The sequence below is a fragment of the Diadema setosum genome, chromosome 16 (genome assembly GCF_964275005.1).
Source record: "Diadema setosum chromosome 16, eeDiaSeto1, whole genome shotgun sequence".
NCBI lineage: Eukaryota > Metazoa > Echinodermata > Echinoidea > Diadematoida > Diadematidae > Diadema > Diadema setosum.
In genome coordinates, this window is record NC_092700.1 from 25,795,937 (window position 1) to 26,084,294 (window position 288,358).

General features: G+C 37.6%; 6 protein-coding genes, 1 long non-coding RNA gene and 1 other non-coding gene across 8 annotated transcripts in view; 1 reads left to right on the top strand and 7 right to left on the bottom strand.

The window, feature by feature from the left end:
* Positions 1-2,034: 2,034 nt before the first annotated feature.
* Positions 2,035-35,196, bottom strand: LOC140239576 (uncharacterized). Its single transcript, XM_072319407.1, has 5 exons — positions 35,088-35,196; positions 16,028-16,151; positions 8,724-9,826; positions 7,888-8,107; positions 2,035-3,434 (listed from the first exon to the last, which is right to left on the bottom strand). The coding sequence occupies exons 1-5, from the start codon at positions 35,100-35,102 to the stop codon at positions 3,313-3,315; spliced, it is 1,584 nt and encodes a 527-aa protein (XP_072175508.1). The 5' UTR covers positions 35,103-35,196; the 3' UTR covers positions 2,035-3,312.
* On the bottom strand, positions 26,928-32,041 carry LOC140239983 (uncharacterized). Its single transcript, XR_011902009.1, has 3 exons — positions 31,912-32,041; positions 31,176-31,273; positions 26,928-29,606 (listed from the first exon to the last, which is right to left on the bottom strand). It is a non-coding gene; the product is annotated as an uncharacterized lncRNA (long non-coding RNA).
* Positions 28,025-28,097, bottom strand: Trnas-gga (transfer RNA serine (anticodon GGA)). Its single transcript has one exon. It is a non-coding gene; the product is annotated as a tRNA-Ser (tRNA).
* Positions 35,197-66,831: 31,635 nt separating the features above from the next.
* Positions 66,832-187,360, bottom strand: LOC140239433 (diacylglycerol kinase theta-like). Its single transcript, XM_072319272.1, has 25 exons — positions 187,183-187,360; positions 142,609-142,688; positions 123,386-123,488; positions 122,481-122,569; positions 120,944-121,075; positions 109,761-109,899; positions 99,204-100,472; positions 94,278-94,346; positions 93,286-93,386; positions 90,952-91,048; positions 89,407-89,507; positions 85,958-86,013; positions 85,293-85,383; positions 84,390-84,503; positions 83,080-83,233; positions 82,257-82,304; positions 81,619-81,734; positions 79,101-79,252; positions 75,481-75,629; positions 74,812-74,920; positions 73,349-73,561; positions 72,033-72,188; positions 71,426-71,594; positions 70,657-70,755; positions 66,832-69,416 (listed from the first exon to the last, which is right to left on the bottom strand). The coding sequence occupies exons 1-25, from the start codon at positions 187,358-187,360 to the stop codon at positions 69,270-69,272; spliced, it is 4,131 nt and encodes a 1,376-aa protein (XP_072175373.1). The 3' UTR covers positions 66,832-69,269.
* Positions 187,361-205,918: 18,558 nt separating this feature from the next.
* LOC140240269 (clathrin light chain A-like) lies at positions 205,919-219,395 on the bottom strand. Its single transcript, XM_072320053.1, has 5 exons — positions 219,199-219,395; positions 212,379-212,443; positions 211,573-211,705; positions 210,922-211,033; positions 205,919-209,833 (listed from the first exon to the last, which is right to left on the bottom strand). The coding sequence occupies exons 1-5, from the start codon at positions 219,365-219,367 to the stop codon at positions 209,650-209,652; spliced, it is 663 nt and encodes a 220-aa protein (XP_072176154.1). The 5' UTR covers positions 219,368-219,395; the 3' UTR covers positions 205,919-209,649.
* Positions 219,396-222,992: 3,597 nt separating this feature from the next.
* On the top strand, positions 222,993-240,158 carry LOC140239753 (uncharacterized). The gene is made up of 10 exons (XM_072319573.1): positions 222,993-223,160; positions 231,014-231,205; positions 231,514-231,652; positions 233,944-234,034; positions 234,566-234,680; positions 235,285-236,118; positions 237,397-237,455; positions 238,173-238,309; positions 238,908-239,076; positions 239,972-240,158. The coding sequence occupies exons 1-10, from the start codon at positions 223,008-223,010 to the stop codon at positions 240,156-240,158; spliced, it is 2,076 nt and encodes a 691-aa protein (XP_072175674.1). The 5' UTR covers positions 222,993-223,007.
* A 14,159-nt stretch (positions 240,159-254,317) lies between these two features.
* LOC140239930 (uncharacterized) overlaps positions 254,318-288,358 on the bottom strand; it is a 173,876-nt gene continuing 139,835 nt past the window's right edge. Inside the window, exons 29-39 of the mRNA XM_072319748.1 lie at positions 284,105-284,161; positions 280,829-281,065; positions 278,433-278,501; positions 275,200-275,337; positions 264,051-264,071; positions 261,265-261,370; positions 260,627-260,771; positions 260,039-260,152; positions 259,279-259,432; positions 256,711-256,768; positions 254,318-255,022 (exon numbers count right to left, since the gene is read on the bottom strand). Coding sequence (XP_072175849.1) covers positions 255,018-255,022; positions 256,711-256,768; positions 259,279-259,432; positions 260,039-260,152; positions 260,627-260,771; positions 261,265-261,370; positions 264,051-264,071; positions 275,200-275,337; positions 278,433-278,501; positions 280,829-281,065; positions 284,105-284,161 — 1,104 coding nt within the window. The 3' untranslated portion in view covers positions 254,318-255,017. The remainder of the gene's footprint in view (positions 255,023-256,710; positions 256,769-259,278; positions 259,433-260,038; positions 260,153-260,626; positions 260,772-261,264; positions 261,371-264,050; positions 264,072-275,199; positions 275,338-278,432; positions 278,502-280,828; positions 281,066-284,104; positions 284,162-288,358) is intronic.
* On the bottom strand, positions 266,496-270,982 carry LOC140240166 (uncharacterized). Its single transcript, XM_072319969.1, has 3 exons — positions 270,953-270,982; positions 268,690-269,868; positions 266,496-266,534 (listed from the first exon to the last, which is right to left on the bottom strand). The coding sequence occupies exons 1-3, from the start codon at positions 270,980-270,982 to the stop codon at positions 266,496-266,498; spliced, it is 1,248 nt and encodes a 415-aa protein (XP_072176070.1).

Below are 288,358 nucleotides of genomic sequence, written 5' to 3' on the forward strand. Positions count from 1 at the left end.
TGTCTACCTTTCCATTCCATCCAGGAAACAAGCATGATGTTTGATATGTATTGATAAAGTACTATTTCACTACAGCTTAGAAGCAAAGTGAATGTACAAGCAGTATACAAAGTGTACACATATACAGTGCACTCCCGTTACAACGAACACGGTTATAACGAAATTCCGGTTACAACGAAATAAAATTTAGAGCCGCAACATTATCAACTTTATGTATTTTTATTGTTTATTCATTCGGTTATAACGAAATTTCGTTATAACGAAAGAAAACTGCCGGTCCCAAGGACTTCGTTATAACGGGAGTCCACTGTAACACCAATTTTACTGCCCCATTCTCCATAGATTACGCTACTCTACAGTGTACCACAGAAGAAAAAAAAAATAGTCATGATTGGTACATTATGAAGTCCATCAAAAAATGGAATCAGGCCCTACATAATTGGACATCTTACTGTAACGTGAACAAAAGTGAAACGCTTAGCCTCATAAGGAATAAATACGCTGGGTGTTGTCTTGTGCTTGTTTCCTTTGAATCTTATAGGCAAAAGCTATCTCTGAAAAAGAAAAATGTGGACATAAATCAAAATGTAATGCGCAATAAACAGTTGTAATGTCGATATCACAACAGTTAGAGCAAGTGGACAATTTAACAGTCTATGGTTGGATACGGGTCTATGCTTCTCATGCCATCAATATACAACTGTATCTCCTATTTGAAGGGTTACAGCTCGTTATTCCGAAGGTTCGTTATTCCGAAGGCTCTTCAGTCCGAAGATTCGTTATTCCGAAGGTTCGTTTTTCTGAATTTCATTTTCGGATGAACAAATCTTCGGAATAACGAACCTTCGGAATAACGCCACAAATGTTCGGATTAACGAACCCTTTTTCATTTTCGGATTAACGAACCTCTGGGTATAGGGAATTTGTGTGTTTGGGATTAACGAACCTTCGGAATAGCGAACCTTCGGAATATCGAACCTTCGGAATAACGAACAGCACCCATTTGAAGAACATGTCCCTTCAAACTTTGATTTATAGCAGACCTTGACCTCTGGCTGAAAATTGAAATTTTAATTCCACAGAGGATACAGACGTATACTTGTGTACATACCAATATAGGATGTATTTCAATTCACTGCACCAAAATAAACATATATTGGACATAAACCTATGGGCATTTGAGGCCACAAGACATCATGAAATTATATAACTTACTCGGATAGTATCTGGCCTTAAATAATATTGTGTACCTTGGTATCGAAGAAAATCCATTGAACTATTTTCTTCTTTCTTTTCAAAAATATATGACAATAATGAGTTGAATGAGCAACAGGAAATCTAACACTCTTGCCTCTTCGAAGTACATGCATAAACAGTTCTGTGTAAGTTATCCAGAACACAATGCAGTATCTCAAAGAAATTACAATGTGCCACAGTGGAGACTTCAGCATAGGCATTGGGCCCTGGGCTTCATGGGTTCCAATATGGAACATCATGCAACATGTGAGTATGTTTGCATACCATAATCCGTCAGACTGTATACCGAGAATAAATTTAAGCATTGATCGAGCTGGTCATTCCTTTCAGATACTGATGATGGAATTCAAATGTATTCCCCAAGACTGTTATCCCCTTCCATAATTTAACAGGAATACAAGACCGCTACTGTTGAAAACTACATGTATATTGCTCATAAACTTGGCAAATGCGAAGTCGGTATGGGAAAAAATTAACGAGGTAGAATCATTGCATATACATATTGTACATTGTAGTATTTTCATAAATCCAGCTACCTCCTTCTCTTCTTTCTCCTTAACTGTGCATCTATCAAATGTATACTGTACCTGCTTTTCTATTCAATTAATATACAGGTAGCCTTACATCTTACTGTATAAGAGATAGGAAAGTTCATACTAAACGGCACTTGGAATAGCAGGAGAACAGAAAAAAAATATATATATATATACTATCAGAATCCTACAATAGTTCCCAACAGATCGACCCCCCCCCCCCCCAATTTTCTTTTCTTTCCTTTTATTTATTTATTTATTATTTTTTTTTTTTTGGATAAGTTGACTCTATGGAAGCACACACTGACCACTTCGGGCAGACGCTGCTACTGAGGGGCAGTAGTACAACAATACACCTTCAACATAATATCACAAGCAAATTGGAGAAGCAATGACGAATACAAATCTGACAATGTCAATGTAATATAAACATGCAGGTGTGCATGGTGAATGGCTGTATGGTTTTCACAGAACACAGTACAAATCTTTAAAAAAAATAAAAAATAAAAATAAAATACATGTGTCTAAAACAAAAAAATGCAGAAATATAGTCTCATTTTTGTGCTTCAATAATAAACATCTGCTCAAATTTAAAAAAAAAAGAATAAGTGACATGATGACTTGTATGTATATATATATAATTATACATACACATAGCGAAAGAAACCCTTTTCTTCACTGTACCCTTGTTTTGTCATTATACATGCAAGCATATTATCTACAGGGACAGGAAGATTTCCTACCATCTATCATAGTATGGGAGTTAAATTGCAATTCTTCAAACCTGAATAACTTTTTTTAGAACAACACAATTTATTAGCATAGACACATACCATTTATGGACAAAGCAGGCACAAAAATGCACCAATTCAATTGGTGAAGAAATACTTGTACATTGTACTTGCTTTGTTTTAAACTCTGCCCTCCAACCAAAGAAAAGTGACTCAAGCAAATGAACCTGCAGTTGTTTCAATTGCATATAAAGTTAAATCTGTCTACTCGCAGTAATCAAGCTATCAAGACGTTTAACCAAAGAAACTTCAAACATATTTCGGCAAGTTTTCATAAAAATCAATGCTGTAATAAATAGCACAGTTGTGGTAACATACAGTATTAGATAATAATCATACTAACATATATACAATAACATAAGTAAGACCAATTCTAAATGTCTACTTTCTTTTGCTACAGCATACAACTTGTTCTTGCAAATCAACATGGGCAATTACCAATTCTGCATGCACCTAATGCGTACAGTTACAAGTAGATGTCTTGCCAACTTTGTCCTTGATAAACACCTTGAGTGACAGTATGGACTTTATAACTTGTACCCTATTTTTTCCTTCTTCAGATGGCTGAAAGTAGCCATCTGCAAATCTTCCAATTTAACTGTTATTGGCATACTCCCTGATCAATTATTGTACAGACTAAGGATTGTGAATTTGCATATTGAATGTGATTTTGTCTTCTTCAAAACAGTGATAGAATGCAGTCACTGAATGACTAAGTGAAAGTCAAAGCTCTAATTAGCTGCAACTGGTTTGTACTTCTTCACATTGCTGGTGATGTAGCTTAGGGCCATTCGGAGCTTTTCTATGATGATCCAAGTGTTGAGTTTCAGGCCAAAGTTGGTCCGAATGGCATCTGAAACGGAAAAGATCCTGATCATATAATAAGCTGATGTGATATCACAGGAATTACGAAAAAACAATTCACACAGCAAGCATTTCCCACAAATGTAGAGTCCAGTATCAGTCAATATATATCCATATTTGTTAAATGTTTCTGGCTGAATGCCACCATCAAGTTACTCTTGGACATAATTATGCTACTGTACCACGCATCACAAAACAAACAAAATGGGTCTCATCAACAAACTCAAAGAGCATACTGTAAGCTCCAAAATGATGTTCAACACAATACAAATGGCCTCTTAAAGAACCTATCTAATGGGCTGTTTAAACTCTGTCCTCAGTTTCAAGTAATCAAAACTGAACTGGTTTCTTATTTTATTTCTCCACTCCACGTACCTCATAAAATACAGACCAAAAATTCACAAGGTAATAAGCACTTGCTCATTTAAAGGGACTGACAGTACCGGTTGAGGTTTGACTTGTAACGTTCTGCAAGATATTTAGAAACCACTCTGTGAACTAGATCACTCGCAATCGAGCACATGTATCCCTGAACCCGTCTCCCATACCCCATCTCGATTACTTTTCAGGCCAGGGCCCCGTCTTAAAGCCTTCAAATCAATCTCAAGTCCCCAAATCAATCGCAACTTGCTTTGCAGCTCACAAGACACTTGTGATTGATTTCTATCACAAGTCTTTATAAGACAGACCCCAGAATGTTGTATAATATGGCAACTGTCACAGGACACAATAAAATCTGACGAGAAATGAGGCTAGTATATATATACAAGGAATATGACATGTCATCCTATAAAGTTTGAACAAAAGTTTGAACAAAGAGCGCGCTGGGAATGGAAACTTTTGTTACATAGAATAACTCCCCATAAACCTCCATAGCAAGTTTGAATAAAATCCGACAAGAAATGTGGCTTATAGAGCATATTATACAAGAAATGTGACATGGCCTCCGAGTCGGAACACTGAGGGCGCCGTCACCACAAACTGTTGTGTTCCTTCATGCAGAATGACCACCCATATATTTCCTTATCAAGTCTGAATAAAATCCATGCAGTAACAATCAAGTTATTGCATAAATAAGCATTTCTGCAAATTTTGACATGATCAGGGTGACCTTTGACCCTGTAAAAGGTGGAACAGTGAGGGCAGCATTATCAATAGGTATAGGTGTATAGATTTGACTCTAGATGATACATTTACATACCACATTTGAAAAAAATTCGGTTGAGAAACAAGGCCAGCGTCGCACACACAAGCGCAGACCCTGTTAAATTCACCTTTTCACGTATGAAGACGCAACAAGCAAGGATGCCACCACCAAAAACAATAGCCTTTTTCGTCTACCATAATACACCTTCATGCCAAATTTGAAGATGATTGAAGAAGAACTGCAGCCAGTAGAGCGCTCAAAAGAAAATCTCGCGGCGGATGCGGTGCAACGAGGCCAAATCCATAGTATCCTCCAAACTCCGGGGGATACAAATATTAACAAGCATACAATTCTAAGGGGAATCAAAACTTTATTTGATGAAAACGGTTCTGGAAATGACTGAGATATCTGAAAACAAGGTTAAACAAAGAGACCCTAAAAAAATTGTGGTCCATCGATTTTTAATATTAGAATCATTTTTTTTTTTTATATCTCAGCCATTTCAAGTGAAATTTTTAGCAAATAAATGTAGAATCCTTCTTGAAATCGCATGCTCTTTCATATTTCCTCAGAGGTTTCTGGCACTTAAATCCTGTCATTTTGTCTGTTTATTTTTAAGTTTTTGCGATTATTTTCTGTTTGTCATTCAATTTGAGAAGCAGGTCATTTGAATTGGTGCGAAATAGACAGCGCCTTGAAGACAGTCCTTCAACTTTGCTTCTAATGATTCCAACTGGCACTTCGTCAGACTATTTAGCAATATACACCATTCAAATTAGAATGCCCATCAAGAGCATTCAAATTTGTGGAATGCGAGGGGAGCGTTTTCTGGAAAATTTAAATTTGAACATCAATGTTCAGTGTAAGTTCATTCAATTTAGCAACTGGTGTAAGGTTGGTAACTGACAACTGCACAACAAGCCTGCATGACAAAGACAGGATGACAAGCACATTTCTTGTGACAGGCCATAAAGCATACATGGATTCCATTACTCTGGAGAAAAAAATATACGTGTACTTCAGTGGTATAGACACACGCAGACCTACCCTCCCAAGAGGCCTTGACCTCCAGGAAATAGACACCTATACTCTACTGAGATGAACCCCTTTATGTCATGACTAGAAGTGAAATTAGAAATGGTGGAATATGATTTTATGAAGTTTATATCAATAAATGCATGACCCTTTGTCCAAAAAAAAATATGAAAACACAGACAGAAACTAGATATATCGCTTAATTTTATAAGTTTATGCATGGAGTAATTTTCCAGGTATTATGAACTAGATATATCGCTACGACGACTGATATGCCTCCGCCATAATGCATGGTTCTCCTAATAGGTATATAGTACAATGTCTTGAAAATGTGTGATGACAGTTTCACACAATTGGCAAAATATTAATATGACAGGTTTGCCACAAATGTGCTGAATGTTCACTTTCCTAGAACTAGGTTCAATTGGATGAATGATTAAAATGTCAGAGTGCAGGTATTTGGGGAACTGATGATTTTTACTTGACTTTTGACCCTTTTAAGTTTATGCATTGAGTAATTTTCAAGGTATTGAGAAAAAGTATAATTTCAGTATCAAATGGGAAAATAGCATTATCTAAACCTGGCCTTTGACCTTTGACCTCACAGTTTCAAAGAGAATCACTGTTAGGTTGAACATGTATAAATATGTAAGTTTCATGATGATACCTTGAGTTACTTTTGAGATATGGAGGAAAAAGTGCAATTCAGCACTTTCACTTGACCTTTGTCCTTTTGACCTTTGACCTTTTTGGCAAGAAACTTCCCACAGAATACATATAGGTTAATACATGCATACATCAAGTTAAAAAAAAAACCTTCAGGCATTGCATAAATATAAGGAAAGTAGTGATATTTTGAGGAGTTGACCTTGACCTTTGACCCCCTGACCTTTGAACCATGACCCCCCAACTTCCCTAGATAATCACTGCCCATTGGAACAAGCATATATACTAAGTTCCATGAAGATACCTTGAACCATTTGCGAGATATGGAGAAAAACATGAATTTTCAACCTTTTTTTTTCACAAAATAACCTCCTGTGACCTTTGACCTTTGACCCCGTAACCCTAAAATCCAAACAAAGTATCATCCCCCCAGGATATACCCTCATATCAAGTTTGATGTAAAACCACCACACAGTTCTTGAGATATCGACAAAAACAAAACGGGACGGACGGACGGACGGACGACCCGAAAACATAATGCCTCCGGCCACTTCGTTGGCGGAGGCATAAAAATATGGTCATGATGAGTTAATGAAATATAAACAATGGATGCAAACACATGATTACTATGAAGATTTTGAGTGCATGACCAGAATACTGTCATGCTGATGAAGATTATTATAAGTGGGGGCACTGTGGCAAGTGGGGGCGCTGTGGCATAGTGGATAAGACTTCCGACTCCCGAACGGAGGACCGTGAGTTCGAATCCCGCCCAGTGCTTACATCCTTGGACAAAATGTTTTTACTCACAATGTCCCTCTCGACCCAGGTGTATAAATGGGTACCTGGCGACGCTAGGGTAATAATAATAGCAGGGCCCTCTGGTAGAGCAGTGGCAACACTGAAGAGGCTACCCTGGGTAAATAAGACCTTATTATTATTATTATAAGATAAGAGCAGAATCATTGTCATCATTTTCAATTGGCCTATGACCCTGCAAAGCCAAACATTCCCTAAATATAGTCAATGTGTGGTAATACACATACAAAATTGAAATGTTTTCAAGTTCTACCAACTATGGTGAAAAGTGTAATTTCAGCATATAATAGTGTAATTTTAACGATTTATCCTGATCTTTAATACTTGACATTTGACCTAATGACCAAAAACTTGATCAAAGGGAATCAATGTCAGGTGATTCACGTATTGATGTGTGCTTCATGAAAATACACATTACAGAGACAAAGGAGAAATTAGTGAAATTTATTAATTGACTTTTGACTTTTCACCTTTGACCCTAAGCCAGTGAGCCCAACAGTTCATAAGCACAGCTTCGTCAATTCATACAGTATATCCATTTGGACACCTCTAACATTTCCTATTAAAGCAACATCATTCCTATCGTATGGACTATGGACGGACAGACGGACAACCTGAAAACATTCAACTCAACTTCCATTTAGGGCCAGAGGCATCAAAATATGAAGACAGTTAAAGATTGCAATAGCTGACAAGAGCCAGGCAGCTGAGGTGAGCAACAAACAAAACAAAAACAAAAACAAAGAATTGATGTTCCAATAGAAGTCATGCTTACCAATAATAGCTGCCATTTTGTGTAGATCAAGCCAAGGTTTTTTGTAACGCTGGACAGAACCCTTCCTCCCCTTGATGGAACCATTAAGGAGTTCCTCTATTGTGAACAGATGTAGCAGCAGGACTCTTGCCATGCCATAAATCGAAGACTGAGCCGTGGTGGACTGGAGAACACTCTTGGCAACCTCAACTCCAGTCCCGGGACTGATCTCTACCATGTCCTTCACAGTGGCACATTGAAGAACATAAGGAAATGTGGAACACATATTACAGACAAACAAAAACAAAACAATATGTCATCACCAAAGATTCTTAAAGCAAATTCATACTGTTCTGCGGGTCTAACCTCATCTACATATCACAAGTTCACCTTTGCTGTATTTCTCGCAGACTTTGGAAGACCTCCAGGGGGCGTGGTGTCCATTTCCATATTCAATCATACTGGCAATAAACTACTAACCAAGTTTGCAGATAAAGTTACAGCTTGTTTGAAAGAGAATTATCAAAATGTGAAAACTGGCCACAAACATGATCCTGGTCCAAACAAGGCCACCCCTGAGTCTGCCATTTTAAACAAATTTGAATGTATATTCCCCATTGAATTTTGTATTCACTTGGAGCATTTGTGGTTATATAGATTTTTTTTTTATTGGCTCAGTTGGGCTAAAAATTCAGCTTTAAACTTCATGAACAATATGCTTGCAATGGAATTGGTTTCTTAAGCATGCATTTCAGTTTTCTTTTTGCAAACATTCCTTTGGAAGTTAATGTCATTTTTTCACATCCAGACAGTAACAATGTGAAGCACATGAAAAAGACATCCATTAAAGGTCTCACCTCACTTTCTGAAGTAAAAATTTGATCCTGGAGAGAGCAGTGAAGCATATGAGGTTTGATACGAAATTCATACCAATGAAGTGCTTTCCTGGCTTTCTTCGGAGAAACTTTACGAAGGGCTTCTGTTGAGTAGGTCTCTTTTGAAAGAGATTTCATGGTAGTGGTAACACCTGTTGCCTTGTCATCCGAGTTTCCACTTTCTTTATGCGTATCAGCAGTCTGAGTAGCTTTTGCGGTCTCAGCAGTGGGGTAAAGCATGGTCGAACTGGAGGCACAGTCATCTGCAGCACATCCACTGTCAGTCTCCATACTAGTTGGACTGACGTCAGCCATGGGTTGTTGGAACAGCTCTGGTGGTTTTGAAATTTCCATCACAGTGGCATCTTCCTCTGCAGATACAGACACACTGGCTGGCTGGGACAGAGGCAGGACATCTGCTAGGGACTGCACTTTCACGATACACGGAGAGCTAGTTTGTCCCGGAATGGCTATGTCTTCAGGAGCATTTGGACTAGCAGCTGTCGATGTTACCTGGACAAGCGGACTCCTAGTAGAGCCAGCAAGCAGCTGTCCTTGCAGACTGGCTTGCATCGGCTTAGAGCCCATTACATTTGGTTTCAGCTGGACAGCTATGCCATGCAAAAGATGCTGACGGGGCAAAGTATTTTTTCTGGTCATATCTAGAAAGTCCTCAGAAAGTGGCTGGCTGGAGCAGTCCAAGGGTTCCATTACGGAAGAAGCAAACTTCTGACACCTGATCCCTGGTTGCCCTTCACTAGCCTGACTTGCACACAATGTGGGCATCTCCTGATTGATGGTGGAGAAGAGATTCCTAAACGAACGCTCCCTTGGTCCATCTGGCCCCTGAGGAAGCACCCCAACCTCTACCTCTGACCCTCCAGGTGCAATGGACGAAGTGACTCCAGTCAAGAGAGGTGGGTCATCAATTGAACCAGTGGCATCTGGTGATGTCTGCCTGTGCTGTAGTTGGTGTGCAAAGAGCCTTTGCTCACTGGAACTGCTTGAGGTGCCCTGATACAAGCCTTCAGAAACATAACTGATAGGGGCTGACTCTGCTCTTCTATCTCCCTGTGGTTGGGTCTCTACAAAGTGGTTGAACAAACACATAAATTTAAAATCAACACTGATCTAAAGCTAATCTGAATCCAGTATCTCAACAAAGTGGCAGAGATTTGGATTTTTTTGTTTGTTTATTTCACCAATATGCCCAGTATCATTACTAAGATGTTTGTCCTCAGTGCATTAAGTTTTTGAAATTCACATTAAAACTATAAAAAAAAAAACTTAAAAAAAGCCTGGACTGGTACAGTTCCTTGTTGATGTAACCCCCCCCCCCCCAAAAAAAAAAAAATAATATAATAATAATAATAATAATAAATAAATAAATAAATAAATAAATGAATAAATAAATAAATAATAATAATAATAATGATAAAATAATAATTTGAGAGAAGGTTGAAAATCAAATGTAAATATTTTTAACATTTTGGCAAAAAGTGCCAATTTGCTTCCTAAAAGTGTCATGCAGAGGAATGTTATAGTCATTTGAATGCAAGAAACTGCAGCACATGGTTTTCAAGTGCATTACAATTCTATAAAACTAGAAATGTCGCTATAGCGACTGATACGGAGTATGCCTCCGCCATAATGCATGATTCTCCTAAAAGGTCTAAAGTACATGTGAAAAAAAAAATGCTGAAAAAAATTGGTACGGGACCAACGATAGTCCTGGGTCGGAGAAAGTACGGGGTTAAGAAACACAAGTGCAAAAAGGGCTATAGGATACCTCAAAGGCTTTTTACGCTATCCACAAAATTCATTACGGACGAACAGAAGGATGGATTGACGGACGGACAACCCAAAAACATAATGCCTCCGGCACCACTTCGTGGCAGAGGCATAAATATAGGGGTTAAAGTCATTATGAAATAGGGATGATTGATATCATGAATTCAAGTTATGTTCATTGACTGTTGCTCTATTTAACATCTTTTCAATTTGTTCCTTTCATTCAAATTAAAAAACAAAAAAGTGACATTTAATCGTTTCTTTTCTCACAAAAACCCATCAGATTCAAACACAAGACACACAGATAAGAGTCAATTTACCAACTTGATTATGCACTGCATTCTTTAATGATTAGTGATTACTTCTTCATTTGTATAATTCACCAAAGCAGAACTTCTCTCACATTCACCTATTAAAAATTTAATGTAGAATTTACTGCATTTATTTACTTCTGGTTGGTAAACGTACAGTGTATGTGACAATTTAGCCTCAAAATTCCAGTGGATTGCTTTCCAAGTATGCAACCCTTTCCCTTCTACTCTAAATGGGCAATTCGGCAGTTAGGAGGACATGACAAAAATATCTATAAAAGAAATGTGCCTATAGATTTGTCTTAATCTTTACCTGAGGTATCAACTAATGCCATAGATGTTCAGAAATCATAAAGGTCTGTCAAATTCAGTAAATTTCATTTTCTCTTTTCATTAATTTCGTGAGATCTTAAAACCATCATTTTAAATGTACATGTGGGACTGATGGGGATGATTAAATTTAAGGTCTATATATGCAAATTACAGTCATTTTTTTTTTGTTATATTTTTTTCCTGCAAATTTTGCAAAAGGGAAAAAGATGAATACATTTAAATATTCCAGAGGTTACGGGTATGTGATAATTCATCAATTACAAATGGGAGAAATGACCTGCAGAATTACTCCGCACGAATGGAACGTTACTAACCGTAACATATATTACTAACCATGCTCTTAGGGGTTTAGGTACAGTTGTAAGAAATCATCAGCCAAAAGGCTAACAAGGAAAAGTAGAAATTACGCGGTGCGTAATATATGTCCCCGCCGGAAGTAGCATTCAGTAGCAAAATGTACAATATAGGTAAAAAGATGAAGATCAAAGGTCAAAGAGGTCAAAGGTCAAAATTCTATGTAGAAGTTTTGAAGCCCTCACCTAGTGCCATCACATAAAGCAAACGGAATCGAAATCGGGTTAGAAATGGCGAAGGAGTAGCATTTTGTAGCCAATGTACAATATAGGTAAAAAAATCAAGGTCAAAGGTCAAAGAAGTCAAAGGTCAAAATTCTGTGTAGAAGTTTTGAAGCCCTCACCTAGTGCCATCACATAAAGCAAACGGAATCGAAATCGGGTTAGAAATGGCGAGGGAGTAGCATTTGGTAGGAAAATGTACAATACAGGTCAAAAATCAAGGTCAAAGGTCAAAGAAGTCAAAGGTCAAAATTCTGTGTAGAAGTTTTGAAGCCCTCACCTAGTGCCATCACATAAAGCAAACGGAATCAAAATCGGGTTACAAATGGCGAAGGATCAAGTAGCATTTTGTAGGCAATGTACAATATAGGTCAAAAATCAAGGTCAAAGGTCAAAGAAGTCAAAGGTCAAAATTCTGTGTAGAAGTTTTGAAGCCCTCACCTAGTGCCATCATATAAGGCAAACGGAATCAAAATCGGGTTAGAAATGGCGAAGGAGTAGCATTTTGAAGCAAAATGTACAATATAGGTCAAAGGTCAAGGTCAAAGGTCACAACTGAAATTCTGTATAGAAGTTTCAAAGCTCCCATGTAGTGCTATCATATAAAGCAAACAGAATCAAAATCGGGTTAGAAATGGCGAAGGAGTAGCATTTTGAACATTTTGATCACACACGGACGCACACACGGACGGACACACGGACACACACACGTACGGAGCCCGTTTCATAGTCCCCTGCTCGAACTCGTTCGGCGGGGACAAAAATGTCTGCATTAACATTTGTCATGATCAATGCAAAAATTGAAATTAATGCAACACTTTGTAGTAACTTACAGTTTTGCACACTTTTTGTCACTAAGACACTGATTTTTTTCATATCCTTTTTTGCAACCCTTTAGTTGCCATGGCAACTGTAATATTTGTTGAATTTTATTCACTCTTTTCTATTTCATAAACCTAGGAAGGATTCGATTCAATTCGATTCAATCATTTATTGTTTGATTTAAAAAATACAGAAAATCTTCCTCCACTGGCAAGATAACAGAGCATAACACGACAAGAATAACAAACAGATCACATATAAAAAAAAAATGACTGATAATCAATTAATAATTCGATACATCATCAAACGATATATCATAACTAATCAAACTGAAATACTAATGAAATGAAGAGGTACAGCTTATGTTTGAGACTATAAAAATAGAACATTAAAATATACTATTGATGCATTGAATCTTTTCAACATGCTAACGTCTGACTATGACAAATATATATCACAAAAATATAAAGTCATAAATACAAAATTGCACAGGCCCTAAAAATATGTTGGGAGTGAAACATGTGTGATGTACATAATGTACATTATGAAGAACATACATGTTTAAATATTATTTGACTTGTAATTAATAAATGGTAATTTAGTACCTTAGTAAAAATAAAAGTGCAAATTTGCTTGAACATTACTAACCGCGGAATTGCCCTTGCCCTTATCCATTCCTACAGTTACATGTATGTGACGACTTTCTGAAATTTTAGAATCTCATCTTTTCATAGGGAAGAATTTAATTTTCAGTGGTGATCCAGTAAGCACATAACAGGCAACAGAACACACATTATACAAATGTGCATTGCATTCAGATTCTTTGCATTTTCCAAATGAGTCCCCTCACATCTACACATATAATCCTCACATAGTGTATGAAGACTGTCACCTACACTGTATCCTATACGTTTACCCTAACCAGGCCAGGCTTTTTTGGGTGTTCTGTGGCCAGGGGGTTCTGCAATCGCCACGAAAATTGGCACATGCATCAGGCCTACCTGTGGCGTAATCTACCAAACTATACAAAAAGAAATTGAAATATTCTTCATGATCAAAGACGCCCAGTCGTCTTGAGAAAAAGCTCGCAATGGTAATTCTGAATCGTGCGCACGCCGCGCATTCTGTGCAAAATTCCAATTCACCTGTTTTTTATTGAGAGATCGAGTATCACGTACGAACTAGACCGGTTACGAATACATGACAGCGGCCGAAGTTACTCTCTCCTAAGCCGAACGCACGTAATGATGCCATTCTCAATCGTTCGGCTTACAGTTTTGGAGCATTCGGGATCTTTCTCTTGCTCATTATCTCAGCGAACGAGTATGTGCAGGCCTATACAAAACATACGCTGGCCTGGTAACACTGATGGATTGCATGCCTAATGTTTATGCGAGAGTACGAGTAGCGAGCAATTACGTATGTTGACTACACTTCGTAACATCACAGTAATTCGCGATCGAAATATTCCAGGTCTAGTGACTGGTAAAACAATCATGAATCAATAAGTTTAGATCATAGCCTATACTACAGCCTAGCTCTACTTACTGAAGTTGACACAGCTGGTTGACCTATTGGTACAAGTTCGGCTACTCGCCGTTTATTAATTATTACCGCAGCTTGCAGCAAAGATCGTACACTCCATACGATCTTTGCTTGCAGTGCAGCACTGCTTCACTGTACAGCTCTGCCCCCGCTCTTGCAGGGACAGCAATTTCGCCCCGTCTTATACCAGCACGAACCAGAGCATTTGCAGCTTGTGGGATCTACCACTTCAGTGTCAGCAATAGACAAATCTGCGAATGATATGTCCTCTAGATCCATCTGAGGCCGTAGCAGTAGGCCCTTAGGCGTGATATTCTTCGTCGCAAAAAAAAAAAGAAAAACGTAACACAATTACAAATTGTCAAATTATTACGAGGATTGAGTCACTACGCAGACGGTTATTCGACTGTACATATCGGCCCTGATCTAGCGACTTACAGCACTACTAGCTCGCGAAATGTATACAAGTCAATAGGGAGCTTTAGATTTTAGACGCGCGGAAGTTCAAAGAGAAAAAAACACGATCTGAGCGTGCGCAGTACTGCGGATCAAGTTACTGCGCACACTCAGATCATGTTTTTTTCTCTTTGAACGTCCACGCGTTTAAAATCTAAAGCTCCCTAATGAGCAGCACACGCAAAACCAAACAATCATATCCGAGCTTGTGCCAAAGACTTGTCTCCTCGGCCTCTGTGAAGGAACATTTCGCCGATTCTCAAAATACTTTCGACAAGACATAGTTTCGTACTCGCGCGAACTATGTTGCAGCATCAGCAAACAGAAATTAATCCCCACTGAAATCGACGACCAAGCGTCTTTAATTATGGTAATATATGCATAGAATCACACACAATCACACATTTTGCTCTAAATCAGAAAGTAAAGCTCCTACAATCCTAATTTTTGGTGATAACATTCTTTGTAGCATTTCTAACAATGTACTTGAAAAAAATCTTTCATTAAAATCAATTTCTTATGTATTCTATTGTTCCATGAATTTGTTATGTACAGTATTTCTTTGTTTTTGGACCTTTTGTTTTATCATGTTTTTTGCAAAATTTATGACAGAACCTATTTCAAACTTAATTATGTTAAACTTAATTAGTTTCAGCCTATGAAAGTGAAAATAATATCTTTATGATTAAGAAGAGAAAACTCCATTTGCATAGACTTTATACACAAAATCACATTCTTGAGCCATTGTTAGTATGACAGGCATGTACATGTATAAAAGGTCGTGCAGCGTCGCAATGGTATGCGCGATTTTCACAAAAATGGTGTCAAAAGATGCGCAAGACTTCAAAGTAAAAAGTCAGCGAACGACGCGGTCAAAAAATTTCGTGCGGCGAAGTAATCACAAAAAATGTCGAGGGGGGTTGATTCAAGCCCCCCCCCCCCCCCCCCCCGGCCTTTTTAGGATTAAGAGCCGTCTTGTGTCACGTCTCTCTATAAAAACATAAACTGATCATTGCAAGGAATAACTACATGTACATTATATGCTAGATTTTTTGTTCAAACATACTTTTGACAAGGACATGTTTGTGTTGTTTCTTTTATTTCATTTCAGCAAAGATCCTGGATGAAGATTCTGATTTTAAATTCTCATTCAAATGCAGAAGTTTCCATAGGAATTCCATGACATTTCAACAACAGGTACTAATTAATCAGTTGAGGATGAGTCCTGAGAATAATCTGGCAAGTGTCTATGGGAAATGCATGTCGTAGCAAAATCAGCCCGTTCTCAATTAATCTAGTCTGGACTACCAACACCATAAAAGCAACATTTACATCTTGTCCTTGTCATTTTTACCTATTCATAAAATAAAATATGCCAAATTACACTCCCTATCTTTAAAAATCAATTCAGTATCTTTCTCTTTTATTAGAATAAAGAGATGAATGCAATTACCTAGTGCCCATTTGAGTCTCTTCTTCAAATCGGCCAAATCCCTCCTAAGTCGATAGTTTTCTTCAAGGAGTAGATAGATGTCTTCAGAGTTCCATTCCATTGCAGATAGTCCCGGGCTGGTATTCTGCATGCCAAGACAATCAAATGCCAATTCACAGCTGACCAGTTGACTAGTTTCATAATACACATTTATGGAAGTTTCTTCTGCCCTGTCATAGTAAATAGCCATTTGATTAACCTGTACTTAAAAAAAAATATTTAAAAAATATTAAAAAAAATAGAAAAAAAAAACTTTTCAATAAATGAATTCAACTTCAGAGAAGTCACTTATGGCAGCCATATTATACTGGGGGGCTTCCAAAGAAGAACAAAAGCACTTCAATGGGTTATGCAATGAGCCAGGTGTGTCAGCGCATGAATGATTTTTTTGTTTGAATTTATATGCATTTACATATACTTGAAGCCCCCAGCTACAAATTACCATTGAAAAAAAACAGTACCCAAACCAAATTGGTCTATACTTGACTAATGTTTAGTGGTGTTGATGAGCGTGTGTGTATAGTAGCGTGTTGGGCACTCTTGGAATGTGTTCAGTTTGGCCTCTTTGGTTGTGTACATTCCTGCAGACTGTCTTGTCTGATATGATGCAAATTCAACCATATAGTGTGTATAAGAATTTGGCATGCTCATTGTATAGGTGTTATGCCTGTGTACTGAAATGTTCAGTATTAAGCAAAGAGAAATTTTATTTCCTCAGTGAAAACTTATGGTAGGATATACAGTAACCGCTACTAGCATAGCTGTGCGCATACAATTGTGGTACCATAGTGTTAACAGTTTGTTGAAGCGAAGGGATATCTGGTTTTGATGTGAAATAAGTCTGCTTAGAACTAGAAGCTTCTTGGGAATGATAGAGGACATCAGGTAGCCAGTGAGAGAGGAGGCAGCTACAACAGTAGTGGGGAAGTGTAGAGATTTCTGGAGTTTGTTTCTGCTGCCACTCCACTTGATTGTTAGTTGGAAAAACAATGTCATGATTTCTGTCATCAAGTTTGGTTGTCCCCGCATTGCACCTTAAAAAAAGGAGAACAGAACCAATTGCTATAGAAAAAGAGTGTGCTACTATTGCTCCAATTCAATGGACCTGCTGCGTCTTGTCTACCGTATGCTGTTAATGTGATCCATGAAACTGTTCATATTATGTTCATCATAGCCATTTAGCAGTGAAAGCGGTGATTGTGTCTGCCGTCTGCAATAAAGGCCTTATACCTGCCTGGAATTGCTGCTTATGAAACTGTGTCCTCCTTCCGTGAACGACACTAAGCAAAAAAAGAAAGTAAACACTTTTTCAAGTTTATATTTTTCATAGAATATTTGGCTAAAAGTTAATGTATTACATACCATATAAAAGGTAATTTAATTGGCTATCAACCTGGTAGGGCAATAAAAAGGGAAACTTATGCATGAGTGAACACCTTCGTTTTTCTCTTCCAAGACACAAAAGTAAAAATTGCAAAAATGCATTTAAGTGCTCTTCCATATGATTTAATTGATATAATTCCATATGATATAATTTAATGCAATAACAAACATGAATTAAGTTGCAAAGATAAACCTATGATCTCTATAATATCTTTAAAGCCCAAAAGATCAATGAAGGTTAAAAATGGAGGAAAAACCTATGCTTCCATCAAATCCAAATTTAAATGAAATAAGGGAAGAAGCAATGTTAACAAAAATTGTAGAAATTTGAATTTTTTTGTAAATTAGAAAAATTGTAAATAATATCTAGCTCTTGAATTTGTCTCATGAATGTTTAAATCACTGAAATCACTGAATAAAAAGAATGAAATAAAGAAATTCTGTTTATTTACTCAGCTTTGTGCCATTACTTTGTATGTCATTTAAAGTTTTAAGTTGACAGAAAATTCCTACTTTCCCCTTTAATTCAACACTTTGTGTTAACACTTTGTTTGAGGTTATAAAGAGTTGAAGAGAACAAAAACTTATTTTTTATATTTCATATGATCTCTAACTGTGTTAAACTGTTCATTGTTGTCCTTGTTATCTTGAAGGCCATTTGCCAATGAAAGACAACCGGACAAATTTTGCAATTTTTACTTTTGTGCCTTGGAAGGCAAAAACAAATGTGTTCACTCATGCATGAAATTTCCTTTTTGAATTAAGCTACTTGCTCGATAGTCAATTAAATTACCTTTTATATAACATATAATACATTGATTTTCATCAAAATCTTATAGGAAAATATAAACTCAAAAAAGTGTTTACTTTCCTTTTTTGCTGAGTGTATTTCACTTGTAACTCAGTTTGCATATATGTGCATTAGTCGTTGCTACACTGTACGTTGTTCAAACTCAGAGATATATTTTCAGGTTGCCAAGGAGAGCCTTTGAACTTGAACTTGAACTTGCTCTTCATGGAACAATTCTGGCTAGAACAAGTGTATCATAGCCTCAAATGGAGGCTCTTCATGTAATGTCTTTGACAAAAAAAAAAGTGATTGCCAGGTTTAAGCTACGGTCACAAAGGTTCGTACGAACGATGCGTTCGTACGAATGTCACTGTTTGTACAAATTCTGGAGTTCGTACAGCCGCCTTACGAAGAAAGGGTTTCGTACAAAGTTAAAAAAAAATATATCACTTAAGGTGATTAATACCCGCGCCCCGTGACGACAGTCTTACCCAAGGAATGATCTTTCCTTGATCTTCTGCCATTTAAATGCCGTTACCATGGCAACGCAGCTTCCGACACGTCCGAAAAATATGTCTTGCACATCTTCCCACCAAGACTATTGTGTGTGCCACATTTCATAAGCTTTTGTCAAAAACTGAGGAAGTAGTTCAATCCACAAGATCTTTCCTTGATCTTCCGCCATTAATATGCCGTTACCATGGCAACGCAGCTTCCGACACGTCCAAAAAATATGTCTTGCACATCTTCCCACCAAGACCAATGTGTGTGCCACATTTCATGAGCTTCAGTCGAATACAGAGGAAGTAGTTCAATCCGCAAGATCTTTCCTTGATCTTCTGCCATTTATATGCCGTTACCATGGCAACGCAGCTTCCGACACGTCCGAAAAATATGTCTTCCACATCTTCCCACCAAGATCAAAGTGTGTGCCACATTTCATAAGCTTTGGTCAAAAAACTGAGGAAGTATAGTTAAATCCGCAAGATCTTTCCTTGATCTTCTGCCATTAATATGCCGTTACCATGGCAACGTACTTTCGGGTACTGTCAAAAAATGCGTCTTGCACATCTACAACCATAGGCACACATCTGTACCAAGTTTCATGGAAATTGGGCAAAAACTGAGGAAGTAGTTTGCAACACAAAATTTTCCATCATTTTGGCTCATAATATGTGAGCTTTTACCATGGCAACATACTTTTTGTCACTGTCAAGAAATGTGTCATGCTGACCTATATCCTTAGACAAACATTCAATATGAATTCCATGAGAATTGGAAGAACACTGATGAAGCAGTTATGCCATGAAGCATTTTGCCCTATATTTTACCAATAACATGCCGTTACCATGGCAACGCACTTTTTACCACTGCGGAAATATGTGTCTTGCACATTAACATATTCAGATGAACATCTGTACCTAATTTCATAAAAATTGATCAAAAACTGTGGGAGGAGTTCGCGACGCAAGATTTGTACCCATTTTTGCCCATAATATGCCGTTACCATGGCAACATACTTTTGGGTAATGTCAAAAAATACGTCTTGCACATCTACAACCCAAGGCACACATCTGTGCCAAGTTTTATGGGAATCGGTTGAAAACTGAGGAAGTAGTTCGCGACGCAAGATTTGCAACGGACCGACCGCCCCACCGACCGCCCGACCGACCGCCCGACCGACCGCCCGACCGCCGGACCGTCCACTGATTCCTATATACCCCCTTCAAACTTCGTTTGGCGGGGGTATAAAAAAAAATCTTAGACAAGACCATCGACCAGACTACGAACTTACGACCGGTTGGTTTCGTGCGGCCTTCTTAAGAAGATCTTACGAAATTGTCTAAAAATCGTTCGTACGGCGTTCGTAGCAGTTCTTAATGGTATTTGTGACCGAGCCATTATTATTTCCCTACCCCGACGTTAAAAACAAAATTGTCATAGAACAATCTAGCAGCAAAGTTTGAACACATGACCTAAAACAACCATTGAATTTTAACCAGAGACAGCACCATTGGATAAAATACTTTTAATATCCCAGGGCTCGACCTTAGCGGGAGCCCGGGGACCATTGGCTCCCCAGAATCGCTACGGGCTCCCTAGAAATGTATGAAAAAAGCCCGGCTGGCTCCTCAAGTTTTTTTGCCGTATAGCCTCACGTTTCAAGACAGAATTTAGTTTATGTACACATCACATTTTTGACGAGCGCGAGCGGCCCCGGCGCGCGCAGCGAGCCCTGACGCTCGAAGTTATTATCCCTGAAATTGCAATATAGACTACACACTGTACATGTTTCATTCTCCAGCCGGCCCGCGTTGCCCGCATGTGTGTGTGTGTGTGTGTGTGTGTGTGTGTACCCGACGTGTGTGTGTTCGTAATCTTCTATCATAGAATAGTGTGCGCGCATGCAATTCGCTGCTTGCGTACTGTGTACACCGAACGGAACTTCGCGCACCTGAATCTCTGTCGCCTACGGACCCTGGATGTTTAAACATCGATTGCCGTGGTATCCCCACGTGTGGCCGGCTGGGGAGCGTGAGTATAGTAGCTTAGCTACTCACTGTAGTCAGGTGCCACTACAAACAGTACCCTATTTCGTTTTGAGTCGGGGTAGAAGCGCTCCGTTGTGCAATGTCTGCTTTTTTTCTCTACTTCTTCCGCTTTTCCCTTGCCTCCCAAGTACGAAATGATTTTGAGAGTGTTGTGTGTGGTTTTTTGTAACGTTATTGCATCATTTTTCTGCAAGAGGTGAGTTTCTGTTCGTGTATTGATGTGCACTGCAGTATAATGCGCAGGTGAAAAGCGTTCGAATTTTCTTTCCCGAGTACTGTTTGATATCGTTGAAACTCGGTGTATTTCTAGGCCTATTATTAGGTGATCCGAGTATCCTCTCGGATCACCTTCTGTATCTGTACTGATTCTTTCTTCTTTGTTTCTTTATTTCTCCTCAAAAGTTGTGCAGAGGTTAGCTCAGAAAGTCCTCTGCCTATCAATTTCAAAATCATACCATGTATGTATCATGTCACAAAAATGACAGATCTAATGTATCATAGTGATCAGTCGACCGTGACGTCACGATGACGTCATTATATGAAAACACATTTTCATTCATATCTCATTAATGGAAAGGAAATTTTCAATGAAATTTACGTCACATATATTTCAAGTCAAGCGCATTCTACTCATATTATCAAAATTCATATTTATTATTTAAACGTGCGCGTACGCGCGCGTCGAAATATTTGTATAATCCAATCGAGCTCAAAATCATTTTGGACACGTTTCAGACCATTTGGAGCATTTTTTGAAAAATTGAAAAAATCGGACGGACGCGTACGCGCGCGCACATATACGCACGCACAGCTCATATGCAATAGAAATTTCCCGTTTTTTCACATTTATCAGATGCTTGAAATGTCAAGGAATATTTCTACCAAGTTTCAAATTAATCCGACTCAATATGACGTCATACGGGCCCTTCAAAGTTGAAATTCCGCGCGCGCGTCAATGGCGATATACGATGCAACTATGCCAAAAAACCGCCAATTTTAAATCCGATTTTACTCGTCAGGATGGACGGTGACCCCCCATTTTCTTTACATATTTTGAAAGCTGATGAGTTGTACATGTCATTTCATGGGGTGGCAATGCTGGCAAAATGATTAAAAGATATCAAATTTCTTAATAAAGTAAAAAAACTAAATTTTCAAAATGACGTCATCAAATTTCAAGTTTATTCGAGCATATCTCACTAATCCTCTGTCAATTTTCACCCAGATTTCAGTATGTTGTAGCTTATTAAATGCTCTTTCATTAATATTATAACAGTATTTTGATTAGATGACGGCATCACCTCGTAAAAATGGATTGAAAGTAATCTTGTCAAATTTGACCAGTTTACGTGTTATCTCTATGGGAGTGCAGTTTTTCTGGAAATGAAAATTGACATGACTATCTTTATCGAGCACTAGCTCACTCATGCTTCGGTGAATTTCTCCTAGATTTTGATATGTTGTAGCTGAGACTTTGTGCTATCGTGAATGTGCCCTTTGTTTTTTCATACGATGTCTGCATCACGTCAAAAAACTTGGTTGAATTTAGAGCTTATCTTCGATGTATTGAAATATTTCTTTCTTTCTGCAACTTTCTTTGCAATAACTCAAGAAAAGCATATCCTATCACCCCCATATTTTGCACATGTTTAGTTCATGTCACGTACATTATTTGATGAAATAACAACTACTTGATCAGACTCCATCTTGGGTATGTAAATTAGGGTCAAAGGTCATAAATGTTTTATTCTGTATCTTTGTGAATACATGTCCTATCTTTCCCATATTTTGCACACGCAAAGATCGTGTTACAAGAATCATTTCACAAAATAACCACTTCTTGCTCAGATGCCATCTAGGTTGTGCAAAGTGGGGTCAAAGGTCATATGTACTTGTTGCTGTATCTTCGTTATAGTGTATACAGATTTGGTACCAAAGATGGCAGATATGACTCCCTTTTCTAAATGAGAATCCAAACATCACACGGCCAATGTCTCTGAACACAGATGAAACCTGCATGGTCATGCCTATTGCGATCAGGACTTGAATCATTGATTAAAAAAAAAAAATCGGATCACCTTAATTTGTCAGTGATGACAAATTACAATCTCTAGTTAGGTGATCCGAGTATCCTCTCGGATCACCTTCTGTATCTGTACTGATTAGGTGATCCGAGTATCCTCTCGGATCACCTATTGTATCTGTACGGATTCTTTCTTCTTCTTCTTCTTTATTTCTTTCTCCTCAAATGTTGTGCAGAGGTTAACTCAAAAAGTCATTCACCTATCACTTCTAAACTGATGCCATATATGTATCACGTCATAAGGACGACAGATCTAATGTATCACTGTGATCAGTCAACCATGACGTCACTATGACGTCATTATCTGAAAACACGTTCACATTCGTATCTCATTAATGGAATGGATTTTCTCAATGAAATTTACATATCATATAGTTCAAGTCAAGCTCTATTGATATTTTTCATAAAATTTAGTCACGTTCATAGTAAACGAGCGCGTACGCGCGCGTTGAAATTTTAACATGCTCCAATCGAGCTCAAAATTGTTTTGCACACGTTTCAGGTCATTTGGAGTATTTCAGAAAAAATTGACGGACGCGTACGCGCGCGCGCATATACGCACGCACAGCTCATATGCAATGGAAATTTCCCGTTTTTTCACACGTATCGGATGTCTGAAATGTCAAAGAATGTTTCTACCAAGTTTCAAGTCGATCCGACTCAATATGACGTCATACGGGCCCGTCAAAGTTGAAATTCCGCGCGCGCGTCAATGGCGATATACAGTGCAACAATGCCAAAAAACCGCCAAATTTAAATCCGATTTTACTCGTCAGGATGGACGGTGACCCCCCATTTTCTTTACATATTTTGAAAGCTGATGAGTTGTACATATCATTTCATGGGTTGGCGATACTGAAAAAATGATTAAAAGATATCAAATTTCTTAAAAAAGTAAAAAAAGTAAATTTTCAAAATGACGTCATCAAAATTCAAGTTCACTCGAGCGTATCTCACTTATCCTTTGCCGATTTTCACCTAACTTTCAGTATGTTGTAACTTATTTAATGTTCTTTCATATTTATAATTACAAACTTTTGATTGGATGACGTCATCACCTCGTAAAAATGGATTGAAAATATCCTTGTAAAATTTGACCAGTTTACGTGTTATCTCTATGGGAGAGCAGTTTTTCTGGAAGTGAAAATTGACATGACTATCTTTTTCGAGCACTAGCTCACTTATGCTTCGGTGAATTTTTCCCAGATTTTAATATGTTGTAGCTGAGACTTTGGGCTATCGTGACTGTGCCCTTCGTTTTTTCATACGATGTCACGATCACGTCAAAAAACTTACTTGAAATTAAAGTTTATCTTCGATGTATTGAAATATTTCTTTCTTTTTGCAATGTTATGTGCAATAACTCAAGAAAAACATACCCTATCACCACCATATTTTGCACATATTTAGTTCATGTCACGAACATTATTTCATAAAATAACAACGACTTGATCAGACGCCATCTTGGGTATGTAAATTAGGGTCAAAGGTCATAGATGTTTCATCCTGTATCTTGGTGAATACATGTCCTATCTTTCCCATATTTTGCACACGTAAAGACCATGTTACAGGGATCATTTCATAAAATAACCACTTTTTGCTCAGATGCCATCTTGTCTGTGCAAAGTGGGGTCAAAGGTCATATGTACTTCTTTTTCTATTTTCGCTATGACGTGTTATCTCTATGGGAGTGAATTTTTTTAGATGTGAAAATTGACATGACTCTCTTTATCGAGCACTATCTTACTTATGCTTCGGTGAATTTCTCTCAGATTTTAGTATGTTGTAGCTGAGACTTTGCACTATCACGATTCGAATCATTGATTAAAAAAGAAATCGGATCACCTTAATTTGTCAGTGATGACAAATTACAATCTCTAGTTAAAGGAGATCTCATATAACAGAATACTTATAACAAACTATTTTCCGGTCAAAATGAATTAATTTCCTTTGTTTTGTATCGTTTATTGACGATCCCAAGGATCCATATCTCGTCGCAATACAGAGTTTCCAATGTGTATTAATTTTCGCATAGCTTTTGGTGCTGCAAACTTTTGCTAGGGCCTAATCCTACTACTAAAATTATCGTTCTATTTCTGTCGTTTCTCACACCTCGTTTGGTACGATTTCTTCCATTTTATATCACTTTATCCGTTCCCTTTTTACTTTGAAATGTTTAAACGTAATTCTTTCAAGTGTCTCGCACTGTTATTTTCGTAACGGCGATTTCTCCGCTTTGCTGCAATGCTTTTTCGAATCGAAGTGACGTGTGTTGTCTTTTCTAAATATTTGTGTTGTTGGGAGGTGTTGATACTTGTTATTTGTATTTGTTATTTATTTTCCTCGGTTTTTATCTCGAGGGACTGTACGTGTTTCTTAATGTTGATAGGAAAAGGCTAAAATGATCTGAGTGATGTCTGATGGTGATGATGAAAACTATGCTGGTACAATTGTATAAAAAGACGGCTTACTGTGAATGCTGTATGAGCGTACGTGCCGTTCGTTTTATTTCACTTTCCCTCTTTCTTCTTTCCCCCTTACTCTTCTTTCCCCTCCAAAGAATGATAAAAAAAAAACAAATTATATACACCTCACAACAAAAAGATCTACGATCTACCAACCCTCGTAAAGTTAAATCTAAATGTTCAATATCAGCAAAGAAAAAGGGGAAAGCATGAATTACAATAAATCAGAGCGAAGAGATTGTGAAATACTGAATACATGCGCGCAGTCTCTTCGGCTCGAAGAAACTTGACACCCACCCTTCTCCCCTTGTGGAAATTTCCACAAAAGCAGGTGCCACACCCAGGTGCGTGCCAGACGAAAGAATGCGCGCATTGGAATAAACAGCGTGTAAATATCCTGGAAATATCGATCGAAGAACCAGCTCATTAGTAAAATTAAAGGAATCATTGCAAAGATATCGTGATTCTATAGCCTTTCTTTTGGCGCATAGCAGGAAACATCAAACAGTCGAATATAGTGTACTTAATCGAATATCTTATGTTCCCTGAACAATAAAAAAGGATCGATTAATCAGTCAATTAAAAAGGCAATCACAGAAATACTTAAAAGGTCTCGTATGCCCAGACAAATTCACTACGAGTAGGTCCAATGAGATGCAGTCATCACCTGGTTAGACAGCAAAATTATGACGATTAATTTAAGTTCATGCTCATCATAACTGCATGCTTATTACTTTTCAAAGTTTTGGCTATCAACAATCGTTCGTAGGTGTTTTTTGTTTGTTGTGTATGTTTTTCCTCTTGAAAGACGTAATGACTTCTTCGTATCGAATGTAAACTACATGTTTACCGTAAACAAGCCATCAGCTCAGTTGTGGCGCATTCGATCCATCGAACTTGCAGTAATCTCTTAGGCAGGAGCACATGGCGCCAACCACGTGTTTGCACATTTGCGCAACCACACACAGCGCGGCATTTCGAGATCATCGTTATAGCAGACTTTCCGATTCCAGTCAGGGTAAAAGAAATTGGAATACCGGTACTTTCGGAAAATACTGATGTTTAAAATCCAGTAAAATTAAAAAGCCTGAAAACAACGCATGATTACGTTTTATAGTAAACAATAGTTCGAAACACCGAACAGAGTTTTGCATTCGCTCACACAGAAGCTTTCTTGAGAAGATGAAAACATTCCCCCACCCCTGCTAGATAGTGGAAGCTTCCATAACCAGCCCAGCAAGTTTCTGGAGGTACACAACATGCACTTGTAGTCTTGTACACATGGGCATTTCCACAGTAAATGGGTAGTTTTAGGTTGGAAAAACATGAAAAATTAAAATTGTCTTCAGAGTATCCATATTTCAGAGTTTGGTTGCCTAATACCTATATTAAATATTTTTAAGTAGGAAAAGATAACTTTGTATTCAAATAGAGCTTGAGTGGGTATGTAAGTAAGACATGTGTAATAGGTATGGGGCGAACGCGTGTAACACATAGAGTAGGACAGAAATATTGGAATGATGGATTCCTCACACAAAGAATACAAATATTGATTTGAAATCATCTGACACTATTTATTGTACTGATACATTATGATAAGAACAATTTAGGTTGTCCATATTTGTGAAAACATTCATTATTTGTGTCATTTTGAAGTGTGCATTCATGATTAATGCCAGAAAATTTGTGCATCATATCCGAAAGGCGAGATCGTGTTTGTACTAAGTTCCTCCATAATCGGGCGAACTGTTGTCATATTCATATCTGTGTGGGTGCATGTGTGTGTGAGGAAAAGCCAAAGCTTCATTGCAATAGAGTTTCTTGAAATTCCAAAGTACATGATATGACATGTATCACTGCATTAGTGGTGAACGCATGTAACACAAGAGTAGGACAGAAACTTGAACTTTACAGAGTTTTTTAATTTCCAAGGTTAACAATACACTCCCGTTCTCCAGTATATTGTGTAGTTCATTTTAAACCACAATGTGCAGTATATACAAAGGCTGAAATATCAAAATACTGTATGCAAAGGAGCATTTTGCTGTTGTCATTGGGTCAGCAATTATCATTTCGTGTCCATTACACCTTGATATTCCTACATACACGTATGTAAATCAAGTGGATTGTATTTGCCTGTCCAAATTTAAAACTTTTTTTTTTTTTACTGATACAAAAATACATGTGTATTGATACAGTTTATAGGGACTAAACTAGAATTTCAGTCATCACATCCCAAACTCAATCAACACACAGGCTCTGGAAACAAGAATTAAAACTTGCATTGTTCATTTTTCTATTGCATTTAATGTCCATCAGCCACAGTTAGAAACATAAAGCAGTTAATGTACCAGTAACTGATTTCAATGTGAAAAGAAACTGTTATTTGATAGTGCAACAGTTAAATCTGTTCATTTCAATTTACATTCATTCGAAAATGAATAGTTGTAACATTCATTAGGGAAATAATCCTTATAGGGAATCAATACACAAAGACTGACACTTTCAGAATTGTTCAGGTACTGTACAACAACTCTTAACTTTACAACCTATGAGTTGATTTGTAAATTAGAGAACAAAGCATCCTTTGCAACTGATTGACAATTTGCCCTACATCAACGTAAATAAGCACTGAATTGATCAGTGTTTCTATAGTAGCCATGATGTAAAAAATCATGGGCGTACATACTCGAGCAGGATTTGAACCTACGACCCCCTGATCTCCGGACAGGCGTCATCTCCACTAGACCATCGAGCTTCTGCCTGACAGCAGAAAAAAAAAAATGTTAATCAATCATGGACGTACATACTCGAGCAGGATTTGAACCTACGACCCCCTGATCTCCGGACAGGCGTCATCTCCACTAGACCACCGAGCTTCTGCCTGACAGCAGTGAAAACATCTTGACGGAAAAATGCCATGAATTTGAAAGCACCCTTTTCTTTGCCTGCCAATTCAATACAGTGTACATTTTTATATGGTGTATAGGGCCTAAACTTGAATTTCAGTTATCACATCTGAAACTACATCAACATACAGGCTCCATAAACAAGAATTAAAACTTGCATTGTTCACTCTTCTATCATCTTAATGTCCATCAGCCATAGTTAGAAACATATGGTTTATCAAGAATAATACTGATACATCTCCTTATACTTTCAGCTTTATTGCGAACATTTTAAACAGTAGGATATTGTGATACAACAGACTGACACATATGCATCGAATGTGATATCTTGAACATATTTTAAATCACTGCTCCCAAAGGTAAACTGGACCTTTAATGTAAATCAGCCACAGTAAGAAACATAAAGAATTTAATGTGCCATCAACTGTTTTCAAAGAATAACACTTTTCGAAATGTTCAGGTACTGTCAGAGAACTCTTAACTTTACAACCTATGAGTTGATTTGTAAATTAGACACAAAAAAAAAACAACAAAACCACACACACACACAAAAAAACACCCTTTTATGTGCCTGCCCATTCGATACATACATACAATGTATTCAAATGGTGTATAGGGTCCATTCTGGAATTTCAGTCATCATATTCCAAAACTCGATCAACATACAGGCTCTGAACACAATAAAAACTGACATTGTTCGTTCTTTTATCGCCTTAATGTTCATCAGCCACAGTAAGAAACAAAGCAGCTAATGTAACAACTTTTTTTATTCAGTTGTATCCCTGTTTATATCTTGCTTTAAAACAAAAGGGATGGTAAGTATTGGTTTAGGTGATGACTCAGCTTTTAACTTTTTGAAATAGTATACAGGTTCTCTTAAAGGCATTGAAAGTTTACTTAAGTGAAAATCGGTTTTGAAAAGGCTGAGATATCCAAAAAGAAAGTTAAACAAAGTGATCCTCATAAAAGTTGAAACCCAGATCTTCTATTTCAATAACATTGGTTTACTTTGTGGCTTCATACCTCAGCCATTTGAAGACCATGTTTCATAAGCTAAACTTTGAATTCCTTGTAGAATTGTATGCTCATAAAAATTTCATAAGTGGTTTCTTAGTACATTGTATCTTGCAAAAAGTTAAAAGCTAAAGTCATACCATCTGATATACTTTACAACTTGAAGGAAAAAAAAAACAACAACAACTGCTGTCTTGTGGTGCTTTGCTCCTCCAAGAGAATGGGATCAGGCATTCTGCACAGGATGTTGTTTGTAGATTCTCCGGAGATGTCGTCTTTGATCGACCACATGAAACTCCATGCCTCTTTTTTCCCCATAAGTCATCATCCAGGATGTCTTTTACCTGTCGAAAAAAAAAAAATTATACACATAATCAACAAATACATATATTGAGTTCATTTTATCAAAATTTTTGAAAGTTTGGAATATTCCTATATACTGAGTGCAGATAAAAGATTGTTCAAAAGGCATGTACATGTCACCTGCAATTGAAATATAGTTGAACATTTTGCTGCATAGATATTCCGTAAACCAAGCAATAAAATACACGAACTACAAATACAGTAGACTCTTTAAAAAAAATGGAATTTTAGGAAAAAAAAACTGTTACTGTAGACAACAAAAGTATGTGTAGCCATCCCATTTTTAAGAGCTGTGTTTTATCTTACAATCTTCATTCAAAGACATCTAATAATAAAATATTTCCAGTAAGTTTTGAATATAGGATTATAGAAATTTGGAGGAGGCTGCGGGTTAGCGCTATCTTCGAAAGGTAATGTGTAATATTTATTTTTTGCTGCAGACAGCAATTGAGCATCAACACCTCTGCACAATGTTTGCCCTCTTGAATTTCTTTTCTGTTTGATTATTTAGTCATGTATGCAATATTTATAGACTTTGGGAAATAAATACAGAATACTTCTGTATATATTAGCAATGTATGTTTGTCATAGAAAAAAAAAATTGACCTCCAATCTATCAACCCACCTAGCAACCTTTCCTGGCCAAAGTTTCAAAAAAAGGATAGGTGTAATTCTTGGTATCGCCAATACCTAGGTGCCGTGCGGAGAGCAGTGTTTTAGATGCATTATGAGATAGCTTACGGGACAAACTTGACCTGGTTTTGGCTGCACATGCACTCAGATCATGCTTTATCTTTATCCAGAGATATTTTTTGTTGAAAATTTCTTCGCTTTCCATCATGTGACCAGCACATTGAAGCCTTGCAGTAGTGAACCATGACTCTAGTGACCGCAAATCAGTAAAACTTAGAAACTTTCAACTCTTTTCAGCTGAATTTTAACCAAGAAAAAAAGGGATGGCAATGGAAAAGCAGACGATTAACTCCCTTGAATCATACGGGAACTGCGACCTCTACTTAGCGTGAGACAACCAGAAGTGAACAAGGGCACAAAAGAATCCCGCATTGTATCTGTGACAGAGCTCTTCAGCATGCACAGAAGTTTTTTTTTTTGCACACTGGCGATACAGAAAATTGATTGCAACATCATGAAAATATCAAAAAAATTCAAAAAGATATCTATGATAAAATCTTCATAATAAAAAAGTATATGCCATAGTGTAAAAAAAAAAAAAAAAAAAAATGGAGGCCATGGCTTCTATCTTTGAAGGGTAACAATTAATGTTTGTTTTACACTGTAGAAAGCAATTCAATATCTCTAACAAACATCCTACACAAATTGCTCTGCAATCATTTATTCATGTATGCACTATAAATTTATGTGCTTTAAAAATGAATAAGAAATAGTCCTGTAAATAAAAGGAACCTTTTTTTTTGTCATGGTCTGAAAAAAAAATGCAACCTTAACATATTTAAGAGTGCCAATGTAGCAGCCTTTTTGGCTAAAAGAAAAAAAAGATTACATAATAAAACGAAAATATGCATTCACACCATATCACTGCAAAGCAGACAGGCTAGGCATGATGAAGGGATGCTCTGGGCACTCAGAAAATCTCCACCACAAGCTGTAGAACAGGGCCATGCAGCTTCTATAAATAAAATGATAATCGTATCAGAAGAAAACCCCAAATAAGCACAGATGTGGCTACACGACAATGGACCAAAATATCATGGAAGACAACAAAATGAAAACTAGTTATGTACCAGTTCTATGACATCTACAAATAAAATATTTACAATACATAATAGCATGGCATTAAAAATATGGAGGCCATGGCTTCTTTGAAAGGTATTACTGTTACTTGTAATGTCTGTTTTCCACTGTAGAAAGAGATTTCATTTCTCCTACACAATTTGCTTATTGGTCATTAAATCATGTATGCAATACAAATTTACAATCTTCATTAAATAAATACAAAATAGCTCTGTACATAAACATAACATCGCAGAATTTCTGCAAAGTGAAGTTGCGGAACTTCGGTCATGTCATATATTTATTAGAGCAGAAAGATTTGGGGCTGATTTCATCACAGGGATCGTTTTTAGGACACAACACAGGCCAGCAAAGAGCAAACATGGTGGATGGTGCAACAGCTGGAATGAGGCTCTGCACAGACAACTGTCCAGGCCACACAAGACAGGGTGTTATGAACAGATTGTACATTGAGTCAGGGTCACTTAGCTCCAATGAGCCCTCCCGCAAAATCATAAAAATATGTATACACACCTCACCGTAACACTGGAAAGCAGACAGGCTGGGCACCGGCATGATGATCGAAGGGACGCTCTGGTCACTCACTATTGCACTAAAAGGTGCAGAACAGGCCAGCACAGCTTCTCACATAAGTTGCTAGTTGTCTAGTCTACATCAAAACATAGAAATAGAATCTAAATAAATAAATCACATCATGGAAATCATGAGAGAACTGCAATGAGTAGACTGAGCTCATGTGGCTGAAGTGAAGGACAACATCAACAACGTTGGAAGTCGAGTTTGCACTTTGATTGCTTAGGCAGAAATAAATCAAGTCAAATCCCGATGTAAACCTAGTAAATTTTCTTTTGTAACTTGTTTGATCATGGGTGTCTACATACACTAACGTTATCGTGTGGTTACACTTGGGACTCGTGTCACTAGCGTAGCGCTAGCCTGGCTTTCTAAATTCTATAATAATAAAAGTAAAACGTTACAGTACACTCGTACAGTGCGTCAGCTCACGATGGACAGTGGAGTTTAACTTGTATTCAGCCATCTAAAGTACCACTCTTGGCTTAGCTTTCGTTCATTGCTATTCTGTCACTGTCAGTTTGGTTTTATTTTGAGGAAAAAATATTACGAAAAGATGAAAAGAAAGATTATTTGAAGCTGGAAGCAACGAAGAATTTACTGACAAAAAATAACACATGTGGGACTAGGCTCAGTTATCGTCCGTGTAAACTCGAAAACGAGTAGTGAAAGCTAGCATACAGAAAATCTCAAAAGAATTTCTAATAATGCCAGCAGGGCCATTAACCCTAAAACTACGGAAGATTCTACTCTAGAATGCAAAATTTACCTTTTGTCAGCGAGAGTCGTAATCACCTGCGTCATATTCAGATCTGAGCAGTCGATGGGTTGCACATACGCAATGCAGACATAACACGGGAAATTTCATGCGAACGATACGCAACCTCGGACAGAACGGCGCGAAACAAGGAGGTAAACAAGACATGGGAACAATCTGTCTGAGTTACGCGCGTTCAGAACACACGTAACGAAGACCGATTGGCGATTCTGTCCACCGTTCGTGCGTCCCACCTAGCGGAGCGTACCTACTGAACGCACGTAACATACTGGACAGAATTAGAAAAGGAAGCTGAAGCTAGATAACTAAATGTTCTGAAAAGACAGCTATGCTTGTGGCGCGAAACCGAAGGCAGGTGTCTAACTTCAGGGTAGTGTCAGCGTTTCTGTGTTAAATCGAACGACACTGGAGTGTCTCAACTAGCAGTTACGTACGTTCGCGGCGTGGACAGAAAATTGAATTTGGTAACTTTGAAGACGGATATTAAATATTTGATTTAATTTTCTGTTGAATTAGTGAAACCTAACTTGAAACTGTCGTCAGCAAAGTGTATTTGACCCAAAATAACTGCACTCTGACGCCTGGAAACCAAACGAAATTGAGGCCGAACGTACGTAACTGAAGTAGGACAGAACGCCGACCTTTTCGGTCCAGCTTGCTTTCCACTCTCTCAAAACTCTTGTAATCGTTCAGGGCGAACAAGAAAATGATTTCTCGGTGCGTTGGTGATAAATTTTGAATTATAATCCACCCAGGATGCGTGTCTTCTAAGAAAATTTATTTTATACAAGTTGCAATTTATGTCAATTTTTATTTCAAATTTGCACATTATCAATAATATTAAATAAAAACAAACAAACCAGCACATCACAAAAAAATAACAACAGGACTCAACGAGGTTGAATATTTTATTTCACCTTACCACATTTATTCAAGAAATAAAGAAAAAAAGATGATTCAAACAAATATTTTCAAATGAAATTGCTCCATGTCTTGAGTGCATAAAACTACCCATTTACCGTGGAATTGCCCACATGCATTGCGAGAAAGCAATCAATCAACTCTGAACATTGCGTAGTTTGGATTCTTTATCGTGCTGGTGACCAGCTCGATACTTCGGCATGTGTCGTAATGTTTTGTTAAGAGCCTGTAGGCCTTACAAGTCGACGAGTTTAATTCAAAATGGCAAAAAGAGGGAGATGGAAAAAATACGGATTCTGGTGGAAAATACGGATTATGGAGCTGCTGAGTACGGATTTGTGCTTCCAAAGGTTGGCAGCTCTGCTGATCAATCAACATGTGGCGTTACATAATATTTCTAACCCACACCTTGCAGCTAAAAAAAGAAGAACCGAGAAAGAAAGACAATATGAACAGACCAGGGTAAGAAATTACACAAGGGAATGGGAGAGGGACCACACAAAACACCTACACACACACCACGCAGGTGCACGGCAGGCACAGGCGCACACACACACACGACACACGCACGCACGCACACACACACACACACACACACACACTGTGACTGTGCTAAAACCCGTTAGAGACTATCTCAGACTTGTGTCTGTGGAGAAATGCATGTTATATCGAAATGAAATCTTCTCCACCAGGTTAATACATGTAATAGACCTCTACTGCCGATTGTGACTGAGGGAAACGTGGCTCTCTAAAACTCAATTTGGCTCCCTAAAAAGGTCCCCGAGGAGCCCGGCTGGCTTCCTAGAAAAAAAGTTAAGGTCGAGCCCTGTATCCACAACAGGGTGACTGTTGGAAAAAAAATTCTTACAATGTACTCTTACAGACAGTATTCTTTAACACAGTTGCCCCAAACAAAGGATACATGTGTTAAATGAAGATTAATTTCTCCTACAGGACTTTTTTATAGGCATAATTTAGCATTTGCAGATGAAACAAACACCCAGCATTAGAGCTTTAAAATAGTTCTAAGAATGTGAATTAGGGATAGAAACAACTTGTAAAAAATTTGAACGCTTATAATTAATGTTTAAGTATTGTTAAACACACAAAATGTGAACAAATGTACCCAGACTAAACCGTCTGTACAGTTATGGTCTATTAAAAAAAAATGCTGATATCTCCTTATATTTGCAGGCTTTATTGTGAAAATGTTACATGGAAGAATGTTTTGTGATACAACTAACCTACACATATGTATTAAATGTGATATCTTTAACATTTTTGAAGTCACCACTCCCAACGGTAAACTGGACTTGTAAGATTTTCAAGGGCAGCAATGAACACTGGACAGAAGCCATTTGAGTCAGTAGTCCTACCTTTATGTTAGAGATTGAGAAAAGGAAAGAATGTTACTTACACCATAGGCACTCATACTGACTGGAATCAGATGATTGTATCTCTCTAAATGCAGTAGGTGAATATGGCAGAAACATGCATTGATGAAACCTTCCCTCACCAGTATTAAGGAGCTTTTAATCCTGTAAGATATGGAAATCAACAGTTGTACAAGTGTAGTAAATGCAAATGCATACATTGTAAAATCATAAACTGTACAATTCTCCACATTTTAATCGAGCTAAATAATTCTATAATATGCAACAAGATGAAACAAGATAAATTAATACAGCACATGTACAGTATTATATGCATTACTGCTTATTTGCTTATTTCTGACTGCAAATGAAGGTGCTTGACACAATTCAATTGTAAGCCAACTACATGAACACCGTATTGCTTTATAGCTTACCATACTCACATCCACTGTCCAAGTAATTTTAAGGAGAAAAAGGGTTCCTCAAAATGTTTTTAATAAATCTTTACATACACCAATTTAAATGGTTAAAACTTCAATATAAATTGCATATCATATTTTGCTTTTGCATGATATCCTTCAGGTGAACATGATAAAGAAAGTCCTTGTACAAATGTACTGTTATACTATAATCATGAGCATAATGTATCCTATTAAACATATGTGCAAACACTGCTGAAAGGACCCATGCAACCTTGTGAAAAAGTCAAATGCATTCAACCTTGAAAAAAAATTAAGCTTGTATGAAATTCATATAACCTGTCACTAAACTGAAATGTGTATGACCCCATTTACAGTGCGGGGCCGGGCTCGGCCGCGGCTCGGCCTCAATTGCGCGGCCGAGCCTCGCAATTTTGTCCGTTTACACTGCTGGGCTCGGCCGCGCTTTTGATTCAAACCTTTCAATATTTTGTCGTAGTGGCGCTCTGCTTGTAAACAAACGCAATTTGGTATTGTCTGGTTTTCAGACCCTTTGCCGAATGAATTCCGTGGCGACAAAGTCGCCGTTCGGGCAAAGGCCTTTGCCGAAGGAAAAAATCCTTTGCAGGACAAAACCACCTTAAACTATACTAGTTTTCGACGTTGAGGGGGTTAATATCCTGAATAGCGAAAGATACAGGCAGAGGGTTTGGAAGCCAGACTAAAATTGGCCGCGCAATTGGCCGCGCATTTGGCCCAGTTTGTGTTTACACCAAGAAGAGGCAGGGCTCGGCCGCGGCCGAGCCGCGGCCGAGACCACCTCCAGAGCGAGGCCAAATGCGAGGCCAATTTTGGCCTCGCATTTGGCCTTTTGCACTTTTACACTGAAGCGGGGCTGGGCTCGGCCGCGGCTCGGCCACGGCCGAGCCTCGCACTGTAAACGGGGTCTTTGGCTCTGGGTCAATGTAGGGAATTCAAAGAATGCAAAAAGGTTTCAAGTGAAAGGTGACAGAAATGTGTAAACCTTCTATGTAATCATAACTGTACCTGGATAAAATGTTCTAAAATTCAATTTATTCCTCAGTTGATACAATGGCATGATAAGAGCAGTTTAATCAAACCAATCTTACAGTACATAGTAGACACTGAGAATTATAGTGTTACCTGTTGTAAATAAAACAATTTTAATGTCTCTCCTTTGTTTCTGAACAAACACTCTTTTCTTCAATTGCAAAACACTACTTGAGATTATAGTCAAACATTGTACAAGTTGAAAGAAAGATATTATTCAGAGAGGTGAAGGTTCAGGTGCGAGTTTCTTCACTTTTGAGCCCTCTACAAATTAAATTTGTTAAGATCGCAACTGCTGATCTGTAAATTAACAAACATGTCGGGGAAAAAAGGGAACCAGTAGGAATCGAACCTGTCATCTACTGCTTTCCGGGCAGCGACACTACCACCAGGCTGTCCCTGGTTGCCGGCAGTGACACAAGCTCCGAATTGTACAAGTTGTATTTCCTCTAAAAGATAATACTTAATACCCAAATTGAAAGCACCTATCTTCAAATTCCACTTAAAGTTATTAGGATTTCAGATATTGGCTTCAACGGTAGTGATAAATATCTTTGCCTCCTATATTAATTTGACACCATTGCAATACCAGTCATCATTGTTGCAACATGACACATCTTGTTTACGAACAATCTACAAATTCTAAAGATCAAAATTGAACTCTGTCAAGCAACTAGCTGTCACTGTATCAAAGTTATCATTTAAGTAAAGAACTTGGTAGAAATTGGATGATACAGTGTTTTATCATACAAAGTATGGCATGTATCCCATTGAACGAAAATAGCTGTAGAGTATAAGGGCAATTCCATAAATTTGTCAACCAGAGGGTCAATTTTTCAAAATGAAATTATCAGCACAAATTATATATCATTTTGATGGGAATTGTTTAGACTGTTCAAAAATGTAAATTAGAAATGCACTTAACCAAGGTCAAGGTCACAGGAGTGATTTCAATGAAGCCATTTAACAACTGCTCTGGAACCACTTTTATAATCCACTATTTCATTTGATATTTTTTGTGACGGAAAAGAAAACTTTTCAACTCACTACATCATTAAATATGAAGGTAATGAATCACTTTTTCCATATCCATAGGGTAGAGAATGTGAAAATACCAATTTATGTTGTCTTCTTTACTCTTATTTTATGCATTATTTCAATGTACGTCCGAAACAAAAAAACACCTTTTTTTAATCTTACATAAAAACTTGAATGCTAGTAAACTACAAAATCTCAGTGCAAAGCAGGTTTTTGTTGCTTTTCAAATGTGTAACTTCAGAATTTTGTAATTATCTCTAATTAATGAAAAAATATGTGTTCGGACGTACACTTTTTTATGTACGTCCGAAACAACTTTTATGTACGTCCGAAACACTTTTCATGTTGACTTCTTACTGTGCTCTGGAACCCATTGAAAACAATCCTATTGAGCTTAAATGTTTAAGGAATTCATTTCTGTGTCTAATCCTCTTGTATAAGTAGGTTTATGATTAATATTCAATAAAATTTTAATTATTTATTAAATAAACAAATTCTGTCCATGTATATGTGCACACAAACAAGTTAGGCTGAACGGAAAGCGTGGTTTGAAGTTGATACTGTGGAATGTATGAAAACCACCAACAGTACGGAATGGTCATATATCAAAATTCTGAGAACATTGTTTAGGCAATGTGTCTTTACAAGGACAGATATTGATTACTTGCTTACTTGTGGGACATAGAGCAGAGAAGGTGGCTTGTTGTATGAAATACCCTCCTATTTTGGCCAAGACTGAGTATTTCAGCTTCTTATCACCTTGCGTTCACATTGCAATACTACAATGTAGTTTCCTACCATTTTTGTCAGCTGGTGTTTACAATCCTAATCTTGTAACTTAAAGTTATCATCTGCATCTTCATGCATTTTGATTACAGATTAATGGACACACAGCCTGCAATTTAGACAACAATATGATATACATCGTTACGACCTACAAATGTTTGTAAGACCTCATAGACATACAATGTTCAATTCACTTTGGTTAGTTCCTAAACCTTTTGTCAATTTTCTTGACAAAGCTATGATGTATATCCTGTCTTCTTTCAAAATCGGTTTCATGGTCTACTGTATCTATGTCATATCATATTTTTTTAATTTAATGATTTAATTCAATGCTGCACACTGGCACTGGTCCGATGGTCTCCAGGACAAGTAAAAATTACTGTCGGACCAGTAATTTTTTAAAGGAATGAACCAGTAAAAGATGGAAAAACTGGGTACCTACTGGTCTGACAGACCAGTCCAACCAGTAGAAAAAATGGGTTAGTGTGCAGCCCTGTCTAATTTGTGATTTACCTTCATGCGCTTTAATCATTCATTTGAAAATTACAGACAGATGTTGCTGCCGAAGGAGTACTGGAGCAGGTCATGCCATAAAAATGGTTATTATAGTGTTAGTGATTTATAATAATAAGTATTTCAGAGTGAATAAGATTTTTCCATGAAATAAATTATGCAACAAAAGTACACTGCATAGAGCCCATTGTTTAGCAGGTACTCAATAACATTTCACTCAATCTAATATTCTATATAAAAAAACAACATCAAAAGGCCTTTTGATTACCAGAATATTCCAAGCCTAATTAATGCAAAACTGTCCCATTATATGTTACTTTCTTCATACATTTTGTACATTACCATGCATGTTTCTGTGAGCTTGTCTCACAAAAAGGAACCCATAATGTTTAAATTACACTGAATGTTGTGTTTAATACATAAATCACTCATAAATTGAATGTGACCATGCAATTTTTGCTTTGCTCTTTTCATTGTAAGTTCAGAGAGTCTTGAGAACAGAGTAAAAAATCATGTATAATGTTCTGGTCCAATACATGTACTTACTGTTGAATCAACATAAAGTAATCAGCAAATGGTTTCTTTTGATTATTTTTTTTCCATATTTGTAAAGGTCGTTGTTTACTAACTGCAATATGCTTTAATATAGACTAGGGTTTAATTCTAATATTGGCAAAACAGGCCTATTTTTTACTCTTATTTCCCATTTAAGATGGCAAAATCAAATAGCTTTGACTTGCCCATGAACAATATCCATTGTGTTAGGATTACTCTACTGTTGTCTGTAAAAAATGTATTGTTTTGCCACCATGTAATACATAGTACATGTAACAGATATCTAGTCAGTATGTTACAAACAGTTATTGGCTACTTTATGTAAATCTTTTGATTTTCCACAAGTTTTATTTTTCTTTCTGTTTGTAAATAAATGCATCTGGTACAGTACTTCGTTGACCGTACATTATTTTGTACCTTTATCACATTGTGAAAAAAAAAATAAACAGAAATATAATGTGTCTATAGTTAATATAGTAATTGGTTACCTACAGATTGCAACACATGTGTTTCTGTTGTTCTGGCCAGTAAGTTTTTAGGCTGTATTTTGTGTTATAATCACAAAGTTTGATATTAGAATTCTGGTTCTGTAATACAAGTACATATATACATGATGTACTTATCATGCCTGAATATTGTTACATGTATTAAGGCAGCTGATAATGCACAGACCCTATGTATACAGTATTTTTCATGTTCTGAAGAGGTTTTATTCATTTACACTGGTAATGCTGACATGATAGACAAGTGATATCATCTGAGAAGGGCCTAGGATGAATAATAGTTATGTAACAAATTTCTTTTTGCATTTATTATAAGTGTTGTTGAGGGTGTACATAGTGTACGTCCGAAACGGCGGTCGTGTACGTCCGAAACTGTACGTCCGAAACAAAAAACAAACATAATAATTTCCATGTTAATTGTTTAAATTGCTAATTCTTTTTACATTTCTACATCATTTCACATCTACTTTAACTGATATAATGTGAATTTTTAGAAAAATAATGCATACTTCACAGAACTTTGTGACTGAACTTATGAAGTCAGAAAATTCACTTTTTCTGTGTACGTCCGAACACATGCTATTTTTTAATCATTCCAAGGTCACTGAGGTCTTGACATAATTTTTTCATAGTTAATTGTTTTCTACTAACCACTTGTCATATCATGGCCAGAAAAAAGTTTCATATTCTCAATCTTTGTATGTTTGGCAGCTTATTAATGTGTTCAAAATGTACGTCCGAATTTATGGAATTGCCCATAATGAAATTTGACCTTGGGTTAAACCTTTTATGAAAAAAAAATGAATTAATAATATGAACTTTCATACATACTTACACACACAAAAATAAAAATTCACACGAAAAAGAAAAATATGTACATTTGTAATGTCAAACTATTTCATTGGAAATGAGAAGAAATGTACAATTTACCAAACTGTCTTTCAGCAAAGTTTTGCTTTCAAAATAGTTTTAGGCACATTATTTTGTTGACTGTTAATCTATGAAGACTAGTACAAAAAGAAGATCTTTGGTCCATGGACAAACACCTTAGACTCTGTATCAATGGAATATTTGTTCCAAATGAACAGCCTGTGCATTAATAAAAGTTAATTCTGAATTTCTCCATGGTTCTTAAATCTATACTTACAAAAGAATGGATAGACTGACAACTCGAAAACACAAAAGACCCTATAGGCCCTAGATAAATTGTAACACTGTATCTCGTAATAAACCAACAAAAAGTCGCCAGACATGGATTCTCAGTGAAGGGCAGATTCTGAAAAAGCAGACTTTAAGCTTTAAAATGATGTATAACTCAATTCAATTGGACTTTCCTAACCTTTCTATATTGGAAAGAAAAGCACATAATCTGGAAAGGTGTGAACTGAGAAAAGAGGTTCCAAAGTATAGAGTCTACATGTAGGTGCTAAGCAGTGCTAGCTGGAATTACTAGTTGGAATTACTGAAACATCCAAAAACAAAGTAAAACAAAGCAATTATAATGAAGTGTGGGTCCCACACTTTATTAGAATCGCTCTTTTTTGGGGTATCTTAGCCATTTCACAACCAATTTTCATCAAATAAATGTTGAATTCCTCACAGAATTACATAACAATCTTTCATATTTCATAAGAGGTTTCTCATTATCTCACCAAAAAAAGTTAGAAACCTGAAATTAGGTCTCAACCAAAACTATACCTAAAGCATACTTTAACTATGTAATCTCAAGGTATTTGCATCGTTCTTTCAAAAGTTTACATTAGAGCTGAAGTGTAAAGTGTCGAGTGTGTATCAAAGGATCTTAGGAATGAAAAGGGGCCTAGAAGACTCATCAAATCACTACAACAATGTGTTCTAGAAATCCTGCTAAAATCACAATCAATCTCATTCGTTTATGATCCAAAACATTAGAATTTTAATGTGTCCAAGAAGAATTGCTCTTTTAAAAGAAAATATATGAAAAACTCAAGATTGACTAATTACTTTAACCTGGGTCACATATTTTTATATTTCGAGTCCTGACATACAACTCTAACATGAGCCTCTGCAACTTTTTGTTGGTTTTTTGATGCACGGTCACAATGGGCCTTAAAAAAATAAATAAATAAATAAATAAATAAATAAATTATTATAAATAAATAAAAAATGTGCAATCACCATGGACCTGGTGTCCACTGGAACTACATTGTAGATCCCTTTACTAGTAGTTTGATATCTCGAGTGACAAACCCCAAGTAATCTAGATCTAACACTGCCTTTACTGAATGTTAGTTACAAAATGTAAGCAGGATGTTTAGATTCAAATTAACCATATCCACCACAATCGAGACCCAGTCATAGATCTCTTTTGACGAATTACCACATGTACATTATGTAACATTAGGTATGAACTGGTGGTCTCATTGCAAAAGATTTGACATTTTAATTTGATTAAGGGTGACTGATATGGACTACTACAGATCGAGTTCTACAAAGGTCTAGTAACTCTAAATCAGGAAAATATGAGAAAGGAATTAACAGATAACACTATAACTCCTACTAGCAACAAAAACAGTTTTTAACAGTTAACTGAAAGCAACTCAGCCACTCTACATACACATCAACAAATATTATTATAAAAGGCTCTGGATATTAAATTCCTTTCATATTACAGGGAAAATTAAGTTGGGCCTAACGTTAGTTGACATGGGGATTCAGATTCTAAATGTAGAATTCTATGCAAGTTATTAAAGGGGCACTACACCAAGAACATTGAAAATGACAATCACAATTTTTGCATAAAATGAAGAATTTATCCAAACCCTATGTACATGTTGCTAGAGATGCCAGCAATACAACATTTGGTATGTACACATAATGCATATTTTGCATGGTTACCATGGTAACCAGATGCCTACATGTGATTGGTTACCACAAAAATGCCTACTACTTCTGTAAACTTTGGTATTTTTTCTTCATTTTTGGTACCGGTACATATAGATGCAACTCAAAAAACTGAATATTTGTTTTGTATTGATTATTTTTGAAATACTTGTATGTTTTTTTCTGTTGCCATGGGAACCAGTATTGATTCAGGATTTAGCTGTCAATTACATAAAAACTAAAGCCCATAATTTCAAAATGCTCAATGCTCAGAGTGATTCCTATATCCCCCCCCCCCCCCAAAAAAAAAAAAAAAACAATAACAACAACTATGTGTGGGTGGGGGTATAATTACACACAGCTCTACCAAAATTTGACCAGGCATTCTCAAGTAGAAGATAAGATGTACAATTAGGGCCAAATTTGGACCCCTCCCCCCACACATATCAATTTTAACTCTATCACTCCTGGTTCGAGAGAAGAAGATTTTTATTAAAGATTCCTTAAATGTGGGGGTTGAGGGCCCCACTGAGTGGGGCATGGTGCCCATTTTAAAAACTCAGATCCTAATCCACTAGGTCACGCCTGCCAAGTTTGGTGAAAATCAGTCATGGTGTTTTCAAGAAGATGATGAAAATGTACAATTTAGGCCCAAATTCACACCTCACCACCCCTCCCCCTGCCTCAAGGGGGCACCCCTGGATCTACTACATGAACAAACTTGAAACCTAGTCATTAATGTACTAAGTCATAGAATTTAGCTAGGGATCTATCACTTCTGATTCTGGAGAAAATTTTTAAAGATTCCTTAATTTTGGGAAGTTTGGGCCCCTAAGGGCCCTCCAGGTGCCCATTTGAACAAATTGAGATCCTATCCCCCTACTGCCCTAGGGTGCTACCTGCCAACCTGCCAAGTTTGGTGAAGATCGGTCCATGGGGTTCTCAAGAAGAAAATGAAAATGTACAATTTAGGCCCCATTAGGACCCCTCCCCATCCCCGTCCCCTCCCCTGTCCCAAAGAAGGCACCCCTGATTCCGCCATGAACAATATTAAACTTGTTTACAGTACCGTACTACCGGTACAGTCATTGATGTACCGGGTACTAACCCCTAGTATTAACTTAGCTTTATCACTTCTGGGCCCCGTTGCTAGAAACTTTGCGTTTAAACGCAACTTGCAACTGATTGTCACTGGCCAATCAAAATCATTGTTGCATGCATGTCTTCTTAATAGGGCAGACCCTGAGCCAATCAGAATGGTTGTTTCAAAATTAGCAATTATTTGCAATTGATTGCAACTTTCTTGCAACGGGGCCCTGGTTCTAGAGAAGACGACTTATAGATCTAGTTTTAAATACATGGTATTCCTTAATTGGAGGGGGTGGGCCCCCATGGGGCCCCCTGGGTGGGCATGGTGCCCATTTTAACAAATTGCAATCCTATCCCCCTAGGGATGCTACTTGCCAAGTTTGGTGAAAATCCATTACTCCAGGTTTTCAAGAAGATGAAAATGTACAATTTAGGCCCCCATTTGGACCCCCCCCCCCCCCCCCCCCCCGTAGTCCGTAGTCATGGTAGTCAAGCAACCCTTACACTTTACCTGTACACGGTAGTGTAGCTCGGGTTGAAGTAAATTTTAGTTTGTACTGGCATTAACGTGCTAGAGTGGGCCTACCATTCGGCCTGAATTCACTGCCAACATCTCCACTAAATGGCTAACTTAGACTGAGTTGTAAATAGCTAGACATAAATCAAACAAAAACGCAACAATTGTCACACCTCTTCTCCGACGTGGAGAGGCTCGATGCCTCACTAGATGTAGCATAATTATTATGCAAGACTTACCCGGCCAGAAAGATTTTGGTGATTACTGAGATTCCCTGTCTGGATGGCAACAGTGGATTTTGGAGATCTGGTTGGTAGATGTTGTGCCCCCACGTGGTTTTGTCGATGCATGCCAAGCTATACAGATGCACTCACGTATCACTCGATCGAACATTCAACAGGCGCCAGGCACATACATCAAACAACATCGTTCATGGGAGGTCAAGTTTGCGCAGGGGCGGGCGGCTTGGTGCATGCTCGCGCTTTCCTCCACCATGTGCACTGGCAATCAAGGGACGCGTAACGGATACGTAATGACCATCATGGATGTAGTGTTTCATCCTTCAGTATTCCAGACTTTGGACCGTCCGTCCTTCCTCCCGCTAGGGAGGTGGGATTCCCACCTCCCTGCTCCCACGCCTTCAACAGTGTTCAAGAGCGGAGACCTTTAAACTACGGCGCGAAATCGTAAAATTTTGCTGAGTTAAACAATACAGTTCAATTTATCGCAAATACTATTTCAGGTGGTCTCATATTGGCCTGATCATAGGCGCAGAACGCATTTTTGCCCCCCCCCCCAAAAAAAAAAAAAAATTAATTAATAAATAGATAAAAATGAATGAAATAAAGTAAATATAATAAAATACAAATAGGGAAATTTATTAGCTAAGACTACTAATTCTAACTCTCATAAGTCATAAATGTTTAGACATTCATTTTTTCGTTGGGAGTGAGCAGATAATCTCAACCGCATTCAACGGTAACCGTTGCAGTTATAGCGGCCTTTGGATATGGAAAATCGTGTAAATATCAACATGTTAGCTTTAAGCACTGGCGGATTTAGAGGCGGGCACAACTGGTCCATGACAACCCTCCTTTTGAAGCAACTTTTTAAAAATTCTTCTTTGTTTTGTCATTTTTTACGTGTGCCCCCCCCCCCCCCTTGAATAAAAAAAAAAAAAAAAAAAAAAAAAAAAAATCTTCCATACGTCCCGCTTCCACCGCTAGTTGTTACTAATGTGACACCTGACGTAGGTATAGCGCTCCCGGAAAATTATAGTTTTAACCCCCCATCCCCGCTCATCTGTTTTTTCGACGAGTTTCGACTTGGGGTAAATCCAGAGGCTGGGAAAGAACAAAAAATTGCGCCACCATCCCCCCCCCCCCCCCCCATCCCCTTCTGAAATCCATATCACTACACTCGTCAGTCGTCATTCTCCAGCTTATAAAACACAAAACAAATGGGGTGCCTCCTCCCTTTACGCAAAAGGTACGGTCAAAACGCAGCCCCCCCCCCCCCAAAAAAAAAAAAGAGAATGAGTGAATGAAAGCAAAAGAGAACGAAAAAAGAGAGAAAGAAAAGATAGAAAGAAAGAAAAAAAAGAATGAATGAATGAATGAATGAATTTCAATGAAAGAATGAAAGAAAAAATAATAAAGAACGAACATTATTAAGAAAGTTAGAAAGAAAGGAAGGAAGGATAATTGTACCTTAACCTATGTAACAGAAGCTACAAAATTAATATAAGTCAGACACTCATGATGAAACTATATAATAGTCTATTTGTCAGATGTTGCAGACAGGGATCCCGTGGGTGTCTACTGAATTCAATTGAATTTATTGTAATCAGGAAAAATCGACATGAACCTCGGCTACAAGTCATGTAGAGAATTATCAAGTTTTTGTCATGTTCAATGTTACTCGAACTTGCAAGAAAAAGCAGCAAGATTGGTGTGAGTTACACTACAGTAATACATTTGTTGTTAACATAATATTTAGTGTATTTGATAAAATTTAATGTTATAAACAAATATTTCACTGTATTTCTTTCGTAGGTAGTACACTTTATATTTATCTTTTAAACTCTTCATTTTGTTGACATATTTTGTCAAGACTTATTTCGTTGTTAAAACTTATCCTTCTTGTCAACATTTTTCTTCTCTATAAACAGCTTAAAACAGGAATATGTAATACACAACAAACATGTTATTTTGTTTTACTGGCAGGTGTCCGTCACAAAGACTGGTCGTCTTCATGTTTGGTTTCATCTTTGTTAATTGTTTCGCTGCGCTCGCACGCCAAGATTTATCACAAAAAAAAAGATAAGAACAAAACGTGATGATGACGCGGAAATGTACAAATTTCGGCTCATTCGCGCGTACTAATTTAGAGTATTCTTTCAAGTCCTCACACTTTGTTGGTGTAAATCGTTATCTATAAGGCCGTCACTATATCTTGATTAGAATTGTAAGATTTAATGAGATTTAATAATAACATTTATTACATTTAAATCACCCTCAAAAGACCCTTTTATGTGCTTGAAAAAAGCATATCATGTGGACTTTTTTAAAGTCCCTACCGTGATGGGGTTGGCGGGTTGAACAGTTTTTCAGAATTAGGGGCGCAATTTTCGCGCTTGCCCCGAGCGCCGTTTTCCCTAGATACGCCACTGACTATAAATTTAGAGTATTTTTAAGTCCTCAGTTTGTTTGTATAAATCGTTATCTATAAGGCCGTCACTATATCTTGATTAGAATTGTAAGATTTAATAAGCAAAAAAAATGACAAGAATTCCATGTTTTGTGAGCTGAAACACACACAAAAAAAATTCCGCTCGCTCGCTGCGCTCGCTCGCCAAAATTTATATATAAAAAAGAAAGATAAGAACAAAATGTAAGATGATGCGGACAAAATGATAATGTCTTTGTGTTCACGCATATCATTTTATATTTAGCAGGCAAAATGTAACACGGAGCAGCGGCTGCAATTTCTTTCGTTCTGAAGCGATCGCCGATTGGATCAAAAGAGGGTGCCAACGGTTTCTAACATACGGGGGCGCAAAGAAAAAAAAAATCAAACAAGATAAGAACAAAACCTAATGATGACGCGGAAATATACAAATTTTGGCTCACTCGCTCGTACTAATTTAGAGTATTTTTTCAAGTCCTCTGTTTGTTGGTATAAATCGTTATAGGGCTGTCACTATATCTTGATTAGAAATCTAAGATTTAATAAGCAAAAAAAAATAAATACAAGAATTCCATGTTCTGTAAGTTGAAATTCAAAATTTTCGGCTCGCTCGCTACGCTCGGGCGCCAAAATTTATCAAAATTAATTACATCCAAATTACCCTCAAAAGTGTTATTTCCTTCATTTGATATAAACAAACATAGTGTGTTTAATTTTAATGAATATATAGATATTATATACATGTGTATATTCATTTAGTGTGTGTATGTGTATATTGTGTAACAAATGTATGGTCTATCGTGAGCCCCCTCCAATATTTGCCCCCCCCCCCCCCCCCCAATCCAAAACTGCTTCCGGCGCGCCTGTTATGGGCCTGATGGCTGTCGTCGGGCTGTACTTTTACGGAGGGTATCGGTGCAGATGAGAATTGGGCTTTTTTAATTTTTTACGAGATACCAAGAAACCACTTATGACATAGGCCTACAGTAGTAGGGCCTACAGAGCATACCATTCTTTAGGAGGGATTCAAAATCAATTTGATGAAAATCGGTTTTGGAATGGCCGAGACATCCCAAAACAGAGTAAAACAGAGCAATCGTTAAAAGTGAGTCCCATATTTTTTTATTTTTTTTTTTGTGATCTCAGCCATTTCAAAACCAATTTTCATCAAATAAACGTTGAATTCGTTTCACATTTAATAACATTAGGTTTCTCATTATATCTCACCAAAAATGTTAGAAACCTGAAGTATACTATAGGTGTCAACCAAAAAAACGCGATCAATCTTAAAGCGCAAACTCGGCGGACTTGGCACTTCGGCTAGACAGAAAAATCCGTCTGTCCGGAGGAATCTTTTATCATAATTTTTGTTTTGTTTTGTTTGTTTTTGGTTGTTTGTTTTTTCTTTGTTTTTTGTTTTTGTTGTTTTTGTTTTTTACTTTTTGAGGGGATTCATATTGTTATTATGCAGTCACCGCGGAACATGTTATTATCCCCGCGACGTGATACGTATAGACCAATCTTTCGGCAGGCCTATGTAAACTCTTCGGAGAGGAAAGAAAAGAAAAAGTGACTCGGGCTAAACAACTTGAGAACGAGACCTTTTTGCCTGGAAACACTGTCTCCCATTTCACTTCATGAAAAAAAAAAAGGGAACTATACTCATCTTGGGCTGTGTCTGCATGTGTGTAGATCTGTGTCTGTCTGTGTGTTTGTGCGAGCGTGTAAATCTACAAAATGTTCTTCTGTTCTCAAGATGTAGGCCCTAAAAGTTAAAACTCAGGACACGGGGTAGCTGTCCTGTGAACTCCGGCACCAATGCCTATAAAGCAGGCCAGGTCTGTCTTGGGGAAGCCCTAACCTCGTCTGAGTCTCTGAGACAATTACAGAACAGTTCTATAACTCCCTCCCTCGGCCCATGCATTCGCTCCGACACAATCTTAAAGAGAAATTCAGATCCAGTTATAAGTTTAGTCTGCTACTTATAGGCCTATAAGAACGAGTATAACACATTCTTACGAGTACCAACCGTGAAAATTAATTTTGATCAAGTTCGATTGAGAATAAAGGAGGCTGGTTGAAATTGTGTGAATGCTTATCGTATTCATTTCTGTTTATATGTATTAAGTGTTATGCAGGCCTGTGTTATGAAAATCAATAAAGACAAAAATTTCGCCAAATTTCAGCAGAACAGTTACAGCTGATTATGCAAAATAAATGAGCTACAGATCTGATTCCATTTCCTCAAAAATTTCCATTGATCGTGTCCCTCCCAAACAAACAAAAAGACGAATTAAGTCAATTATTCTGATATCGCTATGAAATTGTAAACAGGAAGTTATTCTTGGTTGAATGACTTTATTATGAATACTGCACTGACCAATTTGTCACGCATGATTTGGGACTGGGACGTCTATGAATGCGCCTGCGTTAAAAACTGGAAATTTCATAACAAAATGCAGGCTTACAAACTATAAGCAAGGAAGTTATTTGAAATGAATTTCAGCAAACGAAAGCGATGCATTAAAGATAGAAAATTTTTGTTTTTTGTGATAGTGAAGGGACACCGAAACTTCATCAAAATCAAGATTTCTTCTGATTCGTCTTTTAGCTATACACATTCAGTTCAATAAAATATCCTGTCACACACACACACACAAAAAAAAAAATCATTTTTAGCACTATCTACAGAATATCTTAATCATAATATTCATAGTCGTTTCCACTATTCCCAAAGCACAATATTAGCAGCCAACGCTGTGACCTCGGCAAACATTGCCGATATCATGAAAGCATTCGATTGAAAAGCGTTCACTTCGATTTCCCTTTCATCTTTTGAACTCTCTAAATTCCGTAGATTGAAAGTCAATCTAATAGATTGTAGTCAGGGACCAATCCAAAATTGGATTGAAAGTTTCAGTCGAAAAAGACTGAATTCTAACTCTACTAGATTGAAAACTTCAATCCTACTTTTGGATTGGTCCTTGACTACACTCTTATTTCAATCTAAGGAATATGGAGTAAAATGAATCATTACGAATTCTCAAATAACATTTTGGTTTTGCTTTGTATTAACTGCCCTCTCCAGAAAGTTATATAGGAAAGACAAACAATCATATTCATTTTAAGACAGAGTTATGGGCCTATTATAGCCCCTTTATTATTTTGTTCAACAAATAAGGTTAATATCATTCTCTTTATGACTTTTTCTTGAAGACTCAAGAGCTCTATATTGATGTCCTGGAAAAACGAAACAAACATAAATCGTGAAACTTGCATTTTCTTCACATTGATGTACCTATACGAATTAATAAATATTATTATCGAGATTATGTCTATTATGGTGGCACTAACTATAATAACTACACTGAATGGTTTAAGCAATTCTTTTCTTCAAACTTCATTAAAGCGTTTTGGGTTGTTGTTTTTTTTTCTGTACTCACTGCATGAATTCACACAAACGCACATTAAATTCTAATTAAAAAACAAAAAACACTTTCTCAATACTGCTATTTTGACAATAACATGGAGAAGGAGCTCTATACTTGAATGAAGAAAAAAAATCCGAATAATTTCACGCGGCCATGGGCTCGGTTCAATGTCAATAACTGTATTGCACTAGCTTTAGGGCTCCTAATGATAAAAATGCAGAGAATCCCTTTGAAGATCTAACCGCGACTCTAATTGCAATGTCCGCAATACTAAATCAATACTGTATGCATCTTTAATATTACTTGAGCTATATGCAACAACTATAGGCTTCTTAATACACACCACTGAAACACTGAAACATACTAATATTATTACAAAAACAAAACAAAAATAATTTCAGTTCAACTGCAATCCTTCTTTGATGATTGTAGTGAGATGATAAAGTAAAGTCACATTAAGAGAATGCCAGACGTTTCATCTCATTCGGACTCCAGTATTTTAGAGTTTTACGTCAGATAGAGGGGAGTCCAGTCAAATAGTGAGGTCCATCGGACAAAATGAGAATACAAAGGTTAATTCTCCAGGCGGATACAACCAAGGAGGTTTGAGAAATGGAGTTCCAATTGGCTGTAAACATTCATACAGCCCTCAGTTTTCTTTTGACGTATAATTCCACAGGTGCACTTGTGACTTTGATGATCGGGGTTCGATGCCGCGGTCTTTCCGAGCAAGGAGATGATTCATTTGGAACGCTAACATAATGTCTGCTATATTTTGTTGTCCCCGCCGAACGAGTTCGAGCAGGGGACTATGAAACGGGCTCCGTACGTGTGTGTGTCCGTGTGTCCGTCCGTCCGTCCGTCCGTCCGTCCGTCCGTCCGTGTGTGATCAAAATCTTCAATTTGCTACTTCTCTGTCATTTATGAGCCAATTTTGATTCTGTTTGCTTTATATGATAGCACTACATGGGAGCTTTGAAACTTCTACACAGAATTTCAGTCGTGACCTTTGACCTTGACCTTTGACCTATATTGTACATTTTGCTACAAAATGCTACTCCTTCGCCATTTCTAACCCGATTTCGATTCCGTTTGCTTTATGTGATGGCACTAGGTGAGGGCTTCAAAACTTCTACACAGAATTTTGACCTTTGACTTCTTTGACCTTTGACCTTGATTTTTTGACCTATATTGTACATTTTGCTACAAAATGCTACTCCTTCGCCATTTCTAACCCGATTTCGATTCCATTTGCTTTATGTGATGGCACTAGGTGAGGGCTTCAAAACTTCTACACAGAATTTTGACCTTTGACTTCTTTGACCTTTGACCTTGATTTTTGACCTATATTGTACATTTTGCTACGAAATGCTACTCCTTCGCCATTTTTAACCCGATTTCAATTCCGTTTGCTTTATATGATGGCACTAGTTGAGGGCTTCAAAACTTCTACACAGAATTTTGACCTTTGACTTCTTTGACCTTTGACCTTGATTTTTGACCTATATTGTGCATTTTGCTACAAAATGCTACTCCTTCGCCATTTCTAACCCGATTTCGATTCCGTTTGCTTTATGTGATAGCACTAGGTGAGGGCTTCAAAACTTCTACACAGAATTTTGACCTTTGTCTTCTTTGACCTTTGACCTTGATTTTTGACCTATATTGTACATTGGCTACAAAATGCTACTCCTTCGCCATTTCTAACCCAATTTCGATTCCATTTGCTTTATGTGATGGCACTAGGTGAGGGCTTCAAAACTTCTACACAGAATTTTGACCTTTGACTTCTTTGACCTTTGACCTTGATTTTTTACCTATATTGCACATTTTGTTACAAAATGCTACTTCCGGCGGGGACATATGTTACGCACCGCGTAATTTCTACTTTTCCTTGTTTGTTTGTGTGTTTGTTTGTTTTGTTTTGTTTTTTTGTTTGTTTTTGTATTAAAGGAAATTAAATTTCAGCTAATGACAGAGCATATGAAAAAGAAAGTAACTCCTGTCCAGGATTATGTCAAAAAGTGTAAATCTGAGCAGTACGTTTTGAAAATATTTGAACTGCACCCTTACTGGAAAGTCGATTTTATCATCTTTCCGATCATTTTCGACAAATGAAACTGAAATGGTATAATCTTCAAGTGTAGTTCTTTATTCATTTATATGTTAGATTAGTGTAAAAACGTGTAAAGTCAGGTAATTTTAATTCTTGTTTCATCAATTTTGGTGGAATTTTTATTCGCACATCTCTGTGTCTGTACCTTTATGTACCGCTAGTGTTTCATTATAAGGGAGAGCAAAAAGTAATTACCATCATAGAGACGTATCTTCCATTGAGAGTGACGAGTCCATGATGCAATGCCGCATGAATCAATTATTGTCCTCCGATCTGCGAGGCAGCACCAGTTTAGCACATACATTGTACTACCAATATTTCTTAGTCGCGGCATCAAACATGGGATCACAGGGAATAACACTGTTGTTACTCCATCTCTTGAATCTCGTTGATACGAGGTAGATTAGCCTCCCGACGACCTCGTCAGAAAGAAGTTTCCCCTGACGTAGGCCTACTGACATCGGTCGCAACACATCACAAACATCAAAGTGCTGACAAGGTAATGACGTCAACTCCAAAATCTTCCATTCATTTGTCACAAAACTGTTACATGACACCGGGTTATTTTGTATGGTTTAGCAAATACATGTGAACAACTCTCCCCTCCTCCCCCTCACTGATATCAGATAATTAGATTGCACAAGAGAAAGCCTATGTAAAGGGCATGTATCGGCAGTAAAAGCATTTCTGTTTTTGCGATCTCAGGGAAATTCAGTAATTTCAAAATAAAAAGGAGGGGGAGAACATTTAAGTGTACAAGACAGTTGATGGCATCGCAGACTTTTGAATCCATGGGACCATTCTTACTAATTTGCATAATTATCATAACTAAAGTCACATCACTGCTCCGTGAAAACCCGCGAATAATCATGTAAATAAATATATAACATGTAACACATTTGCTTTGTTTTGTCGTCTTTTTTAATCGAGGCATTTGTCAAGATGTCCTCCTGATTTGACTGGTACAAAGTGTATATCTATTAACACCAAGGGATGGTATATACAGTATTGATTGAGATAAGGATTCAACTTTTTGCGAGATAACTTAAAAACAACTTCATAAAAAATTTTAATGAGCATACAAAATTTATTCTAAACAGAATTCACACTTTATTTGACGAAAAGTGGTTTTGAAATGGCTGAAATATCAAAAAACAAAGAAAAAACAAATCCATTTAAAATATTGTTCCCGCCTTTTAATAGGACAGCTTTGTTTGGCTATCTCAGCCATTGCAAAACCAATTTTCATCAAATAAACTTTGAATTCCTCTTAGAATTATACTCTTACGTATATGTCTGAAGTTTTTTATTAGTTAAAAAGAAAAAAAAAACTAGAGATTGTAATTTGTCATCACTGACAAATTAAGGTGATCCGATTTCTTTTTTAATCAATGATTCGAATCGTGATAGTGCAAAGTCTCAGCTACAACATACTAAAATCTGAGAGAAATTCACCGAAGCATAAGTAAGATAGTGCTCGATAAAGAGAGTCATGTCAATTTCACATCTAAAAAAATTCACTCCCATAGAGATAACACGTCATAGCGAAAATAGAAAAAGAAGTACATATGACCTTTGACCCCACTTTGCACAGACAAGATGGCATCTGAGCAAAAAGTGGTTATTTTATGAAATGATCCCTGTAACATGGTCTTTACGTGTGCAAAATATGGGAAAGATAGGACATGTATTCACCAAGATACAGGATGAAACATCTATGACCTTTGACCCTAATTTACATACCCAAGATGGCGTCTGATCAAGTCGTTATTTTATGAAATAATGTTCGTGACATGAACTAAATATGTGCAAAATATGGTGGTGATAGGGTATGTTTTTCTTGAGTTATTGCACATAACATTGCAAAAAGAAAGAAATATTTCAATACATCGAAGATAAACTTTAATTTCAAGTAAGTTTTTTGACGTGATCCCGACATCGTATGAAAAAACGAAGGGCACACTACCGATAGCCCAAAGTCTCAGCTACAGCATATTAAAATCTGGGAAAAATTCACTGAAGCATAAGTGAGCTAGTGCTCGAAAAAGATAGTAATGTCAATTTTCACTTCCAGAAAAACTGCTCTCCCATAGAGATAACACGTAAACTGGTCAAATTTTACAAGGATACTTTTAATCCATTTTTACGAGGTGATGACGTCATCCAATCAAAAGTTTGTAATAATAAATATGAAAGAACATTAAATAAGCTACAACATACTGAAAGTTAGGTGAAAATCGGCAAAGGATAAGTGAGATACGCTCGAGTGAACTTGAATTTTGATGACGTCATTTTGAAAATTTACTTTTTTTACTTTTTTAAGAAATTTGATATCTTTTAATCATTTTTCAGTATCGCCAACCCATGAAATGATATGTACAACTCATCAGCTTTCAAAATATGTAAAGAAAATGGGGGGTCACCGTCCATCCTGACGAGTAAAATCGGATTTAAATTTGGCGGTTTTTTGGCATTGTTGCACTGTATATCGCCATTGACGCGCGCGCGGAATTTCAACTTTGACGGGCCCGTATGACGTCATATTGAGTCGGATCGACTTGAAACTTGGTAGAAACATTCTTTGACATTTCAGACATCCGATACGTGTGAAAAAACGGGAAATTTCTATTGCATATGAGCTGTGCGTGCGTATATGCGCGCGCGCGTACGCGTCCGTCAATTTTTTCTGAAATACTCCAAATGACCTGAAACGTGTGCAAAACAATTTTGAGCTCGATTGGAGCATGTTAAAATTTGAACGCGCGCATACGCCCTCGTTTACTACGAACGTGACTAAATTTTATGAAATATATCAATAGAGCTTGACTTGAACTATATGATATGTAAATTTCATTGAGAAAATCCATTCCATTAATGAGATACGAATGTGAACGTGTTTTCAGATAATGACGTCATAGTGACGTCATGGTTGACTGATTACAGTGATACATTAGATCTGTCGTCCTTATGACGTGATACATATATGGTATCAGTTTAGAAGTGATAGGTGAATGACTTTTTGAGTTAACCTCTGCACAACATTTGAGGAGAAAGAAATAAAGAAGAAGAAGAAAGAATCCGTACAGATACAATAGGTGATCAGAGAGGATACTCGGATCACCTAATAAATAAAAGTTGAAATCCTGAAGCCCCATCTCAACCGAAACTATAATATAGTGCCTCTTTAAAGCATGGTGTGCAATATTGCACTTTACCAACTAGGCCAGTTTGTTTGGAATGTAATACTTCAACAAGATTGAATTGTGTATACTGTACTTAGTACATTACACAGAGCACATGAATCATTGTACTGTAAGCAAACACAGACACACTCAGAGGCAGGTATCTCAATGTTAGCAATCAGTTTTATTTCATATTTGAAAGTAACAGAAGAAGATACAGACAAACAAGAAATATTTTTTTTCTGTCTTTCACATATTTTTTTTTCTTAAATCTGTAATGTATTTGATAACATATTTCCTTGATGTTACTTTCAGCAGTGTTAATACAGGGCTGCCTGCCCTAACACACGTGTATAAACAGTGCTTCAATAGAGCAGACATGTGTCATATTGTCTCCCACTCTAGATAATAATTATGTACAGTATACATAGAGCAGATATATTCCCTAGAAGAGTTGAAGTCAACTTTCTCACTGTGCTTGTACTGAAATTAAACTAAACGATACAGCAATACAGATAGCAAAACAAACTGGATATGTAGAAAGTAAAGGGTGTTAACCTGCTTCTTTTTGGTGATTAAAAACAAACAAATCATTTTTAAAAAATCCACACACACAAAATTAATATGCCATATAAATAGGACACAAAAGAATATTGGGGATTTATATGGGAATGACACATAGGCCTATTACCTACTTTTTTACAACTCACTTTTCCATCAAATCTCTATTGCAATTTATACTTATATAAGAATAAAGAAATTAACAAATTAGTGATTTTCAGTTGAATTGGGTATATTGTATCTCTGAACAGTATGGGACCATTGAGCATCACTAATTATCGTTTTAAAAATTGACAAAAATGAATAAAACAGGAATTGGGGGAAAAAAAATCAACCGAGACTTTACAAAGGCGGTACCTATTCCCAATCATGGAGAGTAAGTGGAGAGTACTTCCCGTCATACCATGTCCTGCAATACCCTAAACATCCCCAATCCCCCACCCCATTTAAAAAAAAAAAAAAAAAAAAATCATATTAAAATTGCACTTACACAGACCAGTATCTGTGGCTGTATGTCAGATTAGACACAGTGCATACACTGTGTGTTGTGAGTTGTTATTCCACTTATCCAACAATAGGGAGCTTTAGATTTTAGTCGCGCGGACGTTCAAAGAGAAAAAAACACGATCTGAGCGTGCGCAGTAGCGCGGATCAAGTTACTGCGCACGCTCAGATCATGTTTTTTTCTCTTTGAACGTCCGCGCGACTAAAATCTAAAGCTCCCTAATAATTGTCTAGCACTTCTCCCCCCCCCCCATAGGCCTATCACCACATACACAATTTATTCCATGGATTATTTCTTTTTTACTGCTTTGAGCCAGACTGTTAACATTTACCATCTCTTCTACACATTTTTGATGCCGTGTCTTGGTAGAAGGTATAAAGAGATGATAAATGTGCGATTTAAGGATTTCTTGTTTTCCCAAATTGACCATACTCTGCAGGTACAGTACAAGAAATTTCCCTGAAGATTTCAACTTGGATTTTATTAACCTGCTCTGTACGGGAACCTGGTGGCCTGTGTATTAAGTCTATGGGGATTTCAGAATTCAGGATTGAACGTGTTAACAAAATAATGTCTGTAATCTCGTGGCCAAAGACCATACAAGTCCATTATCATTATTACTATTTTAATTTACGAAGAAGCCATGCTGTCCAAAGGCAGTCAATTAAGTTATAAATCTTATTTCACAACACATATCCTATCAAATCACTTTGCACTGAACAGTTTATGTAATTTCTTCACGTTACTTGGTCCAATGTCTTCACAATAAACTATAATAATTTCAAATTCCTAGTTTTAAAAAAAAAAAAATCATGGCTGACACATATTATACACACAGAATTACAAGAAATAATTAAAATATTTGAGAAACAATACAGGTTCAAATCATTAGTCCCTTAGGTTAACATCAACCTATCCTTTGAATTCTTTTTGAGTCCTTTGACTTTGAATTCTTCTTCTCTATATTCTGGTACTCTCTTTTTATTTTTGTAAAGTTTATAATATTTGCAAATTTGATGACTTTTCAAGCAATTGAAAAGCTTGTAAAAAACAACTTTTAACAGTCATTCTCTTTTGATAGAACAGAAAACTGCCAAACTTCGTGAAACTCATTTGCTTTAAAAAAAAAAATAAAAAAAGTCATATGAGGCAAGACATACTTATAGATATGTTTCATTTATAGCTAAACATTTCATGCCAACTTAATCTGCAATGGTGAAATTGTCTTTGAACTTGGTATAGCAAACATCTATTAGCTTCACACAAGTTTCCATGTGATGCATTCACATGTATACCTCTCAAATTGCCTCATCTAAAGCAGAAGCTTTTTTGGGGGGGGGGGGGGTCACTACTTGATAAAAGAACATATTTCACAAGTTTTAAATATCCCTTTTAGCTCAGAGTATATTTACTTGATGCAGATTGACTTACTTTTTCTCTCTTTTTTTTTCCTGGTTAAATGATTATGTCTTTGCTTGAGCAAAATAAATTTGCGTCTACTCTATAAAAGTTTAATCACACATCAGCATGATGGACATTTGTGAGGTACATAGTCTCATGGCCTGTATCAACATTCAGGTGTAAAACTAAATAATCTCCTTTCATGAAAAAAAAAACTTTATCTGTTTTTTGTACGTGAATTTAAACAGCTACGATCTTGGGAGACACTGTGAAATGCATATTCATTTCACTAACAAACACCACCATGTAAATCATCTTCAGAGTGGCTCTTTATTATTATGCACAGGTTTCTCTCTTGTTTGATTTGATTTTGTTTCTGGAATGCTTATGGACACGCAGTTGCAACAATAATTCAGGAAAACCTCTTGTTGATGGGGAGGGGACAACTTAAAACCATTTCACTGGACAAGCTCAACTCTGGATAATTCTAGCAGCAATACTGTATTTCTCCTGCTAATAAAAAGCAGTATCAACCTTTAAAAAAATGGGGACGCTTTTGAAGGAGGAAAAAAAAAGGCAGAACCTTTTGAAGAAGAAACAAATAAATAGTTGTTTTTCAAGTTGAAAAATTGTCCAATCACAGGCACAGAACTTCATGCTCTCTATATTATAATAATATCTGTTGTGAGGGTGAAGAAACTGTAGATAACAACAGGTCAACTGCTTCAAGCTGATAGATCCTAGTCTATGTGAATGCACAATGAATCCTACACGATAAACTCTCTTTGATCTAGATGTAATGATTCTACTCGCCAGATACTGGCAGTATACAGTTTAAAGCTAAAAGTCTCTATTTGACTTTTGACTGTGAAAGTGTTCCACAATAGTTAAGTAGTGTCGTGTGCATCCCATATGCATTTTAACCCTAATCAGGCTGGGGGGGGGGGGGGGGGCGGAATCCGCCCCCCCCCCTCGACGTTTCGCGCAATATCTTCCCAACGCGATAAGCTCCCGCCGCGATGTTTCATGACTTTTTTCTTTCAAGTATCGCGCAACTTTTGAGACCCAAATTGTTGCGCCCGCGCGTACCGTTTTGACGCGACGCCCGTTCGAAAAAATGTGTCAACCCCAAAATTGCTCCAAAACGTGATTTTGTGTACAAATCCAATGCAAATTGTGTTTTTTCAATTAATTCACATAAAAATTCATATCTTCACTTAGAATGGCCGAAATTAATTTATTTTAGCATAATAATGCTTCGAAAAATGTCTGTGACAAATTTTGGCCAAAAAACAAACAAAAACAAAAGGTCAAAAAACAAAGAAATACATAAGAAATTCAAAAAACAATAAAATACATAAGAAATTAATTTCGATACAGATTTTTTTTTATCCTATGTCTCAGAAGAATGATACAAGAAACATTTTTAAAAAGAAATTAGCTTAATTGGAGGATTAATAAGTGATTTAGAGCCCAAAACTGATTTTATGCATAAATTACAATAATTAATTAATATAAAATATACGAAAAATTTTTCGGAGAAAGCAACCATACATTTTGATAGAATACTTCGCGGGCGTCGCATGTGCCGATTTTCGGCGCAATCGCGCATTCCATAGGCGAGATCTGAAGGGGGGGCGGAATCCGCCCCCCCCCCCCCCCCCCAGATATAGCATAGCCAAAAAAGCCCAGCCTGATTAGGGTTAACCAGACCCCCCCCCCCCCCCCCCCAGCTAAATACTGGTTAGTGGTAAGATTAGGTTTAGGGTTGAGGTTTACAGTTAGGAGTTTGGGTTAGGGTTAGGATTAGGTTCAGGATTAGGATTAGGATTAGGGCCAGGGGAAGGGTCCGGGTAATTGCCCAGGAGATAAATGCCAAGGGGTAATTGCCCTAGACCCATTTTAATGAGCATTGCTTGACTTCAACTTTGACCATTATAGGGGAGAAGGAAAAGTTGTGATTGACTGTATTTTGTCTGCCATGTTTTTTCTGTCAGTTTCAGGCCTCATTTATTGCACATCTTCGAGATGAAAGTAAAGCTGATAAAAGGAAGCAAATAGGCAAGCAAAGAAATATTGCAATTTCCTCTTAATGACTGACACACAAGCAAACGGCATGTTGATGTGGAGCAGATCACTGCAGTCTGCCAAAGGTTAAAGGGGCATTCCAGACGATTTTCATAATTTCACATCATGTAGCACATAAATTGATAGCTCCATGTATAGATTCATGGAATTTATTGTGGTCCTTGAGCAGAGAAACCAATAAACTGAAAATCTTAAACAAATTACAATGAACAGTGTTGATGACATCAGAGCCTCACATATTTCAGAAATGGAGCAGTGTACTTCCATTACAATGCCGCTTGCTCAACAAGTTCACCTATGAAGAACCTATGCATGCCTTCTTCTTTTGTTCTGCTTCCTTGAGCCCCAACTCATGCATTCTTATGGTGAGGCTGCCATGTCATTATCCTTGTTCATTGCAATTTGTTATAAATTTTGAAAACATTCTAATTCCTCCTACCAATCACTATAAATTCTGAAACTCTGTACTCAGTTAAACTGATTTATAGTTGTTCAAATGTAAAAGTCTGAAAATCATCCTGAGGTTCCTTTTAAAGAAAAAACTAGAACAAAACCAACAACATGTTTAGGGAGGTATGGCTCAAACCTAAATGACATATGTTTCCTTATCTGCAATGTGGGTCTTTTTTTTTTTCTTCTACAGTACCCCTCACCAAAAGCCAAATTTACTTTATGAATGATGTCACACTTTCATATCTCTGCCATATTAGTGAATACTCCCAATATCTTGATACGGTCAACCTCGCCTAATTCGACCTCGCATAAATCTAAAAATTGCATTATAAGCCAAAGAAAATTACAACCCATGGCGACTAAAACCATGCATTAATTCTATTGTGTAAGTCAAAATTCACACAAGTGGAAGGACTTTCAGCAGTCCCTTTGGATTCGACTTAAGCAAGGTTGATTGTATTACTTACGCTGGGTCTCTACAGCCACTTTATGGCAGTTCTTAGCAAGTTGTTCATGGAGAACAAACTTCCCAATCAAGTTACTAGCACTTATCACCCCCACCCCCACCCCACCCCCATGTGGTCCACAGTAGACATCCCTTTCTTCTACGTGTGGTATCACAACATCATTTGCACATTGGTGAGCATTTCATTTCTTCAGTTTGCCAACAAAAGCAGAGTTCTCTGATTCTTTCTTTTCTCTCTGTAATGCATCATGTAGTCATCAATGTTAAATGCCCGTTATTTTGACAGTGGCTAAAACAGGCTGGTGTGTTTTCATACTGGCTTGAGTTTCATGTGTTAGACTAAATTTTACACCACACATTACATGATATGCAGGCAACTACATTTTAATTTCATTTTTGTCCAAATTTCAATTACAGGCAAATGATGCTGATGATCGTTATTTAAACAAATATTTCAGCTCGGACAACTTTTTCAAAGACTATTTATTTCAAGCAAGTTGGTTAGAAAGGATTAAAAAAAAAAAAAAATGATCTCCAATAATAAGACTGCATGCCACAGTATCTGGATTATGCAAAATTCAACCAAAATTTAGCCTGTATTGGACTTTGTCCTAAGTTGTCACACTATGGGCTGAGTTACACCATTAAAATGTTCTGGACATGAGCTGACCAAGGGGTTGGCAGTAATCAAAATATCTGAGTCATTCAAAGTCTTCTGGCCTTTTATCACATACTATGTTGGCAGTTTTGATGGCATCCATGTAGGAAAAAAAAATTAAGGTATAGAAAATCAAAATTATGTAAATTTACTCACCCAAGCAAATATCTGTAACAAATAATGTATGCAGCCATATAGACTGGAAAAGACATTACTAAAACCACTACGCATTACGTTTTCCTCACACGTGATGGTTACTGTATAAAACAAGGAATGGTCGCGTACATTTTTATTTCGTGAATTTCGCGAGCGGCAACATTCAAGATATTAAAATGCACGCAAAAGTTCTTGCCTACTCAATGTGCATTGGATGCCAGTGGCAAGTCGCAAAACTTTCATGCTGCGAGAAAGGCTGTCGGCTCCACTTCACAAAATTTTCATACCGCGAATATATCGTGTTTTACAGTTCCATACTGACATGACCAAAAGGGCCTTTAGTTTTGGGTCCTCTACAAGCAAGTAAGTTATAAGCAGGGGAGCATGATCTCCTTTGAACCATTCAGTGAGTGGTGGCAACTTCAACTTTGGAAATACGAGAAGGAAATAAAAGAAGTCAGTTTCCATTGCTACAGTCGATAGGGGAGAAAGATTCTGATCTGAGTAACGTTGACTTCTTGTAGGGAGCAAATGACTCTAGAACAGCGCCCTCCTTGTCAATAATACTGGTGATTTTGTGCTTCCTAACTGGAAAAAAAACAGCTTGCTAAATGCACCATTGGGTGTTCATTACAACTTCTGTTGTAGCTAAGTGGTCAAAGGTGATGAAATAAAAGTTGTTTTTTTTTGTACAAGAAATGAGTTTTCATGGGACCAGCCCTAAATAATCTATATAATATATAATATATATATATTTAATATATGTATATGAATATATTACGTGAAAGCGTACAGAATCTTGCATTTGCACTCCCTACCGGCAGATGTGGTCAATGCACTACACACTTGCAACACGCAATCTAAGGGTAGTGTGTATCAAGTTATCGCAAGGAATTAGAAGATGACGTCACCAAATATATACATATACGTTTGAAGATTTTAAGACGTGTGTTTGCTGTGTGTATTGGTCCAAACATAGAGAAGCCATGGAAAAAAAGAAACAATAATAAAGATTACGATGTTCTTTATACACCGTCGTGAAAATACGCAGCACATGCAAACATTTTGTCTCCTACTCTGCACTAAAAGGGTGATAAATGCTCATCAGTCATAAGCTCCTTTCAGCTCTTTACCATCCAGTGTCTCACGGTGCATGCAGAGTGGGGTGTCTAGAAAGCTTTATGTTGGCGCAGAATGACTGGCATCTCAACCAAAGCTCATTTCAAGAGAGGGTGCAAATGTGCAACTTTGTGTGGGTAGTAAACGGCAATGAAAGAATCGGGGAGGTAACAATCATCCCCAATAAAGGGTAGCGGCATGAAAATTGATATTTACTAGAGAGAGAATACAGATTAACAGCCAAATGAAACAATACACTAAAGTCAGAATTCTCCTCTTCTCAGTGATCATCATAAAATGTTGACCTCACAAGGTTAAAGAGAAGCTACTAGTATACCAGTGTAAGAGGAGCAATGTGAATGATGCAACACACAGATATCACCCAGAGAAGTCACCTGTAGAAAAGAAAGTATTTACACAAGTCCCAACCAGATGTCTAGGTCCAACATAAATTCACACCCAAAGGCAAAAGCAAAAGCAGTAATGATATGAGGAATTCGACAGAGAGAACGCAAAATGTTTGGTGCTTTTGAACTGAAAGATGAAAGTGTCATGACAGACACCTGTCGCCATCTCAGACCATGGCTCAAGTGTATCAGCCGGCACTGACATACGAATGTAGGTATTAAGCTTCAGGCTACAACAAATATTTGACCCTATGTATAAAGCCCTGTACAAGTTGCTCTCAAACTTCTCAGTACGTTGAAAGTGACCTCGGTCACACCCGTCATGGTTGACAGAAACAAGATTTCAGCTTTGCTATTTCCTACATCCTCCATTCAATACATCACATTAACACAGCATCAAGCTCCATACATTTTGTGCCAAGACAGGATGACCGAACAGAAATTTTGGCCATGGAGCCCGCTGTAATTCCCTCCTTCTTCTAGATAGTCTGGTAAACTATTCAACTCTTGTGAAATGGCTGCCAAAGGATGTTCCACAATCATGACACTAAAATCTCCAATCCACTTGTATCTTCACCCAAACGGCAGTCTGATGTTCAAACACATATGGTGCTATTTTAAACTAAGTAAGCGAAATGCTTGGCTAGCTTCCTTTCTCATTTGACAACTGCACTTACACTTCTAAAGAGAGAGGAAAAAAACATTTTGCTAGTTTCCAATATACAGATGTTTAAAATATGATCAACTACAGATAAACTGTATCTTACCCAATACCAAGTTAAACTTTCAATATACATATAATTTCTCTCTATACCTCTATGTCATAGTATTTGTCATGTGCAATTATGTTATCAATTCACAATTTAATTATAATCATATGGCAGTATATTGCTCTTAGTAGATATACAACCTCGTAAATCAGCAACTGCAACGGTCACTATGGTGATAGAGTGTACGTCCATGCGGTGATGGGATATCTGCTCCAACGCAGACAGTATGTTTTGAGTTTATAGCCGACAAGATTACAACATCGGAAACAAGAAATGGTGACTGAACAATAGTCATGTGTGATCAATCCCAAAATGAATATATGCACACACTGAAATTAGCATGGTAATGTGTTATAATCTACCATCCCTTCTGTCGCACACATTCCCAAACCTAATCAAATTATCAACAAAAACAAGAAAAAAAGAAACATTATGAACCTAATAACAAGTTTTACAACATCTCATTCAAAGGCAACTATAAAGTGCATTTCCAGATAATACAAAAGAACAAAATACGGGAAACACAGTAGTCAGGATTCCATACAATCAACGCTAGTAATGACAAATTCATTTCTTTCTACATCTTTCTGCTGAAATATGCCAGATATTTACAAGATAAACGAAATAAATGAACCTCCGATCAGCTCAACACTGATGTTACTGCCATACAAAAACTTTTTTTTTTTTTGAACTGTCTAATTCATTCACATAAATATCACTTGTGCTACCTACACATACACAACATTCTTGTGAAATTCTTTGATATTCTCTTTGTATATTTCTGTTTCCTCAATCTCATTCTATTTCTGCAAGTAACTTTGTTCTTTATATAAAACGAATTTGCTTTTCTACTACCTATCATCAGAAAGTGTTAACATTTACACATCTCCAGAGAAATCAGAGAAACACATTGTAGCTACGATCTCATCTACTTTGCATCACTCAACACATAGCAATTCATCGTTCACCTTGGCTGCTGCTTTGATAATAATGCCATGATAATGTCATCTCTCCTAAACTGGAACGCAGGGGTCACCAACAACCGACACCAATCCCTACATAGTGGGACTGGGCCCAGGAGGGGGGTGGTGGTGACACACACATTGAACACTATTTATGATAAGGCATAAAGATGGCAGTCAAATGTATGTCATTGACTAATTCAGATAGGAGGAACAAGAACATGTAGCTGATTTGTCATCAAGTGCAATATAGTCCCTTCACAGTATTATTTAATCCACTGATCACTTCATATTACATCAAGTCTGCATCTTTTAAATACACAAACTATCACTCTTTCATATATACTTTTTTGTTTTTTGTTTATTTTTTGCTTAATATAGAAGTAGACCCTGTTAATATGCCAGATGCATTCTTATGTACAGGTTGCAGCCATGCTGTGTTCACATATGATAGTAATCTTACAAAATAACTGAGACACACACACACAAAAAAAGAATTATTTTCAAGATTTAAATATCACTGACCAAAAATCAAAGATAAGAGAAGCTAAGAAATTCACAGAAATACATTTTCAGCTACATTTTTCACTCCAGTAGCAGTACAAACACTGTATTCTTATGATGTATATCAAGGTTATACAGTGATCATACCAGGAGAATGAAGCATTCCAGATTCTGTGAGGCTAAGGGCATATCAAATTAGAGATACTGGGAGTGAATGAATGGCGCTTTAATCACAAACTACGGTTGCCACTAAGATACACCTGAACACAGTAAAATCTTTTTCTTTCATTTAGTCACTTTGGCAAAGACAAACTCAGACTGACGGACTACGCGACTCTCGCTTGGTCCACAGGGGAACTGCCAAGAGCCGACATTGCATCGTAAGGTGTGAGATATCAAGGTAGCCACAGCAACAGCGAAATGTGTAAGACTACCTAAGACTTCATTAAGAGCTATTGCAGCGGAATCAAACGACTATAAATAATTGATCCTGCCTGCCTAACTGTTTGCGCAGTTGCATGTCTAAACATACATATAAATCCTACACATACATACATACATACATACATACATACATATAAATATATATATATATATATATGTATGTACACATATATATATATATGAACTATGAACACACACGTGTCAAGTTGATTCATTTGATTATCAATAATATCATGAATATTCAAATATTCAAATGACAGCCTCAGATTATGAAGATCAGTCCACACTTTCTTGATCGCTTGCATCAGGTGTGTGAGACTTGAATACATACAACTGTACGTACATACGAGACAACAGACGAGACGGTAATGTGCTTTTGAAAAAAAGCGGAGTTTCCCCCCAATTAACTCAAGAGACCATGAAAATCAATAACATCGCACAGTATTGACCCGGCTCCCAGTTCTGTATCTCACATTTCTCTTTCTCTCTCTCTCTCTTTCTCTCGTTCTCTCTCTCTCTTTTTCTATAGTATCATCCTCCGTTGACATCAACACACTAAACAAAGACTAGACAGAAGTCTATGCATGCTTAGAAGTGATAATTCTAGCCATCTAAAGTCATATAAAGATAATTTTTTTTGTTTTGTTTTTCCCCAGTATTGCACATCATTGTATTGATTCAAACACATTTTAGTTATGTGTAAGAGCAAAAAAATGACATATCACAATTTCTTACAGTACACGCTACAACTGTGCGTTCTCTGAATAGGAACTCGGCGAAACGCAGTAATCACAATCCCGATACAGGAACTACAGCAGTATACAACACAAGTTCTACATGTCAAGATACAAAGAAAGGAAATAAAAATGCAATCATTAAAGATAGATCTTTCATAATTCTCAAAAAGTTGAAATTCATCGATGCAGGATATAACACATTTTACTCCTTTGTCTGCTACCAATTCAGCACAATCAAAAGTTGCAGATAGTAATGTTTATATATAATGGTTGATCCAATCTGTACACTCCTAAAGCAGGCAATGCCACATATATATATAAATCCGTATCACACACAAACATACATGCACACACATCACCACCATCAGTCAAATCTATACGTATATGTGTGTATGCTCTTTTTGATACTTTGATCGTGTTCAAATAAAAATGTTAGCGATCGTCCAAATGCGATCTCATCATACGACTACAAGAGCTACATGAATTTGACCCTATCGTCTCAAATTGAATCCTACACACTGGCATCATAAATGTCATCAAAAAAGTGTACAATGCATGTAGATCAATCAAGCAATCTATTTCTTTCTTTGTTTCTTGGTGTGTTGGGGGCGTTTTGGGTTTGTTTCTTTCTACTCCACTGACAGTCTTCCCACATTAAAGATTTTGAATCAGGCTTCCACAGTCGGCTTCAAGCATCAGAATCAAGACTTCTCTCGCTGTCCCTCCCTTTTGTCGGAGTCTTTCACACAAATCTTCGGCAAAATTGGCGGCAAAGACGGAGCATCTCATCTCACCCCTCCTCCACTCTCTTCCAAGTCTCCTTTCTCCTTCCTGCATCGTCATAAATAATGCAATGCATCCCTGGGTTGACAATCACTTTTTTTTTATTACTAAACTGCCAGATAATCAGCAAAGTGATGTCCTGTCCAAATCCCAGCTCTCTTACCCCCAATACGGTGAAGAAACCACGGCATGTCACAGAAAAAGCGACCCAATTGTTACATGTTTTATGCTCTGGCTGTCATTTTCTTTTTCTTTACTTTCCTTCTTTTTTTTTCTCTCCTGAACATTTGACATTTTTTAGATACAAGGTTTTCTCGCCCAAATGGCTTGTAGCCTCCAATTAATCCTTGAAAATGACAATCATAGGACAAACTCAAAGTGCAGCTGATCAAGCAGCAATTCGAGACCAGCTCACAAACCTGGTTATTCAGACCAGCATTTTTGGTAAATGTTTCCATCATATCTTTCCTCCTATCTCTCTCTTCCTTTATATTTTCTACCCGTTTTTATTTCTCCACGAGTATCTATTCATGAGGGATACCAGGAAGATAGTGTTCAAATGATTGCTATCATTATCATTACCATTATTATCATCATTATTATCTGCAAAGCAGAAAAGAAGCAGAAAGAAATGTGGTGTTCTTGGTGGACTCATTGGTAATAAATGTTCGGTCTGTCCAGAGTTAGAACCCTTACGGCAACCCAACTGGAATGCGTTTCCAGTCCAGAGATTGCCAGGAACACTTCTACTATCGAGCTTGCCAAATGGGGGTACCGCTCTCCTGCAACACAGAGATTCAGATGCTCGTCTGCCGCATTCTCCGCAGAAAGATCTCGACCCAACCAAAGTCCCCCCAATTTTGCATGGACAGATAAGGGAGTGAAACGTCCACAGAGCACACTACAATTGATGCTACTCATCATCTCCTCTCCTCTCCGCATACGCATGTTGAGGGCGCTCATCACAGATGTCATCCCATCAATGTTCTGTCCGCTGCAAACTTTACCACGTCCCCTCTCTCCCTAGAGCATCTTCCTCACAGCCTAAAAGATAACATCAATTTGACTGAACGAGTATCTCTGCCGCCTGTACTATACCTCATCAACACGCAATGACTTGTCCATTAAGCATCTGGTGAATGGTTCATACCAGAATATGTTCCAGTTTGAAGTTAAATGCAAACAGTCGGTAAAACTAGTGCTGCAACACTACCTAATCAAAAAAATATTGTTCTTATATTGGTTCTTAATATGTCTAATCTGAAGGACAATCATGCATGGCGCAATCAAAATATCCCATGCGTGATTTGCCGATGACGTCCCACACCCTCACTCCTCAAGTAGATTCAACCATCATAAGCCTCGCCTGTAGAATGTAGGCGATTCCATTTCACCCCTAGGGGGAGGGAGGGATGGACTGGGAACCAGCCACCCCCTCGACGCTAGACCTGGTTCGTCTCGTCGCTCTTCGTGGAGACCAGCCGCCCCTGGGGGTCTCGCTTCTGGCTTCCGCCCTCTTGGTTGTTCGGGAGAGCAGGCTCCGTGTTCCTCCGCTTGATCTTTGACTTGGATTTCTTCAGCATGGTGGCCTGATGGAAGAAAAGAACACTCTTTAATTCATTAACCTTTCATTCATCCAAAAGAAGTGCTTCAAGAAGAATTGACTACACTTACAGCTACTGGGTACCATTATATAGATGATGACTGGTGGGGGAGGGAACATACCGAATATTCCACCCGAAGGGTTTGAAATGCTATTGAGGGACTTATAGCCTCCCAAAAGTCGAGGGACTTAGAGCCTCCCGAAATAGCATTTCAAACCCTTCGGGTGGAACGTTTGGTACATGTTCCCGACAACAAAAGTCATCATCTGTTATATCATATGGGTTAGTCAAATACGTCAACGTCAACCACCAGCACAAAGTACTCAGTACTTGATCGCTCGCGCGGAGCCAAATTCACTGTGCGCGCGGGTCTTTCTGTCATTTGTTACGTGAAAATGTTTTCCCATGGGAGGACATTACAAAAATGTTCTCCCATGGGCGAACATAACCAATGTTCCTCCATCACGTGACTGTGTTTAGCCAATCACTAACCGGTATTTGACTAACCCATTTAATATTGCACAATAGTTTTCTTGTGACCACATCATTTCACATACATATGAGTATACAATGTGGTAGTTTCACCGAACACTTGAAAGACTATATTTCCTTTCTTCACAGGATACTTTCCTCAATACAAGAAAGCAAAGACAAAAACAATATACATGTACATGTTGTTCAAACTTGCTATGTACATCACAAAATATTGTGTGCTTGTATGCAATACATTTGTTGTCACTGTCACAGCATGTCTTATATCCCCACAGGGAAGGCACTGCAATTGATGACACACACAGCATTTGTGCCACAGCCTAAATTTCTGTAAGCTCTTTGTTTTTTTACCAAATGACAGATGGATCCACACATATTGCACACTCTGAGTGTTTCACCTCTTATAAAAACAAACTCTTCAAGAAACTTTGTGGGCATAAGTTCAGCACCCTGTATTAGCTACTCATAAATCAGGCCAGACGACAGTCTTCCACTGAAAATTGACAGACGGGGGATATACATACTAAAAAACAGATAGACAGATAGACTAGCAGACTTACAAACATACACATATACATAAACATACATACTGAAAGACAAACCAGAAGGGCACACACAAAATAAAACAAAAAACATAAAAGACAGAAAAGAATCTCACTAATAAAACAAACATACATTGTACAGACATACATATAGACACACAGACAGACAGGAAGACAACCGCTTCACTCACCTGTAGCGCTGACCGGCAGACCACCACTTGACCAGCCAGCTGCATCCAGGGTTCTCCATCTACTTGCACAGGCATGTCTGTATTCATGGAAATCCGAACCTGACCACAAGAAGAGTACAGTGACAAATAGGTCCAAGGTCATTCCTTCATATTGTGAATCAATCTTCGTCTTTTTCATGTGGTATTTTGTAATCATTTCTTCTTATCTAACATTGTGCTTTATCCGGTTCATTACTAAAAGAGTTTTTTATCGATAATGTCTTTTTTTTTTTTTTAGTTTTTTTGCAAACCTGCAAGTCCTGAGATTAAAGTAAATAGGAATGAACGGGACACAATATTGTAAAAATTCAAATTTTCACCTATTTCCCATACTCCAGTATTACGTGTTCACAGAAACTGAAAAGCATGGTTAAACAAAGCTTTTTCATTCTTGAATGATTGAAAAAACAACAACAAAAACCAGGAGTATGCCTCAGCAGAAAAAGTTGGAACATACATATTTGCACACCAATTACACACGCAAAGCACACATATGCCATTTCGCAGATTCTACACAAAACACACTTCTGCTAATGAAACATGGTTTAAACCTTTGAATCCATATCTTCCAGAAAACAATATTTGTCCACCATTTGTTACTGAGCAAAGCAGGTACATTTCCCTCTCACACACACATTCCGAGGCATAAAGGCATTTGATTTCTGACAGCAAAAAAAAAAACTTCTGCCAGTGCAGCCAGGATAAATCCCTTTTGTCTCTGAATTCATACCTGCGCTCCTTGTGCCAGCCGCACCCCTGACCTGAGACCGCTCTGGATCTGCCCCAGGTGGACCACGCCCGTCAATCCCACCACCTCCAGCATCCCGTCGTCATGACGACACTTGGAAAAGGAGTTGTCCTGGCCATCCACGCCCCAGGCATCAGCCCCTGACCCCCAGCTAGGATGACATAACAGTGAGAGATAGAGACATTAAACACATAGATAAATAGATAGATGGATAGATAGATGGATGGATAGATAGATAGATAGATAGAGTGCCTCCAACAGAGAAAATGTATCACCTTGGAACAACAGACATAACATTATGAACACAAATGGTACTTATGCAGTGAAGATCATATGTCACTCTAAAATATAGAATGGTCAATTGTTCTATAACTCAAGCATGATATTCTACAGATGTATAATCTACAATACTGTTTGTTCTGAACTCACTTCTTAAAAGAACAAAATGATAATAAAAGCATTAGTAAATGTCATTCTAGGGTGCTGTTCAAGACTTCCTCATTTTTAAGAGTTCTTCCTCAATATCATGAGCTAATGGTTTCATAACACTTATTCTGCTTTGTGAACCTTCATCTGTGTCCCAACTGACCTTGAGATGTTGAGAACAAGCACGCCCTCAAGAGTTGGCAGTGGGACAGGTTTGCCGTCGACCTCGATCTTGATCTCCCGGTTGAGCTCCTTGCACGACGTCCGACGCCCGAGTTTCTGCATGCCCAGTCTGAAGTAGACACTCTTGTTGTGCAACCTGGGAAAGGTCGGATAAATCTTGTCATGAGCACACAAGAACTATAAGACAATGGACACACAAACACACAAACTAATGATGAAATGCCTTCCCACACAGGTAGTGACAAAGAGGAATCACTTTCCAAGCACACTTCAATTTAAAATGCGCTTTTCCACTTCATCCCACTGTCCATTACATAAGCCCAGATGTAGCGCCATTGATGACCGTTGTTCTCTTATAAAAAGAGTTACCATACTCATGTGACATAATGCCTCCCTACGATTATAGTGGCAAGGAATCTCACCTTCAAAGCACACTTTAATGTGAAATGTGCATTTCCACTTCATCCTACTGCCATTATGCTAGTCTATTGTCTGTAGCACCATTGATAATTTATATGGAGTACTTAACAATCCAGATATATGCTTCTCATCAGAGCATCGAAGTGCCTCTTCATGGCATCTGACATCATAACAATAAATAGGCTTCTCAGATATTTCTGGAATATGGATATTGAAGCTACTTGTCTCCATTTTACTAGGGTAGTATTGTGAATATCAGAAGAAATGATAGTAAATCTTCTATCATCAATGATCAAATTTCATCTCTACTGGGTACCCTGTGGGAATCACAGGAACACTCATGATGTAATCAAGGACCAACGAATTCACCTTGTAAGAAGCAGTTACTACTTTGCTATAAGTGAGTTCGTTATAACAAGATTTCCCTTGACACACCTACTTTAATTATGACAATAAAATTTCTGTTCAGTTTGATATACTTGCAAGCTCGTCATACAAAAGTTTTCTTTCTGTGCACATCACCTCCAGTCCTTGCAATATAAGTCCTACCTCCCTTTTCCTCCCCCTTCCTCCCCCCCCCCCCCCCCCACCACACCCCATGCCCCCTTTTCCCTGATCCATCGTCCTAATACTGTATACGCCATATAATTCGTAAGTCTGAATTTTCGCAAATCGGGAATTCCCGACGATTTCGCAAGTGGTTAAATTCGCGATCGCTGGAGTCCCGTACCGAATGGAGAAGTGTACACGCGTACGTCACATATAACATCGGGATCAGAGTCAATATTTTCGCGTGTCTTTTATTTCGTGAATAGCACCCGACTCGCGAAATTCGCGAAAATGGAAACCTCACGAAATATTCGGCGTATACAGTACCTGCTGTTGAACTTCTCCGGCTTCTCTTCCCGGGCGAGGTGAAAGCCCAGGCACAGGTCAGCATCGATGCCCACACTGAAGTAATTGTTCATGACAAACATGTTGGGCATCTCATCATTACTGGAGCTGCTGTTGGAGGAGTTGGACTTGTTGTCGGCGTCGATGAACTTGCCACCGGGACCCTGCTCGCTTGGCTCAAAGATTACTGTCCATCTGATTCAGAAACATTTTTTGAAAAGTTGTTTAATAAAAAGTTTTAAAGAAGAACAAAAGAACATTACATTGTACAATACGTGAATGACACTCTTGTAAGGAAAGCATATCAGCATACACACACAACATAAACTTGGGCCCTGCTGCATACATACTTTAATGCCATTGTTGCACAGCTGCAATTAGTGAAACTGCCATTGCAATGCAAGGGCAACAGCAACAATTAGAAAGAGATATATTCAGTTTCATGCTGCCTGAATCACATTCATGTTTGCAATGTTGTAATTCATGAGAAGTGAGTCCCAAGACTGAATATAGCAGAAGTTGATTTTTCCCCTATCCACCTCCCCACCCAAACCCCATTCCTCAGCCTCTAACAGGAAATGCTTCTGCATACTCCTTGCCAGGAGAGCCAACTGCTCAAACACACACACACACACACACACACAACAAAAACAAAAACAAAGAGTGCATTTTGGCAGTTCAGTGCAACAAAAATTCACACAGAAGTATGCTCAAAAAAATAAAATGTCAAAAGTAATAACCTCTAAAGAAAGGTCATCGCGTTCGTGACTTCTCTTGAAATGTCCTCAGTTTATAGCCCCACGGATAATAACTCTACAAATTTGATTTGATTTGATTTGATTTGATTTATTCACAAAATGCATATACATACATTATTCACAAATATGCACATAGTTTGTACATGAAACATATTACACATTTTGTCTGGATCGTCATAAGCTATGAAAAGCTTGACTGGGACGCCCAGTATGGATAACGTACACATATTATGTACATAAACATCATTAAAAAAAAATGTATTATGCGCGTTCAATTTGTTCATAGATAGGAAGATGAAAGAAAGAGAGAATAGGAAAGAAAAGTGAGAGGAAAAGATGAGGAGAGGGATACTCTACATCATGGTAGTTAAAAGTATACAAGATTGACAATTCTGGTAACAACTAACATAGAAAGACTCGCTGCTATTATGTACGTAGTGTACGTATGACAAAATAAACCTGTGAACCTGGGGTAAGACAGCAGGCAAGAACCATGCAGTTAGTATTGTTTAAACATATTTGCAAAGAAGGGTATTCTTTACTAGTCTTCTAAAAGTATGCTTTGATTCACAACTTCAGATCACAGTCTACAAGAGAAATCTGCAACCTCTATTTTAAGGGAATGGAGAAGAATTCAAATTCAAACCTCCGTTGAAAGGTGGCGGGGCACACCATCGCCCCTCTTACCTGTCCAGCTTGACCTCCTCAGCCTCAAGCACACTCTGGAGCATAGCAAAGAGATCCTCCCCCTGCTGATAGCCCCCGCCCCATTTCAGCACACGGGCCAGGTCGTTTCCTGCCGATAAAAGACAGGTGCATCAGGGACAACAGACAATGTTAGTCAAGGGAGAACGCAGTAAACTTCACAAAACTGGTGAAGGCAACACATTCAAATATCCAGTACCACACAGGTTTTGCTGATGAACGCAATATAATCTTCATATTAAATGATCTGCAGAAATGCTGGTGAGTGACTGATCATAATGCAATCATTTGACAACAGAGCAAGTATCAAAACTGCTATATTGTGATCAGTGACAACACATCAGGTATTACCCCGCTAATTCTCCAAGGACATGGGGTTAAATAGGGCTTGACTTTCATGGAACTGAAGATTCAAAATGGAACGTTATGTTTCCATTTAACTTGGGCCACCACACCTGTTTTTCAGGCCGCCAAAATTTCAGATTTAAAGATATTAGTGGCCCGAATGAGCTGTGGGTTAAGTCTATTTCTTTTGTGTTTTACAGTGTTCTAGAGACATGAACTATTAAACGAAGCAAACACACACACACACACACACACACACACATGCATACAGACACTTATGCCACAACAAACGCCTTTCCAACTCACCAGTGCCAAGAGGGAGTATTGCGATGGCCGGAGAGCTGCAGACGGACTCCTGGCCGATGTCGTCCAGACACTGGAGCACCCAGCCCACCGTGCCGTCACCGCCACAGATCAGGATCCGATATTCCTTCACCTGGCTGTACACGTGGAGCCTAGACAGAAGGAGAACGATACACAAGTCACAGATTTTGGATTAATTTTGTCTTGTAGTGAAATGAAAATTTTGGTGATAAACTACAAGTACTGTAAAAGTAGATATTTTCGCGTGACTAATTTTTCACGCTCACCCAGGTAAGAAGAGTTTCGTAAGTTTTTAATTCCGCACAATCAAGAAATCAACCTCTGGAACACGCGACAAGCAACGCGTGCTTTTATTTTCACGCTAGTTTCTGGTTGCGCGAAAAGCGTGAAAATTTCCTCAACGCAAAAAATTTCCACTTTTACAGTACTGTGGCTATGGGAAACAGCCATGACAAAAACCAAAAAAAAAGAAATATTAGGAATTATGAAAAAGAGATGTTTGATGCTCTACTATTGACCGATTCGGGTTCGTAGAGGTGTGCAGCAGACATTTTACGGCACAGGGCGCAGCCATAGTGGATGTATCAGCCGACCCCCCCTGCTCTCCCCCATCCCGGGCAACATGTTTATCACGCACTTGTAACAAAGTTTCGCGCACTAAGCTCAGTACTCAGTACTCAGTACGAGACGCCTATTGGCTAAAGCAGTTTTTCATTCTGCGCGCGTGCTAATGTAGGGAGAGGGGTGGGGGAGTGCGGAGGGGGGGTCGGCTGATACACCCACTATGGCTGCGCCCATGCCAAAAATACACATAGCGCGTCACAGAATCGGTCAATAACTGGCAAGTGTTAACAACAAAATCAATCCAAAAAATAAAGCTTCGTTTGTACAAATGAGAATCACTGGATCTAAGACCATGCAGCATTTACTTTTATTCATCTTATTAAAAACAAACAAAAAATCAGTTGAAAATCATCAATATGTTTGTCACAATGTTAGCCCTAGTGTCCTCCAGACTTAGTCCAAAATAACACAATGATCTAATACTGCCATTAAGTCATCATCTTTATTACCTCTCATCATTATCATTATCATCTGTATCACTCTTATCACATCAATTTTACCACAAAGTTTGATTTTGAAAGCCCACAACATCAAAATTAACATCAGGTACTTCATCACTATTATCACCACAGTCATCGTCATCATTGGGCCGAATGCATAAACGCTAGCAATTGCTTGTGCTAGCCTTTTACTCGAATCCGTATGCATAAAAACAAGCAATTGCTTGCGAGCAGAAGCTTTTGCTAGCAAGCACAAGCAATTGCTTGCTGCCCTCGAGCAATTGCTTAGAGACCAAGCATTTGCTTAAAAACATATGCATAAAACATACCTTTTGCTAGTTCTTGCTAGCAATTGCTTACGATTTTCCAAGCTCTGTAAAATGAGCTTGAGCTTTTGCTTAACCGGAACGTTCCCTTTTTTGATCATTTTCATATTCATGAAAGAAAGACCACACTTGTGAAGGAGTGGTATAAATCTACAAGAAACAAGGAAAAGTAGAAATTACGCGGTGCGTAATATATGTCCCCGCCGGAAGTAGCATTTAGTAGCAAAATGTACAATATAGGTAAAAAGATCAAGGTCAAAGGTCAAAGAAGTCAAAGGTCAAAATTCTATGTAGAAGTTTTGAAGCCCTCACCTAGTGCCATCACATAAAGCAAACGGAATCGAAATCGGGTTAGAAATGGCGAAGGAGTAGCATTTTGTAGCCAATGTACAATATAGGTAAAAAATCAAGGTCAAAGGTCAAAGAAGTCAAAGGACAAAATTCTGTGTAGAAGTTTTGAAGCCCTCACCTAGTGCCATCACATAAAGCAAACGGAATCGAAATCGGGTTAGAAATGGCGAAGGAGTAGCATTTAATAGCAAAATGTACAATACAGGTCAAAAATCAAGGTCAGAGGTCAAAGAAGTCAAAGGTCAAAATTCTGTGTAGAAGTTTTGAAGCCCTCACCAAGTGCCATCACTTAAAGCAAACGGAATTGAAATCGGGTTACAAATGGCGAAGGAGTAGCATTTTGTAGCAAAATGTACAATTTAGGTCAAAAATCAAGGTCAAAGGTCAAAGAAGTCAAAGGTCAAAATTCTGTGTAGAAGTTTTGAAGCCCTCACCTAGTGCCATCATATAAAGCAAACGGAATCGAAATCGGGTTAGAAATGGCGAAGGAGTAGCATTTTGTAGCCAATGTACAATATAGGCAAAAAATCAAGGTCAAAGGTCAAAGAAGTTCAAAGGTCAAAATTCTGTGTAGAAGTTTTGAAGCCCTCACCTAGTGCCATCATATAAAGCAAACGGAATCAAAATCGGGTTAGAAATGGCGAAGGAGTAGCATTTTGAAGCAAAATGTACAATATAGGTCAAAGGTCAAGGTCAAAGGTCACAACTGAAATTCTTTATAGAAGTTTCAAAGCTCCCATGTAGTGCTATCATATAAAGCAAACAGAATCAAAATCGGGTTAGAAATGGCGAAGGAGTAGCATTTTGAACATTTTGATCACACACGGACGCACGGACGGACGCACGGACGCACGGACAGACACACGGACGCACGGACGCACGGACGGACACACGGACACACGGACACACGGACACACACACGTACGGAGCCCGTTTCATAGTCCCCTGCTCGAACTCGTTCGGCGGGGACAATTACTCTTGAGTAGTGTAAAAAAAAATTTTATTTCAACACCGGGAATGTCCAGTGGTTAGCACGCAAAATGTGATGAAAATCAGGATGTCTCACTTCTGTGGAGAGCAAGGAGACCTCTCTCCGCGTGCGATCTGGCAGATCCGGGCTACTATAAGCCGCAGTGATGGGAATCAGCCAGTAATATGTGTGTGTATAGATGTGTGTGTATGTGTTTGTATGTGCATTTCATAGCTCTTCTGCTATGTCAGGAAATGTTGTCGCACGCACACGCCCTTTCAAATACATGCTGTCACACTCGCCTTTGTTCTTGTGTTCGCACAGGCGTGAAGTCCCTTTTGTTGAAAACGCAAGCAATTGCTTGTGCGGGACAAGCAAAAGGTAATAGCACAAGCAAAAGTTTATGCATATAGATTTAAGCAATTGCTTGAGCTAGACCTTTTGCTAGACGAGCTTGTGCTTTTGCTTGAAGCAATTGCTTACAAGCAATTGCTTGTTTTATGCATTCGGCCCATTATCATCATCATCAACTTCATCATCAAGTGCGACTTGACTGCCATTGTTAGTGTCATTATCATCATCATCAGTAGCAGCAGCAGCATCATAAACTCCTTCATCGCATGCGTTATTACTGCTGTTGCCACTGTCTGCATCATTACCATCATCTGCATCACCTTTGACATCATTCATACCTCCCAACCTTTCTGACTGAAAATAAAAGTAGGAAAGAAAGAGCAGCTCCCATCGGAGTGTGTCGTAAAACTATCCACAAAAAAAAAATAAAAATGGGAAACTCCTACTGCACCACCAAGATTTGGGAATGGTCAAAATTGAGATTCTTTCCTCCAAAGTCAGAATGGTTGGGAGGTCTGCATCACCTGTCCCACTTACCCCGGCAGCGGTCCTCCCTGGTCCAGATCGAAGACTTGGAGAGGGTTGAGCATCTTCTTGAAGCAGTCCAGGACCTCCACCCCCTGGCATCCTCCACTCTTCACGTTGACGAAGACGAGGAGGGGGATCGCATCCTCACACAGCGCCTCCGTCTGGTGCGGAGAAATTTACCAGGAAACAAACACATCATACAACAACCCATCACTAACAAGATGAAAGCATCTAAATTATGACATATCTCTCTTATTTCTTACTCCCCAATCCTTCTCATTTTTCAACTGTTACAATTTCCTCTCTCAAAGATGAACTTTGTGTCCCTCGCAAGATTTGCATACTTCCTTAAGTCTTTCTGTCCAGGGGACTTTGTATAGTGTATACAATGCTATGGAGCTTTCGATGTCAATTGGCAATTAAAGCATTCAAGGGGTTCACTCTCTCAGGGCCCTGTTTTATGAAGAGTTATCATTGATTATAAGTTGATTTGTATCATACAGTAAGACTATGGCAGCTTGTGTGGTAAGGAAATTTGTGATCGATTATACTTGTTTGATAAAACGGCCCTGGAAATCTTTAAAAAAACAAAAAACAAAAAACAAAACCAAAAACTGACATCTATATTGCATATAAAAGGTTGCTAATGGTACTCAAAGATTTATCTCACTCATATGTGCCAAGAACTCTCTAATAAGTACAGATGTTTTGCTGTAAAAATCCACACAGTTATAAAGTCCAGGTCAGACTCTACAGAGACCACCTGTTGCAGTCAGACCGCAGCGCGCGGAAAAGTGCTCTATTTTACAATCTTTTATGCATGAACGCAAGACGACTTGCATATAATGAGCTAAAACATGGCTCAAGGAAATCATAATAATTTATAATAATTTTTAAGTCAATCAGAAGTTTGCCTCTAGGATCTAGATAAAAGCTTTCAGACAAACGTCATACCAATTTTTCATTCCCTTGAAGTATATTTTCACTAAATCATACAACAGATTACAAGGTTAGCTCTTAAAAGGGTCAGGAGCCAGCAGAACTTAAAGGGAACGCAAACCAAAGAAATAACAATACAAACAACAACAATACAAAGAAAATATAAAGGAAATTCAACAAAAATTCACTTTTCTAGCATTATGAAAGAGCACTTGACTAACCGCTTTCAGAAAGCAGGGGGACTAATTGCTACCCTTAACATATGTCAGTATCAAGTTGATGGAATTTGTAATTTTCATGAAAAATGAATTTTTGTGGAATTTTCTTTATATTTTCATTATATTTTCATTATATTGTTGTCCACTCATATGTCATAACCTCTGGTAGTCTCCTCATCCAGTGGTTCCAACACCAAAACTTTAACAATTCATAACTTTTGCATCAATTGTCCGATTTTCTTCAAACTTTCACTGATGTGTTCTACTAATGTTGCTGCATTCATTCAATCCACATTGCTCTTTGGGTTTGCCTTCCCTTTAAGCTCATGTCACTCCAAAGACGTCGATTTCATCAGTTTCATGGCAACAGCGCCTGGGGGCGTGCTGTCATATACGCACCCGGTACCCATTTTGCATGAAAAGCCTTGTCAGAGGTACGCCATTTCCATACACGTTCACAGTGGCCTGTGCATATCACGCTCCCGCATAACATTTAGGATGGTTACCCCCGTTTGTCATGCTGGACTGGCCGCGCCAGTCATTGCCTGGGGCACCAAGCCATGCGCCAGTGGGCCAGGCACGGCATGAACTGCAGTAGTGGGTGGGTGGGCAGGCGGCAGGAAAATCATCGCAAGCGAGTCAAGTGATCAGGCAAGTGTCGCCAGGCATCTTCTTTTCCCTGCGCGCTTGTGCATGCGTTAAGCTCCACACGTTTCTATATGGAAGAGGAGTTCGTGCCTGCACCTCATATGTACACATGCTGTGTTGCTTTCTGGGAGTTCAAAAACGAAAATCTCGTGATTTCAACACTAAATATCATCGCATTACAACAAAACACATATCCTTCCAGATTAACAAGATCACATTTCCGTGATCCATAAACTTATCATCTGTCAAAAAATTCAATTTACACATATCCTTAGTTTTAAAAAGGGTCAGGAGCCAGCAACATGTGGCTATATGTCAAACGTCCTTCACTACAAAGTAAGTATTTTATGTCTACCTTCGATGAAATTTAGATTTACATAATGACATTCAAATTTGAAAAAGTTCAAAAGGAAATAAAGAGTGAAATCTCATGTAACTATTAATCCACAAACTAAAGTGACACTAAGTTTGTCACCTGATCAATTGCTCGCTTTTTTGTCGACTCTCCAGAAAATCTTGCCAAATCTCATGTTGCGCTTGCACACTCTGAACGCACGTTAGCTGAACGAGACTCATAAGTAAAATGTACGTGTATGCCTCATTAATTAGGGCGCTGCAGTCTGACTGGTTGTGGCAGAGTCAGCTTATCTCCAAAGGGTTAAAGATTCAGGACGGATGTCAGTCACCTCAAGTCCTAGCAGAGACAAATTAAAGCAACTCACATGCAGCTCTGGAATGAATAGGACTGTGAGGGGCCTGTCATCATAGGATTGATCCTTTAAGACGTAGTAGGCTTTGATCGCAACCTCAGGGTCTTTGAAGCAGACTATCGCCGCTCCTGAACACAAGGAAAGACAAGAAAGTTGTCAAACAACAGTGCAGCAGTGGCTATTCATCATGTTAAGTAAATATAAGAAATACTTTAAGAGTGGATAATTTTTGCGAGAGCAGTATTTTGCACTCAGCAGGGTATGATGAGTTTCGTGTGTTTTTAATTTCACAGAATCAAGGAATCAAATACTAAAATCATTATGTTACCTCAAATTCCTATTTGAAAGCAAGACCCGTGTATTTCATCGCGTATATCACAGAAATAGTCACCATATTGCTGGCATCAATCTACTGGCACATCTGCCTACAACATACTAAATATACTATCAAGACATACTCCTGATAGCTAGTGCGTTGAACAAAACAGTAATTCAGTTTCCTTTGCCTCTTTTGTAGCGAAAAGTGAAATGTGCAAAGTATGAGGTGGAGGTAATTATCTAGATTATAGAGAGAAGTCTAAAGTTAGCTTTCCCCTCTTCCTATCCATGAAATGTTATTCTAATACATTAAATAATAGGGTGCGGCTTACCATATTGCTCATAGACACTGTTCACTGCATTGAAGACCTTGCAATTGGCTGTGATGGAAAAAGGGAGGAAACAAAAATTTGCTGAAAAAGATGGTAAAACACTTCAGATTCCAGGGAATTTAAAGGATTTATCATCCTTTCTTTTGCTAGGCAGGTATGTATACTCATTTATTCATATGTATCTCTCTTTAATTCATTCATTTATTCATTTATTCATTCACTCCTTCACTTTTTTTTTCTGTACTCTTTACCCAGTAACGCTGGATCTTTATAGTAAATGGTTCATGTACACAACCAGATACAGACTATCAGTTAGATAACACACTACAGTAAAAGGTACCTTCACTCCGACAACATAGGGCTTCTTCTACCAAACAATGCACCTCACTATTAAACTTTCAACTGAGGTTTTGAATTCTCTTTCATTCCTCTTGATTTTGTTCTTTGCTGACCTTTCAGCTGAAGTTGTGTACTTTTCATAGAGTCCATTTCTTCTGGGATAACGAAACATTTCAACAGAGGTCACAACTTGGTGACCTTTCTTCAGGTTATGGATTTGCTCACCCATGTTTGTTTGTTTGTTTGTTTTTTCCTACTAAGTAAAATACATGTTGTATGTAGGGTCTGAAATAATTTTTCTCTATGACCAACTAGCTCTTAACTATGAAGTTTCAGATTTGTCAATACTGGTATACTACCATCTCTTATGACATTATGTCCCAAAAGTGAATCTTGGAATTAAGATGCAGTATATGCTTTAAAGATAAATCTTAATCTGTATTCGTACTAGGCTCAAGACTGGAAAAGGGGGCATTCAGCTCACCTTCTTCTAGCAGGTTTCGGATGATGTGGGCGTATTTGTGCTCAGAGAGGTTGATTGGGAGGTTGCCAACAAACATCTGGGCCCCCTGGTGGCAGGAGCACTTATCCTTCTTGTGGAGATAATAGCGCGTCTTCTGCATCCGCCTCAGGGAGCTCTGAAGGGGGAGGGAAGGGGTAGCTAGAATGTTGTTAACCCTTTCTATGCCAGGGACTTTGTACAGTGTGAATGATGATATGGAGTCCTCTGTGCCAATCGGCACTCAGAGCATTCAAAGGGTTAAAGTAAGTCTTCAGAAGCAAAACTTGCAGTGTATGATTATCAATCATCTGTGTATGATTATTCAATTTAAATATCTGCGAGTGCTTGCACACAACTGTGACTTGCAAAGATACTTTGTTGTCGTCGTTGTTAACCCTTTCTGTGCTAGGATCTTTGGCTGGTGTGTACAATGCCATGGAGTTTTTCTGTGCCAATCAGCACTCAAAGCACAAAAAGGGTTTAACAGCAAGTCTTCAAGTCGGAGCAAAACTGGCAGTGTATCATTATCACTCATCTGTGTATGATTATTCAATTATCTGTGAGTGCTTGCACACAATTATGACTTGCAAAGATACTACATTGTAAATTGTCAGCTAGTAAAGCCCCATTTCAGTTTGGTGACCTTGTGCATCAGAGAACTCCACACGGATGAACCATTGAGTCAGTCCCGGAAAGAGACCATTATGACGTGGTAGCAACTGGTAAGACCAGATCACTGATCCTCAGTATACTTTACTTTAAGAAAACAAAAAGTATTGGTAAATAGTGCCAGTGAATGTGCCATGAGGTAATCTAAGCACAGTATGGACTATGGAAGATTACTCTAACATTCTCCTGTCAAGTAAGAGGAGTATAGCTACACACCACATTTTCAAGTTACATGGGAAACATTTTTTTGTCATCTAGAAATCAAAGATTGATGCCTCCATTTCGGGGGGAAGGCATATGAATGCTTCTCCCAAAACCCAGAAGCGAACCAGAAATGACGGCTACCCAGGGGCGGATCCAGGAATTCCAGAAAGGGGGTGCAAAGTAAAGGGGTCTCAAACACTCCTTTTCATTTTTTTCTTCCTTTTTATTTCTTTTATTTTAACCCGCTGGGGACAAGTCCCAAGTATATTCTGGCAAGTGTCTATAGGAAATGCGTGTTGTAGCAAAATCAAACTGTCCTCAACGGGTTAACAAAAAATAAAGGGGGGCGCATGCACCTGGTGCACCCCCTCCTGGATCCGCCACTGCTACCATTATCTCAAACATGTACCAGTACAGACCTTCCTGGCTTTGAGCAGCTGGGTCCAGGGACACTCGTCCCTCTCCATCACCCTCTCCTGCAGCTCATGATCCATGATCATCTCTACCAGTGAGTACTGCTTCGGCTCCTCGTCCTGGGAGAATGCCATTCGGGATGATCCGAGGACAAGCCATCACAGATTGAAAGTTGAGTCAGTGCCAAGAGCGGGAAAATAATGGAGAAATTGCCCAATTATATGGTTTAGCAAGATGTGCCAGTTTCTTTCGTCAAATGGTTGTACTTGAGATTATGGTTTATGGATTGGTGAGACGACCCAACTTCTTTGGTAAAATAAGTGTGCTGTAATAGCAGAGTCACCTGAATATAATGGTTTTTAGCAAGATGAACAATTTCTTTGGTTGAATAGCTGTGCTTAGCAAAGTCACCTGATTATATCATTTTTAGCGAGATGACCAACTTTTTGGTCAAATAGTTATGCACTGGAAAATATATCAATTCATTGCCATTACCCAGGTATGCCAACTTTTTAAACAGTATTACAGTATTCGAGGGCGGAAGAAGGCATACTTTTGGTAGAAAAACAATAATTTGCCTTGCCTTTCACAGACATGCATAATAATACAATTTGGGGAAAACATTGTTTTCCATGACACCTGCAGTATTCTGTGGGGGGGGGGGGGGGGAACAGTATGAAATACTGCAAAAAAAGACACAGTTGGCACCTTCGTTGTAAGGAGCTAATATATTAACAGCTGCAAAGTGTTCTGGCATTAGTATTCAAAGTATTGCAGGATTCAGAGCGACAAGAGTGTGGCACCTGAGAAGTGGCATGAGTGAGCTTTAAATTTAAAAAAAAAAAAAAGAAAGGAGGAAGGTGGGTGTATATATGCCAGTTGGCTTGACTTTTCAGCCACGTCCTTACCTCAAGGCCAAATTTGTGCAAGGCCATGTCAATGATCTCCTCCACAGAGATGTAGCTTGTGATCGAAATTGAAGTGAACTCCACAGGCACTCTGGATGCAGAGAAGAAAAAAAAACACCAAAATATAGAAATATACTAGACACGGCAGACAGAGTCAACAAGCTTTCAAACGCTGACTCTTGTTAGGGGTCAGGCGAAGCTGATCTGAATTGGGCAGACACAGAAAGTTTGTGTATTATGTACACACTCCTCAAATTTACCAGGTGTATAGACGATTTGCACCTGCAAAGCATATCATCAGTCAAATTCTAGTGCCTACTAGGTGCATACATTAAAGTTGATGGTCAGAAATATAGTTGCTCTTGAATTGTTTGGCGGGAAATAACAAAAGGTAGTTTGAATTTAGTTTATGACTTACGTCAAATTTACTTTGACTGCCAAAATACACTTGACATACATGTATTGTGCACACCTACATGTACAGACATACAAACAAGTGATAACACACAAACGTGAAACTTATACCAATTTCACACTTGTGTTTAGTTTTGCTATATGTGGTTTTTGAATGTACTCCGGTGGGCAGCAACTGAAAATTGATTCAATCAAACCACCCATGTTTTCCCATGCTACCAGATCTTTTAACAAATTTATCAGGAACTTACGAAGCGTCTAGGTTTCCTGGATACACCTTGATTATTCCCTTCTTGGCATCTCCTCCCTTGATATAAAGAGAAAAAAGATATATGAATTATTCAATATTTCATTTCATTTTATTCGTTTCCTTTCCCACAGAAACATACAAATAGAAATATGAAATTCTGCAGAGAATATGTGCATACATGTATATTAAACATTAGAATGAACCATACACAAAATTCATAATGATGTAATTGATACGGCCAAAACATTTTGTATGTGAATATGCCAGATATGGGAAAAATGCAATTGAAGCCATACTTGTAGAATGTGTCCCTGTTAACCCTAAAGGGGCCGGGCTTTTTTGGCTATGCTCAGACCGGGGGGGGGGGGCGGATTCCGCCCCCCCCCCCCCCTGAGATCTCGGCCATCGGTGGTGCGATCGCGATGAAATTTTACATGCGTGAGACCCGCGTCATGATCTACAAGATTGTGTTATAAGATTTTTTGAAACAATCAATTTCTAATTTTAATTAATTAATTATGCAAATTAAGCTCAAGGTGATAATTCAGCTTAATTAAAAGCATTGAGAGTCTAATTTTTGATCTGTAAATCTGTTTTAGCATATTCAACAATTGTACATCACAAAAACTTCCAAAACTCATTTCAATTCTTATGTATTTTATTGTTTTCAGAATTTCTTATGTATTTCTTTGTTTTTCAACTTTTGTTTTTTCTTTGTTTTTTCATTGGAAATTGTCACTGACCACTTTTCTACCGTAATTAGCACAAAATTAATCAATGAAAGTGATTAATTGTAAAAATAATCAGGTTTTTATGCCTTTCATGACAGAGCACTGTTTTCCATAGGAAATGTACACAAAATCACAAAATTGTGCCCGTTTTGGAGCGACATTCCGTTACAAAAATGGGCGTGGCTTCGCAAAAGTATGCGCGGACGTTGCAAATTTGGTCTCAAAAGTTGCGCGAGACTTGAACGAAGAAAGTCAAGAAGCCTCGCGATGAGGCCTTCTCGCGTTACAGAATTATAGCGCGAAACGTCGAGGGGGGGCGGATTCCGCCCCCCCCCCCCCCCCCCCGGCCCTTTTAGGGTTAAACAAAATGATACATATTATGTACTAACTGCACATGGCATTGAATAGTGGCTTCCAATTCTGTAATAGGGATTCAAAGCAACACTGAAAAAAACATCTCTCAATCGATAAAAGCTTCCAACACATTTTGTTTGTTTTCTAATTATGAACAAATATCATACTAATTAAAATATAAAATAATAAATAATAAAAAATTTGAAAGAAATAATGATAAAAAAGAAGATTGTTCTTGCAAAAACACCAAAATATTTCCTTTCTGGTAAAATCGATACCAAGAGAGGAAATTTCAAGACAATATTGTCTTGAGTTTGAGTATGAAATTAAGTTAACCCAATCCTTGCTAGATGATGAAAGACTTTGACTTTGAACAGATCTCAACAGGTTTCAGCAGGTAATGGTTTTAATGAATATTCAAGCACTGGGAGTTGATGCAGTCAAAATGAATTTTGTTTTCTCCCATCATCTTTGTATCAATTGATATGAAAAATAACATCTAAACTGCCATCATATTATATACAATAGGAACTTCCATGCTCTTTAAAAAAGATATCAAATATATCTTACATTTGCAGCATCAAACTAAATTATGATGTAATCCTTACAAAGCAGCAGAAAAAAAAAAAAAACCTCCTGATTACAATTTGTATTTAGAATCGGACAAAATCATGCTGTTACTAATTTGAAGAAAAAGACAACCTCTGATGGCATACTCATTATAATCACCACTAACATCACCATCACACTCTTCATCACATCATATTTACATTACCAGCAACTACACTTGACTCTACCCTAGCACTTTTTAGTGCACACACATCCATGCATAAGTTGATCACAATTCTCTACAAAAGGAATAACCATTAGACCGAGGTGCAAAATTTAGAAATTTAGATGCAGATATTTGCAATGAAACAGACACCATCACATGACATTTGAATTGTTGAATATCCTTTACCTCTTCTCTATTCAAAATACAACATCCCCCACCCCCTTAATTTATCTTTTGAGGTTATGTCATCATAGTAAGGGGCATTTAACTACTGGGAAGGAATTTGCCGCATGACAGCCATATAAACGCTTCACTGAGCTTATATTCAGAGCTGTTGGAACGCTGGCTAGAAATATCACAACTGACCACAGAATTTAAATAGCCAATATGTACGGTTAGGTCATCTTGCCCCATTAGCATTTGAATGGACCCGTTGAGGCATGGTTTAAAGGGCCAATCACTCAATCAAATGCTCCAGGGGCTTGCCTGCACTTTCCGGCAGACACTGTCTAAAGATAGAGCTATCCCTCACAGCAAATATTTATTTTCTGGAAAAGGGTTATTTCCACTTTAACCACAGGACCACCACCCCCACCCCCACCACCATTTCTTCTTCCAAAGGAGAACAAGCATCAGTCTTCCTTATTTATTCTTCATTTCTATGATGTTTCATGTGTGTGTGGGCTTTTTTTTTTTTTTTTTCAACCGGCAACTTCTTTTTGCTTCAGATTCACCATCACCAGTCACGCTGCCACAAGCAGGGCATTTCACACACAATATGCCAGAATTTTCTCACACTGCGCTTGTTCAATCATGCATCCAAAGTCTTCACAACAGCAATAAAACAACACCTGGCCCATACTATTGCTTGAGAACAAGAAGGGCACATCTCCTCACACTTCATTCAACACTAATGCCCTATTACACTTCCAGGGGATGCAATTTGCTCTCACTCGGTGGTCCACAGTGTCAAAAGTATTCATTACAACAACAAAAAACACAAAGTGTGCTTCCAATGCTTCTTATGTGGTCTTCAAATTTATGCAATACAAAAGAAGAAAAAAAAAGAAACTAAAACATCCTCCCCAATGTACAGGCTATAGAGGGAAAATGATTACCCAAAGTGAATGATGTATCTGAGACAACTGCAGAGAGTCATGTACTGCCTCAGTTTGTTCCCCTTGTTAATTTATCCACAAAAAAAAAAAAAAAAAAAAAAAAAAAAAAAAATAAAAGTTTGGACAAGTTGAGATTTGATATTGCAGGGATTAAATACACCTCTGGCATTTGCTTTTCTTCTTCTTCTTCTTCTTCTTCTTCTTTTCTTCTTCCTATTCTTCTTCTTCTTGTTTTTTTTTTTCTTTTTCTTTTTCTTTTTTGCTCTTTTAATAGAGTAAGAAAAGTATCAAAATTGAAGCATTCTTACTGAATTTCATTAGAAAAAGAACAAAAACTTATCAAACGAACTAATAACTTTCTAATATTAAGGGTGCAGGACACATACGAGTATTTATTTCTCTCATTCACTTATAATCTTGCCTTAAAGTTTGAGACTGAAAGGTAACGACGATGAGCTTGCAAGGAATTTACCTGGTATTTGAGAATGAACGATGGAATTTTCGTCGGATGATGTTTGCACAGCTGATGTACCGTCTCATTGTCTTTGGGCCGTCTCTCCACCGTCTGCGAACCTGGAACACAAGGGGAAAGCAAGATTAGTTAGTTGCACAACACACTGCCAATGTCTGCGCTGGTTTGCAGTGGTGTCAGAAGGACAAACAGGCATTTCCCTTCCCTGTTTCATAAAACTTGTTATCAATAACAAGTTACAAAAGTTGTTATAAGCTACTGATATCATTGCATCTGCTTGGCTGAGAACAAATTTGTCATAGAAATGTAGCGGTTGTTACTGACAGCAAGTTTTATGAAATGGAACCCTGACTGGAATACTGCCCTCTAGAGTGGTCAGTTTCACAAAGTCCATATATTTTGGTTTGCAATGGTTAAGATCAATACACATGGACTAACTTTCATTTTCAATTGAGGAGTTTTGCTGTGTACACAAAACACACACTCTATTATTTGGGGGTTTTTTTACCAAACACGCCTATGAACATGTAGAATGGTTCCAATATGTACTTTTTGGTTTCTTTGTGTTTTTAAAACATTTTTTTTTCAAATTTGTGCATGTAAGTAACTGACTACAGCTGAAGGAAAGGTCAATGTCCTGCCTTGCAGTTATTATGATTGTTTGATTATCATGTTGACCACACCAGAGTCAAATTTTCACTGCCAGCAAAACAGACCTTTGTTTTGTCTACTGTCACACCTTGATTCCAGATATTTGATAGAGATCAGCAAAAGACACAACATCACTGGGAAGGGATAGAAGAATCACCACTTTCCTTTCATAGTGTGAAGAGATATAGCTCTTCACCCACAGCATATCAAAAAATAATGTGCCCTGTGTCACATCTACATATATATGGGCGTTATCATTGTATCAGCAAACAAAAGGGTTAACATGCAACAGCATTATGAAATGACTCTTTATGTTGTCCTACCAATGCCTAGCTTGGGGACCAACAACCATGAAAGCAGCATTGCAATATTTTGAGGGCTGAAAAGGCATATTTTTGGTGGAAGAACAGTATTTCTACCTGTCCTGTAGTAGACATGTGTAGTAGTACAATTTGAAAAAAAAAAACAATACATCATTTTACATGACACCTGCAGTATTTTGGGAGAGCAGTACAAAGTACTGCAAAAATAAAATGTAACTTGGTATCTCTGATGCCTATGGGCACTTTTTACATTTTAAAAGTTCGTGTTTTATCATGGAAATTTCCCACTAATAACTGATCACCATGTGATCTACCCAGTATCATGAACATCCTACAAGCTTGCATGAAACAGTTATTAAAGCAAGCCACATATTATTCAGTATGACCTCAAATGTAAAATGTATGAGGTATATAATTTGTATAACAATCATGTTCAATGTAGGCTGGTCCTGTATGCAACATTGTCTACTTTAATCTTCCTCAAAGCGAACAGCAAATCTTCGCTCTACTGATGCAATCTCGGAGAGGGCTACAGATATGGAGAGCCCTTGACCTTCGTGCTTTCTGACACCTACGTGCCGCAATCGTAGCTTACCCGATTCTGCTACTTCTGTGAGGTAGTATAGGGCAGCATTGTCTGCGATGTAGAACGACCGCATCGCCGTTTCCTGAAGGTCAAAGTGAATGAGACAAGAAGTAGAAGCAGTCATGTCAAAAATATTTCCCTAAGGTGCACAGTGCTTCGATATCCCCCTTTCATCACAACAAAAACAAAACACAAAAATAAAAATAAAATGTGTCAAAGAAATTTCCATTTTTTTTTTTCAATTCCAGTTTTTGTACATGTATACCTTAAAAAGTAATTTTATGGGCTTTGGCAAAATCAAAACCAAAAGTGGGTTGAATCCTACTCTAAACTTCTCTCTCTCTCCCTCCCTCTCTACATGATGACATGACAAGCAGATTAACATCCAATTTTTTGCAAGTTAAGATTAATGATGATATCCTTGGCTAATGTCATAAAACTTTGACAATTATACAACCAAGACACCTTTGGTACAATAGAGAATTAGCCTAGTCCCACAAACCTGCATCTGTGTATGTACACGTGTAGGTACCCTTGAGTGTCATTTCAGCAGCATGATTTTGGTTGCTTGGGGCCGGAGTGGGAGGGATTCTAACTTGCTTGTCAGTTGACACTAAAATATTCACTACACACAAGTTCTTGAAATGGAATTTTGTACCACAGACTCTTAAAAACACAATGTACTGTAACTTTATGTTCATATTTTCCATGCATCAAATGACATTCAGAAAGTTTATAACCTGCCAAAGTATTATCTCAATGCATAAATGAAATGTATCTTAACGTAAGCATTGCCCACCCCATGTAAAATTTAGCAGTGAGCAACACTTGAACATTTGGTCTATCACTGTTGTTCTCTTGTAAATTTGGTATACAACTATCATTTTTAGTGGCAAATGTAAATACTCAAAAAATCATCTCACAAGTCCTGATTTGCAAAAGTAATGTTCGGGAATAACACAGCATATACTTTAGTTTTGTGATGCAATGTGCCTCTCCATCAACTTGAACTGAAAAATGCCAAAATCTCGAGCGAGAAAATTCTTTTTAAGACTTCTGCATCCCCTGCATCAAGCAGTCGCACAATGCAATGGAAGTCGACACAGCGTCCATTAAAAATGTGGCTTTGAGAAGATGCTTTGAGAAAACAAGTATTCATTCCATTATGATGTATACATGTACATGGAACTTGACAGAAATTTGGAAGCATACATGTCCCATGTCACTGTGCAGAAATTTCACCCTCAGGTAGAAATCCTGAATAAAAGCTTATGTCGATGAATTCACCATACTCATGTTGACGTGCATAACTGCACAATGTTTCATATGTAAGTAAGACTGACAGGATATTGCGAAACTACACATTTGACTGTCAGAGTCTAAACTTGGTCCAGAAGAATGCTCTCGTGAGAGAGAGAGAGAAGTAAAAATCATGTCCTAGATTTTGGATGGAATATACAGTCATGTTGATTCAAAATTCTCCATCTTTCTGCATGACAATTCAATGTCATTTCTCCAAAACATGTCACTCTCTCTTCAGATGAGAATGAGTATGGTAAAACCAGACATTTTTGTGCGCATTGCAATTTAGCAAGTTTTGCAAGAGCCAAGATTTGCACAGTTAAAAAGCATGTGAAAGTTCCTGTCTACATTCTGCTATGTGCATTGAACGCCAGTGACAATTCACGAAAAATTTAATGCCGCGAGAGAGGCCGTAAGCCCCAAGTCGCAAAAAATTTAATGCCACGAAATCATCTTGCTCTACAGTATTCGTAATCCATGGGTGTTGCAGTCTTGTTTTAATGAACAGCAGACATTAAAGGGTCAGTCAACCCAAATAACCTGACTGCACAATGAAAATCATGATATTGACTGGCCTTTTATGTTCCCGAGAGATGCAGTATATAAAAATATTGCCCCTGAGAAGACTTTAATAGGATGGCAACTAGCCAAGCAATGCATTTTGACAACTTTGTATAGGTCTGTCAACAATGCAGTGAATGCACTTGAACATTTAATAGCGCATCATGACGTAAACTTTGTATAGGTCTGTCAACAATGCAGTGAATGCACTTGAACATTTAATAACGCATCATGACGTAAACTTGCGTTTTTCCTGGAAAAGCTACCAGCAACCCCAATACACGTAAGTGTAGATTAGCACATCATGACTAAACTTTGCGTTTTTCCTGGAAAAGCTACGAGCGACCTAATACACCTAAATGTAGATTAGCACATCATGACATACACTTGTGTTTTTCCTGGAAAAGCTAGGAGTGACCTTAAATACACCCAAGTGCGTGGCATCAGCCAACTTACTGTCAGCTGTTTCATGGTGGTGTCCTTGGCAACACAGATGAGGTGGTATGACCCTTTCTCCAAGGATGCGGGCCCGTCAAAGAGTCGTACTAAGTGACCATCTGCAGTGTGCGATGATAAATATTGTTGCCATTATAGACATTTGCAGGTACCGCCAAGTTCTGAACTAGGTTTACAGCTTTGTAGCACATGAATCGCGAAATTTGATGCTCCTTTGCCATTTTAGATACATGACAAAAAGAGTAATCTTTGGGAATCTTACTTTTCAGAAAAACAAAGGCTTGTAGTACCAGTGAAGGGTCTATTTGAAGAGTTTGTTCGCAAAAACCACTAAGTCCATATTAGCTAAATGGAGATATTTGCGATTAAAGGTCAAGAAAAATAAAGAGAATAATAAGAAAATTTTTGCTTCTTTTGACCATAACTTCAAAAATGTACCTTTATATGTAGTGACCAATATATCATTTAAAAGGCATTATTTTATACTTTATGGCAGAGACCGTGCTTCAAAGTCTTAAAAAATGGACTTATCGGTTTTTACGAACAAACTCTTCATTTCTTCCACACTAACTCACTTTTTAAACCCTTTTTGTGAGCTCTGGCTTTAAGCTTTAACTGGCTGTTTTTGTGTTTTTTTCATCAGTATTTAAATATCCATCCAAATTTGACCTCTTGTTAGAATCGCGCAAGTCAAATCGGGTGTAGCAATGCACCTCGGTCCAACAGCAGGACCATGGTGACACTAGAGGGATTGGGGGATTAGGTAATCTCTATTCATTGACAACAAGTTTTAAGATATCAGGTCAACAAGGCACAATTAGGGTTAACCATACATAGAACAATAATGGGCTTTGAAATAATTGTTGCACGATAACTGTAAACTCTCTTTAGTCATCATACTCCGACTCTGTTGGATGCGGTGTATCGATTATGTTTCAAGTCCTTCAGCTATAAAAGCACAATGGACACCCCTACAGATTTTTTGGACTCACCCTCTGACCCATATTCCTCCTTGAGTCTCAAGTCTGAGTTTCCATCCTGCGCTGAGGAGCCTATAAAGTCTGGTTAAAGGAAGAAGTCAACAAAAGCATACAAATGTTAAATTTCTCTCACAGTCGGGAATGAAACCTGCATCACTGCCCAATTTATTTGTCTAGTAGAATACATATTAATCCATTTTGACTAAAATTTTATTCTAATGGCTTGCAAACGTTTAAACTACAACCTGTAACTTCAGCAACAAAGCTTAAACTGGTTCTTCTTCAAGTAATTTTAGCATCCGCTGGACCAGTGACGTATCTGAAAACATTCTGCATGATGCAGTTCTGCTACAAGATGACTATTATTTTTCAAATCTATTTTTTTTTTAAATCTCAGTAATAAATTGAAGAAATCTGCTAGTACAGACAAGTTGTTATCCATACTGATTTTACTTCATTCAACAATGGTTCTTTCTAAACCTGATTAAAGAGAATGTCAACATGTGTCTACAGAAACACTACTCCCTGCATTAGATAGTTGTCAATGGTATTAATACAATGATTGTGATATATGCTGAAGACAAGTACAAGATATCAACTGTTTTCATACTTGTCTACTGGCCAACAAATGACAGAATTTCCATAGAACAGATTTACTCAAAAATGACCATGAAAACCTCATTTATTATCTTAACAAAAATATGAATTATGATTTTGATCACACGCATTTTTTGTCATGTTTTAGATATATTATGGGAAATAAGGAGACCAATACGCATATACAACATTCTTATCATTGAGATGGACTAGAATTTTTTTTTTTAAATGAATGCCAAATGACATTATGATATAAATGGATTGAAAAGATTTATATTCAAATGTGTGACAAGAGAAAACATAAACCATGCTTTGTAGTAAAAATAATAACAAAAGCAATCCCATATTTCACTCAACCTTTCAATAAAAACAAAACATAAAAAGGTGAGAATGATCGGTGTGAGTGGGGAAAAAAAGCAAGTTATTAGTATTAATGGAAGCATTGGATAATAAGCATGACAACTGATACGTATGATACGGGGGGAAATTAACCATATATGCACACAAAAAATATATCTATACATTTGAATATTCCAGATTTAATAAATGAAGGGATGGTGCCTAGGTCACTGCAAACAAGATCAGTGTGTCAAATTAGGATTATGGAAGTGAAAATGTGGCAGTCCATCACACCTAAACCTTATATAAACTGACATTTTTCTTTCTACTCTTGCTACATTGTATATTTTAGTTTTGTTTGTTGTTGGGGCTTTTTTGGTTGTTGTTGTCGTTCCTTTGGCATGGTGACTGGAGAGCAGGTCACTACTGTTACCTAATGATATACCAACAAGTCTATGCATGAAATGAACCATCCTGTGTCACCCTTACTTCCCCTACCAGTGAGTTCTCAAGTATTAGCGACGGCGGGGGCACCGATGCGTGACGAGCCCAAAATATGTGGTCCCTCGTAATGAATGCATCATGCACGGATGAAGGGAAACAATGCACGCATTTCACACATTATTAGTCAGAGTGTTTTTCAATTACTCCACAACAGCGGTTCGCTCCAAATGTCCTTCCAGTCATCGCTAATGGAGATATCTAATACGGCCATTGCCATGGCACGGAATTTATCCAATTACACGAGCAGCTGGTGGCATCATTAAATGTGCAGGCTGCAATTGTGGTTGCTATAAAAGGTTGAGTATGATACATGTGTGTTTCAATCACGTAAAACATCTTGCCACTGCGAGAATTAGCGAGGGTTCTTCACTCGAGGTGTCTTTCAATTGGCAAAATGGTTCCAAATGGTCTGGATGACATTATGCCATCACAGTTTTGACTACTCTTTTTGGAGTTCTGTTCCTACCAAAATCATGGGTACTCGTAGCCCAGCGCACCTCTTCCCAATTCCCCGACCCCATCCAAATTCCAAGCCAATGTAATTATACCAGGCCACCTCCCTGATTATACCCACACCCCAACTCTGACCACAACCTCATTCTAATCTATACCTTGTCCCAATCCTAATCTCACCCCAACCTCAGTTAAACCTTAACTCCATTCCAACTCCACCCCAACCACAACCACACCCAATCCCAACCTTACCCAGTCTCCCCCCCCCCCCCTAAGCACTAGGCCCTAGGAATGAACAATTATTCCAGATCATTACCCTCCAGGAAAAGTATCAAACTATCATCATCAGAGGAGATGAACCCCAGCAAATTATACCAAAAGATGATTACCAGTGGGTAATAACTTGGGGTGTTACTTATCCCTGGACAAATTCAAGAGGGAGTCTTTTTAAGGTGTCAGGCTTGGGGAGGTAATTGTCCAGATAGAGAAATGGAAATATAGCCTAAACTATTAGTTTTCACACAGAGATGCATCAATCTTGGAGCTGCGTGCAAAAATTAAAACTTTGGAGTTCTGAAGCTTTGCGTATTACTTTTCACATGAAAGTAAGCATAGGACCAGAAAAATCTGAAATTCAATCTCCACTTAAAAATAAAGAAAGAAATCATTTATTTTTTCATACCACCATTGACATCTTAAGGGTATTATTAGTAATTACTAAATATATGTATCATAAGTTTTATAATGGAGTTAAGTGGGGGTTTCATGGTAACTAAAAATGATGCATTATTAAGTGTGTATAGTGACCATGCCTCCTTTCAACTTTGCAAAAGACAAGACTTACATCCAAAGTTAATCTGATGGACGTGTCATTATCATCGACAACCAAAGATTTCAGAATCCAGTACAGGGAAACACACATTCCATTATGTAAACAGAGACATTTTATCATATCTGCAATCAGTCATTAACACCCAAGAATGTTTTATCATGACAAAGAAAAAGAGCTGGATAAAAATCAACAGGAACCTATCATGTTAGTGACACAATTTCAATGAGATTATGGATCAAAATACAACATAAACGGCACAAAATTGGGAAACAGAATGAAAACAAGTTCAGAAAATTAAAAAATGTTAGATGCCGTACAGATGATATGTATTAATGTGACAACGAAAGAAACTCAAACACAGCCGGTTATCTCAATGTGAAATGAATTCAAACAAATAAAAATGTATACTCGAGTTAAGCACATTGCGCACAGATCCAAAAGATGAAATCTGTATATTAGAATGATGTTACTGATGACAGACCAAATGCAGCAAATCATAAAGACAGTGACATGAGAAAATCAAACATTGAAAATAGACAGCATTCAGTAAAAGTTAATGCATATCTGGTGATCACATCAAACAAGTTGGGGTAACAAAACCAGGATGCCATTATGGGAAAATAATATGTGGTGAAATCCAAGCGAAACTGCAAAAGAATGTCATATTCTAGCATCTCCCAGGGAAAGAAAAACACAGTCATCCAGCACATAAAACATATGTATCTATTTACTTCTGCATGGGCAGTGTTTCTTTTCTTTGTCTCTTTTTTTATAAAGTTTTAATGCTGTCCCCCCTCTCATCCCCACTCCATCAAGTTATTACCCCTTTCATTCCATCCTTTCAGGAAACACGTGTAACATGGTTTAACACCTTAAAGAATGATCCAATCTTTGGGGCAGCTGATGAATTTTGCTTCTAAAATCATCCCAAAAGTAACTCAATGTTTACTATGTAATGTGATAAGAAATGAGTGATTTTGTAATTTTCTTCTGCATGTATTTTGAATATTTCCGCTGGAAATCTATGGGATCTTTAGGCAAAGGAAAAAAAATGGTACATATCACTGCAGACCTGAATGGTTCCCATGAAAGAAACATGGAGGGCATAAAAGGAGTTAACTAATGCCTTAACAAAGATTTGATGAGGATTATAAAACATACACATTACTGATGAGATGAAGCAAACCAGAGCATGCAAAAAGTCATGCTCTGAAAATAGAATCTTAAACAAATCTTAAACTTAAACAAGCAAATGAACTACAACAACAAAAGACTTTGAGCAATACAGTGACAAGATATCAAGCTGGGAATGGTATGAAAGAGACAAAGGTAGATAAACAGGATGAATAAAAATATATGTAGATGATGTACAGTAAAAAAAAAAAAAAAAAAAAAAAAAAAAAAAAGACAGAAATATGAAATGATCTCACACATGCTCACACATGCACACATGTGCATGCACAAACATACACATACACACATGCATATACCTATACATACATACACATAAACATACACTGTATATCGTCAGCCTCATGCCGAAAGGGCCTTAAAGAACTTCCCCTGTTATGCCCAAAGAGCAATAATAGTGTACAAAGTCTATAGCGTTAAGGGCCTTTTGGCATAACAGTGGAAGGGCTTTAAGGCCCTTTTGGCATAAGGCCCTTGACAGTGTACAAAGTCTATGGTGTTAAGGGCCTTTTGGCATAAGGCCCACGATATACATGTATGTACACACATACAACTACACACACATACATGCACACACACATGCACACATACATAAAGTACATGGAAAGACAGAGAGAATGGAAGAGGCTGGAAACAAAAAGGAGCAAATGTAAGGGGCACAGTGGTTGAAACAACTGTCCAGGGAAAGCAAATGAGAAACAGGTGCAGACAGAGGGTGGAGAGAGAGAGAGAGAGGCAGTTTGGCACTGTATGAAAGAAACCAGTGAAGAGAACATGGGATGGCAGATAGCTTCAACAAAACATGGGGAAGGATGTGCGGATGTGCAGATGTGCAGATGTCATCAATGATCGGTTGGCAGCTGGGGTATGACAAAATAAATGTGTAAAGTACATGTATGGCTTGATTGGTTGAGTGCTAGGCCATGCAGAAAGCCTTGAGTATACAATCATGATGCAATTCGAAATAAAAATGGATGCAGCACATGGAGAATCGAGCAGAAGGGAATTCAAATTGGCAAGACCTGAACAGATAATTTGAGTGGACAGCGGTCGGCCACGCACGGCTCCGTTCCGCTGCAGGAGGCATGCATCGTCATCCACGTCGGCGTCGTCTTCGTCCAGACCAGACTCGGACACCGAACGCGCCCCCCACGCGGGGGCATTGGGGTAGGCAGAGGCGCGGGTGAGCGGTGGGTGGGTGGGGATGGGCGCTATGGTTGGCGTCGGGGGCGGACTGGGGTTCGAGAAAGAGTGAGCAGGGATGACCATGATACCCGGGGAACTGGGAGGGGCCGGAACTCGCACCGAAAGAGGATCGTGGTCATCCTGAATTTGTAGGGCGGTGCCATTTTGAGAGGTCTGAGTGGAAGATGATGACGGTGCATCATCCGATAGTGGGGACAGGTTACCATGGAGACACAAGTTTGAGTGAGATGGTGATTCTGAGGACTGTACTGACTCTTTAGTGTCACCATTAGGAGCGGACACTGTGGTACCACCTTCCAAGTGATCAGAGCAAGGTGTGGCTGAAGAGTTGGTGTTTGGACATGAGGCTGCACCACCCTCGCCCATTACTGGGGGTGGCACGTCTCCTTTAGGACCAGACCCTGATGGCTGAGGGGTGGAACTTTGGTCTAAGGATGAGGAACTAGCTGAGAGGGAGGAGCTCTTGCTACCAGAAATGTGAGTACTATGACTATTAGAGGTGCCAGATGGAGGCATGGAACCATTGGTCTGTTCATTGAGCTGATTCATAAACGTCATGGCTTGCGAGAGGAGCGTGGGCTTAGAGTGTTCACAGTCTGACTCCTCGTCTTTCTTTGGTTCGGAGAGCTGGGGGTTGGAGCGGGAGGTAGGCTTGGACGGGGCGGGGCTTTCGAAGAACACGTCGGGGGAAAGTAGCCCGCCGTCGAAGGATTTGGAGCTGGACATCTTGGGGATCTGGCTCCTACTGGACAGCATCCCGGGGACGGCCGACTTTGGCCGGGCGTTCGCCGCGCTCTTGGAGGGGGACCCCGACTTGGGGATGTACATGCTTGGCGACGGGTTGCGGGGCGAGGTCGGGGAGGAACCCTGCGACTTGCTCACCGGGTTGAGCTGCGGGAGCGAGAGCTTGGACCGGTGGGTCGGGGAGGGGTTGAGGGAGCGTGACGCCTTCGACGGGGCAGGTGGGAGGAAGTCGTGCGAGACACTGGCGGGAGTGGTGGAAAATGACGTGAGAGAGTCTATGCTACGGCGAGCATGTTTGAGGTTCTGTTGACTTCTGCTTCTTGATGCAGAAGACAATAAATCTAAGATAAATAAGAGTGACACCAAGACAGAGAGAGAGAAAGAGAGTGTAAACACACAGAACAAACACAGAGAATGTGCTGAAAGTCACAAATAACAAACATAACATACAAGTTTGATGGGAATCATCTATAAAGCAACAACTATCAAACAAGTTACAAATACCAGGATGAGGTACAACTTTACAAATGACAGGATTCACACGGCTATCACTTGCACTGACGTACTGTAACAAAACACAAAAGAGACAGGCTCTTAACAATTCTACACAAAGCAGTGCAAACATTTTGCAAAAGAACATTCAATGAATGACATGAACACTTTCTCTCCCATTCATACATTTCATTTTGAAAGGTAGCTGACTATTTTGTTTGTTTTATCCATGCACTGCATCAAAGCATGGCAAAATGCATGGAATTACAAACAATTTCCTACACTTCAAACCACTTTTTTATTTACACAGTCTATGCATCAAAAATAAAGATGGTTCAAAGAAATGCAACATTGAATATATGGCAACATCAGACATCATTTTACATGGAAATGTGCTGTCTTCCCACCCTGCTAATGCATGCTTACAACATCATAACCATGGCAACATTAATTTTGCCAGCAACCAATATGACAGCATTTGCAGAATATGAACACTAGCGGCAAAAACCACCACATTATTTTGCAAGACCAAAATAGGATTTGTTTCTAGTCTACATGGAGCTGATGGCTATATTTCTTCTTCAGAAGGCTGACCATTTGAAAATAATTTCTGATAACAACAATTTCAACAAGAGAATTCAATGGTTATATGAATAAAACTTCCTCAAAGTACATCACAAGTGAAAGAAAAAAAATCATTATAATATATCTACAATTTGTCTGTCACAGTGCAGCAACATTAATTTCTACTGTTCAACTATTTGATAGAGAAATGTAGTCCAAGTGCAGAATTGGGTAAATGTTTGCAGAAAAGTTCCTATCTTATCAAAAAGGGAAGAAAAGAAAACAAATACAGGATAGACGATGTAATGATGCAACAAATAGCACTGTATGTGTTATTTAATCCTTTTAGAGGTTATTGGAAGCTGTATAGATCTGTCTTAACCACAACTCTTCTGATTGGCATTTCATGAAGTTTTCCCCATTGTTGCGGTAAGTGTGTCTTTCCACAAATTGGAAATCTATGTTTGATGTGGAAGTACTGCCAGCCTGCCACTGCATAGATGTCTTTTCAACTCTCAGGAAAAACTGAGCGTTTAAAAAGGGAAAGAAAAGAAAAAGTCCAATCACCTTATTTTTGAGCAATTTACAGCTAAAATGTACAACTTCTCTCTCCAATGAAGACAAAGAAGGAACTTTTCACTTCATACTGAACTCATATTTCCACTCACAAGTACTGCTACAATATTTCACTGTCGCAATTATTAAAAAAAAAAAAAACTAACAAACAGCCTCTAGTTATAAAGGGCTGAAATCCACAATCACCATTTGTACTTAACAAAAGAGTAATGTATGTTACATTAAAGCACCCTAACATTATTTGTCATCAAATGAAAGCCAAATTTTATATCAAACTCACATCGTTTTCTTCTCTTTTTTTTAGGATGCCCACAAATTCCTGTAGACATTTTTCTGCACTATTGTCAGTCAAGTGAATGTAAGCTGAAGAAGTTTTATTCAAAGAAACATTATGCTTCAAGGCTTTGTAGAAAATGTGATTTGAAAAAGATGTAGATTGTACAATATCAACATCATTTTTCAGTAATCTTTGCACTATCATTAATGATTGTTGACTGAAAATGTTGCACAATCATATCTTTACGTTGAGAGGATGTTGGGCTTATTGACTTCACACAAAATGCTGAACAATTTCATTTCACGGCATGATGATATAAGAGTAGTAAATGATGCGCAAGAATATACAAGCTGTAGAGTATTGATTGCACAATTTTTCTGCAATTAAACAGTGTATAAGCTCCAGTAAATATAAAGCACACACATTTCAAAGAGTGTTCACGCAAAGAATTTGCGAATTTATAAGTAATCGGCCAACCAACTGCAAAGGGAAAAACAAGTCGAAAGACAAAGTACACGTAGAGCAACATAAAAGTATTCAGGCATTATAATTCATATCCTATGAATATATAGAGCTCAACAGTGCTCAACATGAGCTCAACATGAATGGTAGCCAGGGGCCTGATGTACGGTCACCAAATGTCGATAAGAGCTATCTTGTGGTGGCCTGATTGGCCAACTAAGATTCAAAATGGATTATTTCGGGCCGGATTTCAGATTTAAAGATCTTAGTGACCCAAATGGGCCCCCAGAGAAAAAAAAAAAAAAAAAAAAGGTTAGTGTCCAGCCCTGTGTATATTGATATATATTGATATAGTATTGAAACAAGCACACAGTTTTCTCAACGTGTACTGCAGAAATTAGTCAGAGATATGTCCTTATCCTACAACAAATGTCATAGATACACCTGTCACACTGGGTACAGTTTTCAAAGAAGATAAGATATTTTGCTTCCTCAGATGAAATTGACTTGAATTGGTTCAGAATCTTCAATGTTATACCATGTCTTTGACCTTTTTTTTTCAGGAACATATGGATGAGTTAAAATCGAATTTTAAAAGTCAACTAGAAATGTCGCTTTGGCGACTGGTATGCCTCCGCCATAATGCATGATTTTCCCAAATAGGTCTAGATAGTACATGTGGACACTGTGTGATTTCATTTTCACAAAATTGGCAAAATATTGGAATGACAAGTTTGTCACAAATGTGTTGAATGTTCACCTTCCTTGACGTAGGTTTAATTGGATGAATAAGAGAGCATGTATCTAGGGATTTAAGGACTTTAACTTGACTTTGACCCATTCATACAATTAGGCATTGAGTAATTTTCAAGGTACAGGTGTGGAGAAAAAGTGCAATTTCTGAATTGAATAGTAAATTGTTACCATTTTCATATGGCCCTTGACCCTAAAATTCATATAGAGAATTACTTTCAGGTAGAACATGCATAATATGTACTAAGTTTCAAGGTAACTTGAGCCACTTCCGAGATATGGAGGAAAAAGTTAGTTCAGCACTTTCACTTGATCTTTGACCTTTTGACCTTTGAGGCGAAAAGAGAAAAAAAAAAACTTTCCAGAGAATTTCTAGTGATAGGTTACACACGCATACACCAAGTGTAAAAAAATAACCCTGCTGGCATTGCATAAATATGAGGGTAATAGTAAAATTTTGAAGTCTTGCACTTGACCTTTGACCCCTGACCTTTGACCCCATGAACCCTACATTCTCTAGATAATCACTTCCAGTCAGTACATGTATACTATGTTCCATGAAGATACCTTGAACAATTTTCCAAGGTACGGAGAAAAAAAAGAAGTTTTAATATTTTTACTTGACCTTTTGACCTTTGACCTTTGACCTCATGACCCAAACTTTCACCAGAGAATCTTAATTGGGTAATACATGTATACACTAAGTTTCAAGAAAATGTCTTCAGGCATTCAATAGATATGGTGGAAATAGTGAAATTTTATGTATTTGACCCTAACCTTTTGACCTTTGACCTCATGACCCAAACTTTCACCAGAGAATCTTAACTGGGTAATACATGTATACACTAAATTTCAAGAAAATATCTTCAGGCATTCAATAGATATGGTGGAAATAGTGAAATTTTATGTATTTGACCTTGACCTTTTGACCTTTGACCTTGAGCATGTGCACCCAAAAGTTGATAGGCATAACTTCACCCCCTAATACACATACATGCCAAGTTTCATTAGGATACCTCAACAGGTTTCGATAGTTACCTTGTCCACAAAATTCATTACGGACGGACGGAAGGACGGACGGACGGACGGACGGACGGACGGACGGACGGACGGAAGGACGGACGGACGGACGGACGGACGGACGGACGGACGGACAACCCGAAAACATAATGCCTCCGGCACCACTTCGTGGCGGAGGCATAAAAACTGATATGCATAATATCCCACTTATCAGAAACTGCTGACATGGATTAAAATTTGTGAATCCGGTTTAGGTGGTATACTACGGGACATTACATACATGCACAGTACATAAGAGATTTCCCATGAGAAATCACATCAAGTTCTCAACATTTCAGCTGTTCTTCTTCTAAATCTTCACTAAAATATTAGCATTAACTTTTTGTTGTAATATTACATTTTGTCTACCAGAATAGAGTTTTATCATAATAGTTCAATATTATCAGTTCCGGGCACACTTCCAAACCCATTGAGGACGAGTCCAGAGTATACTCCAGCAGGGGTCTATGAGAAATGCGCATTGTAGCAAAATCAGTCCGTCCTCAATGGGTTAAAAGCAGTGCTTTCTGAGAGACACAAACTCTAAATCTTTCCTTGGAAGGCAGACAAAATTCATGATAGAAAAAAAAATGTTTAAAAAAAAGCTGTCATACTATGGCTAAATCAATGGAGGAAACCAACATCAAGAGTGGCAACTGGAGCATTTTCAGTCAGATATATGGGAAATATGATACAGCAGAGTCTAAGTACACAAAATCACACACAAAAACAAACATAATAAGCATCACAGCTGCACAGGGATGCATGCACCAATATGTCAACAGTCACAGAAACATCAAGCACTGTGGAGAAATGAGGAGGGGTGGGTGATCAAGGTATGAATGAGTACCAAATTTCTGCTTCTAGAGCAGACTTTGCATGATGTAGATGATGAAGTTTCCCCTCTTTTAGATCCTACTGGAGAACAGAATTTGTTTCTTTCGTTTTTCTTTTTTTTTTAATGACTATATAACAAATCTCAAATGAAGTTATAGAAAGTGTTGTGATATCCTGAAACCTTACATTTTGATGGACAGAACATTTTTTTTTAATGAATAAATAAATAAATAAAATAGGGAAATGTCAAAGGGACTGAATCATGTCCATAAAACTGGAGAAAATATGTCACATCAAAGAGGACAAGCAGCATTGTAGTATATTTTTGCACGCACACACACTCATAAGTAATATATCTACATATTATGTGAGTAACAAATTTTCAAATTAAGCCAATCCACAGCAAATTAACGGCACAGCAAATTTTTTGTGTTAATAGCAGTTAGTGACTAGGGCATGAATTTGAAGGTGTGTGTGTGTGTGTTTATATCAAAATGTTCAAATGATCTTCAGTACCGTAACACTGAATTGATTGTCAGAGATAATTCTCGCTCAGTTTGTGATTGCACATTTTTATGCAACTGAAGCATCACTAACAATGTTCATGTTTGCAGGTATTTTGCAGGTATTTAAACTAGAGACCTGAAAACATCCCTCTCTTAAACCACGTTATGAGATATCAACATCATATGTGACCGTGCATCACAAAACGAACAAAAAGTCGCACCACTTGATTTCACGTGAGGACTCAAAAAAGGTGAAATGGGTCAACCGAGTCAATCTTGAGTTTTTCATAATTTCTGAAAGAGCTATCCTTCTTCTACATTAAAGGGATGGTACAGTATTGGTGGAGATGAGAATTGGGCTTTAAAGTTTTTGCGAGATACCAAGAAAACACTTATGATATAGTACAGAGCATACCATTTTAAGAGGAAATCAAAGTTTATTTGATGAAAATCAGGTTTGGGATGACTGAAACATCCAAAAACAAAGTATAAAAACAAAGCAATCATAATAAAGTGTGGGTCCCACACTTTATTAGAATCGCCCTTTTTTGGATAGCTCAGCCATTTCAAAACCAATTTTCATCAAATAAATGTTGAATTCCTCATAAAATTACTTGCTCTTTCATATTTCATAAGAGGTTTCTCATTATCTCACCAAAAATGTTAGAAACCTGAAATTAGGTCTCAACCAATACTATACAATCCCTTTATACTTAATTTTGGGATCATAACATGAATGGGAAAGTGTATTTTCAGCGGTATTTCTACAACCCGTTTTGAGGGGAGAATAGAATGATCAGGTATGTCTAAGCGTCCCCTTTTCATTTCTTGCAATCCTTTACACACTCTTCACTTTCAAGTCTAATAACTTTTGAAAGGATAATTCTACTGCTTTGAAAGTTAGAATTAGTCGTGGACAGAATGTGTTAATAGAACATGCTCAATTTCAGCTTAATCTGACAATCTCTTCATTGTTGTTGCTCTGGTGGTTTACATCCTGTTTTTTTTCCCTTTCATTGCACAGCTAGCACGGTTCGGTAAAGATTAAGCGCTTGAATAGACCATGTACTTCAGAGCCTTTTTTCTCAGTTTGCACTTTCCCAGAGTGTGCACATTCTTTCTTGTATTTGGATAGGTTAGCGGAGTCCATGTGATATGAGTTACACATTATTTTAAAGCTCAGAGTCTGCTCTTCAAGAATCTGTCCTCAACTAAAAATCCCTGTCTGGCGACTTTTTGTTTGTTTTGTGGTGCAGGGTCACATATATGTGTTGTTGTTGTTGTTTTTCAGTGTATTTAATGTATGCTAGAACGAAGGCACCTTGCACTGTTTCTGTATGACAAAGCACGTATTTCTGAAGGCAAAAACTGCAACCCTCTTAAAAAAAAAAAACGACTTTGTTGTCGAAATGGAACTGCAAGCTTGTGAAGGTGAGGGGGGAAAGTTTGGAGGAGAAAAGGATGGAGGGTGAGGGAGGGAGTGGCCATACTTGACAAGGAGTCACTCCGTCTAAGCTTGACTCGTAGGCGTGAGAGGACTGGAGAGGCGCTGCTGGACCGGCGGGACAGCTGCATCGCCCTCCTGGGCCTCGGGCTCTGGAGCTCCTCCTTTCCCTTCTCTCCCTCCTTTGTCTCCACGGCGACGTTGGGATGCGGCGAGGACTGGTCCGGGTGGTGGTGGTTTTGTTGTTGGTGGTGGTGGTGGTGGTTGTGGTTGTGATGGTGGCGGTGTTTGTTTTGCTGCAGCTTTAGGGCTAGTTTATTGGGTCATTCCGTGTCGGCGGTGTTGGTGTTGGTGGTGGTGGTTGTGGTGGTGGTGATGGTGGTGGTGATGATGGTTGTGATGGTGGTAGCGTAAAGGTTGTCAGGAAGGTGGCCATTTTTTGTTTTTTTATTGAGCAGGGGGAACATGAAAATTCATGAGAAGACAACAATATGTCATGCAACAAAGAAATGAAATGAATGTGGGTGGTGTCAATTGACAAAGGTATCGCTACCATCCAGTAAAGTTTGGTATTTTATTCTATTGTACAGGCATGCATTGTACAAGCAGGCTCAGCGGGAAGCTCTGGCAATTGTGTCCAATGACATCACTCATCCTTCAAATATCCCTAGCACTGGATCATCCTCTTCTGCATCACTTCTGCGGGGACACAAATACTTCACACCATACACGACAAAGGGCTTGCTTAACATTTTTCCATTTACCTCAGACAATTCAAATTTCAAAGTTGGTCAATAAAATGTGATATGTGCCGATAACAGGAACTGAATAGAGTGGCTACTCGTAGATCAACAAGGATGACAGCCTTTCAAAAATTCCAAAAGTTCAGACAGTAAGAATGAGTGCTCGAATGGTGATCCCATCTCTTAGTTTTTGTCTCACATTGCTAGAGCTTCCTGTATTGACAGTAATGGTCAGGGAGGGGAGAATAGTCTACAAAAGCACCACTACCAAAACTCAAACATTACTCACACAGATGTCATGCTGGCAAAAACGAGAAAAGATGTAGCAAAGCCATCTACTAAGGAGCAATAATATTACTGCAGTTCTTCTACAGGAAAGGGAAAAGGGTACCATTAGACGATCACATCATTTGTAGTTTCTTGCAGAAAAAAAAAAGTAATCATTTGTTGCCTAAATAGTTATCTATCTGTAGGTATAGTCTTCGCCCAAGACACAACAACTTGCCAGTCAGAAAAATACTTTGGATGAGGGCAAGGCTGATGATTTCAAATGCTCCTCTTTCAAATATAGATTCGATATGATCAAAACAATACACCAGAAGTCCTTGTAATCTTTTCTTGGCTTTAAGTGTTCATCACCAACAACAAGCCCTATTTCCCCATGTTCCAAGAACAGCTCACATTTGAGCGAAAGAAATGCTGCCATGGCAACAGGATGTAGTCACACAATGTTGCCATAGAGTCTCCCTATTAGTAGACCACACCTTCCCATAATCACTTTACTTCAGCCAGTCTTTGAACAAATTGGGTCCACAGATAGAAACATGCTGAAAACAGTAGGCATTGAATTTAGAGTCAAACTGTACATCTCTGACAAAATAATAAAGGGGAAATGTTATCAACAAGAGACAGACATATACGCACTAAAATAATGCAATCAGTAAAGCTTCCTTCATAATGTCGTCAATTTTTTATAAAGGATCAAGAATCATATTTTGTTTTTCATTGTTAAGAATTGTCATACTCATGCAGGTGGTAATTAGAGAGAAGCTAGGGAAAGCTTCTTCATTAACAGTAAAGCCATACTTTTTATATTTAACGAGGAGAGGGGAAAAGTCAAAACGATATCACGGGAGTGTGAGGGGAAGATCTGCTCAAAATTAACAGGTTCAGCAAATAAAACTGGTGATTATAAAAGCATTCATGGTCATGGTTATGACATACAATCTTATACATACACATGGAAAACTGTTGACTGGGTTTCGCAGTATGCTATATAACACAACTGCAAAATGTAGAGTCTACCAATAGGTAATAATGAATAATCCACACACACTGGTGGTACAATCATACAGACAGACAAAATAAAGTGGATTTCCTAGAAATGTTGCATTTTGAAACCACAGCCATTGTTCTAACTGAAGCATACCCATTTCGACAAGGACACATGAACTGCATCAATCAACGTAACACGAGGATGACATGACAAAAACACTCATTAATATCGATGAAGTACGATGCATCACAGTAGCAATGTCACACAACAACAAAACATGTTGACCCTCGCATCGAAACGGTACATTAACATCACCAACAGCACATTGAGCAAAGTACGACAGTATGACAATACACTTACCAAAATCTACTTGCTCTTTTCAAAACATTCCTCCGTAACGATTAGATTTTGTTCGAGCGGTCAAAAGACACACACTAGAAAACAGCAGAAAATTCACGCTGGGGTACAAGATATACTCCCTATAATCACACAGGAAGGGGGGAACAAGAATCAACATATATAAATCAAGGATTTGTCACATACGTAAACAACATTGTTAAGATGCATGATACCAAATGGCTGTGGGAAGAAAGTGAGAGAGGGGGGGGGGGCGGGATTTCCGAGATTAGGCCACGCCTACCTTGTATCCTGGAGACGATGTCCCCCTTGACCATGCTCATAGTGACCGGCATGGACACCGCCCAGGGGGGAATGATGAGCTCGCGGATCGGCCCCATGTCACACTCCTTCTGTAGAGACTTGTGGCAGCCTGAATGTGCCTGCAAGAGTCAGATGTCAAAAGGATGATAAAAATTCAAAATCAAAATTTCATACACTGTATATGTCATACATTTCGTGGGCATTTTTATTTTCACAAATTTTGCAAAGTCAGTTGCTATTCGTTAACTAAAAACATGTGAAGGTATCAACTCTTATCCCGACATGAATATGATGGATACACATATTTCATAATTATGCACTAGTGCGCAGCACACACTGCATGAACAAGATTCATGATACATCTTGATCACAAATTGAACCATCCCAAAATTGTTGGGATGTGCCTACTTGTTTTAAAAAAAAAAGAGACAAGATAGACTTGCTGAATTGTATGGTGTATAGAGTAACCAAAGTTCATGCAGATGTGCACATCTTGATAAATATTTCCTAAATTTTATAAACAACAAGGTGCTATCCTCACTGCTTTCAGAGGGCAACAAACTGAAGGGCAACTAAACTTTAAACTGCTGAGTGAGGAAACTGAGCTGGAACTTAAATTGCCTGTTCAAGTCATGGTGCCCTTGCCCAAGTGCCCCATTTAGGCAATGGGGGGAAACTTGTTTGTAATATTACCACTAACCCTTTCGGTGTCAGGATCTTGTGGTGAGTACAACATTATGAGTTGTTGGGGGGGGGGGTTTGTTGTTGTTTTTTTGTGCCAATCGGCACTCAAGGCACAAAAAGGATTCATAAGGTTTGGCAAATTTTCATTTGGCTTTGTTTTGCTTTGGGTATTTTTTTTTTTTTTTTTTGGTTGGGCTCTTTTCTTTTTTATTATTTGTTGCTTGGTTTTGTTTTTTGTTTTTTTTAATTGTTGGTTGGGTTTGTTTCTTTTTTATTATTTGTTCATAAGTTTGCTTTTTGACTTAGATACGTCAGTCAACTAATGATTCACTCGTTCATAAATAAGATCTGCTTATGAATTTAATAATTACTTCCTCACAGTTGAAATGAATGCAAAGAAAATATCTACTTCAGAGTGTACATTTCATCTGAGAATCATGTTACACATGACATGTGTGAGTAATTTCTTCCTATTGTAATCATCTTGTAAATGCTGATTCGGTGTTAGTACTTCCGCTCTTCTTCAGTACAGTATAAGAGAAGCAGGAGCCAGCGTAATGAGACATACATGTAGGTGTACTGGGTAAAACTTGAAATCTTATGCAAACTGCCTGGATGACAACATGGACTTACAACTTTAAGGGGCTGTACAGTTCTGGTTGAGGTGAGGATTTTAATAGCCTTTAACGTTTCGCGAGATATTCAGAAACCATTCTATGAGATGTCAAAGAGCATGCAATTCTAAGGGGTATCAAATGTTTATTTGACGAAAATCGGTTCTGAAATGGCTGAGATATCCAAAAACAAGGTGAAACAAAGAGAACCTAATAAAAGGCATGGCCTGTCGCCTTTTATTATTATCACTTTTTTTGATATCTCAGCCATTTGAAAACCGATTTTCATCAAAAAACGTTGAATTCTTCTTAAAATTACATGCTCTTTCATATTTCATAAGAGGTTTCTCATTATCTCAATTAGGAATGTGTATCCTTACCTCAACCAGTACTGTACAGTCCCTTTAAGTGTCGAGAAACAGACAGGGGGAAAAAAAAGTGGCTTAACAGAAATAGGTTCATCATGACATGCAGCGACCACTCTCTGACGCCAGATTATATTTGTACGATTAGCCACACTCTCAGACCACATCCTTGTCAATGCTGTCTGAAGGTAAAATAAGAGGATACCAATACCACAAGGAGGACTTCCTCCAAAGGTGTTAAAACCATTCTCCACAGAGCCCCATTGCCCCCCCCCCTCCCCCCACCCAACCAACCAACTCAGGATGCACAAGTAGTATTCAGTAAAATCACATCCAAAAGGCATACATAGAGCATAATACAAACCATATTCTTCCTCTATATAAACCCTGGAATACCTTGATGACACACACATCTAATAATCTCTTTAGAAGCAAGATCTAAATCTATCTACTCATTTACAGGTTCTCTTTCTCTCTCTCCTCTCTATCTCTATCTTTATCTCTCTTTACACACACATGCACATCATATATCACCTTCCCTAAACAATAAATAAATAAAAAAAAACCTAAAAGATACACAATGCACATGAGTTCTGTGCAAGAATGCATCATACCGATGTATGAATTAATGTTTCAAAAGTACATCTGATACAAAGACGTCCAAATATATAAAACATTATGGTAAAACACATACGTTGTGTATATTACATGCACATACATGTACACTATGAACACAAATTGCAAGTGTATCAAATTTATGTACTATAACTGAGCACACAAAAATACACACTATAGTAAGTGCATGATTCACACACAATACCCTTTCTAAATATATCTAACAATTGTTATTCTGATTCCTTTCTCTTTCTCGTATTTTCTCATCGCTATCCCCCCCCCCCCCATGATGCATCTATTCTGTAACCCTCTCCTTACGCCCAATAAGGAGCCACACACACCATCATGCCTGTCTCTGAGGCAATTTTCGGCAGCTGAAAATAGCTGCACGGAGGGATCATGAAGTGTGGCCTTGTGACAAAACACACACACACACACACACACACACACAGACACCACATGTACATGCACAATGGGGGGAAATGGAGCTTTGCAGATCCAGGGGAAGATTTCAATAAAGGCGGTGTGGGAAGTACAGGAGGGGAGTTGAAAAAAGCGTGAGGGACGGAAATAGAGGGGGAGTTGGAGCTTGACCGAATGTGAGAGGGAAGACGGACAAAGGAGGACGCGAGGGAGGGAATCTGCTTTCGATTTTACACGGACATCCACGCATTGTGGTGGCATGAAGAAGTTTCGCTCCATCGTCACGGGCAGGGCGGCTATGGTTTCTCTCTGCCGTTGCCACGGCAACCATAATGATGAAGCGATGTCTCCATTTATCTTCTTTTACGACTATTCACTCCCCCCCCCCCCCCTTTCACTTGGCTAACTGAATTTTTCATCTGGAAACTGGGTGCGATGGTATAACTTTTTACTTGAACAGCTCCTAATATACGAGTACAGCTATAGTTGATGCTTGCTGTTTCTGAGACATCACACACGCTTTGGCAAAGAGAATTCATTTGCTAATGAGAGTATTAAATATAAAAGTAGGATACAAGATAAGTTTAAATTTAACTGGTGTTCAATGCATATAATGTAGACAAGAACTTTCATGTGCATTTTGATTTCATGAATCTTGGCGCTCGCAAAATTCATGAAATTAAAATGCACGCAAACACTCCTCGTTTTACAGTAAGCAATGTCAGTGGTAGAGCATGCGCTTGAATGGAATACAGTTAAAAATGTTAAGGAGATCAAATTGTCTCCCTACAAAGGTCATGTGTCTCCTTAATAAAGTAATTAGAGCATTATACATATAATATCCCCCTAAAGCTGGATCCAGAAATATATGAACAATATCCATATTATCTTGTATTAGCAAAACTAATGTACAGTTATTATACATTAGTATGGTATCTTATCAATGTCATCCAGATTGTTACTGTTATACCATTCATCAACAATCTTCACTGCCATTGGGGAGATCATTGTCATTACCACCGTAACTGTACACGTAGATCATCATTTATCATTATGATTTCTTTACGTACCCTTCTTCTCAGCATTATCATCGGCATCATTATCTACACTGGGGAGTCTGGCACATGCTCCTTCATTTCCAAACAGTGAATACTGAGGGTACCAGTATCTCATTTGATTATCTGATGCTTTGTTTTTACACTGTCAACAGCTATCAAAGCGGTCCTCTTTTCACATGTTTCTGTGAATGGACTCACACAGCTAGTGTTTGTTTGTGTACGATTTGAAATATGTGGATTTGTAGGCATGTCTGCAAGAAGAAATCTCTGAAAACTTGAGGGGGGCAGTGAACAGGTTATAAAATTACTTTATGAAGTACGGCTTGATGAACTTCAAAGAAAAATCAACATTTGCAAGCATGCGAATGAAGAATACACACAGATTGAGAGACATGATTTCCTGGTATTGTGTCACACCTTCAATACTAATCACTAGTATCAGAAGGGAAATGTATTTTTTACTTCCTGCCTCGTGCTAGGTATCAAGAGTCATCATCGCATTCTCGAGTAAGAATATGCAATTCAACATTTTCTTTCAGCCGATGCATTGCCCATTGTTCCTGGACAATGTTTGCGATGATCTGATGGTAACACTAGATCGAAGTACTCTCTTTAGCACTTCAAACACGTTATTGGCTTCTTACATCCCGATTACATTCCACACAATGCACATTAGAGAGCACTCAAAACTGTTCTGATCTCCGCTCTCACAGTGATCACATAATTTCCTGTGAACATCAATGTATGCCTAATATCACACTAACCTTTGATAGCACACAGTGAGATCCAAAATGTAAAAATCCTACTCTTTTTCTGCTACATACTCACAGGTGCATAGGATCTGTTTCCTGTCACTAAAATAACTGCACAGTGACAACCCTTTCCATATTTCCAATACATTAACCTTTAGCAACTGAAGATTCTGTACATAATGGCCTATGGTTCCCTGGACGGTACAGCAATATTGCTCTCATTTCGACAACTTTCAAAACGATGGAAACTATTTCACTGCATGCTTATTTTTGTCTATTATAAGTTATGTTTATTAGAAAACCTACAAAGACTTTACCAAGAGAATGGTTTGTCACAGAAGTAATTCTGACGGGGGTACCTTTGTAGACCTTTGACCTCTTTAAAATAACATAATTATATTTTTTATATCATATGAAAACAAAAAATGGTACAGAAAGAAAATATTAAAATACAGACAAACAAACAAACAGACGGGTAGTTTGGGGCATTTTAGGGATCAACAAGACAGTCCATTTTGGGCATTTCGGTGACTAATTGATTAACCAAATGCAAGACCACGCAATAGGAATATTGGCATATAACGTCTCTCATGCTGTCATTTTAATACGTTGTAGCAAGTTTCCTGCTTAAAAGAACAGAACTTTGCAAAAGTAATAACATCAAGATATTTGAGGAGGTTTTAGATTTTCTTGCACAAACTACTCTGATTAGCAAAATCATAAACATGCAACTGGGCAAAATTTACACATTTACCATATCACAGTCCTTTCAATCTACCCATAATTGCTTTCAGTCACTCCACATCTGTTTTTGTTTCAAATCTTTTTTTATACTGTGGTGTTAGACCAGTTGTATGCGTGATTAAAATTAATATCTTCTTTCATTTTCATATCATTCATGTCTTTCTCGATTCTTCCATCCTTTCTCTATTATTCATCCAGATTGGATCATACCCCCTCACCTACCTACAGTACCCCCCCCCCAAACCTTTCGGTCAACCTCTCTCATCCAATCCAATCCGCCCCAAGATCCAAATGTCCCCACTCTGTCTTCACAGCCGACTTACACCCGTGAGTCGCATTGCCAATTTGAGCAGGGCTAAAAATAGCTCGGGCTGCCGATCAAGTGCAAATTGTGCATGGTGCATGCGCACCCCCACCCCCCCCCCCCCCCCCCCCCGACACACACAGGGTATCCGCTGCAACGGAGGCACACCAGCCGAAGAAACCAAGCACAGGAGATCATCAGCATCGTCGTGCCTTTTATATACTGCTGGGGGAAATGGTTTTTTGGGGTGCTTGCCAATGGTTTGTGTGGCAGAATTGTGTGCAGTGGGTTTTCAACAAGGCGCAGTATGTATGATAAAAACTCAAACTGAGAGAGATGGGGAGAAAGCAATGGAGAAGGGCTCATGAACACCTAATACACTACAAATACCACTTTTCACATCTGGGATTTAACATGCTGTCCTATGATCTGCTTTCATATGACTTGCCAACTTTTGTGGGGTTTTTTTTTGGCAAACCAAACAGTTCTTCTTCATTAAAGTTGCCTCCCATCCTTCCATTCTTCCACATCCCTTTTGTTCTTTCTTTCCTCACCTAAACCAATTTCAATCAACATCTCATACTTTCCTTCACTCTATCCTTCAATCCCGCCTTAATTCTTCTAGGGGTACATTTATCTAAAAGTATTCTGAGGCAGAATCATGATCCTAAACATGTTTGAGGCATTTTTGGGCGATAGATAAACGCAACCGTGTTTTCAAACACGTTTAGAAATGCCAATTTGAAACTCATTTACAATCACAATTGCCATTCTGCGAGTAGATTAATGCCATGCCGTTTTGAAACACGTTTATATCTCCAAGCTGCCAAAGTCACCTTCCAGCTGTTTCCGGTCGCGTAGAAAAGTGTGCGCCATTTGTGTTCTCTACCCATTATTTGAGAATGATGAAAGCATTTCTGATGGTACGCAGTTGACCTCGGTTTCTCGTGTTAAACGGCGCAAAGCAGCTGTACAGGGACAAATCTTAAATCGCGATGATGATGGCTAGATAAACGTGGCACCCCAAGAATCGCGTTTCAAACCACGTTCGCAAACACGCCATTCGAAATGCGTTCGGAAATATGATTCTCTCTCTCGAGTTAGATAAACGCAGCCTCAACTTTTTTGCTCTCTTCTTCTCTATCCTCTGCATTCTCCTCCAGTTTCATCATCATCTTCTCTCCCTCTTTCTCCACCTCTTCTACTCTCTCTCTTTCTCTTTTACCCTCTCTCCATGTCTCTCTCTCTCTCTCTCTTTACCTATCTATCTCTCCCTCTCTATTTATCTATCTCTCCCTCTGTTACCTTCTATTTCTCTTCCATCTCTACCCTCTCATGAGGTCAGCCAAACTATTTTAATGAATCTGCTAAGGTCACTCTGGCAGAGAGCAGGGATTACAGTGATATAGCTAAACGACATATTACGTCTGTAGGCTTTGGCCCTGTCTTGACCCACTCGGTAATCATCATGATGATAATATGTATTATTTAAAAAAACAAAAACAAACAGCGGGGCCTCCTTCATATGATCATATATGCCAGGGAAAAAATAAAATATAAGGAGGGCACAATTTCTAATGATCATACAAGCCAGGGAATTAGGTCATAAGTGTCAGAAGGCAGCCTGTCCAACAAGCTGGGAGAAAATGGAACATGTCTACACACTGGCGGTTAACCTGCATAATCCTATATCTGGCCATGCTCAGCATCTTCATGCAGGTTGAGAAATAGAAGTTGACTTTTTTATAAAATATGCATTTCAAAATTTGCAGGTATTTTCTCTTTCTATGAAATTCTGAAAAGACAAACATGAGTAATGAAATAGTGCAACATGAATGAATTGCTCTCTTGAGTTTCTTCCCTTTCCTCTTTGTTTTTCTTGATTGGTGGCCTTCGATTCGTCAATATCATATCACCTGCAAGAATCAAACAAGGAGACTTTTTTTTTAATTCATCAACATCTGGTATCTTCACCAGTCAGCCCAATTATCTCCACATTACAGGATTTTGATCTGTATAACATTACTGTATATGCCATACATATAGCAAGTCTAATGCAGCTGTCATTTGTATGACGCACCTCTTGACCCCCGGGAAAGGTGCGTCATGGTCGCGTCAAGTACCACCAATTTGATGACGCGTGGTACCGTCACGGGAGCAAAATGTCCGTCACAATACTGACCCATTATGGGCGTCATAGTCGGTCATTTAACCAGAGTGTGTCAAAAGGTTCGTTAATAGGACCGTCATGTAATTTTGCGAGGCTTCTTGCATGGTATCCCTCCGTAACAAAATAACACAAACTCGCGATCGCGAGCCGGCCGAATTCACCGGCTCGATCCTGAAAACGCGAAAATGACACAATTTTCATTCAGTTTTATTATAACATACTGATACTCACTTCATTCTCGTATGTCTTCTTTTTCTATCTGATGTCAAACTAAAGGTCTTTTCAGAAAGTTTGAGCACAAATTCGCTCCAAAACCACACTACAAAACACGATTTGTGATTAAAATCATCACATACAGCCCGCGGCATCGCGAAGCTCGCTATCCTTCAATCGCATTCACTGTAGTGTGCGTAGCATCGACCGTCGACCGTGGAATCTGCAGCAAAACCACGTGCGTGATGTGGACCATGTGGTACATGTATACAGTACAGGCGCAGGCGTACATACGTACGTATGTACAGAAGACGAGGCATGACAGAGGCCAGGCCGCAAAAACACATACAAACGATATTTATGGAACTACTGAGAGTCTATTAAAACCTATTAACTTAAAATAGTAAATTCTACTTAAACACTTAAACCATATAAACCATGTACCTAACTTGGGGTTTAATAAGGTTCGTGTTTAAATAGTCAGCTTTGGGCTTCAATCAGGGAGGTCACCTCCCTGCTTCAATCAAGCTGTTTTCGAATCGGGGAAGGGGAGGCGGCGGGAGGTTACGGAAAAAATACCGTGGCCAGGCCGTAGTTTCGCGAAACTAGATAGTTCGAGGACATGCCATAGCAACGTGCATATCAAAACACGCGTTTCTATGGGATGTCCATGAACTAGGGAACGGTTTTGAGAAATTCGAAGTCATTCGAAGTTGAAGTGGTTTTTTCCTACGCATTTTTGTTGTTGTTGTTGTTGTTCATATCTCAAAATTTCGATTTCTTAATTTTTTCAACTGGTATTTGGGAGTCTTGTAATATATTTAAAATGTTGATAGAAATTTCTGAATAATATATTCAGAAAGTACGCCTAGGCGCCTACTGTTTGGATAAACGGTAAACATGCAGTCTACGTTCCATACGAAGAAATCATTACGTCTTTCACGAGGAAAAACATACAAAACAAACAAAAAACACCTAAAAAGAATGTTGATAGCCAAAACTTTGATAAGTAATAAGCAGTTATGATGAGCGTGAACTGAAATTAATTGTCATGATTTTACTGTCTAACCAGGTGATGACTGCATCTCATTGAACCTACTCGTAGTGAATTTCTCTGGGCATACGAGGCCTTTTAAGTATTTCTGTGATTGCATTTTTAATTGACTGATTAATCGATTTTTTTTTTTTATTGTTCAGGGAACATGAGATATTCAATCACTAGTACACTATTCGACTGTTTGATGTTTCCTACTATGTCCCAAAAGAAAGGCTATAGAATCACGATATCTTTGCAATGATTCCTTTAATTCAACTAATGAGCTGGTTCTTCGATCGATATTTCCAGGATATTTACACGCTGTTTATTCAAGTGCGCGCATTCTTTCGTCTGGCACGCACCTGGGTGTGGCACCTGCTTTTGTGGAAATTTCCACAAAGGGAGAGGGGTGGGGTGTCAAGTTTCTTCGAGCCGAAGAGACTGCATGTAAAACAATCTCTTCGCTCTAATTTATTGTCATTCGTGCTTTCCCCTTTATTCTTTGCTGATATTGAACATTTAGATTTAACTTTATGAAGGTTGGTAGCACGTGGTTCTATTTTGTTGTGAGGTGTATGTAATTTCTTTTTTTTTTACCATTCTTGGGAAGGAAAAGAAGAGTAAGGGGGAAAGAAGAATAAGAGGGAAAGTGAAATGAAACGAACGGCACGTACGCTCAGCATTCACAGTAAGCCGTCTTTTTACACCAGCATAGTTATCATCATCACCATCAGACATCACTCAGACCATTTTAGCCTTTTCCTATCAACATTAAGAAACACGCATAGTCCCTCGAGATAAACACCTACGAAAATAAATAACAAATACAAAGTATCAACACCTCCCAACAACACAAATATTTAGAAAATACAACAACACACAGCACACTAAAGCGGCTGGTATCAAACTTCGTCGCTTCGATTCGAAAAAGTATTGCAGCAAAGCGGAGAAATCGCCGTTACGAAAATAGCAGTGCGAGACACTTGAAAGAATTACGTCAAATACTTCAAAGTATAAAGGGAACGGATAAAGTGATATAAAATGGAAGAAATCGTACCAAACGAGGTGTGAGAAACGGCAGTGGAGAACGGTAAGTTTTAGTAGTAGGCTTAGGCCCTAGCAAAAAGTTTACAGCACCGAAAGCTACGCGAAAATAAATACACATTGGAAACTCGGTATTGCGACGAGATCCTTAGGATCAAGTCAATAAACGATACAAAACAAAGGAAATCAATTCATTTTGACCGGAAAATAGTTTGTTATAAGTATTCTGTTATATGAGATCTCCTTTGATAGGCCTAAATACATCGAGTTTCCACGATACTCGGGAAAGAAAGTTCGAACGCTTTTCACCTGCACATACTGCAGTGCACATCAATACACGAACAGAAACTCACCTCTTCCTTGCAGAAAAATAATGCAATAACGTTACAAAAAAGCACACACAACACTCTAAAAATCATTTCGTACTTGGGAGGCAAGCAAGGGACAAGCGGATGAAGAAGAAGAGAAAAAGAAGCAGACATTGCACAACGGAACGCTTCTATGTATACCCCGACTCAAATCGAAACAGGGTATACTGAAGTGTAGTGGCAGCTGGCTACAGTGTGCAGCAGCAGCTAGCTAAGCTACACTCACGCTCCCCAGCCGCCCACACATGGGGATACAGTACCATGGCGATCGGTGTACACAGTTCGCAGGCAGCGAATTGCGTGAGCGCACACTTATCTATGATCATTCAGAGCTCTGCAGCATTCCAGTATGGTACGTACCGCGAATAACATGTGCGTCAAGGGTCAGTCATTTTCACGAAGAGGTGCGTCACCATTTTGACTGGTTAATGCGTCAATGTCTCATAGAGGTGTGTCACTTTTTGTGACGGAGGGTACGTCATGGTACCTAAAAGGTATGACGCACATTGGTACTTTGACGCACCTATCCCGGGGGTCAAGAGGTGCGTCATACAAATGACAGCTGCATAATATTTGTGTGTGTGAACAAATAGGGACTTCCAACAATTTTGTGAGTGGTTAAATTTTGGATTTCCTTGAGGAAAAGGCTTTGACGTTTTCGCATACAAGCCCAAATGATTAATCCAATCACGTGGGATGTTTTCGCCTAAACAAACAACATCATTAAGGATGATAAAGTGGACATGGGCATTAAAATCGAAAATGAAACTTACCGTTGCCCAGCACCATTCGCACTTCATACTGGCTAGACACTCATGGGTTGCACAAGACTTTTTGCATACAAGACATCGACTGTTGGTTGGTAGATTACCTTCCCTCCAATGGTGATGTACCATAATTTTATTCTGTGGAAGAAAAATATGAGACATCACTTCAGTTGATACTTCTTCTAATTCATAAATAAACTATTAAAAAACAAAATACATGTATATCTTGTTTGCCCTCTGCGATGGAAAAGAAAAAAAGTAGTTCTATGTCTTATAGGGAATAGACACATCAAGACAAAATTTTCATAGATTCTACTGTATTTTCTTAGGGAGAAATTCAGCCATGTGCGTATTCAGTGAATGCAGTATTATTAGAAGATAACATATATCACGAAAAAACTAAAAATCTGTGCAAAAGTTATGAATTCTAACACTTTTGTGAAATCAACGTGCTGCCATTGCAGAATAACACGACCATAACAATTTCTGATGTCAAAAGAAGTGAAAAAGTGTAACAGAAATGTGATGAAAATTTGCTATATTTTCATTATTTTAGCAAATTGAGAGAACAAATAATCTAACTTCTTCTAAAGGCAGGGGGAATGATATTATCTTAAACATACATCAGTAACAAGCCAGAGGAGGGTATAATTTCAAATTTCAAATTGAATTTTAGGATGATACTTCTCAAGTACATATTCATATACTCAATGTATATTTAATATATATTATGTATCTAGCCTTGTCCTCTTGTAATGAGATATTACAACTAATCTGGATTATAAATGCCTGCAGATGAAATTCCCCTTGAATAAAGCAGATCACAATAAATGCACCGTTCATCCAATACAGCGAACACATATCCTTGATACCATTCCATCAAATATCATTAACTTGGTCATTCTCATTGCCATCTGGTCTGTAGATGATGTACAATATGTAGGTAGCTAGCTCTATATAAGATGGATGTATTCACTGGGTTAACAGGGTGATATCATTTCAGATAGTTTAGATATTTATCAAGAAATAAACAGTCTGTGTGTTTGTATCTTATGCAGTGTTATCATGGCCAATAAAGTATAATGTAATATAACCATTTGCAAATGTAACAATATGTTCACACTTTACATTATATATTGTACATGTATGTGTATATGCAATACGTACATACAGATAGCAAAAGAGAGTGAGATAGAAGGTTCTCCTCCTCGAATGAACCTACATGTATGTGAAAGGAATAATTCAAGAGTAAGGGGAGAATACTAGAATATTCCATTCAATTGGAAAGTTGCTATCGATGAGCAATGAAGATATATTCCATTTTACCCAATATGTCTAAAGAAATACAATTTGGAGTATGTTGCCAACTATCAAAAAGGCATAAAGGTGAAGACAAAAAGATATGCTAGAAAAGCTCCTAAAGACATTGATTATACTTATCCAACTACAAGTATGCATACCAGAATGTCTGCACGTACTCAAGTATACAATGGTAGTTGTGGGAAAGCTTCATAGAAAATATACAAAATAAGCAGATACTTACTATATCTCTACTCTCGTCATAGTCCAAGAAGCGGATGCAGTTGCTAACAACAAAATCTAAACAGCCAAGATGTGTGTAGTATTCACAAGCTGAGAGAGGAATATACAACAACAAAAAAAAAGAAAGCATATTATGACATACTTGTTTGACTTAAAAAAAAAAATACATTGAAGATCATTAAAGCTTTGACTACCTTACGAGTTTACCAGGAGAGGTGCAAAATCACTGATAAGTCACTACTTTCTGTTATATATTACCAGTTGATTATGAGCAAAGTTTGCATTCCTGTGTTTATCTTGGGTCATTGCAACAAAACATTTTTAATAAAGGAAAAATAAAAAAAGGGAACTGGCCAAAGAGAAATACTTAAAACCTACAACCTTACTGAATGTACTTTTGTATGGCAAGTATATAATGAAGCTTTGCAAATAATTCTAGTAGGACCATCTCTAGGGTCATGTGTTTGGGAAAAGACAACCAAAAAAAAAAAAAATAGCAGTACATTTATATTTTGTCATCCCTCATTACTCCTGCACCAAACTGGAAATATGATGCAAGATAATCTTGTCAGATATCAAATCTATCACGCATATTGTTCCAATAATTGACTATTCTGTTCTTATTGTTTCTAGAATCATATCTTTCTTCATATGATTCTACATTGTCACTGCAACACTGCTTACAGACAATTAAATCCATTGCCCCTTTCACACCAAAATGATATCTCCTTCAATGGTCTCTGTGATCACAGATCTAGAATCACATCTTTCTTCATGTGATTCTTCATTGTCAGCACAACATTGCCTACACACAATTAAATCAAGTGCCCTTTCACACCCTAAACAATATCTCCTTCAATGGTCGCTGTGATTACATCCCCTGCTGTGGAAGCACGGTCATCTTACCTTCACAGTGCAATGACAAGGCATCATCAAGTCTCCTCCGACAAACGTTGCAAAATTTCTTCCTGAAGTGGCCGGGGTCTGACCAAGTGTGGGGAACAGGGTCCTGCAATGACGAGACGGAAAAAAAGTCAGGGAAAAAATGAAATTAGGAACAGAGACAAAATTCTAGATTGATAAACTAGATATTGCTGAAATTGCATACAAGGCATTTTTCCCGTATAATGTCATCTTATGATCAATACTCCTTCATTTAGTACAGAGCAGAGTAACAGACTCTGTAGTTTGAATTTTTTCTCATCACCTTGATATTTCAAACTGTTTTCTTTAAAATGACAGATTCATATAACATCCCCCACCCACATACTGACACAAACAAATGCACGCACACACACACACACACACACACACACACACAAAGGCACACATAGTCACAGTCTATAAAAAAAGACAGCTCTTGCTTCATCATAAAAACTGTACAGTTACGGAAAGAAATAATAGGCAATAACACATGTGGGTACGAAATGCTCCCCCTCCTCCTGTCAGACCATCACTCTGAGAAGATGGGGGAAGATGGAGGATACAAAAATAAGAATGAAGACATCAACATCAGTATACCACACCACTCATCCTTTCACCCCTTTCCCCTCTCTCATCCCCCGCCTTGCCCCATTCCTCTCCGTGAGCAACAACTATCAAACAAATCTTCTCGCAAATATTTTCTCAATGCCTGCCAATTCAATCACACTCAGGCCAAGGAAAATAATCCCTCCCCCTCAACAAATAGATTTCCCCCCTCGCTGGCAGCAACCTCCCAACTTCTTCCCGCATTCCTCGCGCCAACTCCCGACTCATAATACTAGGCCAAGACCTCCTTTTCTTTTCTCTTCTTCTTTTTCTTTTTTTTTTTCGTTTTTTTTTTTTTAGTTCCCACACCAGGTCAACTTCCCCTTCCTTCATCTTTCAATAGCATTTACAGTTCAGATTTCCCCAAATATGAGGTCTGTAAATGAAGGCAAATATTGATCACACTCCCTTAAAATATTTTGAAAATAACTTGAAAATGATGAATAGTTTGGGAGCCCTCTGAGAATGATTACATTTGACTATATCTCAAAAAAGACTTTCCAGATTAAAAAAAAAAGAAATATTTCCTCTTTGGAAGCAGTACAGAGGGAAAATGAAAGAGAATTACAAATGTATTCTCTTCTTACTCTCTTTTTTATCTCTGATAATTTCTAATGCGTTTTTTTTTTTTTTTTTTGGGGGGGGGGGGGTAATAGTGGCCTAGAAATATTATGTCAACATCAATATTTCCAATTTACTCTGTATTCTTTTTGATTATGAATGAATTATACCTGTACGTGATAGATGATACATATTAAAGTGTCATTCACCTTGGAACATGCTGAACTCCATATAGTGTTTCAACTCTAAACAAAAAAAAAATTGCATAATACAAAAAAAATAAACAAAAATAAAACACACACAGAAGCAGGGATAAAGCAAATTCTTATCTTATGTCACTGAACTGGGGCATTGTTTCAAACACTGGTACATCCATATTTCAATCATAACTTGTGATTTAAATTGTGTTTTCACTTGTGCTGTTGTTCTTTTTTTTTTGGGGGGGGGAGGAATTTCTTGGAAGGAAGTATTTCTTCCTCTGTTTCCAGAAAATACAGCAAATGTAATTCATACCATGTAGTTAGATTAAACTCTCTTTCCATTTCTCTGCCCGAAAAACTTGTTTGCCTTGAGCACAAAACTTGACAGGAAGCATTTCTCTGATTACTTACTGGGAAGAGATTAGGTTGTATGCATGAAGATGATACATGCTTAAGTCTCATTCACCTTGGAACATGCAAGCAAAGCTCTATCAAGGTCTTTATACAATGGCGTGAAAAATCTCAGATTGCATATTAAAAGCAAATATACACACACATACAATCATAATCCATAATCTCATCTTATTCACATTGATGCAATACATCTCACTGAACTAGACATTGTTTCAAATACTGGTACACTATCATTTCAATCATACCTTGCCATTTGCATTTGTTAACACTGCTTCTTCTTTTCTGTTTTGGGTTTGTTTGTTTTTTCCTCCGCTTCCGGGAAACACAGCGATAGTATTTAGTCAGCTTAAACTCTCTCTTCCGTTCTCAATAGTCTAAACATTTCTTCTGCTTTAAACACAAGATCTGACATGAACATTTCTCTAATTTCTTACTACGAAAAGTTTAAGCCTGTTTGCATAAGATGATACGTGTTTATTAAATCTTTGTTCACCTTGGAACATGTAAGCAGAACTCTACCTCAAGGTACTGCAGCAGCACATAATCTCTCAGTAGACTGCTTTTGAATTAAAAAAAAAATAATAATTTGCAAACAAACAAACAAGTCCTTAGCAATACCTCATATTAATCATTTTATTCCATAACATCATGAGCGCCGAGATAGTGATCACTACCCGATGCCCGTATTTTTTTCTTTCTTTCTTTCTTTGATTGTTAGTTTCTCTTTCATTCATTTGTTTCTTTTTTGTTTATTTTTGTTATTACGGGGGGGGGGGGGGGGAGGGGTGTTAGGGGATAATCAGTCGCTGCTAGGAAGTGTTATTTGATCCTTCCTGCACAATGCTCACCAAACAACAAATCCATCGGCATATTTTCCAAGATGAATGTCACTAATGTCCTTAAATCAAACATCAGTCAAATAGGATTACATGTTTCTCCTCCACCCTACTGTGACATAATTTATGAGAATGATGTCTGTGATTGACTATAGTAGTCAGCATCCAGGAAAATCCGAGTAAGTTTGTTGCATGAGTAACACGTAGCAATCTTTAGGGAGAACTAACTGATTCCTGATGAATACTGATAATACTGATTTTGAAGTTGGGAATTACTGGTACACTTTGTTCATTTGTTTTTGCTTGTGTGTCTGTTAGTTAGTATAGTTAGTTAGTTAGTTAGTTAGTTAGTTAGTTTGTTTGTTTGTTTGTTTGTTTATTTATTTGTTTCAGTTTCAATCCAAGAAGATGGCTGGATATCCCTCAGCAGCTGCACTAAAGCCATGGGATGTGAGGGCCACTTCATCAGGTTATGCAACATGCTCTTTGCAATGAATGAAGCAGGATCTTTTACATGAGGTGTGACTCTCTCACAAATGGTACCCCCATTTTAAGAGGGACACTCAAATGAGGTCACCTCCAAGTCCACCTGTCCAAGTGCACAATTTGTGTACCAAGGCCCTGTTGTATCATATGACACAATCCAACATTACCATTTAGGTAAGAAAATCAAATGTAGGTCACATATCAGCCAATCAGAATTGAGTATTCAGAGACCTAGTACAGTATCACTATGTATGAAACTCTGACTTATATTTCACCTCTACATTTAATATGCAACTGGCACTGTTGGCATGTGACACCCAACCACAAAAGGGCAAAGGTCAAGTAACAGGTGCAAAGGGACCACAGGTGTGGCAATGAATCAAGTCTGTGTTATTTCTGGCTACAGGCCAGATGGCTGTATCAACAGGTGAGCTATTGAAATCTGCATAAGATGTGAATAGACTGTACTGTGGTGCAGCTGGTAGTAATTATTGCACAAAAACAAGGCAAGGACTGAGACTGTACATTTCATTCTAGACAGTGTATTTCCACATACCTACTGACTGACAGGCTTTTAGCGCATAAAACACCTTGTTCATACTTTTGGTTAAACAATAACTATTCCTCTAGACGATTTTTCTTATGACATTTTACACATACTGAATATATAACATTTAATACATTAAATCAAGACACAACAATACACAATTTACTTTAAACTACATTTTTTTTTAAACTGAATAGACAGGGATGTCCCCACAAAAATCATGCCACGAAAACTCCTGTAACTGATCTTGTGTGCATACTTGGTGTTGAAACACTGGCTAACATAATACTGTATACACCATATATTTTGTGAGTCTAAATTTTCGCGAATAGGGAATTCCCAACGATTTCGCGAGTGGTTAAATTCGCGATCGTGGAGTCCTGTACTGAAGGGAGAAATGTACACGTGTACGTCACAATCACATCGGGATCAGAGTCAATATTTTCGCGTGTCTTTAATTTTGCGAATACCACCTGACTCGCGAAATTCGTGAAAATAAAAACCTCGCAAAATATTCGGCGTAAACAGTAATTGGTGATAGATATATGTAATATGCAGTGATGATATCCTGAGCTTGTTTAAAAGATTGTTCAAACAGTGTTTGTTTCTATGTTTTCAATTTGAGAGGTCTTCAATTCTTGGACAGGCCCCGAGCCATGAAAGAAGATATGCAATAAGTTCTGAAAATGATAACATGTGAATAATTACCATTTGAATATGTGCAACAGGTGGACAGGTCCTTGCCCAATCAATAGCAACTCTGGCCAGTGGTGTGCATTCATGATCAGCATATAATCAAAAGGGCAATGTTACACTATGAGGAGAGTGTATTTTTCTTTTAGGAATAATAGGAACTTTGCATACAAGTAGCAAATCTGGGAATAATTGGGGGAAATATTCCAAGCACAAGAGTGAGCAAATGACAACATCGGAGATCGTCCCAAGACAAACAGGCTGCTATTTGTGGCAATGACTATTACAATGTAGAAAAGACAATTAAAAAAAAAAAAATCAAAAATAAGCTCTAGGTAATTATCTGACTTGTTTGCTTGAGAGCACAGCTGGTGCTGAGACCACTCGATTAAGGTGAGCTCAAAATGGACAAGCACAAAAATAACCTCTCCCAATATCAAAGTCACAACGTGTGAGCTTAACTTACAATGTACACTTCTCAGGCAACATACACAGCCTGGTGTTCAAGTCTTCTATCGAGAGCAGCGGGGAAATGTTGTAAGCATTGGGTTCAACACAAGTTGGAAACTCTGTGATCTATGACAAGCGTTCAGCAAATCTCCATTTGTTATACACACACAAAATTTCACTACAATTTCCACTTTTCTAAAAAAAAACATTTGGGAATGGAGGGTTATTCAACACCTGGACCACAAAGAGTTGCCAAATTGTCTTGTATACTCTCTGACCTTTGACAGTTCGAACTATTTTTGCATACCATGTGTCTGATTTTTGTCTGGCACAGATATTTTCATTGATCTACTTAAACTCTGATATTCTTTCTCTTTTCATACCAAGCAAGGTGATATCATGGTAAAATTTCTCTTCAGTAACACCACTTGGGTTATTTATAGCATGGGTTCCTGCACTGCTAACCACTCCAACTCATCACCTACAGCTGTAGTTGGCATTCTTCGATCCATTGACAGCAATGTGGAATGATACAAGTGGTCATTATGTGATGATACACTCTCAGAATGGTAGTCTGTGTATGATGACAAATTCCTTCCTTTCTTTTCTCTCTCTTTCTCTTCCATCGCTTGACCGGATACCATTTGCAGAAATTGTTTGCAGAAACCGCCACTGAGCAATCAATTCCCATTGTGAATCACGCACTGTCAAAACACCCACCTTTTGTCTGGCAAACAATTATGTGCTATGTAATATGACAGGGACAATCAATTGACGTCATCTCCGGAGGGACCACACAAAAATCCATAGAGAATGGCCGTATGCATGAATGACAGGTTGAAATTGCTAACTTTTATCAGATACTATACAAAGCTACATGGATTTTACAACTGGAGCATAATTTTGTATCATTTCACTGGACATACAGTACGTTCTCTCTTCTTGTTTAGTGACTATACATACAACAATTTTCAGTTCAAATTTGTGAAGTTGTGAAGTTTTCCCATTCGTAAATTCTGATTTACAAAGAAAAATACCAACAGAAACAGATTATGATAGTTACAATATTAAAATGATAGTTTCATTATTAAAGGATAATTACAAAATCACGATTGTAATAATGATGCCTATTTCTAGACTGTGAACACACTACTAATCAATTTGAGGTACACTTATAAGACATGGAATTGACAGTTCTCAACGATTCCTCAGGAGTGATGATCACTATATCTACTACAAGGATTATGTGCATTGTCTGCTTGCAAGCATTGTTTTCTACCATGTAAGCATATTCCTCCAACACATATAGTATTGAATGGGACTGCATTCCCATAGATACACATTCAGAGTACTCCATTTTCTCATACATGTTCAACAATGACATCACTACTCTCCTATACATTCTAATGAGAGTATTACAAAACATTAAACCTTTTGATTTCAAAAAACATTATACACTCCAATCGGCACATAAAAGGTACAAATGACACAATATGATTAAAGGGACTGTACAGTAAAAGCTAAATCCTCACCTCAACCAGAACTGTACACACCCTTTAAATGGGTTCCTGCTCTCAAGTTTATTGTAAAACTTTGTATACAGGGGACATTCCAGACAATAAGATAATAAGTTTTTGTGAGTTCTTTTTTCAAGACCCAAGTGTCACAGCTTCTTGACGCCCAAAGGGTTAAAGCATGCCGCTTCTTACGAAACAGTAACAAAATGAAAAAGCTAGCTGGCAGCAGGGACTCGTGAAAACTACCAAATCTGAAATTCAGATTGGATGGTTGATTTGCCTCTTTCTTGCGGAGAACATATCAAGGATTTTAAGCTTTCAATATACCCCTTGTTTAAAACCAGAAAGTTATGACAGGACTTTATTTTGACTGAGTATTCCATTTATTCTCCATGTCACTTCATATTCTGCTGCTTCTAAGTTTCTCAACAGCAAAAGGTTTTACTTTGTTTTTGTGATTCTGCTGAGACATCCCCAGCAGAAAATGTCAACTTTTGCATTTTATAATAGATCCTGAAGGGTGTCACACTTTGGGAAATTCCAAGAAATGAAACAATTTTAGAATTAATGTGCAGAGGAAAGTGTTGCTACGGATACATAAACTGGAGTACACTAGATGCTTTTAAAATGCAGAATTGCAATGGATTTTACCTGCCATCATTACTCAACTATATCATTTACATCTCAAACACTTTATTCTAAAGCACTAATATTAACTCTGATCTAAGTTAGAAAAAAAATGCACTATTGTTCAAACATAAGTTGTTTGTTATCTGTTTGCTAGTTTGTTTGATTGTTTGATTGACTGATTTCATTTCTGCATTTTTTTAAACATACATATAGATATTCCACAAAGTCAATTAATAACAACAGCACTGACTAATATCAGTTGAATCTAACCGTACTTAGAAACACATCAATGATTTTTCATATTCATGAAATATTTGCATCCGGTTGTTTTTATCACATATGATTGACAAATTTCCCTACGTTGACATAAATAAGCACTGGTCGAATTAATCAGTGTTTAATTTGTATGCCCATGCATTTTACCTTGCTTACTACTATTACTGATTAATTTCTGTCAATGTCAATGGAAGGTAATTTGTCAATCAGTTGCATGTCAATGGTTGTTTCATTAGCACTGCATTTAAAGCACCAAATTTAATAAGCTCTGAAAGTTATCTTAAACTAAGTTCGGAAAAAATGCTCTTGAAAGTTGAAATTTGAGTTGTGTGTCTGTTTGTTTGTTTGTTTGTTCGTTTGTTTCATTGTTGGAATGATTTCATTTCTGCATTTTTATATATAAATGTAAAGCAAAATCAATTAAAAAAAAATTATTTAATAATAGTCTAATATAACAGTACTAGGAAATGGGTCAATGACTGATTTTAAAGGCACTGTTTACCAGTGATTTTAACAATGTTCATGTTATCACAGTTGAGGCTATATACAATTGTGTGTAGGTCAGTTGTATCACAAAACATCCTTGATATAAAATTTTTGCAATAAAACCTAAAATATATGGAGATATCACTATTTTTCTTATTAAACCATAACTGTGGAAGCTTTAGTCTAGAAACAATTTCATTATAACTATTGTTCACAGTGTGTATATTCAACAATAATTGATATTGATTATAATGATTACAATTTTTGCATTGATCGTTTCTATCCCTAACTCACACTTTAGAACTATTTTGAAGCATTAAAGCGGTGTTTTTGTTTCATCTGCAAATGCCTTTAATGTTGAACATTAATTCATGATAACACAAAATAACAGATGAACAGGTCTCATTTTTTTCACATTCAAACTTTAAAATTCCATGTACCCACACTACCCGCAAATTCATGAGACAACCTATGCAAATCTATTTATACATTAGAAATTCTGCATGCCATTATCATAAGAAACCCCTTGACGAGAAAAATGGTCTCAGAAATATACATTTCTGAAAGGACGATATGAGAATTTCTTTTAATTTGGTCAAGAAAGAAACTCAACTTAATTGAGCCACCATGTATAAGATAAAAGACAGTTCTAACCCGTGTTTCAAATTGTACGTATCTTGGGCCGCGTTCATGTGAATTTCGTAGCCAGAATCACAAACATGAATCATGATTCAAAACGCATTTCAAATCACGGTCTCAGCGGAAGAGCGTTCATGTGGGCTTTCGCAACGCTGATTCTGGCTCAGCTCATCCTTTGCCACTGCGCAGTTTGACCTTGTCTATGTCTCTGCAACTCGAGCCAGACCTCCTTATACCAACTGTACAGGCCTTTACGTTTTTATTTCGGTGAATACTTTCCGATAAGCTGTGGCATTCAGGCTCTGCCCACAGATCGAGGAACAGATCGAGGAATAATCCTAATTCCTCGTCTCTCCAATTGTTTCCCATAGTAGACACAGCGCTGCAGCCATTACTTTTATCAACTCAATCGGAGAGTGATTACATGTATTATTATATTAAACAATTAACGTTAGATACTAGCACAGAATCGGTGTATGGAGTTGATGTAAACAAACAAGTGTAAGTATGGTACCAAAACACACGATTCATAAGACGTACACAAGCGCGCGAACAGAACTAGAAGCTGTGGGATACCCCATGAGACACGCATGCGCACAGCGCACAATGACGTCATAGAATCATGATTGAAATCACGGTTGCGTTCATGCAGTTTCTGCGATCATGATTCTGGCGGAATCATGATTAAAAACGCCCTTTTTTCCGTGTTTCAGATCGGCGTTTTGAAACGCGTTTAAATGGAAAAATCACATGAACGCAACACAGCTAAACACGTTTAGTGACTAAATGTGTTTAGAAACGCAATTCTAGTTTCGCATGAACGCAGCCTAGGTGTGCAAAGTGATCAACATTTAGAGAGGTAAAACCAAATTAATTCATTGCACAGAAAATGCAAACTCTTTTAATTTTTGTTCAAAAGAATCCAACCATACATAACAGAGCAAATGGCATTGATTTCTTTTTTCATAAAACTATTATTTATAGTAGAATTGATTACTGTAGTATAATTTGGGGAAATGCAGGGAAAACATGTATTGATAAAATTCACAAATTACTTAATAGATCACTAAGAGTTGCTATGAATGTAAAGTGGAGATTTTCAAGTGAAGCATTATTTGATTTGATACAAACAAACTTAAAATTGAAGATAACACTTGTTGAAAGAAGTCATAAACACTATTGCATGTGATGTATAGAATTGTAATAGGACCATGCCACAAACTATTTTCATTCAAGTAGTCTGTTTACACACTGAGAAAAGGAATATTGAAATTAGATGTTCCTCACTTGAGAACTGATTTTAGAAAATGTAGTGTAACACATCGTGGTGCCAAACTATGGAATAATTTATCAGATGATGTAAAACAGTGTATCCCTCTTAAATTAAGAATGAGATAGATAAATTATACAGCAATTGTTTGCACTAAACTGTAACATTGTATGTCAATCATTTTGGGAGGTTTTCAGTATCTTGATTCCTGTTTTTTCTTTTTATAATAGGCATGATTTAATATATTTTTCTTTTGTGTGTGTGTGTTGTTTGTTTGTTTTTTTAATTTTCTTGTTTTCTATACTATGTATAAAATACACTTTGTACCTACACAGACTCACAGCAGAACAGCTATTGTCTGAAGTGAATCACCCGTGGTGAAATAAAATAATCTCAAACTCAAACTCAACTCAAACATTATGAAAGAGAATTGATATTTGTAAATTAAAAGCTTTTTACAGCAAATCACAGCAATACATGTATTTGAAATGCATATTTTCTACCATTGATAACCTTCAATTTAATGACTACCTCTGTCGACTCCCGTATCAAATTACTCAATTAACTATCCATATGTGTGGGGCTACACAGTAGTCTATCATGATCTAATATCAATACATGTATAAATCAATTTTTATATAAGCATAATCAATTCTGAAGATGATGACACTGGGCTTTCAATTTAAAAGATTATGACACTGATCAATTTCTCATGAAATTTTGAATTGTTTTTCTCTGAATTGGAAGACAATGTACATTATGCTCACTAATGATCGTATCTAAATTTGTAATAATACCCCAGCCAAAAAGATTACACAATTCTGCCTGACAGGTTGCAGAGCAATTTTGGAAAGAAATGTATCATTAATATTGAGACTAAAGATAATTAAATAGAACTTAAACAAATGAAAAGGTGTCGTCAAAAAAGCTATGCTATATTCTATGAGACTGTCATTCCTGCCCATATTCTTTGCATATTTCACTAAAGGTTCATCTCTTTTATTTCCAATTCTCATCATTTCTCTTGTCAATATCCATTCCAGGGACAGCATTATTATAATGAGGCATCCCAACCAATAAGCAGCAAAGGCGCTGCAACAATTGTGCCACGGAAACATTGCATTGCGCTGCATTCAGCGCCCGCCGTAATTCGGTACCCGCGCCTTTCCATAACGAGAGACAGAGTCTAGTTATTCAGATGAGCCCCGGCTGCTCTATTTATAGCACAAAAAAATCCAGCTCCTGCTCATACATTATTGCCTTGGCCTTAAAGGCGCAATGGCTGGGGAGGTTCTCTCCAGTGGCTCGATCCTCAATAGATTTCCATAACTTTGGGCAATCAAATTTGCCATAAACATGCACTTTTGCTGAAAAGGTCATTACCGCAATTCCTATAACGGGGAAATATCATATTGATCACACACGAGAATAACCAATATCGCCTGTCTTAAACAAAATTATGATCAGTGCCTCATACATATTTGTAAGTATAAGACCTAACAATATTTTTACTCAATACAAGATTATCATCAGATATAGCCCAGTGACTATATTATTTGACAACTCTTCATTCTCTTGTATGCTAAATATTCATACCTTTTACAAGGACTGTGTGGTCAGTGCAGTTTGTCTATTTTACTATCATGTGTATGTACACACACTTGTAAGGTAATACTTCAGAAGGGAAAGTAATATTTCCAGCCAAATAATTTGTAGCACTGTGTACCACATATGAAGAATGTGTAAAAGATGCAATGTGTTGACTTAGGTGTATAGAATGAAAACCACTTTTTTTTTTTTGATAGATGCTAAAAGAAGACCTTATCTTGCCACCTGTTGGAGAGCAAAAACTTGTACCAGCATTAAAAAAAAAATACACTTCCAGGTTAACACACACACACACACACACTATATACAATGTACAAAAAGGCACACACACAAAGGCAAAAGACACACACATGCACAGAAATAGTTGGGTTTTTTTTCAATGGTCTTTACGCATTATATACACTCTCACACAAACAAACACACACACACACACACACACAAAAACATACACAGACACACAGACCTATGGCGATGAGAGTGGCAAAATGATCTCTTGCCATAGGGAGGCAGGGTAATAAAAGCTGAAAATTGTTACAACAGACCTAGTAGCCTTTTTTTTCTCCCTAATCTATACTGAATAATTAACCTCAGTATTCCTATCTTTTTCTTGTCCTACTCACATTTCACTTTCTCACAACATTAAGTCTGCATATGCATTTGTACACAAGTTCTGTTGAGTATTTGACTCCGGGTAAATTTCCTGAGCATAACATCCAGTATAAAAATTGAAAACATCACAGCATCAGCAGGCAATGTTGATGTGGGGGCACAGTATATGGTGAAAATGGTTTTAAAAACAACGTTTCCTGTCAGTTTCAAATTGTATTATCTATTTTTAAAACAAATTGTAATATCTATTTTTAAAACGAATCAATGAATAAGTAAAATGAAAATGATATGCATTTGAATTGCTAAAATGTATTTCCCTGTGCACCAGGTGGTTTTAATTGGATGTTGTTGTGGGATCTATAGAGATATTCCAACTGTGGGTTACCATTTTAATGGCGCATGTTCCGATTGTGCTTTAACACTTTAATGATGCACACACAAGCAAACAGAAAACGTTCAAATACACTACATAAACAGAACCAACAAAACCACATTCTGTTTTGCTTTAACAGCACAGAAGGACTACACTTATCATTAATTATTCCATAATGCATAAAATTATAAATGCCAACATCTTTAATATCCTGGCCTGGTTTGTGACTTACTGTAAAACACAATATTTTCGCGACATGAAATTTTCGCGAGTTGCCTCAACATTTAATCCGTTTAGTGTAGACAAGAACTTTCACATGCATTTTAATTTCACAAATTTTGGCTCTCACAAAATTCTTGAAATTAAAATGCATGCGAACATTCCTTGTTTTACAATATGACTGTATGTCAAAAATGTTTAGTGTAGGAGTTTCTATCATGATGTTGTTAAAGTCAACTGATTTAGTCTCTAGAACAGAAATATTGTATATCATCCCCAAGGTGGAAAATTGGTGAATACAATTTTGTTTATAAATATATATCTCTTGCAATGGGGAAAGTACAAACACTCCTCATTTTGACACTGTAATTCTCGATTTCAAATCAACTACTTGCGAAATTGCCTTTTTTACAAGTCCAAATTCACACAATTTTGTTCTCATGAATCATATATAAATAATGTCATGTAACATCATTGTTAAAAGACGTGTATTTAAACGCATTTTCTCAGTATACACTACATTTCGTACACTATAATGCTAGCTGATCAGACTCTCTTTTATCACTGTACATACTTTTTGTAAGAATTAATTTATGAAACACACACACACACACACACACACATACACATACACACATATACACAGAAGTATTGTAAGAACAAATTCCTGCAAGTTTTGCAACACATTACAGTAAGAATTCTTCATGCAAGCATTTCCTCATTAACATTGTACTACAAGAATAGGCATGATACAAAACTGTTCCATGCAAATGACCCACGAATGTTTACTACAATGGGTACAATCAGAACTGATTAATATTTCCTGAATGCATGTTTTCCATGAAAACACATGCAAGACAACAATATTTTGAAAGTCAACTGTATTCTGAATGGAAACTAGCACTTCAGGGGGGAAAAACACAAACAATAGCTGAAGCCTACAATAACTTCTAATGCATGTTATTCAACCATGATACACATGGTATACAGTGTATACCACTACAATAGAAAAGCTTATACTGTAACAGCTGTTCATATACAGATATTTTTGCCAATGAGGAGGTCACACACATTTTTTGCAAAATGTTGTTTTAACAGTTTGCCATCGAGGCTATTATGAGTGCACTATTGCTTGTACATTTGTGATATTCTCACATGTTGTTAAATTCGCTGCTCACAGTGATTAACACAATTTGCAAGAATTAGACCCTTGTGAAAATAACAACTTTTTACAGTAATATATTGTAACATTAATCAGGTTCAAAGTAAAAACATCATTTGAGCAGATGGCTAATCAAAGTGGCATGGAAGAAAATTAACCACCACCTCAAACCTTTTGTACGCCCTTTAATAAAGGTTTTGAAGGTTCCTTGTGGTTGCAATTATTATTTTCAGTGCTGAAGCACCTTCAGTGCTTTTGGTCTAATGTAAATATTCATGAACTTCTGTCAACAGCTGTATGCAGTGTCCAGGATTTTCCTATGACCTATCAACTCACCCACAATACCATGTTGACAAATATTATCTATTATACAGATTAATAATACATATTTTTGTGTAATTAGCATGGAATCACAAAGCATTTACAGATCAAAATATACGTTACTATTATCTTGAACCTGTTACATGAAAAGCTTTTATCTAAATTTGGTAGAAATCATATCACTCGATATCCCGTCTTTAAATCAGATTAGATTTAAACCCTGACTGCATGACATATGACTTCTCATCTGTTTTCAACAAATATCATGAGTTTCCCTCTGCATGATTATCATCTACGCCAACCCAGTACTTCAAGCTGTTCTCAGGTTCTAAATAAAGCGCAGGCATAAATACAGGAGCTACCGTGTAGCATGCCTCATTTTTATAGAACCTTGGAGAACCTAAAATATAATGCCTCCCACACTACTACTACTATACAGTACAGGCTACAAACATGGAAAATAGAGCACCCTGATGAATGCCTTCTGCCAAACATTAGTAGCAAAGCTGATTTCAAACACACGATAGCAAACCAGGACACTCGTAAGGCTACCTTTCAAAATGGTCAGATTATAGCAATAATTTTCCGTCAGCATGTCTGTCGCCATTTTTTCACCACTTTACTCCTTTCCCCTGATTTTACAGAACACATTATGCTTCCATATGCAATGAAATATAGTTTTTACAAAAATGCAGCATAGCCAGTGATCTTTTCCTGCTGGTAAAAGGGACAGAACGTGTACTATTGGGATCTTCAGCCAAAAGACAAAAAACGAAATGTTAAAAAAAAAAAAACTTGTCCTTTTGTCATGCTAAAAATAATTCATTTGAAGTGATCTATAATGTTGCTCACTCTCGGATAACCTTTACCCAATTCTCCTGTATCTAGCCTGTAACATGCCACTCCATCTATTTGTACGCCACAGCTCCGGTGGAGCGCACAAAAGACGCCAAAATGTAGAGAAGACAGTGCAGTAGTGAGGGAAAAGGGGGGGGACTGTCCCATCGCGCTGTAGTGTCCTGAAGATGGGGGACACTATATTGTTAAGTTTTGGCTTTTCTGAGTGTGTGTGTGTGTGTGTGCTATGTGTGTGTGTGTGCTATGTGTGTGTATATGTGAGTTGTGTGTGTATTACTGCATATTGCAGTATTAAAGTCTGTATGTAAAAGAGAACTGGATTTCTGTGCTGCTGCTTCTGCGATGCTGCTGCTGCCGTCGAATTAGCTATGTGCCCATCTTTCTTCCAATAGCAAGGGCGTGATGAGACTCTCCATGTGAGAGTGTGTGTGTGTGTGTATGTGTGTATGCTTTTTTGGGGTGTATATTCCCAAACACAGGCAATGTGTGCATGTGTGTGTGTGTGTGTGTGTGTGTGTGTGTGTGTGTACATTAGATGTCTGCTTGCCTGCCTCGGAGAAAGGAAGGGACAGTATGTGTGTCTGTGTGAGGTTATATGTGTGTGTGTGTGCGTGTGTGTGAGAGAGAGAGAGAGAGAATGCCTATGTGCATGTGTGTGCCATACCCTACTCAAGACCCGAGTGACGATTCTTTGGGGTCGGTTATGCACTGCTCCCTAGCATTTGCTAAATAATGCAACCTTCCTTGTGTGACAAGGTATGGGCAGCTTTCTCCCATGCATGCATTTACATAAGGTGCAGTGAGCATTGATTTTTGTGTGGGTCGCCCAAGTCTTGTCGGGCAGGGGAAAAAGAAAGGCGAAGATCCCGGAGCGGCTGTATGAAAAGATGGCAACAGACGGGAAGGGGAGGGGGAGAGGGAGGGAGAGGGGAGGGGAGGGAGAGGGGAGGGGTGGGGGTTTAGGAGACAGATGAGGATTGAAAATGATATCTAGAGAGATAACTTGTGATGGGCATTTTGGGAGATGGTGCACAATGATTGAGAATGGATGCAAAGAGAATTTGCTCACAGACTATTAAGCTTAGATACAAAAATATTCATACAAACACTTTCACTTCACATGTTTTGAAGATTTTGAGATACATGTACTGGTGAATATACCATATTATTCTCTCTCTTTCTCTCTCTATCTCTCTCTTTGTATATGCACATGGATGTGTGTATATATACAACTGTATGTATATGTATATATATATATATATATATATATATATATATATATATATATATATAAGATAAGATAAGATAAAGTAAAGATAACCTTATGAATATATAACTATACATATATGTAAGATAAATATTATATAGATTTGGTGGCCCGAAAACTAATTTTTGGTGGCCCTGGGCCAACGGGCTATTGCGAATGTTGAGCACTGTAAATGTATCTCTTTCTTTTTATAGATGTTCACTTCTACCTCTCTATGTAAGTTTTATTCTTTTTATCTCTCTCAATCTGTTTCTCGCTCTTCAAAATAAACATATTGTCTACAGATAATGCAAAATGTATTCATTATGTGGATCAACAAACAATGAATCTTTCTTACAAAATATTTTGTGAAACTGGTACAATAGAACAAGAAAGGCTACAGACAGCACATATTTCTGACATTATCCGATAACCGACTGCAGTTGGGGGAGCCACACATCCTATCCAGATGTGAATTTATCATTAATTAAATGCTGTGGATGGCCATTACCATTCCACTTTTCTGGGGAAAAGCATTTCTTATCAATACCACATGGCTTACTAAATCTAACATTTCTACTTGTTCTAAACTAGTGCAGTAGACTAAACATCTTCAAAATCATTATCCCCCCCCCCAAAAAAAAAAAAAAGTCAAAGGTATTCAGTGCTTATAAACATGATTTGAATTAGTCATTAAGACTGATCCTGAAGACAGCTGAAGTGAATTTATAGCTTTACATGCTAAGAAGTTAGTTTGTTTTTTTTTTACTTCAGGAAAGGAAAAAAAAAAACATTTTACAGGGTACCCACCGAAGCTTTTTTTGTCAAGGATAAACAATGTGTGGGTGTGTGGATGTCAATCAAATATGAGCTTGTGTATTTTTCTGCAAAGATAAATATCTTTACTGCAGCCACCTTACAGAGTGTGTGAATGTGTGTGTGTGTTTGTGTGTGTGTTTGAATGTTCCTGAAATCCTGTGAGAGTGTGGCTAGGTGTGTGTGTGTGTGTGTGTATGTGTGTAAAGTATGCACACACCGCGCTGATAATTACACAACTCCCTGCAGTTCACAATCAAACACGAACGACGGCCATCGTTGGGGAGTCCTCCTCACAACGCCGCCGACAGTTACCGGTCGCCTAAAAATATCCCTTTCCATAAATATCGCTGGTCTATTTTTAGCGCGCCCAGGCCAGGGGGCTTTTTTTATAGCAGCCAGGCAACGATCGCTTCAGCGCTTGTGAAAGTAGACCAAACGTGGTTGCTATGGCTAGCATTGGCAATGGGGTGCGAAGGAAGAGAGGGAGGGGTAGGTGGCCAGGGATGCAAAGGGAGGAAGACACGAGGAAGTATTTTGCAATTCTGGCTGTAGCATGCCGGCGAGAGTCCACACTCTCTCTCCGGCCGACCACTTGTCTGGCATTTTTACGGGGGCTGGTGTCGGCGGACGTGCTCGCCTCTCGGTTTAATTGTCGGTGTTGGGTTTCACGTGTCCCCCGCATGTGTCTGTTCTGCGTGCAGGTCATCCCACGAAATGCACGACAGGCATCCAGCCCAGGTTGTGTGACAGTCACAGGTGTGTGTACATGGCTACTTGGCGTGTTTGTATGTCGGTGTCTGTGTGTGCACACTTATAGGCAATTGAAGGTTTGAACAGCATTGCAAGGGAGGAGACGATAATATAATAATTCCTGAGAGCATCTTGACCTTTGTAGCATTTTTACAAAGATCCTGGTGGTTGTGGTAACAGGTTGCACCTCACCAAAATAAAAATATACATGATGTAACAGTAGATGTAGGCCTACTTTCAGTTATCTTCAGGGAGGCCAGGGATACATTATTTGTGAGTGTATGTATCTGTCTGTCTGTCTGTCTATCTGTCTATGGGCAAAATAGGGTGTGTTTCCAATCTTCCATCAGCAATGTGACTATTATCCACATATTCCTTGGCCAGAACGCAATGTCAGTCACAGATGAATAAAAAATTTGTGCAAACAGGGTGTGCTTTGTATTCCCACATTTTTATTTTTTCATCAAACTCGGCACGCATTCACTCTCCACCTGTCTCTTCCACCCAGTAGGAAAAAAAAAAGGCTATCAAAATACAGTTTATTTTTTCTCTTGACATCCACACCCTTTTCAGCGAATATTTTGTTGCATCAATTTGTCACCCCAGAACCCTCTTTCTCTTTAACTTTTTTCTCTGTCTCCATCTCCTGCCCTATGGTATGTATTTCTCCCATACAAACATCCATAAATACAGACATAGACAAACATTTCAGTCACTTGGTCTCACACGTTTCTCCTATTCTCTTTATCTCCGTCTCTTCCAACTTGTGTTTCTTTTCTCTATTTTCTCACCCTCCCCTCTCTTTTATCATCTATCACCCCACTGTTTCCCAACCTACACTTCTTTCTCTCTCTCTCTTTCTACCCCTATGACGTGCATTTTAATCTATATATACCATATATTCAGTAAGTCCTTTTTTTTGTGAATAGGGACTTTCCAACAATTTTTTGAGATCGTGGAGTATACTAAAGAACAAATGTATGTATACACATCACATTATGTCAGAATCAGAGTGAATATTTTTGTGTGTAGTTAACTTTTACTGAAAATGAAAACCTCCCAGAATATCCAGTATGACGAATATAATATAACATTACACATGCACAAAAATAAACACTGATATTATTCTCTTGGATTCTAATCTTTCTCTCATTTTCTCTCAACTTGTCTTTTATTTGTTTTCTCTCCCTCCCATCCCTGTCATTATCTCTTGGCAACTCTCTTTCTCTCCTACCCTCTTTCTCTCTCCTTCTTTCTCTATATGTTTATATATATGCTATATATATATATATATATATATATATATATATATATATGTCTCTATCTTTCTCTATATAGATATCTATCTCTCTCCCTATCTCTCTCTCTCTCTCTACATATGTATATATATATATATATATATATATATATATATATATATATATATATATATATATTTCTCTCCTCTATATCTATCTATCTATCTATCTATCTTTCTATCTCTCTCTATGTATCAATCTCTTTTCTTCTTCTCTCTATTCCTCCCATGATCTCTTTGTCTGCTTTGCTCTCATTATATCTCTGTATATCAGATAAATGTCCCCCGGCGCTGACATTTTTACCAGAGGCTGCACGAATATTGTAACTGACCTTTATCCTGTCGGCTGCAATTGTAGCACACGGTGATATTCCTGCCTCGGTGCAGCGATCGTGACTTACAAAGTTGCAAACTGTAAAGAGGGGGGAAATGCATGAAAAGGCAGAGGAAGAAAACTGATTAGAAAAAGGATTTCGAATACATTTGAAGATTCCTTCAACAGCGGGTGACAGAGTCATAACCTACTTTCATCCACTTCGTTAGTGGAGCATTGAAGCTGTAATACAGTGTATGTGTATGGGGGAAAATGTGAAGAGGTATTCATGCAGAATTTACTTCAAAATGTCAAGAATAAAAAAAAGAAAAAAAAATATGCAGTGGACACATTATAAATTTGTCGATGACATTGAATGCAGTACTTATGATCCAAAGCCTCACATGAAACATGTTTTCAGGTGAAAGCCATTACCTCAAGATGTGAAAATGTTGGGTGCTACTGTTTTCACAGTCTTCATACAAGGAAAAAAAAAAAACAATGCCTATTTCTAGGATCAAGCATATGTGCTTTGCACAACTGAATCATTCATACCAATTACAATATTTCTTCCTACAAAGTCTTCACCGGCTTTGTAGGACCTTTCCTTCAACATCAACAAAAATAACAAATAAAATCAAGAAAATCACAAAAGTATAAACATTCAGGATACCAGGTGATCACAATCAAAACTTTATGATCAATCAAGCTTGTTTCTGAAATAATGATATACAAAACAGAGACAAAGTCCTATGAATAATGTGTTCCAATGTATTAACACTGGACACTGAGAAAGCAAAAACGAATATGACTAACTCCTAGAATTGTTCAAAGAGTATAGAAATGAGTCATCTAGCAATATCAACTACCTTCTAGCATCAAATTTGAGGTCAGAGAAAACAAGAAAAAATGACTTTCACTGAATAAAGTCCATGATCCACTTCTTAATGTTACAAGCCATCAGCACTGCATACCCAATCATATGCAGGTGGAATAAAAAACATTTAAGGATATACTAGCAAGATTTCATGCTGTTCTTCATCAGTAGATTGTTTTCCATTTTCATTACATTCACTTTCACATCTCGAAATATATTGACTTCCAATCACTGTTATATCATTTTTATTAATGAATGTCATGTTGTTTTCCATTGTCATTACATTCACTTTCACATCTCGAAATATATTGACTTCCGATCACTGTATTTATATCATTTTTATTAATGAATGTCATGTTGTTTGTATGAATTCTCTTTTTTTTCAGATTGTTTTCCATTTTCATTACATTCACTTTCACATCTCGAAATATATTGACTTGCAATCACTGTTATATCATTTTTATTAATGAATGTCATGTTGTTTTCCATTGTCATTACATTCACTTTCACATCTCGAAATATATTGACTTCCAATCACTGTATTTATATCATTTTTATTAATGAATGTCATGTTGTTTGTATGAATTCTCTTTTTTTTTCAAGTATGAACATGTACACTGACATACATGTGTTTTCACACACAGTGACTGCTAAAGTAAAAACCCACATCTCTTCATCTGAGCAGTAGTCAGAAATGAAGACAGAACATGATAAATACATAATGAATTTATTTACAGACCCTCCATCTATATATATTAGGCCACTAAGTGTGAAATACACATAATCAAAAACACACTTTGTTAATTTTCAATTGTCCCACAAACATTTATCATTCCTATCAATGTTAATTACTACGTTCACATCTGCACCTGATGAGACATCAGCAGCTGGTATTTCACAAACTATACACAGAGTATGTATTATATGTTCATGTTTGGGGGAATGAAATATTAAAATGCACTGTCACCCTGGGGCATAAACTCCACAACTGCTATCAACAATACAAATGCAGCATGTACATCCCACCATAAATTTATGTTAAATAACAAATTGACATGCAAAAGTTGCAGTGGTTTACAATTCAACACATCATACAATTTTAAGGAAATAAAAAAAGTATGACAAAAACAAGACAGTGCGACTTACGTACAAAGCATCTTGGGTAAAACTTAGAAGAAGAAAGGAAGAAGTTCATTAGGCTTGAAAAAATGTGATTCATCTATATTAAACCATATGGCTTTAAAATCTATTGTTATTTACAAGAAGAAGGCATTATCCCTCAATACAAGGTCAACAAAACTGATAAATATCGTCCTACTCCTAACTTTGTAACACCCATCTGACACAGCATTGCAGTTCGTGGAGGTAACCAGATGATAATGGTTTTGAAAGCATTAATTTCATCCAAATACTATACTGGATACTTCAATACTTCAACTGCTGCTACTCAGTATCTCAGGATACAGAAAGCTGGCATACACCATTGCATGATGTGTATACTACTGTATAAGCTGTTATTTTGGCATATAGATACATTAATGAATGAGGTCACAGACATTTTTGAGAGATGATATTTTCACAAATAGGCATCAAGCTAATCATGAGTGCACTACTGTCATAGGGCATGGCAACATTTTCATGTGTTGTAAAGTTCTCGGTCCAACAGTGATTCGCAAATTTCACAAAAATTAGTCCCTCACGAAAATAGTAGCTTATACAGTATTCAAATGGTATCTGTGATTACTCCTGTTTCACAGAATTCTGGAAGGAACTGTACAAGAATGCTTTCGCCTTTGGAGCCAACAGCCCTTACACAAACAAAAGTCCCGACAGTACATACAGAAAAATCTGTCATTCAGTAACAGCTGGTTGGTTGGTTTTTAATTATAGCAATCACTCCATAAAAATCTGTGATGTCCTTTTAGCATGTCATTAAAACTTTTAGACCCATCTTCCGAGACCAGTTCAGGAAGATCACTTCCTCGTGCTTGCTTAACAGCAAATTAACTGGAAACCACCCTGCAGAATAAAATGATGCATGAAAGCTAATCTATCACTTTATGGAATCCTTGTGAAAGCCTTCGGTGCAAACTCAGTTTAGTGCACACCAGCAACTCACAATTTATATGCATTTCAAAATGAAGACTATCTAATAGTCCTTGAGGTGCCAACACAACAGCTGGGGCAAATGGTCAATCTAAGATGAAAAAGGTGATATTTAATTCAAGACACTACCTGGTTTATAATACAATTTTCAGCATTTTTTTTCTCCCTCTCTCTGTCTTTTCTACAGCAGAAGTGTAATGGAAGAAAATACAACTGCCCTTTTCATGAATTTTTCTTGACCTAATTGCTACCTGAAGGATGACCAGGCATATATTTCTTTTTACTCAAAGCCCATCTTTATCAAGAAAATTAACGTGACCAGGTATACACAGACATCCTGGCTGAGATTTTTACAAAAGGAAATAAAATCACACAGCGCATACCTCTCATTTCAACTATGAATCAAGCCATACATCGAAAGATCGAGTTTAATTTCATGAAGTGCTCTTTCAGACAAGAGAAATTCCTCTCCACACTCATACAACATCTCATCCTCCTCCTATCCCCACCCCCCCCCCCACTTTACATTTTTCTCTTCTTCATTATCTTTTACCTTTTATTGGTGTGTCCATTCCTGCCATAAATTGCTCCAGCAGAAACCACGACACACCCCTGACATTGACTTTCCAATTATCGATATGCAGGAAGTCACATCTTCTTAGTCTGACCTTCCTCCATTTTGTCCTTCATCTTTTTTTTTCTCTCTCTCTATCTTTATCTATTTCTCTCCTATCTCTCTCTCCCCTTTCTCTCACTCTCTATCTTTTTTCCTTCTCTCTCTCTATCTCTCTCTCTTTCTACCAACTTTCTGTATCTCCTCCACTCTCTCTTCATCTCTTCCCATTCTTATCCTCCCCCCCCCCCCAATCTCTCCTGTCATGTATTCCAATTTCTTTGCCTTTTCAATTTGCTTCCTCGCCCACAAACCAATATCCTTGGGCTCCATGCGTATTTCTTCCACGGGAACAGAATTATGAAGTGGTTTCACACTTCCTTGCAGAGATTGATTCAGTACGATTACTGTCAAAAAGATTTGGGGGAGGGGAGCAACATGAAAAAAAAAAGGAAAAGTCCTCCTTCTAGCAGTGGGGGGCCCTCCTGTAAGAAGTATCAAGCAGTATCTGAATGAAACGGCATAAACACTTCATTAGGTGGACATGTCATGATGTACAAACTTTGTTTGCATTTGAATTGGAAATGAATAAATACCCGTTATCTATCAGTGGGTGTAGTTTACAAACACAGGCAAGGAACGTAACCATGTAATGTTGAAAAGTGATGGAATTTTTAACAGTCATGACATTCTTATACACAATATATTATTCTGCTGAAAATCCAGCAAGAATTATGACATCAAAAATCAAGACCACAAAAATAGCGATTCCATCATCATCACAGCATCAAATATTTTATCCATCTCGATAGAGATACATTTGATCTCAAATGATAAAATCCCACAAGGATCGAATACTCCAAAAGTCTTGATCATCACTATTTAATCATATTAAGCAGAGGAATGAAGATATTAGGTACATTGTATGAGTTTTCTTCAATTTTGTCTGCCCTGTATACAAATGAAATTTGGAAGATTGCAAACTGCTGATCTACATTTTGTAAATGTACACTAGTAGATGACAGCAAACAACAGATTTGAGTCCCGTGGTTTCTTTTTTCCGACATGTTTGTTGAAAATGTATACCAGCACTTGGGATCCTTTAAATTTCATTTGTTGCTGGATAATCATAATTCTTGCTGAATTTTCAACAAAATGATAAATCATCTTATTCATTTTTCATAAGACATAAACCAGAGCTTCAGGACACAAACTGTTTTTCAGATTATACATTAAAGTACATACACATGTTGACCGACAATCCAACTCTGTGATGGTATGTTTTCCCTCGTCTTACACGCTATATCTTTTCTTTTTGTCTCTCCCCCAGCCCATGCCCAACCTATATCACATATTGTTCTGCATTTCTCTGAGCACATACAGTACAGTTATATGAAATGCACCTGCATGTAATTCAGCGAGTCAATTCTTTGGCAAATCAAGACTTCCTCACAATTTAGTAAGTGGTTACATTTGTGAAGTACTGGTACAAGAAATCAGTATCAGTCACTCATTTTCAGGAAGCAATATTACATTTGTAGCGCAGCAATCAATTATGAAAATATGAATTCGAAAAATAAGAATGAATTCGTGCACCTAAAAAGAAGATGTACCCATAGGGAATTACATGCATCCATTCACATTGTAGTTGCGCCAAGACTTCGGCCTTTATTTAGTAAAATGTATTATCATGCACCTTCAACATATCAATTATCTACTACATTACAATACATATATGCAGCAGCATGCTCAGGAGTTGTCTTGTACTTTACAACAACCAATCCCTGTGACATCTATAACTTCTTCCTTCTGACAATGATTCAAAGGCAGTTAGCTTTGAGCAACATCTCAAAAATATTATGCAAAGGAGAAGCATCCATTATCTGGATATATGTATTTGAAAGGAAACATAATTTTAGTACACAAAAGGATATTTGTCACAAAAGATCAATTTGAACTTCCTCTGGCAAAACTCTAAAGTGTTTGTACATTGTATGTAGAAAAATGTCTTTTATATCTAGAACATCTACAATGACTTCTTAATAATGGAATGCATTGGAGCTATTGCGATGCTTTGTCAATGAAATGTGCTACGTGTACCTTTTGATAGTACACTCATCTTGAATAGTCTGAGATGAACACCAACATGTATAGTTATGTCCTGCAGTACATAGTAGTTTCATTTGGTTCGCAATCAATCATAGCAGCATTGCGCTATACATGACATCAGGACACATATTGTAATACATGTCATGCAGGTTCATGACTGTTCTTCAATTAGTGTCCCTATGCTACACTACATACAGCTAATGCACAGTACATGTACATGGTTGTACAAAGAGTATTCCACAACCCCTTGCCCAATGCCGAGTGATGGCTCAGGATTAAAGAAACAATAATAATCATAATAATGATAATAATAATAATAATAATAATAATAATAATAATAATAATAATAATAATAATAATAATAATAATAATAATAATAATAACAATAATAATAATAATGATAATAATAATAATAATTATAACAATAATAATAATAATAATAATAATATTCAATATCATCATCACCATAAATAAATGAAAATAGATGAATAAATAAAGAAATGAATGAAATAATAACAATCATTACAATTACAATGATAATAATGAAAATACTAACCAATATTTCTTAAATAGAATATAATTCCATTCAACTGTGTCCATACTGAAATCATGCTTTTGAAATGTGGAACTCCATGCATACTGTACAGGTTTACATGCAAAGCTGATGCAAACTATAACATACCAAAGCTCTTAAACTCCTACAACACATACAGTTGAACATTATAAACAAAATGTGCAAAACAGTTGAACATACTGTAATTTAGACAATCAGTCAAAGGCCTACATTTGTATTACCCGGTATTCATTATTTTGCTCTGTAGTGACTTCCTCAAACTCAACACTTCCAACAACTGATGGGAAATTTTAAATCCTATTGTTACAGAATATGCTTGAGACATCCTTCATAAATAAAGTGTACATAAAAAAAAAAAAGTTAAAACGCAACACCTAGCAACCTTGCGAAACTAGCAACATCACACACATTATGTTTCCACTTTAATGACGATCTGAAAATTTGCAATTCAAACTGAAATGCGAATGACTCAAAATCAAAATGACCACGTCAACTTTGCAGTCGGTCCTCGGCAAACCCTCGCAGTGGCGTCCTCTCTAATTTCACCGCTGACCTTTCAAAAGGCAATTTTCTACCAAGCAATATTTTCCCCTTGAATCAAAATAGAAACATTCCAATATAAATAATGCAGATGTCTGTGAAAGCAATTGTGTGCTTGCTATTAAAATCCCATGATGGTACCCAGCCATCACAGCCCAGTTTTTACCTCTTCTTTTTTTCTTTTTTTTTTCGTTTGGATCTTTTTTGGCTTTTTCGTTTGAGGCAGCTTATATACATGTATATGAGTTAAAGCCACGTATATTAAGCCCAAAAAAGTTGGTGTAAAAGTCAACTTCAAGAAAAAATGACAACATTTTAGTGTAATTACAGAAATTAAGACAAGCCACCTCTGCTGCAAACCATTTACAATATATTTTGTACATTTTTTTTTCTTTTTTTACATGGGTAGTTGTGGGACAGCCACAACTACTCTCTATATGTTATGTAGGCATACCTGTACGCATTTAAAAATCTGGTGTTCACAGAAGATATCCATTTATCTCACCCTCAATTTATAGCACAAAAGATGATGGCTCTTGGGCAATGATTATTATGGAGGCATTTTGGAAAACAAGCTTTCAGTGATATCTCACAGATAATAGTCACGTTCACACACCGTTTCTAAACTTTAAGTTAGGTCAAAACCTTAACTCGATGATAAGCTTGTAGTTTATAGCACCGGCTGGACACATTCAAAAGTTAGCAATCTTTAAGTTTAGTCGATGATTAGAACCACAAAACATGTGAAGGTTTACACTCTATCCACGAGCCACAGGGGGTCCCCACTCATAGTTTCACTTTGCGTAGACACAATAATCAACAAGCTTGTGAGTTAACGTGAACCTCACTTCTCATTCACTTCCGGGTCAACCTCAAGCCGCGCTTTTTTGTATGGGCATAAGGTCATAGCAAAGACTCTGCACTTCTAGCATAATCATCAAGTGGGTTTCACTCATAACTTGTATCTCATAACGTGTGAACCTGCGTCATGAACTTATGAGTGGAGCTAATCATCGACAGTTAAAGTTTTTGACCTAAACTTCAAGTTTGGCAACTGTGTATGAACATCATGTATTAAGACCTTGGTGACTTCTCACTGATCTGAACAGACAGGTCTGCAGTTCATGAAGGTCGTTCAAACCCTTTCACACAACTGCTGCAATCCAATTAATTTCACACTCCTATGGGAGAGATCATGAGACACAAAATAAAGGCAGTGATTTTGACTAATGGAAAAATGGTAAATGATGCCGCCCCCCCCCCCCCCAAAAAAAAATAGATAGATAGATAGATAGATAGATAGATAGATAGATAGATAGATAGATAGATCAAAACTCAATTTTTGGAGAAAAAAAAGAGAGAAAAACACAATGTTAAAACATGAAATTTAAATGCAGACAAATAGGTAGTCATGGTATTTTCGTCCATGTCCTTTGTGTAGTTTTCACTTGCATGTTATGATTTTGTCAGTATACCATTTTAATCAGCTTATTATTGCTTTTTCCAGCATCAATTGATACCATCACTAAACTTTTATTATCACTGAGGGTAGTACAAGCTGTATCAATACTGTAAATATCATTTCCATTATCATTATGAGAAGTAAATTTTTAGTTTAAGGAGTGATAAGACTAGTATACTTTGATGAGATGACAATATTTTGGTTGACCTTCAGTCACTCCAACTACCTGCATAAATTTTTTGACAACAGGAAAGAGAGTTGGTGCATATTATGGCGGAAATAGCGTGGACCTCTTCTGTAAACACCCACTCACTCTCAAATTGCACATCGTCCGTAACCAATAGCATATTGTGTGGTACTCGCTGTGCCCATTATTAATTGTGAGATTATCACGGCCAATTGGAAAACTTGTGCTCTTTGATAAATCTTGGATGTTTTACGTCCTGTCCAAGCTGTAAGAAGATTTAACTGGATCACATTCGGCCCATTTCTTTGTTGAGAGGAAAACACACAAATGGCACACATTTTTATTGTAAATTAAGCTCTCCTAAAAGCAGGAAGCCTGCTTCCACTGGTAGTATCCCTTGGATAAGAACTAAAGCCCCTTCCTGTAAGTGTAAGGATTTAAATGCCAGTCATCTCTCTACCTTTAAGACTACCGTCAGATATTTCTCCCTTCTTCATCTCTTCCTAAACCTTCTATTTGGCAAAAGCTCTCTGCAATATAAAAGTTCAGAGAAAATGACTCTTCATATCTGAGAGGCTAATGGAACTGCTGAACTCATTTTTTTATCTTCAGATCTTCGGTTTTTGACCCTTGGATGTTCGGAGCGATAACGTTTAAAGATTCTTGCCAGGCACTGACGTGAGATTGTACTGTGCGTAGCTCCTTTAAGATGGAGTGTTTGGAGTCTGCAGTCAAGGCCCTTGGGAGTACTCCAGGGGGAGAGGATGCCTGGTAACCGTGGCAATGGCCCAGGTTTCATCCCTGCACTCCACCCCCCTGAACCAGCCTCCTTCCATCCCGTCCTCATCATCATCACAAGCCCTTGTGCATCTGTCATCGGCCACTTTTTTTTTTCTCTCTCTCTCTCTCTCGCCAGGAGTAATCCCTGGGCAAAGTGCTATTGTCTGAATCCGTAGTTAGGATCACACGGGCACTCCTAATCTTAAAGTTGAGCTCAAAGTTTTAAACTTCTACGATTAGCTTGAATTTTAGTCCCATTCAGATGCACTTGAAAGTTAGCAATCTTAAAGTTTAGTTGATGATTAGAACCACAAAATTTCTTCAGATTTACACTCTATTCACACTGCATTGTCACACAGTATTGCACACTTAACGGGTTTATCACTAGCGCTGCAAGTATATTTCTTCCAGTCCTCTGATTAAACTACTGAGTCAAATTCTCACTCAAAAGTTTAGTCTTGAAGGTCAGGTGTCGTGTGGATGCACGGCAACAGGGCAAAACTAAAAGCTACTGTACGAGCTGAAATTTTCGCGGTGGTTTTATTTTCGCGAATGTCGCGAATCGCCTTTGAACCGCGAAAATAACAACACGCGAAAATAACAACGCGCAAATAGTTACGTTCAGTTAGACCGTTGCAACCGCGAAATTAACAACACGCGCAAATGTTCTCTAAGTAGCAATTCGCAAAAATATCTGTACGCGAAAATTTCAGCTCGTACAGTAATCACAAGTTTTTGAGTCAGTCTTAAATATTAGAAATGTTGAGTGAACCTAGCTACTGTCTGAATCAGTATTCACCTTCCACATCGCAGCCACCTGGGATGTGGGGGGATAGAGGAGGTAGGAAGTTATGGCCTCTGCTGCTCAAGCTCATAGGCTCAAGGTGCTGTTAAACCATACATGAGGCATGGCTGAACAGACCTCCTTTCTGGTTTTATGTAGACAATGTCGGCAGCCAAGTAAGCCAAATCAGAAATTAATGACATTCTTTTTTTTTTTTATTCTTTCCTTCTCTCTTTCTTTTATTTCAAAGAAAGAGAAAAATAATGATTAATTGTTTAAACCCAATGACAACACTGTTAATAATCATATCATAATTATCCTACATGTGTACGCTGTAGCATTTTATGCAGTATAGGGATATGTGTCATGAACTGCAAACAGAGCCCTTCCAACATCCACACATTGAAATCACAGAGAGCGTGAAAAGCTTTCAAGGCAATGTTTTCATCTTACAAGTATGCATCTCAACAGGGAAAACTAGTTCTCAGATCAGGGAGGCTTTGTTTTTCCTTTATCGTATTATGTGGAGAGATTTGTTCATTTTTCCAGGGGCCCCCTGCAAAATCAAGGAGACTCGGTGGCTCTGTAGACAACATAGAGCTCTCTTCAAAGGGGTAAGAGAAAAGGACAAAAGTCACATCACGTTTTCTCCAGTTCAGTCACGCTTTACTCCTCCAACTTAATCACCTTCTATGTTGAAAACAATTTTTACCACTTGCAGATGAAACAAAAACCCAGCTTTAATGCTTTACAATAGTTCTAAAAATGTAAGTTAGGGATAGAAACAACCTATGTAGAAATGTTAATCAGTATAATCAATGTTAAGTAAATTGTTATAAAAGATGTGAACAATACATGTAGTTAAAATAAAATTGTTTCTAGAATATTAATCGTCTATTCTATAGTAATGATTAATTGAGAAAAATAGTGATATCTCTTGATACATGTAATTTAGGATTCATTGCAAATTTTCCTATGATAGAATGTCTTGTGATACAACTGACCTACACTATGCATCAAATGTGATAACTCAAACATTTTTAAAATCTCTGCTCCCAATGGTAAACAGTACCTTTAACATTATGTAGTGATCTGGTACTGTTGTCTGTTGGCGGGGTTTTTTTTCAAGCAATTTATCTCTACTGGCACACTTAAGCCATTTTTACACTTGTGTTTCTTAACCCCGTACTTTCTCTGACCCAGGACTATCGTTAGTCCCGTACCAATTTTTTCAGCTTTTTACACTCGCCAATAAATCCCGTACTAAGCTCTTGTCCTGGGCTAAGAAGAAAACTGACCTTTTTACACTTGTATTTCTTAGTCCCATACTTTCCAAACCATATGAATATTCATGATTACGCTGTGCACTGTACAAGTGCACGCACGCACCGGCAGCATTTGATTACCTCGTTTCTGATTGGTCAGTGGGGGTCGGACTTCGTCCCTGTCGCTTAGCCCCGGATTATTTTTTCGTTCTGATTACACTTGCTTGCTTGGCACTGCAATTGCGGGGTTAGCATCGCAATTGCGGTGCTAACCCTGCTATTTTGCAGGGCCAGATAGTACGGGATTATCGGTGGGGCGAGCCCACTTTGGCAAAAACAAGTATAAACAGAAAGTGGGCTAAAGAAAGTCCGGTACCAACGGTGGGGCTAAGGCCCCCCCTTAGCCCCACCGTTGGTACGGGACTAAGCAAAAATTTGCGAGTGTAAAAAGCCCTCAACCCAGCACAATTCCGGACCATATATGAAACATACGCATGTAGAAGTCACCATGTACTGGAAGTGGCATAAAATGTGTGCTGTAGATTAAAGCCCTCATTGCCTAACCTTTACCCTTCCACAAGAATTACAATTATACAGGATTGCAAGTTATCCCGAAACACACTGTAGATGGTGCTGATTACTTTAATTCTATAGCAAAAGTATTGCTTGAATAGTTGATGTGTATCTTCCAGGCTTAACAGCACTCAGGACTGATTTTATTTTTTATTTTTTTGTGAAGAAAAAAAAAAAGACACAGTATCGATATCCGGTGTTCCAGGAGAAAATCATACTTCATCCTCTTTTTTCTTTTTTAAGGGCCTTTAAGCTCAGCTGTCAGATGCATTCACATAGCAGTGTTCAAACAAAGCTCATTTCTGCTTGGACGTTGTACAGTGATGCAAACACGCTTGTTTGCATGATTCCTGGAATTACCGCTAATCAGGCATTCTCTGTTCCCAGCGTTTGCTGAAGCCAGACATTCACATCTTTCTCCGAAAACACAAAATTTCCCCGAAGACATGCCAAGAGCAGCATTATTACGAGAAGTGAACTTTTCCTGGAAAAGCAGCTTGATCCATGCAAGATGTAATCAGCACACTTTTCTCAAAACCTTCCACATCACTGTGGCAATGTGGCACAACACACACGCACACACACAGTAAACAGATGAACTGTCTTCTGCCTTAATGCCTTCAACATGTTTGTGGATCATGCAAAAACATGTCATGACTTAAAGAAAATACCCTTGCCAGAGAAGATAAGATGGAAAAGTATTACCTCTATTGACAAGCAATACGGAAAGAGAAAAATTAATGACCAGGATCCCTTCCTTGCTGCATGAAAAACACCTCGTTAAGGCAATAAACATGTGATAATTTGCGGTCCATTAGCAGAACACTTGTGTAGCCCATACTTTATAAAGTGGGCTCCCTTGCCTAGAAGACATCATATCATAATGACAATGATGATGATAATGATAATGATGATGATGATTATAATGATAATGATAATGATAATGATAATGATAATGATAATGATAATGATGTTAACTGCAATGACAACAATGCATCACAAGAAATGATTAGCTGCAGTCTCATAAATAATGCATGAATGTTCGAAGAGAGCTTGGCTTGTAAACAGTGATAGTGTATATTGTAGTCTCAGTCTGTCTCAGGGCAAGTCCAAGATAATGTCCCCTCAGATGCTCAAAATTCATCTTGATTTAATCAAAAAGTTATTGATATCATCTTGTAGCCAAAGAGTTAGATTATATATTTCCAGCAAAGAAAATATTTAATTATGCAAATTTATGCAAGAAATATGGCCTTAATTTGCATAAATTAAAAACAAACCTTACGTATGGGACAAATTAAAAATATTTGTCTAAAATCAGTTGAATTTGTCCTTGACCTAGTTCCTTTATGGACATGACCCCTGTATGAGCTAGTATAATTTCCAATTGGTAAGACAAGGTCAGTACATTAATTATGCAAATTATGGTCTTTCCCAGAACGAAGTGTCCCATACGTAAGGATTTGAGTATGTTTTTTTAAGTTTTTTCTGAAGATTTCTAACATTGACCAATCATACTTTAGGAAGTTCTAATTTATTCATTTTAACTCCAGATTAGCAAAACTAAATGTGGAAATTCAATTAGTCCTTCATCTTATAACTAATTAAAGTTTGCTTACGTATGGGACAAATGCCTTACGTATGGGACATTACATGCAAAGTGAATGGGAAAACCGCCTTTTGACATGGATGCTACAATGTCCTTAGGACCTTACATTTGTTTGGTTAATGGTTATCTTTGCACCTTCTCTGATAGATATGTCTACCTCTCCTACTTAGTTGACCTCAGGGAGAGTGTAAGAACAGCATTATTGAGTCATTCCATGATTAAGAAAGGAAAATAAAGAATGTTCATTTCTTATTTTCATTACAGGCTGTGCAGCTGGTCTTCAATTAACATTCCTCCTTTTAACATTGTGATATTGGACATTTTCTTAATTCAGTTATCATTTTCAACTTTACCTCTCTACAAAATGACTTTGTCCTAGAGAATGGGATTCTTTGAGTGTCATTTTAGGTGCAGTACACTGTTCAGCATGTACTACAGGCTGTACAGCCAAAAAAGGGAAATCAAAACAATTGTGCTTGTGACACTCATCAATGACAACATTACAGGTCTTACTGAAAAGAAAAATCACTTGAGGTGCAGCAGGTAACTTTGTCATTACTTGAGATGATAGCAAAGGAAAAACCCTACGAGAATACTTTTGATTTTGATATGATGTTTAATATTTCAACTGCACACCCTCAGAATGTGTCATGACTTATCAAGGTCATGAACATGATTTCTGAAAATCCTGTAAAATGAAGACTTTAGTTCACATTTGCCAAGAACCACAATATCAATACTGGTTCTGTGGTTGGAGTGCTAATAACAAAAATTATACAAATAAATAGGGAATTCAATTTTCTTTTCTATATTGTGTTTGAAGAGACAGATGTGCTCTGAGACACCTTCATCAACTCATACTTACTTTGTACCCCACAGCTACACAATCATCAACAAGCATTGCAATCTGGTAGTGTATGATCAAATTAGGTTATTAGAATTTATCAAAATTGTAAGTTTCAGATCAGTGAGTTACTTAAGTGTTTCAAATCTAGAACTACATTTTCTCTTAAGATTTAAATGTACAAATGATAATCTTTCATGTAACATGTACAAAGTATAAACACAAATTTTGTCGTCTTTGGTTTCATAGACCTGAAGCCAAGCAATTTGAAAAAAAGAAGAAGCCAGCATTGGCACATACATTCTTCTATTTCTTTGTTCTACCTCGGCCTTTAAAATCTAAAAGTTTCATTAAAATTTGATTGATTTTGCAGAAGCTACAATTCACATGGCAAAACATGATGATTACAGAGCAAAATTAATTACTCTTGTTGTTGTGTTTTGTGCTGCATTTCAAACAATTACAAAGCTCTACAAAAACTTAGACAACTTGCAAGGTATAAAGCCTAGAACTACTGAAAGTACCCGCTTCAAACTGTACATGTACATGTATTTGCAAATTACATTGTACATGACATTTGATTTTACAGTTGAAATTATCAAGACTACAAATTAGTCATGGTACATGTGCATGTATGCTACATCAAGGTCGCAAGCTAGAATTCGCACATTTTTTTTTTTCATTTGATAAAAAATATTGACCAGAGTATTACAAATGGGCTAGAAATCGAGTGTCAGTATACTGTATCTGTATGTGTAGACTTCATGACGGAATCCAAACTAAGACATTTAACTGTAAATTGGTAATTACTTTTATTTGTCTTATATTAGCTTTTGTTAGGTATCTGAACCAGGAAAGTACCCACTTAGAAGTCTATTTCATTTGTTACAAGTTGTAATCTGATTTGTGGAACTGAATATGACACTATGGGGAAATTTAAAGTCATTCCCATGAATACACTTGTGCACTAAAGACAAATGTCCCATACGTAAGTTGAGCAATGTCCCATACGTAAGGTGTACTTTCGTTAATTAAACCAACTTCATGACAATATGCGCCATTCTTTTGCAGTGAAACTTTGCTGAAAGATACTTCAGTATTGTACCTTTCTTCACTTCTAAACAGAACTTGATCAGTAAGGTACTTTCAGAGAATTTTCAATTCAAACTTTATTTTGAAAAATCTAGTTTTTCTCTGGTCCCATACGTAAGTTGCCATATTTTTCTTAATAAAATAATTAACCCAAGGTCAAATGACATCAAACTTAAACACAATATTCTTCTCAGGGCTACCAGTCCTCCTGATGATAAACAGTAAAATCCAAGTGCTCCTTCATTACTTTTCAGAGGTTTGAAATCTCTGAATGTCCCATACGTAAGGTGCGCGATATCTTGGACTTGCCCCTAAGTGCAAGTACTAGTATTCTTCAAAGAATATAATTGAGAGTGAAATGGCTACCTGCATATTAAACCATGATCCACTACTCCAATACTCAGGCTTACATTGGACCATTTTGTCAATGTTATTATGGACAATCCATTTATTAAAAAATAATAATAATAATAATAATAATGATAATAATAAGATTAATATAAAAAAAAAAATCTCCCACACTGGCACTCAAGCTATAGCCCTATACTTTTCATTGACAAATGCCCATTCATTTTACTTGCTAAACAGTCAGTCTTACAAGTACTTGCCCTGGGCACATGGATTTTGATCATTATAGGGTGCATACTATATCCAATATGAAGTTCACAACCAAGCTTTCATTCGTGGTTAAAATGCTGATTTGAAATGCCAATAAAAGGGTGATTTGAAATGCATTAGAGCCAAAAATGCCTTTCTGTTAAGAAAATTTGGACACCAAGCCATGTTGAAGCATGTTTATATCCCACCCCCTTATAGTTGACGTCTATACTTCCTACGTGGAACGGCGCAAAACAGCTGCCCACCAACAACTCCCAGAATTATATGATTATATGATTTTTTGATAAACACGGCATCCTGAGAAACACATTCTAAACCATCTTCTTACGCATGTGGCTTTCAAAATATTGTTTTGAAACGTGGGTCTATCTTTCGAGTTCAATAAAAGTAGCCATAGATAAGATGCTAGCATCACCAAAGCATATTGTAACAACACCTAATTATATTTGATTCGGGGTGAAATAAATGAATTGCAAGCTGGTGTGTGCACATCAGCCTAGGCTACTAATTAGTACCGATTAGCATCAATATCACTCATAATGGACTATCAATGCACACTAAAATTTGGTACAAGTATTACCAACATAGCAGAGCTTCAGAATACACTGGATCAGCAAAGCATGTTCAAGGTTTTCAAGCAATCAGAAGCTTGCCTGATGTACATCTGCAAAAACTACGACTGAGCATATACATGTACCTGTACATTCTACATTCAGAAAAAAACATATTATGTCTACAAAGGGGTCTATTTCCCTAGACCAAGAAAACTAGTAGTCTTCATTTGTACATTAAAAACCAGCAAAAAGGCTGATAACTATAATTTTTTAACAGAAAAGACCTGCAAGTGAGTTTAAAATGAAGCTGACAATATTCAATACTGTCACAAATGTACACACAAGTAGTTATGTACATGTATCAAGGCTGTATGCATGGTTGTTTAATGTGTATGTACACAGGGTGACCAGATTAATGGAGAACATTCTATATGATATAGATATAGTACATACAGGCTGACCAGATCAGTGGAGAATTTTCTACATGGTATACAATGTAGCTACAGTACATGTATGCATGTGACAGGAAATACATTATAGCTCACTCAATCTAGAATGATTTAACCCATTCCAGAAAATTCTAGGAAGTGCTGGCTGAGTGAGGCACTGCCCTTGTAACCCAATGTGATTGGTAGTTAATTTTGGCAATGATGTTATGCACATATTAGGCAGTGAGTCATCCAGGATTCCTGGAATTTGGACTTGCTAGTATGTTCAGGTATGTGGCCCCAGGTTGGAGAAAATTACAGAATGTACTAGAAAGGGGTGAATGGATAGTATATAAGCAGGAGAAATTCTGAGGTAGGCAGAGTACCCAACACCTCTGCTCTGAGAGTTACGTCACTTCTGGCTCTGAAGCGACTTGTTATAGTCAGTCCTGTGTTACCTGCTGACCTGCTATACAAACTGTGTTTGTGGAGATAAGGCCTGGGAGACATTTTGCCTGCAGAGAATTAATTTGCCTACGTTGGAGATAGACTCCATATTTTAGTGTCAACAGACATTATTACGGCAAAGCTGTGACGGGCTGGATTCCTTGCTGGACATTATAAAGTGAATCATCATTCAACGCATCAACTGGACGTGGTCGTCATAACGTTTGGATTTTGCACGTTTCGCCGTGGACATACACCTTGTTTATCGTGGACTTTACCCCGGATTTATAAGGTGGATTATTGCAACCAGTGCCTTTGGAGTTTCGTCGGAGGAACCATTCATCGGTGCGTCAAGGATCATTCATCGGTGCATCGAACATCGTATCTGGACACTGTCAAAGGATTACTTGCTTTCAAATTTGGCTGTAAGTGATTTCACTACCGATTTATAATTGTTGTATTGATCATTATTGTACTGATCCCAATGTGAAAACCGATTACGAGTCTGTACCCACAATATTACTGTTAATAAACCGCCTGAACATTAGTTGATTGTTTCTTTTGTGCGATCATTCTCAGAGTGATTTTGGTCGTAACAAAATTGGGGGCTTGTCCGGGAAGTGAATTTAAAGCCAAAACGTAGAATTTGGAACGTTCCGGAATCTAGAATATTGGTACAGATATAATATCAGTTGAGTTGATTGTTCAATTGTACATTGTGTGTAATACATTGTGACAATGTCAATCAGTACAATGGATGTTCAGGCATTTGTTCAGAGGACAGATTTGTCCCTCAAAGATTTGCAAAGGTTACGCAAATGTGATTTGACCGCTATTGCACAGCATTTAAATGTTGATGTTCCACAAGGTGTAAGAAAGGCAGAAATTCTTGACTTAGTAGCTGGTCACATGGAGCTCAAAGAAGAAATTGACTCTCCAGATCAAGCTCAAATGTCTGATCAAACACGGCTTGAGCTTGCTAAAATGGAAATGGAAATGAAGAAAGAGAAGATGAGACTAGAAATGGAAAGGGAGAGGGAAAGAGAACAAAGAGAAATGGAAATGAAGGAAAGAATGGAAATGAAAAAACTTGAAGTGGAGCAACAATTGAAATTGCGTGAGATGGAATTGACTCATGCACAGACTGTTGGAAATCGTGAAAGGGCTCCCTCTGAATTTGATTTGGCCAAGAACATTCGATTGGTTCCAAAGTTTGAAGAAAATAGAGTTGATGCATATTTTGTGTCATTTGAGAAGGTGGCTGACAGTTTGAACTGGCCACAGGAATTTTGGCCCATGCTCCTTCAAAGTGTGTTTGTCGGCAAAGCAGCTGATGTGTACTCATCTCTCTCAAAAGAGCAATCACGTGACTATGCTACAGTCAAGAAGGCAGTGTTGAATGCTTATGAGTTGGTGCCAGAGGCGTACAGACATAAGTTCAGAAATTCGTACCGCAAACCAGGCCAGACACATGTTGAGTTTGCTCGTGAAAAAGAAATGATGTTCGATAGGTGGTACAGATCCCTGAAAGTGGATCAGGATTTTGATAACCTACGTGAGGTTGTTCTCTTGGAAGAATTCAAAAAGAGTGTTGCTTTCAGTGTAAGGTCGCATTTGGATGATCACAAAGTGACAAGTTTGCATAAAGCAGCCTTGATGGCTGATGAGTATGAGCTGACCCACAGAAATGACAACAGACCACCTTTCAGGAATTTCTCTGGAAACAAGAGAGACAAAAATCAGTCGAGCAATCCAAAGAATACTGGTCCTGAAAAAGGCACGAGTTCTGAAACTTCATCGGCACCAAAGTCTCAATCTGACAAAGGGTCCAGTACAAGTGCAAATGTCATCAAATGTTTTCACTGTAACAAGACAGGGCATGTGAAGTCACAGTGTTGGAAGTTGCAAAACAAAACAAAGAAGGACATGGGATTTGTCATGTCAAAAAGTGTCCTACCCGAAAATAGTGTCCCTTTCAGTGAAACACAGGCCATTGAAAGTCGATCTCCCAAATTCAAAGATAGGCTGAAGCAGGTGGATGAGAGCTATCGTAGCTTTTTGTTTGATGGTGAGGTGACCCCATGTACTTCTGGTGAGGCAGGTAAGCCAGTAGTTATCCTGCGGGATACGGGGGCCTCTCAGTCGTTGATGGTGGATGGTGGTATGACTTTTCCACCAGATAGTGCAGTGAATGCAAAAGTCTTGATTCAGACTGTTGATGGCAGTTATATGTCAGTACCACTGTATAGAGTGGATTTGAAGTGTGACCTAGTTTCTGGTCCTGTCACTGTTGGAGTTGTTCCTGAGTTGCCCATGGTAGGCATTGACTTCCTGTTGGGGAATGACTTGGCTGGGGACAAGGTGGTTGCGTCTCCAGTTGTTTCGGATAAACCAGTGGTGGTTGCTGAAACTGAGCAGTTGCAGGAGGAGTTTCCTGGGATTTTCCCAGATTGTGTCGTGACTAGGTCTCAGGCTTGTAGAGCTGTTCAAGATGATGCGGATTCTGTTGATGTGGAGGAGAATTCCGGTGTTTGGTTGGCAGAAACCTTTTTCAAGGATTTGAATGATGGGGTTGCTGTATTAGGCTCCGAGGCTAATAGTGATGGGCTGTTTAGCAAGTCTTCCTTGGTTGAAGCACAGCAGGCAGACTCTGAGTTGAAAGGCTTGTCTCAGACGGCGTGTTCTGAGGCTGAGGCTGAAAAGGTCCCTGAGTGCTATTATGTCAAAGATGGCATTTTGATGAGGAAGTGGAGACCTCCCCATAGGCCAGCTGATGAGGATTGGACGGTGGTCCGTCAAGTTGTTGTCCCTCCCTGTTACCGCGGTGAGATCTTGAGGATTGCTCACGAGTTACCAGTTGGCGGTCATTTAGGCGTCAGAAAGACAAAGGATCGGATCATGAGGCATTTCTATTGGCCAGGGTTGAATGTGGATGTGGCTGAGTTTTGCAAGACTTGTCACACATGTCAGGTGGCTGGTAAACCACAGCATTCAGTGAAGCCGGCGCCATTGATTCCGATACCTGCGTTTGAAGAACCATTCAGTCGGGTTCTAGTTGACTGTGTTGGACCTTTGCCTAGGACTAGGTCGGGTCATAAGTACCTCTTGACAATCATGGATATGTCTACACGGTTTCCAGAGGCTATCCCATTGCGAAATATCACTGCCAAGACTGTGGTAGATGCTCTAGTGCAGTTTTTCACTAGGTATGGGTTGCCCAAGGAAGTGCAGTCTGACCAAGGGTCAAATTTCATGTCAGGCATATTTCAAGAGGTGATGTATCGTTTGGGTGTGAAGCAGCTGAAGTCGTCAGCTTATCATCCCCAATCCCAAGGTGCGTTGGAGCGCTACCACCAGACCCTAAAGACAATGATTAGGGCATTTTGTGAGGAGTATCCGGAGGATTGGGATAAGGGCATCCCTTTCCTGCTGTTCGCAACGAGGGACTCCCCAAATGAGTCGACGGGTTTCAGCCCATTTGAGTTGGTGTACGGTCATGAAGTTAGGGGCCCACTGAAGCTCATCAAAGAGAAATTCATGACTGAGGATGATGAGGTCCACCTACTTGACTATGTGTCAAAGTTTCGTGAAAGGCTTTCAAAGGCTTGTGAGGTAGCTAGGGAACACTTGAAAGTGTCACAAGACTCAATGAAGAGAAAGGCAGACAAAAATGCCAAAGCCCGAACCTTCAAACCAGGTGACAAAGTTCTTGTACTGCTGCCCATACAAGGTGAACCACTGAAAGCCAAGTTCAGTGGCCCATACTGTGTCAAAAAGAAACTCAATGATGTGAACTATGTGCTCAGTACACCAGACAGGAGCACAGATCAGAGAATGTGTCATGTCAATATGTTGAAAGAGTGCTATGACCGAAAGTCAGTTGGTGTGACATAGATAGTGGATAGCACAGTAGAAGTTAAAGGTGAAAAGTTTTCACCGCATATCACTTACAGTGTACATTGTATGTGTTTAGCATATCCATTAATGTATGCAAAACAGTTTGACATGATTGTATAAGCTTCATGAATCCAAGCAATATCAATGTAAATGGTATCCATGAAAAGAGAACATGGAATTAATGCAGCTATTTAAAAGGCCAGTGATAGTATGTGATTATGGTTGTTTGAGTTGGATTTTACCTCACATTCGTTGTAAATAACAATGAGAAATTGTGAAGGTAAAAGAAACCCTTGCTACGGCAAGGCTTTCTTTTTCCCATGGGGGATGGTGTCACAAATGTACACACAAGTAGTTATGTACATGTATCAAGGCTGTATGCATGGTTGTTTAATGTGTATGTACACAGGGTGACCAGATTAATGGAGAACATTCTATATGATATAGATATAGTACATACAGGCTGACCAGATCAGTGGAGAATTTTCTACATGGTATACAATGTAGCTACAGTACATGTATGCATGTGACAGGAAATACATTATAGCTCACTCAATCTAGAATGATTTAACCCATTCCAGAAAATTCTAGGAAGTGCTGGCTGAGTGAGGCACTGCCCTTGTAACCCAATGTGATTGGTAGTTAATTTTGGCAATGATGTTATGCACATATTAGGCAGTGAGTCATCCAGGATTCCTGGAATTTGGACTTGCTAGTATGTTCAGGTATGTGGCCCCAGGTTGGAGAAAATTACAGAATGTACTAGAAAGGGGTGAATGGATAGTATATAAGCAGGAGAAATTCTGAGGTAGGCAGAGTACCCAACACCTCTGCTCTGAGAGTTACGTCACTTCTGGCTCTGAAGCGACTTGTTATAGTCAGTCCTGTGTTACCTGCTGACCTGCTATACAAACTGTGTTTGTGGAGATAAGGCCTGGGAGACATTTTGCCTGCAGAGAATTAATTTGCCTACGTTGGAGATAGACTCCATATTTTAGTGTCAACAGACATTATTACGGCAAAGCTGTGACGGGCTGGATTCCTTGCTGGACATTATAAAGTGAATCATCATTCAACGCATCAACTGGACGTGGTCGTCATAACGTTTGGATTTTGCACGTTTCGCCGTGGACATACACCTTGTTTATCGTGGACTTTACCCCGGATTTATAAGGTGGATTATTGCAACCAGTGCCTTTGGAGTTTCGTCGGAGGAACCATTCATCGGTGCGTCAAGGATCATTCATCGGTGCATCGAACATCGTATCTGGACACTGTCAAAGGATTACTTGCTTTCAAATTTGGCTGTAAGTGATTTCACTACCGATTTATAATTGTTGTATTGATCATTATTGTACTGATCCCAATGTGAAAACCGATTACGAGTCTGTACCCACAATATTACTGTTAATAAACCGCCTGAACATTAGTTGATTGTTTCTTTTGTGCGATCATTCTCAGAGTGATTTTGGTCGTAACAATACCTTCAACGTAATATTCAATACTTTTGATGTACTTTAAATTCAGGAATGCTCACATTGACACGTAAAAGGTTTAGTCAAAGATATGATTGCTGAATGTTTCATTTTAACTCTTTATGTGCCACGTTCGCACGTCCGTCTCAGTCGACGGCGTGCCAACTTCGCATATTCTGCTCAACAAACAAAGCCGCCAGAACCGATCGATAAATCTCTAATCCCGCGGTACAATCAAAGCGTTTCTCGCGCTTTTGTTCCTCTCACATACGGCTTGCATTCTATGTGGTGATTGACTATCAAGCGATGTTCCCAACTAGATTTGCTTGTACATTCTAAGTTTCAGTCACTATTTTATGTGCAAAAGTCATGCCTTTACAGTAATGCAGCAACTGGTAATTCAAAAGAAAAAACTGAAAATAGAATTGTCATACATTGTACATGAAAGCAAAGTTTGGCATTCCTCTTTAACTTTGCTCATATTATGTCCAGCTTAACAGAAATTTGTAGAAGTTATACAGATTGGAAAAACAGAATTCGTTCTCAAAGCATGACTACCTTCGTGTCTCAGAATAACGTGGCACACAGGGGGTTTTCACCATGGCACATAAAGAGTTAAAGAACAATATGTGTATTATAAGTGAAGAGACTTACAAGTACTCTATTTTTCCATGGACTGTAGCATCCAAATGAATGACTGAAATGGTTTAACACCAGTAATGATATCTGCTCAAATGTTTGTACATTTACAGCAAAATCTCAAAACTATTGTCATGCTTTGAATATGAGGCATTTTGTATTGATTAGAAAATCGTTATGCAGCTCACTTTAGAGCAATGTTTTAATCAGTTTGTTTGTTTTTAAATCTACAATGATGTTTAATGGCTTCTGTGCCAATGATTTAAATGTGCACAAATTTCACACACAAACCTATGAACAAGAAATTAATGTGGCACTTAAGGGGATTAAGGATACACCTTCCATAGAGCTTCATGACATCTCCCCCTGCTCCAATGTCTTCCACAGTACCTCCTTGTCTCAAGGAAAAACAATCATCTTGACTTGATGACTTCATCATCCACTGACCATCCGTGTCAGCCCTTCCTACCTCCCGCTTAAACGACCGCCATCGTCACTCCCTCACCCGAGTGATGATGTCGCCATGACAACACCCTTGGAGCATCCTCCCCTTCCTCAGCACACAAACATAGACACACACACACACACACATATACACACTCACACACACACACTCTGGGTATATAAACACATGACACATGACAATGTCCTAATCCTTCTGACATACCACGCTCGCCACTTATGTGATTACACATGACATGCCTGGCCACTTTTCCTTGAATTCCTAGTGGCTGCATTCACTCACCTCAGCCACAGAGTCAAGTGGGTGCGTTCACATCTTGAGCTGATTACCACATCTGGGCCGGTGGATATGAAAAAGACCATCTCGGTTACACACACATACCGCGCAGCCAAGCACAGCACACTGGGATGCGTATGGGCCTCGCCGGGTTCATTCACTGCATACCATCAAATCACTTCTGAATCAATGATATCTTCCCTGCTTAGTTGCTGAGTAGTGACAATTAGGTTGAGTATGTCTGTCATGCAGCAAGGACTTGTAGTGTAGCTTCTATCCAGACATTCACTCCAGTGATCATTTTCAACACACTGATAAGTATGTAATGGCTACCTGCATATGACTTCCTGTCGTGTTTTTTTCAATGTCTATCCCCACTTTCATAACTCCCCTTCTTTCAAGGTCCTACCCTTGCTATTCAAACATAATTTTCATTCCTCTTCTTTCCTCCATCAAGGTTCCACCCTCAGTCTTTCTTTTTTTCTCACTACTTTTAATAATACACCACACATACTCTGTACATTGTATACAAACAACATCTTAAGCCGTTGAGGACGGTTTGATTTTGCTACAACACGCCCATAGACAACTGCCCGAGTGAACTCGGGACTCATCCTCAACAGGTTAATAAAATACACCCACTAGTAATTCTCTCTCATGAAAACAAAACCCAAGTCAAGGGGGAAAAAAAAAATGTCCTTTAATGACGCAAAATATCTGATTCCTCGTTTGGTCCCGTCACTATTGTTTCATCTTGCAGCCTGTGTATTTCAGAAATCCACAGCTCTTTTTGCTTCACTCATTGAACACTGCACAAAACTTTGTGAACACCTGGCCGACATGATGCTTAAAGGAATGATACAGTTTTGGTTAAGATGGGGATTCAGGTTTCCAACTTTTTGTGAAATAATGAGAAACCTTTTATAGAATAGTAAAGAGCATACAATTTTAAGAGGAATTCAAAGTCAGTTTTGAAATGCCTGATATCCAAAAACAGGTCCTAATAAAAGGTGGGGTCCACCTTTTATTAGATGATCACTTTGTTTTGCTTTGTTTTGGGATAACTCAGACATATCAAGAACTGATTTTTATCAAATAAACTTTGAATTCCACTTCAAAATTGAAGGTGCTTTTAAAACAGTTCATATTGGTTTCTAATCATCACACACAAAGTTAAAACCTGAATCTTCATCTCAACCAAAACCATACAATCCCTTTAAGGGAACAAGTGCTCAACATCCACAGTGCACTGGCCAGACCAGAGTCAATGCCCAGCGATTCAAACAAGAGGTCTTCATGGCCCTACTTTCTTGACAGGAAGCCCACTTTTCGATTCGGGGGGGGGGGGGGGGGGGGAATATATCAACTTCGGCGGCAGTCACCCTCCCACACAAACACACTCGCACACAATCGTGTTTGCCAATTACGTTCGCTTCATCAAGAGCATCGCAGGTTTCTGTCGACAACATGCCCCAGTTACCTGGTGGGCACTATTTATTCTCTGGGCTTCGGCAAGTTGTGTCAAAGTCGAAACGAGAGAGAACAAGGCAATGAGGGGCAGCTACAGTTCAGCGATCCCAGGGTACCCGTTCTTTTTCTTGGAATTTGCACTTCTACATTCTCTCTCTCCCTCTCCCCCTCTTTCTCTCTCTCTCTTTCTCTCTCTTTCTTTCTTTATATATATTGATGATCCTGTTCATCATCTCTTCAAAGTGCTTTAGAGGCAGAGCTGTCAGTGTTTGGTAGAATGAGCCACTTTCAAATGTACAATACTCTCTTCAGTCACTTAATGATTCTAACATGCAGCACGTAACTGTATTAAATGGCTGATGTGTCACATTAAAGAACAACGGGGCTTGAACATTTTGTAGTACTTTAAACATGTATACGTACAAATTGAGGCAGTACATACAACATGTACACGATAGGATAGACCTTTGACTTCAAGAACTGAGGGAAAAAACAAAGCTGAAGCATTCATACTGTGGCACAAAATTCCATGCTTGAATTAATTTGGGAAAAGTCCTTGGGTTGCCTACAGTTGTACTCAAAGGAACTAGTTCCATATTTTTCTCTTTTTTTAGATTGACAAATTGCTCCATTTTGCACAAGTTGAACGGTTCACTTTCCAATGACCCATATATTTATGATCACAAAAACATGTGCACAAGCATAATCAATGCAGCATGCTGAAAGTCATGGACAATTAAAATTATGACACAGATGGTGCTGCAAAAGTAGTCTTGACTTTATATCGATTACAAATTACATCACTGAAGTGCAGTTTCACTCCATGGTCAATTTAGAAATAGTTTTAAATCATGGAACAAGCTTAAAACGACACATTTTGTACGCTCCATTGAATGTTGATTTACAATTTTATTTTTTTTTTTTAAGTTTCCAAACAGTACTGTTTACCATTGGGAGCAGTCATTCAAAAAAAAAAAAAAAAAAAAAAGATGATCAAGATATCACATTTGATGATGTGTCTACCGGTTAGTTGTATCACACAGCATCCTTCCATGTACAAATTTCGTAATAAAGCCTAAAATACTAGGAGATATATTTTTCTCACTTTAATACCCATAACTGTAGATGGTTTAGTCTAGACAAATTTTCATTATAACTACTGTTTACATTTTGTATATTTAACAATACTTAACATTAATTATACTGATTCATTTTTTTACATTCTATCCGTAACTCACATCATAGAACTATTCTGAAAATTTGGGGTTTTGTTTCATCTGCAAATGGTAAATAATGCCTTCAAAGTTTACAATGCATTAATAGAACAGTGATAACATTGCTACCAAATATGCTAAACAGATGAGGGGATGATCCACACTGTAGATTTCCCCATGAGTCTGCCGTGAATATGCACAAATATCTTCACTATTAAAAGTTAACCTGATCATCTAAAATTGGAATAAAAAAAGAGCACTTGTTTCTTTTTCATCAAATTACTATCACATTGTTGACACAAAGTAAAATGCAACTAGGGGAAGCCATTGTGAAAGTTATTATAGGTCACTGACTAAAACATGATTTCTATAAATTTTGTGTGCAAACCAAGGAAAAGCTTATTTGCAGTGATGACATCATTTTTCTCTCATTTTCATTTGGTTGAGATCAAAATCAATGTTCAGAATGCATATCAAAATTTGAAATTCTGTACATCTTTCCTATTCTATGATTTTAATGAAATCTTAAGTAATCATCACATTTGTTTGATTCCAATTCAATTTTCTTGGCTAATTTGAAAATTGGGTAGACCTGTACTTTACGAAATCATCACAATTACTAAAGTTTCATTTCATAAAAAAAAAAAAAAATCCCTTCCGTACATTACCTTTTGCTTGAACATATGTAAAGTAAATCTATGAGGGAATTTTAAGCAGAATTCACTTCATTTTTTTTTTTTTGGGGGGGGGGGGGAGGCATGGGGTGTTCCATACAAAATGGTATGTATTCAAACACATGACATCCAGCATACATAACACATACCAGTGTGACATGAATGACTTACACTGCTGTCCCAGGCAGCAACAATACAAGGTAGCACTGATGTATTTCTGTCAATATCATTACACATCTAACATGATAAAAAGTTTGAAAATTTTAATGTTCTAGTGGGTGTAAGTTTGATGTTTTGATTTTGTTGTCTTTGTTGGGGGGAAGGTTGTTCTTTGTATTTGCAAAGAATCTTCCCTTACTAACAACATAATGTTACTTCTTAAATATAATTTCTGAAACTGAATTCTATAAATTGTTATAAATGTCATTTTGTGTGAACATACGTTCTTCCATTTACGTCAGGCAATATCACGCATTATGCTGCTTTGAAAATTAGTGAAGAGTCCTCCATCTACAACTGTACCAATTGAGAAAAAAATATATATTTATTACAGTACCAATGTGCAAATGAGCTGTGAACTGGCTTACTTTAATAGCAAACTCTCTAAAGTGTCCAATTCAATGCACATTAACTTTCATATTATGTATCAAACTAATATCAACAAAGTGGTATGAAATGAATCATTGTTGAATATCCTTTTACTCAAATCCTATTAGACATCCCATTCTTCTGCGAAATATAACCCACATAACGCATACCTTCAGTTTCAGGTAAGCCTCACGGAGGCATGAAAAAGCAAATGCTGTGGTATGTCTGCTTAGTAGACATATCTTTGCATTTAGAATGGAATTGAGAAATAACCTGCATTTGGAATGCTATTGAGAAATGACACAACTACAGTATATGTATAAATCCTCTGCACACTGATATTGATTTGTCTGATGCAACTAATATTAAAAAACAGTGAGAAATGAATCATTACTGATTATCCTTTTATTCTTAATCCTTGGACGTATTCCATTCTTCTGCGAAATATAAGCCACATGTATGATGTATCTGATGCAACTACTATTAATATGACAGTAAGAAATGAATCATTACTGACTACACTTTTATTCTTAATCCTTGTGACATATCCCATTCTTCTGCGAAATATAACCCACATACCTTCAGTATCAGGTAAGCCTCACGTTATGTACAACAAATCAAATGTATGTTATGCATATCTGCATTTAGAAAGGCCTTGAGAAATAACACTGCATCCTCCGCAAACACACACACACACACACACACACACACACACACACACACACACAACAAGCACTTTCTAGTTTCATGTGACCACACTACAATTCATCAAAAACTTTGTGTAATACCACAACAAGGGCATCACAAACTTTTTTTTCCCAGTTAGCTTCCTGATCCTGTATACCACAAATATCACATCAGCTGAGGGATTTTCTATGCCCTGACCCATATTTCCTCTTTCGTTTTTCCTTTTTTTTTTCTTTTTTTTTTCTACCTCTCACACACGTACACTGTATCTCTTTCCCTTGTTTGCTTATTTCTATGCACTCACTTTCGGACCCAATTTATGTGGAAAATGCACACTGGAAAGGCTACAAAAATAATTCTTCACTGGCACAAAATACAAAAATCATAATTAACTTTGGGGGTTTTTTCTGGATACACCTTGCCAAAGGAACTGTGACTTAGAACTGCACTGACCAACCAAAAACATTAAAATAACAAAATCATGCAATCATTCCTATTGAGACTTGTATCAAAGGGATAGTACAGTATTGGTGAAGATGATAATTGGGATTTTAACTTTTTGCGAGATACCATTACCAAGTAAACACTTATGACATAGTACAGAGCATACCCTTTTAAGAGGAATTCAAGGTTTATTTGATGAAAATCGGGTTTGGTATGGCTGAAACATCCAAAAAACAAAGTAAAACAAAGCGATCGTAAAAAAGTGTGGGTCCCACACTTTATTAGAATCGCTCTGTTCTGGATATCTCAGCTATTTCAAAACCAATTTTCATCAAATAAACGTTGAATTCCTCATGGAATTACATGCTCTTTCATATTTCATATTAAGAGATTTCTCATTATCTCACCAAAAACTGTTAGAAACCTGAAATTAGGTCTCAACCAAAACTATATGATCCCTTTAAAGCAAAAGCACATTCCAGTAGAATCAGATGTGGATCAAGATTTGTGCTAAACTATTAAGGAGATCACGCAGCCTCTCTTGTTCTGGGTAGTGTAAACTGCAAAGTCACGTTTTACAAACAGTAGGACCAGAACTTCTTAAAGGTCCAGTTTACCTTTGGGAGCAGTGATTTCAAAAATTTTCAAGATATCACATTTGATTCATATGTGTAGGTCTGTTCTATCACAAAATATCCTACCATATAAAATTTTTGCAATAAAGCCTAAAATACAAGGAGGTATCAGCGTTTTTCTCAATAAACGGTAACTGTAGACGGTTTAATCTGGAAACATCTTTATTATAACTATTATTCACATTTTGTGTATTTAATAACACTTAACATAAAATTATACGGATTCAAATTTTACATTGGTTGTTTCGAACCCTAACTCACATTTTAGAACTATTTTGAAGCACTAATGCCGAGTTTTTGTTTCATCTGCAAATGGTAAATTATGCCTTTAAAGGAATATGCTACTCACCAAGACACAGGGGAAAAGCTTTTAGAACCCTTTTGTGTGTTATGAGCGCCAACTGGTACACATAAAACCCATACTGTTGTACACATTGTCCCTGGCACAGAAGGGGTTAAAGCTTGTAATGATCATCAAAGGACAAGTTCACCTTCATAAACATAAGGATTGAAAGAATGCAACAATATTAGAAGAACACATCAGTGAAAGTTTGAGAAAAATTGGACAATCGACGCAAAAGTTATGAATTTTTAAAATTTTTGTGTTGGAACCGCTGGATGAGGAGACTACTACAGCTTGTGAGTCATATGCGTACAACAGTATAAAGAAAATGTAAAGAAAATTCAACATATTATTTTCACTTTTTTTCGCATAATAAAAGAGCACTTGACCTGCCTCTTTCTAAAGGCAGGGGGAATAATATTACCCATAACATTAGTCGGTAACAAGTCAGGGGAATGTGTACTTTTTTCAAAAGATTACATTTTGTGAAATTCTCTTTATACATGTATTTTCCTTATATTGTTGTACGCATGTGACATCTAAGTTTGCACTAGTCTTCTCATCCAGCGGTTACGGCACAAAAACTTCAAAAATTCATAACTTTTGAACCGATTGTCCGATTTTCCTCAAACTTTCAATGATGTATTCTACTAATATTGCTACATTCTCTCAATCCTTATGTTTATGAAGGTGAACTTGTCCTTTAAATTGTATTCTGTACAGCACAAACTGTTTTTAGCCAACACCGTGATGCATCAAAACTTTCAAAACAAAACATAGAATTCCCTACTCTTACAGGCAAAGAGAGTTAAAACAGGGTAACCAACCGAGCGTAAGTGTGATTCCTTCTGAATAAAAGTACTTGGCAATAAAACTTTCTCTGTTACTACCACTAAAACATCATCAGGTGCGGTAATTCTTATGAGATGTCTACAAGCCGTTGCTGCAACCACTCAAAAAAAAATCATTAACCCCCTCAAAACAATCTGCTCAAAATGCCACTTTTATACTGTAGATACAAAATAGTTCACCAATGGTAGTAACAGAATTAACTCCAGAGAAGTCCTCAACGGATTTAAGAAACATTTAATAGCAACAGTGACAGCTCAGCGAGATTCATCTACGACACTGTCCTTCCAGACAGGATCTGATAAGAATCAGTTACTTTAACTATGTACCATCTGCCAATTCTTTGGGAGGGCTAACTTGAGACTTTGAAAATACAAAAGAATTGAATAGTAAACCCTTTTAAGGTACGGAAAAGAGACACCTGCCATTCAAGTCCTTGTCACCTGACAATTTGGCACAACAGCATTCGGCGACAAAACGGGACACCATCATCTTGTATAGGTTATGTATGACAATTCTCATTCACTAAAATCAAATGCTATGTATAAAAGTATGATATTCCAACTAGGTATGCTTGCATTGTATGCTGAACTCTTACCAAGAGGATATCAATGAAAACAGAGTCTTCCTGAACCAATTTTAAAGAACACCAACAACCATGGATACTTGTACATATCTCTACAGTATGTTTTTAACCAAAAAAAAAAAGTAATAATAATAATCATGATATATGCAGTGGCTACAGTGAAATAATGCATGTATCAAACAAAGACACACAAATGCACAATAGAATTTGATGGGCACAGTCTGTGTATTTTGCGACAAATTCATCCAAAATGTGAAGCAAGTTAAGTTTTTTTTTCCTCCCATTTTGCTAGGAAATGATCATCTGTGACATCATCGCACCAGTTTCATCGCTAATGCCTAGAAAGGAGCAAGACACCTCCCTGTCATCTTATTCTGTCCACTGGTTGCCATAGTTTCCAGCTTCTGCTCCATTTCATTTCTCTGCCCCACGTTCGAATTGTTGTGTCAGAACCTGCTCTTTGCGAAATAAGGTTATGTGACGGGCGTGTCTGACATTCTGTACAGAAAGCCTGTCAAGATGAGAATGTCAGATTCCTGAGTGCTTGTGTTTGCCTTTTCTCTATTATTATTCAATTCAAGGTCTGTTAACAATCCGTTTGTGGATCATGTATCTGTATAAATTTTTTGTTACAAACCTATGAGAACAGGAAGGAGGTGACTGATATTGCATGTGCAGATCTATGAAAATACTGAAATGAAAGCACAAGTGCAAAGTGATTGCGTTTATTTTTTTTTCATGTTCCAACTGTTTGTACAATTTGTAGCTTCATTAGTATCACAGACCCAGTAGCATGGGGTACCATGCACGGAGATACATACAATGTACCTGTTTTGTTTTGTCAAGTTTTTTTGATGAACTCCTACACCTTTCCTATTCCCTGTGAACCAGACATTGGTATTCATAGCCAGCCAGTAGCCAATGATCAAGGTTGGCATATTTGAAGACACCATAGAATGCAAAACAGACTAGCTGGCTGGAACACCCCTCAGTGCCATACTGTACAATGTACACGGGCGGCAAACAAGCAGCATCATGTTGTGAAAGCATACCTCCCACGCGCAAATCAGATTCATTCCACAAACACTGCCTACCCTCCCCCTGTATGGAATCAAAACAGTCCATATATGCATGACGGGCGTCTCAAAATAGCCACGACTTGACATATGTATCATAGCGCCACATCTCCCATGTCATGACATACAGCGGGAGCACATGATCAATTTTCATGGCAGAGTTGAATTATATGCGTAATTTCCTAACCTAGCATTACATTCTGCATCGCTCCAATATGTGGAAAAATCATTTTGACAAGACTTTTTGCAACTCAAGCATGCAAACTGGAGAGCCTACAGGGAATCTGTCATAAATTTCCAACAACAAAAATAAAATGAAAATACGATTGTCTCTAGTTGATAATTCATTGAGAACTAATCTACTTCATTTTCAATGAGAGTGTCACTGAAATACTTCCTCACAAATTTGGGCATCCTACACAGTGTATGTTATTGTACATGAAGTACCTACTCATAGTCAAGATACTTCATAACCCATCTCATTAATTCATCATACAATATGATTTATTTGGATTGGTTCTGATTTTGCTATGGTGATTCAAGTGTGTCTGCTATAAAGAAGTATGGACATTATTTTTCTCCTTTGAAAATATCAGTGATCATCATTAGACATTCACTCCCAGTCAGTTTTTGCCTTCACAAAAAGGTTGCTTTAATAATGACATTTATCCAGATTCATAAATCACTATTAAACCCACTATAAAAAGAATGATGATCACAATGACTAATTCATTACCAAATTGCAGTAGATGCATTTCAATACCTGAAATATTTTGCATGGTTGTGGGCATGTCAGGCAATACATGGACAAGCTTTCAGGTTGTCAGTGAACAGGATTTTTTTTTTCATCACGGTATGAAGACTTCAGAAATATCAAAGAACACTAGTTACATATTGCATGGAATTTTTACAAATTGGAGCTGACAGCCTTTCTTTGCAGCATGATTTTTATTTTTTATTTTTCATTTTTTGCAAATTACCACCATTGGCATTCAATTCATATAGTGTAGATAAGAACTTTTGCACGCATACACTTCAATTTGGCAAATTTTGCCTCCTCACACAATTAGTACTCCATATACATTGTATGTATTCCCATACACACACAGCCAAAATTAATTTTAGAAAATCAATTTCATCAACACAGGCAAAAACTGTTCATTATTGCATATGAATAGAAAAAGAAAATTGTTAACTCTCGAGATATATTCATCACAATGTGAAAATCAGGCCAGCCTTACGTTTGTTCGGTTTTTTTTTTTCAATTCTCGTAATTATTTTCCCTGCTCAACTAGTGTTTCCTTTTTCTATTTTTGGTGTTGTAAATAAAGGCAAATCAAATTGATTTTCATATCGTGCTGCAAAAAACCTATGAGTTGAAACATTTAACTCCTGTTAGTGAATAGGCCCTACAGCTTTACATCCAAGTATAAAGTGTGATGTATTCAGCACACACTGTGGCCTGAACAGCGTACACCTTTATAATAAAGATACATTGACTTTAATATTTGTACATGTACATGTAGATATTCAGTTTTATGACTTTAAACAACTCCAGATAGGGGAGAAGCCAGTAAATGGAAATTTCTCCGATAACGAGTTAGTGTTCAAGTCACCATGCATGCCGCACTACATGTACAGACTGTTACCTCCAACTACAAATTTATATTACCCCTCAGTATTAAACAAGGCTCTTTGGTTTAGCTGGTACAAATAATGCAAAAGGCTAAATGGAAATACAGTTGTTTCTCACAATGTATCATCAGTGAAGATGTTCAGTTTTTTCCATGGCATTGTGTTGAATGTGTGTACATGTACATACAAGAATCAGCTCCGGAATGCTACATACTGTATACAATCATGTTGACTTTCAGTATTTATCAAAGCCTACCTGGACCATACTGGTCATGGTTGTAAACAAGAGACCCGCGGGTCTAGCGCTCACCTGAGTATCGCAAGTTCACCTTTCACGCAGTCACTAATCTAAATTATTCACAGCTCTACTAAAATTTGACCAAGCATTATCAAGTAGAAGATGAAAATGTACAATAAGGGCCCAAATTTTTTAAGATTCCTTATTTTGGGGGGATTGGGGGCCCCCTGGGGTCCTCTGGGTGGGGCATGGTGCCCATTTTGATAAATTGAGATCCTGACCCCCTAGGGATGCTACCTGCAAAGTTTAGCGAAAATCCATCATGAGGTTTTCAGGAAGAAGATGAAAATTTACAATTCAGGCCCCCATTTGGACCTTCCCAACCCCCCCCCCCCCCCTGCCCCCAAGAGGGGCACCCCTGGATTTGCTATGAACAAACTTGAAACTACAGTCATTAATGTACTCACTCATAGTATTATCTTAGCTCTATAACTTCTGATTCTAGAGAAGATTTTTAAAGATTCCTTCATTTGGGGGGTTTTGCCCCCCCCCCCCCCCCCCCCCCCCCCCGGGGCCCCTGGGTGGGGCATGGTGCCCAGTTTAACAAATTGAGATCCTAACCCCCTAGGGATGCTACCTGCCAAGTTTGGTGAAAATTGGTCATGGGGTTCTCAAGAAGAAGATGAAAATGTATAATTTAGGCCCCATTAGGACCCCTCCCCACCCCCCTCCCCTGGGTCCCAAGGGGGGGCACCCCTGATTCTGCCATGAACAAACTTGAAACTACAGTCATCAATGTACTAACTCATAGTATCAACTTAGCTCTATCACTTCTGGTTCTAGAGAAGAAGATTTTTACAGATTCCTTAATTTTGGGGGGTTTGGGCCCCCCTGGGGCCCCTGGGTGGGGCATGGTGCCCATTTTAGCAAATTGAGATCCTAACCCCCTAGGGATGCTACCTGCCAAGTTTGGTGAAAATTGGTCATGGGGTTCTCAAGAAGAAGATGAAAATGTATAATTTAGGCCCCATTAGGCCCCCTCCCCACCCCCCTCCCCTGGGTCCCAAGGGGGCACCCCTGATTCTGCCATGAACAAACTTGAAACTAAAGTCATCAATGTACAAACTCATAGTATTAACTTAGCTCTATCACTTCTGGTTCTAGAGAAGAAGATTTTTTCAGATTCCTTAATTTTGGGGGGTTTGGGCCCCCTGGGGGACCCCTGGGTGGGGCATGGTGCCCATTTTAACAAATTGAGTTCCTAACCCCCTAGGGATGCTACCTGCCAAGTTTGATGAAAATCGGTCTTGGGGTTTTCAAGAAGAAGATGAAAATGTAAAAAGTTTACGCACGACGGACAACGGACGCCGGACGCCGGACGACGGACGCCGGACGACGGACGCCGGACGACGGACGCCGGACGAAGGGCGATCGCAATAGCTCACTTGAGCCTTTGGCTCAGGTGAGCTAAAAATGGACACAATCTGATACATGTACAGTTGATGAAATGAGATTATGTGTGAATTAAACAGCACAATGATAACAGGATTCCAATAAAAATGTGAAAAATTAGCCAGAAAGGTATGCAGACATTATTGTAATCTGAGAACATCCAATTGTGGTTGCTATGTACATTGTAATTCAATCAAGTGTTGATAAATCAACATACATTGTATCAGGCCATGGCAGTATCCACTGACCTTCTGCGTGAGAGTGCACATTGTACTGCATACATTTCGTTTAGTAGAAATATGGTTGCTAGGGCATGATTGATCATCAAGTAATGTTAACATTACCTCAAATTGTACATGTACCCACCACTGAACGGGGAGGGATCTTCAGGCATGAAGTCGCATTACGTGTAGTACATGTATTGACTTATGCTCTCGGTCTCAAAATAGCCCAACACAGCACATTATCCCAGGTGGCATATCACATCAGACAGACAAATTTCTTGGGAGACCTTTCCAATAATTCTATTTAGCAAATTCCAAAAGGTATAAGATGAAGTTTGAGCCTTCTGAGGTCTTACATTTTTATCAAAACTAATTAAAGGGATCGTATAGTTTTGGTTGAGACCTAATTTCAGGTTTCTAACGTTTTTTGGTGAGATCATGAGAAACCTGTTATGAAATATGAAAGAACATGTAATTCCATGAGGAATTCATCATTTATTTGATGAAAATTGGTTTTGAAATGGCTGAGATATCCAAAACAGAGCGATTCCAATAAGTGTGGGACCCACACTTTTGTTACGATCGCTTTGTTTTACTTTGGTTTTTGGATGTTTCAGTCATGCCAAATCCGATTTCATCAAATAAACTTTGAATTCCTCTTAAAATGGTATGCTCTGTACTATTTCATAAGTGTTTTCTTGGTATCTCACAAAAAGTTAAAAGCCCAATTCATCTCCACCGATACTGTACCATCCCTTTAATGTGGGCAACCCTCTTTAAGAACAACAATACATAGGACCCATAGCCTACATAAACGTTAAGTAAATTTCCCTCTCCAACAACCATACAGTGTATTACTCCCTTGAGTCACTACCTCCCCCCAGCACCCCACCCCCCCCCCCCCCCCATATTTTGTTCAAGTGATCCTTCTACAAAGCAAACAATATAGGCCTAATGAGCAAACAAGCAAACACTGAGTGCTGGATCACTCTCTATAGATCTGTGATAAAATGCATGGACTCCACACAAACACTATTGCTGTGTTCAAGTACAGCATGTATGATATATACAATATTACAGTTGTAACTGCACACAACTGCAGAGAATTGATGGAAAATAGAGAGAGCCACATGATAACATAGTCGATCCCATCATGATACACTATAATTGCTACAGTTCATTGTATCAGAGAAATTTGCTGCCTCCTGTTTTATATTCTGAATTGATGATACAAATACCTACATGTAGCTCACTGTGAGTATACCTTTAATACAGGAATGTATAAAAAGGACGCCAAGAATTATGTTGAATTTTCGTATTATCATGAAACAGCAATAACCAAGATACATCACTGGTGAGTACAGTACAGTTGTAGACTGTATAAAGTATTCATTCTAAACTTTAATAGCTGTGTTTAAAAGCAACTCACTGGACACAGAGTTGTGTTATTACTGTACATTTATGAATTATGTTGTATGTGATACAGAATTGCATTGGTTTGCTCTTGTATTGCATTATCAAAAAGGAAAAAAAAAAGAAAAAAGGGAAGTCCTGGTTTGGTGTAAGAACATAAAGTAAATTCTTTATCATCGATGTACAAAGTATACTGTAATGCACACAAGTGTACACGTACACAATAGACCCGAAACCAAGTCGATTTTAACCTTTACTCACACAAAATCCTCTGCTTTGCATTATACACTGGATGAAACAAACCAAATAAAACAAAACAAAACAGGTCTAGAAATACCCCATACAGTTTTGGTTTTTTTTAAATCATATACAATACTGAACAGGTCATATGGAATTCATTTTCACACACATACATGTACATATAACATGCACAATTACACTGTAGCACATATCATTCAGTGCCTGTTGAGTGCTTTATTCCCTACAGCATAGCAATTATGTACATCGTACAATCTACACCAAATGTACATGTGTACATGCATGATTTTTGCGATTCAAAATTGGGATGATATTTAAAATCACAATTTCTTTGAGTGGTGAAATTCGCAGGCAAGAACCCCACTGACAGTTCTAATGAAAAGAGATACACGGTGTGTGCTTGTACAATCACTTTTTGAGAGAAAATTTAATTTTGGAAAGAGGAAACATACAAAATGTTTTAAATTTGCATTCAAAGGGAAGGCAGTACATAGATCATCTCGCAATGACTGGACAAGACAGCAGAATGTTCTGTATTATATTGAACCATTAATCTTCAGTAATGTTTTTAATTGCACATTAATGTACACTGTGGCATTTACCATCACCAATGCTGTCCCTGCGAAGATAGTGGATACTTTACAGGCTAATGACATAGTATGCAATAGGGTAATTTTAGAAGCCTACCAGAAAGCAGTTTTTTTTTTTGGGTTTTTTTTTCACTCATTAATGCATCATCTTTTTTCTGGCATCACTAGTATTCTCTCCTCCCCTCCCCCCCCCCCCCCCATCCCTCACCCTATCAGAGTTGATCATTTTCCTTCATAAACAGATTATAAATTGCTCTTCTTGGTTGTGATATTGAAGACATGGTGTACTTTAACATTGTGTTAAATGGTGCATGGCTTTGTAGAGCTGTATTAAATGGTAGACTGCATCATGCGTACACAACAAGTGCATACTTGTAATTTGTTAATTAGCCCAAGAGCAGTTTCACTTTTCCAAGGCCTATACAGTAGAATGACTAGGGTGAAATTTGATTGCACAAGGGGGCTAATTACTGTATTAGCCGAATACACTGTATAAAAGTTTCGCGAATTTTGCAAGTTGGGTGCTATTTGCGATTTAAAAACACATGAAAATATAAACTGTGATACAAAATGTGACACAGAATGCACACAAACATAGTATTTCTCCGTTCACTACTGTACTCCGCAATCGCGGATTTAACCACACGCAAAATTGTCGAGAAGTTTCGATTTTGCAAATAATTAGACCAGCTGGCGAATCTTATACAGTACATCACATTTTAAAGTGACTGCAGTCCAAAATACATAATTGTAGTTCAAAGAGAATGCACCATTTGTCACAGGATATATGGAGTAGAACTGTGATACTCTTCTGCAGGAATTTGTGGTTTATGAAATGATACCTTTCCATGCATTAGTAATGAAATCAAGATACAACTGTACAGAACATTGTACATCATGTACCTTGTGGTGGTAAGTAAGGCCCTCACAACTGTAGTTAAAGGCCCTCACAACTGTGCTAGGATTAATTATAATTAATTATAATTAATTATAATCTAGTGTAGGATGGACATTTTATCCTCTTGACAGTCAGAAATGCTCTAATGTGGTAGGATGTCAAGTGCTTCACTGACAAGGGATTCGATTTGCCATTGATATTAAACTGCAGCAGTTTGAGTACTTTCGTATTCATTCTCTCCCATGTAAAATGCAGCAATATTATATTGTACCCATCTTTGTTTACACAGAAAATGAAGAATCACTCAATATCACATTACATTGTACAAGGTCAGGGATGGAAGGTAATTACTATATTTCTAGGTACATGTACAGCTGTACTTGTGGTTCTCATTAATGGAGTGACTGCTCATTTGTAATTCTCCAATGATCATCAATTCTCACTCTATGCCCTTGATTAAACCATTACAAAATTTATCATGTAGTAAAATATTAAAGGGTGTGTACAGTTCTGGTTGAGGTGAGGATTTAGCTTTTAACATTATGCGAGATATTCAGAAACCACTCTATGAGATGTCAGAGAGCATGAAATTCTAAGGGGTATCAAATGTTTATTCGATGAAAATCGGTTTTGAAATGGCTGAGATATCCAAAAACAAGGTGAAACAAAGAGATCCTAATAAAGTTGTGGCATGTCGCCTTTTATTATTAGCACTTTTTTGGATATTTCAGCCATTTTAAAACCAATTTTTATCAAATAAACGTTGAATCCGTCTTCTAAAAGATAACATGCTCTTTCATATTTCATTAGAGGCTTTTCATTATCTCACTTAGGAATGTTCAAAACATGAATCCCCACCTCAACCAGTACAGTCCCTTTAATGGTTCAATTGGAAAATGGAAAAGCAAGGTATTAAATCACATTTTGTGGATCATCTGAAATCAAATCATCTTGAACAAGCCCAGTGTACAAAGTATTTGTACATGGTAAATCAATTACACTGTATGCACACAATTGTGTGGTATTTATTATGTGCAGAGTGTACAATTGTAAAACAGACACAGAATTGGGAGGGGTGCATTCAAGCAGATTTATTCATGTACAATGTAACCTAGATAATTTACATGCTGTATGGTGTACACTTGTACACTCAGTACAGCTGTACATAGGTACACGTTTAATGCAGTTTTACAATTGATGTAACATCAATACCATTTAACAACACTGACTTTTTTATATCACAGTGCTTTCATGAGCACTATGAAATATTTCTTGAAGAAAATCCCTCTACCTTAATACAGCCCCTCATAGATCACCACAGCCATATGAGCTAGGTCATGTGGCATACTGAAGTACAATATTGTACACCCTCCAAAGAAACCCTGGAAGCTTTGATAAACAAGCATGCTCTTTCAGCAGAGAGAAAGTGCACACAAACTACTAGTATTCTTAAATACCAAATTGGGAAATCATAGGAAAGCTTACGGTACCACAAAAAAAAGCCACAAACAGCACAGGAATATTAACAGCCCAACAGAATTCTGAGGAACATACAATGTACATTGTACATTGCACAGTATACATACATGCACTGTTCTGTTTTTTGTTTTCTTTTGTTTTGTTCTGTTTTGTTTATTATACATGTATCTATTGAAGTTGCGTGCAGGCTTCTGTAGCAAAATACAGGATTTCCATCGCAACTACTGACACAGGATGTCTATCTACTACATGTAATGCAAGAAATATTCATTGCAGTGAGCCTACATTTTGTACAGTACTGTACAATAGCTACAGCTGTACATTAAAAGCAATATATTTGCTTCAGAACAAAAGAAGATCAGGGGGGAAAAAATCACATGGTAAACTTCAGTTGGTTCTCTGACAGTTTAATCTACATTTGTATTGACTATAAACTTTATATCTTGCAGAGGTAATGTTTGAAATGATCTGAGAGTGATGCAGTGCCCTTGCCACATACTGCTGTTTGGGATACATGCTAGCAATGTAACACATTGTACAGATCTGTGTCAACTCCTGGCATTAAATATTGGCAGCTTTCACACAAATACACGTACACTGTAGTTTACAATGATTGTATGTACCAACAACTTGTTTGCTATCAATTTCTGAAATGCATTTCCACACGTCTGGAGCTAATCGTCTGTTCACACACAGGAGCATGAGTTTCATCCATGACTGCTGAACTGTTTTTACCACAGCTGTTCACGAACAATGTGGCCAATCGATCAAACATGCAACTCTCAATTGAACTTAAATGTATGTTTACAGTGTTGTTCTTGAAAGACATGTGCCATGATGGGGAAAAAAGGCAAAAGATAACATATTTTTTAAAGCTCCACCTTCTTCATTTTAGGATTTTACACGTCAACAAACTACTACAAAATCAATGCAAATGCGCACCCACAATCAATTGAACAATTCAGCTACATGGCTAACTTTGTAAAATAACTTTGAAGAATTTAGATCCATGAAAAGGCCATGACAGTTTGGGGGAGAAACAAATTCTTCCTTTCCTTCAATAGACATGTGCACAATCTGTGACAATTGATCAAATCTGGGTGAAACACTTATTTTCCATGAAACCTGTAGTATTTTTAGCAGAGAAAAAAAAAGTAAAATGTCCTGCAAATAAGTAACTGAACTCTGACATCTCTGCAAGAGACAACATCTGCAAAATGCAATTCAGGAAACACGCTTGGCAGATGCTTGATGCAAGTTTGCATTCAGACTCTAATCATCAAATCAAAACTAAAAATAAACTCGTCAACTGACATCAAATTTGGTACTTTATAGAAAGTTTACAAGTACTACGCTTTCACCGTCAGGTCTTTAAACTTTACACAGCTATAAAGGAATTTGATTTCTCCACATACAGCAAGCTTGTATTCGTACACTGGTTGAATGCATTGTTTTCTGCAACAACACACCAAACTTTCAGTTTCACAGGTTGCAGGCATGACTTGTACAGATGTACAATACATGTAACATCCTAATCACCATGGTTATCAACCGTGACCCACTTTGACTATCAAACCACAGACATATTTTGACTGTCAATAAGGATAGACTGTTCTGGAAATGGTGTGGTCTTGATAAACACACACACACACAAAAAAAAAAAAAGTACTGCCTGGTACATACAATACAGTGTATACACCACATTAAACAGACACTGAGAGATCTAGAAATTTACACTGTTAAAAACAAATATAAACAATTTGTTCGACACAGAATTTACCAAAATGTATTGTTTGCAAGGTTACATTGCACCTGTGCATCAGTTTAATGTAAACCTTCTATAAATTTGCTATCAAAAGAAAGAATTTCAAGAAACATTTTCATCAAGTCCCAGTGACAAAAATTAAGAAGCCACTTTGTATTGTTATACACTGTACATACGTACATTGTATGATTAACTGTACTAGTAATAACAAACAACAGGAAATCATTTTCTTTCGAAGTTTCATATTTCATAAATTGATACTTTCATCTTTTTTTACTGTACAAATGTATATTTACTGCATATTAGTAGCAAACTTGCTGAACATCTCAAAAACTTACAATGCAATGTTCTCCACAACATTGTAAATTGTATTGTATTGTATTGTGATGCCTACACTGTAGTACTATCTACAAATGGGAGACAGGAACAGGGTTTTCTTGTTATAAAGTAACTAGTTAATGTTTGCTGAAAATTTACACAACATCAAATTACAGTAATCTACATATGTAGTTTTCAACATCAAATCACTTCTAACACTGGATTAAACTGGAAAGCTGATCAAAACCTCCAGATCTTTTTTTTTTTTTCTTCCCCTATAAAGTGGTTACAATCCTATCTAAAGCACTCATTTTTAGTATCCTCTGAGTTACATTTGTATAAAACCATTGACTTGTCTGGTTTAAATATTGAATGAGCATCAATTTGCATGATTTGTGCTGTATGTACTGTAGGCAATCTACCCACACTTGCAAGATTTTTTTTGTTATTTTCTTATCATATGTCAAATTAAATACTTTTGCTTCAAAAGTAAAACTGTGTCTCGTACATGTATATTGATCTCCTCCATGCATAGTCAGATAGGAAAAATCATAGAGATTTCTCATACCACCTTCCTACCCAGGGCAAGGAAAACTGACCATTGTACATGTTTAATATGGGTACTAAAATTCATACAGGTGGTCAATCTCATTCTTACATTCAACAAATTTGTATGAGCTGTGTTCACAGAGATACTGCACATGTTGAGGGACCTCTGAGTATGGTTTAATTCAAAACATCAATAACAATAACAGGCATGAGTTATCAAAGATGGTGGCAAAACTTTCATACTACACAGTTTGAGTTATTGTAGCACAAAGAGTATATACTCCGGGCAAGCAGCAATAAACGAAGACATACAATATACTGGGATCATATTGTTTTGTGTGTGTGTGTGTGTGTGTGTGTGTTTCTTTTTTCCACCCACTTGCCCAAAGAAGCATGAAAAAAAAAAAAATGAGTGTTATGTTTCTGCCAGATGCGTTTAATAAAAATCATTTTGGCAAACAACAAACGTTAACATCAAGGATTGGGAAGATGTTGGACTGAAATACTGCACTATTTTGACAGACAATGTAATCATTCAGGTGGGTACTTGAGGGGTTTTGATTACAGTGTCAACACACAATGCATGTTTACAATAAGATTATTGTGAATGATGTGCCATGATATTCACAGGTCATTCACTTTCCCTTTCAACGCCATGCCAAAAGGGTACTCCAAAAACCTATGCCAAGAATGTATAGTAGTAACATTGCCGATAGAAGCCAGATGACGTTTTTATTTGTCTAACAAACAGAGGTCTTATGTTAGATTTGGATAGCCAAGCAGACCCAAATCATAATTTTGACGGGGCAATTTTCGCGACGCTTGAAATGCGTAACAGATGTAGGGTATACTGGGGACACACACATATTCACTGTGACACTCTCGCTGCACCGGCTTAGTGTACCGTTAAGAATTAGGTCCATATCTGCAATGCAATTGGCACACATGCAAACCAATTCACCATACAGTACAGTGGATATGTCTACACGTACGTACCTTCGCATATGTATCCCTGACCGATGAAACCCCACAACATATCCGTACAGTGATGACAAAATGTCGGCTTATGAAATGTCTTTTTCACAAATGTATGCCCATGTGCATCCATGCCTCTATCCCTCACGGGATTTAAGTCAACTTGTCGTTCAAAAAAGGGAATTCCTGCCGTAGCCATCTTGTAAAAATTTCGCGGCAGGCTACCTGCCCAGATATCTGAACGAGCTGGAAATGATAACACTATATAAAGTATCCTGCCGATTTTCACCGCCAGCGCGTCTTACTGAACTACACACAAATCATATACACACACACACGACTGCGATCACGCAGGATCCTATGAGCGTGTTTCTCCCGTCCAAAGCTAATACATTTTTGCAGCTACCTTTATTTCTTTTCGTAACGACATAATTACACGAATAATATATCTCGGTGAAGGAACATAAATATATCAACTGTATATCACATACCAAAATTATGCGAGTCTCGAATTTTTTGCATGTTTGTTGCTGTTTTTCTTTTTCTTTTTCTTTTTTCATCTTGGTATCGATGTGATTTTAGCACTTACGTGCTGGATAAGATGCTGAAATTTATGGGGCTAGCGTTATCTATGCCGGCTTGTGCAATTCTAAACTTTGATGCACCGTTCAAATTACCCTAACAATCTATTAACTTTGATCGTGGGTAAGTGACTGTCTTCATATGTACGTATAGTGATGTCATTAATCAAGACGCACCAAGCTTTGAATATGATTACTTCATCTCATATCGTTCCAAGCCAAATCAGTGTTGTATAGTATTTGCGTCATGTATTTTCTTTAGTATAACGACATTCTGAACAAAAATTAAAAGAAAAATCACAAATATACAAGTAAACTTAAGATTCTAATTCATAGTATCAATTACAGGTTGTGTTATGTATTTTATCCCGTGTCGAAAACATTCTTAGGTATAGAGCACGCGTTTCCCGCAATTTTTGAGTAAATGCTCGTTTTGTAAGTATAGATTAGTTTGTTGTTGTTTAATTGTCAATCAATACTAAACAGTCTTGTTATTGTTGTGTTGGCTGCATTATTTGTTCTAGTGTATATCACCGCAAGTCACAGCACAATATAGCGCCTACTACACACCTGGAAGTTTCCATAACGCAGCAATGCGGTGCTTTGGGAGATTTTATATATCAGTATAAACTAAGGGACTGCAACATCCATTATAGCTGTCACGATCCTTTCGATGGTAGATGCAATGGTGCTATACAGTCTTCACTGGACTGTTTGTTTATTTGTCCGTCTGCTGTCTGTCTGTCTGTCTGTCTGTCTCTCTGATGAATGATGTATAAACATGATTATGTCCTATTGTGGGCTCATGTGTCCCTTTTCACCTTTACAAGCGGTGGGTGATGATTATTGTGAGCGTATCAATACTTTTTTGTAGATGGGTAGGGCGGTTTTAAGCTACGGAAATCTTTGGATTTGAGAGCAAATTGTCAGAAAAAAACAAAACAAAACTCTTGAAGGAATGCCCCTGATCTCTATCTGTCTATCTATCTATCTCTCCTCCCCTTCTCTCTCTCTCTCTCGCTCTCTCTCTCTCTTTATATATTATCTATACACACACAATCATATATATATATATATATATATATATATATATATATATAGATGAGTATAGATAATATATACATGTATACGTATATCCACACGAATGATAGGTACATGCATAATTTGTGAATAATTATAGACCTATATTATGTATATCAATGCATGATTGTTGCCTAATGATGATGTATGGATGTGTATTCATACGTGTGAGTGCATAATAATGTGTATGCATGCATTGTGGAGATATAAACATTTTTGACAATTATATAGCAATTAACCTATATGAATAATATGTATGCATGATTTATGCCTCTATCATACATATAAATTATATATATATATATATATATATATATATATATATATATATATATATATATATATTGCCAACAAAACTTGCATGGGAGATGTTAGCTGCGATGTTGAGTTGCAACCCCTTTAATTGAGCTTTCGGGCTAGGTCCTAATTGCCCTTCGTCATTGAGATGATTCAGCCAAAATTAACCACGGTGTAAAATCAAACTGAACTCAGCTTACCTTAATTACACAAAGTTTATATTGTTCCTGTGAACTGTTATCTATGAAAGCTGTGTCTTCTTTAAGAGAAATCATTTTGGGATAAATGTGTATGTATATATATATATATATATATATATATATATATATAGCGAAGAATCAAGAAACATGTTTGGACCTATAGACTATATATATATATATATATATATATATATACATATTTCATATGTAAAAAATGTAACAAGTATTATATTATATATATATATATATATATATATATATATATATATATGTAAAAATGAAACATGTATTATATTATATATATAATATATATATACAAAGATAATATACATATTACATATACAACGATACAACGAACACGGCAAGAGGTCGAAGAATATTGTTTTATTTTCAGCATGCACGTTTTGCGCATATAATGAGGGTATTTTCAGTTATAGAATGCACTAGAAAATCAAGATGCTGATTGAAACACTGTAAATATATAACCTTGGCGAGATGAAGACTACTGAGTTGTTCATAGTAATTTGCCATAATAATTGTCTACCCTATGTATACCTCATCAGGCTGATAATTGTACTTGATTTCAATTTCAGTGGAAGAGGACAATGCATAGTGTTTAAAACCTACAATAATCAATGTGATATTGTGAAACGAAATTCTTATAATTATAAATTCAATTAAATTCCAGATGAAGAGCTTAAATGAGATAAATCGAATATGAACAAGAATAGGTATGAATAGGCTTTTTGTCTACATGTAATTCTTATTATTTTTTGTATATTGATAATTGTTTGAAATGTAAAGCAAATGAATAAAATCAGAACTTCTTTCTGTCAACACGTTTGCTCTACGATTAGGACTAAAATAGACAAAAATAGCGAACAGCTATTTAAGTCGAACAAATTTTTATATGATTTCCATTACATTTTAGAATAAAGAGTTCAAAACATTGGAATAAATTGAACATGAATAGGACTACATAGGTATAAATTTTTTTTCGATGGATATAAAATATTAGTAATATAAATGTTGGATTGAATATATATATATATATATATTGAAAAGAACTGCTAAACGTAACACTTTCTACAGAAAAACACGTCAACTCTACTGTGAATGAAAGGAGAAACAAGTTATGCAATTCCTCATTTGATGCATTTCCTCAGTACTTGATAAGTATTTGAAATGCAAAGCAAATGAATGAAATCAGAACTTCTTTCTATTAACAAGTTTGCTTTAATATTAAGATTAGATTAAAAGAAATAAACATTAATTGAAGTGGAAAAAGGATACAAAGAATGCTTTGCTATATTGAATAGTCAATTCCGCGAAACAATGATGTTCATGACGCACTCACATCTGCATATAAGATAAAGAGAGGATATCACCTTTTCACAGCGTATTACTGTCAACATTATTATTACATTGTATCATATAAAATCATATTATATTATATTATATTATATCATATTATATTATATTATATTATATTATATTATATTATATTATATTATATTATATTATATTATATTATATCATATTACATTATCGATCAACTTTATAAAGCCATCACAGCACTTCTTTTTGCTATGGTATAATGATAATCATAGCTATTATCATTAAAAGATATAAAACAACTGTGAGTTTATACTGCGCAGTTTCCATAGGAATGTACTCAAACGTGCATAACAATTTAATCAAAATAAAAGAGAAACAGAAAGATTGAAAGATCTGAGCCCTTTTTTCATTTGATAATATCATAATTTTAAGCATGGAGTAAGCTGAACATCCCTCTGTAAACTTTTGAAGGCCTTCGGTACAATGATTAAAGATAACTCCACGTACATGTGTATATAAGAAATTATAGGAGTTCATAAAACCAAATTGAACTTTGATGATTTTTCTTCACTTTCGTTTAAAATGTTTACAAAATATAATATTCTCTCATAGTAATTCCATTTCATTTTAATTCTGATTACCGATCTAATTGATGAGGATCTTATTAACGATAAGTACAGACAATGATGATGATCCAATTCAATTTTATGTACAACAATAATCGAAACAATAATACATGTATACATCACTAGGAACTAAACATCACTACGAACCAAAGTGGGGAGACTAAATCAAAAGCATAGCTTGTATTACTTAGGCCTAAAAAAAAAATCAAATATCATCACTATGAGACACATAATAACAATTAACTGAATATATACCGGAATGGCATAAAAAACAAAAATAACCAAAACTGAAGCTCCGCATTAAGCGAGAGAGAGAGAGAGATGAGAGGAGAGGGTGTGAAAATTAATAGATGAGGTAAGTTGAGATGAGAGGGGAAAAGAAAAGATGGAGAGAGGACAGGATATCAAGCAGGAGGATTGATAATTTCTAACAGAATATCTTTTAATAGTTTATTCCTAAATTGCTTCTGATAAGATTACTCAACATAGATATTTCTTATAAACGTGTGCCCAATGAATTCCAGAGTTTAAGCCCTGTGCACATGTAAAAGTTTTGTTAGTAGATAATGTTCTACTCAAAGGTAAATGCATTGAGTTCGACTGTCTTGTTGGGTAATTATGAACCGAACTATTTTTGATGAAGGGTTTCAGATAATATTTTCGGAAGTTCATTATAACTGAATTTATGCATTAACTCTCCTAATTGAAAATGATATAAATCATGAATTTTAAGAATCTTATGTTCTTAAATGGTGATGATGATGATGATGATGATGATGATGATGATGATGATGACGGCGATGATAATGATGATGATGTGGTGGTGGTGATGATGACATATAGTAATAAAAACATGGATATTGGACTTGAGCCGGTATGGACCAATACTTATGCTGAAGTGTTCCAGCTTTCAGCAATCCAGACAGTGCAATTGTCAGTGTATACATAGTTCGATATTTCACATAACAGAAAAAAACAAACAAACATTATATTGCATCATAAAAGTAATAAATTACACACCAATACTCAACCAGTGAAATTATTCCCATTATTGTCTTTCGTTTTAATATATCAGTTGGTGACGGTATTGACAACCACTTAATTGGTAGATTTTAAACTCCTTTTATACAATATAATGCCAACTTCAAGATTCTGTGTTCGTAACTCTATTCTCTATTCACTATCTCTATTCAATGCAATTTAATCTTTATATGTACATCCAATTTATTATAATTTATGGTAATTATAAAATACATGCGTATTATTCGTGAGCAATTACAAAAGTATATAGATGTAAAACAATGAAAACAATGAAGGAACAATGAAATGAGATTAGGATGAAAAAGTATGGTAAAATATACAAGCTAACATTAGGTAATATTACGTAATACAGTGTATCAAAGTTCTGTGTGCAAATGATCTGAAAATGGGATGTCCGTAAAAAGCCAAAATATCTCTCACAAACCATTTCACTTCAAGTATTATTTTGCATCATCGCATGTTACTTTTGTGTGGAATGAATTGGTCTCCTAAATGCAGATCATATCTCCATGAAGTGACACCGTGCTTGTTTATTGGCTGCGAAAAAAAAAAAAGAAATCACTTCGATCTGTTATATCCATAATTACTAAATCACAAGAAACGTATATTAGCTAGCAGCAGTTCGTTGCAAGATAACTAGACAAGCGAACAGAATCATTTAAAAAATGTACTTCTTTAACTGTAAAGTGCTGCTGTGATACTCTGAAATACGCGCTTAATACCCAATTACTCAGAGAAAATTAAGATATGACATAGTCTATAAGCCCTTACCTGGCGAACAAAATTATGCACAAAATTGATAGTGCGCAAGATATGGTTATATTAGGGTTTTTATGAACTACTTTTATTTCTTTTTCTTTTTTGTTATAGTTCTTATGGGCATTATTGCTATTATTTCATATATAAAGTATTGATATGACTAAACAAGTTCCTATGAAATACAGCTTACAATTGTCAAAGTCAAGGAACATTTCTTTGGTCGTCATATCAAAACTCCGTGAAAGAGCGGCCAGGAGCATGGAAATTCAAAGCTAGTGGAATGCCAAGCGTATTCATGATTGTCATAAACAAACAAAATACAACTCTTCGCGTAAACTTGCACAAATTTGAAAGAGATTCCACTCCTTCTGTATAACACCTCTCTGCTTCCACCGATGTCAATGATCCGGAATAGGCAGAGGACATTGACCTTTAAGCAGGTTGGGGATGGTTTGCGGAGTAGAGAATGTTGCCTGAATAAGCTCGGTGAGCGGCAGGTCAAGGCTATTCGACTTGACAGCCGAGCGTGGAAATCCACGAGTCGGTCACGGCGGCGGCGGCGCTATACAACATCACTTCAAGGCGAGAGGCTCTCGGAAGGTTTTAAGGAAAGGGCCTATTTATAATACGGTAGAAAATAAACTTGTCTTGAGTTAAATTTAGGTTTTCTCTCCTCCCCATCCCCCTCCCCCTTCAACTTTCTCCCTCTTGTACTTGATCCATCCGTCCCTCGTTTCTCTCGTTATCATTCTATCTCTTTCCTTTCTCTTCGTGCATGACATCGACTTAGTATAGAGATTTGTCCAGGGTGTTTGTTTCGCGTAAGTTAGGTTTCCAGAATATAGTTTCTTTTGTTTTGTTTTATTATGTGTGGGGATGCATCCTACGAGCACATGCTTTTTAGCGTTCCTCCCCAATTCCAGCATTTCCGTATACTTGAATGTTCTGCAAACTTATAATATTTTATTGTGTTATGTAATTAATGTATATACTGTATTAGATTTCTGTCAAATATTTATTTGTTTCTTTTGGATAATATGGAAAAGTGCAATGGAATGCACCCTACTAGCACTGTTTTTTCTATTAGTATTCCTCCCCATTTCCAGCATTTCCCTATACTTAAAACATGTAAACGTATCTTTTAATAGGTAGGCCCTATTGTGATGTATAATTTATGTGTTCAATTTCGGTAAAATATTTATATGTTTCTCTTGGAAACTGAAAAAATAAACGAATGAATGAATCTCTTTCTCACTGTATCTTCGAACGAACCAAGATCAATGCCATTTACTGACATCATATTTGCACGACTTCACAACAGTTCAATTTCCTGCTTACCTGGGCCCGTTCTGAAGCTATAAGGAACTTCACGCTGCAAACAATTTAGATAGAATTTAGATATTCACGTCGCATGCCCCATCCCCCACCCCCGCAACAACAACAAAAAAACAACAACAACAACACAAGAAGAAATAAGTTACACGTGATGCTACAGAGGTTGATCAATAGGCCAACTTGTTGACTTTTAATTCAAAAGGATGGACATCCCCTCCCCCGTGTCCAGCTGTTCAATGAAGGTGTTTCCTGCTGCGTTCTGATTTATAGCTTTCTCTTTCAGTTGGTTTGCGTGATTTGCAATTCCTTCACCTGTCTCTGTTTTCGTAATAACCCAGAGCTTGAACTTGTTCATATTATTATTAGATTTTTGCCAGGTATAGGACGAGGTCGAACAAGCTTTCCCTGTTCTTATGATGCATTTCTCAATACTTCGAATCCAGTGTGCAATCATAACTACTTCTGACAACGTTTAATAGGTCTGTAACCTCAACTTCTACCATGCATGCTTACGGGTGGTGGAAAAACTTTCAATATTGTTTTTTTTTTTCTATTTTACGGGAGGTTCAGTGAGTATATGGTGCATTCAATCACAACGTAATAGATCTGCTTACCATCCAATTACCTATCCACCTACAAACAACATATACGGCCTATACCATGCACATATTGTAATGGTAGGATCTATCCTTGACATGCTAGAGTATCAAGTCACTACTTAAAACAAATTCTTTCACTGTGATCCTCTTAAATTTACCCCCTCCCGTTTTTTCACATTCTAAACGCAGTATTGACCAGATCACGAACATAATATTCACATTTTTATCAGCACTATATAGCACATAATTGTAAAAGCTTATTCTTGACAACCAGAAGGATTGTCCAACACTAGCATAGCAATAACTATAATCAAAAGCATGCAAACTGTATTATGAGTTTGGGTGGAATAGCTTGTCACTATACTAGCGGAGAAACTGCCATAAATTGAACACGCTAAAGAGTATAACCCGACGAGTATAGATAGATTAAGTATTGCTTCCTAATAAAATCAGTAGGCCTACCAATATTTCAACAAGAATTGGAACGATGCATGCATTATAATTATCAAAGCTTTGAAAGTGTTTATGTTTTGCTTTACTTAAAAATTGAAACAACACAGTCACATACAAACAACAAAGAATATATATATATATATATATATATATATAAAACATTGCCCTCTCATACAACTTTCTTTTCCTTCTCTATCGCAATATCGGAAAAAGTGGGAAAACCCAAATAAACACTTCCTTTTACTGTTTGCATTCTTTCCAGGAAGTCAAAACTTTGAAAGTACAAGGTTACACGTCACATCCTGTGTCACCAACAACATTTGTTTGTTATGTCTTTTCAAATTCTGTTCTGCCGTTTTTACAAGAATACTCCTTTTTCTCACATATTAAAAAAAGAATAGAAGAATTATGTAAAGTGGAATATATTTCCTATATTTCGTGTAGACAGTTCATTTATAATCATATATATATATATATATGATTATATATGAACTGTCTACACGAAATATATTCCACTTTACATAATTCTTCTATTCTTATATATATATATATATATATATATATATATATATATATATATATGATTATATATGAACTGTCTACACGAAATATATTCCACTTTACATAATTCTTCTATTCTTATATATATATATATATATATATATATATATATATATATATATATATATATATATATTAAATGATGACGGCGATAAATAACCACCAACAGACTTTAGAAGATCATACAAGTTAGTAATTTCATCAGTCAGATTTGAATCATATATAAGTTTTTATGCATCTCTCATAGGAAATTATACCAACAGGAAAACTCGTTTGCCAAGCATTCCAAGAAAAGGACTAATGCAGGGAAGTGAGTATCAAATGTTTCAGTTTATGTTTGATTTTAACAAAAAAGAGTCTTGCTACATAATTTTGGAAGTGTGTTCATTCTTTTCCAGCTCAATGTTTTCTTCTTTTCTCAGAGTCAGCGTAACATAACAGCGAGTACGAGAAAACATAAATATGACATGAAGGAAATTCCCAGCCTTTCCAGCTCAATGTTTTCTTCTTTTCTCAGAGTCAGCGAAACATATAACAGCGTGTACGAGAAAACATAAATATGACATGAAGGAAATAATATCCAATGACATCAAAGTATGACGTGTAAAATACGCTGTTCCTGTATGCTATGTTTATCCTCCGGAAATCTGCCGCACTGTGGTTTACAATTTTCATGCAACCAAGTAACGGGCAGGGGTGGAGGAATAATATTATATCCATATTACCTCCATTAGGGACTGTATAGTACTGGTTGAGGTAGGGATTCATGTTTTGAACATTTCTAAGTGAGATAATGAAAAGCCTCTTATGAAATATGAAAGAGCATGTAATTTTAAGAAGGATTCAACGTTTATTTGATGAAAATTGGTTTTCAAATGGCTGAGATATCCAAAAAAGTGCTAATAATAAAAGGCGACATGCCCCAACTTTATTAGTATCTCTTTGTTTCACCTTGTTTTTGGATATCTCAGCCATTTCAAAATCGATTTTCATCGAATAAACTTTTGATACCCCTTAGAACTGCATGCTCTTTGACATCTCATAGAGTGGTTTCTGAATATCTCACAAAACGTTAAAAGCTAAATCTTCACCTCGACCAGAACTGTACACACCCTTTAAATTTTAACAGTTATATTTAAGCGTTATATAAATAGTTTAAGGATGTTACGTTAATTACATCATTATGACGTATATAAGGGATCTAAGCTCTGCTTTTCAGTGCACCGTGCGCCCTTTCAATCGAATTGGTATATATTACTCGTCAATGAATTGCTTTTCTTATTTTTATTCTACTTATTTGCATACATATATTATTATCTGTGATATATTTTGTGATCCGCATTACATATGTATTTCTCATAGATTACATAAACAGTGTGATTGTGCAATTATGCTCTTCATTTTTTTTTTCACTCTAATGCTGGATGAATGAATTAATTCTCTACCAGAAAACGACAAATGAAACAATAATGAAAGGATAATATCAACAATAACACGCAGACCATCAAGATTGAATATGTGACTGTTTTTTCCTAGTCTTTATTATGACTTTATCATACCCGAGCTATTTGCGTGTATGTTTTAAACATCAAAAACTGCGTTTAATTCAGGCTACCATTTCACGCTCTTTCATTTTTTTAGGTGCAATCTCATACTACAAGATAAAATCTGGAAGCTCATAGATAGTCGGAGACAGTGATATCAGAATTTGAAAATGATCACTTCCGATTTCGAGCGAGTAAGTGAAATCCCAAAATATCTAACCCTTTGGTGTGTCATGTTTATTTCCTGTTCATTTAGGTTTAGATGTGTAAACTTTGTGCACATTTGATTCATTGGCACAGAAATTGTTACATGTATATAGCCTGACGCCAAACTGCCACCTTCAGACAAACTCTTGGTGAAATTGGGAAAGCTTAAATAAGTTTGCTAGCAGAAGCTTTCACCACGGAACTGTCGTAGATGTGAATGCAGTGATGGTGCTTTGCAAAAAGAAATTGTGATGGCGTTGTAGTGTAGTATGAATAAAGTGGAGCTCATGTGATGGTCAGATGGTGGTGGAAACCTGAAGTCGGAATGGCTATCCCTTTATACCAGTACTTCTGGGTTTCATCACAAGGATATGCTAGTAGTTGTCTTTTTAAACAATCTTTTTTATTTCTTTTATTAAAAAAAAAAGAAAAGAAAAAAAAAGAAAAACACAACTTAAGGGGATGCCCGGCGCGTCCCCTCCTGCAATTTTTGTCCTGGATCCGTCACTGTCAGTAGTTACTTGTAATCAATATTGTTCGGAGATTATTATTTTCAATTTGCAAATCCTTATCATTTTGAGCCAATTTCCTCAAATACTGTCTTGTTCATATTGATCACCAGACCTTGTGTACATACAGTCACTTAATCAGGATAAATGTCTTAGCTTGTTGATTAAAATATCAGAATACAGTGAAACAGTTCCAAACTTAGTTGACAAACGTGTGTTGTTTTGCAAATTTAGATTTTTATTCAAACTAACTTTGAAAATGTTAATAGATTTGAGACTGTTTCACAATTCACGACATTTAGCAATGATTACGGTAATCTAATCCTCAATTTGACATGAAATGAGTAAATTCGCTTTCAAAATACCCTCTCCGCCAGCTTTGCATGTTTATCATTGTTTTTCTTACTCTTTTTATCTGCCTAGATGAAATATCTTTTTCCCTCTCCATCAGTCCTGTTCATGCTTTTTTTTTTCTCTCTCTCTCTCACTCTATTCCTGTTTATTTCTTACCTTCTCGTCTGCCAATTTCCTCTGTAGTTCCAATTTTTTCTCTTCCCCATATGCTTCTTTTCCCTCTCAGTTCCATCCCTTCAATCTATCTTCCTATCTGTCGATCCTTTACAAATACAAAAGGCGTTGAACTACAGTACTAACTTCTTTTTTTTTTCCATTCTGAATTTCCGATAACAACTCGGAAGCTGGATATTCAGACACGTCCGGCTACCAACTTTCGATAGCTGCAGCTGTGGTTGCTGCTGTAATTACCTCCATTACATTAAATTTTAACAGTTATATTTAAGCGTTATATAAATAGTTTAAGGATGTTACGTTAATTACATCATTATGACGTATATAAGGGATCTAAGCTCTGCTTTTCAGTGCACCGTGCGCCCTTTCAATCGAATTGGTATATATTACTCGTCAATGAATTGCTTTTCTTATTTTTATTCTACTTATTTGCATACATATATTATTATCTGTGATATATTTTGTGATCCGCATTACATATGTATTTCTCATAGATTACATAAACAGTGTGATTGTGCAATTATGCTCTTCATTTTTTTTTTTCACTCTAATGCTGGATGAATGAATTAATTCTCTACCAGAAAACGACAAATGAAACAATAATGAAAGGATAATATCAACAATAACACGCAGACCATCAAGATTGAATATGTGACTGTTTTTTCCTAGTCTTTATTATGACTTTATCATACCCGAGCTATTTGCGTGTATGTTTTAAACATCAAAAACTGCGTTTAATTCAGGCTACCATTTCACGCTCTTTCATTTTTTTTAGGTGCAATCTCATACTACAAGATAAAATCTGGAAGCTCATAGATAGTCGGAGACAGTGATATCAGAATTTGAAAATGATCACTTCCGATTTCGAGCGAGTAAGGGAAATCCCAAAATATCTAACCCTTTGGTGTGTCATGTTTATTTCCTGTTCATTTAGGTTTAGATGTGTAAACTTTGTGCACATTTGATTCATTGGCACAGAAATTGTTACATGTATATAGCCTGACGCCAAACTGCCACCTTCAGACAAACTCTTGGTGAAATTGGGAAAGCTTAAATAAGTTTGCTAGCAGAAGCTTTCACCACGGAACTGTCGTAGATGTGAATGCAGTGATGGTGCTTTGCAAAAAGAAATTGTGATGGCGTTGTAGTGTAGTATGAATAAAGTGGAGCTCATGTGATGGTCAGATGGTGGTGGAAACCTGAAGTCGGAATGGCTATCCCTTTATACCAGCAAAGATGTCGAACATGGGATTCAGAAAATCAATAATTCTCCACAGTGCAAATCGGCTACCAGTTACTTTCTGTTCTCCTTACGTAACTGACAAAGCCATTAGGTTTCAATGGTCATGAGATCAAATTTATATGGGATAAGACTTTCCACTTTCCAGGGGAATCCAAGAATTCCGTAAGGGGGGGGGGGGGCAGAGCAGTTTATTTACCACTTTCGGGTTTAATTAGTACTTCTGGGTTTCATCACAAGGATATGCTAGTAGTTGTCTTTTTAAACAATCTTTTTTATTTCTTTTATTAAAAAAAAAAGAAAAGAAAAAAAAAGAAAAACACAACTTAAGGGGATGCCCGGCGCGTCCCCTCCTGCAATTTTTGTCCTGGATCCGTCACTGTCAGTAGTTACTTGTAATCAATATTGTTCGGAGATTATTATTTTCAATTTGCAAATCCTTATCATTTTGAGCCAATTTCCTCAAATACTGTCTTGTTCATATTGATCACCAGACCTTGTGTACATACAGTCACTTAATCAGGATAAATGTCTTAGCTTGTTGATTAAAATATCAGAATACAGTGAAACAGTTCCAAACTTAGTTGACAAACGTGTGTTGTTTTGCAAATTTAGATTTTTATTCAAACTAACTTTGAAAATGTTAATAGATTTGAGACTGTTTCACAATTCACGACATTTAGCAATGATTACGGTAATCTAATCCTCAATTTGACATGAAATGAGTAAATTCGCTTTCAAAATACCCTCTCCGCCAGCTTTGCATGTTTATCATTGTTTTTCTTACTCTTTTTATCTGCCTAGATGAAATATCTTTTTCCCTCTCCATCAGTCCTGTTCATGCTTTTTTTTTTCTCTCTCTCTCTCTCACTCTATTCCTGTTTATTTCTTACCTTCTCGTCTGCCAATTTCCTCTGTAGTTCCAATTTTTTCTCTTCCCCATATGCTTCTTTTCCCTCTCAGTTCCATCCCTTCAATCTATCTTCCTATCTGTCGATCCTTTACAAATACAAAAGGCGTTGAACTACAGTACTAACTTCTTTTTTTTTTCCATTCTGAATTTCCGATAACAACTCGGAAGCTGGATATTCAGACACGTCCGGCTACCAACTTTCGATAGCTGCAGCTGTGGTTGCTGCTGCTGCAGCTCTGGTTTGGGAAGAGAGAGAACGGGAAAAAAGGAAAAAGATACAACTTGAATGTGAATGTGAAAGTGAATGTTTTTGTTCAACCCTGCCCTTGTGATCTGTGTCTCCTCGATACTTTGCTGGTTAGACTCCTTGTTCTACTCGAAACGTCTCTTCCAATGGCAATTAATTCTCCTCCTCCTCCTCCTCCTCCCCTTCCTTCTCCTTCTTTCCCGTTTCCTTCTCCTTTATCCTCCTTTCATTCTCCTTTTCCTTCATCTCCTCCTTTTAACAGTTCGTTTATCTTAATCGTAGGAGGCAGGAGTGGACAACTTATTCTTACTCTTTTCAAATGCATCCCTTTCATAAGTTTCCTATCACAGACGGATCAAAGTTGACTGTCAAAAATTTAATGAGGTTTTTCCTACAACGAAACCTTGTCTAGTCCTCTGTACTTGCTTATTTATTCTTCCCCCTTTAGCAAGTTGCAACCGATCGTGCTGAATTAGACTTCACAGAAGGTAGATTTGCTGGTATGCATTTTCACTTTTATTATGTGCAGTCACCCAATGCAAAGTTCACAGTTGCAACAGTTTACAGTTTCACAGAAGTTCAAGAGTTGACGAAGAAGTGCAGCAGCGGATTGAAGCAGTGAGGTAGTTTGCTTAATTTGAACAAGAGATGGCGCTCTTGCGAATAAAGACAATGCACCGAACGTGATGCAAACTTTTGCAGCTTTGTTTGGAAATTATTTGTTTGTTTGTTTGTTTTACTGCAGGAGTTGACAAAAGTTGCTTTAAGACTGACTTTCCATCTCCCATCAACACCCCATAAAAGAACAAGAAATATGAGTATATTAATTTCTTCATTTTCTTGTGAAAATCTGACAGAAGTGTTGTAAGACAATGACTTCATATTCTCATTGCAATTACTTTATTTCAGTGTGAATGACATTTATATTCTGCTCAAGAAAATGTTACAACTACCTTTTTTTTCTAATCATAATCACCAATATACGTACCTCTCATCTCTTTTTTCCCCTTGTCTTCATCATCATGACCCATTTTCACTTATCAGTGACACGACTTTGCTCCTGCGACAATTGCTCCGGCCTTATTTTCTCCAAGGACATAGGGTTAGGGTTTGGGTTGTGATTGTTTTTTGTTTTTTGTTTTGTTTTGTTTTGTTTTTTGGTTTAGTTTGATGCGAGGATCAGGATTAGGGTTAGGTAATGTTTGAGGGTAGATGAATGTTTAGTTCAGCATGCAAATATTTAATCAGAGGAATTGTTGCAGGAGCAAATGTCATGGAACCTCACTGATCAGTATCATCAACCATCCTCAGTATACTCATCCTCACCTCACATAAATACAGGCCTCAAGCTCATCATCACGTTGTACTAGCGCTGATTATCATCATCTCCACTTCTGACAGGACTTTCATCCCTCTTCTGCATCACTCATCTTTAAACATTTGCATTGTTCGCATTTTCTATCATTTCATTCATTTTATGCATATAAACAGTATTCTGGTCATCGCAAATTTGTCAGTAATACCACTGCCACATTACATTTTTTTTTTATGCCTCCGCCACGAAGTGGTGCCGGAGGCATTATGTTTTCGGGTTGTCCGTACGTCCGTCCGCTTTCGTTTACGCGATAACTTGAGTAATATTTACTGGAATTTTACCAAACTTGGTCCAAGTATGAAGTATGATGGGGCAATTATTTGATTAAATTTTGGGTGAAATCGGCTAAAGGTCAAAGGTCAAAGGTCAAGGTCAAATCATGAAATTGTATCCGTTTACGCGATAACTCAAGACTGGATGGAGCAAATTTCACCAAACTTTGTCGGAGGATGATGTATGATGGGACAATTACTTGATTAGTTTTTCAGTGAAATCGGACAGAGGTCAAAGGTCAAAGATCAAGGTCAAATCCTAAAATTTATCTGTTTACGTGATAACTCAAAACTGGATGAAGCAGCTTTCACCAAACTTGGTCCAAGGATGATGTATGATGGGACAATTAGTTGAGTAGATTTTAGTGACATTGGCAAGATGTGAAAGGTCAAAAGGTCAAGGTCAAATGCTACAAATGTTGCAATTTCCCCCATATCTATGCAATGCCTAAAGGTATTTTCTTGAAACTTGGTGTGGACATGTACTACTGCGTAAAGATTCTTTAGAGTTTTATGTCATAAGAGTTTTATGTCATAAGGTCAAAGGTCAAAAGGTCAAAGGTTAGGTGAAAATGTTGCAATATCACTTTTCTTGCAAATGGTTCAATGTATCTTTGTGGAATTTGGTACATATGCATGTACTGTCTGGCAGGGATTATCTAGGGAATTTAGGGGTCATGGGTCAATAGTCAGGGGTCAAAGGTCAAGGTCAACTCCTAAAAATTTTACTATTTCCCTCATATACTAGTATATGCAATGCTTGTATTATTAGTTTCAAAACTTAATACATGCATTACCTAATGGAGATTCTCAGGGAAATTTCCAGTCATCAGGTCAAAGGTTAAGGGTCAAAGGCCAGGTTTCAATGCCCCCCCCCCAAAAAAAAAAAAAAAACAAACAAACAAACAAACAAAACAAAACAAAACAAAAAAACAAAACAAAACAAAAAAAAAACACACACACAAAAAAAAAAATATATATATTTTGTACCATCACCACACTCTTTCTTCATACCTTGGAAATTACTCAATGCATAAAGTTTAGTTCAGCATGCAAATATTTAATCAGAGGAATTGTTGCAGGAGCAAATGTCATGGAACCTCACTGATCAGTATCATCAACCATCCTCAGTATACTCATCCTCACCTCACATAACTACAGGCCTCAAGCTCATCATCACGTTGTACTAGCGCTGATTATCATCATCTCCACTTCTGACAGGACTTTCATCCCTCTTCTGCATCACTCATCTTTAAACATTTGCATTGTTCGCATTTTCTATCATTTCATTCATTTTATGCATATAAACAGTATTCTGGTCATCGCAAATTTGTCAGTAATACCACTGCCACATTACATTTTTTTTTTATGCCTCCGCCACGAAGTGGTGCCGGAGGCATTATGTTTTCGGGTTGTCCGTACGTCCGTCCGCTTTCGTTTACGCGATAACTTGAGTAATATTTACTGGAATTTTACCAAACTTGGTCCAAGTATGAAGTATGATGGGGCAATTATTTGATTAAATTTTGGGTGAAATCGGCTAAAGGTCAAAGGTCAAGGTCAAATCATGAAATTGTATCCGTTTACGCGATAACTCAAGACTGGATGGAGCAAATTTCACCAAACTTTGTCGGAGGATGATGTATGATGGGACAATTACTTGATTAGTTTTTCAGTGAAATCGGACAGAGGTCAAAGGTCAAAGATCAAGGTCAAATCCTAAAATTTATCTGTTTACGTGATAACTCAAAACTGGATGAAGCAGCTTTCACCAAACTTGGTCCAAGGATGATGTATGATGGGACAATTAGTTGAGTAGATTTTAGTGACATTGGCAAGATGTGAAAGGTCAAAAGGTCAAGGTCAAATGCTACAAATGTTGCAATTTCCCCCATATCTATGCAATGCCCAAAGGTATTTTCTTGAAACTTGGTGTGGACATGTACTACTGCGTAAAGATTCTTTAGAGTTTTATGTCATAAGAGTTTTATGTCATAAGGTCAAAGGTCAAAAGGTCAAAGGTTAGGTGAAAATGTTGCAATATCACTTTTCTTGCAAATGGTTCAATGTATCTTTGTGGAATTTGGTACATATGCATGTACTGTCTGGCAGGGATTATCTAGGGAATTTAGGGGTCATGGGTCAATAGTCAGGGGTCAAAGGTCAAGGTCAACTCCTAAAAATTTTACTATTTCCCTCATATACTAGTATATGCAATGCTTGTATTATTAGTTTCAAAACTTAATACATGCATTACCTAATGGAGATTCTCAGGGAAATTTCCAGTCATCAGGTCAAAGGTTAAGGGTCAAAGGCCAGGTTTCAATGCCCCCCCCCCAAAAAAAAAACAACAACAAACAAACAAAACAAAACAAAACAAAACAAAAAAACAAAACAAAACAAAAAAAACACACACACACACACACAAAAAAACTATTTTGTACCATCACCACACTCTTTCTTCATACCTTGGAAATTACTCAATGCATAAACTTCCCCAAAATTCCCCAAATATGTGTACCTGCACTCTTAGAAAATTATAGCAAACCCAGTTCAAGACATTTCTGACAAACATGTCATTTCAATATTTGGCAGTTATGTGACACTGTCATGGATCACACATTGTGAAGACATTGTACTATACGCCTATTGGGAGAATCATGCATTATGGCGGAGGCATCAGTCGCCATAGCGACATTTCTAGTTTTTATTATGATGAAGTCTAGTTTACATGAACATGGTGAATAAGGGAAATAATAGTTTTGTCAGTAAAGTCCCATTGTACTCACAAAATCTTGTATTCCATGTTCATTTTAACAGGGTTTGGTTGTATTACCAGTGGTTCACATTACACTTTATGCAACAACCTCTCTATTACATTGTTTTCAATGTATGTGACATTGGTTTTGATAAGTCATGTTACTTGTTTCATAGGAATAAAGCAACAATAAATGTGAATTCAAGATAATCAAAGAACTTAAAAAGCAACTTTCAAATTAAGCCTTAAGCATAATTCAAGCACAGCAAATGAGACACAACTATTGCAACAGTATTGATTGGATGTTCTTTCCATTTAATTCAGTTGTACATGACTACAAACACATAATTACTGTCTGCTCTCGTCTGGACTAGAATCACTGCTAATAGAAAATTACATGTCTGACAGAGATAATATATACTTACAGTATGCACAATTTGGAGTGAAAGAAAAGGTTTGAATATCATTGACAAAGGGAACCATACCTGATATTGTTAAATAAATTTATACATAGCACAGATTACAAAATCTTTAGAGCGGTATTAAACTCGTATAATATGGATGCAAATTTGTTTCCACCGGTGCTTGTTGAGAGAAACGCAGTATCTGTTCTCAGACTGAAAAAAAAAAAAGATGATGCTCAACTTGGTTACAGCGATAAGAAATCTTAAGTGGCAGTGAAGACTAGGAGGATAATTAATGAAAATATATCATGTAATCCACAGGCTAGCTCAATGCATACATTACAATTGTATACTGCGTACATTACAGTCCATCAATACATCTCATGCATGGACAGGATATACATGCTTGTAGTTCTTCTGTGCCAGTCGCTTTTCTAAAGCTACTGTATTTCTGTCTAGGCGTGTTACATGGGCAGTGGGATAACTGCGCAATGCTAACAGGTAATATATTTGCACTCTGTTGTGTGAGGGGAAAAATGTGTTCTCATCAACTTGCTGAAATAAGTATTCTTCTCCTGGGCCTCAATTTCATGCAGAGCTCTTCAAAACATGCAAGTAACCATAGATATTGAGGTTACCATGACAGCAGGTAGGAAACAACCAATCAGCTTTGAGAAGGTTAGCTCTTTGGTTGTCCTGTGGCACCGCCAGGTATGCAGAGACAAAATGATGCTGATGGATCTCTGTAGTTTCAAGTCACACGAGGTTATATGAAGAGACCCATCACCTTTTTCAACTTTCCTGGGACCGAAAATACCATGCGATGATACAAAATCAAAATCTGGCACAGACTTCAAGAATGACAATATGCTGCTTCATGTCCAGTTGTTCATGAACAGCACATGGACAATTCAACTTTCCATCCAGTGCTGTTTTTGTTTCAGATGTTTTGTTCCCCCTTGCCTCTCCCCATTCTGTATTTTTCCCCCTTTGAGAGCACCATACACCAAGACGGTTTGTCACAATCTGTTGTAACCATTTGCCTACAGATCTTAAATTCCCATGGCTGCACTCTATCAAAGTTGAAGCTTGATACAAGTGCAATGTCTGAAACAAATACCCATCAACATTTCCATGCACATTGCCTCTGAAATGAAAGCAATTTACAGTTTCTAATTAATATATATTAAGTAGGGCATGCATCCATTTTTCATGAGCTCATACAACTCAAACCTGGCATTATTCTGGAAATAGTGAAGTTTAACTCATCATGCTCTTCTATAACATGCTAAAACTACATTTTAACTAGTGATAAAATATAAATGTTTCAACTGCTATACAACCATTTCAATACATGCTTTGATATCTTTTTGATAATGGGTTTACACTGTGTGTCACAAAAAAAAAAATAACCATCTATATCATGAGATTGCAGGGGTGGTGGAGATAGTGAGTGGAAAGGAAATCATGCTTTCTTGTTCTTATTGTGAAACTGTCATTTCTTAAATTTGATGACAGGCCAAACTCATCGTCCAGAACTCTTCCACTGGTGGTGGGACACATTCTGCGTTTGGTCAACTATGGAAATATAGCCATTAAAAAAAAAGCAAAACAAAACAAAATGAAGTATGAACAAAATGATGTGTGATAATATCAAATCTGCTGGGAGCCTGCTACTCTGATAAATAAAACAAAATTACAGTCTGCGTTTCAATTCACAAAGTATCCTCATGTCTTCATACGGATCACAAACAATATAGCCTGCAACTACCGGTAGCTAGAAATGATGCCGACAAGATGTTCCACAGAAATTTGCCTATCCATGGCAAACTAAAATCACAATGTCCATATCACAACCAGTAAATATGTGTCACATACAGGTTTTTTTTTTTCCAACTTCCCACATCTCAAAAAGGAAAACTCTCTTTTTTCACTAAGGTATGTACATCTTCTGCAATGTTTATATTTCAACAACAGAACAACCGACAACACAAGATAACAATATGTACCAAGGAGACTGACGTATTTTGCTATGAACAATCAAATCATACAGAGGTGTTTGCACATGGGCCATGATACACTAACCTTCATAGGAATGAATATTGAATATAAAATTATGTTTGTATACGTAAGCAGATCAGAAGCTGCTCTCATGTTTCTAACACTGGATAACTGTTTGGCTACATTGGTTTTAAAGTTTGGATAGATCTTGAGCCGTCGTGGCTGCATGTATGAAAACTAAAGCCACGAGCTTAAATCTCAGATATCACATCTGAAAAAAAAATAGGAAAAACAAACTAATGAAGCACTAATCTTACATATTCATGTGTCGAGGTATGGCAAAGAGTTCCAGTATCCTGAAAATTCTCCAACCTCCACCAACTCTTGTAAGTTACTATAGTAAATGAATGCATGGAGGGAGCAGTTGTAATGACGGCACAAATGCCTATTACGTACCATCAACTTTTCACTAGCTGTACCAAACAGAAGCCACAGCCGTGATTCAGCAACAATGACGTAACTGCCAGGGTATCGCAAAAGTTTGGCTGAAGGCATCTCCTCAGCCGTAGCCTGGAATGTTTCAATCGATCAGGCTCTTCTTCAATGATTGAGGAACAACTTAAAAATGCAACATAAACATCTTCTTTGGCAAGTTTAAAGTGACATGGCGACATGTACATGGTCTCCCAGCAACCACAGTCACTACACAGGCTCTCCTCATGGTTACACAAATCACCACAGATTAAACATTGTTTAGAGAACACATCAGACAAAACCTTACTCGAAGATGTTTTGCTCTTTCTTGCTTCTCTGCACACACACACAAAAAAAAAAATGGGTGTTGCAACTGATTGGCAATTGCTCTACATCGATCTAAATAAGCACTGAATTAATCAGTGTTTTGGACTATCAAGTAAGTATGACCATGATTTCTATCATGGCCACTTTTTAAACACTGGTCAATTTGGTGCCTATTTATGCTGATGCGGGCAATTGTCAATCCACTGCAATCATAAAAAAAAAGAAAAGTTGATGCAAGAATTTAATTTGAAAAATAGGTGTGCAATACACTAGCACCCTATGTATGGGCAGATAACATGTTCCAAGCAAAGCGCTGCGCTGACAAACATTCTGCAAAGTTCTTACACTATTCATGCATTTTAAACAATGGCTTGAATAGCTCTCCAACTCTCAGCAATTTGCACTGCTTCTTTTCAGAAAGAAACTAATTCCATTGCCATGACACACACCTTATAATCATCTCTTGATACAGATTATCTGAGTAAGAAAATTACTTCCCTCCAGGAGAACATGATTCAACTTTTGTTTTTTCCTTCTCTCTTCATGGAAACCCAAACCACCTTGCAACCAACAGCCATCCAGTACAAAAAGCTGGTTTCTAAACATGGTCAAGCTACGAGAGCAAAGTTTTGATCTGCTTTGATTAAAAATAAAGACAACAAAACCAGGCAAACAAAAGAAAAACAAAATCAAAGGTCAGGCAACAAGGGATGACAACTATCCTGACTTTCTCATCTAGCTGGACAGATAAGATGAGAAAATAAAAAGAGAGAAAAAAGAATATGAGACACACTTAACATAGACACACAGAACCTCCAGCTATTTTTGAGGGGTGGGGGAGAGTCCCGACTGCTTTAAGTGGAGGAGTATTGACCTGAAGCGGGTGACGTCCTTTAGGTTCTTGCTGTTCTTTGGGTTGAAGTCGCAGAGGCGCGCGATGCGCTCCCACTCCTGGCCCGGTGTCACCTCGTCCCGCTCCTTGATGAATGCTTCTTCTGCAGCCCTGTGAAAGGGGAAAAATGAAGAGGAGCTGTCATTTCTGATAACTTCTTTCAGACTAATTGATCTCACAACACAACACAACATAACACATTTGTTCAAATTCATGAAATTATTTACGTTGATGTAGGGCAATCAGTTGCAACAACACATTCGTGCTATATCAATTCCAGAAATCATAGTGACAAAATATTACACTATGATCCTTTCACACATTTGAAATAAGGAACATTTAAGCATGACAACTGTAGTTGCATTACAAGTAAGTGTAGCCACTTGGAGCTAACCTTAGAGCATCATATCAGGCACTATTTATTCCATTTGACAACTTCTTCACAATCTGATTTCAATCCAGTTTTCACTGATATGTTGCTCGTATATCTATGCCAGTATGATTCAGTACCACACAAAAATGGCCTCCATTAAACTATAATGAAGGATTCTGTTAAAAATGCAAACATCCATTTGTTTCTTACATCCCTTTCATTATTAACAAAAACTGATGTCATTCGGCATTTCATGCCACAAGACTTAATTGCGACGATATAAATGAGCACCAATTAATCAGTGTTTTAGTAGTAGCCATGATGAAGAAATCATGGGCACACATACATTCAACCTTGCTTTAGTCGACCTCGCAGAAGTCAAATAATCGCCGAAGTCAAAGGTATTTTCAAGTCTTCTTCTCTTTATATCTTATTCATTTAAATCCCTCGTAAGTCGAAGTTTCTCTAAGTGGAAGGTATTTCTTTAGTCCTAATAGATTCAACTTAGGCAAGGTTGACTCAGACCAGCCGTTATCTGATTATTAGACAGGCTTCGCGTCCACAAGAATGCTGAGCTTTCATCTGACGGGCCAGCACCGATTCTTATCCCCTATAGCAGCAGGTACTGCATATTTATTCAAATTACTCTTAAAACACCGAATAATCGGTGCTTACTTACATTAATTTAAATGTCAACTGATTTGACAATCAGTTGCAATAAATACAACTAGACGCAAGAAATGACTTACGTCAATTTGCATCAACTAATGTGTCAATCAGTTGCAATAAAAACTTGACACAAGAATTCATTAATTTGAAGGCTTACCTATTTGATGCCTTTGCCTTGACCCCTTGCTCATCTCGCCTTGTGTACCAGTCCTTGACCTCCTTGTTAGCCGTGTCTTTCCACTCTACCTCCAACTTCATGGCTTCTTCGTCTGGGATGACACACAGAAATGGTGAGAATGAAACGGAATTGCCAAACATTTGCGGTTCTATGTGGTCTATGAAAACTGGTATCAATGCCCCACCTATGTCGCAGACAAACACTTGAGCTACTGTATGCTGTATTGGTATCTTTTTTTATCTTTTATTCTAATTTTTTTGGTTTAACAAAAATGAGTCACTAGTATATTAAAACAGTCTACAAGTCTGTTTGAGAATTTTCTGTGACATTTTTTAATAGTTGGGAGATTGTATGATCAATCATGTATGCCACTTATATGACAGGTGAAATTTACATGCAAAGTGAATATATACACACAGCACGCAGAAAAAGGAGAGTTGCTATAAAGCCCTTTTTTATATCCCTCTGTGTTTAACCTGCTATAGGTGATTTGAAAATTAGAATGGAAAGAATCAACTCCATCTGTCCATGTCTGTTTACATTGACCCAAGAGAATTCTGAAATGCTTCAAAGTGCTCAGTTCTAAGAAATTTTGGCCCAGCTCAAATGGGGTGCAAGATGGTATCTTACCTTTTTGGGCAAGCAGAAGCTTTTGCTCTTCTCTCCACACTCTGATCTTCTCGGGCTCATTCGCTCTTGTGTCAGCAACTGATATTGCAGAGTAGATATCGGTTGGTCCGTTAGTCTGTGGCTCTTCGGCGGGCTGTGAAAATTCAGAAGATGAGACATCATTAGTTCTCAATTGCAAAACCGTCATCTGCAATGCAGGGTAAACTCGGCGAGAACAAATTTGAGCCCCGATGTCAAAACAAGGTTTGCTACTACTGCATAAAGTTGCAACATTACCGTTTCCATGGTTGCAGCAGAGAAACATCAGATCAGTCGTACCCTGTATTTACATTCTTGATGCAAAAACTGCACTTATTTCAATTTACATGTACAAGTATAATGCTCATGAACATTCAAAATCATATGAAAAGAACCCTGACTCCTGCTAAAAAGACACTTTCCTACAGCAAAATCCACTTGGCTACTTTACACTGTTTGTTTGTTTGTTTTTTTGTTTTTTTCAGAACCCCAAAATATAACACTACAACTTCATAGTGGAAAAAAGCATATTTCATTTTTTACACAGTGCAAAAGTTCATGGCAAACATATTTCTATGCATGCACAGCTACATAATAGTACCATAATGAAAACTCAGAATAATGGAGGAATTGCTGATTTGACCCCCCCCCCCCAAAAAAAAAAAAAAAAAAAGGGAGGGCTGGAAGCATTCCGAACAGCAAAAATTGGTCACAACCTGTTTATAAAGTACGCAAATTGTGACACTTGACATGTAGCTACCAACTGGCAAGCCTTGAAGATGTTTTACCTTGTTCTCTTCCGTCATATCCCCAAGAGGGTCCAGGTCATTCTGTTGTGTTTCTTGGGTTGCACCTATTGAAGCAAACACAACAGAAGAACACAAGAGGTTATGTAAGCAAAAGTGAGGAAATTGCACTCGTTAGTTGTTCTACTGTAATGATAAACATGAACATCCCGCTGAAATCAGAACTTACTTCTCGTCATTTCAAGGACTATACCTCCATTAGCATCGTCATCTGAAGCTTGACGGAAATATCTTTCTCTGCCTCAATGTTCTTCTCAATGTTTTCTTATGTTATTTCCTTCCATCTGTCTTTCCCTTCATCTGCCTTTGCTTCCTTCCCTCTCTAATACATCTTTTTCTTCTCACATCCTTCCAATATTCATATTCTTTCTTTCCTTTTCATACAATACTGTGATTCTTTTTCCATCTTTATATTTTCTTTAATCTTCAATCCATCTCTCTGCTTCTCTTCTTTTCCTTTTCAATCTATCTTCACTTTTTTGCTTTCCTCCCTTCTTGCCAAACCTGTCTCTCTTTCTTTTCTATATTCATTTTTTTTCCATCTCAAGGCTACTTTCTATTCTAAAACTAAACTCTGTTCATTTATTTTTGTATTCATAGTGTTATTCCTTTGTTTTTCTTTTTATCCATTTTTTTTTCAGCGTTTCTCTCTATCCATTCCCCCAATCTGGTGTTTCCTCTTAGCTCTGTTTCTCTACTCTGTCTCCCAAGGGCCATACACTGCAATTCAATAGCTATTTTTTTAGATTGACAAAAATCCATTTCAAGCTTAATCGCTTACGATGGTGGTCTCCTGCATTCCATGATCTCTGTTGTTTACTGAAAAATACTGTTTATCTTATTTTATGTTTCTGTGTATCTACATTGTTCAATGCAATCACCTATGTGTATCTATTTATGTACTGTTATCGATTTATTTCACTGCACTTGTTATTCTTTATCTTTGTACTTTTTGAAGTTTGTATTAAAATTGTATTTGATTGAATGCAGAAATAAAAACAAACAAACAAACAAACAAAAATTCACATTTTTCACATTCTTACTTCATTCAAACACACACACACACACACACACACACACACACACACACACACACACACCTGCACAAAACATGCACACAACACAGAACAAGAACAGACCTCTATCAACCACTGCAAGACTTGGTACAAGCTGAGGGAAAGGGAAAACCCAAGCACGCCTGTCCTTTTAAAGATACCATAGAAAAAAAAAAATCTCTCTGTGATCGCTATGGGATCGCTGCACTCATATCAAATCCACAAATGATCCGACTGTATTGCACGCAGCTGTGAGAACGTGTAGAATTCTAGACAACCATTGATTTTCTTGTGAATCATTTTGAGGATTGAAAGTGATGATGAGCTAGAGAGAGACAAGAAAAAGTTCTCACATATTGAATAAAGCTAAAGATTGAATTTTATGCCATAAAACTGGAATTTAGGCACCTGGTGCAAAAGGGCACTAGCACCTCCGCCCTCAAGTATCTAGGGCATCTTACTTGTTCTTTAATCATGTTCATCTCAGCCCCGTTTATTACACATTTGGGCGCTAGTGTATTTTCGCATCTCTTTGTCAACTGATCTCCAAACATGCACAAACTCGCTCTAAATATCCAACAACCACAAATATTTGCATCTGAGTGAGACCCAAGTCCATTGCAGTAGAAATGGAATTTTTGCTGTTTTGACACTTTAAACACTTGTTCAGAATAAAGCTGTATGTCAATCACAGCTACAGATCACTGCCTTGCACAGGAGCAGACAGCGCAAAATGGTATACAAAACACGTTCACGGCACGGCAGCAAGCGCAGCGATTGATCTGAATGTAGCGATCTCAGAGCGATTACAGCAAGTTCTATGGTATCTTTAAAAAGATAAACCTGCTTTTCTGCCTTTCCCTCAGCTTGTACCAAGTCTTGTGATAGTGATTGGTTGAGGTGACAAGGGTGAAAGAATATAAAGAGAGAGGATCATAGCAAAAGTGGGAAAGGAAATAAATGAAAAGATACTAAAAATGTACCAGTAAACCTGGAAAAATGAAACAAAAGGTTTACAAAATAGAAAGTACGAGTGTACACTTCAAATAAAAACAAAAGATAATGGAAGGAAAGAAAGAAAGAGAAACTTGCATTATATAAGGAAAGCAAGAGAGATGGTAATGTTTGAAAAGAAAAGCGGAAAGCAAAGAAGAATTAAGATTAAACCAAAAAGAGTAGGGCCTAGCTCCTACTGGGTAGAATAATAGAATGAGATGAATAGGAAGGAAAGAAAGAATCAAACTGGTCGAAAAGGAAATAAATAAAAGTATACATCGGAATGAAACATACATACATGGAAGAAAGAGATATTGGAAAAAGAAAGAAAGGAAAGGTAGATGGAGGAAAAGATAACCCATGCAGCATGAAGAAAACAAAGAACAATTAAGTAGAAAGTAAGACTAATTAGAAAACTGAAAAAGTGTGACGAGAAAACCCACAAAGAAATGATTAATGGAAGAAAACGGAAAGTTAAAAATACCTGAAAATGAAAGAAGAAAAGATAGCAAAGAAAGAGAAAGAAGGGGTTGCAAACACATGTGCTCAACTACACTGTGTATAGAAGCTGCAACTGCTAGCGCTACTGCTAAACTTGGTTGGAGAAAAGGGAAAACAAATTTTAGCTTTTCAAAGACACCATAGAAAAAGCCGCTGTGATCTACCTTACATTCAGATCAGATCATACAATCCCCCTTTACTAATAGACACCATCTAGTATTGCATGCATTGTACGTACTCGCACTGTGCCAATTCTGCAATTGATTGCTTGTGTACAGTCATGAGCAGCATTTCAAGTGATCGAGATTTTCTGACAAGTTTGTAAAAGTGTTTACACTTAACTTTTATTAGACTTTAGAGACTCAGCTGCAACTATCTTAGGTTAGGCTCTAGGGTCTTACTGAATTGTTGGGTGAGTTTGTGCATGTTTCAAAATCATTTAGTGTCTAGGTGCCGCAAATAAAAGTATGGCATACTCGTGAAATAGGCCCCACAACTGCGTGTCCGTACTAAATACTACGGCGGCTCGCCTGTTTATACTCATGAATTCAGCCCCAACGTGTGGCGTTCATCGGTAGATAAGCACAGCGGTGGGGCTTTCTTCCACAGATTAACTCGTGAATGCGGCCCCACCAAACGGCGTTTAAGCGAGATTGATACATGTACAGTGGCGAGGCCGATTTCCACAGCATAGCATCTTTTCCTTCTCCCTTTCTCCCATTTTTTCCGTTGTTCTTCAATGTTCAATATTTATTCTCGGAAGGACTTCCTAATGACTTGTCCCTCGACTAATTTAACGGCCAATTTAAACATAAATACAACCGTAACCTAAACCTAACCCTAACCTAAACTTGCTTGCTAACGCACGGGTGCACGCGCACTGCGGTGGGGCCGATTTCACCAAAAGTATACTAAACGTTTAACTGTAACCTCGTTAGTGTAACTGTTAGGCCTCAACTAGAAATCTAGTGCCTACATTTCGTCATTTGTTTGTCTTCCATCTCAGTCCCGTTGGCATTGGCCATTTTACCAATCACTGCCAATTGGTACGTAGGTACAGTAAGGGTACCGGTTTTCGACACTTTAGCACATTTCCTTGTTTACCATCAATACTGCACCATTTTACCTCGGAATTTCGATATGAAGTTGAGCTACAAAGGCCAATAATAATATGCCTTGAACGAATTCCAGTTTGAATGCACTCGTGTTCAATTTTAGCGATTTCCGTCACGCCGTCGCTGGCATCAGATTTCGACACCCAGCATCATTTTTCGACACAATCACAGCGCGCATCACACATAAATCACATGGCGCGTACAGTATGCGTACACTGCATTGTGGACGCAAACCAGCAAAGTACCTGCGCAAGAACTTGTTGTTTCCTCTATAACGTGTCTGATTATGGGAATGTCGAAATCTGGTGCCACATTCTCAAAGCCAACTCTTTCTAACGTTACAAGTTTGCTCATTATTATCACGAATTCAGCCATGAAATTACTAAAGACGATTATGAAATCAAACATCAGGATTTGCAAACAAACTGATACTAAAGTAAGATAACCGGCATGGGTGAATTTCATTTTACGGCGATGTATACAAAATGCGTCATATTGTTTGAACCCCTGAAAATGGCCAACATCAAAATTTCGGTAATCGTGTAGAAATGCACACCTACCGTTTGCTTCGCTGTTTGTCAATCAAATTTTGTGCAGCTATTGGAGATGCTAAATTGAACGATATCAGAGAGTTTTCATGGAATTAGAAAGCCGAAAAGGTAAGAAAAATGAGAAATCGGAGTTGAAAAGTACGTCGGTCGCGACCATAGTCTCCGACGTATTAAAAGTGCACCGATTTCGCAGAGAACGATGTCAACGATTATAATCGATTCTGGTAGTCTCTAATTAGCCGCTTACTAACAATATCGAACTCGACTCGTGCAATACGTGTAGCCCCAAGGCCCTACTTTCTTTTTCGTATTTTTTTTTTCTTATTGTTAGCTCACCCAAGTCGAAGCAGGGAGGCGTGGGACCACCTCCCTGGTCGAAGGCTCAAGTGAGCTATTGTGATAGTTCTTTGTTTTCATTGCCACTATCATGATTACCACTATTCAAATTATTGGTACGATTATTCATACCAGGATTAAGACATCGATCCTTTCTTTAAAAATTGTGGCAAGTATTGATTTTATCATGAAAAAAGTTGATAATAATTTAGATTAAATTATTTAATTTGAATAGTATTGAAGGGAATAGAATGTGGTTGAAGGAAAAGTGGTAGAAAAAGGTTGGGCTATTAGGGAGAGAGAAAGAGAGAGAAAAGAAGATGAGAAGGAAGTTGAATTCAAAGGGAATTTGTTTCTAGTAATTTTCATCATTCATAGGCCTAATTTAATAAATTAATGAGAATAGTATTACAAAAAGTGTATGTTATACAATCATGTATTACTATTCTGGACTTCTCATAAAGTGCTCATTTTACCTAAAAAGAAACAGAATATTGAAATTGAAATGGTAATATGTTTTCGATTGATAAGTTCAACTTACAGTAGAAAGTAATTGTTTTTATGATAGTATTTATTTTTCCATTTCATTTTTTATTATGTATACAAAAACAGCAACCCAGTATTTGCTTTTGTTTTGTAGAAATCCATTTTATTGTGCAATATTCATGATGGATAATTCCCATTTTTTCATATATCTTTTACTGTTTTGTACACATATTATCCGTCCATCATTTAGTCAGCGAAAAATGTTGACAGATATACAGTCACATGCAGGAGAAAATTAACTAAAACGATAAAAAAAAAAAGACGCATCAAGATCACTTTCTTTTTTCCACATTATACTGTCGAGCCGACATAATTATTGTGGTTAAACACCAAACAAGCGGCTGTATTACAGACTACAACGATCGATTATTCTCGTTATATCGCTCTTTCACATAATCGATCATCCATCATGCTACGCTGAGACAGTCGTCGATCGGCGTACTTTCGAGTCAAAATTAGCTACCCGGTACTTTTCTTCTGTAATTGACTTTGAAATTTCATGAAACCGTCGATCGGCGTACTTTCGAGTCAAAATTAGCTACTTTTCTTCTGTAATTGACTATGAAATTTCATGAAACCGTCAGTTTGACATTTCTGATAGCTACAAGAAGTTTTCATTGACAAATTAAGGAAGGAAATGGTAGGTGTGCATGGTGTGCATTTCTACATGATTACCAAAATTTCTGCCGACACTGTGTTCTTCTTCTTCTTCTTCTTCTTCTTCTTAGGGTTACGCCCACATCCTTCACACTTAAAGATTATTGTAGGCTTGTGCATTGGGTGCAGGACAGGTATAATGCTCTCTCAGTGCATATAAACATAATAACTTTCATTTGGGGTGCATCAGTGCTGTAACAGGGTGTGAGTAAAAACAGAGTGGCCACTCCTATGCCGCTGTCAACCTCTCCACCAGTCGTTGGCGGAAGGCATCTGCAGAGGTGGGGTAGATGATGTCAGGTGGCAAGGCATTCCATGTTCGCACTGTGCGTGGAAAGAATGAATATAGGTGGTAGTCTGTACGGCTAACTGGTATTTTGTAGCCCTCTGAATGGATGTGCCGTGTGACTCGGTGTACTGGAATGATATAAGTGCTTGTATCAAAGTTGACTAATTGGTAGTGCATCTTGAAGAAGAGAATGAGGCGCATATATTCCCGTCTCTGTTGCTTTTCTCCTAAATATTCTACCGTCAGATTATGATGACGAGTGACAAACAGTGTTTATATAAGACTAGAAATGTGATTGATAACTTGGACTGTGGTTGATTGTTGAAGTCAGACGTTTGTACTGAGTATAAAATTTAATAAGAATTATCTGCTGGGTGTCGAAATCTGGGTCCTGTCGAAAACTGGTGCACTAACGGTAGTTTGTACACGTACAGAAAGAGAAAAGCACGCTCTGGATATTTTTCAATTTGCTGACAATGACACACCGTCACGTCACACACAGTCAAACTATAAATGTCGTGGTATTTAATTACACATTTCCGTAATTAGGCATTCCGAACCCGCTGCTGCAACTGCAGTGTCCAGTGCAGATGCAGTGACAGTGTGTGTGAGTGGCCGAGACCATGTACGCGCGATGCACAGCACATGATACATATGTACGGTACACACGTTCAATGGTGTGTACAGCTATGTGGATGGAGCTAAAGGGCTAGCGACTCACTGCACAGAATACATACAACACGACCAAATAATTACCGTCAGCTGGCACTGCTGCTGGGGTAGTGTCGATTCCAAAGTTGTCATCCTCAATTCCCGCTAATTCATCCTGCTCTCTTGCTAAAAAAGCGGCAGCAGGATCTTCTTCTGTCGTCTGTGCGGGCACATTTTCACCACCAAGTTTTTCAAACTCGTCAAAGTCGGCCATGTTGGAGATGTGGACTGGGCGTATTCGGTAAATTTCGGAATTACTGCTCGGAAAACATCGGAATACACGCCCACCTCTCCAAGACAATAAGCATTAAACAATGATCAAACTTTTAGTACACAGATGATATGAAGATAAGACAAAAATAAACTTGAATAACTTATTTGAAATAAAATGATGTTCTTATTTCAAAAATTTACCAAAGACCTATGTAATCCGGATTTTAAAAGAAGACATTAACGACTCATTAACATAATGTATACGGTACGGTGCTTCGAAGTGAAGCAGAACATCGCTAGCCGCTGTACAGAAGCTGGCGCTAAGAGAGCTTACTCTCGCGATTTCTCGTAGTACGCTCGTGGGAAAAACAAAGGCGCCATTTGGGTAACAAAACCGCTGGATGATCGATAGAGGGCGTATATTACGTGATCCCAGAGCGGACGTGATCCTATGGCAGGTACGCCGTTTAGTGATTTCTGTCTCCCTTAGTTTCATTTTCTCCCTTTTCAGAGGGCACACAGAGGAAGAAAATATGTACTTAGGACCTCATTTTGTCATACAGAAGTATAATTCCTGACTAAGCATGAAATGCCCTTTATTTTCCAGTAAACTGCAGTTCCACAAAGTTTGAGTTAAAGGGATCGTGTAGTTCTGGTTGAGACCTAATTTCAGGTTTCTAACATTTTTTGGTGAGATAATGAGAAACCTCTTATATGAAATATGAAAGAGCATGTAATTCTATAAGGAATTCAACGTTTATTTGATGAAAATTGGTTTTGAAATGGCCGAGATATCAAAAAATGAGCGATTCTGATAAAGTGTGGGACCCACACTTTATTACGATCGCTTTGTTTTACTTTCTTTTTGGATATTTCACTCATTCCAAACCCGATTTTAATCAAATAAACTTTGAATTCCTTTTTAAAATTATATTTTCTGTACTATATCATAAGTGTTTTCTTGGTGTCTCACAAAAAGTTAAAAGCCCATTTCTCATCTCCACCAATACTGTACCATCCCTTTAATTGCTAGAAATTACAGTTATGACAGTAGAGCGTGTTTTTTTTTTTTTTTGTCAATAAAATAAATCATCGTGCTTCAATCGTATAGGCCTATTGTAGATAATCGTTCATGGTGCAGCTTTCTCTCGCGCGTCCCCTCTTCCTCCCTCTCCTTTGCCGTTTTTTGTTTTTTTTTTTCAGTATAGGAATTTCGATTCCTTAATTCATATTCTGGCATCTCCGAGTTCCCCTCTTTTGCCCTTCTCTTATGGGAATCTTTATTCTACCATAACACTTGGGTCGTCTGCCAAAGCCGTTTTTGTTGTGTTTTGTATAATACCAGTAGTGCCTATCATTATTATTTGACCCTATATTATCGTTGCAGTTATCATTATAATTCTTCTTCTTCTTCTTCTTCTTCTTCTTCTTCTTCTTCTTCTTCTTCTTCTTCTTCTTATTATTATTATTATTATTATTATTATCATTATTATTATCATTATTATTATTATTATTATTATCGTTATTATTATTATTATTATCATCATCATCATTATCATTATAATGATTTTTTTTTGCAAATTGTGTAAAAATATCAGTTTTTGCAGCAAGGCTCAAGAGCATGAGGAGGGGCAAATATTAACTCTTGTATACTTTATGTCCAACAATCAAGGTAAATCAGGGTAAATCAATTTATATATAGTGCCCTACTGTATCGTATAGGCCTATTTAACGATTTGGAGAGCAAGAGGGAGAGAGATAGACGGTGCCTGTAAGCAGCTCAAACACAAACTTTGAGGGACTACAGATTGAAAAGTAAATGAGAGTAGGGGAGAGTGAGGAGAAGCAAAAATTGTGATTTGATGAATTTCCTCCTATATCTTTCCTGCATGATATTTAGAATGCATGGCCGGCGAAACCGGGGACTGCCCCCCCACTGTTTTGCACCATATAGAATACATAGAGTGTCACCACTTTGCCTCCCCCCTCCCCCTACTTCAGTACCCTGGAAGTGGCACTATATAAGAGATAGAATGAAACCTTGAAGTGTGAGGGCGGAAAGGCCGTTGTTTTTGCGCTGAAGACCTTTTTTTTTTTCACCTTGGCAGCTGAAGAAACCCGGAAGTGCACCATAATTTTGCTTGTTAGCTGATGAAACCCGGAGGTGGGCCCCCACTTTGAAAACGTGGCGCCGTCGATGGAATGCGATTGGGGCTCTAGCATGTCTCGGACCCAAAGACTACTGATGATCGGCCACATGATGAGTGTTTACTTTATATTCCTAAAAGTCTCATATCATGTTATCATTAATTTAAAAAAGGCTTCTGATCGAAGTGAGATGTGTCACCCCGTAAGCCGATGCCGAAGTAGGTCATTGGTTGGGGTGAAGTGGGGCAAACAACTACAGTATATCGACCGATATTACAAGAATACATAATAATTATGATAATGTGTGTGTGTGTGTGTGTGCGCGCGCGCGCGCACGTGTGTAGGCCCTATGTGCGTTTGAATATTTATTTTACACATGAGGAGTTTCAGGTGGCGCAATACGTGATATATGCACGGTCCATCAATAGACCTTGCATTAAAAAAAAAAAAAAAAAAAAAAAAAAAACATCCAGAATTTAGAAAATAGTCATAAAATCTTTATCGTAACTTTGAATACAGGGAGAAGTGAGACCATGGAGCTATCAAAATGGTAGCTCCATGGTGAGACAGTGATGCTGTCCCAGTTCACCCCAGACCCCCCCCCCCCCCTCAAAAAAAAAAAAAAAAATCAAATGGTGGCTAACATCACAATTAGTAATTTTTGCAAAATCTTTTTATGCAAATTATTAGAACTCACCATCAGGCCTATACATCTATATTTTTATCATTATTGGCATGGTAAGTGCCTGCTAAAAGCCGTACGATTAAGAAAGCACTTCACACTAAATGCAAAAAAAAAAAAAAAAAAAAACTACAAAAAAGTGTCCAATAAGAATTATTCAAAATTAAACTTCCCCGCAGAGTTGTTGCAGAGCAGTTACCATGAAATTGTGCATGCTTGTAATCTATGCCAAATGCCTAATAGGTGATAAGACTTGAAAGCTGATCAGTTCAAAACTTCTTGAGATATTGATATGAGAGGTGTCCCACTTCTCCCGCGTCCCAGTTCACCCCACTCTCCCCTTCTTCATATTTGTTATGCCTCGGCAGAACTGATGTCTCTGGATGACATTTTGAGGTCTGAAACACAGTTATACTGCTGTCTACCTCCTTAAAATGGAGAAAATGTTCAAAAGGAAGGCAGAGTTCGCTCCATTATGGCCTCGCGATTGCTCGCCACAATGCCCTCAACGGCTTGTTACTAAAATGGCTGCCATCGGACCCGTTTGCGTGTGAAATCGCGAGTGTCAAGTTCTATGGAGTAAGCCCTTCTGCGCACTGCGTGTGCTTCTTGTAATGCAATGCTACAACTCTACAGTGTGAAGTCGGGTCGCGCAGTTAGCACTTATCGTATTGCACAACAAAATAGTTTTGTTCGAAAACATACGGGCAGATATCACAGGCCAAATAAATTACTGTGTGATGCTAATACATTGTCAAATTATCAGGGGCTGATTTTCTGCAATTTCTAGCTTCCTGATAAGTGATTCAAAATGCCCAAATCATTCGTTGAAGCTCTGAAAGCAAAATATTGCGAAGAAGACGACGATACGTCAAATTTCATCGTGAGTTTTGTCTTCACGAACAGGCCGCGAAAGAACAGCGGGTGCGAGGGGGATGCGGAGCTGAGCTATTTGACGAGCGTGGTGAGTGTTTGTTTTTGTTCGAGCTGCCTGCTTCGCTGGCGTCGTTCTTTGCTGTGTACAGTAGTCCGTCATAGCAGCAGTGTAGGATTGCTCTGCAGTTGTGTAGGAACCCGGCTGTCCTGATTTTGATTGCAGTATGAATGCCTAAATTTCTGATTCACAAGATTGGACTTTACTCACCCGTTTAACTTTTACCGGCATTTGTTTGTTTGTCTGTCTGTCTGTGTGCAAATATTTAGCTCAAAAAGTTGGGAATGAATTTTGATGAAACTTGACGTTAGATCTAAATTTTACATAAATTTATTAAATTTTATTTTTAAACAGGAAATGTTCATAGATCAATTGATAAATGATAGGGTCTACAAAAGAAACACTAATACGTTTTACAATGTACAATTTTAATTTTGTATAATTGATTATATTTGCCATCTGTAAATACACTCTGTCCGTTGGCCGTTGATGTCACCGTGTACCATCCCAGTGACAAGTGTATAGCTTCCCACGAAAAGCTGCAACAGCCTAGTACAGTTCGGGAAACCCACTCACAAGGGGGGCCCCTCCTTATAAGTAACCCGTCCCCCTTATAAGTAACCCCGTCCCCCTTATAAGTAACCCCCGGGGCACCCCTTATAAGGAGTCTCCACGCTTTTTTGCAATGCAACGCGAAAATGAAAGGACTGCGGCGATTCGCTTGATTATGTCCATAAAGCTTCACAAGTTTCCTAGTTACTCACGAAATTTGAGCAAAATCGGTTTGAGGCATCATATCTAAAATCATGGATTTAAACGCGATGTCAAACGACCCATGCGAATGCTGAAATGCGAGCGACTACTGGCGCGAGTGTTGCCAGGCGCGGCGGCGCGGCAATGTTTGAGTGCAGACGTGGCGACTGACCTCCGTACTCAGTCGCCACGTCTGCACTCAAACATTGCCGCGCCGCCGCGCCTGGCGACACTCACGCCAGTAATCGCTCGCATTTCAGCATTCGCATGGGTCGTTTGACATCGCGTTTAAATCCATGATTTTAGATATGATGCCTCAAACCGATTTTGCTCAAATTTCGTGAGTAACTAGGAAACTTGTGAAGCTTTATGGACATAATCAAGCGAATTGCCGCAGTCCTTTCATTTTCGCGTTGCATTGCAAAAAAGCGTGGAGACTCCTTATAAGGGGTGCCCCGGGGGTTACTTATAAGGGGGACGGGGTTACTTATAAGGGGGACGGGTTACTTATAAGGAGGGGCCCCCCTTGTGAGTGGGTTTCCCGAACTGAGTAGGGATTAGCCTACACGTACTTCAAGGTTCAAGGTTCAAGGGAATCTTTGTAACAAGTTAGGGGTTTTAAGTTCTGATTCTTATCTTTTGGCATAGCCTGTTAATGGTCAATGAACATGGAAGTTCAAGCTGCATGTATTTGAGGTTTGTATAGAACGGTACAAATTGTAGTCTGTATATTAGACCCGAAACTGGGGGGGGGGGGGGGGTTCAGGGGGGTTCAGAGTGCTTAAAAATGTAATAATTACAGTAATCAATGGGCACTCTCTCTTACAATAGAGTACATTACAGTGCATATGTGAAGGAAAGAAAATATAGAACTTTAGAAGTCAAGGAAAATATAGACATAGGACTAGGAGAGAGGAGAGGAAACAAGACAAAATTACAGTGCAAAGCCTAACCCATCATTGACGAGGACATTTTTTTTAAAGATCAATGCTTGAGAGTCTCATAAAATAGGCCCAACTGTATTGGCCTTTTTAGATGCATAGATAGGCCTACTAGTAATTATGTGTCATATTAAACTGCTTCTGGCAGTTGCATGGATAAGAATTTGACTGAGCGTGTAGGTTTCTTGCCAGATGATATTTTGTTAAAATTGACTGTTGTAGATAAGTAGGGCCTACACGTAGCTAATTCTTGCAAGCACTTGAATGCCACAAGTGGTTCAAATTTTGAAGTCAAGTCACTGCTTCACCGGCAGCTGATGCAATTGCTGTTTGAAACTTTTCCAGTGCTACAAAATGTAATAGTTCCCTAGTCTAGTATTTTACTGTACCTCTTCATCACATCTCTTGAATGGTTAACAAACAAGTACAATTGTACATTGGTCTGCACTGGCGGACAGGAAATGAATCTCTGGAGAACTCTGGACAGCTGATAGAAAATGCCTTGCCTGTGGTGTATTTTACAGTTCTACACTCATTAATTTTTCCCCATACATTGTACAACACTCAGTAACATAATTTCAGTCATTGTTGTCATTATTTAATAGTTTGAAATAGCACGTGACACCCTAGCAGGAGCATTTCTTTATTTTAACACTGAAGATCTGAAAGGTTTCCAAACTGAAAAAAAAAAGAAGAAGAAGAAGTTTATGTGTGATTTTCCACTGCAATTTGAAGTGCAGAATACCATCTCATCCTTGCGGTGGTCATACAACATACCATACATGCCTTGATACAATACCCTCACCTTATGCACGCATGCCTGCACACATGTTTGACAAGTGTACCATATTTTTGCTGTGAAGCCCAATTATACATTGTACATAATGCTAAAATCCAGTAGTTCACAGACTCCAGGGATACGTGTACATGTACATATACCTGTCAATGAACTTACGGATTGTATGCACTCAACATTGACCGGTTTTAGTTTATCTACCTTCCCATTTCCTGTTTGGAACTGAAACTCATCTTGCTGTCATTGTTTGGACATGCAATGCACTGGCCCTTCAAAATTTGTACTTTATTGCAGCAGAGACTGCAGTTGAACCTTGTTTTCAACTAAATTTTGTAATAATTAAAGCCTATGAGATCATCTCATATTCTGTGGCATAGTGAATACTTTGCAGGTTTATGGAATTCATCTGATGTACACAGAAGTTTGAACCATTATTGAATCTTTAGAGCCAAGAAAGCAACCAAAAGGGTCAGCTTACTACACATTGTAACTATTGTTCCAGGTACTGACCTGGAACAAGAACTTGACAGCCAGCTGCAAATGTTTGCTTATAAGGTATAACACATGTACCCATAGTGGAAAATACTAGCAGTGCTTCCATCTTTAATGTTATTTCCTTGCTCTTAATTTACAGAGCTGCCTGTGTTGATCTGTGATAAGTGATTTTATTTGAAATCTAAATAAAAAAAGATTGCTTGAGAAAGTGCCAGAGACTGAGTGTGTGAGTGCTGTCTACCATACGCTGCACAATCTCATTTGAACAGCTAAAAGTCTGCTTGATTTCTGTTGTCTTTGCCTCTAGAATTTGGTGCAAAATTGTGTGCAAGGAGATCATACATGTGAATATATGCAGGGTATATTCTGCGATGAGAAGTGCTTCATATTTGTGCAAGACTGGATCAAACTTTATTAAGCATACTGTACAATGTATTCATCCTAATAAAAAGTACAGTGTAGTTTAATTCACTTTCTTCAATAGCATTCTGGCATTCTAGCCATCAGAAACAAAAGTTTCAATGCTAAGTATCTGCTTGAAACAACTAGCAACATTGTTTCAAGTATTGTACATTCATATATGAAAACTATTTTGAACCACAAGATATTCATTTCAGAAAGAATTTACATAATGAAAGATTTAGACAATTTGAAGTGTTTCATACTATCATTGTGTGGCTGTCTGAGTGCACTCTCGATGTTATATTATTATATATATATATTTTTTTTTTGTAATGTCCTTTAAAATGACAGGAATATAGCTGGATGACTGTAGTTTTGCACCTAGACCCTGTTTTCTGTCTGCCACCATACAATGTATACTGTACATTGTGTGTGGTGCAGATTACGAGGGAGTCTTCCCACTTCCCTGTGAGCACAATGTGTTCTGTTGTGTGAAATGCATGCAATAAAAGATAAAATTGTACAGTATGTGTAGTCCTGCATGGTTCAACCCAAATAATATACATCATTTCGTACACTATGGGCATCTCTATGTGGCTACTTCGGTGTAGGGGACCTTGTGGCAATGAGCCTGTAGGCAAAACAGATGGCTGCATTCTCTGTCTGGAAATCCAGACTACAAGCATTCAACCTGTCATGCTTCAGACTGGCTGGGTCGTTGCAGTGGCTGTTGCAGGCTACCTTTTGTTCTCGTTACAATAGGGAAATCGTCTTTGTTAGTTTTGCAAACTAGGCCCTCTTTTTAGGGCACAAAGCCAAAATGCATAATACCCAGACACATGATTAATTTCCTTTCCGTAATTTCCTCAATTTCCTTACTTTTTCCCACATCAAGCACTACTGTATATAATATCCAAATTGCAAACATTAGCAACATTCTTATTTTACTCTTTTTTCTTTTCTTCTTTTGATTTATAACAAATTATAATAGTACGACAGGCTGTCTAGACTGAAATACACCAAAATTGCCTCTTCTGACACTTTTCAGTGGCATTGCCATTGTTATCATCATGTAATATTTGCATGAGCCTGTCGAGAAGAAAAGTGTTTATCTGTTTGCATTTTGTTTTAATCCTTCTGACAGGATTTTTGTTATCATGGCTAAACTTTATGCAAAATATCTACTCTTTCTCTTATGGCATACAATTGTACGTTACAAGAGGGTTGAATAAATTTACTAAGACTGCATATAATACAAACCTCAATTATATGAAAAGTTTTTTGCATTGCCTATAGTCAATACTGACAAAAGTGGAAAGTAATAAGATGTGACAAGGTACAGTGTACATTGTAAATGTCTGAAGGAGATGTTCAGAACATCATGATCAACATGCAGTAGGGTCTGATTTATACCTTTAGTTAGACTACATCTTCATTAAACTGCTGACCATCGATCCTGGCTTGCTTCCTTTTATCTAGTACATTGTGATCTCTCACTTGTGACGTGGCCGGCCCCAGCCATGACAAATTCTACAGCGACCTGTCGAGAGATGCTGACTCTTGGAGGAAGTGATCTCATGCATCCAGGAATAATGATGACATAATTGGCAAAAAAATATATACAAACCCATACCGAACACATTATGATACACACATGATTCCTGAATACAAGAATACATTGTACAATCCACCATGAGTACTCCTTTACAGTCAAGTGAATTCCTAGCAATTGTCAGTTTCTTTGCCTGGCAAGCAAAATGTGTTGTAGTTTAAACATGCAACTTAAGTATTAAGCAAAATATGTGTTTTACTCCACCATTAGAAGTTTAAAGTTAGTATGAAAAAGGAGTAAACATTTTTGGAGTGCAGCAGGGAAAAGTTTGATCAAATTTGGAGAAGAATTAGGGATGATGTGAGGTCATAGCATGAAGTTCTCACAAAACAGCACCCGCAAGGTGGATATTACATAAATAAAAGATGTCATTATGTCACAACTTTCCATGCATAAAGTTGCATGTGCACAAAGCCTTGAAATTTCCAGTCATTTTTTTTTTTTTTTTTTTTTTTTTTTTTTTTTTACAAATGCAATTACAGCTGTATGCCCCAGCCTCAAGTTGTGGTACAAGTATATCAGGATCATTATTTTGAAGTCATTCAGTCAGGTTTCAGTGTCTTTTCTTCAAATTCATGAAATTCTCCCGTCGAGATGTTTTTCATTGCAACTGATTGACAAATTGCCCTACATCGACGTAAATAAGCACTATAAATTGATCAGTGTTTCAGTAGTACATGTAGCCATGATAAAAATCATGGGCGTACATATACTCGAGCAAGATTCGAACCTACGACCTCCTGATCACCGGACACTGATCAATTCAGTGCTTATTTACGTCGATGTAAGGCAATTAATTTGTCAATTAATTGCAATTCAGTGTCTTTTGTTCTCCAAAATTATTGGAGATAGTGAGGTGATGACATCATCGGCTCACTCATTTGCATAATATATTCATATACATGCACATAACTGATCAAGAACTGGTGTGCATACTTTCATGTCTTACTTTCAACATTTTGTAACTGACGGTATCTTTTCTTTAAATCCGATGGTCATAATTGCATTGCTGTGCTTTGTGCATGTAAATTGACATGTTTCAAGTAATGTCAGAAGAAGAAAAAATAAATCTTGCCCATGATAAATTTTTACTACATGATAATCTTTTTTTTTTTTTTTTTTTTTTTGTAAACGGAGGATGTGGATGTAGCATTTGGTTTCACACAGTATCAGTGTTGCACTGACCCCTGTCTTGTAAAAATTATTCTATGATATTATGATATTATATTATATTATATTATATTACTGTTATTATGAGCTTACAGTATGTGCTTTGTAGTTTAGAAACTTTAAGCAAATCCATGTATGAAAAAGCAGAGGTGGAAGAAAAGCTAGCGTTTCTAACTTTTCCTGACCAAACTCTAGACAAAGAAAACCATGACGCACTATTCTCATGATTCAGGAAATCGTTAGTAAAAAACGATGCAACAATGTTCTGCCACGTAACTCTTGTCACAAAAATGTGGCAACCGCAGTGTCTAGGCTATTTTCAGAGTATAAAAATAGTTGATGTTTCACAACCTTTTGCAACATTCCACTGCCGTTGGTACTCCTGCTGAACAGGAAAATAATTTTTTATTGTAGAAATGTTCATTCTTTTATATTAAACATCCAACATGGAGAACCAGTGATACTTTGAGATCCATTCAAAAAATAAAACAAAACAAAACAGAAAACTAAAACTAAAACATCAGTGAATGGAGTCTTGTCCAAGTTGCAGGTTGCAAACATTGTCTTTAATCATAGTGGCATGAACAATCTGGACTATCAAATTCTCTGCTCCAAATTGGCAATCATTCAGTGAAGTTCATCAGAAAGGATATGTGGAGCAGCAAATCCTATAGAAACCTCACAGAATAACAATGGTTTCAGCTTTAGGATGGATTGTTGGTTTTGAAGGGGACCTTGACAGATTCACATTGGTGGTGGGTTGTTATACACACACAAACAGTGCCCACGCCCATGAGCATAGACCTACGCTGTACACACACAAAAACACAGACACACACACATTCACATCATAAGTTACCTTGGTTTGGTTTTTTTTTTTTGTGTGTGTGTGTGTGTGATATGGTATCAAGTTTTGATTTGTGTGTACATGTTGTCATGCATACAAGTATGTATGCATGTTTGCTCATCAGTACAGTTCAGTTGAGGTTAAATGTAACAGAATGAGAGAAAAAGAAAGATACAGCATTCACATTGTGCACTAGTTCTCATATTATACAAATCAAACTACAAAATTCCATTGCAAATACACGTGCCATATTAGAAATGGCCTCTCACAATACAGCTCAGACATTCTTGTGCAACAAAGCATGCTCTTCAAAACAAATGAGCCGACAAAGAAGATATCGTGATAGTTTGTTATGGTGAGATACAACAGCTCAAGGTTGAAGTGTTGACATACCTGTTTTCATCCGAAGTATGCAAATCTAGATTCATTGTTTATTCTGTGACAATTGAAAAGACACAGTTTTGTGGTAGTTATGCATTATGTACAACCAGATAAGTGAAACTGACATTTTGCCAAACTAATGCTTTACTGCATACCAATCAGGGGGTCTTATTACTCTATGGTTTACGTTCAGGTAAAATTTTTTCAGCAGCTATTGAGTGTAGTAGGCTTGTTTTTCACATTGATGTTCATTGTCATCATTCATTACATTGTATCATATTTTGGAGACAACACTCTCAGTCACAAATGTTTGCTTAAATTGAAAGATATATTCACCTTGTCTTTGTATTCCCACTGTAAGGATCAAGGCAGCCTTTCTCCACGAACTTTCCCAGTATGCTCATACGATGATGCTTTCATACACTTGGGATCTGTGCTGTATTTGTTTTATAACAAATAGCAATCTGTGATTGGCTGCTTCCACAGGTCCTCTCCATGGGAGGAGTCACCCATGCAGGGATCCCCTCAGAAGGCCTCACCTCCCTCTGCCCCAACATCACCGACCTGGACCTCTCCAACAATCTCATTGGCTGCTGGCATGAGGTCATTAGCATATTCAGAGCCCTGGACAATCTCAAGTTTGTCAACTTGAGCGGCAACAACCTCAAGGACCCAAAGGTACAGACAATTTTTGTTTTGGTACATCTATTGTATTTGTTTTTGTTGGCACACTGCGATCTGTTCTTCTTTTTTTTACTGACATAAACCTGTATACATTGCTGTATAGCTGATCTCAGCTATGTCCCAACAAAGATTTTGTAATGCAGTGATGGACTTGAATAGGTGAAAGGCGATTGAGGAAAGTCAGTATCAAACATCGGTATATTTTGATGAAAGTAAAATTAAGGATAGAATACAATTCACAAGGTACACCTTATGCATTTGTTTGCTGTACTCAGTTTTCATTTCTTGTATTGCTTGCACAGAAAAGCCTAACGAAGCTTTCCGATGTGACATTTGGAATTGAGAACTTGGTCCTCAACAACACCTGTGTGTCATGGGAGGACATCGCCATGGTAACAGGCAGGCTGCCATGCCTGACAGAACTCCATGCGAGTAAGAATGGTAAGTATGGCACATTAATCAAACATGATTGATATACAATGTACATACAAAACGACATAATCAAGAGATACTTCCAAACATTGCTTGAATATGTGCAATTAGTAGTTGAACCATATCTTTTGTTGAGGCCATCTCTGATGTGTGATGTGATTAGGGCAAGTGCATATCCTGGTAGTAGTGTTCCTCATTTGCACAGTGTCTCAGTGGTGTGAAATAGAAGGCTGCAGTTTGTGGCAACAGAAAACAAAACAATGACAAACTACAGCAAAAAGAAAAAAAAAAACTAACTTGATGGCTGCAGACCTTAATTTATGAAAGCGAGTGCAAAACTTGTTGAATCTGTAGAAAGGTTCATTGAATGTATTTTGAATTCTAGTAGTACATGTATCTCTCTGTGCAGTGCAGTAAAGGTAGTTTTACAGAACTGTTGTATATGAACTTGTTCAGTTACCAAATCCATTGAAGACATTATCAGTGCCAGCGGAGCGTTTTCAAAAGTGGGGGCCCACTTCCGGGTTTCATTAGCTAACAAGCAAAAAAAAAAAAAAAAAAATGGTGGTCTTCAGCTCATCTCTCCCCTTCCACTTCCAAGTTTCTTCAGCTGACAAGCAAAAAAAAAAAGGTCTTCAGCGGAAAAACATAACCTTACCGCACTCACACTTCAAGATCTCTATATATTTCTTTTGACTGCCACTTACGTACTTCCAGGTTAAAAAAAAGGGGGGGCCCAAAGTGATGACACCTTTTATGTATTCCTTTGTATGGTGCACAAACAGTAGGGGGGGGGGGCTAGCCCCCCCCCCCCCCCCCAAAGAGGGTTACATGTATCTGAAGAGACCTGCTGCCTAAAGAGGGCTAAAGGAATGTACTTCCAAAAACATGAAAAAGAAAAAAAGAATCAACACAAACACACACACACACACACACACACGCACGCACACACAAACAAATTACCTGCATTATACATTGGGCTCAGTATTACCCATCAAAACATATTCCAGTGCAGCACAATGTTCTGGCACAAAATACGGACTGCAGAACAAGGGTGTATAAATTGATAATTAATGTACCTGCCAAGCCGGCTGAACACCCTTTAAGCTATTCATATGTGGATTAAGAGTTTGAGGTATTATTTTGTATGCTTCACGGTACTAGTGTGTGAATACAACTGCTTCATCACCAAAGTGATGTCATCAGTGATGGTTGTTGCCATGGTCATTTGGTTTTCTAGTGAGCAGCTGCCACTAATATCACGTAAGCTCAAAATTGCAATTCACCACTAGTTTGTGGTTTCTGCTCTTACTCAGCATTTTGAAAGTCAACTTGAGGCAGAAACTGAATGAAACTTTTTTTTTTTGAGGGGTGGGGGTATGATACATCAGAAGGGAATTAAATATTCCACCATTCATCTTCTTAAAAAAACATTTCACTTTCACATATTATCTGTCTTTTGTAAGCATTCATCTGTTTGCAAACCTTTCATCTTTTTGCAAACCTTTCATCTTTTTCACAACCATTCCTCTAATTGCAAAGGGTAAAATCATTCATCTTTTTATAAACCATTCATCTTTTTATAAACTGTTTGTCTTTTCATGAGAAATTTTTCCTGTTTCAAATCATGTTGTCTTTTTTCAACCATTTTTTTTTGTTGTAAATCGTTGATCTTTTTTGTAAACTGTTTGTTTTTTCACAAGCAATTCTTCGTTTTGCAAAGCATTCTTTTTTTAAAAAACCATTCTTGTTTTTGTAAACTTTGTCTTTTCATAATCATTCTTCTTTTAACATGTCATTTCTCTAGCACAGAGTGTTCATATCTTTAAGTATGATTAGTCTCGCCAAGCCATTCTTCTCGCAACTTTCTCTCATTCTATTGCGAATAGTCGTTTCTCTTTTGTGTCAATCATTTTTTGTTGTTGGAAACATTAGTTTGTTTGTCAGAAATCTATATGTCTTCTTGTGGGCATGCGAGAAAAAACACATGACGATGTATCACTAGACTAACTGTTGGACCTGTTAGAATACTGGGTAGTAGTCTATATGCAGCTAGCCTGACAGGCCGACAGATAACTGTAGTGTGTGGTCTAGATCTGTTATATTAGGTTCATAGACATCTAGCTACTGTATAGCCTAGACCTTATACAGTAATACCACTCATTACTACCCTTTCCTGGGAATGCAAAGTTCTTGCTGTTAGAGAACCAGTGTCTACAAATGACAATATTACATACTCGTTCCTTTTTCTTGCTATGAGAGAATACTCTCCTCTTGACCCCTTTGTCCATTTGCTCCAGGTTATGAAGACATACCGTTGTCTGGCAAATTACTAGCCCGCTGTCTCCCCCGTCTACAGACCCTGCATCTCACTGACAACAAGTTCACCAGGTACTGTATGCTTTGCTCCTCCTGATAGGACATTAAAAAGGAGGATGAAACCCAAATTTTCATGGGGATTGCATGTAATACATGCAGCAATATCAGTAGAACACCTGGGTGAAGTTTGAGGCAAGTCTGACATTCTGCTAAGAAGTTGTGACTTTTTGAAGTTTGAAGTCGAGACAATAACAAAATTGTTGACTCAAGAAAAATTTGCACCTTGTTTTGAAATAACAAGAGGGTAATTAACTATCAATTAAAGAAAAAGCTCACATAATGTTTGTGCATGGAAGGTTTGTTCATGCACAAGTTGGCTATGAAATCTCAGAGTGAACTTTGTTACCATCTAATAAAATAAAACTTTCTTGAAACAGATGACAATCAGGTCTGTTTTGATAGGATATTGTTTCTGTCCTCACCTTTGCAACTGATTGACAAATTGCCCTACATTGATGTGTAAATAATCAGTTCATCAAGTTGAATGTCCTTACCTTGTTTCTTTATATATCATTGTTTTGTTTGCACCCCTTGTGTCATCAGATGGGAGCAGGTGGCCTGTCTTTGCCTCCTCCCAAAGCTTCAGACCCTGATGCTGTCTGAAAACCCACTCACAGACATCAAGTACACTGTGGAAGGCTATGTGGATGACCAAGAGGTGAGACACTATTCAAGAAATTTTTGTGGTACATTGATTTTCCTGTATTTCGTTTTACTCTTCGCTGGCGCGAATTCTATAAACCTGCAAAACTGCCTTCACTGTTTTCTCTGCATGTCTTGAATGGGTTGACAATGGCATTAGCATGAACTCAAGACCCCGCAAACATGTTTTTGAGCTGCTCAGCACGAAAAAGTAATTGCGTGAGAATATTGATGACGTTTACAGTAGATGGGATAGGACTGTTGAATTTCAAGCAGAAGTCGCAAGTTTGAGTACCTAACTTCACATGTAAGATCCTTTAGAGTAGAAGCTTGTTGTTTGTGATTTTGAGAAATCACGTTAAATCTGAATGTAGGGAATTTCCTCCCCCTGTTTGTTTTTGTTTTTAATCTGTGATAATGTTTTAATAACAGTGTAAATCAGGAAAGAAAAGGCTCTTATACTCATCTGTTAATTTCATTCCAGCAAACTTTTACCTCGGTTGAGTTCAGTGTCATATTGAAAGCATGGAAGCATGTATTGCATTCATTCTATGCTTGCCCTATAACATTTCGCGCTTGTGATAGCACCAGCTGTGAATGGTTTCTACATCTCATTTCAGGAGGCATCTGAAAAGATGGAACCAGGTCCAGAGAGTTCACCTGATGAGTGTGCCATGGAGCACCAGGAGATTGTGGACCAGATCCTAGACCAGCTGATCCAGGACACTATCAACAGCACCCAGGACCAAGGGGTCCAGACCTCGGCTGAAGTTGGGACATCAACAGCCACAACATCAACGACTGCAACCACAGTGGCGGATCCAGCGTCATACGACAGCGGGATGGAGGACAGCCAGCCGAACACGCCGCGCCACGACCGCCGGCATCGCCTCGCCAGCCAGGGATCTGAAGACGGCGACCTCTATGGCTTGGCGGACTCCGGCTTCGGCTGCACCAAGCAGGGTGCAGAGGAAGGGGACTCGATGCCGAAGGGAAGCCCCTCAAATCGCCAGCTGCTCAACGGTGGCACCCTCCCTGACATCAGCGAGCACGGCGCCCCTCGCGTCTCACCAAGGAACTCCAAGCCCAAGCGGTCGAAACACCGAAAGCTCCACAAACATTCCAGCCCGGAGAGAGAAGCACCGGCGGAGGACGTGGAAACCAAAATTGACGTCAACACGGACAAGTTTGCCTACTTTGAGGTCACGTGGGATGCAGACGATGAGGCCATCGGGCACGAGGAGGATGACACCCCTTTGCCAGGCAACAGGTGGGAAGACAAGGACTTCCCTACCAAGGAGGAGGAGTCGATGCAAGGTGGGGAGGAGGAGTGCGTGCCATGGGTGCCGTTTCTGCACCTCAAGGTCCTCTGCGTTACCAAGACGCTCATCAGTGGGTGGGCTGACGTAGAGGCGGTTAGGATGTTCCCATGCCTAGAATCTCTAAGAATAAAGGTGAGTTCAAGGTGGAACTTTTGTCCTGTCTGTCATTGCAATTATTGCGCCAAATATAGTTTCTTCTGTATTCTTGGAAAATTTCATCGAGCAGGTGTAATTTTGATATTATTTCCTTGTTGATTTGAGGTTAAATAGAAGTTACATTGTAAGCCTCCTGTTTTGTTTTGTTTATCTAGATATATATCGGTATATAAGGATAGATGAATTATCTTGGCATTGTGGACATGCTGTGATGTACAGCAAATGTTGTGTGCAGAATCTAGTTTGTTGCCATATGCTGAAGTGGTAATCATTCTATATCAAAGACAGTCATTCTCTGTTTTTCAACATCTACAACAAGTTCAACATGATTATACAATATATATGTAGTAAATGTATTTTTAAAAAGAAACATAACTTTTTCATATGCCTGCAGAAATTGTTGAGTTTTGCTTTAAAATGTACACACACACGTATATATGCATGAGAAATGTGTGAAATAACGTGACATGATTTCAGTTTTGTAACAACAAAAATGTGAAATATTAGCCAAAGAGCTAAACTGACTTTATTTGCAATCTGACAACATCCAATCTCGGTTGCTACATAATGATTTGTAATCGAGCATTGATAATCAACAGATTGGGCCATAGCAGTATCCATCCATCTTAATGCACAAGAGTGACTCGCATGCAGCTTGTTTGGAAAAAAAATTGCTAGTGCACAATGGATCATAATGTATTTAAACATTCTACCTACTCACTACAAAATTGGGCAGGCTCTTGTGAAATAAAAGTTTTTGTGCAACAATCAAAATTATTTTATGCTTTTGATCTCAAGTGCAGCTTGTTTGGAAAAAAAAAATTGCTAGTGCACAATGGATCATAATGTATTTAAACATTCTACCTACTCACTACAAAATTGGGCAGGCTCTTGTGAAATAAAAGTTTTTGTGCAACAATCAAAATTATTTTATGCTTTTGATCTCAAGTTGCTCCAAAACAACTCATTATCCTGACAAATTGCGTCAGCCAGACAAGATTCTTGGTAGACCCTTTTGAGGTATTACAAGCAAATTTCTAATAGTGGAAGATGAATTTTGAGCCCTTCTGAGAACTACAATTGTATGTTTTGCCTGCGAGATTTGTCATTTGTTAAGTGGGATTATGCAGTTTTACCCTCAATACAAAATTACATAGCCGAACCATTCTATTAGTATTGATGACCTTGAAATCTAATTAGCAAAAGAGTATGATCTCAGTATTTAAAGTAATTGTTGGTCTTGGCTTCCTCCAGGGAATCCCATTCATGAGAGACCTCGCTGCAGATGAGAGGAGAAAGCTGCTGGTTGCTAGGTAACCGCATCATTGCCAGAGGAACAACCAAATAGATACAACAGTATACTTCTGTGTAGATAGTGGAGCGGATAGCAAGCACCTGCTTTAATTTAAATCCCTTGATATGATGAAAGAGGGAGAACCCGGTTTGCAGAAATATACAAACAGCTCATTACTTGTGGTTCAAAGAATAGTTGTAGTGGTGTTATTTTGCACATTTGCTGATACCCTTTTCTATCATCTTTGCAGATACAAAAATAACAAATGATAGGTGCAGTTCAGAATATGACGAACAGAACTCACATTCAAATTGACCGTTGATATGAAATACTGAGAATTACTAGATGCTTTGTGATTTTTAGGAAAGTCAAAGCAATTTTTTTTTTCCAATTCCATGTCTCTGTGCAAAGTTATTGACAATTTTACTAGTCAAGCGCTGCCGCTCAAATCTTAGTAAAGAGATTTTCATATGATTTTAAAATTTAGAATAATAATAGTGTAATTATTAAATGCTTGAATAAAACCAAATTATCAGAACAAAATCTCTACAAACTTTCAAGATTATTGTGCAAGAGTATTAAACAGATAAGCAAGTCAAAAATTGTTTGTCCAGATTTGATGCCCTTGTGGAATTAGTTTCACAGAGTGATAGCAAACTAAACCATCTTTACTGTCGATGCAACATGATGAAACAGCTTCCATCTGATCTCCCCCCCCCCCCATCACCTTCTGTAGTCTGCCCAAAATCCGTCTCCTGAACGGCAGCGAGATCCAGGATGAGGAGCGGGAGAAGAGCGAGAGGTTCTTCATCAGGCACTTCCACGACCAGCAGGAGCCCCCCGCCTGGATTGAGCAGCTCATTGAGAGACATGGTAAGACAATGTAACTTACTGACGGACATTCAGGCAGATGGAAGGAGTGATACATGTATCAAGAGATGGACTGACAGACAGACAGACAAACAAACAAACAAATAGGTTGACAGGGGGACAGACACAGTTTGACAAACAGACAGACAGCTGGACTAACAGACAAAGAGATAAGCAGAGGACAATTTAAATGTTAAAGGAATAAGCAAGGGGATAGATATACTGTATACGCCATATATTTCGCGAGTATATACGCCATATATTTTCGGGAATCGGGAATTCCCGACAATTTTGCGAGTGGTTAAATTCGCGATCGTGGAGTCTTGTAATGAACGGAGAAATATATGTCATATCCACATCAGGATCAGAGTCAATATTTTCGCGTGTCTTTAAATTCGCGAATAGCACCTGACTTGCGAAATTTGCGAAAATAAAAACCTCCGAAATATTCGGCGTATACAGTATGATGGTAAAAATGATTCCACATAATTCCTACTATGTGTGGTGTAATTTTACTGCATTTTTCTAGTATTTTCTGTTTAGTTTTTGTCTTGATTTGACCTATTGTGACAACACCACTTCTCAATGTTGACCCTTCCAGGAGTTCTGAAGCCCATCGTTGACGTCAACATCGGGCGCGGTTTTCGAAAATACGCCTTCCTCTCCTTCATCTACAAAGGAAGCTGCATCCATCAGGACAACATCTCCATCATTCAGTACGTCGGCGACCTCCGCAAGTACTGTGCCAAACTCGTCAAGAAGCATTATGGGTAAGGGCGTGTCACTACAAACGTTATGCCCATATTGGATTGTGTTGAGGACTATTCATAAGAACCAAATCAGGACAATTACCTCCTGGCTAAATACCGGTTTGTGATAGGGTTAGAGTGATGATTAAGGTCAGGGTTTTGGGGTTAGGGTCATGTAAGGGATTACTACATTAGCGTTAGGGTTAAGGTCATGGGACGTATCGGGCGAGGGGAGTAGGGGTAATTGTCCAGGGATACTTTTCCTTTAACCCGCAAGAACTGGCTGGAGGTCCAACTGCAATCACATTGATATGAGAACACAAAGAACAAATTATAGAAATCAAAACGTGTCTTCAGTCTTCAAAAAAAAAAAATGAATCCAGGCCACTTCCCTTCCACTGAAATTTCCTGGAGATCAGTGACATTTTTCCTATACATTCTTTGTACATATTTTTCCGTAGCCTACATTCACATGACTTTGCTATTGTAATTTGTTGTTCATATCATTATTGTTGCTGGTGTTTTTGATGAAGCCATGATGGCTTTGATGATATGAGTAATGGTAGTAAGTACTGTGTAAATGCTCATAAAGATGATGGTGATTATGGCTGTACTGTTGATGGTGATGATGGTGATAATAATGATATCAGTATTAGTGATGAAAATAATTAATATACATTGTATAGATAATAATGGTATTAGTGCTAGCAATGGTACTAGTACAGTGTTGTTGAAGTTGTGATCATTATCATTGTTGTGATATAGTGACAGATAAGGTAACAAATGGGAAAGTAACATGAAAGACAGAGGTCGAGAAAAGCAGATGTGTAAACATCAATATTGTCATCATTGTTTTCCGCGCATACATTTTGTAAATTGCTTTTTCAATTTCGCACTCTCTCTTGTGCCACCCCAGAATGCTCAGCTTGTACCATGTGCCCAAGGCCCCGGGTCCGTCGGGTCTGCAGGAGTACAACCACCTCATTCAGGACCTCCTTCCAATGAGCCGCTACGACATGGAGGACGGGGACGAGATCCACATTGACACGAAGCACAATGCACACACCAACTACGCCGCCATCACCTTCCTTGGGGCCAGGTAAGGCCGGAGGCACCTGCGCCCCTCTATAGGGCCATGCCCATGGAACTTGCCCCCCTGAGTTCTTCAGTTTCACCCCACAAGCCCCGGGATGATGGCATAAATCCAGATGAGGTGCCTCGAGATATTTTTGTCCAATTCAAGAGTGAGCAGGATGCGTTAACACGTCAAACATGTCTCTTAGCTGCACAGTCATACAGAACGTGGATGGGGTTTGAATGTTATTATGGCAAGGAAGTGTTGCTATGGAAACAGTGGGAGACAGGATGAATCAACAGTGGCCAGTTATCACAATCATAGCCGGGTAGATATTTGCAGTGGGGAAAAAAAGTTAGTGTGCTCTGTAGAAACCCATTAGGCTTTCATAACTTTATGTCCTTTTGCAGTTTTATCAACCATATCTTCAAATGTGGCAAAAAGTCGTCAACAAATACATTTTATGAAATTGAATTTCATTGGAAAGAATGTGCTTGACTTGTAACGCATGTCAGACAGACCTCAACCATGTATTGTTGTTATGCCTCCGCCACGAAGTGGTGCCGGAGGCATTATGTTTTCGGGTTGTCCGTCCGTCCGTCCGTCCGTCCTTCCGTCCGTCCGTCCTTCCGTCCGTCCGTCCGTCCGTCCGTCCGTCCGTCCGTCCGTCCTTCCGTCCGTCCGTAATGAATTTTGTGGACAAGGTAACTATCGAAACCTGTTGAGGTATCCTAATGAAACTTGGCATGTATGTGTATTAGGGGGTGAAGTTGTGCCTATCAACTTTTGGGTGCACATGCTCAAGGTCAAAGGTCAAAAGGTCAAGGTCAAATACATAAATTTCACTATTTTCACCATATCCATTGAATGCCTGAAGATATTTTCTTGAAACTTAATGTATACATGTTTTACCCAATTAAGATTCTCTGGTGAAAGTTTGGGTCATGAGGTTAAAGGTCAAAGGTCAAAAGGTCAGGGTCAAATACATAAAATTTCACTATTTCTACCATATCTATTGAATGCCTGAAGAGATTTTCTTGAAACTTAGTGTATACATGTATTACCCAAATAAGATTCTCTGGTGAAAGTTTGGGTCATGAGGTCAAAGGTCAAAGGTCAAAAGGTCATGTAAAAATATTAAAACTTCTTTTTTTTTCTCCGTACCTTGGAAAATTGTTCAAGGTATCTTCATGGAACATAGTATATACATGTACTGACTGGAAGTGATTATCTAGAGAATGTAGGGTTCATGGGGTCAAAGGTCAGGGGTCAAAGGTCAAGTGCAAGACTTCAAAATTTTACTATTACCCTCACATTTATGCAATGCCAGCAGGGTTATTTTTTTACACTTGGTGTATGCATGTGTAACCTAATAGAAATTCTCTGGAAAGTTTTTTTTTTTCTCTTTTTGCCTCAAAGGTCAAAAGGTCAAAGATCAAGTGAAAGTGCTGAACTAACTTTTTCCTCCATATCTCGGAAGTGGCTCAAGTTACCTTGAAACTTAGTACATATTATGCATGTTCTACCTGAAAGTAATTATCTTATGAATTTTAGGGTCAAGGGCCAGATGAAAATGGTAACAATTTACTATTCAATTCAGAAATTGCACTTTTTCTCCCCACCTGTACCTTGAAAATTACTCAATGCCTAAATGTATGAATGGGTCAAAGTCAAGTTAAAGTCCTTAAATCCCTAGATACATGCTCTCCTATTCATCCAATTAAACCTACGTCAAGGAAGGTGAACATTCAACACATTTGTGACAAACTTGTCATTCCAATATTTGGCCAATTTTGTGAAAATGTAATCACACAGTGTCCACATGTACTATCTAGACCTATTGGGAAAATCATGCATTATGGCGGAGGCATACCAGTCGCCAAAGCGACATTTCTAGTTAATAATGTAATGCATGTTAACATATACAAGCCTGTATTTCTTGTGCATTTCTGCTGTTTTTTTGTCAAAAGTAGTGCATTTATGAAGCCTTGAACTTACATGTATATCCACAATTCAATCACTTAAGTTGGCAAATTTAAACAAAACTATACGTGAAATTTTAAGCTGAGTCTGAGGCAAACTGTATAGTTTGTGTGTGAATCACCAAGGAATTTGATATAAATGCATGTCCTTGTTACAACCGTGTTGTATGCAACACTATTTGATACTTTATGTCATAGTTGCTGTGGCATGTAATGTTACTGTTACTGAGTAGTAAGCAACAGTATTTAATGCATCCGTGTTGTAAAACTGCTTGTAATGCCATTGTTGTAAGCAAGGATGCTTCATGTCTAAGCACCTCAGGTTCATCTTCTTTAGTGTGTGCGTGTGTGCTTTTCTAAACCATAAAATGGCTTCTCGTCTGTCATGGCTATGAATTGCAAAGATACATGTAGTAATTCCATGTTGAAGACTTGCTCCATTTCTGTGAAATGTTTTAGCGTCATTAAGATTGTTCAAAATCATTTAAAAGTATATGAATGTTCTAAGAGCCCTCTTCAAAGAAATGTAACTCAACTCTGTATAGACTTTTAACCAAAATGAATTAATGAGATCATTGTTTGCTTTTATAATGTCATTGTGTCATTAGTCTAGAAGGAACAGACCCTTCAGTTTTGTGAATAGATTTGATTCTCAAACAGTGACCATGTTGTGAGAGCTTCTGACATGGTTTGGTAATCCCATGGTGAGTACTCTGCCAGAATGACAAGACTAGGTGATAGTGGACAGCAGAATGACTCGTAAGGGGGAACAAGTGCCAAAAGAAAATGGGAAAAGCAATTAACCTGTTGAGGGCGAGTCCCAAGTATACTCGAGCAGGTGTCTATGGCAAATCCGTCTTGTATCAAAGACCCGTCCTCAAAGGGTTAAAGGAGGAACAAGTCTGTTGTGCCAGCCAACAAATTAATTGATGTTTCCTACAAGTATATTTGTCAAATCCTAGGGTAATCCTCGATACACGTGTACACGTACATTTGTACCTCAAAATGTAACACAGATTGGGCGCCTACGCACGAAGTACTGTTAATCTTGCATTGTTTGTAATCAGATGTAATAAGATATTTAAGAAGAACAAAAACGAGAAATATGAATAGACTTCATTTAAGGTGTACATTGCCACTTTTGCAATATGAGGTTATGTTCCTTTAAGGAAAGAAAGATTTCATATTCCTCTATTTACTGTCATTTTGGTATGGTACGTGTCAAATATTCCAAGGAAATTTACATGCTCAGATTGTCTTTGCTGCAACAATGAAATGTGATAAGCCGTGTATTGATGGTAATTATTAAAACAAAGAGAATTTGTTCTAATAGTTTTATTAACAAAGAGAAAATTTGTTCCAATGGTTGCATAAAGTTTCATCCCTGGCTAATACTTATAATTGGTTTTGAATTTGGGTATGCTACAATGTCATACCTTACTTCTTCATTGCTCCAGTGGTAACAGAACCATACTTTCTAAAGATGATATGTTCCAGGGTAAAATATCAAAATGTCTTACTGGTTTCTCATGATTTGTATTTTGCTCCTAGTGTATGAAATTATGTCGAATAACTGTTTAGATTTATGATTTAATTCCACAAATGTAAGTACTTGCAAATCTTGTCTTGTCAGAAGTAGTGCAATGGGCTACAATTAATAAGCTGTATGCAGAAAATATGTAATATATCTATATATCTGTAGATGATATGTTGTGGTTTATTGATGAAAAATGAAAAGCATCAGCCATGATTTAATATATTCATCAAATTTAGTCTTCATTTATGCAGGTTAATGTCAATTTTTTTTTTTTCTTTTAAAGTAAGGCATTCATTCAATTTACGGTTGTATGTTGAAATGTAGACAGTTTAATTTTCAGTTTCATTACATTTTTTTTTCTATTTTTAGGTGAAATATTTTCATATGTTTGCATATAGGTAATGATAAATGTAATTGTGTGAACACTTGAGATGATGAAGAAACTTTGGTAGCAGTTGGATGATTGATAAACTAAAACATTTGATAAAAAATATGTTTTGATTGTTGAGTAATTGAGTTATGCATGACTATTAAATAAGTTTGACTTGGTTTGTATGCTCTCAGAATGACACAAGAAGAATGTTTGGAAGTGTATATCTTAATCAGTTTTTCTTTTCCTTTCAGCTTTATAGATAAACTCTAATTATAGTGTTTACAAAATTCTTATAACTTGGAGGTGATATTGCGGAAGTATGTTTAATTTTCACAGGAAAATTCTCCCTAAAATATAAAAATAATGTGAAGAAAGAAAGAAAAAAAAAAAAAAAAACGAGCCATGAAATTCATGCAGTGTTGATTATGGTTGTATGCAGTGAAAACTTAGCAAAACTGATACCAATGTATATTTTGCTTTTCCTCACCATTGAACAGATGTTTTATTTAAAAAAGAAAATGGTAAAAGAAAAGAAAAGTAGTGTTAATTCTTGTATAGTTATTTTAAAGATGTTGGAAGCTGTAAATGTTGAGTGTGCAATGCAAGGCAAAACTTTGTATGGAATGCCGTGACGGTGAGCAAATATTCTTTTGGCACGTGAAAGTCATTCTACTTCGTGCATGGAATGTATATTCTTGATGTGTGTTTTGATCGCCAGTAAAGTATGTGAAGAGAAAGTGGGAAAAAAAAAAAAAACATGTGCAAGGGAAGTGAGGGTAGTCCAGTCAGATCTTAACTTTAGATTTATATATTTCTCTCAAATTTATGATCGTGTACAGGTTGTAATATTAGACAGTTAAAGTTTACAAATAATAACTTTTTGTCATATTTAACACTCTTCTTCGACTTGATATTCTTTTATGAACTTGCTGTTTAAAATGTGTAGGGTGTAGGACTTGGTTAGTTCATATAACTTGTACACGCCATAGGTAGTACTGACTGTGTTTGGTGCTTTGAATTCAAGACAGCAGAAATGTTGTTAAGGTGTATTTTCTTTTGGTGTAGGTATTAGAAAGTAGGCATATTTTGATAATTTTTCTTTTTTAGTTGAGATGAAACGGGTGAAGGTTTTTTTTTACATCATGATAGACATACATTGTATAATGGACAGATACAGTATGTCTAGATGGAATTGACTGGAGGAATAGTGCAAAATTCTGTTTTCACAGCTCTCTACAGGTTTCAGTTTGTCATTAACAAAAAGGGGGGGGGGGGAATGCAATATAATGTCTGGATCAGAAGCTAGCTGTTTAAAGCTCAAAACATAAGCTCCTCTTTATAGATATATGTTGTATTTAAGAATTCCAGCTAGGTATTTTACCTATGTTACTCTGGCCAGTATATTTCCTCCAGCTGTAAGGCAACCAGAAGATGCGGGTCAAATTCAACGAAACTACAATATACATGTACACAACTACTTCATTTGTCACTGCCAAACTCACTGATACTTTGATGCTAAATTTGAAGCATGCTTTCCTAAACCCCAAATGCCGTCTATGGAAAAAAATTTGGTGAAAATTTTCAAGGGCTTGTGAGAAGAAAGAAAGGACTACTGTGATCTGTAATAACATTGTTTACGTGGTTTATGGCTGGAATGGTCTGGGTACCATCACTGTGCAGTGTTGGTATAAATGAATTTCGCACTTGTATGTGCACACACAACGGACATGAAAGTGCGGTATAATTTGTAAATTCTGTTGTCAGGCACGGGTCTGTCTTTGTTCTGTCTTTACTCTGTGAAAACTTAGTCTTGTGCAACTTTTAATCTGCTCCTTTTTCTTCTGCTTTTATTTCGCAATTCACATTCAGCAAGTGTTTACACACACATGGCCTTTCCAAGAAGCAGAAGTGATATTGCAGTACAACTCACAGGCTATGATGCAATGTAATGTAATGCACCCCAAGTTGCTGTACTATCTAAGCCTGCTTTGAACCCTTTCACTGTTGCAGCTCACATCTACACTGGGCTGTGACTCTACCATTTTTTTCCTCCTGTAAGAAAATTTCAATGTAACAAAAGAAAACTGCCAGTACCAGGGACTTTGGGGAGTTGCCTGTAGTTTCATCAAGTGCGAGTTTTTGTTAGTACAGTTTACAGATGTACAGTACAGTTGTATGTAGTATACAAGTGCATTCTTTGAACTTCTCATCTCCAAAACGGCATTATGTGCTTACATGTATATTGGGGGGGGGGGGGGGGGGGGGGGTGTGAAAAAAAAGAGTAATTGTAGTTGCCAGTGGATTTTAAATTGCCAGGAAATGAGATGATAAAACAAAAACAAAAATGCACTGTATTCTACAAGTGAGTTGAAAACTGTGTCATGACTGTGTATATGTGAATTGGCAATGAGGGAATTTGTGAGCAATTGTGATGTGTGTAGCCTGTAGTATGCTGTACCTGTAGTTTAGTGGTTGTCAAAAATTTGTCAGTTGAGGGTGTGTGGTGCATCATGAATAGCTAGTGTGATATATTCAGCATGTCACTGTGGTAGGTGTTGCAAGAAAGTACATTAGGTAAGACACTCTCCAGCTATGCTAAAATAGTGTGTGATAAATAAGGTAAAACAGTTGACTTACCAATAATGTATTTTCATTAAGATTTTAGGTACAGATTGATCCTGCCTTTGAGTCGGGTTATTATATTTTCAATGTCACCATATTATTTTTTCCAATGTATTTTCTTATAGTTTTTGATGGTTTCCATCAGAATTGAAGTGTACAACCAAGCATTGCTTGTAATAGCCCAAGTACCCAATTATGGTGTTTTTATACAAAATAAATGGTATTTTGCAATGACATCAGCGGATTTTACCTTTTCTCTCTCTCACGATGTGATAAAAGGTCATAAAACGGTTGAGACAGTCGATGTATGAAGGTGAAAAAGAGTATGTGCGTGTGTGTGTGTGAAAGAAAGAATGCACAACACAATTGTATTGGGGCCGAGGACATGAGCAGAGTGGAGGTAAAGACAAAGGTGGAATACTGTCACTTCACCAACAGACACAGTATTTTCTTCCCACACAGTGATACATGTATTAAGTGTGTCAGCCTACATCAATTATAACTGGGCAGAATGTTGTGCGTCATAAACAGTGCACTCCCGTTATAACGAACACGGTTACAACGAAATTCCGGTTACAACAAGGTACAAGGTAAAAAATTCAGTTTGCAACATTTTCCACTCTGTATTTTTATTGTTTATTTGTTTGGTTTTAACGAAATTTCAATATAACGAAAGAGAATATAATTCTAAGAAGAATTTTAAGTTTATTTGATGAAAATTGGTTTTAAAATGGCCTAGCTATTCAAAACAAGGCAATCCTAATTATAAGGTGGAGCCCATCTTTTATTATGATTGATTTGTTATACTTTGTTTTTTATATCTCAACCATTTCATAACCGATTTTTATCAAACATTAATTCCTCTTAGAATTGTATGCTCTTTAATATTTCATAAGTGTTTTTATAATTAACTTGCAAAAAGTTAAAAGCCGAGTTCTCATCTCAACCAACACTATATGATCCCTTTAAAATCATTGTCAAAACACTGGGGGTGCTTTGGCAGATGGCTTTCACACCATTTCTATGGCAGGTTTATATCATACATAACTGGAAAACTAAAAACCTGTAAAATCTATTCAAAACAAATCACAATAAGAATCACTGGTAGCAACTGCATCAGGACTTTGCACTGAACAAGTCACACATCGACATGGTATCTTTCCGGTCAGATTTTCACCAACAGTCACATTTACTGTACCGGACAAGAGAAACACGCACTGTTTTTGCAGTATGGTACAGATAGTGTATGTGGAAATAAACACCATGACATACGACAATTTTGGTAATATTTGATATTTAATACTTCACAGATTTTGCATCTTCAGAATAAAATACAAAATATCGGCACACATCCGAGAATCCTTACATCTCCCGCAGTGGCCCGTTTGTTTTTCATTTTTTTTTTTTTTTTTAATAGACTACACAGTACGTTAACACCAGTCATAACAGAAGTTCAATGACACTTGTTTGAATTTGAACTCGCAAATTACCCGACAAATCAGCGGTGTTCGGCATACTCACAGACAGTATAATATATTTGTATATAAAACATCCGGGTTTCTTTCACGTCTTTCAGATGTACACAGATGCAAGATTAAGAATGGAGCACCCTACGAATGTGAGAATAAAACACTTAATTAACTAGCGGTGAGAAACTCAGCATACACCAATTACTTCAGAACAAAACGCTGGATATGTGTTGTTGTTTTTTTTTAATGAAGGGTTTTGTGTCTCACTAACACCTCTCCTGTGGCTTACCCACTTTCGCTTTATAAAACAAAATGAAATAAAAAGGCTGTAAACAAATCAAGATAGACACTTTACCATGATCCTACTACACAGCTCTAACTGAATATCTTACAATTTGAAATAACTGCTTCGACCATTTCTACAAACTCACAGGATCTGTTATTAAAACATTGATTTTAAAAGTTTCAAAATCTGAAATTAGACGGAAGTTATGGAGTATTCTAAACAGGCTAAGTGACCTCCTCTGTCAATCAAAGACTACCCTGCCTCAGAAATACAGACAGATGAATATCAGCAAGTAAGAATGTATTACATTCCTGCTCTTCTTCTGTCTAGTGGATAGCTCCCTCTGCTGTTTTTTATTGCTACACAGTGGTGAGGGGCTGGTATGAAGAGACTCGATCTCACCCACTAAGTTCACAAGGTGACATTTGCCATTGTCTCATGAAGAAACTCTGCCCCCCTTTATATTTCTTTGGCGAGTTTTTTTTACTGTTTTGCATTGACATACACTTTCCCTCAAAAAAGGAAGAAAAAAAAAAGAAGAAAGAAGAGAACAAACTTAAAAGACAGAGGACAATCGAGCATACTACACACCATTTCGATGCTGTGGTTTCCTGCTTCAGTGGCAAGAGATATGAATGCAAGTTTAACACCACGGGCAACCTTATCGATAATCCCAACCTGCACACCCTTTTCTTCATTTCGCTTAGGGTGTTTCTGGGCTGCTGTAGTCTTGTTTTCCTTTCGAAAAGAGAGGATCTGAACTTTATTTGCCAGCAGCAAAGTTATATAAAAAGAGGCATTGGATTACATTCTCACACATGAACATTACATTACATAGAGACTACAAATAGGGGGGGATACATTTTCGTTTGATTAGAATGTCACATTACAAAGTCTCTGTAAAATATAAATATGACTCGATACATGGATAAAACTGAGCCTGGGATAGGGACTATTTCCAGACAGTCGGCTGCTGAAACCATATTTACACGAGTTCAAACGATACGAAATGTTCTGACGCCATCTATGTTTGTGGTGGTCTTCTTCAAGTAAAAAACACAACAAAATCATAAATCAAAGCAGATTTGAACACTTACAATGAGATCTAAAAATCAGAAAGCATGATGACCATCATACATGTGGAATTAAGCAACAGATGTAAATAAATTCTAGCATTGTCGACTGACTTATTTTGGTGTCTTTTTTCTTTTTTCTTTGCATATTTGAAACTCCACAGCTAAAAAAACAGGTTAAGCAAAGAAGCCGAACATCAAAAAGTATTTGTACATCATTATATATTACAAAATTTGTTTCCACACCCTCCGTTATGCTTTTGAGCTACGACCTTATTCACATACATACCAGACAGAAGCAAATAAATAAGAAAGGTTCAGGATCGGGTTATATGCCACATCAGGGAGATATATAGGGAGTAACAACATATAAATATACAGAGTATTCAAATCATTAAATGTGGGAGAACCGCCCTCAATTATCACTTTTTTTTTCTTTTAATATTAAACTTTGGAGCGATAAAACAAAGAATCAAAGGATTCAAAGCATAGGTCCTAAAGGATTCATCTATGGAAGAGACAGCAAAGTCAAACGTGAAGATGAATATATCATTCTTTTACTAGCATGACATGTGTAGCACCTTGGGCTTCCCGTAAACAGGAATAACAAAGATGAACTCAAAATCTGTGTTTTCTAGAAAATCTTGTCGCCTTTAAGAACAGAAATCTGCGTGTTGAAACTCCAATAGCACATTCTTTTTTTTCAACTAATGACAAGTTAAGGGAGGAAAGGGTGTCGGCTTCCTTGATAAAACGTGGGTGTTTGTGTTGTTTTCATTAAGGTATTCCTGCACAGCTGTGAAATCATGTTAAATAATAGAAATCAAATGTACAGTCCAGATGATTGACAGGCAGTGGGACAGTGTAGCCAGGCAGAAAACCAAGCTGCCCAGAGATTGGCATTAAAAGCGACCCTGGCCCCCCACCATACAAACAACAGGGCTTATTTTCCCTACCCCCTTTAATGCAAGATTGAAATTATCATTTTTTGAAGCCCTGTGATCCATGCTTACTCCTTGTACATTGTAAGAACGCTATAGATTGTGCTGTGTTGTGTTGTGTTGTGTTGCGTTGTGTTGCATTGCATTGAATTGCCCTGCGCTGCGCTGCGCTGTAAAGCACTGCACTGCACTGTAATTTACTGTATTGTATCGTGTCATATTGTATTGCAATGTATTGCATTGTATTGTATCGTATCGTATCGTATTGTATTGTGGCTGGTTAGTGTGGCAAAGTCCGTATACAAAAGGACAAACCCAATGTTGCTGGCTGGGACGCCCTCGCAGTCCACAATGCTGCTAACAGAAGGAGTGGGAATATAAAACCGACTTCTCCCTTTGAGAAAGTAATGTCTAGAAACGCAGTGATGTAATCAGCACTGCTTCAAAGCTACAGTAAACAGCACATACAGACAAGGGGAAACCCATCTACTGCTAGGACAATGCAGTAGCTCATTTTCTTGTTAAAAAAATTGTTAATAGATAAACACACATGATGTATACTCAACATTTTACAAGTGCATTGGCAAGTAATAGTATAGTGACCTAATATATATCAATAAAAAAAAAAGACGTTTAAAAAAAACATAAAAGAGTTAAAAGAAATATACACTGTACAAAGCAAATGAACAAAACTGCTCTTTTCGTATCTCAAAATGCACAAGGAATGGCTGCCATTATGTTTCCTGACATTGCATTTCAATATTATGGATATATATGAGTTTAGTTGCAGTGGACTCTTGTTATAGCAAACTCCTTCCGACTGATGAAATCACTGCTATATTGAAATGTTTGTTATATAAGGATTTAAAATTACACAAAGTAAAATACAATGGAATCTTTGAAATTTGGGGCAAGAAAAAAAAACAACCCTTTTTAATAATTTGAGGGTTTTTTTTTTTTTAAGGATAGTTGCATATAACAAGAGTCCACTGTATATCATTGGGGAAGGATATGGTATATGAAGTATTTGTGTAGTCATCAAATTATTACAGACGCTAGAAAAATATCATATCATAATTACATAAAAAGGCTGAAGACTTAGAGTGCTTGGGGGGTTTGTTTGTTTTTTCACCAAATTAACAAGATTTTCCCACCCGTCACTGGAAGGTGCTGTGGTTAAATCAACTTTCTGGCTGATATGATTTTAATCATCACTTCTTTGTCTTCTTGCATATCATAGTTATGTTTCTGATTATGTGTGATGCTGACACAATTAAAACCATACAAACACTGCCTTACGACAGAAGTTAAAGTACTAAAATGGGAACCAAACATTTACAATTTAAAAAGTAGAGTAGTGTACTTTAAAAATGAACCAAGCTGTTACCTGGAGAAAAAGAAAGGACAAAAGGAAAAAAAAATATATACATGGAAGAATTCCCCAATTTGACATGATTCCTCTTGCGTAGAAAAAAAAAAAGCATACAGAGCTGTGCACTGAATTAGTGGAGTTTACTAATCTAATGATTTCTTTGGTTTTTGTCAATATTCTTTTTCTTTTTTGCAACTAGCTTGTTCCTCCTACTTTAAATTTGAAAATGTCACATGGTAAATTACTACATCCCTTATCAGTTAAAATGCAGCCAAATGAGGACAGCCAAACTGATAGAATTCTGCCATCTTAACACCAGTTACATATTGTACATTGTGATGTTCATGACGTGCCCTTTGAACATCTTGGCACTTACACACCACCACTGATGCATACAATTAGTAGCCATGTACAGACATACAACCTTCTGCACCTCTCAGTTTAAGTTAAAATGACCACAGCACCTTGAATTTTAATCATCTGACCACATTATCTGACAGTCACATAATCTAAGCTCATCATCACCAGATTGTAATAAAAAAACACCAAAGTATTCAAGAGCAAGACAGACTACATCTTGCAAGATTGCAAACAATCATCTACACCTGCCTCCCCCCCCCCCCCCCCATATGTTTCTAGAATGCATTGGACAAAGAACCACTACATATACAAACAAAGTATAACTCATGCAAGTTTGGGAAAATGGTTCAATGGGTAAACTGCCAAGGATTTCACACAAAATAATTGCCACATATAGAAACACTGCTGGTACACCGTACACCAAACTCCATTAGAACATGCAAAAATACCCCATTTTCAGAGTAGAATCTGAGGTTGGTTGTTTGTGCTGTTGTTATTTTTTGTTTGTTTCAAAAGATACCACTTACGATATGTCTTTCTGTTTTTAATCCATGCTTCACCACGGATGATGGTTGTGCATTGTAAGCATTGGGTACAAAAAAACGGAATTATCCTGGGTGATCTGGTGCAACGTTGTTATCGTCTACGTTGACACGCGTGCAGACGAGTCAAAGGCAACAATTCTTATCGGGATACCGCCAGCGACCCTTTAGTAGGGAACACTGATTATAGTCTCTTTGCTTTGTTTTCTTGTTTTTTAACAATCACACCTGTCAATTCATTTTCTCCTCTTTCACTCCCTCACACCACAGAAAATATACCCACAGATGAATACGAATCATATCAGCTTTTCAATATGAGAGTTTTCACAAGTCCTGATGTATCTAAATCTAAAACTTCTTCTTTTTTTTTTTTCATCTTCCTCTTCTATATAACCTGGCTTATGGAACAACATCATTAGAACTTCTGTACAGCATTATAATATGTTACAATTATTTTTTATATTATCTACAATTTCTTGAAAGTATACTCAATGTCTTTACATCCTATGATCATCTCCGTCAAAATCTCTCAGTTCCTGGCTCTGCTGTTTTCTTGAAAAGTATAAATATCGCTTGCATTAGGCCGGCTCCCTCCGGGCAGATGTGCCGTCCGAATCTTAAGTAGAATTGTGAAAATGATCACGAAACGTTCATCTTTCAAAAAGTGCACTAGCAGCTGTGCACTTACTGGTGGGTTGCCAGTATACAGCACCTACGCAGAACGCATCAACGGCCAGCGAAAGCTCGCGAGGGTTTTTGTCGATAACGAGATGGGAACGGCCGTTTTTGACTCTCAGCAGCACTCTCTGGAGAAAACGTCTACAATGACGCATCTGCAGCCGAGAAAATATCCCGCTGACTGAGCTTGCTCCGATGTGCCATTCTTCCTTTATATAATTGCGGCGTAGGAACTTGTTGGGGGTTTGGATCACACTAGCATTTCTCTGAACAGAGTGTAATCCACGGTGGCGAAAGCCATCATTAAATTGGTCCCAAAAAGATTAACTGATAATTGTCAAACACTGTGATAACAACTCAGGCTTATATTCTAGCATACTCTATAAACCAACTGGGATAAAGAAGAGCTGGGTTATATATATACATGTACATCAATCCTAAAATTACTCAGAGACGAGCACTATTCCATACGGTTATCCATACATATCTTTCAGTCTTTGTAAAATAGTTTTTGTCTTCTCTTTGTACAAAGTTTTTTTAAGTCATAATTTCCATGGCAGTATGAATTCATGAAGGTCACATGGCAAAGAATAATAATCACATAAAATTTCTACACCAACACTGAAAAGAAAAAAAAAAGTATTAAATAAACATGCAATTCCTTAAATTTTCATTCTATGTCTGTTAGTATTACATTCTGAGTGCAGATGACTACCACCATCTGCCTAGCAAACAAGGAGGCAGTCATTGAAGTATGTGTATTATTTCAATCCCCCCTCAAAGACCTCGCAAGCAATGCCCCTGTTAATATTTCTTTCATCAGGCTCTTGACATATCCATGTTTGTTTGTATTCTGCACTAATGCTTCTATCATACTTGTCTTCATTGTCATTTTCTTGTCAAATTTTATACTTCATCACATCTTTAGACGTTTTCTCTTTCTTTCTTTCATCTACTGTGTAGGTGCTACAACTCAGGCACATACTTTTAGTCAACTCTATGTTCCTTTTCTGTTTGAATCACCGATGACTGTTCTGTCTTATTTTCACATGAGTGGGCAAAAGAACACATTGATTGTTTGTGTCTAATTCCACATTATCATTTCCTTATAACAAATCATCATTAAAAACCTCTTTTTACAAATACATCACCGCTGTAAAAACTGTGCGTTATGAGGACGAACATCTTCCCTCCAGCATTAAGTAACAGGTTCCTCCCTACTATAAAAAGTGCACTCTTCCACCATTATTCTACGCATTAAAAAGCATACATATTCATGAGTTCCCCCCTTGCATCTCCCCGGGGGCGGAGCTCCGTCTGAAAACACTTGTCGATTTATGGAAAAAAAAGGCGGACGCTGAAGCAGCGGATTGGCCAATCACAGTGCTTGTTCCATGAAGCGGAGTCTTCCATGCGGACAAAGGCTGACAGCTATTGGTGGATCCGACCAATCCAAGTTTGTGTACCAGCTGCAGGGTTTGCTTCTTTGTTGTTGGTGTTGTCTTTAATGTTTTTTGATCCTCTTTGTCACTCTTTCTCTCTCATTTCACTGCAGAGTCAGTTTTTGGCCAATCAGAATGTCTGTTTCATTTCGATGAGGACGTTCCAGGCTCCAGGCTGCCAATCACAGCATGCCTTGTAGAAACTTTTGCCTAATCTGTTGAAACAGAATAGAGTTGAGTGAAAGGAGTGATTAAAGATGCCATATTTCAATCACATCATTGATCACAGGAAGTCAAACTAACATGATGAACAATTTCCCCATTCAAGAAATCACCCCCTCTAGAGTCATTTCCAGGAAAGTTCTGGATAAAGAGCATCCATAAGTTAGCATCCTGAGACACATAACATATCAGCAGCAAAAGAAAATATCTGATTGAGCAATCTTATCAATCTACATTTTATCATACATGCAATTATGCCTCATGCTCAACATAAACAAAGCAAATAACAAACAGAAAAATTGCTGATAGCAAAATCTTCTGGGCAATCAGAAAAGTTCTTCTGAAATGAAACAGACTGCAAAATAATGACCAAAGAATGATAACTGAGAAAGTGTTTGTTGAACAAAAAGCAATACAGCAGTCCAAACTAATACCTGTCGATACTCATACACTAGCGTTTGTCCTCCATTATTTTAATTCAGCATAAAATCACATTTGATTCTGATGGATTAAAAAAGGCAATAATCCCTAATCCCTTGGACTGATTCAAAACTTTGTACAGTGAAGCATAGAATTGAAGAGTAAGAGTATATCGTAGACCATGTGCGAGGTTGGAGCTGGGCGTTTCCCCATTTCTGATTTGCCCCCTACTTTGGTTGAATTTGCTTTGGTTAAATTCCTGAGCAGGATATGTCTGTAACAATGGACAGGGATTGAGGGAGGGAAGGAGCTAAAGAGGGTTGGGGGAAATCAGTGGTCAAAAAAAAATTGTTGGGAAGGGCGTCCAACAAAGGGCTAACTTGATCTTACAAGATGTGTCATTCTTATTTCTCTCCCCAGTGTTCCCCCCCCCCCCCCCCCCGAGACTAACAATCTTGATGGAATTTCGTCTTCTGATATAAACTGAATAAACTTGTAGTGTCCTTCACAACTACGGTGGCGTGAAAAACTAATAGCTCAACTATTACTCCACGAGTCTCAGCATATGGGACTACAACTTTTACATCATTTCTTTTGCACTTTTACTTTCCCCAAAAAATTCCAAAGATGGCCAGGGAGTAGCATAAGGAATTCACTCTCAATATCAAAACTTTATAAAATATACAGGTAAAATGCCATGCCAAAAAAAGGAATGTGGCTGAACATTGAACAACCAGAACGAAAAACAAAACACAACACCGATCATTAAATTTACTATGAGGGCAAGACTCACTACATGAACATTCCACATGCTCTGGGTTATAAATGGAAAATGGAAGTAAAAACAAATAACAATAATGATAATAACTTAAATGATTATTCCACAGACCACAAGTAGACAACAAAAAATGGTGGCTAATTGCCATCATGGATTAAAGAGTTTTGATCTCTTGATAAGATGTATAATGCAAACTAACTTGGTAATAGTTTGCATTTTTAATAGCAAAAAAAATTGTAAAAAAAGAAAAAGAAAATAAAAGCTGAAATGGATGATCATCTAAGAATGCAAATTGGCATCTCTTTAATTTAAAGGGGCAAATCAAAACCAAACAAAACAAAAGTGGTGGTATGTTTGGGCTGCGCAATCGGCATGCGATTTGCAATAATCAGGCAAAAATAAAAAATAAAAAGGAGGAGGAAATAGAAGGAGAAAAACCCTGGCTTCAAACCCACGGCATGGTCTACGTACAGACAGCTGTACCTTCGTCCCCCTCGTCTATAAACTGGATCTCGTCCAGCTGCGTGGGGCCCGACGATATCTGTGGGGGGGGGGGGGGAGGGGTGGAAGGCAGGTTCAGGGGTCAGAGATCAAGAGGTCATTCCTGATTGTGGATCAGAGGAGATATTATCTCCTTGCAGAGGAAACAGGTTAGTAGAACACTGCCCTCTGCTGCGCGAGCAGAGTCAGTTCCCTGGCGTTGCCTTGGCAACAGTTAGTCTGGGTGCGTCGGCTGACATGTTGTGAGGGTGATGAAAGCAGATGAGGGTTTGATCCTTACAGAATGTATCGGGTGTGTGAGTTGTGCCATGCAGCACAATGCATTGGAGGAGATGGCAAATTTTGGTGTTGAATAATTTTCTTGTGATAAATGTACCATATATTCTGCTAGCAGGGGCTTTTTCTCATTATTCCCCTTCCCATTCTATGATTTGCCAATAATGCTATTATAAACAAAACAAAAAAAAAAGAAATATCTGTACACATGAAGAGGAGATATCTACACATGTAAAAATCTATTGATTCAAACTTCTGAGTGGTCCAAGAATATCACAGCAGGTAAAGTTTACAGAAATCATCAGAAGAAAGATCAAATTTGTGCAACTTCTTTAATCCTCGATAAATTGCTTTGTCACACGAGGGTCGCCTAGATTCAGACAAGGAAATTCATCATCTATAAATTTTCTCAAGCAAACGACTGAAAATGTGCAAGAAGAAATCTACACAGTCCCATATATCCACATCCATGTTAGCAGATATAGACTAACTCTGTGACAGATGTTGTTCTGCAATTCTGTGTTGCTTGCATATTTTTTTGTTTTTGTTTTGTGTTAATGTGATCACTAATACACAGCAAAGTGCACAAATATCTAACCATGGTCACGGTCCAACCCCAATATTATTATACATGTATGCATGGCAATGTAGAGTGATTATGAATGTTAGTACAGAATTGTAGTGCAGTATTATCTGAAATGATGCTGGATATCAGTCGCTGTAGTAGCAATAGTAGCAGTACAAGCAGCAGCAGTAGATGTAATGTAGTGTAGTTGTAGTGGTGGTGGTCAGTACAGTACAGTTGCTATGAATATTTTGATGTGAATGTTTTAGTAATGATGGTGTCAGCTACATCTCAGATTCTAAACCAACAACAAATGTGGTAAATGATTATGAAATCCTTCAATAACATGGCTGGCCAATGTTACATATACATTGTGTACAAATCAATCAGGGTTGTACATAATGCTGTATTTCAATTCAATATTTTTACGTATCAATGTGCTTAGAAACGTCAGTATTAAGTGCTATATAAGTGTTATTTATTATTGTCATTATTATTATTATTGTGATTTTGAAGAAACTGCATTATTTGATAAAATGTTAGGTTCAGGTAACGACTTTGCTTTCCGCATAAATCTTGTATATCTGAATGTTCCAAAGGTATGCCAGCGAAAGACTATTGTCATAAAAGAAATTGTATTCCATGTCAAACATTGTGTGGTAATGATATTAGAAAATGTTTAGTATATTCCCTTCCAGTTGACTTTGAAGATGATCAAACATCAGAACTGAAGGTTGTAGAAATGGAAGGCAAGTAAACTGAGTGAAATTATGAGTTGAGGGGAAAATGACATGCATGCTAGGTTTGATAAGTGACACATCAACACATCATTCAATGTGAAATGAATGAAGTTAAAATCATATCAGAAACAAACAAAAATTGCAAATGAAAATGATCACTGGCAGTTTAATGTGGAAAGAACACAAGTCAATGCAAGGCAAAAGTTCTGTTAATATTAGTTTGAAAAATAATGTCTGCACTACAATCATATGATGCTCATGCTGCAACACTCTTGTACATTGACAAAAAATAGTACAGGACAAAAAACATCACATTGTTAACTCCAACACAGAAAAGAAATACAAAGTCACTAAGCAAAGTGATATTTCTCAAAAATACAGTAGGTTAAAACATGTCAATAAATGTGTAAATATGCCCTCTTTGGTGATGAATGATCACACAACTTTTTGGAGAGTTTGTTGCTTTTTCTTTGATTCAATAAATGATAAATCTTGTGACTCCTTCTACAGGTACACATGTTGACCTCTATGACCAAATTTCATAAATCTGGCATATCAGTAATCATTAATGTTTATCAAATATCAAGAGTAAATTTCAGATACATGTATCTGCCTTATCAATAATCACTAATGTTTATCACATATTACAAATACATTTCAGATATCTGCCTTAAGAAAATCATTATTGTTTATCACATATTACAAATAAATTTCAGATATTTGCCTTAAATATCAATTAACATTTTTTATATCACATTAGAAATAATACAATCTATTGCTTGCAGCAACACCATACTTTTCTTTTTTTTTTTAAGAATTGTCAATGGGGGTACTATAATCTGTCTTTCTTAGGCTTGTCCAAACAAAGGCAACACTGTGAGCTTTCATTCTCAAAGAAATAAGTAAATAAAATTAAAAATAAATAGATAAAAGGGGAATAGAACGTTAGCGGGAGAGCTACCAACATACCGTTAGGCCCGCCGAGTTGTTCTCGCCGTTCTCCTTGGGCTTGGACTCCGATGTCGCCGTCTCCGTCTCAGCACTCGATTTCAGTTTGTTGATTTCCTGAGCCTTGTGAAGGACCCGCTCAGCTTGGAGGGCATCATCTTCCAACGCCTTGATCCTGGGATGGGGTGGGACGGGATGAGAAGGGAGTTAATCTCAATTCAATTAACCTAATTTCAATTCAATTCAATTCAATTAAACTAAATTCAATTCAATTTATTTTAAGTCATTCAATTTAATTTAATTCAGTATAATTCCATAATGGTTTCATTTCAATCATTCAATTCAAGAATTGTTTTCTTTCAAGTCAATTCAATTCAATAACTGTTTAATTTCAATTAAATTATATTGTAATTCAATAATGGTTTCTTTTCAATTATATTGAAGTTGGTGACAAAGATGTCACATTACAAAGATTAAACAATTTGTCATGTAAAAAAAAATAGAAAAGGATTGTTAAAATTGCAAACAACAAAAGAATAATACATGTACATGCTGTACATATATTGATATAGCATGGGGACTCAAAGGCAATTGTTGAACTTACACAATGTCACCATTCATCAAATGAGGTATATGACATCATAAATGGAACCTCACTACAATACAACAGGCAAACAACATTGTTTTATCTATGGATATTCAAAAACTCTTGTGAGCATGAGAGTCAAACTCGTCAAAATGATAACCATGTTCAAATAACGCAGACTTTAGACCCACGAACCTCGCTGCCCGCTGCTTAGCTTTCTCGTCGGCCTCTCGCGACCTCAGTTCCGACGATGACAGCTCTGTGTGATTTGACGTCTCCGCTTTTACACTGATGGGACTAAGGGAAATGCTGAAGTTGCAAAGAAAAATGCAAGACTCTTGTTGCACATCACATCATTCCATGTGCTCACACAAGAACGCTCAAAAAAGTTCTCAGATGAATATACACAACTTTGCATATATGGTGTAATCCCATTACAACAAAGTCCTCGGGAGCGAGTTTAAATAGGTCAACAAAATCATGTCTTATCTTTTTTAATTTGAGAATATGAACCGTTCTACTCATGAAAAAATCCTCACATCTCATCTGTAATCGCAGCCCAACTATAAAGAGCAAATAGGGCAGGATTACAAAAGGGGAAGAGAAAAAAAAAGTTTATCTATTTTTTTTTTTTTTTTCAACAGCCAGAATTTTTATTTTGGAGCAGTTTTAGTTAGGTTATAAGAGAATTTACAAAGCTCAAATACAACCCGATTCAAACTTAAAAGAAAGCAAAGGAAGACCAAGCCTGTTTCACAAGTGTGAACGCAGCCCATGACTTACTTTGCTGATAGTGAGCTGCTGTCCTCCAGACTCCCCCGGGAGTAGTTGAGGAGATCGTCTGGCGTCATCGTCGAGATCTTCTTCTCCTCGTCCTCCTTGATCTTCTGCAGGTCCTGATCGCTGACGAGGCTTACCTTCTTGGTTGCTAGGCAACAAGGAGGACAACAAAGAAGTCAGTTACTCTCAAAGATCATTTATGTCATGTATTTTTGGCAATTGAGATGTTAAAAAAAATGATTTTTCATTTTTGTTTGTTTTTGGAATGAGATCTGTGCACTATGCTGCATAGGTGGGGAGGGGGGGGGGGGGGGTGGAGGCCATGTTATCTACATCTGTGTCAAACTTTGAGAGAAACATGTACAATGAACACATCTTAATTACTGTTGAGACACCTTAGAGAAAATCTGGCCAAACAATTTTGGCAATATAAAGAACTTGGAACCACATAATGCAACAGAGTCTACCGTTGTATGTGATTGCCCTGTTGCTGTAATTGACCTACGTATGTAATTGTGGCACAACATATCCTGCACAGGGCAAACCTCTGAGAACTGTGAATGACACATGCACACACACACACACACACACACACACACACACACACACACACACACACACACAAGTCAAGTTAAACTTACTTTGTTTTGGTGTTGAGTGCGTCTGGTCATCAATCTGCTGCTCGAACCGTTTCCACTTATCCTTGAAGGCCAGCTTAGACGGTTCCGCTCCCTCAACCCCAGATGGCTAGAAATTGACACAAGACATCCACATCATACATAAATATGGAACTTCATATTGAATTTTGAAAAGTTGAGGCAGTCGTCAATGTGCAAATATATACAATCCACGATGCTAGATATTTGTCAGTACCAACAAATAAATTTAAACAAATATATATATACATAAATATGTGTTGCAAATGCATCTTTCAGCTTCCTTAGTCTTTCTGCTGAAATGAATAAATAAAATGATGGCAAACTAAGCTACATTTCTCAAACGGATGCCCAGACTTCATACTCGCCTCTATGGTTGCACTGCATCGCATCACATGATTGTGTGGCATATTAACACCTCACGAGAATCACATCAGATTAGTACAATGTGTTTTGTTTTGTTTTGTTTTTAAACCTGAAATCCCTTAAAGCAAACAACTATTTTGCTGTTGTGATATTATGATGCAATGTAGCTGGTCTTTACTCAGTTTCTCACACTAAATTAGCTTTGATCACTTTCTGTTAAGACAGAGAAAATTGTGTATACAGGTAAGGGGAAAATAAATGTCTGCACACGAGAGCAAATAAGTTGACATTGATGTGTTATTGCAATACATTGCATATTCAATGGCAGTTGTTTTCTCTGTTATGCTTAGCTGGCTGTTTCATGTTAAAATGCACACAGCTACATGTACATTCAAATTTATATACTGAATATCAGGAGCAATAGTTAGTTGTTTTTTTCAAGAGCACTGCAAATTCGTCATAAATAGTAATATATGTATAATTTGTGCAAAGGGTATACGAAGTGCAGCTAGATACAAATATAGGAGTTGTACACTCGGTTCTCTTGAATAAATTTTCGTGATACATATACTTGGGTTGCATTTGGTATATAGTTTTTTTTTTAATTTATATCTGGCTTTAAAAACAGAAAATACCTGTAATGCGTCCTTCCCATCATGCATTGCAAGCCATTATCATGTGCAACCACTATTTCTTGCTCATAACAGCAGCACCAGGATACTTTAACATTCATTGGATAATTCAATATGAATGTGCAGTTGTTTTCATTTGACTAATACTGTGCACCTGTTGTTGTTGTTGTTTTTTTCATTACTTTCACTTTATGTACAATATTTATGTGGCAGAGTAAGCAGAAGACAAGGATCTAAAGCGGTACAGACCAATAAAAATAGCAAATGTAAATGATACTTTTAAATGTTAGGATAAAGCAGCATATCTCTCGCAAATACTATTTTAAAAAGGCAGTCTTGGCAATGAACATGGCACAGTTTAGCAAGTTAATTTCAAAGTGTTCCTAATCAGTAATGTTAGTGAAACATTTATAGACTTTCCAACGCAATCTTGATACAACCTCTTCCAAGTACGCACACTTGACTTCCTGTAACGTTCCATCATCGTGACAGAAAAGTGGTCGAGTCCACAGTAATATGTATCATACACAGACAATCTTTTTGATGTGTGGTAGAGGATGCACTCAGACATTTCTGGGTAGATACCAGACAGACATTTTACATGTATCTACAAATGGACTTTCAAAGTGTGTACAAACCAGTCACTACAGTTGTACAAATATGCTCATGTACGTACAATGTATGTGTATGTACCAATGTGTACCATACGCACTGCGACATACACTGAAAAACCACAAAGGGTGTTCTAACACTGAACAAAGAGGGCTACAATGAAACAACTACCACACTTTGAAAAAAGAAAAGGGGGAAATGCATACAACTAAAAAAAAAACAAAAAATACAAATAGGAATCTACCATGTACTTATGTGACTGATTGTAATCTGGGAATTCAAAGCATTCACATCCAGCTGGGACATGTACAATGTAACGACTGAAATCAGTTGACAGAAATTGAGACAATTACGAACACAACAAATCTAAAAAAAAAAAAAAAAGACTCAGACTTTTCCAGAAAAAAAAAGAAAAATGATATATACAAATGTCCTTTGATGGTAACAAGATGCATGGCACAGCCAGTTTCTTTGAAAAGAAAACAATTTCAAAGCAAAGCATTATATTGTTTGAATTACAGCTATATGCCTAATATCAAGAGAGATGATATAAGATATATAAAGGCACAAGTCATATGTAAATAATGGTAAAAGGCAAAACATATCTTGTTTTAAAGCTTTAAGCTTTCTAAGAGAGATGATTTCAGAAATATAAAAAGCAAAAGTCTGTTGCAAATAGTGGCAAAAGGAAAGAAGTCCCACCTTGCAGAAAATATGACATATATGTAATATGCAAGATATGACCCAACAGACTTTGTGTCCCATGTGTTCTTCATCAAGCAAACCCTATAAAACTTAACCGTAATTTCATGCCAGCCTTTACCCCTTTCAATATATCAGTTCTCTGATGTGAGCAGTGTGTTCACTTGAATCGCAAAAGGAGCTATATGTACACTGTATCTCTACTGCATTCGTAGCCTTATTAGTGCCCTTCTGCCTCCAAAGGAGAGAGCAGTGGCTAGGACATAGGTACATGGTCATGCTTAGGGACTAATGCAAACTGACTGCTAGTAATTGCTTCCTCTTTTGGGAGGTGGATGGGCACAGTAAGATACAGGGATGATGTGGTGCATCCACACAAGTTCTTAATATCTCAAAACGTCAAGCATTATGAGGGATGCACAACTACATGTAGTGTGTATTTTGAATAACACAGTATACCTTCTTTTCTGGTGTAGTTGGCTTGTGTGCAAGGTGGGATGGTGAAAGTGAGGCAAATACATGAATGTACTTTGTTAAGATTGAGATCAATCAAGTAACATGGAGTTGAAAAATTAAAACACAAACTAAGTAATACTATCTGCATGAAATGTGCTGAAAGGATAAGGACTTTTTCACACAGTTCTAGGCGAAAAGTGCCCATATATAGAAATGATGACATTCAATAGTTTGCCGATGTCAAATGAGACAACGAAAATCACATTTGGTTTGTTTGTAATTAATGGCTGTACATCTCAAAGAAAAAAGATACAGTATATATCTGTCAAAATATAAAATCCGCATTGGTTCATATGAATGTATGTACAGTGTACATGCTGTTAATACATTAGTATATGTAGTGGAAGAAAGCAACTAAATAGAAAGAAAAAAATATTAGAATAAAAATCCTCTTTTTTTACTTGACAAGTGTTTATAAACAATTCTTAAATTCTATCGACAACAATCATGCATGACACATTCTCATTTCTGATAGAATGAAATGAGTTTATAGTCCATGAGACGGAAACATTAGTCAATTCCGTTTTTGTCATATTCAACTTGATTGGCAGGGCCACCAACATTAACAAATCAGAATCACGGTGAAATCCATTAAGATAATAAGGATATACTCTGCATGTTGCAAATATCTTAGTTGGCAATGATAATTCCAAATCAAAGACATCCTTTTAGACACTTTTGTCGGGATACATAAGAAAATTATTTTTATTGTTGTGTTTTGTTTTTGTTAATTTTTTTTTCCAGGAACCCTCAACTAGAATCATGAAAACTTTGGTGGTTAGAGTGATTGAGATAATTTCCTTTCTTACAGTAACACTTGCAGATTCAGAAGCGTATAATTGTTAGTAGTGATTGTAAGAGGCGGGGGGAGGACATGCAGGGAATATTAACAGTAATCATAACAAAGATACAAATTAGAGTGATGCACAGCTATGTATTATACATATACAAACATGAAACAGGTGCAATCTTGGTTACAAAAGAAAGATGAGCCTGAAATTGATATCTCACTAGTAGCAAGTTGCTCACATAAATGACTGGAAGGACATTTGCTGATTGACAGATACTAGGGAAATTAGAGCTGAAAAGCAGGGGCACCTAAAATCAAGTTGCGGATACAAGAAAATTAAATAAAAATGAAATTTGTCACGATGCAGTAACTGGGATTGTGGATTATTCAAAGCATTGTTGTATTATACTATACCAGTACGTAAAATGTTGCATAATCAGTGAGTCTGAGTACATACTCTTTTTACTGATAAGCAAACTGGGGATCTTTTTCTTTTTCCTCCCCTTTATACGCGTGAATGCACTAGAGTTACAGCGTTAAGTGCAAAGCATTCAAAATACTGGATACATAATTACCATTTCAGTGCTCTTCAAGAGATATATTTCTCTTTCAAATGATAACTTTACAAATAAGTGTAGAATTGTACATGTTACAGAAGCAAATTGTGGAGTCAGAGCATGCTATTTGTGCATTGAACAGCACAGGGTAGTGGTGAAAATAAAAGAAAATAGAATAGAATAGCATACTAGAGAGTTGGTAGCAGTCTTGAGATGAGGAAAAATCAGAATTTGGAAAAAAAAATACTGTAAAGAGATAATCAATGGGTAATCTGTGTGGGGAGAGTTTTTGTAAGTTCAGATTTAAAAGTTTAACCACAGTTCAGGACAAGTTTGAGTAAACTCTCGACAAATAACCTAATAATGATTATTGTATCACAAATAAATCTTAGTTAGAAAAATCTAAAATCTGATCAAAATGTCACAATAACTTAGTCAAGTCTATCTTTTAGTTATACAAGTGTATATGTTTCTTCATTGATTGACATCAACAGCTTCATTGCAAACTGTTAACAAATAATTTCAAGTAGTAAATATTCTTAACATTAACTAAATCTTAATCACAGAAACAATATTTGATCCAAATGTCATGATGATGTAGCCATGTGCATTTAGTCATTAACAAATTTGTTTCCTCCGACACTCACTGCTTCGTTGTTGAAGAAAGCAGATGAGATTACATAATTCAATGTGTTTTGGTATTGACTTTTTTTCCACTACTATCACTTAAAAAAGAAAAACAAAACAAAAACATAGTGGGAGGCATAACAAGATAATGATGAAGATGGCTATGTCGATAAAGATATTACTTATACAATTTAAAATGAAGATGTAACAAGGATGAGGGTGACTGAAGGATCTGCACTACTGAGGGCAGCAGATGCAATTAACATAGCCCTCTCTTTCTTCAAATAATGGCACAAATGTCCAATGGGTAAGAAAAAGTGACCGACAAGCAGACTATAAAAGAAAGTGGCTGCCGAGGTGGAAGCAGTGCTGAACAAGCTGATGCCATCATTCATAACAAGAGTAAAAAACCAATCACATCATGGGATATGCTGACTTCGCACGAGTCACCCACTGGTGTAACAGCAATGGGGAGACAGGGACTACAATATCAGTCAAGATAATAAGGATAATTTGGAGGAAAAAGGGTACTGAAAAAGAAAACATTTACTATCTGATCTATGGTTAGAAAAGCAAAATAATGAAGACAATGGCAAAGGAGTGAAAGTGCTAGTATAATACCTTGTGAAGGTGACAGAGACAAAATGAAGAAAAGGAAATTTGACTGAAAATATAAGTACAAGTGATTTTGTTCTCGCACAAATCGAAGTTAAAGCAAATAAGAGGTTCAAGCTACAATGTGTCACATATATGTTTCAAAGAAGATTTTTTTTTTTTTTGGGGGGGGGGGAGGGAGGTCTGAAGGAAGATTGGAACATGCAAAATTATGTTTTCTCTATTTAACAACTGTAGAAACAACCTTTTCAAAGGAAAATTTATAATCTTAGTAAAGACTATCAACCTAAATGTTTATTCAATAGTTATGGGACATGAGTTACAGGATTGTGTACGAGGAACAAAAATTAGATCAAAGATGAATTAATAAATTTCTAGGAAGACACACTTATCTGTCAAAATTTTGGTCTGAGAGAGATTTGGTAGTTTTTAATCTTCTATAAAGAAGATTACTCAAAGCAGTAAAAAAGTTTGTCAATTTTTCTTTCATACTTGTTTCTCAAACCTCTGCACTATTTGTGCTCAAATAGTGGATGACATCACATATTTTTAGTTAAGATAATTATAGTATCCAGAGGCAAGATGCATGGATGGTCAAAGGAGACAAATAGCTTTGGTCAGGGTTGTCATGGCGATGACAGCCGGTGACGGGTCAGCATGGAGAGTGAATGAAACATTCATCACAGAGTGTCACCATGGCAGAGTAGTGAGACAATATGTGACAAACGTCACTTGTTCCATATGAAACTTTATACAACACCTGAAAAGATTTTAGCAATCTGATTGGTTGACTGTCAACGCTCGGGGAAAGATGAGGCGCTCTATTCACCTCATCGAACAGAACTGAACACCTCATATTTCACCTTGTGCAAAATCTTGTACCATTCCATGTGTAAAGACCATTCACCATTTTGTATATTTTCTCACTCTCCATAAGCAAATGAAAATTAATTCCACAAGCAAAAAAAAATATCAAATTTGGGGATGTGTAAAGATGTCACAATGATGACAAAAGTAATCCACAGATGAGAGAAAATTTTACAGGAAAAACTCTTCTATGTCGCATAACAACTTCAACACACAAGACAAAATTAAGAAAATGGCATCTCATAGTCAGGAAAAAAAAAATGGAGGGGAAAAAAATAGTACTAATGGTCTGAAAACAACAAATCCATATGAATGTATAGATCACTCTGATATTGACTATACACTGAATCAATACAATCAAATGCAGGATAAAAGGGACAGAGTTGTATGGCAGAAGCAACCAACACTCCTGGAATGTCCTCCTACAAGATTCTGCTCATGAAATCTCCGTGGTAACGGGGTCATGGGGTGTCGCAAATGTGGTGTACAGAAGGTGGTGTGTGCAGCGGTTACAATGAGGTGCAGCTATTCACAAATTCATCAAGTGAAACAGGTGCAAAAGAAATCAGAAAAGGAGGAAACGGAGTGACTCTCAACAAAAATAAAAGAGATGAAAACATAAAAACAAGGCTGTTTCAATATCAAAATGTCACAATTCAACTGTATAGGGTGAGTCAAGACTATACACAGTGAAGATACACCTCACGAAATTGCAAGAAATGTGAAGTAAAGAAATGGTTGTGCAACTGTGAGAAGCCATACTGTCAGTGAGAGAACGAAATGGGTGTTCTGAATCCAAAATGTGCAAACTGCGGGTTGCCAATGCCTTTCTGGTTCTCGGACCAGTGATAACGATAGTGTCTGTGAGGGTGGCGTAGAGTAAAAAGCATTGTGCGAGGCGGTGTTGGTTCCTGACAAGTACGGCGCCAAAGCTAATGATGCAGGAACGAGTGCAAGCATCCTGGACAGTGGCTAATCAAAGTGATATACCATCAAATAGAGAAAGATAGAAAGAAAGAATGGGAGACAAAAGGAAGAAACAAGAGAGGGAGAGAAAGAGGGAGGGAAGGATGGAATCAACAGAGGAAAGGGTTAAGCTAGAGCATGATGCAAAAGAAAAGGAAACTGTCAGAGGTCCAATAAATATGAGGTGATATGCAGCACAGCCAACAAGTTCACGAGATGTAAAAGTGGATACCTCCGGGGAGAGAGGCGATATTGGACTGAACGAGGGCGGTCTACTCGCAACTGGCGGAGGCGAGACGAGCCGTTTGGGTGATACCACCTTCTGGGCCCCCTTGAACTCTTCCTGCTCTTGCTGCTGCTGTTGCTGTTGAAAGAACGGATTGGAATGGAATCGGCTGGTGTCCCGACCCTTGATCCGATTACACTTGAGGACCTCGCTGCGGGCTTCCCGGATGGCTTTTGCCTTGGCCTTGGCTTCCTCTGGGTCTTCCTCATCCTCTGGGGTAGGCGAATCACTGCTCGGGGCCTTTGTTGGGGTGCGCTTTGGCTTTGGTGCCGTCTCGGGATAGTGCTTTGGCTTTGTGGGTGTACCTGGGCTTTTGATGGGAGAGACTACCTTTTCTCTTGATGTCTGTACAGAGCGAGTGGGGGTTACCCTGAAGGGGTTTGGTTTGTCGTCAGGGTCTGATGGGGAGTCGGGATCGTCTTCTGTTATCCTGAATGGATTTTCCTTGTCTTCGGGAGTTTCATCAGGGCCTGGATCTGAGCTACTTGGGTTTCCTTCAGCGGGTTTTGGGTTACTTCCTTTTGGGCTTCCTGGGTTGTGGCCCCCCGGATTCCCAGGATTGTGCTTTCCAGGATTCCCAGGATTGTGCTTTTCAGGGTTGCCAGGGTTGTGTTTTTGAGGGTTGCCAGGATTGTGTTTTTCAGGGTTGCCAGGGTTGTGACCATGAGGGTTCCCTGGGTGATGTCCTGTCATGCTACCAGGATTGTCCTCTTTGGGGTTGCTGGGATTAGGTTTGACCGGCGATCCTGGATTTTCTGCCACAGGTGGCCCAGGGTTATGGTGGGACAGGCTAGATGGCTGGGGGTTTCTTGGAAACTTGGGGTGAGGGTTTCCCGGAAATTTTGGGTGTGGATTCCCCACTGCCTGTAGTGGAGCTTCAGCGTGTTCTTCATCTGTCCTTTCAACAAAGGGATTTGGCCTGTCATGAGGCTCCTTGTGGGGACCAGGGTTGGCCCCCTTTACTCCAGGATGGGGATTGCTCAGGGATGTCTTTAGGGAGAACAGGCTAGTGCCTGTGCCTACTGATGTACCGCCAACACGTTCCCCGTATCCCTACAAGTATGCCAGCATGTTGGACCAACGCACATCAACACATACGATCACGAGACATTACAGAAGACATATCTCGACACAAGGGTGACACGTTACACCGCAGGCACATTTGATGTGACACATGATGTGGTGTATTCGATGCAATGCAGGCATTTTGCGTGTGACATACAATCAATATCCAACAAAGTGCCGCGGAAATGTATCCGCAACAGGAGAGAGAAAAAAAAAAATAAAAACAGAGAGGAAGGGTGGGGAGACAAAAAGAAAATGTGAGAGAAGTCAATTAGTCTAATGGATTAGTCTGCGGTTAGGGATGATATGCTGGTAATAAGAAAACAGGTGTCACAAACATAGTTCAGTCTGTTGTACATACGACACTACTACTAGTAAGTGAAGGTATGATATTACATCCATTCTTTATCACTGCACATTTCTCATCTTTGAACAGCATCTTATGATTATTGTGCAATATCAATATTATATACCAGCACTCAGAACAAACCATACAAAATGGATCAAATCTGCTTTGCATGTGCATGTACATGGCTTGCAAGAACATCGTTTGTGACTGTGTGCATACTACATCTGCACAGTGCACAATCTGCCGGTACATCCGGACTTGTGAAAAACGTGTCCCCAGCTAATCTAGAATCAACCTGTTTGAACCACAAGTTTCAGCACCATCAAGTTTTTCCATTGAATCGTTTCAACCAAATACCCCAGTGAGACATAACACCTTTCATATAAGGTTCACTTAGGCCTTTTCCGTCTAAAAAGTGCCAAGAATTTCTAAAAGTACTGGACTCTACGATGTGCATCATTAGTGTTCAATTGAAAGGACGGTGCTTCATCATATGTATGCTGCCGTTTCTACAAAATGTAACAAGCATCGAATAACGTGATACGTGAGAGAGAACTCCTCTGCTCACTGTGCACACAAGAAAGAACAAATCTTGGTGGATATGTCAGTATGTCCAGGCAAATGAACAAACTGTACACAATCAATACAACTTGTAGGGTGCGGGTCCAACTGGCGTGTGAAAGCATCACAATATTACAGCTGCAGTCTGGGTAATAGGCCTACCCCATCCTTGACCTGCACATCAATTTCCATGCTCTAAGTGAAGTAATAAGAATGTCTTTATAAAGTCATGTGGAACTAATTAATGAATTTCAGGAAAATTCATCTGCAATTGGGGATGGGGGTTGTCTGTTCGGGGGAGAGCTAAAGACAGTAGGTAGTTTGCTGGGGAAATATTAAACAGGATTTTGGTCTACATGTATGGTCTATTTTTGATGGTTATGGACCATCACATGAAACTGAAACTCATATTACACCACACTATATGGAGCATTGGAAAAACATGAGTGTGTAGTCAAACATACACTACAATCTCGCATACATACCAGTGTTCACTTGAAAATGAAACTTTTCTGAACTTAAAAACTACTTATTGTACAGAGTACCTCATATCATAAACTTCAATTTGTGACACTAGTCACTGATCGTCAGATGTTTCCTTCTAATATAGTGATGGTAACGATCAGTATTGTCCGGTGATGACTCACAACATCCATGCAGTATATCCTGTGACTTACTGTACGAGCTGAAATTTTCGCGGTGGTTTTATTTTCGCGAATTTCGCGAATCGCCTTTGAACCGCGAAAATAACAACACGCGAAAATAACAACGCGCAAATAACTAAGTTCAGGTAGACCCACGCAACCGCGAAATTAACAACACGCGAAAATGTCCGCCAAGTAGCAATTCGCGAAAATATCTGTACGCGAAAATTTCAGCTCGTACAGTATAAAAATGTTATCAAACAACCGCACTAGCAAGAAATTAATGCGTCACTAAACATAGCTAGCCCCTGGTTGCACTCCGCAACAGCAAAGACTGTATTTACAGACAAATACGAAGGACTTTGCATTCCAGTCCTCTGAGGTGGATTTCTTGCTTTAAAAAAAAAAAATGAAGAGTATGCAAAACAAAATTTATTGTCAAATACTAAAACCATATTCTTATTACTTTCACTATACTTTCATCAAGCTCCTTGATTTTGACCTTAGAATAAAAATTCCTAGCAGTGTAGCATGAATGCATCACATTTGAGGTTCCTAAAATGGGATATTCCACTTCTATAAGTCCTCAAACACTGTGTTAAGCATGACCTCACCACATATAACCTTCGATGCCCTACATGGACATGAAAAATATACCCTAATCCTACGACCACTGTTCAAACAAAAATTCTTTAGAGTTTGATGATGGAAGATGCTCATTTTGTGTCAAATTATTGGTTTCACTGATTGTCATGCACAAGACAGAGCAAGCTCAGCATGTCATGAATGATGCAGTCCTATTGTGCACATAGAACTATGGTGAACGTTTTTTAAATATGTTAATCACATGATTATGTAAGTCACGTTGACAACCACAATACATGTATCAGCAAAATACAAATTACGGAATCAGTGCCGCACATGATTGTGGAGTATCTGACTTGAATCAAACATTTGTTGTCAAACACAACAATTACATGTGATGAAATGTTATTAAAGTCGCATAATTATAAACACACCACACACACGATCCTCATGGACACATGTAAATACATTTTTGTACTGATAACATCAAATATGATTAGAACAGAACGGATATGAACTGGGACATTGTGACTTTAAACATACGAATTGCATAGATATCAACAAGACAGAGACGAGTGTTTCGCTAAAATTACAACGATCTTATCTTTCCTACAAAGTGATATCCTACTCCCAATTGCTCGTATTACAATCACACCAGGTAATCAAAACTGTCAGGCTTTGAAAGTTGGTGCACATTTTACTCCTTTTTCTCTCAGGACTGCCTGGTTTCAGTGATTGCCCGATTCTTATATCCTGCTTTGCTGACCCCTTACTCCCAAACTTTACTTAGACCTCCTAATAACCTTTCTGACTGAAAAAAATAGGGATGAATTGGCTCAAAAGTAGGTAAGGAAGAGCAGTTCCCAAAGGAGTGTGTTTTACTGCTTGCATCTTTGTTCAGCTGAAGTTTCTAAGTACACTCACATTTCCTTCTCTGATAACAAATCCCTGAATGTACAGGGACACATCCCTACCAATCCTGCAAGAGTTAATGTAGCGGCAAAACATCTTGGGATACCATGGCAACGGCTACACAGCAGACGACAAATTATGAGATTTGTACTTATTCCTGATCACTAAAAGACTATCTAAACCAACCAAAGCCTGCCTTCTTATGGAGAATTAATAAGAATAACCCTTTTCTTTGCTTTTATGCCATTACCAAACTATCATGCTCTATTGTAAGCAAGGCTAAGATATTAGAGGCCACTGCAGACAACATCCACTGTTTTTAGTGTACACTACCAGTAACCCAATACAGCAACACAATTCACTTTTGTCTATAGCGCCATACAACTGCCACTCATCAGGCTGTATTTAGTAACACACGCTTAAAAACCACTACTGGTACACGTTAGAAGCAAACCGAACTGTATCTACAAGCAAGATGCCATGCAAAACAGACACTGATTTTAAAAATTGTAAAACGCATCTGTGTCTCTCACGACCTGTCTACACAAAATCCAGACATTGACATCAGTACCAGCAAATGTAAACACGACAATCACATATTTAATGACTTTAGCCCCCTCCTTTCAACTGAAATGCAAATTTTCTGCTGCATTTTGATGTCTGAAGTGCTCTCCCTTTGTGGGCAGACCACAGAGTAACAACATCCATTGCTGCATGGTTTGAAATCTGGATCGCCTGCTGAGTAAACCATGTCTGATTTTGGCGGAGACAAGTCGTATGATATCCTTACTCTCATGCGAAAAGACATACAACGTTACACGTACCACAGGGTGCATGTTGACTGAACTCTTTGCGTGCCATGTTCACGCGCCCGACTCGACCAACGGCTCGCAAACCTTGCATATTTTGCCCAAACGCACAACCACACCCAAACCGATCAAGAAATCACAACACGCCACAGTACATCGAAGGCATCTTGCCCAAAGCTTTGTCATGAAATTTACATTAGCTTTCAATTTTCTATACAACTTTGCTGTACTGTGTTTCTGGCATAAATGCATCTGTAAAAAGATACAGGTACACAGCTTTCACAAACAGAATGTTTTCAAAAAGCGCTCAGCCATTGCGGTCTCAGAATAATGTGGCACTCCAGGCATTTACACCATGGCACACAAAGAGTTAGTCATCTATGCTACTGGATAACATTCATGCTCTTGCACAATACACGGAACTTTTAACAGCAGGCATACAGATCTTTCCAGAACACAGAAGGAAATCAAACTCTTGGTTAAAAATCCTTCTGGTTCGCAGTGTGACAGTGAGGTGTGTAACTTGCTCCATCAGCTCAACAAAAACAAGAAGCTCTCTTTTTCATCCTTACTACTCTAGGAGGAGCAGGCTAATCACAAGTGGTGATAAGTGACAGTGTCATTTTAATCTATTACTCACAGGAACAGGGCACACTGTGCATCAAGATTATGAAGACCACTGTATCTCTGAGACAATGGGTATCCTCTCTGTATCTCTTTTAAGAGACATGGTTTGGGTATTCTTTGATATCTTTGACAACCAATAAGATGAATATAGAATTTAGAAATGAAAAAAAAATAGAGAACATTATTTGCTCTCCAAGTAAAGGTTACATCTTGAATTCATCTATCAATCACAGTGTCTGCTTTTGAGTATTGAGCTTAAAAGATATCAAATACCATGATACTAATATTTCTTAAAGATAAAGGAGTAGAGTGATATTGTCAAATGGTACTAAAAGAGGTTACAGCTTTCTGTTTCATCCCATTCTTTTTCTATTCTTTTTCTTGTGGAACAGAGGTATGAATCTTTACACAACTTCGAGTATTCTGTGTCATTTTTGTATCACTTTCTCAGAGTTTATACTTACAAGCATTTCTTTCTTTGGTAGTATTTGCAAAATCAAACTCTAAGAGGGCACGTACTCATGTGGATAAAAGGGTTATAAGTCCATTTAATACCTTCTATCAGAGCAAGTTACACACACCACATATGTGAGTAGTTTCAAGGCAAGAAGGGTTTTGTTTTACAATCATGATGATAATGGTGGGTGGGTCTGGGATTACTAGGAACTGAAGTTACAGGGCGTACGAAAACAATATACAAAACAAAATGAACATAAATCAACAGAAAGGGGATAATCAAAAAAACAAACAAAACTCATAAAATGATAATGGGGAAAAGAAAGTGGGGGAAAAATGATCTTGGAGCCAACTATAGAGGGCGGGGTTACTCTACCTCTGGAGACCCAGGGGGAGTCGAAGTACTTGAGGAACGGGATGCAACGCTGCTGCTCGTACTCAGGTTACGCAAGCCGCGGACCCCCGCCAGGGGCCGAGGCCGCGGGGCCACGGGGGGCGGCGACTTTTTCCTTGGCTATGTTGTTTTGTTGTAATTGTTGTTATTTATTTATTTGTTGTGGATGCATACATGTATGTGGGTGTGTGTTTGTATGGTGTGTGCATGGCATTATTTATTTTTTTTTTATAAGGTGAGGAAAGTTTGAGTGGTGTGGAGTTTGAATTTGTGTGTGTGTGTGTGTGTGTGTGTGTGTGTGTGTGTGTGTGTGTATGCATATTTATTGTGTGAAATTGTTTTGTGTGCATGGGAGTTGATGAAATGTGTTAGAGCCGTGTATACGTTTTTGCGAATATTTGTGTAAGTGGGTGTATGTTTGGGTGTGTGCGTATTAGTGTTAATGAGTGGATTCAATCATTTTTCCAGGTAATTTTCATGTTTTGTAGCAGGCAGTGAGAAATAGTGATAGAGATGGAAATCATTATCTTAATTTTCTAAGTCCATTCCTCGTATCATTCAATTCTTACAAATGAAAAGTTGGGTGCAAAACAAGAATTATTATTTTGTTTGTGTTTGTGCTTTTTTTAATCAATGCCCCCATTTCTCCCTTATTGTGGGTAGCAAAAAGTTACTTTTTAACAACTAGACAATAGGCATAGCTTTACAGTCTGAATTAAAATTTAGTAAATAAGCCATGTATCATCTGGTTCTTTGGATGAATAAAAGGCAGAAAATATGAGTTATAGAATTTTATCTCATATATGAGTTAATATTTTCTTTTTTCAAAGAATAATACTTTAACTTTAATATGGATGTCATTCAAAATATGGTGTCATTTAGTAACATTTGCTCTCAACAGAAACTACCTTTGTCTGAAAGAGTGTGAAGACAGATTTGGCTTTTTAGAATATTGCACTTCAAAGAGCAAAACAAATTTGCTTTCTGCCCCCTTTGGTAGCTGCCTGTTTTTTCTCTCTAAAATTGACGGCAGCAGAGGATAAGGCATAGGTGAAATGCATGCAGGAATAACTTCAGAAAATTGAGCACAGATACACGATTACATGATACACTATACACTGTATACTTTATAAAACTTGTACATATATAACATGCCAGAGAAAAGAAGTTGGAAATCATATAAACGCAAAATAATCAAACGAAAAATAAAGAGAAGCGCTTTTCTGGAAGAAAATTCTGATCGAATCTACAATACTACAATCAGTACAATGTTTGGCCACAGCAAGAAATGGGATCTATGATGGAATTTAGTCAGATGAATGACGGAAAGATGATAGAAAAAAATAGGGGGACACACTTTTTGAGCGATGCATGCAGAGTTAGCATGCAAACACACTCGCCTTTTTTACATTTTCATTTCCAAAATACTACTGCAACTATTTGAAGAAAAAAAAAATGAGAGTTCTCTGCTGCAATATGTTGCCTGATCTACTACATGTATCCTACTCTTTTCGTACAATTTGCCCGAAAAATGATAAAAAGAAACCAAAAACCTGAGAGAAATACTTCTTCTGGAATGTAAACTCAAATAAAAGCGCAATAAAACAGCAACAGATGTTCCCAAAGCAAAGTTGCTCCCACCCATATAAGTCTAGGCTGGTAATGGCAGTCTTCCATGATAAATGATGTTATGACTACTGTGTATAACCTCTATGCTACAGGCAAGATGGACCAACAGAATAAAAAAAAGCAACATAACAAAGTCACTAGAAATAATTGCGAGTATATACAACGTACATTGTATACTGTAGAAATCTATGGATATGGTTCAAAAAAGAAAAAAACTCATGACACACTTTTATTCTGCAAGAGTAAAAGCTATGATATACACATACACTTGTAAAATGATTTTTGATCCAGTGATTTTGCTTCACACTGTACAATACATATCAGATATGCCGTACTGGTACAGCACAGTATACACCTTGTACGCAGAGATTGCACATGTTCTGGACAGAGCTACAATGTATGTGTTTTGTTTATACACACATACACATACACACAGTAGCTATCTCTGTCTGACAGTACAAATTAAAGAACTTAATGCTGTTATTTTCGCATACACATATTTTCGCAAATGTGATCACAGACATTTTCACGAGATGTTGTTTTTGTGATTTTGAAAAGAGGCTAGGTTCAAGATATTTTTGCGTGTTGTTAAACTTGCATTTCAACAGTGATTCACAAAATGTGCAAAAATTAAACCCTTATGAAAATATCAGCTGATACAGTAGCTCTCATTGCAGCTATTGTTGTTTAAATGAATGCTTTTGAGTTGCTACACACGAATGGATACAAAACCACGTCATACAATTTTCTTCTTCTCTTTGGGAAAAAACACTCTACAAAGATAAAGAATGCAACAACAGCTGCAAGCTCTACGCCTAATTATTGCGACTTCAGTAAGTTCATCAACACAAGAACTTTACATTAATTACATTAAATTTGAATGAAAATTCAATGTTGGAAATGAGTCCAAAACCACTTTTTCTATTGTGGATAATTTTTCTGTCTATTTTCAACTGTGGTCTGGTGACCTTTGACCCCGAGTTTCTTGGAAATACTATACACACACGGACTGCTTCCACACGGATGGGTCGAAGACACTAGAGTTGACTGCATCCATTTTAAGGCATGGTTTAGTTCTCTGACCAGAGACAGTGTGAACTAAATACTTTTTGCTCATCTCAAGCGAAGTTACCCTCCGAGTGCGGGAGGCACCATTTTGTGATAATACCGTAAAAGTGGAAAATTTTGTACAGGTAATGTTTCACACTCAGCTTGGCATTACAAATTTAGTGTGTTTTTTATAATTCCGTAGAGTCAAAATGTAAAATAGTATTACACAAGCAAAATAATTGCATGCTGTTCATTTTCTTGCCAGTTTCACTTCATGAGAAATGCGTGAAAATTTCTGCACCGCAAAACTGTCCACTTTCACAGTAATGAATACCTAGACACATAGTGCACATGGCACAATGTTGAATCTCATTTGACAGAGAGAAAAAATTCTTGTATAATTATCATCTCTCTCCTTCCCTCTCCATTTCAATCTCTTCATCATCACACAGGAGTGCCACTGAGCTTGGCACCGAGTGGGTTAAAGGAGATGCCACGGATCGTGGGACCCTTCGTGGGCTCCTCTCGTCACTTACCTTCGGTTGGGGGGACGTCTCGTCGTCGTTCTCCGGCGTTCCGTTTTCCGTCGTCATCTGCTGGTTGGTCTGCCGGGACAAAACACAAAAGCGGGTAGGTCGTTACGGAAACAGGTTCTGAGAGTTCCGAATCTGTCGACTGTCCTAGCAGTTCGACTTCCAGTTTCATCACAAAAAAAGGGACATTTTGATAACACTGAGGTACCACACGACACATGATTTATCTGCCAATATTAGTACAATAATTGTACCTCATGATCTAGCCACCCATAGTCCAACGGGAGGGCACTCTCACTATGTCCATCAAAGATTGTTTCTGGTGAGAACAATTTCTGGGACTAACTGACTAACAGAACAAGGTTTGTTTGTTTTTTTTACAATGACTAGATATGGACACAATAAGGTTTCAACCATACAGTTGAGGATATTAATCCTGCACATAGTTCTTCCTTCGTTTAACTCAAATTTCAATTTCCTCAGAATTTCCTGCTCGACTGTTACAGGTTTTGGCATAAAACAAAATTTACGGACATCACATTAGGCAAACGTAACTCGGTGGGCCAAAAATTCTCTCCATGTAGTGTGCGGACATGTAAACATTCTGCTCTAGATCCAACAACGATGAACACTACAACAGACTCTACAATGATGGCCGAGCTCGAATGTGCAGACTACGATCACAGTTTCTACAAGAATGATGTCTTGAATCACTTTAAAAATAATAATAATGATAATAATGATATAAAACAAGAAAAAGAGAGAAAAAAATGAAACTGACAAGCTATTCCTATAGAATGATTGAGTCAGGCAGAATTAGTACAACTAATCATGAGAGTAAATGAGACCAATGTAGTGATTAATAAGTATTCATCGAAACTTTGTGAGTTTCATGCTAGATGTGGTTGAAGTTAATTAGTCAATATAGACATGAGTTACAGGAGTAGAGAGGTGTTACTGAATAACAAACGGGGTTTTACATAATGCTATCAATCGCAAACACCAAATCCATGAATAGATATATATACTTGTATACAAGCTTTGAATGTTTCCTTGATTAGTAGATATTCATTCACAGAATGTAGAGAATATTCCAAAATCAGCGACCTAAGGAGTGATGATCTTGATTTTAGCTGTTAATAAATGTGAATAATTATCAATCAATGTCAATTAATTCACAAAGATGGCAATGTTGCATGCGGAATGCATGGATAAGTGCCAAAAGAGAATAAAAGAGAGAAAATACGTCCTCAATGTCATATGTTCTTTACTATCAGTGGTGTCAACGGTATCTCCTTCAATGATCATCAGAAATCCCGAGGACAATTTTTCCTCAATTCTAAAAAGCCACAAACACTGTGCAATACACATACAATATTTACATCGTACATGTATATAGAGCAAAGCACATATATGTGTTCTTCTCAGTCACACATAAATTGGTGTGCACAGGTTCGTCCCTCGTTCTAATACACTTTAGTGTTTCACATGGTGATATGTGTATACACAAAGTCTGCACTTTATAGAGAGTGGTTCTGAAGGACAATTTGTAAGGTCTGTTGTTCCCCCGCCCCATGAGACAGTTATCACATCACGGCAAACACAGGTACAGTGTGAAGGGCCTAGTAGAGAATTGGGGAGAGGTGGTATGATTGTGTTAATTTAATTCAAATGATCCAACGACTGCCTGCTGTGTGTTCAATACCTCTTCAAAACGACATCCCCAAAAATATGAAATGAATAAACAAAATCACAACGATCTAAAATCTTTCTTTTCTATTCCCTGGTGTTTTAAACTTCTTCCAGGTAGAGCAGTGATTTCTAACATGATACATTTTTATATGCATCCTTTTCCTTTTGAATTTTACACTTGTGGTTTAAAAGTACACATTTTTTCATGCAAGAAGGCTTAGTCCCTCGTGCAGCAAATGATGAAGGAATAAATGTTACGTGTTAAATTTCACATTTATTCTTAATGCACCACAATAGTTAACTACTATAGTTAACTACTGAAGTTAACTCTGGATAAAACTCTTCCGCTTATGCATTCGGTTTTATGCAGCACTTAAACAAACAAAATAAACTTTGTAAGTGGCATAATTATATTGTATGTGAGGCGCTATAATGGTTAGCAAAGAGAACTACACTGCCACAATACCAGCACCAGGACTGTGCGACAGAAGAAGAGCATGAACCCGCAGGAAAAACCCTAACCCTTTATACGGATGTCACATTTGGAGGCATCGTTAGCATGCACTTTTTGCTATTAAAAAGATTGCCTATTCCGGAAGGCTTAAAAGTCGCTGAAGTGCGCAATGTACACAAAATCGGACAATCCCAACTCCCCCCATGAATTCTCCATGTATCGCCCCCTACACACCGTCCTGACATCAACTCACTGTGAATTCTATTTCTGTGTCTATACTGAGGGGTATTAATTCCTCCTCGCTCTGCCTCTCTTCAGATATAAATAATTCTTCCTGCAGACTTTCCGCATCTTCATCATCATCATCATCAGTGTCCTCCTCCTCCTCCTCTTCTTCTTCCTCCACTTCTTCTTCTTCTTCATCTTCTTCTTGCTTCCGTTCTACCGGTCTGCCCGATACGTTTCGCTCAATAATCTTTTGGAAGTTCTCCTGGCGAGATGACGAATGGCAGGCGAGTGAGGTGGTGAAGGTGGTGGTAGGGTGAGAGAAAATGAAGAGGGTGAAACCAACATGCAGAAAGTGAAGAAGAAGAAGAAGAAGAAGAAAGAAGAGATGTGAAAACCGGTGATTGGTTATCAAGCCAAGGAAGTTAGTCACATGATCCAATCAAATGCGTTAGTGTCACTGGAAGAAACCTTGCACAGAAATGTACGAGACCCCACTTCCCCCATTCACTTCTGCAGCCAGGCGAAAGCCCACTCCGTACCGCGAGCGAGCAACCACACATAGGCATTAAAGAGAGAGGTGTACCACTACACTGCACTATCTTAGCACCGCATCTAAATTAGTTGCTGCAATTAATCAATGCTTCATTTCACTTGATATAGTTGTGAGGATCAGTAGGTAAATAAAATTTGGGTAAAATCAAATCTGACCGAGTATACACAGCTAGAGCTACAATTGATGTAACAGCCTTGACTTCTGTTGTAGGAGTACAACTGCATCGTTAGAAATCTGGATGCAGCCATGTGTCAAATCAGTCCCATCTGTTTTTCCAAAATGCACTTAAAAGGAAAAATCACTTCATGTTTGCAGACACAGGAACGGCACACAATGGCAAAATTTTGGTTAAGAATGACTGATGAGCTGTGTACTATCATTCCTTTCAAATGTTCACAATTAGTACCGTAAGGGGCTGCTTTATCCAATGGCTACACCTCATTGTTTTTCACTTTGGTATATTTTTTTTTAATTCACTTTGTTTTCGTTTGAACGCAACAGGTCAGAGTTACACCTGCTCTTCAACGATGTTCAAATCCTCTATAAAAATAAGCACGGACGTGCTTCTACAATTACATGGCGGCAGAAGAGAATGGGGAATGTACACATTAACATATTATACAATTTGTACATGTATGATCTGTGTTAGCATTATTCACAGTGCACTCTATCCAGAGATAATAAAGATTCACATTCATGTACATTTTGTATAACCACAAAACATCACGGTACCGAAAAAACACATGAATACCTAATTACTATTTTCTAGCCTCATGCTCACATGCTAAAAAGATCAGAGTGAAATTTATCGCAATACAATTGACATATGCGAGATCTAATCTCAACTCTCGCTACAGCAAAAGCCAGACGTCATGTTCAACTCGTGAAGCGTAGCTGCCACTGTGGCAAACAGCAGTACACCAGTCAACTCTAACAAGGGCTACTACACACCAAACTACTGAAGTACTGAGGGAGTGGGAAATGATCACCAAGTAGGTACCACATGCTATGGACTGCATGGACCACACAAAACTATATCAATCAGAGTTGGTAAAAGCGGTTGTGGGTTGGGTTTGGTTGAGGGCGTATATGCCATAGATTTGATGGAGGAAAAAAGTAATCTAGACATGCCTGTTTTTAGCACATCCAATGTGGTAAAGACAAAAGAAAAACAAGATTTTTTTAAAGAGAATAATAAAGGTAATTGTACGTTCAATGCCAAACAGACCAAAGACCATAAGATTGTATCTGGATGTGTGATAACTGGGATATGGATATTCCTAGAATATGAAAATTAGATCCTCGCCTTGTCATACACTAAAAAAGAAAGCAGAGTATTTTGTTGTAATACTTTTTATACATTTTACATATTTTGGGGTCTGCTTTACTCTTACCTTGTTTATTTGTGTTTGGTTGGTTGGTTGTTTGTTGTAGAGGTGATTTACAAAGGAAGGATGTAATGAATAAGCCTGGCCTAATCAGAGCTCAATTGGGAGTGTGCAAGTGATGGTCTATTCTTGGGCTGTTATCTCAACACAGCGTGAGAATTATTTTTAGCTTTCTCCTTGTGCTGGGATGTGCCAGAACCGTTTCACACAAACTGTTTTCTTTAATCTTGCACAAACCAAGGATAATTGTGAATTTTCAAAGGGGGGGGGGGGAGGAGGAGAATGGATTCTAACTTTAACATTTGATATTTGTGCGAGCTACTGTGTAAGCAGCTCTCAAATATAGTGTCATCATTTCGGAGATAAGTCCTACATTGCTGATTGATGGTTGTTGTTGTTGGTTTTGTGTTTGTTTGTTTTTTTTGGGGGGGGGGGGAGGGGCTTATATCTGCAATATATATCTTGGGAGGTTATATGTCACGGTGCCATCTGGAATATTTTTGTGGAAGCCATGTACAGTATCTTGTTGAAACTAGGACGATAAACACCTGCCATCATTTGTTTGTAGCATCCCCATCTAACAGCTCAACACATTGCGCCCGTTAGGATCCAACCAAAGTGCCACATGGTGTGAATCTAATCATGCCCTACTGGAAAATGATCGCTTGCCAATACATCAAGCTAATCCACAATGAACTGCCACGGTATATACACAGAACACATGCTACACAGCGAGAAGCTGATGAGTGGATTAAGAAATGGGCTTAAACCATCAAGTCCCAGGCCTTACATTTCTGTGTTTTATGTGTTTTGAGAGTATCATCTCATTACGCAGTTCACCACTCATGATCAGTGTTTAACAAGGAACTGCAGATATTTCTTTTTCATTTTCGCCTTTTGACACTCTGTCCACATACAATCATTCTTATCTTCACTTGCAGAATTTCAAATGTCGCATTATTACAAAACTTAGGAATGATTCTTTATTTTGGCAGCATAATATGGACAATTCAAATTTGTTTTTCAAACTGGCAAAAGTTTACAAATTTCTGGTCTCTGATTTTAAAACCCTCTGGGTGCTTTGACAGCTAATTGGCAAAGAAAACCCCACAGTGTTGTAAACATTGTCAAACGTCTGTGGAAGAGACGAGGTAACTGAATTTATGTGGTTTTCATTGTAATCTCACTTTGAGAAAAGACACGTGGCGAAACAAAACTCCACCTGAGACTTGATGGGCTAAGCCTAATGATGAAACGTGTTCATGAGTGCCAATATATGTAATTGCGGATAATGGTCAAGCCATGTGGACGACTATGAAGGCAAAAAAAGGGGAAAGCTTGGTGAAGAGGGGGATCAAACCTCATTCTCCTCCGTTAATCTTCGCGTCTCTTCTTCTCGCTGCCGCCTCATCTCCTCCTGATTTCGTGTCGCGGAGACGATTTGTATTTTTTTTTACGTTGCGACGTTGCAGATCAATTAATATAAAAAAAAGGACCATCACACGGTTTGGATGAGGAAGGGGAAGAGAAAGAAAAGAGAGTAGTAAAAAATTAGAGAGAGTATGAAAACAGCTACCCACATGGTGCCCTCACACTCACGACAGCGAAGACATACAACTTTACAAGGGTGGTAGTACCAAACAAACATTGTACGGATCGGATGTAAGGGAGAGGTTAATAGTAACTTGCAAGGACCAGCTTGCGGCATACATTTTTGAGACATGGTACAATGAGTCGCAGCACACACCCAACACAATGGAAGAAAAAGCGATGTTTCAGATACATATGAGAATGAGATAGATAGAAAGAGAAAAAGAAAAGAGGGAGAGAGAGCATACAAGAAGCCTACAAGGTACAAAGACCAAATGATTGTCAGGAAGATAAAAGCCGGAAGAAAAAAAAAAAGAGAGAGATTTGCATGAATCTGCACTGCGCTTGGTTTGGCACATTGGGGACTTGCGCACGGGAATGCTGACACTTGTAGCTCTTGTCTTCTTGCATGCTGGCCCTCAAAACAAAAAAGTCGTACCCTCCATGAATATGCAAATTTCTCAGAATCCATATTCATTTTGTTCCTTCTTAATATTCTGTTTTCAGCAACATTGTTTTCGCTTATCTGACAAATCAACGTATCTGAAATCTGATAAATCACATGCATTGACCGCGATAACTTCACTGGATGAAAGAACTTTTTTCCTTTTTAAACACACATGATCTTACTTTCAATGAAGAATGAAGCATACAAAATGTGATAAAAACATTTCTTTTATTATTATCAAAAGTTGGCAGCTGTAGACATCTTTTGTGTTTTCAAAGGTGCACTTATTTCTATGTTTCCTGTAATAAGGTGCATTCAGCTCTATTGCCGACTCTAATTCGGTCTAATCTACTACTAGAGTGTAGCTTTGTCATTGGCATGGTAAAACAATGTGAGAGCACTTCTTTTAATCTACAGCAAAATGAGTGTGCAGTGAAATGTGGATCGATCTTCTATTTTTCTTTTAAACTTAAGTTTTTCTAAACATCAGAAATATTGGGGGGCATGTATGTGTAGTATCATGTAGCTACGATTTAAAGAAAAGATAAACAAAAAGCTTCTTTTGAAATGCTTTTTGGGGAAGAAAGGAAGGAAGGCAAGCATATAAAATGGAATCACTGCCATCCTGGGATTTGGTTAGAAAGCAAAGCACATAAAATGAATGATAGCATACACTTTTCATGTATCAATTTGTGCATGACTGGTGTGTGTATGTGTATGTATGGTAGCTTCAAGGTCTCCAGAAATGGTGCAAATATGATGGGGCAATAATATAATGTCATTTGAATGCTGGAGAAAAAATGAATGAGGGTTTTTTCTACTGAAGAACAGCAGAATAAGAGGATGAATCTAAAAGTAGCATCACACATACATAGACAATGGTGGTTCATTCTTGTTAATTTACAACAGTGATGAGGTCATACAAATAACTAGTTCTGGATTCCATACATGACCATGAAGAGTTAATTCATAGTGCAGTTACGTGGGAAATCACTTTTGTTTTTCAATTAATGCTATATTTGATACATACATGTATATATGAAAGATACACAAATGATTACGGGGGGGGGGGGGGGGGATCCAATGATCAAATGTTGACAGAATTAGTAACATTCACACCCTACAAATACTTGAGTTTGAGAACCCCGCTGGAAGTGGGCTGAGGACATACACATTCTTTTCAAATACATCCACCCCCTCCTTTACTTTCATCCTCTTTGTTTTCTTTTCATGGGGGGGGGGGGGGGGCAGTGGAGGTATTGTGATGACAAGACACATACATTGTATATGCAGAGAAGTTTGCACCTATAAACCCAAAACTGCTGAGGATTTGGTCACCCAATTTACTGTGACTGCATGAGCTCTTTACAGTTTGCAGTTGGAAGAAAATCTTAATGGTGCAAATGGCAAATAAATCTTCAAAGCAAGTGCATGTTTTTTGTTTTTTTTCCTGAATTTTGTTGTTAGCTTTAATTTTTTTCAGAGCACTTTTTGTTTTTGCTTTAAAAAAAAAAAATTTTGGGCAACATCTGCTGAATTGAAAAACTTGCCAAAATCTGAGAGTAATAATCATGTTAATATAAGGATGCAAATCTCATAGAGAGCTACTACCCTACACTGTGTGGTAGGTGCACGAAGCAAAACTTATAGACATGTACTGATAATATTATTATTGATTATGATACTAGGCAAAATATCTAATATCTATTTACAAAAAAAAACAACAACAAAATGAACATCTTGACATCATTGTGGGTCACTTTTAGTCTCTTTGATTTGCTTTGTTTTGCTAACTTATACTTTCACTTTGTTACTTTGTTCACATTATTATTCTTTTTTTTCCGCTTTAGATATCTTTGAAAAATCTTTGAGGAAGAAATAAAGGAAATAAAGCAATGATGTCCGAGACTCTACCCAATTGGTACAAGAGAAGTGTGCTGGTGTGAATTTGACCTCAGTCTGATATCAAAGCCAGCTGCAAGTCAATGACTCATACTTGCTTACATTTGTCACCTCGCTTTTAGTAAAGAATTACTACTATTTGCACATTTATGGGTTTGGTTTAGTAAGAGTGAAATGTGAGATACATAATAATACGGATGAAGGAGAGGTGAGCTTCGTGGCCATTCCTTTTCTAAAGGCAGCTAGTAATATTACCTTCCTTGCGTCCTACGATGAATTTGCGGAACAAAAAGACAAAGGGGGTATAAAGTGGAAAAGTAAATGAAAGTCAACACAAACGAAAGTATTTGACACAAATCAACAGCAGAGCTGGAGTAAATTGTAACAAGGGTAGAAACAAGGGAAGGATGACACACTCCAACAGCCGAACTGACACAAAACAAGTTTTGCAAGAGCCAACAAAGACTTTAGGTTTTGCAGAAAACTTTCATCGGTTGGGGAGATCATACAATAGGATAGTCAGGCTTCTACCAACCTTCAGTAGAAGCCTGAATCTCCTATTGTACTTCAGTTTTTTGTTTGGTGTTCTAAGGGGATCGTTATGGAGCAACTCGGGCTTAAGTCTTGTGTTTATGGTAATGCTGACTGACAACTCTTTCTGCAGTCTGTGCTAAGCCTCCATACAAATTCATTTTTTATCAGAACCTTAACTCCTAAGAATTACTGTCTGCTAAATAAACCAAGTCGAATGAGTGCCCCAATTCTTTCGCTTCTTTGGGTTGTTGTTGATTTTTTGTGTTCGCACAATACAAGAGGACAAAATCTCTTACAAATGAAGAAACATAAATACAATTTATTAATAACTCCTGTGCAATATCTTTGAACAAGTATAACATATGATGGAGAGAATGAAACATTGCATTCCGTCAGGAAGTGAATGTCTACTCCATGTTTGAGTCAACTTTTAGTAGACTGAGCAAACTCAAACAGACAGAATGATTATACAGTGTAGCATCATCAAAGTTGGACATGAAAGAAGAACATTAGACACTTTCAAAGTTTAATATGCATTCGCATAAAATTGATATCAGTCACAGACGCATATATGCAACTTAGGCGAGGTAATGTCATCAACTCGAATTTCCCTACTGGTATGTTTATAGACAACTCTTCTCAAGTGACGATATTGGTCAGTATTCTCATTGCACGTCCAGTTTTGATGATGCTTTTGTAATTCCATTCATTTGATTGCACTCAATCCATCAAAATCAAATTAAACCTGGAGTGACTCTTCCCTTTAAGACATCCTAAGCTCCTCCCACTACTAGGGAAATGATGCAATATGATTGGCTACTGACTACTTGTGTGTATGCATGAACGCACATAATGAATAATAACATGAATTGCATCACTAGGATATACACTACTATGGGCTGATTCTAAACTATGTGAAGGTGATGCATACTAATTAATGGACTCACATTCCAGGCTATGTACTCTATTCTATTAAACATATGTGGGGGAAAGAGTTGATGTTCATCTCAATTCTATGTGAAGACAAAATCGATACGGACATGAAGCCAGCTACTGTGATTTGCTATCATTTTCAGATCACATTCACAATTAAGGTTTCAGAGCAACATAGATGCCTACTAAGTAATCCTTAGGGGGTGT

What these genes read in the sequence shown, in the direction of transcription:
- LOC140239576 (XM_072319407.1), bottom strand. An exon ending in TTTTTACTTCAGAAAGTGAG is followed by an intron (nt 8,108 to 8,723) that starts GTGAGACCTTTA and finishes GCCACTGTGAAG; the next exon opens with GACATGGTAGAGATCAGTCC. An exon ending in CAAAATGGCAGCTATTATTG is followed by an intron (nt 3,435 to 7,887) that starts GTAAGCATGACT and finishes TTTCCGTTTCAG; the next exon opens with ATGCCATTCGGACCAACTTT.
- LOC140239433 (XM_072319272.1), bottom strand. Translation starts at nt 187,360, where the DNA reads ATGGCTACGGCAGGAATTCCCTTTTTTGAACGACAAGTTGACTTAAAT. An exon ending in CCAGGAAACCTAGACGCTTC is followed by an intron (nt 85,384 to 85,957) that starts GTAAGTTCCTGA and finishes CTCTGCATCCAG; the next exon opens with AGTGCCTGTGGAGTTCACTT. An exon ending in CAGTGTCTATGAGCAATATG is followed by an intron (nt 81,735 to 82,256) that starts GTAAGCCGCACC and finishes CCTTGTGTTCAG; the next exon opens with GAGCGGCGATAGTCTGCTTC.
- LOC140240269 (XM_072320053.1), bottom strand. Translation starts at nt 219,367, where the DNA reads ATGGCCGACTTTGACGAGTTTGAAAAACTTGGTGGTGAAAATGTGCCC. An exon ending in ATATGACGGAAGAGAACAAG is followed by an intron (nt 211,706 to 212,378) that starts GTAAAACATCTT and finishes GAATTTTCACAG; the next exon opens with CCCGCCGAAGAGCCACAGAC. An exon ending in GCTTCTGCTTGCCCAAAAAG is followed by an intron (nt 211,034 to 211,572) that starts GTAAGATACCAT and finishes GTGTCATCCCAG; the next exon opens with ACGAAGAAGCCATGAAGTTG.
- LOC140239753 (XM_072319573.1), top strand. Translation starts at nt 223,008, where the DNA reads ATGCCCAAATCATTCGTTGAAGCTCTGAAAGCAAAATATTGCGAAGAA. An exon ending in ACAACCTCAAGGACCCAAAG is followed by an intron (nt 231,206 to 231,513) that starts GTACAGACAATT and finishes TTGCTTGCACAG; the next exon opens with AAAAGCCTAACGAAGCTTTC. An exon ending in TAGAATCTCTAAGAATAAAG is followed by an intron (nt 236,119 to 237,396) that starts GTGAGTTCAAGG and finishes GGCTTCCTCCAG; the next exon opens with GGAATCCCATTCATGAGAGA.
- LOC140240166 (XM_072319969.1), bottom strand. Translation starts at nt 270,982, where the DNA reads ATGGAAATTGATGTGCAGGTCAAGGATGGG. An exon ending in ATGTGCAGGTCAAGGATGGG is followed by an intron (nt 269,869 to 270,952) that starts GTAGGCCTATTA and finishes GCATACTTGTAG; the next exon opens with GGATACGGGGAACGTGTTGG. An exon ending in TATTTATTGGACCTCTGACA is followed by an intron (nt 266,535 to 268,689) that starts GTTTCCTTTTCT and finishes CTGTTACACCAG; the next exon opens with TGGGTGACTCGTGCGAAGTC.